General features: G+C 46.4%; 1 protein-coding gene across 2 annotated transcripts; it reads left to right on the forward strand.

Moving 5' to 3' along the window:
- The first annotated feature begins 20,770 nt into the window (after nucleotides 1-20,770).
- Nucleotides 20,771-238,251, forward strand: NEURL1B (neuralized E3 ubiquitin protein ligase 1B). 2 transcript variants are annotated; one of them, XM_090065180.1, is made up of 5 exons: nucleotides 20,771-20,944; nucleotides 223,585-224,145; nucleotides 229,235-229,942; nucleotides 231,092-231,217; nucleotides 233,985-238,251. In XM_090065180.1, exons 1-5 carry the CDS (start codon nucleotides 20,878-20,880, stop codon nucleotides 234,227-234,229), a joined length of 1,707 nt encoding a protein of 568 aa, XP_089921306.1. In that variant the 5' UTR covers nucleotides 20,771-20,877; the 3' UTR covers nucleotides 234,230-238,251. The 2 variants fall into 2 exon arrangements, with proteins under 2 accessions (XP_089921306.1, XP_089921307.1); XM_090065181.1 differs by lacking the exon at nucleotides 20,771-20,944 and adding an exon at nucleotides 180,268-180,445.
- The last annotated feature ends 5,992 nt before the right edge of the window (nucleotides 238,252-244,243 follow it).

Below are 244,243 nucleotides of genomic sequence, written 5' to 3' on the forward strand. Positions count from 1 at the left end.
ACCCATTAGTTTTGTGAGTTTCCTTATACCACCAGATGTCCAAGCAAAAGGAAAAGACCCTCCACTGACAAGGCCTGCAGGATTTATATCCCAGTGCAATTGCCTCTCCTGAGAACCAGCTTGTCCTCGTTGCCGCTTGGACTGCGAGAGCAGCTGGGCTTGGGAGCTAATCGCTTTAGCTGGTAATCAGCCTAGATTGGGCAACCTGTTGCCATTGTTCCATTCATTTCCCTCATCTCCTGCTTCTGAAAGGAGGAATTGTTTATGTGGGGTCAAGAAAACAGGATCTAGCGCAAAGGAGGGTGGGAACCAAAAGGGCAGCGCGAGCTTTCCTGCCTGTGCTCCTTGCAGGGAGCTGGTGACGTTAATATCTCAGGAAGGAACACAGAGTTCCTGAAGGGAGCTGGAGACATTCCATTCATAACTGAGCAAGGATCTGGCACGTCACCCCTCTCCTCCCCCCTTGCCCCCCCATCCATCACATGAGCCGGTCTCCAGGAGAGTCCCTCAGGGAGCTCCGGCTATTATTGAAACCCATTTCCATGGCAGATTTCCAGATGTACATTTCTTTTCACATGAGATGGGGAAGCAAACTCCTCCCAAAAGCATTCGTCTGATGACCTCTTGCACTTGCTGTACTTTTCCAGTGTGTTTGGGCCCCAGCCTCTCCGGGTATTCTAAGTGTATAGGACAGCAAAGAGGCATGCTGGTATCATCAAGACTTATCTTCACCCTTCAAGTCATAGGAAAGCAGAAAAATGGATGTCGTGGGTTCATTGACCTAAAATGCAGATACAGTCCATGTTCCCCAGATACAGAAGGCAGGTGCACCAATCCCACTGGGCAGGTGTACCTCTTGCATTTCTTATTTGTGGATTAAAGAGTTAGTGTCCAAGGAGTGATTTGAAAATATAAGCTGTTATATAAAAGGATTATCATCTGCCTTCTGGAAGCAATCAGCTCTCTGTTATACTTCTTAGAACAGACCGCACGAGGATGTTCATCATTTTTCTGTTATAATATTCCTGTTGTTATTTTAAAGCCGCAATGAAAGGTGCAGGCAGGTGAATGCCTCTTTCCAGATCTCCTTTTTGAGTCCCAAAGTGGCCTCAGGAAGTGGCAGGTTGAACCCTGCAGTACATCCTAAAAGTGCAAGAAAACACTGCAGAATATTAGAGCAATCTATGTGTGCATACTACAGATTGATGCAGCTTCCAGCTGTCTGCAAGTTCTACCCCAGTTCCCAGGTCCTTTAGAAATATAGTGCTCGAGGCTGAAACTGAAAGTTCGGAGAGAATTAGTCACTCCTGGTACCCTAGTAACGTTGGCAAAAACCAGCCACAAACACAACAGAGCTGAGCGTTTGTGCAATCCCAGCAAGACTTTGGTCAGCAGCAGCAGCCCCTACATTTCTCCTTATAAAGAAGGAGCTGGCAAAAGGGGGTGGTAAAAGAACAATGCTCTTAATTCAGTGGCAGTGTGAAGTGAGCCCTTGAAAAACCTTCCTGCCCCCATGCCTTAGTCTCTATATCTCAGGAAGCTGGTCCTGGGCTGGCTCACCAGGAGCAGGGCAATATGCAGAGATTTACTAATAATCCTGACATTAATGATTCCTCCCACTAGGTCATGCCTTCCATTTCTGTGGAGCCTCCACTCCCAAGGAAGAAGATGGAAAAGACTGAAGCTTTTACCACACAGGCCTGAGTGTTGCATGCTTCTGCTACAGAGGAGGTCCATGAGATTTCGTTACAATGTGGGCCAGCCCTTTTTATTTATCACTGGCTTCTTAAGACCAAAGGCTGGACTCCTTCACAGTCCTGTACACCTTCCATCTGTGGATCTCAGCACATGCTATATTCCTCAGTTGGTTCTCCAGGCCTCCTGTGAGAGGCCATAATTGCTGTTTCTGTTTGGAAGAGGAAGAAGCCAAGACCTAACCAAGGTTTTAGTTGATTTGCCCACAAAGAAATGAAAATGGGTGAAGCCTCAGTCTTCTGCTTTGTCTCTTAGAAAACGTTCTGAATCGGATCCAAGCATGGCCCTTTGGACCCCCCATATCTGACCCAACTGTTCTCCATGACATCAGGAACCCTCTGCAGTTTGAACCAGCTGCTGTGCTTTCTTCTGCTGGCTTTCTTGCGGTCCTGCTAGCTGGGTGCTGGGAGAGGAATGAGAGAAGCTGGCTGCTCAGCCAAACAGGAACTCAGAAGAGAAGCTCTCTCTGGAATGCTGCGGCCCATGTTAACCAGTTCCAGATTTACACAGCTCACGTCACTGCCTGAAATGAGAAATGGGCCTTGCTTACCCATGGCAAAACATAGCAACGGCACGGCAGTGCTGGCTGCAGCACAAAAACCAGTTTGTCAGGCTGTCTCAGGCTTCACAGCGGAGTAGGAGGCAAGGTTTCTGGGAACTGGGAGTTGGCTTATGGTAATGCCACCTCCACTATGAGGTTGGGATGAAAGCCCCAAACTTTTCTTGGTCTGGAGGGTCACAGACATTGGTGAGCTGGTACCTGTCCATGGTACAGGGGGTGCACCATAGAGCCTAATGCAGTCTGCCTGGGGATAGGGAAGGCCAGGGATAGGGGCAGTGGATCCACCAGAGGCTCTGTCCTCTGGGACAGGGGGCAGGAACATTGTAGGGCAAGGCAAGGTCTCCAGTGCTGCTCCATTGTCCAGAACATGCTGCACCACACAGGCATGGCTCGTGAGCAGGGTGTTAGTCTCTGAACCTAGGATTTCTGGACATTCAAGGCATCTCCTGTGCCTTTTAGGGGCTTGGAGGGGCTACTTCTTGCCTAAACAAAAGGTCCTCCTTCAGCATTTTGGCCAGGGGATTCTTATGCTGTGTGAGCTGCTTGATTGGGCTTGAAGCAAATTCCAGAATCAAGTCCCTGTGAGCAGTGGGGGTGTGGCAATTCAGACCTGTATGTTACAGTGGTACCTAACTCCATAATAGGCCAAATTAAACTGGACCTTAATATCTGGGACTAAGGAAGGTCAGATGTGGATGGTCCAGGCCCATTTCCAAAGTGAGTACGGGCAGGTGACTTTTACTCTCACCCCTTCAACCACATGTAAAGTGGCACTCATCCAAGCCAGCCTCGAGATTCAGCTGTAGGTTGCCAAGGTTCTGCACATGAGTAAAGCTTACAGAGAGGCAAAGGACCCCTTACCCTATCCAGCCTGGCTTGATCTGTGTGTGACTAGCCACCCTCCAGAATGAGGATGAGTTACCAGTCCATCTCATGAAGCAGTCCTTCAGGACTTAGTACCTGTGAATCTGCGGAAGGAATTGGGACAACAAAGCAAGTGTTTACAGTTGTTTTGAGAGATGAAGGACTGAGAGGAGGAGGAGGGCATATCAGGAAATCCAAACCACCAGAATGCATCTTATCAGCTGCTTAGTCTGGAATTCTCTGCCTCCATCGGGGATATTGAGGGTATGCAACATAGTGCGCCATTCCAACCCACTGCGCAGTGTTGTACAGGGCAGGGAGAAGTTTTGAGAGATCCTGGACTGTGGATGCCCAGCCTCAGGAGCTGTGGTTGTCACCATCATGGCTTCAAATGTTATTATTAGCTATAGAAAGAGATATTGCTTTTAAAAAGCCACCCACATACATTGAGTCCATGGTCCAGAGAGGCCATGAAGTCCCATGGTGGTTAGGTGCTACAGGATACCTCGTTTCCTTTTATTGCCTCTAAACTGGCTGGCCATTTATAACTTTCACATCAATTCCTTGGTTTTTGTATTTGGGGATAGCATAAAAGGGTGGGATGGATTGGCTTTCATCTTCCTGCTCAGCTTACATAGCACTGTCACACTCCTTCTAGCGCTTCCTGTTTCCATCCTAAATAACCCAGGTTTGTCTCATCTATCATCACATGGCAACTTGAGCCCCATCCTATTAACTGCCTCTGTTGCCTTTTTTTCTAGGCTGCATTGGTCTCCTTTCTGCAAGTACCTTTAGTACCATTGGAGTGAAGTGTAATCCTGGGAGAATTTAGTTTCAGTTTTGTGATTGTTTTGTGTCAAAGTGCCTGCCCATCCAGGTGTCCCCGAGGTACCAGGAAACGGAGGTTCAAATTATTGTAGGACTTCTAATTCAGGGAAGAACCCCACCCCATGCACACACCAAAAACCTACAGCGGTATGTAGAGGCTGAAAGGGAGGGGTCTATGGGCACCTATAGACATGCCAGACGTCTGCTCTGGTGTGTGCTAATTAGCACATGCTGGACCAGACTCAATTAGTTAAGCTTACTGGAGAGTACTAATTAGCACACTCTACCAGTCTCTACAATCACTTGTATTCAGCATCTCTGTGCTTCAAAGTGGTGGTAGGGATGCTTTAACTAAATCTCATGGAACGAGCTTTAGTTAAAGCATCCCTGCCACTGTTTCAAAAAGTGGGATGCTGAATACACATGACGCTGCAGGTGCTTTAGTTAGAGCTGCTCTCAGAGCCACTCTAATTAACCCACCCCCACTCCAGAGCATGTGTAAAGATGCCCTATATTACTGCACACTGGCACAGGTGGATTTCCATGCAGATTGTCATGTGCAAGAGTAGAACAATGATCGTCACTTCGTGGGTGATGATGTATTATCATGGATAAGGCCCTGACCCAAAAGCCAGAAGATTTTGGTCTTATCTTTACAGTGCCTCCTACTCTTTCCCTCTTTAGATCGTAAGTTCTTTGAGGCTGGGCCTGTCTCTCACCACACATTTATCTAATGTCCAGCAAAATAGGCCCCGTTTAGGATGAAAGAGACAGGAGGCAGTATTAGCAAAAGTCTTCAACTGAAACAATGAATTAAGTTCCCCTTTTCATATACCAGTATAACAGGATCCCTCTCCATGATGCCCCTGGAGCCCCCTCAGCCCTTGCCAACTTCACTGTCTTTTGAGCAATCTTCCCTTCCCCTCACCTGCCACACCTTGATGTATTTATCTTTCAGAAAAGGGGAGGCTGCCCCAGGGCTTCCCAAGCTTGATCTCACATTCCCAAGCTCAGGTCTCTCCACTCTTCACTTTAAGGGTCAATTACACGGGCTCCATCCTCCCCAACACCCACGCCTATGCCTCACAGATGTCACATCTTAATCAAATCATAGCCACCCTATGGGGTACAGGTTCTTGGCTCTATCCATCCTTGCACCAGCCCCTCTCTGGGCTATGGGCACTCTGGCCCCCTTGGTCTCTGGCTGCAGCTTCAGTCCTTCCCCTTAGACTCTGGCCACACTCCTATACCAGTTAAGACAAATGAGGTCTCCAGCCTTGTCAGTCTTCAGCTATGGCCCTTCTTGGCCTTCAGCTCTTCCTAAACCCTGACCCGCCTCCTAGGCCTGTGAAGCCTATGGGCACCCTAGCCCTACCCGTTCTATCTTTGGATCCTTTGCTGTCTCTCTGGGCCCTCTCTCCCTGGGCCAGCTGAGAACCTCCTTACCTCCTCTTAGTCCCTTCCACAAACCACTAGAGTTGCTTACCCCAGCTCAGATGTTACTCAGGAACCCTGATGCCCAAAAGCTCCTTTCTCCACAGCTCTCAGGGCTAGCCTACCTTCCTAGCTCCAGCTCTGGGGGTATGTCTTGATAGCCCAGTCCCTGTAGGCCATGTGACTCCTAACTGCCCCCTGGCACACCTACAAGCTGCTTCTCAGGCAGCCTGCCTTCTCCTAAAGTAGCAGGAGTGCACAGCCTCCTGCTACAACCAGGCAGGGGAACAATGCACTGGTGGGAAATAAAGTCTTTACAAATCCATTTTGAGGAGAGATATGGTAACCCAGGAGTCCTGGCCAAGTCAGTCTTTCTCAATTATTTATAAATATTCCTATTATGTTTATGATTTTTATTACTTTATTATTGTTTGTATTGCCACAGCATCCAGGAATCCCAAACTCCAACTAGGAGCCTATTGTGCTGGGCACTGCACAAACACAAAATGGGTTCTGATCTCCAAGGCTGCACATGAGCTGTTACAGGTAACAGAACTACTGTTTTATTTACCTGTGGCTAACTCGTAGCTTTATTAAGCCCTACCTGCAGCAGATGTTTTGCAAGACCAGTACATTTCTGCTCAGGCAAAAGCACTTTGGCAGGGATTGACAAGAGCCACTTCCACGTAGTGATCCCTGGTAGGGTGGCCATCATAGACAACAGTCCGGTTGTCCTCTGTCCTCTGTTGATATGAAACTGGACACCTTTTATGTCCTCTGTTTTTCTCTTGAAAAGAAAAATAGAGGACATAAAGGCATCCGGTTTCATATCAATAGAGGACAAAGGACAGAGTAGCAAAAAACCAGAATGTCCTCTATGATGGCCACCCTAACCCTGGTAACATCACTGACAGCCAAGAGCTCCCAAATTGACAATAACACCAAAGTGCACAAAGATAAAGATATGAACACCATTTCTGTCATACAAAAGAACAAGAAGCACTTTGGCCACTGGCTGTTACCAATTCTAATATTCTCTTATGTCAGGGGCATCAAACTCACCTGACCAGATCCAAAACATGCAGGCTGGATCCAGATGTGGCAGTGGGGTGAGTGGCATCAGGGAGCTGTGGGGGCTAACAAAGCTGTTGTTCATCCTCCGTTGTCCACACACCTCCCCAACAGAGATCCATGCTGAAATTTCAGTGGTGGGCCTGGCCCTCACTTGCCCCACAAGACATGCAGGCCAGGTGACATGACTCCATGGGCCAGATCTGACCTGTAGGCTACACATTTGACACCCCTGTCTTATGGAAATCAAAAGCTGCCTTGGATATTGCAAGTAACAATTCCAGCACAGATAGGCAGGACTTAGTGATCTTACCCACCGCCTCCACTCACCCAGTCAGAAAGAAGCAATATACTATCAAAGCAACACCTTGCTACCTTTAAGATACAGCACTGTCAATTCATGGAGATGCTGCCTGTACTGATCATTATACCATTCAAATCTCATGTGTGTTTAGTTTTTAAATGTTGCTTCAATTAAAACAGGGAGGTTTTAAGAAGCAGATCTTCTTTGTGATATGGGAGTGGGTGAGGAAGAGACAGTGAGAAAGCAGTGAATCAGTGACCTTGTCTACAAGATTTTCTCTCCCAACCCTGCCCCTGACATTCAAACTGATAGTACTGGCTGTGGGAGGCCTTATGTAGACAAGGCACTGCTGTCTGCCACTGATTTAACTAGTAGGTCAAGTTGTTTTATGTAATTAAAAGGCCAGCAGCTTCCTGTAAATGATTAATGAATGGGAACGAGCCAGCATGGACCCTGGCTTCTGCTTAACCCACAGGAATTTTTTTTTCCAATAATTTTGTCCATAACCCATTGACAATGTTCTGTACTACAAGGGGAGGAAATAGTGGGTGCATCAGTTGCAGTAGTATATGACTGGCCCCTCTCTAAGGAGCTAAGTCAGCACAGTAAAAAGCACAGGAATTACAATGAGTAACAGCAATAATAACTGCTTTACATCCATAGTAGAGGATGGTCAATCAGCAGCATCAACACTATTTCACAGAGAAGTAAACCAAGCCATGGAGCGTTACAGTGGCTTGTTTAAGGTCTTCCATGAGGTCAGCGAGACACACAGGAAATGAACTGAAATCTAGGTTAGTGTTAGGACCCTTATGAGAGCAAGATCCTAACACTAGCTACTGGCCTCCACTGCTCTCATCAGGACATTGCAGGTTTTAATTTTCTCTCCCACCCCTCTGCAAGTTAGGTTGGTGCAACTATCCCCTTTTCAGTGCTGGAAACACTGAATCCTAGGGAGAAGTGGTTTGATCTAAATCAGCCTCAGAAGCAAGATTGGCTAGATTACACCTCAGGGCATCCTGGCTCCTGGTCCCTTACAGAGGCCCCTACATCTTTATGTTTCCTTGGTTACAACTTGGATTGTGCAAGGTTCTGTGCTATAACTTAGATGGGACAAGAATGGACAAAAGGCTGATTTCCAGACCTTATTCAGGGAAATCAGATATAATAGCATCTTATGCTTTGAAGCAGTGAACAGACCATGAATTACTGAGCATTGTCAACAAACAAGAGTCATTGTGAACAGGCAGCATTTTTACCCTTCCTCATTTGCTCTTTCCCCTCAACAAAGAGTTCTCCTGAATTCATGTTGGAACCACTGTCTGCTTCCCCTCTTTCCTTATAGCTTGCAGTAGCCATCCTACTCTGCTACTTTCTACAGCAGGCTTTAAAGCTGACCCATGCACTGATAAAACAAGATGCCCGCTTAGCTGATGAGATCTGACAATATCACTGGCAACAGTAGTATGATTACAGACTAAATAGCACTCTTCTCCTGGCATCTTCTCCTGGCAAGTGTGCCATCATTTTCAGTTGTAGATGAACAAATGGAAACTTCCTTCAGCATCTTGTTTTTGCCTCCCAAAGCTTATAACCATCACAGGGGAAAACAATTTTGTGTCCAACTCCTTTAACAGTGGGCAAAATCCTTCCTTTAGCTTAACAAAATGCTTAGCAGACCCTGATCACTATGATGACTGGAGAGTCTTTACTGTAGCATGAATGATAGTATTGTACAAGTCAAGGACATATTTACAGCAGTGGTATGCAGCCTACTTTCTTATTCTGTGATGTGAACTAATCTTGAGTCCCAGGAATAAGTCTTGAAGCCAACAGAAAACCCAAGAGAATGCTTTTGCTGTTGGGCTTTCAGTCACATTGCACATTCCTCTCTCCCTGTTCTAGTCTGTTGTGCAGTATTGCGGCGCACTATGAATTGACTGCTGCAGTCCACCCTAGAGACAGCTGCGTCAAAGTGGGAAGTTGCCCAGTATAATCACAGGAAAAAATATACTTGCTACCTTCAAGAGACTCAAAACTAAATATTCTCTCCCTTCATTAGCAGCTTGCTGGATGGGGTTCTTTAGTTTGCTTTCCATGTGACATCCTTTCAAATGGGCAATGCAAAACCAATGGATAAATATTGTAAAGTGCTTATACATCACTTGGTGTGGAAGGATCTATGGAAATATAATGTTGAAGTGTCTATCACAGGAGTTCTCAGATTCCTTATTAGGACATATTTAATACAATAGAGGTATTACCAAAATACAAATAACCATAATTTTAAAAGTCTGCATAATTATGTCCTTTACTGCCATCTGCTGGACATATTGGTGAACTTTGGAGCAGCATTAGTTTGGTTGCTCTGAGTTGTGAGGCATTGCCTCCTTGGAAAGCAGTTAATTCTGTAGGAATAATGAAGAGGTCTATTGTTGGTGGATGCTGGAAGATTCCTCATTGTTCCAAATTCATCCACCTCCACTGCCTGAGAAAAAAGCTCTAGAGAACATCAGTTGTCACCTCTCAGCTGGTAAGAAGGAAACCTTGGAGGCTCTGGCTGCTTTCTCTCTAATCCATATTGAATTCATTTCTTATACTGGTTTTCAAGCCTCTGTGAGTGAGGCAGGGCAACCATACAGGGGAGCACAAGGTCCCTAAAAAGGCGCTGTCTCATGATAATCCTGGGGTAGGTAATGGAACAACATGCCCTTAGTGCCACAGCTGCTGGCTAACTTGTTAGTTTTCTGCTTCCAGATGGCCAAAGTTCACCTAGCAAAGCTGGAGCCTGAAATACAGGAGCAGGTGCATGTGAGTATGTGTGTTAGTGTGTGTGTATAAAAAGACACCTTAAATCCCCTTCCCAAATGATATATATTAAACTGAAAAAGCACTCTTGTGTCAGCCTCAGATTTTCCACGTGTATATGCATATGAGGATATAACAGTATAGCTCACAGAAAATCATGGGAATTTCTATAGGTCTCTAGAGGTCACTTAGTTCTGAGGTGCCCAACCTCTGGCCTGCAGGACAAATGTGGCCCACAGAACTATTACATCTGGCCCATGGGGCTCCCTGGGGGTCTGGAAATTTGACGCCAAAGGAGCAATAGTACCATTAGTACCGCCAGCTTCCCTGGCTATCAAATTCTCCATTCCACCTTCCCCACCTTGGCACAGCCACATCAGGGCCAGGTCATTCCTCCTCCCCCCTACAGGGCTGAATCAGGACCAAGTGGCTGAATTAAGGTTGGGCCACACACCCTTCCTGCTGTGGCACTGAATTGGGGCTGGCCTGCACCCCACTCCCCTCCATGCAGCCAGATACTGTCCCACCATGTCCTCCCTGAGAGCTGGATTGGGGCCACTAGCCTGATCCAGCCCATGGATGGACCAGGCACCACCCATTTGACCCACTGGGGTAAAGGGCTGGATACCACTGATCTAACCCAACCCCCTGCCTGAGTCAGAATCATGCCTATCCAAAACATCCTATACAAACCTATTTTCCAGCCAGTTAACAAAACTACAGTCAACACTGACACACAATCACAGGACATAACACTCTAACTTGCCACAGAAAAAGTAGAGGGACCACAGTGGCCAATGAAGTCTGGCGCCTGGGCAAAGCCCACAGTGGCAGCCTGCCCTTGCCCCGCATGCAGATCCTGGGGGCATCCCCTTCCCCCATCCCCGTGCCCCTCCAAACGAGCCATTCACAGCTCTGTCCTGTGACTTGCCCTGGCTGGGCAGCATCTGTTGGCACCCCTTTGCTTTGGTGCCTGGTGTGGTCACTCCACTCGCTCCCTCCCCTTGCTGCGGTACTGACTGATGTAACTCTGTTGATATAAATTCATTGTTTAATTTATAAACGTGGATGGAAGTTTCCTATGAATGCCTATGACAGTGGTTCCCAAGAAGGATGCTGCAAAATCCTTTGAAGAGTGCTACAAGGCATCACACAATATTAGCACTGTCAGCTGTGAAAATATCTACACAATTCAGAAGTTAAACCCAGAGATTTCAAATAGGAATCTATAGTATATCAAAAACATTCCAACCTGTTGTCATCTTTCTGAGTTCTTTGTAGCAGTAGAGCTGCTCTATTATTTTTGAATAGTCCGAAAACAAGGGAAAGCTAAGAGCTGGCATTTTCTGAGGGGTGCCTTGAGTCTAAAATAGTTGATCACGATCAAGTTAAATGATTTGCTGGGAAATCCCTCCCTCTAGTGGTCAATTTCCAGACCTATAGATGGAGCCACTAAAATAGATCTAGGAATAAGGAAATCCTGTTTTCTTGGGAATATTGCAAGGGTTCAGAATAGGGGCCATTTTTTAATTTTGCATAGCACCCATATCAATAGAATTAATGCCTGCTTGAGTCCCATGTATACTACAGTGACACAGACAACAATAAGGCCAGACTATCCAGTTATAATAATTGGCACTTCCACCTTCATTTTTCCCCTAGCCATTAATTTATTCCAGCACCCTGAGAGCTAGGTAAGTTAATATTGGTATTATCCTCTTTTTACATATGGGGAAACTGAAGCAGAGGGACAGGGAATGTCTTGCTTAAGTGCAGCAGCAGCAGAGTTGAAATCAAAATTCAAGGGAGGCAAAGTCCTGTGCTGTGCTCAGACCAGTTGGGCATATCACTATTGGTGCCATTTCAACCTGTGAAATCAGATGGCTGTGATGTTAGAGCTGAGTGATATGCCAGTTCTGGCTGCCTCTGACAAAACTGTTACATTAAAAAGGAACAATCAAATACTTTGCCTTTGCACAGCACTTTTCAGCTGAGCATCTCAAAGCACTTTCATTCTCACAATGCAATAGAAAGCAGACAAGCTTGGGAGAGACACTGGGCATGTCTATGTGTACATTTAGGCGTACCTAAATTTAACACACGTTAGTTCAATGCTCATTAAGGCAATTTAGGCTTGCATCTACATGTGTATGCATTAAAGGACATTAATGCTGTGTGCGCGGACTAATGTGGGACTAAAGTTAGTCCCAAGTCAGTCCATACACAGTGTTAATGTGTCTTAACACATCTATACATGTGTTAATGGACTTTACCTATTTGTGCCTAAATTTGACACCTGCGTTCACCATTTTTAAGACATGCATGTGTAGATGGGCACTCTTAACATACCTTAAGTCAGGCTGAGGCTAAAATGCTTTAAATTGGCATGTGTAAATGCATCCACTGTGGCCCATTGGAATATAACATCACTTCAGAACTCAGTAGATCTCGGTTGTCCTATTTCTACCTTTGGTCTGCTGGGAAAGAAGCTCTTCTCTTTGTGCTTTGTTTTCCCCATCTGTTAAATGGCGAAAATAATTTGTGAAGTGTTTTGAAGTTTGATGAATGCGTATATAAGAAACTATTTACTACAGCTATTATTACTATTATTGTTGATATGTAGTAAGATACTGAGACACTTACCCAAGATCATGTGGCAAAGCCAGGAATACAAGGTCAGGATTCCCGACTTCTAGGGCCAGGCCTCTGCTACAAGCTGGTCCAAGACACAACATATTACATCATTCAGTGTATTTTAGTGCATCTCACCTGTGTCCTAGTTGAAGCAAAAATTTCCTCCTCCAGGAATATATGTGCTTACCAGAGTAATTAAATCAGAAAATGTGATGCTTTTCCAATGTTCTTATGGTTCTATCGTTGCATAAATTTCAAGGGAAGGAACTGAGCACTGGGGCTGCGTGAAGCTTCGGTCTTTGATTCAATCTGGCGGAGATTCGGCCTGATTCGGTGGCCGAATCCCCAAATCCGAATCGAATCAGAGGACCCTTTAATCTCTCTGAATCGAATTGGAACCCTTCAAATCAATTTGGGGAGATTTGGAAAGATTTGGACATAGACACAGTGTTAAATGTTTTTTCTACATACCTCTAGATAGCTGAGAGTCATTGATTAATTGTGGAGAGGACTTGACAGACACAGAGATCCATTTTTTATGCTTCCTGATGACAGATACCCAGGCTACTGCTCAGTCATAATTTCATAGTTTCATAGGTAGCAGGGTCGGAAGCGACCTGAGCAGATCATCGAGCCTGACCCCCTGCCATGGCAGCAAAGAGTACTGGGGTCAAATGACCCTGGCAAGGTATACTTCTAGCCTCCTCTTAAATACCCCCAGGGTAGGAGCCAGCACCACTTCACTTGGAAGTTGGTTCCAGATCCTAGCCACCTGACCATGAAGTAGCACCTCCTGATATCTAGCCTGAATCTACCCTCTGCCAGCTTGTGACCATTATTCCTAGTCACTCCTGGTAGTGCTCGGGGGAACAGGGACTCCCCCAGTGCCTGCTGGTCCCCTCTGACTAGTTTGTAACAGGCTACTAGATCCTTCTCTTGTGGAGGCTGAACAGGTTCATGTCCCGTAGCCTCTCCTCATAGGGCCTGCCTCGCTGCCCCCTGATCATGCGGGTGGCCTCCTCTGGACCCTCTCCATGTTGTCCACATCCCTCCTGAAGTGCGTCACCCAGAACTGAATGCAGTACTCCAGCTGCAGCCTGACCAGTGCCGCATAGAGAGGGAGGATCACCTCCTTGGAGCTCTCTTTGACTTGGGGACTATAGTATTTTGTGAGTTTGTGTGGCAGCTGTGAAAATGTGGCTCTGATCCTGCCTGGGAGCTATTGCAACAGAAACAACACTAGTTAGTAAACATGCAGGGCCTGATTTCATAGGAAGGCTATCAATCTGGGAAAGCAGTGGGCTCTGTAAGGCAGTACTAACAGCTGTCTGCCTGGTAGTGCAGCTGTGGTGCCACTTGAACTGGAATATGACTACTCATGGGACCTCGATCTTTTATCTGAGGTTGTTGGTTACAGTGTAGGCTGGATATATATGTCCTGAAGTTATCACCAACTCATAGCTGTTAGCTCGCCTCTATGAAAAGAACCACTAAGTCTCACTTTAGCTCTCAAAAGACAAATGGCTAAACTTCAAAAAACACTATTTAGTCTCAGCAAAGGGATAGTTTCATAGTTTCATAGTTGGTAGGGTTGGAAGGGACCTAAGCGGATCATCAAGTCCGACCCCCTGCCCTGGGCAGGAAAGGATGCTGGGGTCAAACGACCCCGGCTACGTGATTATCTAGCCTCCTTTTGAAGACCCCAGGGTAGGAGCAACTTCCCTTGGAAGTTGGTTCCAGATCATAGCCGCCCTGACCGTGAAGTAGCACCTCCTGATATCTAGCCTGAATCTACCCTCTGCCAGTTTGTGACCGTTATTTCTAGTCATTCCTGGTAGTGCTCAGGGGAACAGGGACTATCCCATTGCCTGCTGGTTCCCCTTGGCCAGTTTATAGACAGCCACCAGATCGCCTCTCAGCCTTCTCTTGTGGAGGCTGAACAGGTTCAGGTCCTGTAGCCTCCCTTTGTAGGGCCTGCCCTGCTGTCCCCTGATCATGCAAGTGGCTCTCCTCTGAACCCTCTTGATGCTGGCCACATCCCGCCTGAAGTGCGGCATCCAGAACTGGACACAGTACTCCAACTGTGGCCTGACCAGTGTCGCATAGAGGGGGAGGATCACCTCCTTGGACCTGCTTGTGATGCATCTGTGAATGCATGGCAAGGTGTGGTCAGCTTTCCTGACTGCATCCTCCCATTGGTGGCCCATATTCATTTTGGCATCAATACTGACTCCAAGATCTTTTTCTGCCTCTGTGCTGCTGAGAAGGGAGTTCCCCAGTATGTAGGTATGCTGCTGGTTCTTCCTCCCTGGTACAATACCTTGCACTTGTCAGTGTTGAAACCCATCCTGTTCTTATCCACCCACCCCTGTAACCTGTCCAAATCTAGTTGTAGCCTGTCCCCCTCCTCCAGCGTGCCCACTTCTCCCCACATCTTAGTGTCATCTGTGAATTTGAACAAGGTACTTTTCACCCCCTCATTCAAGTCGTTGATGAAGATGTTGAACAGTGTGGACCCGAGGACCGAGCCCTGTGGAACCCCACTGCCCACATCCCTCCAGGTTGAAAATGACCCATCTACCACCACTCTCTGTGTGCGGCCCTCCAGCCAATTTGCGACCCATCTGACTGTGTAGGCATCGACACCACAGTCGCCTAATTTTTTAATGAGAATGGGGTGAGATACAATGTCGAAGGCCTTCCGAAAGTCCAGAAAGACTATGTCCACTGCTACCCCTGCATCCAAGGATTTTGTGACCTGGTCAAAGGAGGCAACTAGGTTGGTCTGACAGGACCTGCCTCTAATGAACCCATGTTGGTTGCCCCTAAGCATAATCTCCATTGCTGGTCCCTTGCACATGTGCTCCTGGATAAGTTTCTCAAACAGCTTCCCCAGGACTGAGGTAAGACTAACGGGCCTACAGTTTCCTGGGTCCTCCTTCCTCCCTTTTTTGAAAATGGGGACCACATTGGCCCTTTTCCAGTCCTCTGGCACCTCGCCAGAGCACCATGAGTGCTCATAAAGCTGTGCCAGGGGTCCTGCAATGACCTCTGCCAATTCCCTCAGCACTCTGGGGTGGAGATCGTCAGGACCTGCTGATATGAACATGTCTAGTCCCACCAGAAGTTCCCCGACTAGGTCCTCACTGACCTTGGGCCTTGTTGCTCCTCCCCTGGGTCCATCTGGGATCCCAGTGGGGGGTGTGACTGGTCTCTGCTTAGAAAAATGGAGGCAAAGAAATTGTTAAAGAGATTAGCTTTGTCATCTGGTGTGACCACCAGATTTCCTAGAGTGTCCTGCAGAGGCCTCGTGTTGCCCAGTACCTTCTTTTTACCTCCTATGTATTTTAAAAAGGACTTCTTGTTGTCCTTGATCCGGGTCGCTAGTCCCAGTTCCATCTCTGCTTTAGCCTTCCTAACAGCCCCCCTACAATCTTGAGCAATGGAGGTATAATCCTCCTTGGTGATGGCCCCTCCCTTCCATTGGGTGTTTGCCTCCTTTTTAGCTTTGAGGTGTTCCTGGATGCTTTTGGTGAGCCATGAGGGCTTTTGATAACTCTTGCCCCCTTTGATCCACATTGGGATGGTCACCCTTTGGGCTTGGAGGATCATCTCCTTAAGGAACAACCACTCTTATGGGACTCCCAACTCCCCTCCCCTCGGGACCTCAGTGCCTCCCCGACTAGTCTCCTTACCTTATTGAAATCGGCCCTCCTGTAGTCCATGGCTGCTGCCTTGCTATAGGCCTTTGACACCCTGCACTCGATGGTGAATTCTAGCAGGTGATGATCGCTATTGCCCAGATGGTCAAGAACCCACAGTCCATTCACCAGGTCGTCTCCCATGGCAAGGACCAGATCCAACAAGGTATTTCCCCTGGTGGGACTGTGCACCTCCTGGATTAGATGGAGGTCCTGTAACTTGGCTAGGAACCTACGTGAGTGGTCAGACCTGGCTGGCTGACTGCTATTCCCAGCAGATGTCTGGGTAGTTTAGGTCTCCCATGATGACCACGTCCATTTTCTTAACTGCCTCCGTGAGCTGACCTGAGAATTCCCAGTCCAGCTCTTCCCCCTGGTTGGGTGGTCTGTAGTAGACCCCCACTGTTAAGTCCCTTTCCCCCTAACCCCCTTGTATTCTGACCCAGAGCACCTCTGTCTGCCCTATCTCAGACCCAGTGCTGCTTGCTGAGGATGTGTATTGCTCTTTGACGTAGAGCGCCACACCCCCGCCTTTCCTCCCTGTTCTATCCCTCTTGTACAGTCTATAGCCCTTGACGTTTACCGCCCAGTTGTGTGTTGGATCCCACCAAGTTTCAGCGAGCCCCACTATGTCTGGGTTTGTGTTAGCTAGTAGGAGGGCAAGTTCCTCCTGCTTGTTTCCCCATACTACAAGCATTAGTGTAGAGGCATTTAAGGCCTCCTGAGGGTGTATGCACCGCACCCCTAATCCCAGGACTATCTGGGCCCCTGTCTCTTACCTGGGTATTTCTTGTGCTCGTCGCCTGTCTTGGCTGGGCTGTTCATGTGGGCATCTCTTGGATCAGTGGTCCATGGCTCCCTCCATCCTCATCCTCCCCTTCCCCGACAAGCCTAGTTTAAAGCCCACTGGAGAAGGTCAGCCAACTGGAAAGAGAACACACGCTTACCTTTGGGGGAGAGGTGAAGCCCATCCCATCATCATGATCTGAAGTAGCGATGGAGACTACATGAGGGTTTTTGCAAGCCACAGTTTGGCAGGGAGGTGGGAAACCTGTGGTGTTGCAACTGTCCTGTGGAAAAAGTAGTTTAGCCAAATCAGGCATTTCTTGAAGTGCACCAAAGCACCATAGACAAATTCTGCTGATGCCAAGTACCAGTTTGCTCATTCAGAATGCTACCTATACATAAGCCTGCTTAACCTCCCAGCATCCCACTGCAGTAGGTCAGCATTAACAGAAACAGGGGGTTCAAGTGACTTGATTAAGGCCACACAATAAATCACTGGCCAAGCTGTAACAAGAATTCAAGCAGCAGCAGGGCATTGCCTTTTACGTGTGGATAAAATAGGCATTTTTTTTTTTTGCTTATTGACCCTTGTAGTCATAGGTGAGGGCTTGAAGGGTGATTTGGTGGATGCTTTTGGTTAACAATAGTTCACATACACACAGCACTGGACTTGATGGCCCAGGAGACCCTTTCCAGTCTTCTGTTGCTTTCTATATCTTCTGAGCTTCAGGCTGGTGATTCATAGGCTACCTTATATCCTGTTGCCACAGGACTAACTAGTGTGCTGGCTAGCAGCAAGAGAGAAACTGGAGGGAGCTGATGTGCTGCCTCCCAAGAAGCTGATGTTTCTAGGAAGGGGATGAAGTGACTCATTCTGCATGATGCTGTTACCATTTATATTAATATCCCCAGTCCTCCTGAGGAGACCTGTCAGCCTTTGTTAATTAGAGCACATCCAGGACTCTTCCACACATCAGCAAGTGGCCAGCTGAGCACACATGGCTTGGCTTGGCTTTTAGTCTTCCTCCTTCTTGGGCCAGGATGGCAGCTGCTCAAGCAGATTTAGACAGAGGAAGGCTGCACTTATGGACCAAAATATTTTGGTTGTGCTTCAGGGGTCCCATCCCTGCCTGAATTCCCGGTAATTATAAGTCTAAGTAATCACAAAATATAGCATATGCCAACCGTTTGGCTCTAGAGCCTGTTTCCTTGGCTTTTGAGTTGGTTAACTTTTACAGTGGGCAACTACTAACCTGCAGCACCCCTGCAACAGCAGCTCTAACTCTCCTGTTATTATGGGACACAGCAAGCTTCTGTATCTATTACTTAACCTCCTCAGGACTGAAAATAACCTACTCTCAACTCCAGGTATCTGGTGAGTATAAGCAGAGCATGCAGGCTCATCCCCTTATTGTTAAGACAGTCTGTGAATTGGGTGCCCTTTGAAGGTTCAGTAATAGCCAGGTCTTAGAGAATGACCACACAGTTCAATTCCTGGTTCTAATGATAACTTGTTATATGGCCTTATGTAAATCATTCACTTTCTCCAGCTATGAAACAGGATTAATGTCATGTACCAATCTAACAGGGCTGTTGCCACCATTAACCAGCTAATATTTGGATATTGCTTTGGAAATTAGCATTATTACTGGAAAAAAAGGATTATTAAACTTCTGCCTGAAGTGTCTGAGGTCAGTACCATCCACAGCTGCAGGATGCTTTTGAAGGCTGCTGGAGTTTAAAAAATGAGGCCTTGTAGCATCACACACACCTACCAGAGGAGATAAAAAGTGCATTAGCTGTCAGATAAGGAGTACCCAGATGTCATCGTCACTCTGCTGCTCATACACATTAGCAGAGCATCAGCCTTCCTCAGCCTTGCTCTCTACATTATGTAATTTGATAAGAGACACTGAGATTGGAGGGCAGTGTCCCTGTAAGGGGAAATACTACTACTGTCCTACAGGCCTTGCACACTTCTAAACACTACCACAGAAGATCTACTCATCATGTTGCATTTATATCATAAGCAGCTTGGGGAACTGCAGCAGCCAATGTCCTGCTTCTGTGAAATGTCAATATGTGCTCAAGAGATCCCAGGTGGAAGGTCACACTCCTGTTACAGAGGAAGGCAATCCCTCCTCCCCGCCCACAGTCCATACCAATCTGACCATGCGTAAAATATCTTCCTGACCCTAAATATGAGGATTGGCTTGACCCTGAGTGGAGGGGCAAAACCCTGGAGTGGAGGGACAAAATCCAGGAAGTCTGTTAGACTAGGGACAGCAATTACACAGAAGCCAGTATAAGTGATCAGAAACCAATTCAAATCTGTAATGCAACAGAAGTTCAGTGCATATAAGCCACTTTCAAAATGGCCAAAACCAGTTTAAGATAAACCTGGATAGATGTAGTATCAGACTTAACTGATTTAGATTCAGTTGGTTTACCGAACTTCTGTCCCAGATCCCCTCCATATTCAAGTTAACTCATAGTTCCCCCAGCATCCCAGGATGCCCCGTTCCTTACAGGGTGGGTGGGCTAGACTTGGCCCAAGCTGTCTGCACCAGCTGAGCAGGGAGGTGTGCTCTAGCACCCTCCAGCTTTTGGCCTGGACCATTGCAGGCATGTGGCTACATTTCCAGAATTAAAAGTGAATGTCTGTTCACTTATCAGGTCAATCTATGCAGCTCATACTAGCCTGCAGAGACTGAATCGTTTAAGCCTCAGACTTTTTGTCTGTACTTAGCCTTAGTACTCTGCAAAACTTAATCAGGAGAGGTGCCTGCTATTCCATGTAGGCAGGGAACCACAGGAGCTCACAGGAAATGGTAGGACTTAGAGCCTCATGCTTTGGGGTATAAGGCAAACCCAAGCTACCTGGAATTAGGAAGAAATTCTTCCCAAGTTATTAAATATTTGCCTGCTGCAGAGTTACTTTCACCTCCTTTGAAACAACAAGTACTGACCACTATTTGATACCAGGATAGACAGACTGTTGGTCTGGACTGGGTTGAGAGTCCCTGTGTTCTCTTGAAGTTAGTGGAACTACAGACAGAAATTAGTGGGACCCAATGACTTTACTAAGGCCCTTTCAAAGTCAAGTCCACCGGGAAGCTCTCCCTGTTATCTTGTGCCCCAAGTGTTAATAGGCTGTGTTGGTACCAGGAGCACTGTCCTGATACCTCTGACATCAATGTTCAATTCAAGGCAGATGAATCATAAAATCATAGAGAAGTAGGGCTGCAAAGGACCTCCGGAGATATCTAGCCCAACCCCCCGCGCAAGGCAGAATCATCCCCATCCAAACCTATCCCTATACAATCCATAATCTAAACTCTACATGAGACTGCCCTCAACCCTGACACAACACAGACCTAACACCTGAATCTGCCACGGGGAAAGACGTCCTGTTTCCATGAAATGTTGTCAGTACAGGCCGGAGAGATCCCAGGTGGAGGGCCACACTCCATTCACAGGGGATGGCACCCCACTCCCCAGTCCATACCAGCCTGACCATGGGGTAAGATTCCTTTCTGCCCCCAAATCTGATGATCAGCCTCACCCTGAGCAGAGGGGCAAAACCCTGCAGCCAGAAACCTCCAGCTTCGGTCCCAGCAGCAGCGTTGGCACAGTGGAGCCAAAGTCCCCAGAAAACACCCAGTGCCTCTGGGAAGCCTCTGCATAATTATGCAGACTTTTAAAATCATGCATATTTGTATTTTGGTAACACCTCTGTTGTATTAGACGTGTCCTAATAGAAGGAATCTGAGCACTCCTGTGCTAGACACGTCGCCGGTATATTTCCATCAGCCCTTCCACCAATATTTACTCATCGGCTACAAACACCCCGAGGCCTGCAGCAGCAACCAGGGGGCAGGGGGCAACCAGCGAAGCCCCAGGAGGGCTTTATTGAACAAGCGCCCCGTGGCGGGACGGGCTTCCCCGCGCTCGGCGCCGGGCAGGTGCCGCCCGCCCCGCCCCGCCCCGCCCCGCCGCGGCGGCGGCCCGGCCCGCGGGCGCGGAGTGGCTGGCGGCGGCGGCGAGGGCGGGCGCGGGTTCGAACGGGATCTGGCGGGAGCGGCGCGGGCTGCCAAGGGCTGGAGTCTGCGAGCGCCGAGAGCCGGGCCATGGGCAACGCCGAGTCCGTCCTGCTGGACACCGCCATCCGCGTGGGCAGCGGCAGCCAGGGCGCGGGTGAGTGTGCGGGGCCGGGGGGCACTGCGGCGGCCGCGACCCGGCGCTCCCGCGCCTTCTTCCCGCCAGCTCCTTGCGGTGCCCGGCCGCGCATAAGGCCCTTCCAGGGCAGCGGGTGCTTTGCCAGCTTCCGCAGGCCTTTTTTTTTTTTAAGAGAAATTTGTCATGTTCCAAACCAAATCGAGTCCAAATCTGCGAGTCAGTCCAGAACCGTAAGTGGCCCTGCAACCGGCAAACGTCGTCCACCCCACCAGATATTTCCAGTCTTTTGGTGGGCATCCTACGTGCAGGAGGTTTGGGGTTCGGATGCCCCCGGGTTTCACCTGCCCTCAGGAGCAGGAGCCTCCCGTTTCCATAAAGTGGGCTTTAAGCCCCAACACCTTGGGGGAGGGGAGGGCACTGAACCCCACCGGAAGAAGTTATCCCCAGGAATGCTTAAGGAAAACTGCCTTCATGGACCCAGATACCACGTAAGTACTGCCAGCTTCCCCAGGCACCTCTTGCCAGCCAGGCAGGCACCTGCTGCTTCGAAGGCAAAGGATGCCTTGGGCAGGCCAGTGCCTGGGATGTGACGCCTGTCTCCGATTGCTGCAAGGGAAACCCACCTCACCCATTGACTTTAGGAGCACCACCAAGGCCCGTGCGATAAGGCGGCTGCTGCAGAAGGGGCAAGCGCACGTCTGATTTGTATGCAAGGAAACGGTCTGTTTATGAAAGGAAGCAACAGGCTGGAGTGAGGCAAAAAACGCATCTTCAAAAGCCCGGTGCCCTGGAGAGACTAGCGTGGCTGATGTGCAAGGGTTGAAGAGGCTCTAGCACCTCAGCTGCTCTCTCCCATGGGGAGGTGCAAACCTGACTTCCCTCCGCATAACCAGTAGGTTTCTGGCCTTTGCAGTTACTGCCTGGGAGACGAGGAGCCTTGCCAAATCCGCCCTCTGCAGTTCAAACCTCTGCCAATCCCGCCTCGCAGCCTGCTGAAACATCCAGCAGGACTAATAGGCCGGCACAGTGCTGGTCGCTGGGTGTCAGTCTCTGGTTGCCTGTTTTGTTTCATTCAAAGCATCTTATGAAAAGGCCAACAGAAAGCAGCCTGGTTGGCTGGATTTGAAGGAGGCTGGCAGCTGAGTTCAGCCAACCCCTGTGAAATACTGATGCAGCGTAACCTGAATATTTGGGTGTGGGAAAGAAACAATCTTGGGTAACAAGCAAATTGACACTAACTATTATAATCATCAAGTGGTAAGTTTCAACAGGGCAGAACTTGTTTCTCATTAGCTCCTCCTGGGCCTCAGGTCTTGTACTTCTACCCCGTGCTCCTCAAACTACCTGCTGTAGAGTTTGGCACTTCAGTACCAACTCCCTTCTCACACTCTTTCATACGTATATTAAATATCTATGGCTTTGATCTTATTTACTGACTTCCTAAAATAGATTTAATGAACTGGTTCTTCTTCTCCTCTTCCCTCTTAGGACAAAAAAGCGGCTGTTTTGCTATCCAAAATGTGACAGCATTATTATATAATTAAAATGCATGAGCTTTTCCTCAGAACGGATAGCGATGTACATCAGGGCAGTCAGCAACACTGTTTAACATGTCTCAGTCTGAACTTCCATGCAGGTGTCTGCAGCATGAGGGCAAGGAGAAGGGCATGCGGATCCTGCAGGGAGGAATATGGCATAAATCACTGGGGATACATCCAGTTTTGTGCTCTTGCTTCCTGGAGAAGGGGCAGAAATGTTGCAACTAGTTCAACTGCACTGGGTTAGGTAGCACCCTGACAGTGCATCGTAACACCTAGTGTAGCAGAAAAAGGGGCTTGTGGGTAACATCAATCCAGACTTGGCCATAGGACATTAACTATTTTTTCCCCCTCAAGAAATGTACTGGTCAGTCAGGTGAGATTGCAAATTCTGGCTGCCTAGAGAAAGTTGCTTTGCGCTGGTGAAAGTACCATTCAGGCAATGAGTGCAATAAGGTGGAAGTGGGGAAGGACAGAAAGAGCAGGTTGCTTGGATCCTTTTCTCAAGACAGGCTGTTGCTATCCCAGCTGAGCTGTGCAATGCTGAGGGTGGGTGGCTGTTGTGTGTATATTAAGGGAGGGGTGTTGCTGTTACACAGGGTGGTGCTGTAGATTAGATGCTGATCAAGGCTCTCACTACCTAGCACTGAGTGAAGGTACCGTGCCCTTCTTGGAAATCAGCCCAGGCAACAGTAAGCTACCACCTAGGTGTCCATGTTCTTTGGCCTCCTGGCACCATACACCGGGGGTTGCTAGTTACTTGTGCGAGGCACTTCTAATGCTGTGCAATTTGGAGAGTCTTTTTGTTTGTGTGCTCCACAGTCTTGGCTTTCATTTAAAAAAAACCCCCAAAACAATCAACCCCCCCAATCCTCTTGAGGGAGAGTTATATTTCCATAGTTCAGCTTCACAGCTAACTGTATCTGACCTCATCATTGCAGCTGAAATAGGTTAATGTGGGCATTGGTTATGACATTGGTCATGTAGCAGCAGATAGCAAGGTGAGGTGTATGTGTGTGTGGGGGGGTGATTAATTGGAGAACAAGAAATTCAAGTCCCCATCTTCCATCGGGGTGGCAGCTTGGTTGCACCTCTGTGTGTCACACTGAGCTCTCTGTGGGGTTTGCCTGGAGCCCCCACTTTCCCACAGTTCCAGAGTCCAGAGGGTGAGTGCCACCACTGCCAGTCATGCCCTCCTTTCTGCTGCTGTTAAATTCCCTGGGAAGGGGGAGACAAGGGAAGGTCAAATAGCAGCTGTGCTTATCCCTTGGGCTCCAGAGCTACATAAAGCAGGTGCTTAGTGCAGACTCCTCACCCCACCCCGCCAATCAATAGATGAGCTCAGACTTGACTGTTCACATGGAGCTTCATGAGGAGCCCATGCTGACCAGGCAGCAAACTCAGCATGGCCAAAGCTGGGGAGGCATCCCCCACCTTGCCCTGTTCCTGGATCTGTTACTATCTTCCATCAAATGGAAAGTTGCCTCTATACCTGTTTTACATCCTGGAACCGGAAGCCTCAGCTACAGCCTTCATTCCAGAAATCCTAACATGCTTCCACACCTCCCTGGCTTCGAAAGTCCCACTCCCCACTACCCATGTGTCTGGACTACCAGTTTCTTCACTGGCAGTGTCTAGGTCAGGTCAGTACAGCTGTCTGCAACATGTCAAAAAAGCTTTGAAGTTGGGACAGCGTAAAAAAAAAATTGAGTTGATATGAAGATAAATGAATGCAAGGAGGCCAGTATGTGGGTTGAACTGGGCTGGAGTGGTACAGAGGGCCTCTCAGTTCTTTGCTGCATGACTGCAGAAACCTGTTGCATAATTTAGGTCTCATGTGTGGCACAGGGTCTTGCTTACTTTAGTATTTGTGTCTGGCAGCAATTTAGCATCTCTTGCTACAGGAGGTAAGGCTGTAATCTTTCTGGCTGGGTCACTTTTAGGTACTGTCACATGTGACCAACTCCAGCTGTTACATTCTGGGCCTGGTTCCTTTGCTGTGCATGCCTTGCACAACACAAGGTGCTCAGGCATCCTGGCCTGTTTACACCACTTCTGAATGTGCACATATTGTGGCAAACCATGGTGGGGTATTTTTTAGCACATGGAGATTCTCAGGTCCCAGGAATTCCTGCCTTGCAATCCTTTGCTGTGTCAGCAGATCACACCATCAGTTCCTTTCTCTAGCCAGCATGCGTGATATCTAAGATTTTTTCTAATCCCGAGCGATCGTAGTTCCTCTGCACTAGAGTTGCATACTATGAATACTTACAGAGGACAGGTGAGGGGAATGCTCATTCCTGAGATGAATGTTTGCAGCATTGACTTCTAGTCTGGCCCCTGTATTTGGTCAGAGATGCTCCTGTGATTGTTATGATCTATTTCTCTCACCTGACCCTCTTGTTGAGCATTAGATTTAAATTTTTTTTTGGTAGACAGTTTCCTATGCTGGGCAATGACTTTGCCTGATTTTTATGTTGAATGCAGATAAACAAAACAAATGTGTTTTTTATTCCCTGGTTCTTGGCTGGCTCTAAAGACATTTTAACTTTTTGATTTAGAACAACTTTGTCTTTTATTCCTAGACATGTTACAGGTGTTTTTTTGTCCAATAAACTCTTTCTCATGGTCTAGCTAAGAGTCCATGGCACTTGTCTGGTCAGGCAGTTGTGAGGAGGATAATATTAGCTGTTTTATTTCTTTGCATATAGATAGCAGGCAATTTTGCCATGTAGGGCTGAGTTTGCCTCTATTTTGAAATGGGAAATGTCAGTGTTTTGAGGGCTTGTGGTGTTGATTTGCTCAGTTCTTCTATCTATGGTAATCCCACTGGAAGGGCTAATCTGTTTCCAGGATGAGAGGGAATATTTAACCACTTAAATTACAGCAAATGTGTCTTGACACTGTATCCAGTCACTTTGGGCTGTGAACGTCAGTGAAGTGGCTTGAGTAAAAAAGAGAATGGTGGGAACGGGTACCCCCTGCCCACACGTCCCTAAACCATTTATTAAACTTCAAACAAATGGGGGTAACTTATTGGGCTGTTTTAAAAGTTTGTGTGCTGGTTTCTACTGGGGCTGGGCATAGTTCACTCAGCTATTTTTATAACGCTTCCAGTCTGGGAGCAAGCAGGACATACTGGGGATGGAGGGTCTGAGTATGAGTTCCTAAAGCTGGTGGAAATGTGCAGTGGTGGTGGTGGTATGGGGGAAACGGCTGATGTTTAACAATGTTTCATTTTCTCTCCCTATCTCTGACTTATATTGGGGAACTGGCACTAAAACCCTGGTTCTACAGCAACACAGACTTCTGTACAGAGTGGTAGTGATGATAGCCTCAGAAGATCATGGTTCACTTACTCCTGCACACTTTACATCGCTGATACGCTACCTTCAGAAAGGCTGCAAGGAGTGAACGTGGAAATGGGACCGGCCCCATAACTGCATCCCAGGTCCAGGTCCCGCCCTCAAGTCTGAGGCAAGTCCAGCTCCAGATCCAATCTTTGTGGGCTGGCCCGCTCTCCAGTGCTTTGTTTGATCCCAGCCCCTTGGTGCAAGGGTGGCCTGTTCCCCATAATGCCCTTTCTGTTACGAGAATGTTAGTGGTGCAGCTCTCTCACCACAGCGTTCCTCAGCAATGACAGCGTTTGGCTGTGTGGTATGAGCAGCTTGAAAGATGCTTTACTGTGGCTCAGCCCCAAAGACAGCTCTTCTGGCCCTCCCTCCCTTACTGCAGCCTGAAAGGTTTCTATAGACAGGGCATAGTAATGGGGAGCTGGCACCCTGCATCCAGAGTCTTCCTGGTCTTTAAGAGCATGGAATTACTGAAGAAACTCAGCTAGGGCCAGTCACTTCCCCATTGCTTCAGTAACTGATGCACCCAATGATTCCCACAATGACTATCCCACAGTCCTGTGCATCTCTGTAGCAAGAAATCTCCTTGCCATTCAGTCTAATTCCTCTAAGCTTCATCTTCAGTCTTAGTCATTCCTCCTAAACCACTTGCAGAATTCGGATCTTGCTCTCTCTACTGGTGTTTGCACCATTTGGCTTTGTTCCCGTAGCTGTAGCCTTGGAGTTGGGCAGGTATCAGGGTGTGGATGCACATCTGTTGGAGCCATTTCAAAAGGGCCACAGCTGTCACATTCCAATCCTTCCATGTGAACAAGTTCAACAGTACAACTGTTGGAAAACACTTTAATACTGGATGAAGTGGTATTAAAGTTGGAGCGGTTCTGCTATGTTTGCATTGTTCCCATTTGTCCACAAGTAACGATTAGACCACGACAGCTGCGGCCCTTTTGAAACATTCCCCTTTGAAACAGCTCTGAGTCTATGTGCGTGCCTACACTCAGAAGAGAGGTGGTTTGCCAGCCAGCCAGTAGAAATGAACATCTATCGCTAGGGTGCAGTGTAGGCTAAGAAAGAGGATTGTGTTAGCATGGAACTAGGGCTGCGGAAGGCTTAAAGCAGAATTTCTCAACCTGGGGTGTACGACCCGAAGTGGGTTGTAAGAATATATGAAAGGGTTGCAAACAAACTTTTAACAATGAATCAACAAATTAAAAAAAAAATGATTCTCCTTTTAAAGGAGAAAAATGTGGAAACTGGCTTTTCCCTTGTAGGCTGGCAGAGGTCCAGCCTGCAAGGGGCTGCTTGGGGCATCCACATGCCACCCCTGCCCCACACGTGGGGGGAGGGCTGGAGGGCTGTGAGTCAGGAGTGAGGGGCACTGGGTTGGGACTGGCCACTAATGTTTACAAATGGGTCCTGGTCCAAAAAAGGTTGAGAATGACTAGCTTAAAGGACTGAGCACAGGTAAAGCTGGAGGAGGCAACCACCTATCAGAAAATCCTCTAAGCCAAAGTCTGACTTTCTATCCGAGTAGGATAAGATAAAGCAGTCCCTGAGGATGGCACCTGGTCTATCAGGGAAACTGGAGTCTCAGTCCTTATCTACTTGCTGCATGTGTGTATGTGTGTGTAGTGAGTGAAAGCTGGCAAGGAAGGCTACTTCTCCTTGCCACTAGGAAACGGCTTGTGACAACTTAGCTGTGCAGCTAATGCAAACAGAACCAATTTTGTACTTGTTTCTGAACTAGTAAAACTGAAAATGAATGTCTTTGAGCGTCTCTACGTGTGCTATTAACGCAATATAGTCTTATTGCGCAGGAAATTACTGCACAGTAAGCCTTCCATGGGCATGTGTTTATACATGTACCCTGTTGGGAGCAAATGTTGAGAGCTTCCCAGCTCCAGTCTGCTTGGCTCTGGCACCGGTTGGGAGCTATGCAGCACCAGGTTTTGGGGGCGGGGGGAGGGAAGGGGGCTCAGAAAGGGACCCTGTCCCAGCGCTGATCAGCTCCTGGGGGAAGCTGGGAGTTGAGCAGCGCTAGGACTGGGGACAGAGAACTCCCCCCTGCTGGTGTGGCTGACCAGGAGCAAATTTGTTCCACTTTTTCACTACACTCCTAGTGAGAAAATTCTCCCTAATATCTAACCTAAACTTCCCTTTCTGCAGCTTGAGAACATTGCTCCTTGTTCTGTCATCTGCCACCACTGAGAACACAATAGCTACATCCTCGTTCAACCCCCACTTCAGGTAGTTGAAGGCTGCTACTAAATTCCCTCTCAGTCTTCTCTTCTCCAGACTAAATAAGCCCAGTTCCCTCACCCTCTCTTCAGAAGTCATGTGCCCCAGCCCCTGAACCATTTTTGTTACTCTGTACTGGACTCTTTCCAATTTGTCCACATCCCTTCTGGAGTGAGGGACCCAAAACTGGACACAGGACTCCAGATGTGGTCTCACCAGTGCTGAATAGAGGGGAAGAATCACTTCCCTTGACCTGCTGGCAACACTCCTACCGATGCAGCCCAGTATGCCATTAGCCTTCTTGGCAACAAGGGCACACTGTTGCCTCATATTCAACTTACTGTCCACTGTAACCCCCAGGTCCTTCTCTGCAGAACTGCTGCCCAGCCAGTCAGCCCCCAGCCTGTACTGGTGCACGGGATTGTTCCATCCTAAGTGCAGGACTTTGCAGTTGTCTTTGTTGCACTTGTCATGACATTCCTTTAGGCCCAGTCCTCTAATTTGTCTAGGTCCCTCTGAATCCTAACCTTACCCTCCAGTGTATCTACTACTCCCCCTAACTTTCTCTCATCTGCAAACTTGATGTGGGTGTACTCTCTACCATCTTCCAGGTCATTGATGAAGATATTGAACAAAACTAGCTCTGGGACTAACTCCTGGGGCACTCTGTGATACCAGCTGCCAACTAGACATCAAGCCATTGATTACTACCCTCTGGACCTGATTCTCCAGCCAACTTTCTATCCACCTTACAATCCATTCATGCAGCCTGTACTTCCTTAGCTTGCCTGTGAGAATGAATTCAGCTTCTTTCATCTATATTAGGTCAGCCACTGGGTGATTTTTCTTGGCCAGTAATCTTTGCTGAATTTCAGCATGCCTTGGCATGTTAGTTGGGATTAGGGTTCATAAGTAGGTCCATGTGGGGAGCCCAAAACTAGACTACTTGGGAGGGAGGAGGCTACCACATAATTCCAGCTTTTGATTTGACCATCATGAGGTGGGCTGCTGGTGAATGTACTCTGGATTCTCATCCTAGCCCCGTGGTGGTAAACCTTCCTGTGAGCTGGGAGATGAGCACTATCTGACTTCCAGAGTTTCTCTGGCGCGGCTTTACGAGCACTCGTGGTGCTCTGGTGTGGTGCTAGAGGACTGGAAGAGGGCCAATGTGGTTCCCATCTTCAAAAAAGGGAGGAAGGAGGACCCGGGGAACTATAGGCCAGTTAGTCTTACCTCAATCCTGGGTAAGCTTTTTGAGAGAATTATTTGCAGGATCGGGGGCAGTAGGGCAGGCCCCGTGAGGAGAGGCTACGGGACTTGAACCTGTTCAGCCTCCACAAGAGAAGGCTGAGGGGGGATCTAGTGGCCTGTTATAAACTAGTCAGAGGGGACCAGCAGGCATTGGGGAAGTCCCTGTTCCCCCGAGCACTACCAGGAGTGACTAGAAATAACGATCACAAGCTGGCAGAGGGTAGATTCAGATTAGACATCAGGAGGCGCTACTTCACTGTCAGGGCGGCTAGGAGCTGGAACCAACTTCCAAGGGAAGTGGTGCTGGCTCCTACCCTGGGGATCGTCAAGACAAGGTTTGACAATCACCTTGCTGGGGTCGTTTGAGCCCAGTACTCTTTGCTGCCATGGCAGGGGGTTGGACTTGATGATCTGCTCAGGTCCCTTCCAACCCTGCTAACTATGAAACTATGAACCAGGAAGAGGTCTGAGACAAAAGTTTTGACCCACGTCAGTTAAGTCTGATACTTCATTCAACCAGATTTATCTTAAACCAGTTTCAGCCATTTTGAAACTGGTTTATGTGCCCTGAGCTTCTGTTCTGTTACAGGCTTAAACCTTAAATCAGTTAATGTGTAACTTCTCTCCCTAGCCTCAGTGATTAAGTAACTTTGGATGAACTGACCACCAAGCAATAGATATTCTCCAGGTGCCCACATGGGACCTAGAGACAATCTGTAAATGTTCAAGGTTATACACCTAGAGGTTCTGTCCTGGCTTTTGGAGCCTTATGCTTGTTCAAGCCTTGGGTTGAGCTTAGTGCACAGAGTTTAGGTTTCTTTGGGATGTTGCTTTCCAAGCACAATTGCTCCTTCTGCTCCAGCTAGTTCTTACCTCTTCCTGTAATTACTCTTTTGGAGAGTCTCCTTCAGGGCCTTGATGCAGGGGGACCATACTGCTGAAAGACTTCTGTCTCCTTTGGAACTGTTTCATGGGGGAGAGTGGAGACACCAAACCCTCAACAAAACAGCTGACTGAACTTTGTCTTGCCAAGAGATTTTTGTTGTAAAGTGAGAGCATGACTGATGGTGGTAAGTATCAGGCCAATTTTATTATGCTGGATCTCTTGTGTGCTTTGTGAAGGGGATAGCAAGCTGAATGCAGCCTCTCTTATCTATCCACATTTTTCAGATGGTAAAGGAAGTAAAAATTGTGTGCATCTCATAAGTTTAAAAATAGTTTATTTTGCTGGTGATCTGCAATTCTTGATACCTACAATTGGGGATTCTGAGTGTTTCTTCCTTCACCTATGCCATGTCCTTGCTGTAATGCAGATTCCAGGTGCCCCTGTATTCTGTATGACAGTTAATTCCCACGTACAGTGTGTGTCATGCTTTGCCAGTCTTGCATGGATTAACACCAGTTAGAATATGAGCTAACCTGCCCACATTAACCTCTAGGGGGCTTAGTCAATTGTGATGAGAATAGATCATCTCAATTCATGTTCAGCATGAATAACCCAAAACACTTTAATCCCAGGCACAGATTTGTATAGTGTCTATTATATTTGTTCCCTAAAAGGCTTCCTCATGCATAGAAGGACAAATGTAGTAGTCTATAAAATGATACAGAATTTGCCAAATTCTTTCTATGTCAAATATCTAGGAACTACAGTTTGGATAATAATGCTGGTACTATTTTGAATGATAAATTAACTGCATATTTGAAGGATCTTGGGATGGGAAAGGCATCATAGATTTAGGGGGATGAATTGCCAATATGTTATGTCCTTTGAGCTAATATTAACTATTTAAATTTATTTAACGTGTTTATGTATTGAATTTCTGAAGCTCTGTGCTGTATGGAAGCTGCCATCTGCACTTCGGAAGGTCCAGTGCTCAGGAGGTACTTGAGAGTTGCAAAAACAGAACCATTATTTTGTCATTGCTTAGGAGTCAGTCTGGGAGGGCTCTTGAGCAAATTTTGGACATCCCCTAAGAGTGTATATTGTAATGGCTGTGCAGGCTGCTGGGAACTTGCCTTGTGGGACGAAAATACATGATGTGCTAATGCTTAGGGAGAGGCCACTTGTCATGGTGCGTTATGCTGATGATAAAGATTAAGTGAGGCTTCTTTCCCCAGGTGCAGGAGAGAAGAACTCTGCAGTATGCAGGACACACTTAGAAATCCCAACTCTGTGGCCGCATCTACACAAGATGCTGCCTGCACAGTAACCCATGACTGCTGCACAGCAGCATTGTGTCGCAGAAAGCATGACGATGCTTCTGCACAGTAGTCATGAGCTACTGTGAAGTCAGTGTCCTGAAAAACCCATTGCTTGATGCTACTGTGCAGTAACAGCTTATTGCACAGCCATTTAGTACTTGTATAAAGTACAGGTTTCCCTCGCTTTATGCTGTACATGCATTCCTGGAAAATGGCACATAACTCAAAGTTGCTTTAAGGGAACCCACTTTACAATGTAACAAATAGGGATACGTTCCAGGACCTCAACTGTACTGACCCCCAAACCCATTTCTACCACTTCTACAAGACAATTTTGGTACTCACCAACAGCAGACAGTACACACCAGCATAGGGCACTATCATAATGGGGATGGCAACTACAGAAACACGTGTCACAGACAACGAGCGAGGAGCACAGATCCACACAGACTATATTTTAGTGTGTGTCACTCCCACAAAGCAGCTGACTGTGGGCTTCCACCACACGGATTAAATAAGAGTGAATTTACCTTGCATATAATGAATTTTTGGTATAAAAAGGGTGGTCTCACAAGAGTGAATTCTCACATACAGAATCCACATAAAGTGAGGGAAACCTGTACTTGTGTAGATGTGACCAATGTGAAGGAATGCAGAATGGATGGTTGCTCTCCAGAACTTAATTCTCTTGCTTGCACTGCGTTAGGGTGTTAGTAGTGCTCCAGCGCTTTTTTTTGTCTCTGTGCACCTAACAACTTTGCTCTTTTACTTCAAATCTATCACTAAAGTTGCAGTTCTGAGGTAGCATCTGTCACTGGTCTCCCCTCTACAGGTCACTAGAACCACTATTGTGCCTGATCATCAGATCATCAAAAAAAAATCCAATTGTTTAAAAATGAATGGGAGAACAAGATGACTTGACTGACTACAGCTTTAGTGGCTTATGGAGAATTCTCCCATTGGAGAATTTTCTTGTTTTATCATCTCCATCCTCCCTCATTTGTGCCTTAACTGGACTATAAATGCTGTGGAGCAAGGACCTTTTTGGTTTTTAAGACTCATCTATACAAAGCCTTGGTTGGGATGATATAGTTGGGGATGGTCCTGCTTTGAGCAGGGGTTTGGACTAGATGACCTCCTGAGGTCCCTTCCAACCCTAATTTTCTATAGTTCTTTGACCTGACTTTGTATACAGCAATGGGTGTTTGCCTTTCATTTATAGGTGTGTAAAGCCCAAGTGCCATAAACTGAAGGAAGTCCCTCTTCTGAGAGAGCTGGTCATTCAAAGAGTTAGATATTATTAGTATCCACTCCTGCTCTAAACCAGGGCACACTTATTGTTTCTCATGACTATTATTACAGTTTTCTCCATGAGCTACCTGCCACTGAAAGGCTTTGCGCTGGTGTCATCCTAATGCCTGGTTCAAAGCCTGTTGACATTAATGGGTTTGTGATCATGCTCTTAATTTATTGGGCAGAAAAAGCTCTGACATCACACAGTCAAGTTTGTCACACATGCTCCTCCTTGTTGCTAGCGTATCTCTTCTTTCTACAGTGGTGGTTCTCAACCTTTTTTAGATTCAAGGCACCCCTTGTTAGACTCGAGGTACCCCTCCATAACTTTTGTGAATTCAGCAGCACCCTATGTCAAAAACTAACTTATTTATTACAGGACTTACCTCCATTCAGAGGGACCAGTCAGGAAAGCTGGAGCTGGCCCTTATCTGCTTATCGCCTCACACCCTGCATATTTCCTTACACTTCCTGCAGCACCCTTCAAGGGATCTTGCGGCGTGCCTGGCACCCTGGTTTAGAATCACTGCGCTACCAAAAGACCACCTTTCTCTCTGGGTAGGTGAGCAGCTTAACTTGAGGCTGCCAACAAATAGCTTTTGATGTGTGGACCCACATTCCAGTAAAATCTATAGTTGATCAGTTGGCAGATGGCAACCACTTCCAGTTGCTTCTGATATGTATTTGGATTGAAGTGGTGGAGAAAGCTGGCTCAGAATCAGTGATGGGTACAAAGACTATTTTCCCAGCGCCAAATATTTCTAAACAAGGGTGTTCATAAACTCCCAAGAGGGGAAGGTGTTCTGGTTTATATTCTAATGATGCTTATGTTCACCCAGAACCCTATCGTCTCTATTTTTGGGCCTTTGATAAAACTGAAGCTCAATGCACATTATTTAGCAATATTTCAATAAGGCAAAGCAAGACAAAGAAGCTATTTAAAGCTGCCGTCTTTCCAGGACTTGGCTCGGAGACTCTGCTGCTGTTGTGCCATTGTGTCTATGGAAAACACATACAAGAGCCTAGTGAAATACAATGTGCACTTAAAAGTAAAAATTTAGAACCCATGCAAAGGTCAGATATGATGTGTATTCAGTAAAGGGAGGGGTCGGGGGGTCATTTTTTTGTTAAATAAATAAACTTGCATTTCTATAAAGCAACTATGAGCACTATAAATAGGCAATAGGGAATGAGTGCAGGCATAATAGGCAATTGCAGCTAGTTCCAGGGTACTGAACCTGGGTCTGGGACTTTAGAAACCTAGACCCTATTTTCCAGTTTGCCACCGACTTGCTGTGTGACTAGGTAAGTCCGTTAACCTCTGTGCTTCGTGTTCTGTCTTCAGAAAAGAAGGGTGCAGAACAGAGAGAGATGCTGACATAGAATATCCTTGCTCCTTGCCTTGGAAGTACAGTGGCTATGTTTGTGTATACATGCATGCACTCACACAGGCACACGCAGGTGCATGAGTACATGTGCACACACATACACACTGTAATATATTAAAATAAATAACATTTATTAAAATAATGTATTATATCATATGCTTCTTGAGCTCTGTAAAGTGCCCTGAGAATGTACATCTCAATGTGTAATATATAAAACCAGGCAGAAATGCAGCAGATGCACACAACAATTTGCTGGATCTCTGCACAGGCAGTGAATTCTGCTGGAGGGTTGGACACTATTCATAAAAGTCAGTTCATGTTTAGTTGCCTGTTCACCTTTATTGAGGCAGATGAATGACTTCAACCTTCCTCACACAGACCATGGGGGAGTGCCCTCAACATTGGGTTGTTCTAGGGTGGGTGTCCCTAGTCATGCCAACTCCATGGTAGGTAGCAGTGTGCCCTGGCTGCAGTGTACTCCAGAATCAGATTACACCTTCCAAGCCCACAACACTCTCAAGCATGCCAGCTGAAGGTCTCCAGAGCAGCCACAGGGGGTGCCCCAAAACATTTTTGTTGGTGTATTTCTGTGCTTGGAGCAAGTGGGTGGGAATGCCCTGGCTGGGACACACTGTCGCTGTGGGATAGACATGCCCTCTGTCCCTCCAGAAATAGTTCCAGGTTTAAGAGATCTTCCTCAAGAAAGTCTTTGTCAAACCTGCTGTGTTTTTGCACAACTTTGGTTCCACTGAATTGATATCTTGTTGGAGAAAAAAGGGGGTAGGGAGAGAAGAATCCTACCCAGTGCTCATCGCACATCACACGCCCTGTGCGGAAGTGGGTGCCAAACAATCAGAGATGCATTGACATGGAACAACATCCTTGCTCTGACAGCACAATGGAGATGTTGAAGCCACTGGCTAAGCTGAAGGAAACTAGTTATTCCAGGTTACCTGTGAGGTGGGGAGGGAAAGAGGCAAGGTAGTTGGCAGGGCAGGGGAGGGAAGGTGTGTTTGGAACAATGGAAATTTCCCAGCAGAGAAAGGGAACAGACAGGGAGATATCAGAAGCTATTGCTTGAAAAGGCATAGGTTTTCTGAGCCAGGGGACAGACCTGAATAAGCTAGAGGGAGGTAGGTGAAGGGGCAGATAGAGAAGGTGGAGCAGGACAAGAGGAGGGTTTTGAGATCTCAGAGTTACTGATTAAACCCCACGGGGCTCCTGGAATGGTGAGGCTGCGGGACATACTTTTTTGTTTTGTTTTAATGAACCTGTGCATCTCTCTTCTTTACGAATAAAGCAGAAATGTGCAAGAAATTGCAGCAAAGGACTCTGGATGCTTTGAGGAGTAACTGGGAAGTCCCAGCAGGGTTAAGCAGTATGCTGATACAGCCCTGATTGCTCAGGGAAGGCTATTGCTTGAGGTCCTGGGGAGAACTTTTAGGGATGATGGAGAGGGATTCTTCAAGGCTTTTTTCCAGACCTGGCTGAGGGCATCTGAACTGCAGGGTCCCACTTGGGGAAGGGGTTTCAGGCAGGGAGTCTGGGCCTGAGGAAGGACAGAAATGGTACCTGGATGCAGAGCGTAGAGGCTCCTGTGCTTGGATCCAGACACAGCAGCCTAATGAGAGTCCAGGAGGGGGAGCTAAAACAGTCTGTGACAACACAGTGAAACACTCCCTTCCCTTTTCGTGCTCAGTTCTGTAGAAAGAGATGGCTCTCCAACCCCAAATAACATGAAAGAAAGTGGGTTTCATGCACCTATTGCTGAGGTGCCAATTCTGGAGGTCAGTCTTCAAGGGACTTCCACCAAAGACCCACCTTATCCTCTCATCACATTTGTGTCCCAGCCTTGCCTTGCCCTTGGAGAGGAAGGTGAAGTTTGGTAACAGCAGGTCTGGTCCCCATGCTGTTGTACCTCTGACTGGAGACACTTGACAGTACCATGCTCTGGGCAACTCCTGAGTGATCCTTGTAGCCCCCTGAGCCTGACTGATCCTGACTCCAGTCTTCCAGCGCGGTGGAGCAGTGCCTGTTCTCTGCAACACTAGAAGTATACCCCAGTCTGTGGGCATCTCCTTGCAGACGTTTCTGCTGCTCTGTGACTCTCTCTCTGACTTGGCACAGCTGTGTGTAGGGCTGCACTCTGTAGGCTTTCTTCAAGCTGAATGCATCAGAATGAGACTGCCCCCAAACACTTTTTATAACTTGTTTTTATATATATAGCAGTGATCGTTATAAAGAACTCAAAGCACTTTACTGAGATGGGTTTGAATCATTGCCTCTGTACAAGATGGGCATTTGAAGCCCAGAGTGATTGAAGTGATTTGCCTCGGGTAGTACAGCGGCAGGGGGAGGTACATCTTTTATTCTTCTATAACAGCACTGGTCCCGCTCAAAACTCAGAACAAGACTGAGGAGTCCTGGTTTGGGTCCCTGTTGTAATCTCTTCAGAGTGCCACCTTTTCTGTTCTATGCTTAGAAACTTAAAAGCATCAGATGCATTTAAAATTGAATCAGCTCCTCCTTTAGACAGACTGTGTCACAGTAGATTTAGGTCTCATTAACAGGTCTAATGCAGGGGAGTTTTGTTGTGTGCTTGAGATGTGAAGTTTTTTCTTCCCTCTGGCTGAATCCATTTGTTCTTCTCTGTTTAATTCTGTTTCTTCCCTCCCGGTGGCTGGGTGTGACTTAAAAGAATCTGTTCGTGTTCCTCTTCCCCTGCATGTGCAAGGTCCACGAGCCAATAACCAGTGCCTTCCTGGTGGCTCCAACTTACAAACCTCTCTGTGGGAACATCCACTCTAACTCTCAGATGCTGAAATCTATGGATAATCCTCATTTACTGCTAGCCAGGAACCTCCCCGTGTACTGCAGCCATAATCACTGCAGAAACAATCTGCTACCAGCCTTGTGAATTTGCTGAATTCATGTATTATTTATGGGTTGTTTTTTTGCTGGTGGTTGTGGAACATGGGACCCATCCCATCCTAGATCAGCTGGGTCTTTCATGCAGAACTGAATATTAAAATTGCTCAGTGCAAATAATCTTGGCATTACAAATAGCACAGCAGAAGATGCCTTGGGGCCTGCTTCCACTTCGCTGGTGTAAAGCAGGAGACATTTTGCTGAAACAGAGTCCTATTAGTGAGGCTCGCTTGCTTCCTTCTGTTTCTGTCTGGTTACAGATGTCCCTCCAACTGCAAGGGAGGCAAGGCTGAGAAGACAGTGTGTGAGGTGTGGATGAGTAAACAGGGCAGGAAGATGGGGAGGAAGGAGGAAATGGGTGTTTGGGAGGGGAGGAGGAAGAGCTGGGAGAAAGGAGGTAATGAAGGAAGCGGGGATATTATCCAGGAGGCTAGAAGCATTGGGTTTATCAAGTGCGTCATTATCTTGATATTTCTACAACTAACTTTTTTTCCTTTAACAAAAGAAAAAAACCCTGAAATGTCCTGGACTTGTCCATTCTTTATAAATGATTGGTCTCTGCACAGACACAGCCATTATAGATAGATCAGCTGCATTTACAAACACTACAAACACTCCCCCATAATGATTTTGTGTGCGCACATAAATAGACATAGAATCTATGTTGAGAAAGTTTGGAAAAAGCTGGTTCCAAATGCTCCTGCTGTCTCCGTCTTTCCTCTCCAAGTGACCTTGCTGCAGTCCCTCAGGTCCCAGTCTTTTGGAGGGGGAGGAGGAGGTTACTCGGGCTCTAAGCCAGCTTGTCACTGAATGCCTAAGGCTTAATGATCATCAAATCTGGCCATGGGAAAATTAAATCAACTCTGAAGAATCCCAGACTGAGTTCTGAGCTGGCCAAGGATGCAAGAGAGAGAGGCACCCCTTTCTTCCCCCCTCCCCCCCCCCCATCCACCTCTGAGTCTTTGGGGAAAGTACATTTTAAAGCCTAAAAGTATTTAGTAAAGATGGTATCACTGGCTCCCTTCTGCAAATGTTGTTACAAACCAGAGCTGAGGTCCCATGAGGGGGCTCACAGCAGCAGAGCTGTTCAGATAGCTGATTTCCATGTATTCCTCTCCAGATTTTTCATGCTAAATCTTGTGCCTGGAATAAGGGGAGCCTCCACATTATGGCCCACAGGCTGGTTCCAGGGACTGCGGTGACATTTTCGTGAAAAGTGAACAAACAAACCATATCCCACGATGGCTCTGATAAAGCCAGGGCTCCAGACGTGGCACAGACGTGGGCCTTTCATTACAGGACTGTGTATACTTTATAAAATAACTCCACAATCTTGATTGGAGGGGGGATCACTGAAGGTGCCAAAGATGCAATTGGTGTTAGTGGGAATCTGGATTGACCTTTTCCTTTCCCCTTCACCCGCCTCTTTCACAACACAGTAACACAAAGGGAGGGAGCTTGTCATGAGGAACTGCGAGACTGGACCAGTGCCACCATGCTCATAGTGCAGTAGTATTGTGTCCTCTGAGCATGACTGGCACTAAATGTTTTTAAGGAAAGTGCAAGAAACCCTGCCATTAGTGACTCATGACCCAACTGCAAAGGTCTCCACTTACTTCCTTTTAGACTGCCTTATACCCCAATGTATGTCTTGCATCCCTTTATATTATCTTTGTTTGCAGAAATTTTTATAATTTGTTCTTCACATAAATGTCCAGTCCTATCTGTTCTGAATCTTGCTAAATTCTTGGCCTCAACCACCTTTTGTGGTGATAAGTTTAATCACACAATCTGTGGAAAACAGTATTTTCTCGTATCAGCATTGGATTTGCCATATTCCAGGTTCTTGGGTTGAGATAAGGAGAATAAAAGTTTTCTATGCTGTTTTTATGCTGTTGATTGCTACAGGGGGAGCTGGTTTTGCTGAGATTGGCCATTTCATCATTCTTTCCTTGCTCAGGTAAAGTGTTAGCCCAACAAACTAATAATGAAGTGAGACTATTCAAAGGTAAGACTAGATTTGGGCTGCTGCTGATGCAGCAAACACATAACTGGAAATTCTGGGACTTGCCATTCTGGCTTCAAGGGCAACAGCAAGGTAAGAAAACAATCTGGGTGCCTCTGATCATTTGCCAGACCTAACTATGTCTTTCCTGAGGTCCATGTCAAAAATACCCTCCCTAGGTCCAGATGGTCTCCTGACTTCAAGTACCAACACCAGTACTTGTACCCTGGGCCCTATCAACCTCCATCAGCTTCTCACAGCTTTTTCCTGCTTCTAGCTAATACGCTTAGTATATGTTTATGTTATGGCCAAAGACACAACTCCAGCTTGTGTAGACATGTCTGATCTGGCTTTAAATGAGTCGGCTCTCATATTGATAAGTGCCGTCCTAGCAACGTGGAGCTCAACTTGGTGTTTTGCAGTCCATTCTGACCTCTGTGCTGCCATGGTTATGCAGTTGTTGGTACCCAAGCTGATTGCTTTAAAGCTACATTGGGCAGGTTTGCATAAGCTTAAGGCACATCTTTGTCCTCCTTATGGTTAGTTATACCTTTAGCTCAAGTGGCAGAAGTCTGGCATTGACATTTTTTGGCCTCTCCCCCAGCATGAGAAGTTTTTTCAGACCCCTGATTATTTTTGCTATTCTCTGAACCTCTTCTATTTCTGTGTTATGTTTGTCCAGATAAGCAGGACTAGTATACTATTCTTAATACTCCAGGTGAGTATGTCACTGTGACTTGTATAATGGCACACTTTTTACATATTCTTTTCCTTCTCATTCTTTATGCATTTTAATTTGAACACTAGGTACCTGTTGAGTAGAGGTCTTCACTGAGCTGTCCATGGCATCACCCAGGTCCCTTGGTTGATGCTGTTAATTTAGAAAGCTATCGGGTGTACATATGCTCTATTTTTTTCTTCAGGATGCTTCACATTGGGTTTATGGACAGTGGAGTTTACATGCCTTCATGTTGCTCAGTTACATCACTCCAAAACGCTTCATAATTGTCCCCAGACAATAACTTTGCAAATTTTGCCACCTTGATGTCACAAAGGCTTTGAGCAGCAAATGACATGAAATTGGTAAGGAATTTTAAGGCACCTTTCCATCAGTCTTGCAGTGATAAAAACTGACTCTTTAGTCCTTCTGTTTTTTTCCTGCCTCTTAACTGTTTTTTGAGTCAAGGTAGTCCTTTGTCTTGCTTTGTGCGACTCCTCAGAGATTTCTTTATCAGACTTTTGGGGGGCAAAAATCTAAATTATGTCCATCAGCTCTTCTGCACTCATACTTTCCTTTGTTCATCAACAAATTCAAATAGATTAGTGTAAGACTATTTACCTTTGAAGGTGTGCTAGTTAGACCTCTTAGTATCATGAGCTTCCAGATAGGAGGGTAGTCTATATTTTAAATTATTATTACAATTAATTTAGCAGGCATTGATGTAAGGCTTAATTACTAGTTATGCCTAGGGTCACCTGTGAATAACCTTTAAAATTGAGGTACAGGTTTTGCTACTTTTCAGTCTCTGGTAATAGGGGCGTAGCTTTGCAAGCAGCTTGGCTGCTTCACATACAAACTCCTTGGGAACCCTGATGTTTTCTGCCTGAGCCTGGTGACACAACTTTATGTGACCTGTTTCCTCCACTTTTGACACATCACCTTGGATAGTACCTCAGTATCTTTATTACCAACAATAGGCAGGCGCAGGGTAGATATCTTCCTAGCCAATGCAGAGAACTAATTTAGTTTCTTAGTCCTGGTCTTATCTTTCTTCATTTCTCATTTTAATCCCTGAAGATTCAGTAGACTGACAGTGTCTTTTTTTCAAGCTTCTTGCTGCTTATATAATTAGAGAATTTCTGGTTTTGTTTTTCTACTTTCAGTTGTTTGCTCTTTAAAATCCATCATGTCCTTCCTAATTTTTCTGTTATGTATCATCTGCTGTAATTTGTGTTCCTGTCATTTGGCATCACTAGGATTACGTTTCCATGTACTCCTAGCATTGTGCACTAGATTAGGGAAAAATAGACATTCTGCTTATTGACCTCTGTCTCTCATGAGCCAAGGCACTAAAAGTTCTGGCACCAAAGCCCTTTGTGGAACTGGCTAGTCTGCCTTGGGGGTCTGGTATCCACTTTGCTAGAGTACTCAGGGCAAATAGGATCTCTTAACTGTAAATAGGATCATTCAGCCTAGGTCATTATGGCTGTAGCAGTTTGTCCTTTTATCAGTGGTTCACATTGATCCATACAGCACATCAATCCCCATTCCACTGGGTGAGCCACACAGCTGTGGGTCTGGGGAAATGATTTTATCTTGGCTCACAATCCCAGTGGTGACTCAGGTGGTGAGCAGCTGACACAATCTCTGGCTTCTGCTGCATCTTACAATATACTGATCTTAAACGTTGCTGTGGTCCTAGTGTCTTTCCATGGACCCATTGCTTCTGCTAAGAAGTCTGATGCTGCAGAAAAACAGAGTCTTTTTCCAAAAGAGAGACTGCTTCCTTGTGTAGACTCTTCCCTGGGGAGAGGGGAGGAATTGAGCACTGGAAGGAAAGAGTCCTGAAGTTTGAAGTGGCACTTGGATGAAATTTTGTCTTTATTCCACTGGACTCTAAGCATGATCTATAACAGGAAGGCTTGCACATGGAGAGCTGACAGTAAGTGCAGAGCAAAGTCACTCTGCTCAGTGCTGGAATCAGAATGAATAAAACTAATCCAGGGAGTAAGAGCCCTTAATCCTTGTCAGATGTTGTCTGCCATCCCCTTCCTAGCTCTGTAACTGATAACCCCCACTGAAGGCAATGGAAGTACACTGTGATGTCCCAGTTGCTGGGGTCTCTTTAAATCAAGGCATAAGAGCCCATTACTGAGCTCAAGTGCTGTCTATCGGCTCTCTACAGAGAGATCCACCTGGCATTGCCTGAACTTATTTCAGCATGTCCCCATCTTGGTATAAATCTGAATGGTCTCTGGGACCATCATTCTCAGTGGCATTAAAGCTCTGTCATTTCATTTACAGCTGTACTGCTCACCTTAAGTGAGATACTTTGCATCACTCTGCCTCTCTTCCCCATCTGTCATGTGAGTTTAACAACTCTGATCTCTCTTGCGTCTTCTGAGGCAGAAGTAACAGTTCAAAAGAGCCTTGAGAGGCTTTGAAAATATTTTATATGTAAGTGTATTTCTAGATTTGTAAGGTCAGAAAGGGTCGTTACAGTCATACAAGCTCATTTGCTTGATGCAAGCCATAGAACCCTACTCACTATTTTCTAGTTCATCTCCACATTATGCAGTTACCATTATGTGACTTTATGGCTTTCTGCTTGAACCTGCAGGGTCCAAGGGGTCAGATTTTGTAGCTGCCTAAAGGCTAAGACAGATGCCTTGTGGGATTTTTTTTTCAAAGGCCCCTGGGTGCTGAACTTCTGTTACAGGGTTGTTAGATGTAGCCGTGTTGGCCTAACAATGTAGGCAGGCAAGGTTCTTTGGTTAGATGTGATATCTTTTATTAGACCAACTAAATAGTTGGAAAAATGTTCTTTACAAATTTTGAGGCACAAACACACTTCGTCAGGCACAGGGAGACTTTGCTAGCGTTTTGAGTTTTCCAAGGTAGAAAAGAAGCTAATTTACAACATGCAGGTCTGTGAAAATACATATGAATGGTAGTTTGGAAGACAATAGTTAGAGATAGGGTTGGGGAAGGGAGAGAAATGTGTGAAGGAATGTAAGTGGTCAGCTGCAGGGAGGCACCTGGGGTTATCAGATGGCTGGCAGGTTGTAATGTCATAAATCCAATGTCTATATTTAGTTCATGTTTTTTTGTATTCAGTAGATTTATGAAGTAAAGTTCATAGACTTGTCTATAAAAGGTGTTTTGTAAGTTCCCTTTGAGGGTTAGAACTGAGAAATTGGAGAGGGGGTGATTGTCCTGTGAGAAGTGTGCACTTGCAGGTAATTGCATATTTTTGTCTTTGATGGATCTTTGGTGTGTGTTCATTCTGGTATATAGTTGTTGTTTGGTTTCTCCTACATATTTTTCACTGGAATATTTGGTGCACTGGATGAGATATGTTACATTTCTGGAGGTGCAGGTGTAAGATCCGGGAATGGTTCTGTTGTGCCGTGTCGTTATTATGGGAGTGGTGGAGATGTGTTGGCAGACTTTACATTTCTTGTCCTGGCATGGTCTGGATCCATTTGGTGTGGTTTGGGCCATAGGAAGTTTGCTTCTGGTGATGAGTGGTTAGCGAGGTTCGGTGCTTGTTTAAAGGCTAGCATGTGTGGTTCTGGAAAGATCTCTTTGAGAACTGGCTCTTCTTCTTGTATGAGTTGCAATTGTTTGAGGATTTTCCACATAGGTTCCAGTGAAGGATGATATGTCATAACTAATGGTGTGTGTTTCATAGGGATTTTGTTTTTTATACTGCAGCAATTCTTCACATGGCATCTGGGTGGCTCTTTCAAAAGTGCGATCTCTCTCTCTGGAGGAGCGTCCTTGTTGGGTGCAAGCCTGTTTGAGATTTGTAAGGTGAATTTCTGTAAAGATCGGTTATGGAATTAAGTGCCTTTGAAGATCCTAATTCATCTGCATCTCTAGGCACCTAAACCCTTTAAACATTTGGCACTGAGCACCCTGTATTCTTGTGAAAATCAGTGGCACGCTTGGGTCTTGGATTGGGCCCAACAGCTGATTTGGCGACTGCTTGTTTTTCCATAATTGCCTTTGCCAATTCTCAGGCATGTTTTTTAGCTTCTGTTCATTGCTTATCATCCACTTCTTGAGCCTGCAGACTTTAATGATAAATTATCAACATTTTGCTTGCTTGACTCCACAGTGCTATGCCAGGAAAACACAAGGAAGCAGATCCTCTGCTGAGATAAGTAGTCATGGCTCTATTGAAATTAATAAAGCTACAGGACTTTACACCAGTAGAGCATCTGCCTGATGGCTATGCCATCCCTGATGGGTGGGACACAAGTGGGAGTCTGGTCAGGGAACTGGTCTCATGCATACACACAGCTTCACTTCAGACACGAGCACCTTGGTCTGGTCCCCGTGGGTGTTGCTTGCCAGCCCCAGCACAGGCACAGGGAGGAGAAACTGGCCTGCCCACTGCTGCTGCTGTCCTGGGCTGAGGCCAGCCCCTGTATAGCTTGGCTAGAGCAGCTCTGAATCTCCCTTTGCCCCTTGGACAGTGGGAACAATGTGCTGCATGAGGGGCTGGGGGGAAGGGAGCGCTTTTAATTAGAGTGGCTCCAAGAGCAGCTCAAATTTAAAGCGCCCAGAGTATCTTGTATATCAGCAACCCTGTGCTGAAAAATGGTGTTGAATGGTGCTTTAATTGCCATTTTCAGCGCAGCGATGTTGATACACGAGATGCTGGAGTGCAGTAATTACCACACTCCAATAGACTTGATTCATCGAGTGTGCTCCAGTGGGCTGTAATTACAGTGCTTTGGAGCATCTTGGCTGCTCTTGTATAGGTACCCAGTAACAGCAGAAGATGGGGAAGGGGAGTGATGGGCATGGGAGAGGCATGCCAATGAGCAGGGAGAAGTCAGAGAAGGTATTCTTACCTGCTTTGGAGACCTAAAGTCCCTGGGTGCTGCTCCCATGGTGTGGTTGACTCACCTCAGTGGGGAAGCAGAGGGGGAGGAAGCTGGGAGTAGGGGATCCAGCCCCCCTGCAGTCCCTGCTGCTGTACCCGCTTCGCACAATCCTGGAGTATTTATGCAGGGCCTATCCAGACTGTTCTGTCCCCTGCCTCTCTCCTCTGACAGCTTCCCAACCAAAAACCTGTGTTTACCTAAAGCTTTAAAAAAGGGAAAGTATTTCCTATGTTTGGTTTCGCAGAAGTCATGCTCTTGCTGCAGATTGTTACTTTGAGGCCAGCTCCCACATATAAACAACTATAGTTTAATGCAGTTCCAGAGGGAATACAAAAGAGGCGGGGGGCAGGAAAGTTTACCGAATGGAAAAAGATGAGATTCTACTGAAGGAAGAAAGTGCCTTTCCCATGTCTCAGAAGGAATTGCAAACAATGAAGAACTTAAAATCCAAGGTGCAAAATTGTCTCTTGCAATTAACTCTTCTGTTGAGGCTGTTTGAGTTCCCACAGCTATCTGGCCTTGTGACCTTGCGCCGGTTAGCACCAGACTCATCATTTCCCCTTTGTGCAGTGTGGCTGGATGTTTATGTGTTTCTTCCTCCTCTTTCATTCAGCAGAAATGTCGCCAGCAGGCAAACACTAATCTGTCCTGACAGCTCTGCCCATCTCCCTGCTTTGCACTGGCATCCGGAAAGCGGCTTGATTAAGGTCCCTTGGGCTTTATTAGTGTGGCTTATTGCCTACTAATTAATCAACAGGTTGGATGCCTTTAACTGTTTCCTGAGATTGGTTTGGGGAATGTTGGTTTGTGATTACAAAGGAAAGTTCACAACTGCCATTTAATGCCATGGCAGTGTTACATTCTCGCTTCTATTTCCTGGGGAATTGGTCCTCTCTAGGCCCGGTTTTTCACAAATATGGGGCTCTCCATGTACCCAGTGTTGAGCTTTATGTCTTCCTGGAGATTGGAGGAGATCACATTAGTTCTTTCAATACTGTCCCCACCCCAGTGCAACTATTGGCCTGGCAAAGGAGAATAGGATGGGACCTGAACTGCACTGGTACTGCTGCTTAACCTTCCGAAGGAGGTTGCTGCTGAACACCTAGAAGCCATGTTAACTGTGGGTTCTGCCAAGGGAGTGTGTGGAAGGACTGAGCCTCTAGTGCAATGGTTCTCAACCTTTTTTTGTACCAGGACCCATTTGTAAACATCAATGGCCAGTTCTGACCCAGTGTCCCACACTCCTGACCTGCTGCCCCTCGCCCCCAGGCCCCAGCCCCCCAGTTTGTGGAGTGCGGGGGAGAGGCAGCGGGGACGCCAAGCAGCCACTTGCAGGCTGGAATTCTCCCAGCCTGCAAGGAAAAAGCCACGGTTTCCCACTTTTTTTCTCCTTTAATAGAGAATCTATTTTAAAAGTTTGTTGATCCATTTTTTTAAGTTTGTTCACAATCTTTTCATATATTCTTGTGACCCACTTTTGGGTCATGACCCACGGGTTGAGAAACGTTTCTCTAGAGTATATGCAGTCATGGTTCTTGTTAGCTGTGTATAGAAAGCATCTGCCTGCGTGTGTGCCAAAAGGGCAGTACTGTGGAGGGGCCATGACCTTGCTCTCACATGCGCTCATGTTCTCTTGGACTCTATTTGTTCTTGATTTGCTCTGATGTGACATAAAAGCCACCTGGATTGAAAGTGCTCTTTGTGCATGGCTGGGATTAGTCCTGGCATCATTGACCAGAGCTTAACTTCCATCCCCAGCCTCCAGGGATTGGCAAACAATACCAGTACAATCATTTTGGCTGACTAAAGATAGTGATAGTTTTTATAAACACAGGGAGAGTGTCACTGAGGTTGTAGAAAACCTCTCGCTCCCACAGCAGTGCAGTTCACATGCTCTAATGGTTTCGAAGATCATGTGGATCTTGGGTGCTTACATGCATATATGCTAACAAACTGGGCTCCTTATCTCCATTTTCCCTTTTGGAGCTTGGTATCACCTACCCATTGATACAATGCAGTGATCTGGCCATCAGTACTGTGTATGCTCGCATTGATTAGCATTATGTGCCTCAGATAGAAAAGCCAGATACTAAATTTAATCTTACACAGAAAACTTGTGGCTCAGTGAATTTCTGAGTAAGGAATTCCACTTGATCTGATCTGGGCTTCACCCCACAGTGAACAATCGTGGGAACAATCCTGCACTGCAAAGCTCTTATTGATTGAATAACGATGAGAGATAAAACAAGAATGTTTGTTTCTACACAGCAGCTCTCTCCTGTCTCCTGGATCGAATGAATGAGAGCAGCCAGCAGAGGGAGTGCTGGCCAGACCCGATGCTCTGTGCATGTGCCCCAGTGGGGGAAGGACTGTACCTTCTCCCATCCTTACCTAATCTTCAGTTCAGGAATGGCAGGCTGAGGCAAGGAATTTGTCAAGTCCCCTGTCTTCAGCAGCTGCACAACATCTAGCTCCTTGGACTAGTTTGGTTAAAAACTATCCAAATTCAAAGATGATTTTTGTATGTATTTTTATCCTGGGGTTTTGGAGCATCTGGTTGGAGAAGTGGTTAATTTCAGCCATGCTGCAGCCATAGCAGATTAGTTTTGCTATCCTTGACATACACACGTGGACTCTAAGGTGTGGGGCAGGGAAGTGACCTGCCCAAGGAAAAACCTCCATCTTCTGTAAATACCAACTCTGTAAATAACAACCTTAGCTGCACTTTTGCTGAGAGGTCTTTCTGTTGTAGAATAAGACCTTAAATTGCAAGCTCCTCGCACTGTCCAGTAGGGCTGTGCAAAACAGGGTGTGTTTCATTTCCATTTCCTATTCGGCCATTTCAGAGGGACGGCAATTCATTTTGGTGTTTTGGATCACTGTTCCATTTCGATTTGGCTGAATCTGTTTCAGAGTTTCACTGCTGTTTCAGCGCTGATTTGGATTGGTCGGGGAGAGGTTCTCTCTCAGCTCCTTCAGCTGTGCCTGCCTCTCCCTGGGTGGGGGAGCCCTGCACGGGGTAGTGGGGGGGAGGGCGGGGATCACCCCCCTTGCCTGGCACCCATGCGGCAGCTGCCCCACGGCATGGGTGCAGCATGGCTTGGCAGGGCACTGTATGCTGCCTGGGAGCTGGGGCTGAGTGGTGCCAGGCTCTGGCTGACGTGAGGAGCCGCCCCGGCTCCCAGACAGTGTGCAGTACCCTGCTGAGCCATGCTGCACCTGTGCCATAGAACAGCTGCTGCACGGGTGCTGGGGGGCAATCCCCGCTGTCCTGCACTGCGTAGGGGGATCTGCCACGAGCCCTCAGAGGCCCTGATTGCTGCTGCTGCTGCAGCAGCTAGTGAATGTGTGTGTGGGGGGGAGCATTGTTTTTGTTTAAGAGCCAGGAGGCTGGGTTGGGCAGAGCAGCCATGGAGGCTTCTCCCGCGGCTCCCCTCCACCCAGGGGAAGATGGGTACAGCTGGAGGAACCATGGGAGAACCTGCAGCCACCCAGCTGTGCCTGCCTTTCCCCAGCCTATCTGAATCTCCAAGTCTCTCCGAATCTTTTCCGAATTGATTCGGAGGCTTTGGATTTGATTTGGACCTTTTAATGGGTCTCTCGATTTGATTCAGATTCAGAGATTCGACCACCGAATTGGACAGAATCTCCTCCGAATCTAATTGGTGACCGAAGCTTTACCCAGCCCTAGTGTCTGGTAATTGGTGTTGGTTGCTGGGTTTGTGCATGCTGAGGGGTCTTTACATGCCTACTATAGGGTTTTCCACTTGTTGCCTTCTCACTGGGCCATCTTCTTCCTTGTCTTAAACCAGTGCAGAACCCTCCTTCTGGGCCACCTTGATCTGAGCAGAAGCACCATTTGGCCAATGCTTGAGGCCAGCCTCTGTGCTGCTGCTACGGGCCTGAGCCAGCCACAGCTTGAGAGAGCAATTCTGTTTCACTTCTGATATTACATTCCAGCCAGCCCGAGGACGTAAGGATCCCAACATTCATGCCTTTGAGAGTACATCATGCAACCCCATTCCCCTTACCCATCCCACCCTATTATGGCTGGTAGAGCAGGTGACAGCAGATGATAGCAGGAAACCTAAAGGCTAAACATTGCTGTGGTGGGCTAACTGTTTGTTTGCCTGTGGCCTGATTCCTCACTGCCTGGTGAAGCCAATCATGCTGGCGGGTGTAGGATACGGCCTAGTGCGTTCCATCCTAAATCAGTTGAGAGGGAGGCGTGGATGAAGCAGGGTGTGCAAAGGGAACTGTACAGAAGGCCTTGGAACTTCCCCATCATGTATATCTTTAGTGCTAAGAACTACCCTGAATCCTTCTTGGGGCATTTTGGCTGCCACAGGAAAATGGCAGGCAGGTGGGGAAGAGGATTGCTTTGGGCCAAGAGTTGGATTGTGTGGAGTAGCATAAGGCTGGTATTACCTCAGGTCCAGGCTGCTTTTTATAGAAACGTTAGATCTTTACCAAATCCCTGGGTTCTATTAGCTTGGGTGACATACTGTGAATAATGTGTGGATGTAACCAATGGGAGGTGTGGGCAGGAGAGTAGTAATGGTGATCTCCAGGGATCCAGGTGTTCTGTTTCCCATGGAGAAATGGAGAAAACCTTGGATTTTACTATTTACTGGAGGAAAACACAGATTTCTCATTTTACCAGAGAAATCTGTGGGTTTTGAAGTTTTTCAGTTTTGCAAGGAGCTCTCTGCAGGCTGGCAGAGCTCCAGCCTGCAAGGGGCTGGGAGGGAGCAAAAGGAGGGTGGTCAGGCAGGGGGCACCATATGCATATACATGCACATGGCCACCAGGCAGCCTGGAGAGAAACTTTCGCAGGTAAGTGCAGGGTGAGTGTGTGTGTGTGTGTGGGGGGGAGATAGAGGCCCCCAGAGGGAGGGAAGGAGGGATGGGGAGTTGGGCAGGGCTGGGGCTGGTGCCCAGCTGGGTGGTGCATGTAGCTTGGGGCCCAAGGCCACTCTGCTTGGCTGCAGGGCCCCCATAGGGACCGGGATTGGGCCATGGGCAGCTCAGCCGGGGGTTTGTGCTGGGGCCCTATTGCCACATGCACTCCTGGGGTTCAAGGGGACCAGTGCCTCTGAGATCTGTGCACAGGGTGGGGTTGGATGCAGCCTGCCTGCTGTGGGCTTGGGTTCCTGCCCTGCTGCCCCCACCTGGGGCCTCAGCACGTGCAACCTGGTGCTGCAGGGCACAGTGGGGTCGCCCAGGGATCTCATCGCTTCTGCGAGATCCGTGCTGCCCCGGCAACGCATCCCCTGCATGCGCGGCAGCAGTGATGAGCACAACCCCTCACTGCCACCCCACTGCTGCTGTGGGATGCGTCACCAGGGCAGCCGTGAGCTTGCAGTAGCAAGGAGATCTCTACACGGCCCTGCTTTGCCCTGAAGCACTGGGTCACCCCCGCTGGGCTGTGGAGGCTCCAGGGGAGGGCAGCAGGGCAGGAGCCTGAGCCCACAATGGGCAGCACCCCCTACCCCTTCCCTGCCCTGTGCACAGATCTGGGCCATGCGGGTCCCTCTGTCCCCCTGGGAGTTCATGCAGTGGCAGGGAGCCAGCCCCACCCCCCCGCCCAAGCCCACAGCAGGCAGCAAGGCATGGAGCTGGGCTCCACTCTGCTGCAGCAGCTGTCACCTGCTGGGGCAGGTGGCTGTGGCCCCAGGTCCCTGGCCCCCTAGCCCTGGCAACTGGGGGCCCTCTCCAGCAGGACTGGGAGGAGTGGGGGGTAGTGGTGGGGAGTGAGGGGCACGAGCAGGGCTGGTGGGGGCTTTTGGCGGGGGCAGTGAGGAGCACGAGCAGGGCCAGGGGCTTGTGGAGGTGGGGAGTGAGGGGCACGAGCATGGCCAGGGTGCTGTGGGAAGGGAGTGAGGGGTACCAGCACAGCTACAAGGGGCTGTGGAAGGGAATGAGGGGCCTTTCAGTTTAATCACATATTTTGTGGTTTTTGTCAGGAAATTAGTGATTTTTTTAACAGGGAAAACCAGGATCCTTGGTGATCTTTTAAGAGAAGTGTCAGTTGATTTTATCTAGAAGCTCCCAAAGAAGTTAAGGTTTTGCCCAGAGATCCTGTAGTTCACTGCTTCAGTGCCATTACTTGTGAGTGAGATGGTTATGTGGTAATGGTTTTACAGGGTGCAGCAATGCTACTCAATTGCACAAGATAGGGAGTGAAGATGAATGCTTGAAGTGACAGAAAGTGTGGAGGAGGCAAAATGGCAACTCTGGGTTTTTGGCCGGGTGTCTTACAAAAATAAGGAGATATTTAATGCCTGCAGATTGTAAGGGTTTGAACTGTGTTTCACCTGAAAGTCCAGCTCCTTCAGAAGTAAGGTTGGCAGCTGCTCTCTTTGGGCCATTTGCTGCTTGGAAGGAAGAGCACCAGGATCTGTATTATTTTCTAGAAAGGGCAGTGTACAGAGGACAGCTGTGGAGATGACTGGATGTCCTTCAGTGAGGGGACAATGGCAATATGGGGTGATTGTGCCCTGGAGGCTGAGGGGGAAGGCTATGTGCCTTGCAGAGTTCAGTATGCCCACAAGTGTGTCTTCTTGGAAGTGGTATGGTATGCATAGGGGTGACTCTTGGCCAAGGGCAGGTCAGTCCATTCCAGAAGGTGCAAATGCACCCGAACCTAGGGGCTGTGCAGGGGAAGGTGGGTATCTGCTATTTGAAGTGAGCACAGGGGGACGTGGCTTCCAAGGGGCACAGGGTCTCAGAGAGAAGTCAGGCACCACAAAGCAAAGCTGGCATATTTTGCTTTATGCATGGATGTTGCCAGGGTCTGGTGCAGTCCAAAGACTCATCGTTGCTGAGTTTGGCCTCTATGCCTGCCAGAGACAAAGCAGCTGACTCCAGATTGCCTGTCACAGAGACTCTGCCTCGAGGACAGAGATGAGATCCTAGCTCTTTATGTCTAGTCTGCAGAATATCCACATGATTACTCCTCTGCCAAAAACTCAGGCTCAGTCTTTGATCTCTACCCCCTTCTGCCAAAGAGGAATAACAAGGAGAGATCCAGACCTTTGTGGAGAGCTGAGGAATCAGAGGGGGAAGTTAACTCAAAGCCATCAACAATGCATTGAGCAAATCTGAGAGTGGTCACGTTCGTAACTGCTTATGCTCTGGTAACTCTTGGACCTTGCACAGCAACATGACAGCATGACTCCATCTGTGACGCATCGATCAGTCATGCCTGCTACAGCATCATTTCTTGTGGTGGCCAAGCAGGGGCAGATGAGAGGAAGAGAGAGCTGAATGGGAGGGATGGATCAGCAGCTTCTAGTGGCATTCTAAGCAGTGGAAAGTTTTCCAGCTGGGTCTCAGGGTTTATATTCATGAAACAGAACAGGTTGCTTCAACAGCCCTCCTAGCTTGAAGTTGGAAGGGCACAGTGTATGTGCCTGCATCCAGCACACATGAACTATTTGGGTCAAAATGAAATATTGCATGCAGAGACCTACTTGTTTCCCTGAATGGTGACCTCCACACTAAAGAATAGTGTCAGGACTAGGCTTAATATCATGCCATTTTGGCACTGTCTTTGATCTCTTCAGGTACACTATTGCCCCTGAGGACAGAAGAGATGATGATTTTCTCCCTTTCCCTGTACCCTCACCCAGTTTGAAACAGGTCACTCAACTCACAGCAGTCAATAGCAATGCGTCTATCTCAGGTGACCTTTTAAATTAGGGCGCTGTGACTCCTGTTCAGTTCAGCGCTACATCCTCCCTGCAGGGCCATCCACACTCCCTGGATTAACTCCCAAATTCCTGTCTTACTATTCTCTTGGACCTGGGTTAAACCAGGGATGGACTCTGGGAAGGGTTGTTTTTAAAGCTTTTAGGAAGACAATAAGGACAACAAGTTGATTAGGACCTGGTGAGGGTGGCTGGAACTGGAGCCTGAGAGTTGAAAGGCACCTTTGGTCCATTGAAACACATCTCTCTTGTCAGGAGATGTGAGAGAAGAGTATGAGGTTTGACCTGAAATCACTTTTCCAACAGTGGAAGTTTGAATGTGTTTTTTTTTTTCTTTTTAATTTGAATTTCCTCAGACATTTCATAGACTTCAACACCCAGCACAAAGCCAAGCTCTTTGAGAGTGTGCAGTAGGATTGTTTTAAAATCTGTATCTTAAATACAGATGTCTGGAATTATTTTTTTCCCCCTCTGCACATACTGTAGGAGTGTAAAGGTTTCTAAGCAACATCATTTCATGCTGTTTGCATTAGGGAATGTAAAACAGGGCTCCCTTTTAAAAAAAAAAGGCTCTGCAGTGCAAGCATAATTACAGGATTCCATTATGCAGCATTGTGTCTACAGTGAAGCTTGGCTTAATGGAACATTCTGCCTTATGCTAAAGTCTTACCTGCTTTTACTGAGACTCTTAAGGACTTAATTAACATCATTACAGAATGCCACCCCCTTCCTCACCCGTGTGCATGAAGGGATAATGATCTGTCCAAGGTGATGAGTTTGCTTCCTATGGGTAGCAATGCCACATGAAAGGAATGTGTCCAGGTTTGTTGCTGCTAGTGTTTTGAGATGAACAAGGTAGGGGAAATAAAAATTATTTTGAAAGCATTTCTCAAGAGCAATCCAGATAAGCAGAATTTGCTTGGTCTTATCTTAGACATTGTAATTCCAGTCTGTCAGGATGGTATTTGTAACGCCCTGAAAGATGTTGGTATAATTATGCCACTGGGATGCAACCTGCCATGGCAGACATGTGGCAGGATGTATAATATTGGGGATTTGGCATAAAATTTCTTAGATCCCAAGTGTACAATCCAGCCTGGCCCCTTCCTAGTTTCCACAATCAGCTGATAGTCAGGAATTGGCTGATAGCTGGGTAGCCCTGGACAGTTGCCCCGTGGCTAATATCTGACAGCTGTGCCCCCTGCCTGATCTTAATGGAAGGGCTCCCCCTGTTCTGGCTTAGCTCCTTCCTTGCTTACTTCCTGCTTTGCTCTGCATGCAGGAAACATGCTAGAGTATAGGGAACCCATCTATTTCCTGTGACCTGGGACTTAAATGCCTTGCTCTGCAGCTCCACCTGTGGGCTGCAGGGCAAGGCAAAACATGCCATATGTTCAAAAGGCCATATAAACAAGCCACAAAATGTTCCACGTTTAGTGTGCAGCATCTTTGTGGCCAGTTTGCCATTTTATACTATACATAACTTGCATGTGTGGCGTGCTACCATCTATCATGTGATTAACATGTAAATTGCATAATAAAAGTAACTAGGGCTGTGCAAAATTTCAGGAGCTATTTCGTTTTGGAGGTGTTTCAGGACCCGAAACACCAAATCTGAAATGAAATGGAAGGCTCTGAGACATCTCTGATATGAAACAAAACCATCTGAAACAATCTGAGTGATCTGAGCCGTGGTGCACCTGCACCATGGAGCAGCTGCTGTGTGTGTGAGATGTAGGGGGGTGATTCCCCACTGCCCCACGCTGCCGGGGGGTGCTCTGCCACAAGCCCTGATCACTGCTGCCAGAGCTGGTGAGTGCAGGGTGTTTGTTTTTTAAGTGCCGCGAGGCTGGGGCTGGGTGGAGGATGGGGCCAGGCAGGGCAACCATGGGGGCATCTCCTGCGGCTCCCCCCTCTGGACAGAGGAAGGCACAGCTGGAGGAGCTGCAGGAGAACTGGAAGCTGCCAGCTGTGCCTGCTTCTCCCCGGCTGATTTGAATCTCCGAAACAGCACTGAAACTCTGATTTGGATCCAGCTGAATCAAAACACAGCAGTGATCCAAAACACCAAAATGAATCGCTGTTCTCCGAAATGGCCAAATCCAAAATTGAAATGAGACATAGCCGTTTCACACAGCCCTAAAAGTAACATCTGCCGGGGTGAAAGAAGCATGGGGCTTTTTTGTTCATACTTGATCAAGTGGACTCTATTTGTGTTATAGTACTACTTATACATTGTATGTGCAGACCTGAGAAGCTCTAGACAGGTGTTGGACACCACTGTGCTGGACATAGTCCCTGGCTTCCAAAATGTACAAAGCAATAACCATACTATGCCAACTGCCAGTCTTTCTTGGAAGGGTTAAATATTTCTGTCTGTCCTCTTTCTCATCTCCGGTGGCTGTCTATACACACTTGAATGTTACATACAAACAACTTTTTCCAGCTGATTCTGCACTGCTCTTCTCACTTGCCATTACCAGTTGACTAACTCCTTGTAGGCATTGCATTGAAAGTGGGCCTTAACAAAAGATTTGAATAAGAGGGTAGCAGCCTGCAGCATTCTCTGGGGAGAGGCCATCCTGAAATTGAGGAGGCTGCAAACAATGTGGAAATAGTGGTGGAAGGGACAAGTGAATTTCAGCTTTCTTCCTCAGTTCAGCATCGACAACAAAGAGGTAAATGTTTAGGTAAATGGAGATATCATCCACATTGAAATGTCCCCTATGTTTCCCCCCTGTCCCTCCTCAGGTTTGATGAAATGAGAAAAAATGGCTGAAAGGAAAAGAGGCCAAAGAAACACTGATTGACTATTACTACTTCTGTGTGTTGCTTTGGGACTCCCTTGTGGTGTCCTAGAGCACATGTACAGCCTTCACTACCAGTATAAAATCCTTGGGAAGCTTTCTAAACTCTTCCAAATCAGGGCTGACCCTACGTGCTCGACACTGAGGCAGCCAGAGGTTTATGGGCAGTGTCTTGTTCCGTTTCCTGCCATCGTGCTTCACAAACACTCACTGCAAGTGATGTGGGTTTTTGTAGGATCATATTATCTGCCTTATGCTTTGAATAATTTAAATAAATCTGAGAGAAGGCCAGTGTTGGATCCTTGTTTCATCTTGAGAGAATGATGCCTCCTGCAAAGTCTTCATCCATCCCGCTTCCATATGGAGATCAAAAATTTTGGCTGAATAGCGCTGAATGTGCCATCATCCATCAGGGTGGAGGCGGGATTGTGTCAAGGAAAAAAATAATCCACCATCAAAATAAAAAATAAAATGAAAAAAAAGACTTCCCAGGCAAATGCTGGCTTTGAAAAGTCAATTTACTGTCTGCCAAGTCATTGTTTGGTTCTGGACTCATGTTTTACTTTAGAGTTGTGTTTTACCTTTTTTCAGTGAGCTTCTCTTGTCACGCTCTCAGCCTCTGTATGACTCTGGGTTTGGGTTTTGGAGATGGGATTCCCTATAAGGCTGATGCTGCTCTATTTGGATCAAATGACAAAACCCCCCATAGATGACCAGAAGAACAACAGAAATTCAGCACCTCTTGCCTCTTGCTACAACAAGCATCATCTGGCAAGAAGAAATGTATGGGGATAATTGAGGGGGTGGGAGGGGTGCACTATTTCCAGTGAGAATGACACATGGTGCTGGTGCGTGTGGGTGCGTGTTTATGGTCACTGGCCAGCTCTTCAAAAGAACTCTGGTCGGATTCTGCAACATGCCCTGAAGTGAGTTGCTGGATTCCAGTCACTCCTGGCAATCCGGCCCGTGCTGTGAGTGCTAGCCATCTGAAATCCTGGCCCCATGGTTTCTGTCTAGGATGAGTAAGCGGAGCTGTTTTGTTAGCTTACTGGGCAGCACTCCAAATTTTGAAGCCCCAGATTGTGTGTTCCATCTAAGATGCTGCCTGGCTATGTTTGGATGACGACTTGGGCGTCTGAGCACGTCTGTGGAAATGAGATTTTTGCAGCCTTTAATGAACAGAGAGTGGCCCACTCAGATTAAAAGGTCTGGTGCTATGGGGGTGCTTCACATGTAAGCTGTAAGAGCTGGGACACACACAGCATGTACTCAGTTTGAAGCTTCTTTATGGATCCGGAGCAATTTTCAGGAGGCACCAGTAGCATATAATGTGGCAGGCCCTACATTGCTTTAGGTGGCATAGCTATACATGCTAAAGGGTTAAACCAAAATTGACAAAAATAGTAGCAGTGTCTCTCACTTAGACTCATTGTTGTGTGTCTGAGAGCTGGATGACTCTTGCTCTGTCTCAACCACGCAGTGATCTTTCCTGTCCAAAGCTGTGCATTAGTAACTTGAAGGAGGGGAACTTGAGTCACGTAGCACAGCTGGGAAACCTTTGCATTCCTTTTCAATGGAGGGGCTGCTGCACTATCCCACGCTGTTCCCAACTGCCGTGCTCCTAATACCTTTCTTCAGTTTTCATTGGATGAATGTCATGTTAATGGAGTCTTTTAGGGGAGACCAGTGTGGAGCACAGAGCAGGCAGCTGGCAGGGAGCAGAGTGGGGAAGGCTAATGAGCCATGCTTTGCGGAGGAGCCTGAGGCACTGCACATTGGCTCAGCAGAAAGAGTGCCCATGGAGCTGCCCCTGGAAGAAGCCAGAAGCTGATAAAAGCCTGGTGCACAACTAACTACAAAATGCCTGCTCTTTTCTTCAGCATGAGTGGTAGCCCACAGAGACCACACATCCCAGCCTGCAGTGCTCTGTGGTCTGGCCCTGTTGCATGCTGGGACCAGCTGTCTCCATGGGGTGGGTTTGAAGTGGCTCAGTGCCTGACAAGAATCCCAAGGTATAAAGAAATGGTATTGTATGGACTTATGTAATGGGAGCGGTAATACTGCCTTGTGCTTGTACATCCTCTCAGCTGGAGTTACTGCGCAGTAGTGTCGCCAAACAGCTTTTGGGTGACGCTGACTGCGCAGTAACTCATTACTACCGCACAGTAGTGTCACATTAAGTTTTGTGCCACACAATGCTCCTGCACAGTAGTAACAAGCTACTGCATAGTCAGTGTCTCATGTAGACACAGCCACTGAGGTGCAGACTAGGGAAGTGACTTCTCAAGCAAGTGATCATGATTGAACTGCAGGTACCTTGACTTCCAGACCTGGATTAGTCTACTAGGCCAGTAATTCTCAACCTTTTTTGTACCAGGACCCATTTGTAAACCTTGGCCAGTCATGACTCAGTAAAGAGTTTAAATAGAAAATAGCCCCCTGGACCTCCCTGTGCCCATCACTACTGACCCCCAGTGTGTGGGGTAGGTGTGTGGGGTGGGGAGGCACGTGCCCCCCCCCCGGCTTGTGTACCTACACTGGGCATGGGGCTGCAGCTTGGCTGGACTGGCATGGGCAGGAGCTGCTTCTACGGCCCAGCAGGTGGGACTCTTTGTGGGAGGGTAGTGGGGCAGCAAGGCTCATCGCTGCCGCTGCTGGGACCCCCACACCAGCCACACTGCCAGCAGCACAAGGAGTAACAGATTGGGTGGGGGCTGTCCTACCCTCACCTTCTCCCACTGCTAGCTGCTTACATGCCAGGCCTCGAAGGAGTATCCTTTAAAGGAGAATCCAGTTTTAAAGTTTGTTCACGACCCTTTCATATATTCTTCTGACCGACTTTTGGGTTGTGACCCATGGGTTGAGGAATGCTGCACTAGACTACAGCTGCCAGTAGCATGAATGGTAATTTATCTATGGATGTGGTCCCACCTCCCATGATCACAAGAACCAGAGCCCTACCTGGCCATTTCAGAGTGTGGGGGAGGCTGCCATGGAGCAGAATCATCTTGCCGTAGCTTAGCTGTGTGATGGATGACAGGGATCCTGGTTTTTCCTGTTAAAAAATCCAAAATTCTCTGATGAAACCCCCCAAGATCCATGTTTTTTCATGATTAAAATGAAACACAGCTATATATAAGGTATCAGTTGGACACAATGTTTTATTGATTTATGGACAATTTTAAAGCAGTTTGGAAGCCTACCAGCGCCTCAATCATTATAATAACATAAATTATGAATACCTATATATTTTGGGATTTGATTTTGGTTTTTTTTATCATGGAAAATCAGAGCTTGTCCTACCCCCTTCACTTACCAGGAACTGGGTCCAGCTGCAGCTGTGTCGTCCCCTGCCCCCCCCCCGTTTTGTGGCATTGAGCAGCCCTGTTATGCTGCTGCCCTGCTGGTGCCCCTCACTCCTGACCCACTGCCCCCATCCCACGAACGGTGCATGCCCCTGGAGGCTAGTGTTGTCGGCAGCAGGTGTGGGGGTGGAGGCATGGCAAGTGCCGACCGGCAGTCGGCGACTGCCTGCAGACGCCGCCAGTGGTATTGGCAGCAAAGGAGCAGGTGTGGTGAGCGGTGACTGCCTGCAGGCACTGCCGGCAGTGTTTGCGGTGCCTTTTTTCAGGGGGTGCACATGCACCTGCATGCACCCCCTATGTGTTGCCAATGCCCTAGGCCTCAGCCCCCCAGTTTGTGGGGAAGATGGTGTATGTATGTGGGGAAGGGGCGTGTGTGTGGGGAGTGTGTGGGCATAGGCAATGTCATAAGTGACATGGTGGGGCATGGGGGCACATGCCCCCCATATTTCTGCACCTATAGCAGGGCACATGGCTACAGACTGGCACCAGGGAGGAACCACCTCTGTGTACCAGTGGGTGGGACCCGTTACAGGGATGTGGAGGGGATGGGGAGGTTCAGTATTGCTGCTGCCACTGGGAGCTCCATGTCACGGTGGCTGCCAAGGTGAGGTACCCCCTGGCCACCCCTGCAGTTGGGGGGCACAGCTCCATGCAGCTACTGCTGCAGTACCTCACCTTGGTGGCCACAGTGGCGTGGTGCTCTCAGTGGCGGCAGCAACACCGAGCCTCCACACTCTGCCATCCTACACCAGCTCCTGCCCAGTGCTGGTCCAGCTAGGTGGCAGCATCTTGCCCCGCTGTGGGTGCAGAAATCTGGAGGGGCACATGCTTCTTCATGCCCCCCTGATGCATTACTTATAGGCCTGAACCCTCCTCACAAGTGTATGTAGTAGTGGGGAGTCATCCTCTCCCATGCCCTGGGTGAACGGCCCATGGCTGTGTCACACTCCCCAGCCAGACCCCAGGGCCATGCATTCCCACCTGCTTTGGCTCTGACACTGGGCACTGCCCCAGCTGGGCAGTGCCCCCAGCTCCAGCCACCAGTCCTGCCCCACTCTCCCTCACTGTGCAGACTCAGTTGGAGCTACTGCCTCAGTCCCCGTATGCGTCGCCTATGCCTATTGCAGGCTGAAACTCTACAAGCCTTTAAAAGAGAAAATCCATGTTTTTCTTCAGGAAACAGTAAGCCTGGATCCCTAGTGATGAAGAAACCTTTTAGTTGAGGAGGTAGAAATAGCCTCTATCTGGTGTCTGAACTTAATCCACTTTTCTGTTTTATGATCTGCAGCTCTGCCTCTACCTCCAGGCATGTTGTCAACTCGTTCTGTACAGACTTATAGTGTGAATCTTAAATCATCCCCACACTGATTTTGCAGGAGGCAGGGCAGACTGAAAAGGACCCAGACCATGTGGTTTAGATCCACTTTACTCACCCTGCAGACACCTGCATTGTGCAGAAACAAGTGGCATGTAATACTTCAACTCCCACTTCATCCTCTCTGTCTGCAGAGCCCAGTCTCTTATAATGGAGCTGCATAAAGGAACGCAGTGTTTGCCCCAAATTTTGCAGCTAATACATAACAGCTAATGGATTGTGACCATGAAGAGTGTGTGGGTGAGTGGGAAAATTCAGCCTTTCCCACACTGCCTCATTCCCTGGCAGATACCTAGGGGTGCTAATCCAAAGAGAAAGGGCTGTGGTGTGTCCTGTGCTAACAGCTTGCCCCAGGCTAGTGAGGAGCAGGATCATGTCCTGTAATTATCAAACCGATAAGGTTTTGTTTCCCTCCATTATCCTGATAACAGGATAATGGAGGGAAACAAAACCTTCAGTCTCTTTGCAGAGAGGTATGGTCCTGATGGGAGCAAAAACCTGAACCGATGCATCTCAGGCGCTTCTGTGCCCAGTGGCTTAGTGATGTGCATGGATGTGCATGCCTGCAAGGGTATGTGTTTGATGCTATGTCCTACATAGATCCCAACTCCTGGATCTGCCTCTTGTGTGCTAACTGCTCAGTTTCAGGCTGTGGATTAATTATTAGACTTGTTATTACTGCTGCCTTGTGAGCACCAGGCAGCAGCATTCTCCAGCAATGACACTGTGAAGAGGTTCCTTCCTTTCTCTATAAAGGTCAGGATAGTAATTATCTTTCCCCAGGCCCTTGCTGGCAGCTGGTTTTGGTGTTATATTACTGCAGCACCTTGAGGCCCATTGAATTAGGTGCTGAACATACACAGTCCCTCTTCAGGAGAGTGTAATCTGAATGGACAAGACAGATAAAGAGGGGAGAACAAGCAGACGCATGGGCAGAAATGACTTGCTGGAAATGGCAGAGTTAGGAATAGGGTACAGGTCAGTAGAGCTATGGTCTATTTCTTTATCCACTTACTATGCTGCTTCTCTTAGAAGATGGCATAAGCTTATTCACAAAGGTACCTACAGGTACCTTTTGGCCTCTTACATCAATGGAACTTCTCTTTGCTCAGGCAAGGAGTATTTCTTCAGTAAGATGCAACCAGGAATATAACCATGGCTCATGGCATTGCCTATTCCAGCAGAGAGGACTTTTGTACACACTGCATGGGCCCTTTTGCTATAATCAACTGTGTTGGAAGTCTTGTACTGTGTGACCTGCTCATTCAGGCACCAGTTAGTAAATCTGTGCTTGGCAATCCAAGTCCCTCAGATTGCCTGCGAGTCTTGGTACAACAGGGCCTGGATTTGCAACAGGAGCCCCTTCACTTTGGGTACCTTATTGTAGTTTTTATGTACGTGGTTTTTTTATGAAGGACTGGAGCTCCTAGTGATTTTTCAGTTCTAGCTGTGGGTACTCAGCTCCTTAAGATGCCTCCAGACCCAAAATCAAGTGCTGCTTTGTGTCCTACAGGACAGAGAATGGCTAGGATCTGGATCACTCTATCTCCCGTGCAGTCCTTGGATGGCAGATGTAAAGCTTTTTGCAGACATAACAGACAGTTCCCCTCATTCTTAGGTAAGGTGGATAACAACATTCACTCCAATTTACAGATGGCGGTGGGAAATGAGGCACGGGTGAAGTGGCTTACCCAGAGTCACCAAAGGTGTATGTATAGGGGACAAGAACAGAACCGCTGCCCTCCCTCACTTTATGGCTTATACCTGGACTGGCCCCTTCCTTCCTGTGTACCTGCCTTTGAAGTTGCCATGTGCTCATAGGAAGATTCTTAGCTCCCTTTCCTTTGTAACACCAACTGTTCCAGTGGCATTGTTTGCCCTTTATCCCTTAATGGTGATAACAACAGGGAAGAAGGCCAGTCTGGGGAAATTCCTTGGAGCGGAGGCAGTTTTTCTAGGTTGTCCCATACAGCTGTTAAATGTTCCCTATCACCCCCTCTCATTTTCCTCCAAAAGTGCTGTAGCTAAGTCATAGTCACTCATGGCTTGCTCACCTGGCACTCTGGGACAGGTAGTAAACTGTATTAGTCTGTAATCAAGCAGAAGGCAGGGTAGAGGTGCACTAAGTCAGTGGGAACCAACCTTTTTGGTAGGCATGCCACAGATTAAGCCCTACAGGCTCCCTGAATGCCAATATGATCCCCTTCCCTGCCAATCTGCTGCTCTGCTTTCTGGCCCCTTCTCTTCCGTCCCCTTCTCCACAGTCTGCTTTGTGAGAGAGGCTGGTGGCACATGTGCTGCAGGTTTGCCACCCCTGGACTAACTGAATCAGAGATGCATGAGCTTTTGTGAGCAAGAGCACACTTCATCAGATGTTACGAACGACATACACAGAAAAGACTGTTAAATAGAGAGAGAGATTTTAATAACAAAAGACAGCAAGTAGGGGACAAGGCTCATGCAAGCTTATGCATCTCTGATTCTGTTAATATAAAAGGGACATCTCTAGCCTGCCTTCTCACTTGCACAAAACTTTCCAGCTGCTGCCAAACTGTAACAAAATTACCAAGAGACCAGAGTCTCCCAGCAGAAGGTCTCAAAAAGGGCAGCATTTCCTTAACTGCTGGTCTCTGAAGGAGGATGCAAGTCATCAGGGAAGATTTTGGCCTCATTTAGGAATGCATCTCCCAAACACAAGCTGACCCTGTCTTCCCAGCTGGCTATTGGTGCAGAGGAGAGGGATTCTGGGCTTTAGGACAAAGCTTGCTGGACTTTTTTGGTTCAGAGAGTCTTAGGGACTCATCCATCCTCTCCATCAGGCTTGTGAAGTCCCCCAGGAGGCTCTTACTACAATGTCTGACAGGATGTGGTGACTTGGAGAGAGGCTGTAGCTTTACAAGAAGAAGCAATGAGCACACAAAGTCATGGATGCTGCTGTTTTCTATAGAAAAAGTGTGAAAAGGCCCCTGGAGGCAGTGAGCGGATGGAGTGCGAGTTTCCTATGGGAAAGTAGAGACTTATTCCATTTTTAACCCTTGCTAATTGCGTCCAGGGTGAAATGTGACCTCAGGTTACATATTTCTAATGCTTTCCCTGCATGCTGGGCATTGGGCCGGGGTGGAAGGGAGTGCACAGCTGAGGGGGAACAGTAGTGTGATGTTTTTGGCTTGGGTCCACAGAGAAGCGAGTTTTTTAGCAGCTAAAATCAGGGGAGAAGAACAGAAATTGAGTGGTAGGAAACCAAGGTCACAAGAACAGATCCCAGCATTGGCAGCTGGTGGGTAGCTTCTGGAGCTGTCTTCTCATGCCAGGGTGAGCGGTTCACAAGGGAGGGTTGGGGTTAAGGTGTCCCTGGAAGTTATGCTTCCCTCCAAAAGCAAGTGGACATGGTGCAGGAATGAGAGCATGCCTGTATTGGAGTCTTCATCCTGGGAAACATTTGACCTGACCTCTGGGGACTGGGGGTAGGAAGGAAGACAACTCAGACAGGCAATCAGTTTTGGCAAGGGTCTTCTCTCTTAATTTGACATAGGCATAATCTACTTTCCATGCACAGATCTCTAAGACCTTTGCAGATGTTAATGAATGAAGAAACACGTGGGAGTTAGAGAAATACCATTAACCCTGTGTTACAAATGGAATTATAGAAGTGACTTGCCAAAGGGTGGGTGACTGAGTTGGTAGCATCACCCAGGAGTCTCACATCATCACTCTTTTCTGTAGCTCAGTACTCAGGGGTCTCTATGCCAGCCTGAATGTTGGCACCATTACTTAGCCACCACCAAGAAAACATCCCAACCACTGCCTTGTTTTATCTCCATTCTAGTACTAGGGCTATTGATCAGGCTCAATAAGGGAATGGGAGGGCATTCCACAAGAGGAAGGTGTTATCCAGATCTACAAGGATTTCTCTCACAAAGGCCCACTCTATCTTTCCCTGTCTCAACCCCTTAAAGGAATTTCATATGGCCTCACACTATAATGGACCTAGAGACAGTGATAAATGGTTTATTACAGGGGTGTCAAAGTCATCAGCTCCAGTGCACTGGATGAGCGCATGGAGCCAGTCTGCAGGCTATATCGGGCCCTGCACACTGGATCCAGTACACAGAGCTAGTTCAACGTGGGTAGTAGCACACGTGCCATGGACCAGTCCTATATATTGCGTACTGTGCATGCACTGAATCCAGCACCATGTGCCACATGGAGCATGTCTGGCATGCACTACGTGTGGCATACAGGTCCAGTCTTAAGACCCACAGGTGACAGGAGGCCAGTAGGGCTCTACAGGCTGCACACGGGCTGCAGTCCATATTTTTATCGGCCCTGGTTTATTATAACCATCAAAAAAGAATTGTAGCTTACAGGTGGCCTGCAGAAGGGGACTGGAAGTGCATCTTTTTTTGCTTCTTGGTGATAAAAGCCTGAAATTTACTATATTTTTTAAAAGCAATGAGAACACAAGAAAAAGGTTCACTCTGTACTATACAGCGGAGAGCCCAGTTGAAACCTCAGAGGATTCTGACCTGCACATACCAGTCTGAGGACACTTGTACACATGACAATGTCATGAGGTTCATGTGATGAAAATTTCTGTTTGTGTGGCTTAATGGTGTTGCACATTATACATAAGCAAGTTTTGGGGGTTTAAAATGGGTTTGCATCATCACAAACTAAATTACATCCCAATGTAGTTTAGTTTGCAACATTGCAAGTTGGAACGTTGCAGCCGTTTGTCAGCTCACCCCCCAGCCATGGGAGAAGCAGGCAGACTCCACAGAAAAAAAGGATTGGGCCTGGTTCTGCTTTTGGCAGGCTCCTACAGCTGGCAGGATGTCTGGGGCCACCTGGGAACAGGCTGGCATGCCCCTGGGGCAGTGCAGGGAGGTGGCAGGAGGGTGGCTGGATGTGCTGACAGCCAGAGAAGGTGGCAGGGTGGTACACAGGGTGCAGGGCTGCTTGGATGGGCTTCTAGCTTCCCTGAACTCGCCCAGGTTTCCAGCGACCTGTGCACCATCCCCACTGCCAGCACACCCAGCCATCCTCCTGCTGCTTCTCCATGCTGCCCCAAGGGCAAGCCAGCCTGTCCCCAGGCGGCCCCAGGTGTCCTGCTGGTCATAGGAGCCTACCAAAGGCAGAAGCAGCAAGGGGCCCAATCCTTTTTTTCTGGGGAGGGGGGCCAAGTTGACAGATAAATAGCACAGATTAATGGTCTCCTGGCCATGAGAGAGATGTGCAGGCTCTGCCAAGGAAGAAAAAAAGAAGGATCAGGCCCCTTGTCACTTCTGCCTTCAGCAGGCGCCTGTGACCACCGGGACAATAACATATATACAGTGATGGAAAAATAAATCCCACCATTTCAATTAAAAACTCACTGTTTTAATATAGGGGGCATGGAATGCAACTCTAAGGACTTAAAACCCTGTTGTCACATATACTAGTGCCCTGACAGATCCCACAGGTACTCAGGAAGAGCCCCTTTACTGGGCCATGTGTAGCGAACATGCAAGATCTGTTGTCTGCCCTAATGTCTCTCTGGGTATCTGAATAAGCCTTTATTGTTTTTACGTCACTTTAGAAACATGTCAAGAGACTGCTGAGCCTGGTGGAGACAGGTTAAGGCATTAGATTCAGTGTCTCCTGGTGACTTTTAAGGATAGCATGGGCTTTGAGGGCACTGACTACCTCTCAAGTTGTCAGGGCTCCTCTGAGCCAGGGCAGTATCAAGGCTGCGCATTGTAAAAACAAGAAAGCTTTGGGTTTTCTGTATTGGGAGTCACACAGTGAGCTCGTGAAGGAGCCTGAAGGGCGCACTGAAGGAAGAGACAGTGTCTGGAAGTCAAGCCCAGCTGGGCATTATAGAGAGTACACACAGCAAGGAGGTGCGGGGGGAATGGAAATGCTTAGCAGACAGACCAGGGCTTCATGCCAAGTCATCTCACAAAGGAAGACTGGAGAGGAAGGAGATGCATTGTAAGTGGAGGGGACAAAGGGAGCACATTGTAGATTATGTGGAGAAGAGGCACTGCACACAGGACACAGTGCATGGGTCAGGCCCCTGGTGTAATGCCTACTAAGAGCCTGGGCAGTTTTGTGTTACTAAATGATGATGCTGTTGGCACGAATAATGGTACAGGCTCAGGTGCTTCCCCAAAAGGAGCATCAGCCTATTCTACCCTCAAGGACAGAGGAAACGTTTCTGGACATGTTCCAGCATGAAAAGCCTTTCAGTTGGACAAGAAGTGCTCTGTCAACTACTCCCGTCTTGGCTCCTAACAAACTGATAAACAGAAGGCTCCTAGTGACCTCCTTAGTCACCTCCTCTGCCCCTCGGAAATCCTGGGTAATAAACATCTCACTGTTAACCAAAACAATTAGAAATGGAAATAAGGATTTCTTGTTGACTGTGTCCTTTCTACTCCCTGATTTATTGTGGAAGCAGGCACTGGTCATTAGCTCAGGCTTTGCTGCATGTTGCCAGGGCCTCAACCTGTGTGTCTTTTAGCAACAGAAATGGATTTAAACAGCTGATCAGGAAAATAAAAATCTGACTGGGAGGGAGGAAGGGGTAGGTTGGTGGGGAGGTGGCAAGTAAGGTCACGTGTAGGGTGGGTTCCCCTTTCTCCAGCTCTCGGCTGCATGTCGTGAGGTTTCATGGCAACAGAACTGGGATTTTGCAGTAGCTGAGGTGCCTTTCTGCAAGGATGATCCACAGTGTGTCTCTAGGGCACAGGTGAGGGTGGGTGTAACTATTCTTCTGAGTTCTCCAGCAGAGGCTTTTGCTGGGAAGAGTCATTATTAGGGATGGTACTGTGGTTCTGTCAAAGCTCTCTTTAAATGGGAACTGGGTTTTTGACATCATGGGAGATGCAGTCAGGTATGGGAACACAGCCAAGAGGGGAGCATGGGAGTGTGAGTCACCACGGCAACATTTCCAAATTGAAAATATTCAGGCTTCTTTTTCTTTTCCCTGAGAAGATGAAATTTTCTGCAGACTAGTTCTCCACTAGCCGTGATCATTCTGATGGCTGGTCCAAGGGGCCTCAGTGCTGAAAGCAAACACAGCGATTCAGCAGATAGGCCAAATACTGAACTTGGTCACATTGGTGTCCGTTTAGTGTAGCTCTGCTGGCTTTCTAACAGAGTTGATGCTCTGAGATCACCACCTTGCCTAATATGTCTGCCACCACTTGGCTGATATCAGAGGAGATTTCACATGGTCAGGGAGTGCCTTCCACCCAGCACTGTGCCTAACTGGGCAAGTCAAGTATAAGTGCCACTGATATTTGAATGTCATGATTGTGTTGAGGTAGCTGAGGGGTGACCTGAGCCTCCTAAGATAGAGCTAAGGTGTGTTCCTGGCACGTCTGAGAAAAAACACTCCTAAGCCTACCCTGGGAAATGTGAGGAAGCTGGTCTAGGGTGTGCTCTGAGTAGCCATGAGCGGCTGCCCCTGAAATGGCTTGACTGTTTCTCAGGGTTTGGTGTGTGCAAGCAGGTGGGGCATGCTTGGGAGACTCCTCCCCCAGACCCACTTCAGGCTGAAGCTGTTTGATGATGAGAGACTTCTTACCCACATCTCTTAGGTAAAAACCTCTCTTGGCCAGCAGAGTTCTTCAGAGGCTGATGTGCTCTCACCCGGGAGAATGGGCAAAGGTCAGCAAATAATGAACATGCTGGGCTGTTGGAGAACCCTGTGAGATGGTTTAACATTGCCTAGGGAAAAACTGCTGTAAAAGGAGACTAACTTGTATTAAACAGGTCTTTGTCGGCTGAAAAATGGGTCCTCATGACTGTGCATTTAGCCTTTATTATATATGGGGGCTTGGGTGGGGAACTAGCAGATTCCAGGACCAAGTGCTAGGACTTGGCAGTGGCTCTCTAAGTCTCTACCAGTAGACTCCACCTTTGCTATGCAGGACAACCACTGCTGAGTCGGGCAAGTCCAGTTAGCTTCAACTAGATTCTCAAGGAGCCTGGGCTACAGGGGTGTAGGGCAGAGAAGAGAAACCTTATGGGGCTGCTGTTGTGTTCCTGAGATACAAAGACAGCCGGGGAGGGAGGGAGGTTGTTCTGGGAGGACAGGGTGAGTGGGTACTGCCTGTTGAGAAGCAGGGTCCCAGTGTCCCTCATGGTGTGAGTGGATGAATGGCTTCAGTTTCCAAGATGTTAGTTTAGAGATCTTTCAGTAGGACTTAAGAATCATTATAAAATGATTTTACCTTGGGGGAGGCAGGAGGCACTGGGTTATTCACAAGACTAGTTCCTGTGTCCTAGGAGATCTCAGCTCCCACAAGAAACTCTGAAAGTAATGGAAAAATATTGCCAGCTGGTTGGTTATGAAATCTTATGGTTGCTCATCTGCTGTGGCACTGCCTCTGTGCCACAAGCAGCCCAGGACACCTTAAGACAGATGGGTAAGAAGTTGGAGCAGCAGTGCTGGAAAGCTGGTGCTGGTGGTTGTTTGTGTCTGGAGCGCAGGGAGTCGCAGAGGAGAGGGCTGTGAAACGGCAGAGCATTCAAAATTTTTCACACTTTATGACATCTAAAAAAGTTCACTCCTAAAGAAATGCTGCAGAACAGAGGCATGTTATTTCAGAGAAAGTGGGTCAGCTTTCATGTTCATAAAGTGGAATTTGAGTGGAAAACTTGTTTATCTTCCCAATGTGAATGGCTTAAAGTGCAGCTCCGTGGGGAAAACACCTCTGATCAAAACTGCCAATTCAAAAAGCAAGGGAGAGAGTGCAAAACATTTCCGCAAAAACCCGCCAAGGGGCATAAAATATATTGGGTTTCAGATCAGTCTTCACTGAAAAAGATCTGTCAACTCAGTAGGGTTTGGATCAGATCTTTGCTTACTCCTATCTCTGCTTGTTTTTTCATATGCACTAGAAGGCTTTCCAGCACACTTTTGAGAGAAGTCTTTCATCAGTAGCTTCTCTTAAGCACGCAGGGGAGAGATCTCAATGTTCACTTGGATGTTTTCCTTATGCTGAGTTCATGATGATCAGTTATGGAAGTAGTCGTTGGCATTCTAATTTATTGCAACTATTATCTTGTGCACCCGATTAGCGATGGCATAGACCCCTGGCTGGCAAAGCTGCTCACTGAACTGAAATTTGAGGTCCTCAGCCCCTTGATTTAGAGTGGTTGTCTTGTCTTACTGCAAAGCATTGGTGCTGCACATTCCCTTCCAAACCAGGTCAGCTCTTTTGAAACATCATGCTTGTCAGTCATTCTCTTTTATCCTAATGCCCAAGATGGTGGGGAGATGCAACTTTAAGCTGTTTTAAAAGGTGAGGAAGAGTTGCCTTTTGGGATTGCCTGTAAACTGCTTCTACATAACTATTACACTGCTAGAGGAACAAGAAGATATGCAAGATAAATTGCTTTGGCTTTATCCTTGGATAAAATAGAATTCTAGCTTTTAGCAGTATAAATGGAACAAAACTAATTAGAAGCATGTAGAAGTTAAGACTTCTTCCAGAACAGTTTATACCAGTGGCATTTGTTACCGGTATCAATTATGTCTGGCTACATCCTAAGATTGTAGCTGGTAAAATGGGCTTCTGGGTGAAGAGTAAATCCCCACACCCTCTGCCCCCTCCCAAGACCTATTGAAATCAGTGAGATGTTTTTCAGAGGAAGGTTACTAGTTGACAAGGATGATGTCAAGGATAAGCATCAGCTGTTTAACAGACGGGGAAACTGGGGCACAGAAGGGTTTAGTAGCTTGGTGATAGTCACAGGGCAAGTCAGTCATGGAGCCATCAACTGCAACTCAGATCACTCACCCAGCAGTCCTGGTCTCTGATCATGCTGTCTTCTATGTGGCTGAAGTGCTCAGTGCTCCAGGAGATGATGATGGAAAGACAAAGATGCTGATGAAAACAAGCCTTGCAAGTCAGACTCCCCAGTGCTAAACCCCTGATCTGTAGTAGATTAGGACTTTTCTTGATAGCTAATCAGCATGTCTGTGAGAGACCTTTCCAGCTGCTTCAAGAGGAAATAATTGCAAATTGTCACATGTGAGATAATTGACTGCTAATTACTCTTAATGTTCCTAATGATTGTTACTTTTGTTAGTCTGCCTGATCCAGCAAGGCTCTCCCTTCTAATAAGGATCTCATTTTGTACTTGTGTGCACTGCATTTCACCTCAAGATTTCAAAGCATATACCCGAACTTGTGGTCTATGATGTGCTTATATAACTTTATTTAGAGCTGTAGGTTTCCAAGGTGCTCTGTACACGGAGTAGGATCAGCTTTCCATCCTCATTGCAGGCAAAGAAATGGCGGGTAAGAGTTCAAAAGGTTGGGGGCTGAGACCACCAACACCTCAAGTTGGCAGGTAAATGAACTACCACAGTTTAGCCCACTTTGTGCAGTTACAGAGTAACATTATAGTGCTTCGCAGATCGGGAACCAGGTATGATGTCCAAATGATGTGTCCAAAGCTGTTTGGTGAGTCAGGTGCAGCACTGGGACTAGAACTTGGAGTTGTGACTGATCTTCCTACTGTAACCTCAGTATCTGCACCTTCCCACATGAGCCAGCACCATTTCTTACACTGCTTGTAATTTTACACATAAGGGATGGTAAGATTTGTATTGTTAAGTTTTCTCCCTGTATCTCACAATCCATGACTGCCCAGCTGGCAGTTCTCTGTGCCAGGGGGACCTATGTAAGAGAACAGCGGCACTTTGTTCTAAGGCAGGAGGTAGGGTTGGATTTGCACCTTATAAACTAACTAGATCAGATATACGTAGCCCAAGCTTTTGTGAGCCTAAGCTCACTTCATTAGATGCTCTGAAAGGACATGCATAGAGCAGTGTATAAAATGGAGAGAGTGATTTGAGTCTATAAAGTACGTATCTACCCTGCCTTCTGCCTGACTTCAGACTGCCACAGCTAACTGCCTCTCTCTATTCTTCATTGTGAAGTTGGAGGTGCCCCTACAGCAACTACATGCTGATCAGACGCATATGAATGCAGTCCACAGAAAGTGGGATTTTAAAAGTGGGTTGATTTACTCCAGGTGTCTGAGAAACTTCACCCCGCTCAAGTAAGCTATGAGCATAATTCAAGGTGTTTATCTCTGTGTTAACCAAGCTTTTGGCCAGTAACCAGGGTGTGTGTTTTGATATCTCATCCTCTTCTATGTATGTCTATAGAATACCTGCTCTTTTTGAAGTAGGTGTTGATTTTACATGTTAAATTGCAGTGTGGGATCTGTGGTCCTGCCACAAGGCTGTGGTCTCTATTCCTGGCTCTGGCATTGACTCCGGTAGAGTGACCTTACCTGTCTCTGTCTTAGTTTCCTCCTCGGTGCTTCATTACACTGGGCCTGGTTCTGGAGTGCCCATGTGAGAGTTGCTTTGGGTATGGATGATACAAAAAATCCCAAAGGTTTTGAAGTGCTGGGTTATCAGGGATGATTCTTCGAGTTCCTTAAGAATTCTGTAGTTCATCAATTTGTCTGCACTATAGATACACGAGTCTTGGAAATGAACCTCCCTCCTTCCCCTGGTTGGCCTGGATCAACCTCTCACCCTTCTGTGGGAGAGGCTGAAGGAGATGGCACTCTAGGACCTACTCAAGAGCTCTTGTTGTTTAGACAGTCACAAGGAGCCCGGTTGGCCTCCAAGTATTTGCTGGAGCCAGGATAATACTTGTAATGTCTGCAGGCCTGATCATTCAGATTTGTTGGATAGAGGATCCATGTTTATTTTACACTACTCCAAGCACACTTGCGGGATTATATGAGCAGCATGCATCTGTGTGCAAATATTTCTGGGACATCCTTAATCAGATAGAAATCTGTGTGTTCTCACCATTTGATGCACTAGCCTCTCTGGAGTTGATCTCATTGCAGGGTATGGCCCTGACAATTTGGTGAACCAGAGTCATCTGCTACAAGTCTTCATCATCCTGTCAGTGCCTTCACTCTTCTTTGCTCTATACCACAAACTGATAGAGAGGAAGGATGATGCCGTCATTATGGTGCTGGCTTAGGACAGGGGAGACCTAGGCTAAAGTCCCTGCTTTGATACAGACTTTCTGGGGGCCTTGGGCAGGTTAGTTTGCCTCCATTTCCCATCTGCAAAACTGGAATAATAGCACTCCCCACTTCAGTGAGAGCTGGGAAATGCCCAGATACAAAGGAGACAGAAGCCACATTGGGCATTTATAGACATGCTCCAAGAGACAGCGTCTGGGAGGTGGAGGAGAGAAGGGGCTTTAATTAAAGCACCCAGAGTGTCACCCAGAGTATCAGTAGTCCTGTGCTGAAAAAAGGTGCTCCTACCACACATACATGAGGACACCGTGAGGACACTGATACATGTGATGCTGAAGTGCAATAATTACCACGCTCCAGCAGACTTGATTAATTGAGTCTGCTCCAATGCGCTGTAATTTCACAGCACATTGGATCAGCCTCCCTGCACATGTATAGGACCCCATTATGTTTTAAATCATAAGAAGACAGTATTTGTAGGGCAGAGTTGTCTGCTCCATCTTTCCCCAGGGCCTCTGGCTCTGCTAGGCCCCAGGATTGCGGGGCCCAAATATGTTGTGGCTTGGCCAGGTCAGGGAACTTGCTAAGATGGCTTACAGGGCCTGTTACAACACTGTGTGGTTAGCAGGAGTCAATGGCTCTTGGAGGGGGGTTCTTCCAGAATCCCTGATCTGTGCTCCCCCTGCCAGCTTATACTGGTGACCCTGACTGGGAGCCTGAGGCAACACAGGCCTATTTAACAAGATTGCACTGCTTATATCTTTTAGGGAAAGCTGCCTTTCACACTGTATTTACATATAATTCATCTGGAGTCCTGCCAACATGAGCAATGTTTGTGTAAGGGAGGCCAAATTCTGTTCTAGGATGTGCTCCGAGTCCCAAGGGACTTGTCTGCACATATCCAAGAAGGGGCTGGTCCTTTCAGGGTCATGAGTTTGAATAGGGTCAGATCCAGAAGGGTTGCAGTAGCATGGCTGCATCTCCCCTTTTGGAGTGGACCACACTGCAGGAGTCTCCGAGGATTTTATAAACTTCCTAAAGCAGGTGAAAATGCTGTCTCCCTTCCCCTGCCTACTCCAAGGAACACCCCTTCCCCACCCTCTTCCTCCCCCTCTCCCACATGCATTTTCCTGCTGCCCCAAGGGTGGAGAAGCACCAGAGCCTTTCCTGCCTGCTGCACAGGGGCTCTACTCAGCTCAGGATGGAGACAAGGGCAGCAGGGATGGACAGGGGTTCCCCTTCCTTGTGCTGTGACCAGGCAGGGTGGGGGGAACTCTCCAGTTACCCTGTTGCCACTGTCCCCTCCCCAGTTGAGCCCACCCCTGCTGGCTCTGGGACTTCCTTAACACCAGCCCTGGAGAATGTGGCAGGGAAGGGGCTATTTCTGAGCAGGCAGAGGAAAAGAGGTATTTTCACTTGCTTTAAGACTTCAAAAACTCCCCAGAGGCTCCTGCAGAGGAGGCTGGGAGCAGGGGGTTCAGCCACCCCTGCACGCCCCTGCCCCCGGGAAATCCTGGATCCACCCTTGCCAGATAATGATCTTGTTACATTACAGTCCATCTGGAGCAGTGGTCCCAGGTCACCTCTGGCACCACCACACCTACATCAGCCACGCTCCATGGAAGACGATTCTGGAAAGGACTCTGATTTGTAGCAGAGCTGAGATTCTGTCCTGCAGTTCCTGTGGGTTTCTCTGTGCTGGCAATGGCTTTCAAATGCAGCCTGCATGATCCTGTCTGTTTTTCTATGTTCTATTTATAGGGAATTTAATAAAATATCAATTAAATGAAAACAAACTCAAGATCTAACTGGAAAATTGTGGCTAGGCAAGGTTATTGCTGGCAGTTGCTTCAAACTCCTGTCAGCTCTCCTCACAATCCTTGGTTCTGGAGCAGCTGATCTGGGTCCCCATGTTGGAGCAGCTGGGCAGTCTCAGAGCTGGAGCAGAGACCCTTTTGCCACAATATCCTCAGTACCACCAGGCTTTTGAAGTGGCTGTGGTGTCCTCTACTAAATGAGATTTGAAAGGGAGGAAATTCTGAGCCAGCAAGGCTGACTTGAGGGAGTTTCCCTGCCTGTAATTAACACTCTGGACAGATGCTGCTAATTAACTCTCATGAGTCAACATTTTTCTGCTAATGTCTGGTGTATCTGGGGGGAACAGGGAGGTGTTTTATGGACAATTAGAGCTAGGGGAAGGAGGTGACTTTGCATATGGAGAGAAGAATTATGCCTCTTCAGTATTTTATTTCCTCTTTAAAGTTCATCTTATAGGGTGACCAATAAACTGGGGGCTTGTTTTGGTCAGTTCATTTGACTCAGCCTCTGCATTTAAGTCTCTCATTTTCTTGTTAGGTCTTTGTTTCCTGGGCCCCTGCTTGCTTCAGCTTCCCCATCTTCCTGTTACCTTAGCAAGGGTCGCTGCATCGGGAAATCTCTCTCCAGGGCGGGATGCTAACAATAATGGCTCTTGCTTTCTTTGAGATTTTGGGCCTATGCCCTGCCGTCCTTCAGCCTGCTGAGTTTCAAGGAACCAGGCACGGGGCTGAAATGAACATACAGGGATCTTGCCCTTAGGGCAGATGCCCCTCTGTGCTTGGCTGCTCCTTCATGTGCCCACCGCTGCCTGTCCCTTGAGGTTGTCAGGGTAATGGGACGGGTATTAACACAAAGTAGGGAGATAATCCTGCCTATCTTGTTCACAGCTCAAGGATTTCTCTGCCCTTGTTCTTTATTACCATGGATGCTTAAATGAGAGTGTGTTTATTGCACTTTTATGGATTTTGAAATACTCTGGCTGCATGTTTACAACCTGCGGGCATTATTGCTGGCCTGACATTTCTGGGGAGATTATTGCAATCACACAAATGAAGGATTATATTACTTTCACTTCAACACACTCTTTTGCCTCTTTTTCCTGCCTTCCATTCCCTATGTTCCTGCCTACTTCCCTTTTACTACTCCATTCACCTGTTTCTACCACATTCCTCAATGCTCCATCTGTTTGGCTGTCCCTTTTGTCTTGAACTCATTCCTTTTCTTCCTTCTCCAAGTCTCTCCTTCAAACCCACCACATGCAGCCACTCTTCTCCTGCCTTGTGATATAGATAATCTGTCCAGACACACCTTGTGAATTTGGTTTAGTAATGGTGACTCTCTCTGCATGGCTGGGTCAGACTGTGAGGCCCATTTTGAATGTAGGACTGTCTCCCTTCTGGCTTTTTACTTTCATCTTGGGCCAACAATAGAGCATTTTTTTTAAGTTTTAAGGGTCTGCTGTTCATGCTGAAACACTTTTGGAAAAAGAGGTGGTTGGACTAAGAGAAGTGGTGTGCCTGGGTACTAAAGTGCTAGATCATTTGGTGGGGCCCTTTGGTTACTTGATATTGTCAGGGTACAACTGACAAGAGGGGTTGCAGGTTGTAAAAGAGAAGGTCTGGCAAACCATTTTGAGAGAAACAAGATAAGCCAAATGCAGGATGATAAGGGGGTGGAAGAATCCTGGACTACTTAAGACTGAAGCCTGGTGCATGCTCAACAGGTGAGAAAACTGATTTGGGAAATGTATACAGGTATTTTCCTGTTTAGATCTGTGGATTTTTTTGTGCTATCAGTTTGCATTAGAAACCTTGGCAGAGCCTGTAGATCTCGTGCTTCAATTATCATTTGTCCCCGGGGAGGTAAATCGGAGTACCCATGAGTGGGAGCTCTGGAAAAACTGCGCGTAAGTAGGTGTGCCTCTGATCCTGAAGGCCTGGGGCAGTTGGGCTGTGAGATCCAATATTCGAGAAAGGAAGATTGGACAGACAGTTATCTGTGCCTTGGTAGCGTGCCAAAGAAAACAAATGAGCAGGGCAAAAACTGTACTGGAGCCTGCTCAGAGAAGAAGCCTTAAAAAGTTAAGTATGTTGTGTGGCACATACAATAGGGGGCGCTACTATGCTGAGCCACTCACCTCGCTGTGCCAGACCTAAAACCTCATTTTGGGAGTCTCCCTCTGGGTGCCGACAGCCAGCTGTCCTGCTTCCTGGAGCGTACTCGCAAGCCTGGGGTAATGCTGCCACCACCTGGGCCCTGGTCTCTGGCAGGGCTCTGTGCAGCTCAGGGCACACTGACCCTGCCAGCTTTGGGAGTGCTTTGCCCACTGTAATATTTCTGGGTGCTTCTTTCATCCCAAAGCATTCCAAGATAGCATCAGGTAGAACTGGGGGAAAATAAGAAGACAAGCTTCGCTGGCTGAGCTGGGAGAGGAAAGTTTCTCCCTCTTCCTCCTCAGTAGCACAGCAAGACAAGCTGTAAACTGAGACCTTTATTGATCAGAGGGGGTAGACAAGGAAGTCAGAATACACTTTCAGCAAGCATAAGTAATGTGAGTCTGTACAGAGATTGGACACAGTAATTCTTTTAAGATGCAACTGGCCTACACATAATTCCCAACTCCTGGCTAGTTTTCAGGTTTTTACTTGCCGAAAATCTCCTGGCAGCAACCTGGGATCTTTGCTTGCAGCTTTCAAAATGCCAACCAGAAGGAAGAGAGCAATTCCCCCTCCCCGCAGGAATTTATCTGGCCAGGTCACCTGATTGACCAGCACACACCAAGAAGAAAAACAGGAGAGAGAGGGATCACCGGACCCAGTTGAGAGGATTTCTTCACATGTTGGACCTACACACACTGAATAACATCCAGGAGGGGGGCCTGTATTTGGCCTGTGAGGCTCAATCTTTCCCCATGTGCTCTAGTTCGATTGTAGCAGAGGGGATGAATGATCTCTCTAGGTGCTAAGTACAAATAGATACTTCCTGTTATGTTTAAAATAAGAAATGGGTGTTCAGGAGCAGCTCCTGTTATTATATGCACCTTAGGGAAAGACACTGGTTTATCCCTTTGTTGTTTAAAGGGCTATACAGATCTACAGTGCTGTAGAAATGGCTTTAATATCTCAGTTTGCGCAAGTGGCTCTTATTCATGGGGCCAGTAGGAGGCGAGAGCTTTTTGAGGTCAGTTCCCCAAATGAATTTCCATGGCCATCTGCTTTTGGAAGCCACAGGCTTTGGCTCTATTCCCCTTAAAGGCAGCGGGTCTTGTGTACATCCTTTGCTTCCTCTTTCCAAACAGATTTGCTTTTCTAGCACTACATCTGCCACATCTTAGCAACCCTAGAAAATCTGGTCTGCCACAGGTGTTACAGAAGCCTGCCATTGCAGACTGGGAGCCAAAGGTGGCAAAATACTGATCTTAGGGAGTTCAACTGGTATTAAAAAAGAAAATCTGACTGAAAATGAATGTGATCTTGTGTACTATGGATAGCGTGGACAAGGTGATCTAAGCTGCCAGGGACAGCTGAGAGGCAAAAAGGAACAGGTACCGCTCCTGCTCTGTTTCACATGGAGCAAAAACTACGATGGTTCTGCTGTTTTCTCAATTATATATCCAGATTGTTACAGATGTCCATTCTGGGTTTGGCTCCCTCTTCTGACTGGATGGATGCTTCTGTGGCACTGGAGCATGGAAGCACTGTAGTTCCTAAGCCACCAAGATGGTCTCCTTGTGTTCCAAAATTAATCTTCAGCCAGAGCTATGCTGAAATGCATTCAGAGCCAGTGCCAGCTGTGTGGCTTAAAGACTCTGTAGGATGTTGTCATGGAGCCGGCACATCCATCCTGTCTCAACATCTGCAAAAACATACACATGGTTGGCAGTGGGGGCTCGTCTATGGGCAGCCCTTGTAGCCAGAAATGTCCAAGCAGATCAGAAAATGTTCCTTCCTCCCAGCCCAGCCATCCCCCATGCATAGGGGTTAGATGACTTCCTTCACAAGAAAGCCGCCTTTCAAAGGTATACCAACAGAGGTACCTTTTGAGGGGTATAAAGCATGAGAGAAGAAAAGTGGGATGGTGGCTTCAGAGCTGGTTGCCACTTTTATGTCTTCTAGCTTGATTTTGTTCCAGTCTAACATATATCCTTTGTTCTAAGGTGCTGCCCTAGTGTAACTATGCAGACTCTAATGAGCCTATGAAGGCAGTGGCCAACAAGGGGGTGTCTATTTTAATGCCCTATTGCATTGGGTAAGCGGGTAGAACTATCACAATATTTGTTGGTCTGGAGAGGGGTAAAAACCTACACTTCTCCCACTCACTGTCCTATTTCTGCTTTCTTATTTTCTGTAGAGCATCTTCTCCCCCAAGATTCCTGTTTCCTTTTCTTCTTTGGATGTCTGTATCTCTGCAGATCAAACAACATATTTCCATCATTACAAGCCAGTGAGTCACAAGAGTTATAATGACTATCTTAAAAATAACCCAAAAAACTTGCTGCAATTGCTGTGAAGGGTTGGATGTGTTCTTCCTTCCCTGGGGAAAGCCAGAGACAGACCCAGAAAGAGACACAATCATTGTTCCAAATAGGCTTTGATCGTTTTTGATATCAGGTTTTTTTTGTCCTCTTTGCAGCTCTTTGTGTGGTGCACTGATGTGAGTTACATAAAATGTGACTTTTCTTTCAACCCCTCCTCATTTCCACACCTTTTCTACTCTTGACTTCAAGCTCCCTTTTCTTTTCCCCATCATTTGGTTTAGAAAGACTTAAGCACTTAATAGAAATGTGACTGCTCCATTCATTTTGGCTCTTTCTACCCTTTGCAAAACAGAAAAAAAATTTCAAAGATCCAAATAACCCACTTACTTGTCTCCCGGAGAGCAGATTGCCTCTTAGACTCCACTGACGTTGAGTTGCACCTGGGTTAAATTTGCCCTGTTAAATATGTAGCATTCCAGCTCAACGTCTTTGGGAAAATAGAGCATTTAAAAACTTCTCTCTTCTGGCTGGGAAATCCAGTGCTCTGCCTTTTGGTTCTAGGACCTAGATAGACTGCATTCTAGTAGGTAAAACATTGGTCCCTGTAGTTACAGACATTTGATGAACAGGACTGTTGAAATTCAGAACCTAGTTATACTCTCCAGAGTGCAGTATAATGGAATCTGGGAGCTTTGAGCCAGCTCAGTGACTCTGGGGAGAATGCTTGCTGTCTCTTGACTTCCATTTATTCACTTGTAAATTGGGGACCAATGCTCTCAAGCTTCTTAAAGGACTTCTCAGTTCTTCCTTTTTCTGGCCCATATGTCCCTTAGAGTTTAGTGGGCCTTTCTATGTTATCAGCACAACTGGAGTACTTACTTTTTTCCAAAGAGTCTATGCACAACAATAAAGCAGGTACTGTACATTCCTATTTATCTGCATCTACTGGGAGCAAAGTACAATGTGGCGATTTAAGGCAGCGAGATAGCAGTAATGATCTAGAAGGTAGTAGGGTCTGGTGTTAAGTAGGGGTCAAGATGTCTTTGTTCTGTGGCTGGTTGTGACACTAATCTGGTGCCTGTTGGTTGCTCAGTCACTCAGGAGTCTCATTGAAACCAACTGGATTTGGGCATGGGACACTAAGTACCTTAGACCTCTCCTTTTCTTTTCCCTCCTGTAAGATGGGGAGGAATTCAAGTTGCCTGATTTGCAAGGGTTAGATTTTATACATAATTAATAATAATCGTTTTGTAATGCTGGGGTGGCACTAAAAAGGGCAAGAAATTAGCTGGACCAGTGTCTGATAAGAGTGCAGCGACCCCATTAGGACAAAGGCTATTTGGGGCTAAGTGTTGCATACCAGCACCTGGGTATCTCTGGGGAGGTGTTGCTATTAAGCCCCTTTATGTTCTTTATCTATCTAAGTTCTTTTCTGTCTCCTTGTCACCAGAGAAGGGCAATGCTGGCAGGTAGCTAGCCTTGGGTGACCTTAATTATACTTGCATCATATTGGCCACTGCTACAGTAATGGCTTAGATAGGAATTAGACTAATTTGAAGAGCTGCATCATGAGCTGCACCAGTGTTCCTTCACAGGGAATGTAAGACGTTTCAAATCAGCAGAGGGAAATGGAAGAACCAGAAACTGGGAGAGCTGTCCTTATTTTCAAGTAATTCTTAGTTTCAAGAAAGCAAATGTGTATGTTCAGCATTTTACTGCTCACGCTGTTTGGATTGGGAGCGTAAGCCACCACAGAGAGCAGCAGACTGAGAGGGTGTTTGTTCATTTTGTGTTCTGTGACCCTGTATCTCTATGATGTTTCCTTCAGCTTTTTTTGCAAAAGTCTACCTGCAGCAGCAGTACAGCATAGGATATTATTCTTGGTTATATTTCCTAGTGGAAGAAAGTGTTTTGTCACGAAGCTGCACCAAGCAGGGCAAAGAACCTTTTGAATGTGGAATGGAGATGTGTCCGTACACTGGGGCATCTGTGACTAAGAGAAGGAAAAATTCCGGACCCCTGGAAATCCTCAAACTCTGAGCATGTCTTTTATATACAGACACCCATTGTACACTTTCAGTTCAGTGCCTCCTCATTTTAGGTTAAGAATAACACTAAATTCTCCATGAGAACAGTATGCATCAGGCTGCAGTCATTTCTGAGAACCGGCTGGAAATGGGCATAGCATAGACAAATGCTCTACAAACTACATCCCTGAAGTCCTGACCTTTTGATATTTCCGGGTTTGCTCTGTGTCTGATCCCTCCTGCACTCTGCCAACATCTCTACTCATAAAACTGCTGCTTCATGATGGAGCCACCCCCATCTCATCCATCCTTTCTCATTCCTCACCTACAGTCTGTCTGCTGTCCCAGATCTGGGCCTCCACCCAACAGAAATATGTAAATCATATGAAATTGTGCCGGATTTGTACAAGCTGCTTTTTGGGAAGGTTGAGACTGTTGAACTCATTTTACCTCTGACCTGAGCAGATGTAAACCGAAACCTCCAGAGATTCAGCCAAAGGGTTGAACTAACCCACTCCAGGGCTCCCTCAAGAAGATCTTTGTTGAAGGTGACAGATTTGGGTTTTTGTTTTTTTTTTCCCTCCCTATTGGAATGGTAGAAAGAGCATGGCTCTGACTGTGGCGCTCATTGTGGGGTGAGTCAGCCCCTGGTGCTGAACAACACAACTAACTTGCTGGTGTTACTCTTCAAGTGAAGCTTCTTATCAGCCTCTCACTTCAGTCCAAGGGGTTGGCTGATACTGAGTTGGTGCCTGGAATGCAGGGTCGGAAGTTGCTAATTGTTTAATGCACAATATTATCACCACTTGACTGATAATGCTGGCGTAGAAAAAATCAAAATAAAACCCCAACTCTTCTTGCTATCACTTTCCCAGGAACTTCTAACCCTGCACTGTTTCATCAGAGCTAGAATTTCCCCTCCCTCTCTCTCTGCTTTTATGCCAGTTTTTCATGTATGTGAGATCTGAATCTGGTCCTTCCTAAGTTGTTGCTCACCAAACAGTTCTGAGACTGAGCAAAACATGCCCTTGAAAATGATGGAGGAAAAATTAAGATGCTGAAAAAACCATGGTTCTTTTGTTCTTCTGGTAGGTCTCCGAATTTTGCCCTGCTTAGCCTTTAGACCACGAGGTCTGGTCTATGACTTACTCCAGACCTCTCATTCTGGAGATCAAGCAGTTTGCTATTCTTTCTTTTCTTCCTTTTTTCTTTCTTCTGTTGATTACATGCATTTAGCACATCTCCAGAAATGCAATTTTCGTGGATGGCAATTGATTAGGCCCGATTGGCTAATTGACCACATGATTCTAGTGGTATCTCCCACAAACCTATTGGATTTAAGTGGTTATTTCTGTCTTTACCAAACCAACTTCATATGTGTTCTTTTCCCAGTGCTGCTGTTTACTCTGTCGCTGGCTTAACCTCTGTGACTCAATTTCTTTCATCTGTAAAATACTGATGATTACAGTTCTTATCAGTGTTCTGTAAACCACTTTGAAACATATGGGCCAAAAATGTGTAAATAAGTTATGACCTTGCTCTGGCATAATCCCATAAGCAATTTGTCTATTGATGTGGTTAGTGGCTACAGGCAATATATTTTAAATGCTGTTGACAGTGGTATGGGAAATGGGTACTAAGCCAAAAGTCAGAGATGCGTAAAACTTTTCAAGGGAATAAACTAATGGGAAGTTCTCACTAGATTTATTGTGTTACATATCACAGGTCTGTACTCCTTTGCAGGTCTCACTTTCTTAACATGCTTTTAGGGTAAAATTTTCAGGGTTCCCTAAGTACTTGGAAATATAAATCCCATATTCAAAAGTGGCTAAATGCTTGATCCATTTTGAAAACGAGACTTAGGCTCCTAAACTACTTGGTTGCTTTGACAATTTCATCTTTACTGCTGGGAAACATGCTGTCATGTCTCTATCATGAGTCCATCCCACGCATGATTACTATGACACACTGTAAGCATGAATGATTACGTCTTGTTAGTAGGTGTTTAGCATCAGAGTAAGGGCCTACTACTGACTAGCATCTTACCAAGTTTCTTTTCTAGCTCAAGCAACAGTGGCTTTATGCTTCACGTATGGTAAGCCTTTCTGAGGTCCATCCCACCGATGACCTCCTGCAAACCTGTGGTACATTGATTTCATGAGTTTATTAGAGCCAAGGGTGAACACATATTTTAATGTGCTTAAAGAGGCAGCCAGGAACTTGAATGTGCACTGATTAAAAGTAATGATTTAGATGGTTCTGTATAAAGGGAATACAAGGTATCTGACCAAACAGCCCAAATCATAACTACACTGTAGTGATTGCAATTATACATTTCAGGGATGTTTTGGCCTGGATTCCCAGGCTGTCTTTTAGTTTTGCATCGGTATGGAATTGACAGTGTGGTAGAAAACAAACCAGCGTGCTTGTGGCAAGGATGAGAAGACCGGGTTTTAATTATTTGGGGTTGGGGAGATGGCACTTACCAGTAGTGTCTGACCTGACACAACTTATTGTCAGATGTTGGGTGCGTCTCTCAGGCCACAGCGACACTAATGAAGTTGTCTTGAGATAGGAAACCTCAACAGGACAGCCTCTGGGCAGCTGCCCAAAACCTGACAGCTGTGAATCAGAGCTTCCATGTGGAGGGCTGCTCCAAGTTATGTGAGTAGGACTTTGGGTGGACATTGCAGGAGCCTTTGCAGTGCTGCCTTTGCATGTATGTTCTGGGATAGTTTCCACAGTGTGTGGTAGGGCTTGTGCTGGTAGTCTTTCTTACCCAGCTGGGTGGGGGTTGGCTGCCAAAAATTCTTAAAATTCTCCCCAATAACTCTTTCTGGGAGAAAGAGGGCACTGCTTTCATGTTGTAGGGATAGCAGCATGGCATCTGTCCCTGGGAACATGCCTCTCAGAGCCATTTGCTACATCAACCCAGTAGAGTCAGTTGATAACCACAGGTCCAAGATGCCTTGTAGATTTACACTTGAAATCTGGTGTCTGTCTCTAGGAGCTCTCTAGGTAATATTGCTCTGCGTATGAAAATGGTGCTCACTGTACAGACAGCTCTCATGGTATCCTCAGTAAGTGTCTTAGAGAACTATGATGAGGGTTCCCAGAGGCACTACTTCTGATTCTTCTAGTTCACGGGTTTCTCTTTCAGCCAAAGCTAACTTGACCCAGTTCTTTTATCTTAATTTTAGAGATTCCAGAAAGAGTAGGGAGAAATGAGCTGAATAGATTTAGCTGTTGTTGAATGAGTTAATAAGTAATTGGGTAATGCCCAATAAACTCTGGGAAGTATGCAGGATACATAGTGACTGCATTGTTAAAAAGGTCATTTCTTTCATGTCTAATATGATTTGTGGGAGAACTCAGTGCTCATGAAATTGAAGGACTAATAGCATTGGCTTGACCCTGGGCTACATGCTGCTTTCATACAGTCCTGCCTTTGTTCTGACCTGTGGCACGGCCTGCTCTTCCAGTCCTGCATGGGCTCCGCACATGGCTTGGCGAACACACCTCAATCCATTAAGCAGTGCCTTTCATGGAGCTCGCCCAGGCTCTGCCTCCCCAGGGACTTGTTGTGAGTCTCAGTGGTGGTGGTCTTGGCTGTATGCCTGGGGGGGTGATGGCATTGAGCCAGAGCTGTAGAGATGCACAAATATTGTCATAAAATGATATGTTTAGAGTGTGTTAAAACCTGTGAATGTCCCAGGATTCTCTTCCCTGGAATGGCCAGTGTATGGTTTGAGCCTACCGGGGAGGACAACAAGGAGAAATTATGTCCCCTTCCTTCTTTCATAGTTGTTAGGGTTGAAAGGGACCTGAGCAGATCTTCAAGTCTGACCCCCTGCCATGGCAGCAAAGATACTGGGGTCAAATGACCCTGGTGGGGTATTCATCCAGCATCCTTTTAAAGACTTCCAGGGTAGGAGCCAGCACCACTTCTCTTGGAAGTTGGTTCCAGATCCTAGCCGCCCTGACCGTGAAGTAGCACCTCCTGATGTCTAGCCTGAATCTACCCTCTGCCGCCTTGTGACCATTATTTCTAGTCACTCCTGGCAGTGCTCGGGGGAACAGGGACTCCCACAATGCCTGCTGGCCCCCTCTGACTAGTTTGTTAAACGGCCACTAGATCCTCCCAGCCTTCTCTTGTGGAGGCTGAACACGTTCAGGTCCTGTAGCCTCTCCTCGTAGGGCCTGCCCTGCTGCACCCTGACCATGCGGGTGGCCCTCCTTGGGACCCTCTCCATGTTGTCCACATCCCTCTTGATGTGCGGCACCCAGAACTGGATGCAGTACTCCAGCTGCAGCCTCACCAGTGTCACGTACAGGGGGAGGATCACCTCCTTGGACCTGCTTGAGATGCATCTGTGGACAAGGTACTTCCTGACCGGGTCCTCATATTGTTGGCCCATGTTCATTTTGGCATCAGTAATGACTCCAAGATCCTTCTCTGCCTCTGCACTGCCGAGAAGGGAGTTCCCCAGCCTGTAGGTATGGTGCTGGTTCTTCCTCCCCAGGTGCATCACTTTGCACTTGTCAGTGTCGAAACCCATCCTGTAACCTGCCCAGGTCCGATTGCAGCCTATTCCTCCCTTCTAGCATGCCCACTTCTCCCCACATCTTAGTGTCATCTGCAAACTTGAACAGGGTGCTTTTTACCCCCTTGTCCAAGTTGCTGATGAAGAAGTTGAACAACGCAGGCCCAAGGACTAAGCCCTGGGGGACACCACTGCCCACATCCCTCCAGGTTGAATAAGACCCGTCTACCACCACTCTCTCGGTGCGGCCCTCCAGCCAATTTGTGATCCATCTGACTGTGTCTCTCACTCCACTCTCATTAAAAAGCTAGGAGACTGTGGCAGTGTCGAAGGTCTTCCCAAAGTCCAGAAAGACTATGTCCACCATGACACCTGCGTCTAAGGATTTTGAGACCTGGTTATAGAAGGCCTCCAGGTTGGTGTGACAGGGCCTTGCCTCTAATGAACCCATGTTGGTTGTCCCTAAGCATAACCTCCCCTGCTGGCCCCTTGCAGACGTATGCCAGGATAATTCTCTCAAAAAGCTTACCCAGGACCAAGGTAAGACTAACGGGCCTATAGTTTCCTGGGTCCTTCTTCCTCCCTTTTTTTAAAATGGGAACCACATTGGCCCTTTTCCAGTCCTCTGGCACCACACCAGAGCACCATGAGTGCTTGTAAAGCCGTGCCAGGGGTCCTGCAATGACCTCTGCTAATTCTCTCAGTGCTCTGGGGTGGAGATCATGCAGACCAGCTGATTTGAATACATCCAGTCCCTCCAGAAGTTCCCTGACTAGGTCCTCTCTGACCCTAGGCCTGGGTGCGCCTCCCCTGGGGCCTGAGGGGGACCCGGTGGTGGGGGATGACCAGGTCCCTGCTTAGAAAAATGGAGGCAAAGAAATTGTTAAATAGGTTAGCTTTGCTGTCTGGTGTGACGACCAGATTTCCTAGCGTGTCCTGCAGAAGCCCCAAGTTACCCTGTACCTTCTTCTTACCCCTATGTATTTAAAAAAGGACTTCTTGCTGTCCTTGATCCAGGAAGCTAGTCCCAGTCCCATCTCCACCTTGGCCTTCCTGACTGCCCCCCTGCATTCCCGAGCAACCGCAGTATAATCCTCCCTGGTGATGGCCCCTCCCTGCCATTGGGTGCACGCCTCCTTTTTCCCTTGAGACATTCCTGGATGCTTTTGGTGAGCCATGGGGGCTTTTGCACCCTCTTGCCCTCTTTGACCTGTGTTGGGATTACCTCCCTTTGGGCTTGGAGGATCGTCTCCTTAAGGAATGACCACTCTTCTTAGACACCTGGCTCCCCTCCCCTCCGGGACCGCAGTGTCTCTCTGACTAGTCTCCTTAGCTCATTGAAATCTGCCCTCCTGAAGTCCAGGGCTGCTGCCTTGCTGCAGACCTTCACCACCTTGCGTTGGACGGTGAATTCCAGCAGGCAATGATCACTGTCGCCCAGGTGATCGAGCACCTGCAGCCCCCTCACCAGTCATCGCCCGTAGTCAGGACCAGATCCAACAAGGCATCTCCCCTGGTGGGGCTGTGCACCTCCTGGGTTAGACGGAGGTCCTGTATCTTGGCTAGGAACCTACGTGAGCAGTCAGACCTGGCGGACTGCTCTTCCCAGCAGATGTCTGGAAAGTTCAGGTCACCCATGATGACCACGTCCTTTGGCCTAACTACCTCCATGAGCTGACTTAAGAATTCCTGGCCTAGCTCTTCCCCTTGGTTGGGTGGTCTGTAGTAGACCCCCTCCATTAAGTCCCTTTCCCCTCGACCTCCTACTATTCTAATCCAGAGCACTTCAGTGTGCCCCTCCTGCACTGAGTGACCCAGTACTACTCGCTGAGGATGTGCATTTCTCCTTGACGTAGAGTGCCACACCCTCACCTTTCCTCCCTGTCTATCCCTCCTGTGCAGCCTATAGCCCTTGATATTCACCGCCCAGTCATGCGTTGGGTCCCACCGTGTTTCGGTGAGCCCCACTATGTCTGGGTTGTTGTTAGCTAGCAGGAGGGTAAGTTCCTCTTGCTTGTTCCCCATACTACGAGCATTTGTGTAGAGGCATTTGAGGCCTCCTGAAGATTCATACACTGCCCCTCTAATCCCAGTACTACCTGGGCCCCTGTTGCTTACCTAGGTATTTGTTCTGCTTGTTGTTGGTCTAGGCTGGGCTGTTCTTGTGGGTGATGCTTGGTTTAGTGGTCCAAGGCTTCCTCTGTCCTCGTCTTCTCCTTTCCCCCTTTGTTTTTGCTTTGGTAGATGTTTTACAGAGATGCCAGAGGGCCACATGAGGAGTGTAAAGCAAGGCAGCCTCCCTTGGCCCTCAGGGAACTGCTTCTAGAGGTGAGAGAATGGACTATCTCCAGGCATTCCTCAGTCCTTGGCCAATTGGAGACGGTTGTCAGGATAATGGGACAGGTGTTAATCAGGATGTTGGATTTTGCGACTTGGAACTCAGCTGGGTCCCACCAGGCTTGCTTCACCCTATGGCTTCATCTGCGGACAACTTTCGTTTCCAAACTTAACCCAGACTGGTTTTGCAGCAGTGGTCTGGAAGTGACATGCCTGCTGCTGCCAGGGCTCTGGTTTTGAAAACACCTTGCTCACCTGCTCCCACTGGCACGTGCCAAACCCTGAAATGTGTGAGGGAAAGCTGCTCCAGGGGAATCTCTCTCCACAGTTGTGCTCAAGACCACTGTCTTGAGAGCAGCTGCGAGGGTTGTGCTCCTTGAGTGACTTTGCCACGTTTCTGGGTTTAGAACGTTCAAGAGCAAGTAAGTGAGAGGGACATGTTCAAGGCCAGCAGTGCTAGCAATGCAGGGAAGGCTTGCTTGGTATCATCAGATTTAGCTGGTTCCTTTCCTGTCCAACATCTCAGTAAATAAGCGCTGTCTGTCCTGTATACTTAGCTATTCTCTACCCTTATGTGCTTCTGAAGATTTATAGTGCTTCCCTCCTCCCCACCCCATCTACGTAAAACATTTTGCATTGTTTTGTGAAGTCCATTATTCCCAGTTCAGTTGTAGGCAGATCAGCTGGGATATAGGGTGCCTCATTTAGGGCGATCTCAAGGCAGTTCTCAACCGCTGTAGTCATGGGTTTGAACCAGCCTTCCTTGCTGCCAATCTGGGCCTCATCCTGACAGACTGAAATCAATGCCTCTGCGTTCCCTTGACTTCCCGACTCTGATTGTAAAAGAAAAATGGCTCCATTCTTTCTCTTGCAGTCAGTGTTGAACAAAAGCCTCAGGGAGTTGCTATGTGTCTGTAGAATGTTTCAACAAACACTCTTTGGGTAGATAGTTTACTTCTTGACATTTCGTATTAACTGTATATCTTTTTCTCCTTGTATTCCAAGTTCCTGAGGCATCATTCTTTCCCCCTCCTGTTTTACAAGCATATGCCTATAAATTAGACAAATACTGGCCGCACTTTAAATTAAGTTGTCTCCATTAAGTTATTTCCTAAGGACACTTTGCATAATGGCTGTATCTAAAACTCTTTCTTACAAGTTTTAATTGCAAGCTAGATACTCTAGTTATATTCATGCTTGGCATTTACCTAGTGCTGTTCATATCCTAACGTTTACTAACCTTGACTAATTAATCTTCAAAAGACTGCTGGGAGATAGGAAGCCCTTACTGAGTAACAAACAAAGTTAGGTGAGGTGCTTAAGGTCTGTGAATGAGTTGACAGCAGGGATTAAAATTTAGGATCCCTGTCTTGTCTGGATATGTAGATACTTCACAGTTGAGGACTTGTTCTAAATATACCAGAAAAGCTAACTTGAGTAATGCGCAATGAGTATAGCAACTGTGAACCTGTTTGTTTAGACATGAAGTCATCTCCTGCATTGATTGGGGGCCTGCAGAGACTATTTACTCTGTCTTATTTCCTGATCCTCCCCACTGATGATGTCCAAGTGCCAGCACTGCAAAACCAGACCACAAGATGAATGTGGAGCTGTTCACCTCTGAGTGGTTTTAATTCACACCTGGACAGCAGTGACTGAAACTTCTCACCAGTTAATGATACTTGTTCACTGGTCTCTGTGAAATCAGTTTGCTTTTCAGTGGTGTCCCTAGCAGAAAAATGTGTGTCTACCATAGCTCTTCAATGGGCAGCTTTTTTGGTAGCCTCATCAAAGTGGCCGTGAATCATTTCGGAGGTGGAAGTCAGGCTTGCATCGCACTTGTGTGATGATACTGGGGTAATTCTCCTATTGTGACCCGAGGGAAACTATTCTGTGGCTAAAGAAAATGTGAGTCTTCAGTTATATTTGATTTCAGTGTGGAGAATGGCATCAGTTGTCTGAAGAAGGAAATATTCCATCTGTTCTAGTAATTGGATACCAAATGGTTAAGAATGTGTTTGCAGGTAGAAGTAAATATCTAATCGATAGAGTACTGAGTTACACTATGCTTGGGTATGTTAGGGTAAATTTGGCAAACTCCAGGCACTTCAGTAGAGCTGCATTATTTGTACTAGCAGAAAATGTGGCCCACTGGCTTGACTGACAAATGTGTTGGTAGCAAACTTTATCCTGTGGCCAGGACACTAGTAGAGTGTCAAGAAACCTGGGGTCTAGTCTTGACTGAAGCTTTAGCTCTGGAGCAGAACTGCTTTGTGGGGGGGAAGTTGTTTAACTTCTCTGAGGTTCAGTTTCCCCATTTTCAGTATTGTATTACAATTTTTATCTGTTCATCCAAAGCCACATTGCAAAGGAGTCATGCTAGGGTTACTGAGGGATGTTAATACTTAACCATCAAGAAACCACTGCCTAAGGATTAAAGAGATGGAGAGTGACAAGTATTTGAGGCAGTTAAGTGAGACTGAACCAGGCATGTCTGCATTATTAATGATCACCTGGTGCAGACACCTGGCAGAATCGTAATTGATCCCTGTGTGTCCAGATGGTAGCTAAGTGCCATTTCTTTCCCTGAGGAATCTGAAACTCTTGTTCTCAGGTTGGGTTTCTCAGAGGAGAGCCTGGATACTCAACCCATGGATTTCTCTGGGAATACTGCCGCCTTAGCAACCAGCAAGGCAGAAGGCACTGTTCTAGTGGCTTAGAGTTGAAACCATCACCGGTCTCTGGTGTACCTGTCTGGGCATCTCCCAACTGTTAGGACTTGGTCTGCTCGATCCTTTTCTGGCTTCCATGACGGAAGGCAGCATTATCAAGATAAAAGGCTCAGGAAGGTGTACGGGTATTTATGGCACAATGTCTCTGAGGAATGAAGTAAAGAATGGAAAATGCAGCCACATCCAAGGTAAGAAATGGAGTCTTAATGGCTGACTTTAACGCTCTGTAACTGATGCTAAAGCATTTGTTGCATGGGATTCTGTTCCTCTGCAAGCTATTGTTTTAGTAGCATTTAAAATCTACCTAGAAGACAATTTCCCCCAAACCAGGGTTGGCTGCAATTGGGGATCAAAGATCCACAGCACCATTATTAATAATGCAGCCATGTTACCGCATTGTTCTGGACACACTGAGGCTAGCATCTTATTTCCTAAAGATGTTCTGTGCATCTTCAGCTGCCTATGGCATTCTCTGTTTTCTGTGGTATTGCATTGCTATGTGCCATTAGACACCTGACTCCTTCCATTGCAGGAGTGATTGCTTCTCACTGGTGGATAAAATAAGTCTTTTATTGAGTGCCTTTGCAATGCTGTAAAGTCTTCGGGAGTGAAAGGGGTAGAAAGTAGTACCATGCTACTATTTCTAAGAGTCTTCCAATTAAGATTCTATGACCCGTAAACTTAGTAATAAATGTTGAGTCAAATCCACAGCTGTCATGAGTTGGTGTGCCACCGCCGGCTTCAACAGAACCACGTTGACTTGCATCAGCTGAGAACCTTGCTTGTCATTTAGTAAGTGCACTACTTTTTAAAAAAGTATAACAGCCTGTGGAACAAACCAAGCTTTCCACCCACTCCTTGGCAAAGCCAGAGCACAGGTTGTTGGCTTCTGTGGAGCACCTGCATCCAGACTGAGAGCCCTGAGCAGGTCAGCTGAAGAATGCCTGCTTTCTCCCATCTGCCCTTACTCTGCCCTCTTTTTAAAATGGAGACAAAATTGCACCATTTGGGGCTTCTGCAAAGTGGGGTAGTTGTAGCTCTAAGCAGACTCCTGGGAGAGGAGCCAACTGTATAAGCTGAATCTGTTTCCTAGCAATTATGTAGCGGTTTGTCACATACTGTGGTGCCTGGACCCAGCTGTTCATGTTCAGAACATGTGCAGGGTAAACTGGGTTCAGATGCAGAATTGTCCAGATCTGATCTCCGCGGGCACAGGCCAAGGGAGACTGCCTCATGCCTTATTTTCCCTTTTCAGTGTGTTTATTAGGACCCAGATTATCTTTCTTCATAGCTCTAAGATTTTTTTCTTTATCCTCTTATAGCTGGTTATGACAGTCCCTGCAACCCTGTCTTCATCAATCTTCTACCTCCCTGTTGGCTCATGGCCGATAAAGTGATAAAGTCTCTGTAAGAACCTTCAGAGAATATGAATGTAAAAAAAATCTTATGCTGTAGCTTATGGGCTGGCTGGACATTCAGAGGCTAAAGTGAGTTTTCTCTTCCTTGAGGTGCATACCGTTCTATAAGTGGCAGATGGGTCCGGTACCTTGTCATATGTATTTATGAAAAGATTTAACAAGGGGTCTGACGTGCACAAGTTTCTGAACACGTCAGCTTAGTTAGGTCATTAAAATGTAGCTTGAAAAATTGTGACAAAACAATCCTTTTTAGTACTGCTAGATGGAGGGAGAGCACATTTGCTGCTGTGATTAGTGAATGAATCTTTGTTTGCAATAGTTTGCCATCTTCTCTTATCTGTAAGACTGCAGTAAAATAAAAACCCTTTCAAATCCCATGATGATATGCTCTCTTAATGGAGCTTTAACTCCCACTAGCACTAATCTCTGTCTATCTGTAGCAGTTCTGGGTCATCCAAACTGGTATTAGCAAATTGACTTACCAATTTCCTTAGCTATAACTGTGACGTGTGGGTATTGCTTCTAGTTTTAAAGACTTGCATCCTCTGCAGGAAGGTCTTGCCTGGTGCATGGACATGAAGAGTTTGCCAGGAGTAACTCTGATGCTTAGAGTCACCTTTTTAAAAAGAATGTTTGACCTTTTAATAGCACCCTTCCAGCATGGCTCTTTTGGTGCCTCCAAAAAACCCAGTTGCCCCTATCTTACAGATAGGAAAGTGGAGGTGTAGAAAACTTTTAAGATCCCAAAGGGATTGGGTTCCAGGCTAAGCTTGCAGGAGAACCAGGCATCCTTTTGCCCTCAGTCACTCTCTCTAATCACTGAAGACAATTTTTGATGTGAGGGTTTGTTGAACAAGCACACGGTGTCTTGCAACCTCTCAGTCCAAACAGAAATACTTGGAATCAGGCTACATATTTGCATTTCTCAGAGAGGCTCAAGACGCTCTGTCCTCACTGCATACCTCCTGCAACACGCCCAATGCCTTGGGCATCTGCTATAGCCATATGCCTTGTTGTATGTATGCTCAGGTAACAGCGTAGTTTCTCTTCCTTGTTGGAGACAGGGAGCTGAATAGAGAAGACTCTGTGTATAATTTATTCATTCTGTCATCTCCCTGGGTTCTCTTTATTTCATCTTTGTTTTCTTGAAGGCTGTTTGGAGACGCTTGGGAACAAATCAATAACAGCACAGTATGTTCTGTGCACTTGGTGATTAGTTTGGATGCAGGATACACAGAATATCCCTACTTTTCAATTTATCTCTTTTGAGGGGATCCATTGTCAGGTTGCAGCCCAAGGAGGGTGAAGCTAACAAAATGCAAAATGACATGACATAGGACAACGTGTAACTCTAAAAACCGGAACCTGGCCACCCATGCACCCACTCTAAGGCTGGTTCCTTCCCCAATGGCTAATTTGTAAACAGATATAGATCAGATGCCTTGAAAGAATTTGTTACTGACTGTTCCCTGAGGAGTTGTCTTAGCAAAGGGGTCACCATCAGTGATGAAGAGTGTGATCCAACTGAAACCTGCGCATCTCCAAAGCCTGAAGTCCTTGCTTCACTTTTTTGCCTGACATCAGCTTCTGGGGCTGCTGCTTACAGTGTTACATTTCACTGACCCAAAAGGGAGGAAGGAAAACTCCAGGAGTCTTGCAGAATACCAGTCACTCGGGCCTCCAGCCTCACACACGTGTGCATCCACCCGCACGCATGAATGTATGCCCACCCACCCACACAATTGATCACTTTTAATATTTCATTGGTTTGTCTGGTTTTCCCTTGAATTCTAAATGTTCCCAACAGCTCCAGTGGATGCATGAGAAGAGTGATGAGCACCTTGCTTATTTCCTCGGACATCCAACCTACTGCTTAAATTGAAGGGGAACCTTCCTGTGATTAAAGCAGCAATGTTTGCCTCAATGTGTCCTGTTGATGTCCTGGGAGCACAAATGATTTTGCTCAGAGTTGGATGTATGGGTGTTTGATTTTGTTTTTTTTCTCTAGTGGGATTCTGTTTTATACCTTGAACTCTCAATTTTGGGGGAAGTTAATGCTAACCCTACAAAACCAAATCAGAGAGAGAGTGAGAGAGAATGCTCTTATTATAATGAAATCTCATGGAGGCGGAGGAGGGTTGTCTTCGTTTAAGTTTGTAAATCCTATAAGTAATGAACAGGAAAACATGATCTTCCTCCCCCACTCCCTTGTCATTTCTTTATGAGAAACATCTTGACCAAGTGAACATGAGAAACTTGGCTCTGTGTGCAATTCAGTTCTGTGATGAGGTTCCAGAAGGGGCTGTGAGTTAAAGGAACAAGTATCATCCTATGACTGATTGTCAGAGAGTTGCCAAGAGCTCCTTTGCCTGGTGGGCAAAACAGGTCTCTCACGTGGCAAAATTTCATCCCAAGATCCAGTTCTGGATCATGTATTGCTTACTATTATGGGTAAAGCCAAATGCAACAATTGGTGCAACTCCCAGAAGAATGCAGTATGTCTGTTAGCTCAGCCCCATGCATCTGCTGTAGCTGCAGGGATCCAACCCTGGCGTCCTCCAGTTCTCTTGCCCTTAAATGCCACAAAAGTTAGTGGGATCCTCTCAAGAAGCACTTACCACTTCACAGCATTGAGCTGTGACATAGGAATGTGATCCTTATTTCAGTGCTATTGTTCAGGGTATGCTGGAGATGCCTACTGGTCCCTCCAGCATGCAGTGCCTCACATAGCTATTTTCCTGACCCTTTGATATTATGTTCCACAAATGAGAATGGATCGCTCTTTTTTTAATTTTTTCCACTTTATGAGTGAAATCTTTGCTCACCTGCCAACCACAACAAACAGCAAAGTATCCTGTCTCCTGCTTGTTTACCTCTGTCAGCGCGCCCCTGGTCAGGGTTTCTCTCTGGGGATGGCATCCAGCCTGAGTTTTGGATTTTGCTGCACTTACAGTTTGATGAACTGTAGTAAACAAACAACTTCCCTCCCAAAAAACACACACTGAGCACTGGTTAATTCTTGCCGTGCATAGGTCTGGAGGCTGTTTATATCCAGTGCTGTCTGTTTATACATGGCGTTCATCTCCTCGAGTGAAGACAGATTAAACAGCAGGGTGAATACACTTCTTATGTGAACTATGGGATTTCTAACATAGGAATGTTGCCAGAACCAAACTAGACAAATGGGTAGCACAGCAGTGTTTCTCATTAGATGTACATGGAAATTTGTACCTCACTGATAATGCAGAACAGCGCCCTTTGCAATGGAAACCATTTGAGAACAGCTGTTGGGCCTATGTTCAGCAGGCTGCATTGTCTCCCTTTTTCCACTCCCTCCCACACCCATTCCCCTCCCCCTGTGCTGTGTCTCATTGCTTATATACCTTTATTTCAAAGTCACTCAGGGGGTTAGGTTCCTTGCATTGACATTCCAAAGTCATCTTTGGTATTGGCAGGTTCATGTGGCTTGTTCAATGGATACAAGATTACCCGGCCTCTCTACTGTGTCCCAATATTCATCATGAACTTTTAATGATATTCATGGTCATATTTGCTTTCTTGGACCAGTGATTGTTCTCACTATCTCCCATCCCCTAGCAAATCATTTCAAAACTTAAATATATAATAACCTGCAGAAACTATATATAATTGGCTTCTCCGCTGTGATTGCTGATTCATAAATGCATGCTAGTTTACATTTCAATTAAGTAAGTCCCCTAGCTGAGTCTTTTCCTTCCCTTCCTGAGTTGTTCCACTCTAGAGCTTTTTTCTTCTGACCTTGCCTTTAGGTCTCTGCATTCTCAATAATTCCTCTCCAGTATGATTGAGAAATATGAATAATAGTCTTAATTTCCAGCTCTGTCACAGACATTGTGTGTGACCTTGGCCAAGGCACATAGTATGTGTCTCAGCTTCTGTAAAATGGAAAGAATGAAGCAATTTGGACCAAGGAAGTATTAAATGAAAAGCTCTCTGGGGTAAAGAAAGCCTCTGGGTCAAGGTTAGAGGGAAGAGCAAGAAGGGTGATGTTATAGTGGGTGACTGCTATACACCACCAGACCAGAAGAATGAGGTGGATGAGGTTTTCTTCGGACAACTAGTGGAAGCTTCCACAACACAGGTCCTGGTTCTCGTGGGGTACTTCAGTCACCCTGACATCTGCTGGGAGAGCAATACAGCAGTGCTCAGTCAATCTAGGAAGTTTCTGGAGAGCACTGGAGACCAACTTTCTGGTGCAAGTGCTGGAGAGACCAACAGTGGCCATGCTCTTCTTGACCTGCTGCTTGCAAATGGAAGAACTGGGGAATGTAGCAGTGGATGGCAACTTGGGCAGCAGTGACCATGAGAGGATTGAGTTCAGTATCCTGGCAAAAGGAAGAAAGGAGAGCAGTAGAGTATGGACCCAGGACTTCAGAAAAGCAGACTTTGACTCTCTCGGGGAACTGATGGATAGGATCCCTTGGGAGGCCAGTCTGAGGGGGAAAGGAGTCCAGGAGAGCTGGGTGTATTTTAAAGAAACCTAAGTGGGGGTGCAGGAACAAACCATCCTGATGTGCAGGAAGAATAGCAAATATAGCAAGCCACCAACTTGGCTTAGCAGAGAAGCCTTTGGTGAGCTTAAACACAAAAAAGGAAGCTGACAAAACATGGAAACTTGGTTAAACAACTAGAGAGGACTATAAGAGCATTTCTTAGGCATGCAGGGATGAAGACAGGAAGACCAAAGTGCAACTGGAGTTGCAGCTAGCAAGGAATGTGAAGGGTAATGACAAAAGTTTCTACAAGTATGTGAGCAGCAAGAGTAAGATCAGGAAAAGTATGGGTCCTTTACTGAATGGGGGAGGCAACCTAGTGACAGATGATATGGAAAAGACTGAAGTACTCAGTGACTTTTTCACCTCAGTTTTCACAGGCAAGGTCAACTCCCAGACTACTGCACCTGGCAGCAAAGTTTGGGGAGGAGGTGAGCAGCCAACAGTGGCAAAAGAACAGGTTTGGGACTGAACATGTACAAGTGCATGGGGCCAGACAGGATGCACCTGCGGGTGCTGAGGGAGTTGGCTGATGTGATTTTAGAGCCACTAGCATTTATCTTTGAAAACTCATGTTGATTGGGAGAGGTCCTGGATGATTGGAAAAGGGAAAATATAGTGCCCCTCTGTAAGAGAGGGAAGAAGGAGTATCCAGGGAACTACAGACCTGTCAGCCTTACCTCGGTCCCTGGAAGCAAGTAGCAAGTCCTCAAGGAGTCCATTTCTAAGCACTTGAAGAAGGTGGTGATTAGGAACAGTCGGCATGGATTCACCAAGGGGAAGTCATGCCTGAACGACCTGATTGCCTTCTAGGATAAGGTGACTGACTCTGTGGATGTAGGGAGGCCAGTAGATGTGGTGTACAGCAGAGAGTGCACCTTCAGCAACTTTGCAGATGACACCAAGGCTGGAGGGAGTAGGAGATGTAATGGAGGGTAGGGCTAGGATTCAGAGTGACCTAGACAAATTGGAGGATTGGGCCAAAAGAAATCTCATGAGGTTCAACAAGGACAAGTGTAAAGTCCTGCACTTAGGACAGAATGAACCCATGCACCAGTACAGGCTTGGGACGAACTGGCTGGGCAGCAGCTCTGCAGAAAAGGACGTGGGGGTTACAGTGGACAATAAGGTGAATATGAGGCAACAGTGTGCCCTTGTTGCCAAGAAGGCTAACAGTATACTGGGCTGCATTGGTAGGAATGTTGCTGGCAGATTAAAGGAAGTAATTATGCCCCTCTATTATGCAGTGGTGAGGCCACATTTGCGGTATTGTGTGCAGTTTTAGCTCCCCACTACAAAAAGGATGTGGACAAGTTGGAGAGAGTTCATTGGAGGACAACAGAAATGGTTAGGTGGCTGGGGCAGATGACTTCTGAGGAGAGGCTGAGGAAGCGGGGCTTGTTTAGTCTGCAGAAGAAAAATGGAGAGCAAGGATTTAAAAGTAGCCTTCAACTACTTGATGGAGGGGTTCTAAAGAGGATGGAGTTAGACTTTCCTCCGTGGTGGTAGAGGACCGAACAAGGACCCAATGGTCTTTAGTTGCAGCATTGGAAGTTTAAGTTAGATATTAGGAAAAACTCTTTTGCTAAGAGGGTGGTGAAGCACTGGAGTGGGCTACCTAGAAATGGTGGCATCTCCATCCTTAGAGGGATTTAAGACCTGGCTCGACAAAGCCCTGGCTGGAATGATCTAGTTGCGGATGGTCCTGCTTTGAGGACCATCTTTGAGGGACTCCTGAGGTCCCTTCCAACCTTACATTTCTATGATTCTACAATTACAGATGATCTCTTACTATGCATGTATAAAATGCCTGGTAGTACAGAGACATCATTTTGGGTGGAGGGTTTCTATTACACCAATAATAGCAAGTATTAATTTACAGGTCAATGGCTCTCATGGTTTCTGGGTTTGTTTCTGAGCTTGGGATCTTTCAAGGGAAATCCCAGCAATAAGTTGTAAAAGGGGTCCCAGAGTTGGATGAGTCCTGCTCTGTTTGAGAGTTGTGAGGCTGCTTAGCTGGCATCTAAAGTTCAGATTCCCATCTCTTTCCCATTATTCACAACAGGCACCTGTAACACATACAAAGATGTCATTTGTTTGGGTTGTTACTAAAAATACAGTCACTATTTTTAGAAGAAAAGCCTAATGAGCCACCGAGTCCTATTTCAGCAACTTCAATGAGGGGACTTTTTTGTGTGCAGCTGTCTAGACAGCCTGATAGGCTGCCGTGCATTTGCTTTTTGGACTTCTTGCCTTTCTTTGTTAGGAGGAGGAAGTCAGCAAACTGCTAGCATTGTTTTGGGCAAGGGGAACTATTAACCCCCCTTCCCATTTGGGTGGAGATCTGGTTTGGGATGTTCTGTCACAATGGACTTAACAGAAATCAAAGAACTTTTCTTCAATCCATGCTGTGTTTATGGGCTTGAGTGGACATATTTGTATCACAGGAGGATTTCTGACAATATTTCTCTGAAACATGCAGAAGTGATGCAACTGCATTTGGTTCTGGTTTTGACAATTGGGGAAAAGACTCCCTAAGTTTTGAGTAATTTTGCTTCTTGTGACAATTCTCTCCTTCCCCTTCAGTTCATGCCTGTAAGTCTGGCATGGAGTGCATCTCCCAATTTTTCAGTGGAAGCTGGAAATGCTACGTATAGCACTGTCATCCTCCCTACTTGCTCTTTGTAGGCCATTTTTCCTATAACTGTGTTGCAGTTGTAACCCACACAAAATGTGCAAGCCATTTTGTATTGCAGTGTGTTGTTGTGTATGGCTTTAGTTAAATATGATTGTATGTATATTTTTTTCTGCCGTACTGTATGTACCATGTTTCCTATAATTGAGTATCTTGTTTTCTCTCCCCAGCTTGGCAAGTTGGAAAGAGACAGAACATACTGCACGTAGGCAAATAGCTGTGGCTTTTGTTAGGCCTGTTGTCTGGGAATAGTCCCTGCCATGGACTATAAACGAAAGCTAGTTTTAGTCCTCTTTAAAGACGGGGAGATCAAACCCCGAGCCTAACTGGCTAAACTGAGCAGTGTTCTGTTTAAATCGGTTGAGAGAAAACCTGGGGTAGGGTAAGCCCTGTTTGCAAAAGCTTGCATGATGTCACACCAGGTACACAAAAACCTCACTACTAGATTCAAGGCTCTCTCGCCTTCTCCTGGGGCTGCTGCTGAAAGCTATGAAGCTAAATGGGGAGCCAGAGAAACTTCCCCCATGGCGGAGATCTCCCTCCCCACTTCACTGCAGAAGCCAGCTGAAGCTATGTGAAGGAAAAGCCTTAGGTACAGGAAGAGAAAGTCTGTCTTGGGGCTTGAGACCCCTAGTGTCACACTCTTCTTTCCCCTTCTTGTTTTCTGGGTTTTGGGTGGGATAATACCATGGAGGTATTTATTAATCCCTAGAGCAGGAGTTCTCAACCTTTTTCTTCCTGAGTGCCGTGTCCCCCCTGCATGCTATAAAACCTCCGTGGTCTGGGAGAGCAACCAGCCCGGCACCCCAGTCCAGCCCACGTGGCTCTGGGTGCTGTGGGCAGGGCTGAGCGGCAGGGCGCCCCGGGACCCCACTCAGCTGAGCAGCAGCAGCGTGGAGCCTCGCACACCCGCGTGCCGCACTGCCCACAGGATGGAGGATGTGGGGTCGGGTGAGCGGGTTGGCCCCACCCCACCCCTTCCTCGCGACTCGCCTCAGCCCCCCGGGGGGCTGAGGCGGCTCCTTCCCACACCAGGCTGGGCCAGGCTGACCCTGCTGAAACCTCCTTGCAGCCCCCCAGGGAGCTGCGAGCCCCCAGTTGAGAACCACTGCCCTGGAGTGCACTGAACCAGGATGGGAGTCTGGCAGTTTTGCTGGCACGCTTTGGGCCAGAGTGAGACCTGGTGCACTCTGGACCGGGGCTGAAAGCCTGACACGTTTTAGTGCTGTTCATTTGTGTGTTAAATTGTATTTGGTGCTTTCCTTTTGTTTTCCTTGCCTTTTATTTTCTGTAATAAATCTATCCTTGTGTTTACACTGTGTACGAGGAGGAGGTTTTGTTTATGTGGGACACCCCAGCCAAATTAGTGATCCCAGATTTCTGGCTGGGGGCTCAAGCCATGGTGGGAACTTATTGGGTACCCTGGAATTTGAACCTGGCCCTTGTTGCTGCCAGCTGGTGGCCGGCAGAAGGGTTGTACAGTGTTTCAGCAATTGGACTACGTGGGCTAGATGAACACACACGCCATCTGAATTAGTTTTTAATAAGGATTGTCTGGGTATCGTTGAGTCTACAGTGACTGACTAACAGAACGGGGGAAAGTAGGTGTCTGTGATCTGGGGCAAAATAAGTAAGGCACAATTGAATGTAATGTTCATGCCCCTACCTTAAGTATTAAAGCAATTAAAAAATGAATAAATATGCAGATAATCTGAAACTATGAAAGAAAAGCCTTATCTAACCAGATCTGTACAGGGTAGCAGAGTGTCACCAACCACCTTCTAGTATCTGTTATATTATGGGCACATTGTCCCTCCAAAATGATGGGTGAAATCACGAATGGCATGAACCTACGGGAAGAATTTGCTTTTTGGGCAGGAACTATTGTCCAGCTAATGGGAGTAAGCCTGAGTGGATATGTCAGCCAGCGATTGGTCTTGTTTCTTTATCCACATGGAAAACTGGCTGTTGGTTTTGCCGTAGTCTTGATCCACCTGATATTTTATATCACTCGTCTGTTCCTTGGCTTCCATGGAGTGAGCTCTGACTTCCATTTTGCTTCTGGCCCCTTAATCTTTCCTTTATTTCTGGCCTCTTTAGGATGGAGGAGGGTATGGCATGTGATTTTACCTGTAAGTTAGGGTCACTTGAGGTGTGGCTGCAGCAGCTTGGAGACGGGTGATCTTCCTGACACCCTCTGCAACATGCAGTGAAAATGACCATACGCCAGACTTTTTTCCTTCTGAAAGATCTCCAGGCTCCCTGCAAACAAAAGGAATTGCTTCATCATTCCAATGCAGCCTCCTCCGTAGTAGAAAGTAGAATCCATTTTGCACAGTACAGCAACAACTACTTAAGTGTCTCCAATATGAATGAAAACCATTTCCATTTCAATCTACCTTGGAACTTTATGTTGGCAGAAAACCAGATACTGAGCTGAAATTTGACTGGACTAAGACCCCAGTCTTGCAAGTGCCAAGAAGTCTTTTAATGCCAACTTCTTTTTACTTCTGTATCTGTCAGATCTGTATCTCTTGTGCAGTCCTGTGTCCCCAGGTCACTGTATTTACTGGTGGCCTATACAGGGGATATGGGTCCTGCTGGCTGTCACACGTTGGGAGCTGGAGCCAATTGGTTACACACTCTCCCCTGGCAAGAATGGTATCCTGGCCAAAGATGCGCTTTTTTCCTGTTACGTGGTGCTGATTCTTATCTTGTGAAAATATAGGCATCTCTGTAAAGACCCCTAGCTAAACATCCTGTCCCGTCCGCTCCAAGTAACACACGTTCCCTTCACTATTTGAGTTTATTTGCCCGATTTATGTGAATATTAAAGAGACCATGAAAAGGACATTTTGATGGGCCTAATTCCATAAATGTCAGGGGAATTCAGATTCTCTTGAACTTCCCTGGTGTTTTGTCAGGATATAGATGGGAGGTACCTAATTGTATCAGATCACACCTGAATCTGAACACTTCTGTTAGAGAAGACCAACTGGGCATAAAGGTGGTTGGGATTTTCTCCCATGATTAATTTTATTCACCAAAAAATAGCATTTTCAGATATTTGACCTAAATTTGCCAAATAGTTTTGATCAAAGCAAATGCCCCTCATGAGCACACCGACACACCCAAACCAACCTAGAATGTGTTGTTTGGGAGCACTTGTTAATTCAAGTTTAGAAAACAACGGGGCCACTTTAAAAGTACCCTTTTCATTAAGTCACCTCATTGTTTGGGTGTGTGTCCAGCGTGGGAGAAACCAACATTCACCTTCCTCTAGTGCCGGAGAGGATTTGAACAGATAAGTCTTATTTTCTAGGGGAGAGCCTCTAGTCTGGACAACTTTGGGGTGTGTTGCTATCAGTCTCTTCTGCTAAAGTGGATCCACTTTCCTTGGGGAAGGGAAGGGAAGGGACCTCCCCCCCAACACTAGAACATTGCTTTGAGTCAGATGAAATGTCCAAACCAACTTGCTCTGGGTCACTTTCGAGTAAAAACCTTCTACCTCCCCAGCCCCCCACTCCAATCTCTGCCCCCATCTTTCTTCCAAGACTGAAGACAAAGAAGCATCCTTGACTGAGTTTCCTGGCTTTTATGGCTTTATCTGATACTTAGTGTTTATATTGGAAAACTTCTCTTTAAACTACTTAGTCTCTGCTTGGCAGGGGAATGAGAATTATGGTTTGTGCATCAGAGGTCCCTGAGTGTCTAGGACAGAAGGCATGAAAAGGCTGGGAAGCACATAAGAGCCTTCTAGCTAAGGGCAAGTATTGGGGAGATGAAAATTGCCGCTAATGTTAAAAGCAAGGGCTAGAACTGGTCAGTGATGGTAATGTGAATCACAGAGCAATTCTGTTGGCTTTAGTGACACTGTTCTGGTTTGCTATCGGCACAGTTGAACGTGGACTCTGGAGGGGGAAGAATTATTCAGGGAAGGCTCAAAGGGAGGAGAATCGAGGGAAATTAAATGAAGCAGCTGAATAACAAGGAGAAAATCTTCCTGCTCATAAGAGTTCTAAGAACATGTTTCTTAAAGAAAATAGTGGCAGCCCTAGTGATTTGGACACACTTCTCCAACTAACTGAAACAAATCCATTGTGCAATTGTAGCAAGTGCACAATCCAGGATCAGGTGGGAGATCTATTAATATGTCTCCCTTTTCTGCGGTTCCCTTATAGGGTGATTATAACTATTGCCCATTGATTGTGGTATTGCGAGTGGGCCATAAACACCGGAGGGGTGGTTCATTTCACTGGGGCATCTCTGTCAGCTGCAGATGAGACAGCATGGGGCCAGGGCCCAAACTGATCTGAATGATGCTTTATCTCTCAAAATTGCTTAGCCTCCCTATTTTTCTTGCTTATCAGCATCACGTTATTCTTGCTATGCCAAGTCTCCCTCATTGAACAAGAATATCTGTGTGCATGTGTGTGTGTATATATGTGTGCGTTTCCTTGAAACGTTATCATTAGGAGCATCTTTGAAGCTGTGTATGCATTATGTGGTTGCCTTCCTATCTCTTATTTTCTTTTTTCTGTCCTGCACAGATGATCTCAAAGCCTGGTGAGCTGTTTTTTTCCCCTTGTTCTATTAGACTTATTCTACTAGCTCACAGGGGCTTGTAAAAGATATTTTCTCTAGCAGTTATAAAGAAAAATAAAAATTCCGCGTATCCCTGAGGAGAAGAAACAAAAGCAGCAGCATGGATTTGTTAACATTTAGGTTGAATTAGCCAAGAAACTGACATTGTCCAGATGGAAAGACCCACTTCCTGGCTGTAAAGATAACTTGCTAAAAGAAATATTAGCTGTGGCTGCACGGGAGATGAAAAGTGTAGTCCAAGCCAAAAATCATCCCAAACCCAGTGGGAGTTGCCTTTTTTTTTTCTTGAGTTGAGGGTTCAAGTTTGCTTAGTAAGGAAACATGCCTGGTATTTCCTTGAGAAAGGGTAGGTGGTTAGAGCATTGCCTTGACCCTTGAGGTCTGGAGCTTGTTCCCTGGTTTTCCAGAGACTTTCGTACCACTTCATGCAAGTTGCTTACCTGCCTTTGTTGCTTGTTGGCGTAACTTCTGTGCCTCACCTCCCTGTTGGGGAAGCTGATGTATATGGTTGGTAAGATGGATGTAATGGGATATCTGGAAATCAAGGGATTGAGTGAGCAGTGTGCTGGAACCTGCTGATACTCAGCATCTCTGCATTGCTGGTATTACCTATGGCCAGAGCAAAGAAATCCTTGGATGGCTGAGGTTCTTCTAGTTAGTAATTAATAAAATGAGATGACAAATGGTCTCTTGAAAGCTGTTAATTGTAGGAATGAATTAAACTAAGTGAACACAGGAAAAGTGGGGTACTTGGATGTGTTTGCCTAGAGTAAGGTCATTCATCAATTAACCCCTTCCATGTTTGCTTGACTGCATGGTCCTTAATTTAGTTAACTATGCTTTTGTAGCTGTAGCAACCACTGCTGAGAATCTGAAGAGATTTAATTTGTCTGGGAAAAAAGCTTTTGGCTCCCCAGGGCAGATGATGGCTTATTAAACTACAAAATGAATTGAATAAATCACTTAAAAAGCCATAAATCAGGCACTATTGGATTTTAATTTAATATTGAGGTGAAATCAAAGTAAGATGTACCCTGTAGTGTTTGACACGTTCTAGCCACTCTCCTCCCAGTTACATACGTGGCACGCTAATTATTCCCAATTACACTTAATGTCCAAATCCATCTGAATGTTAATGCTTTGTTCTCTGCTAATGGGCTTATGCAGAACCTGTTTCAGCAGTTTAGCATTTTTTGTGATTTCCATATCAGAAATGATCATTTTGTCATGTATTAGAGTCTTTTGTGAATGTCATAAAAAACAGGCTTTAGTAAAGCAAAGCAACATGGCAGAGAGGAGAGAGAACTAAGCTGCTGATTGAGAGTGCAAGATGGGGCAGTAATGGATTAAGCCCCACTATATTGTAAACCTTTACTTGACCCATGGGAATGATCATCCTTGACTGTGAGGGATCACTGATGAGGATGATGACAATAATCCTATGTTTTTAACTGACTGCTTTGCTTTGGTCCTGTGACAGAGAGCTTGCCCCGTGCAAGTAGGATATCAAAGTTTCATAGTTGGTAGGGTTGGAAGGGACCTGAGCAGATCATCAAGTCCAACCCTCTGCAATGGCAGCAAAGAGTACTGGGGTCAAATGACCCAGGCAAAGTGTTCATCCAGCCTCCCCTTAAAGACCCCCAGGGTAGGAGCCAGCACCACTACTCCTAGAAGTTGGTTCCAGATCCTAGCAGCCCCGACAGTGAAGTAGCGCCTCCTGATATCTAGCCTGAATCTACCCTCTGCCAGCTTGTGACAGTTATTTCTAGTCACTCCTGGTAGTGTTTGGGGGAACAGGGACTCCCCCAATGCCTGCTGGTCCCCTCTGACTAGTTTGTAAACGGCCACTAGATCCTCCCAGCCTTCTCTTGTGGAGGCTGAACAGGTTCAGGTCCCGTAGCCTCTCCTCGTAGGGCCTGCCCTGCTGCCCCGATCATGTGAGTGGCCTCCTCTGGACCCTCTCCATGTTGTCCACATCCCTCCTGAAGTGCAGCGCCCAGAACTGGATGCAGTACTCCAGCTACAGCCTGACCAGTGCCGCATAGAGGGGGAGGAGCACCTCCTTGGATCTGCTTGAGATGCATCTGTGGATGCACGACAAGGTACGGTTGGCCTTTCTCACTGCATCCCCACACTGCCGGCCCATGTTCATTTTGGCATCAATAATGACTCCAAGATCCTTCTCTGCCCCTGCCCTGATGAGAAGGGAGTTCCCCAGCCGGTAGGTATGGTGCTGGTTTTTCCTCCCCAGGTGCATCACCTTGCACTTGTCAGTGTTGAAACCCATCCTGTTTTCATCCGCCCACCCCTGTAACCTGTCCAGGTTCGATTGCAGCTTATTCCTCCCATCTAGCATGCCCACTTCTCCCCACATTTTAGTGTCATCTGCGAATTTGAACAAGGTGCTTTTCACCCCCTTGTTCAAATCACAGATGAAGATGTTGAACAGTGCGGGCCCAAGGACCGAGCCTTGGGGGATCCCACTGCCCACATCCCTCCAGGTCGAATAAGACCCGTCTACCACCACTGTCTGTGTGCGGCCCTCCAGCCAATTAGTGACCCATTTGACTGTGTAGGCATCGATGCCACAGTTCCCCACAGACATGCACCACGATAATTCTCTCAAAAAGCTTACACAGGACTGATCACACTGTTTGCTCCTAGTGGTGTAATACTGACATTTTAAAATTGTTACATTATTTTGGATGCCAGTGATTTTTAGAGGTTTGTAAAACTTTTAGTGTTTTCCATCTATGCTAGACTTCTGTGGCTGTAAACTAGCCTGGTTCTGCAGGCACAGTAACATGAATGATGGGATTATTGGGATAATTCAAGTCTTTTTAAAATGGCTTCCTTGGAAAAACCGGGGGGTCTGAATAAAAATTGGCCAGAGAATAAGACTGGGTTAAGGTTTCAGTGGCCTGTGTTTGGGATGGCTTTGCTTGCTTCTAGGTGTTATAGCTACTCCAGAAATAACGTAGAGACCCTTTGCAGTACACCAAGATGCACCCATGCAATAATTCCCATCTGTCCTTTCCCCTGGAGCTGTGACTTTTGCTGCCTTTCTCTTAGGTCTTGCAGGCAGATGTTGGAAAAGCTGGCCAAGATGAGAGCTGATGCTTGTAATTGAACTAGAGCCGAGGAAACCCAGGCCTTGTTCTCTGAAGACCTCAGCTTCCCTTTGCTGTAAGGCTTCCTCTCTCCCTCAGGCTGGGTCACTTCAATGCTCCTGTCACTTTCTAGTGAGCTGAATTCAGCCTGGTTTGCACTTTCCTGTCATAGGCTAATTGTGTTCTTAGGTCACAATTGCTCTATGCCCCCTTTATTTAGGGGTATAATGTTTTGTGTCAAGCCCTGTAATACTGCAATAAAGCAAGGGGTGCCAGGGAACTTTTCCCATTTCAATTTACAATGCAAATTGAGTCGACTTTAGCTTGTTGCAAACAGTGGGAAACTGTAGATTTGCAATATGTTAGCCTTTTCACTTATTCAATAGTGGTTTCTAATTCCCCTGCATCTTCACACTGGGCCAGGCTGTGGGTGTATAAGCGATACATACAGTAGGTGTGGTCCATGAAGAACCTGGAGTCAAACAAGTTTGAGATCACAAGTGAAAACAGCGTCCAGAACTTGGTGTGGTATGCTTCTGCATGACCACAATGACTGCAGTTTGACAGGCAGTTTGTCTTGGAGAGGACTAGAGCTCGTTGCAGAGCAGCTCGGAGATGCATGAGATCTGGGAACAGAATAGCGGGGATATTAAAGATCCTATCTGAGATACAGTGGCAGAGTGGGTCAGGGCTTGAGGATGAAACAGCAATCAGTGCTGAATGTATTATCCAGGTTATTTTCAGAGCTGATGTGGGGTTGGGATAGCAGGGGGTACGGTAGGGTACTGGGTGCAGTGCATGAGCACAATAATGGAGTTGGCAGAGTTTGAATAGTAGTGAGTGCTGTGAGTGACTGATGGGCATATGCAGAGTGGGTAAGGTTCTGGCTTAGTACTACTTGCAGGAGACATGCTCTTGGAAGCTGGGCTCCTTATTCTCCCAGAAAATGATGAGCTTGACATAGAAGCATTGTTGAATTTGTGTTTGCAGAAGAGATTACAAAAGATAAGGTGTACAAAAAGAAGAATAAGGGGTCAAGCACAGTGCCCTGTGCAACCCCTGTAGAAAACTGGGGAAGGAAGCATGAGGAAGATGTGCATGAGGAAGCATGAGGAAGGAAGTGATCAGAGAATTGGGAGAGCCAGGACAGGATATGTGACCTCAGATCCTCAACTTCTTGATTTTACTGCATTCTATTCTTGAAGCTAGGGACTTCACGAAGGGCAAGGGCAGCTGATGGGTCAAGGAGCCATGAGGCTAGAGTCCTAGTCTAGTGAGGAAGGGGTCACTGGAGACTTTGGCAATGGCAATTTCAGTGCACATGAGGGGTAGAAGTCAGATATGGGAGAGTCTAGTGAGGAGTAGAGCAGAAGAACTTCAGATGTCCATTGTAAACACTGTGTACCCTGAGCTTAGAGATGAGGGAGGATGGTCTTCTAAGAGGCAAATAGAGGTTTTAAGATGGAAGAGACAAATACACATCTGGATTTTTAAGAGGAATGAAGTAAGTGGTTGAAGAGAAAAGTCAGTCAAAGACAATGAGTGTGACAGGATGGGTTCAATAGGAATAACACTGCCGATGAAGGAAAGGGTCAAGAGGATGTCTCTAGGTTATGGAGCAGGCATGAATGGACCCTTGAAAGAACAGAGTGCACTTGCACTTCTGGAGATGCAGAGTTGAGGGCTGCTCTGTTGGGATTATTACTACCCCAATGCATGCGCGCGCACGCACACACACACACACACACACACACACTTACTTTACAGATTAAATTAGGAAAGGTGAACGCTATATGAAATCTTTTTGCTCATGAAACCCACGCTGTGCCAGGGGGTCTCTGCAGGAGGGAGGAGAGATGCTGACAAGTATGTTAACATACCAGAGCCCTTGGCATGGGTACCTCCAAGCTGTTTCCCTTCAGGGAAGAATATGATTGGCAGGTGGGAATGATTGTATACTGTGCTTTGGCCATGTTTCTAGTAAAGGTCCACATTAATAAGGAGCTGGGCTGGGCTGGATATGCAGGCATATTGCTGGAGGCAGCAAAAGCTGTTAGTGACTCCCTTTTAGATTCTTTAACTTGCTTTGTTGTCTGCTTGACTTTCAGACAGGGCCTGGGATCTAGCATCCCAGTTGAGTACCCAGAGAGAGCATACAGGTGCCTATGGAGGAACTTGTGTCTTGCTGCAGCAAAGCTGGTTCTGGGCATCTCTGGGTAATTTAGTAGTGACTTCCCTGCAACATTCACTTTGGGCTTTTGGCCTTGAAATAGAGGCCTCTCCCTTCCCAGGGCAGGGCATCTCCATATTGCCAGCTCAGTGACAGCAAACACTGTGTGGGAACCCTCTCCAACATGTTGGGGAAAGCCTCCAGATGTCAGGGCTTAGTTCCTACAGAATTTCACAGGGATGCTTGTGCTCAGAGTGAACCAGCTGCAGCTGTGCTGGGTTTGGTTGTCATGTGAGCTGAAATCAGAGGTATTGAGGGTTGCCCTGTGCTTGCATATGCACATTCTGTATGTAGTTACATGGAAGAGAGACTGGGATACTGTGGGGAGAGAGAAGAAGACTGTGGTTCCAATAGTAGAAACAACCAAAGGGCTTTCTCTAAGCTACCCTGAAAAATTTCTGGGCAAACTGCTGGCTGTATTGGTGGGCACCTCAACTTGCTGTAACACTGTTTGCCACTTGATCCTGTGGCTTTTCTTCTCTGCCTTGGATCCCTTTTCTGTTTCCAGCTGTCCTTCTACCTCCGTGGTCTCTCTCTTGCTTACTCTCATACTTTCATTAATAAGGAATCTAAGTACAGAAGAACTCGGTGCTCTTCCGGTCTTTACCTCAATGCAACTGGATGAGAAAAGGGATCATGCTTTGATCTTGGTGGGAGGACTCTGATCAAAGAGCATTTCAATTGCAACAGGAGCTGGGGAATCCTTTGCAATTTGTACTTGGTTTCCAACTGCTACTTGGCAGTACATGGGAAATGTGCTCTCCCTACCACTAGGAATGGCTGTAACATGGCTTTGATGCCATTTGATGCCAGTCCATTTGAGCCGTGGTGCTGAGTGACCATTACTGGCGTTTGCAGTGGTGAATGTTGGGGCCTATACAGTTCCCTAGTGCAGGGGCAGCCCATGCCAGATGTGTTGGGTGGTGCCAAGGGAGCTCCCCCAACTGCCTGGTCTTCATTGACAGAGCTGCATTCATGGCTTTCTGGACTGGGCCTGAGTTCCTGCCAGTTGGCACTTTATAGTTGAGACTGTTATGATTTACTAAGATGATGCGTGCAAGCTGCCATTGTCCTTGCTGGCCTGCTGCTCTACTCAGGATCCTCCTCTTGGCATTTACTGCACCGCCATTCGCAGACTCCCCTTCCACACAGCGTTCTGAGTGGGCGAGTTATCCAAATCTCAAGCTGACTCCTCCCCATCCTGCTAGCCTGTATGCTTGGTCACCTCTGTTTTAGATCACACTAAGAGAGTGCTGCACAGGTCAGGGACAGGAGGATGAGGAGGCATTTGATCCAACGGGCTTACAACTGGAATAGACATTGTGTGGCTAAAAAATTGGCTGCCATGAAAAGCCAAATGTCCAAGTTGGGGAAGCTTTCCAATGCCAGAGTTTTTGTTTTGATTTTTATTGGCAATTGAGGGGGAAGACTAATGGCCCCAAGTCTGGGGAGCAGTGTGTTTAAGGAGCAAGTCTGAAGAGCAACTGGAGGCAGCTGGTCCTAAGCAAGGTGGCCTGGATGGAAGGAGATGGGAAAACTGTAGAAAGAAATAAGGGGCTGAACAGCACCTGGAGGAAGCTGTGGCTTCCTGGGCAAACTCCTTGTCATTGAGCTACAACAGCTGGGCCTTACTTGATAAGCTAGATCTGCTCTGCCAGTGTCTGACATCCACATTGTCTTGTGTTTTTGCTTTTTTTCCCCTATGGTATGGATCATATAGTGACTCAAGTGGGCTTCCAGCCATGAGGAAGCAGAGAATTGGAGTAAACCCTAAACTAGGTCAAAATGGACATGCTAGCCCTTGTGTTTTAAGAGTATAGGAGGGGTCTCTCTCCTCCCCCTCGAGACACGAAAAGGAGACAGATGTTGCACCCAGTCCTATTGCTGGAGTGGTAGATGGTATCAGTAGGAACTGTGACAGGAAGAGCTCTAGATTAGAGCTGTTTGGTAGAATAAAATGAGGGCTGCTCATAAACCCCTTACGGCCCTACAGATGCCAAGTAAACAATAACGTAAGTGCAAGCATCTTAGCTCCTTTTCTGGCGTATTGTGCAGAGTTGTAGCTTCTATAACAGAGTCCAGGACCCAAGGGGTGGGGGTTTTTTTCAGGTTACTGTGCCTCAAGGGCTTCCAAGACTACCTTTCCCAAAGTGTCGGGCTTGCTCCCTGAGGGGATGCACATGCAAATCAGTAGCTGTGATTTGCCACCAGGGAAGTGGTGGTGACAGCTGTAGCAGTTGGATGTGAGAATTGCTGAGCGCACTATTGCAGAGTGTAAATCTGCAGAGCTTGGGAAACACTGCTTTAAGATATTAGGAGCAGACAGGAAGTAGATTCAGACCTGGAGTTAAGATGCTAAAACTCTACTGACCTCAAATGCATTGCATAAATCTTACCCAGGCCTGAACGTGTGCTATCTAGTTCAGTGTCTTCCAGCCTTTTTTAATCTCTGCCCTCTTTCCTTCCTTCAAAGGATCAATCTGACATAGCTTTTGCACAAGCTGAAGCCTGAACGAGGGAAATGAGATAGGAGGCCTCCGGTTAAAAGGCAACTGGGGATTACCCAGCTGCCATCACTTCTTCATCCTGAGTCTTAGTGTGGGCTCTGCCACATCCCACCAACTCTTCTTGGTACGAGAGAATAAGGACTCGCTGCTTGGGTACATGCTCCTAAGGTCACAAGACAGGGAAGCTTGCCTTTAAATACATGGCATATGGAGAGCTGTGGCTTTCTGTTGGCTTAGTGAGGCTGGAGAATGCAGGGTAGGTGAGAACCAGCTACCATGCACCTGTACACCTGGAGAGGGACAGGATTCTCATGGAGACATGGACAGTAATTTGCTGTGCAAAAAACCCAAGCTAAGTGAAGGCAAGTGGCCTCATAAGCAGTGCTTAGATACTAGGAAGATACGTGTCTTTAGAAATAACCTTGGGGGGCAGGGGGTGTATGTGTATACGTATGTGTGGCCTCAGATCCTTGTCTTCCTCATTTTTATTGGATTCTCTTCATTAACTTGCCTGGGAAAATGGAAACACTGAGGTCTTAGGAGTTCCCAGGTTTAAGGGGCAGTCGCATGCATTATGCCAGAACTGCCTTTTCCTGTGCTATGGCAACGATGCTAGGGTTTGTTCCTGAAGAGCTCCGGCCTTTCTAGCTGAGATCTGAAACTTGTGCTTTGTAGCAGCTCTGCTAGTGGGTTTCAAAGCATAGCCTCCCTTCCTGCAGCTAGTAGGACACAGCATGTCATATATGGGCTAGCAGAGTTTCCCAGGGAAGAAGCCCTCTCAGGATGTTGGCTGTGCAGTTGCACTTTCACTCACTTTGCTTATGAGCTGATAAGTTTAATGTAAGCAACAGATGGAGTGAGGCTCTATTTATGGTATCAGTCAAGATCTTCCCATGCCTACGAGGCAATCTGCCTGACTTCTCAACCCCAAGATCCTGCCAAGCACAGAAAAGCACAGAGGAAGTTCCTTTTGCCTACGTAAACAGAAAGACACCCCGCAGGAAGTAAGACCAGGCTATGGCTTTGCGTAGTCCTTAATGCCTTTCTGTGCTCAGGTTCTGGTTATGTCTGGCCAAGAAGCAATGCTACAGCTTCATCAATCAGTCATGTTTTTCTCTAGCTAATGAGAGAACTGGGGCTGAACCTGAATATTCATTGTGTTAGAGATGCCTTGGATTGTGGGAAGAAACTGGGCTCTTGTGCCCTTGTGATGGTTTCAGAGTCCAAAAATTATTGTTTTTTTTTAATTTGTCTTTCCTGTTTAAAGGTATTTTTACTGCCTGAAGAACACAACGATCCAGACTTGTCTTCCCTGTTCTTTATGTTTTCTGTTGCGGAGGAACAGAGAAACGAACAAGGATATTTTTCTTTTCTCAACCTTCATTGAAAGGCGTGTTGAAACTTTGACAGTGAAATCTTTCCTCTTGCCTGTTTGTGTGGCTTGGAGTCTGTGTTAATCCACACCCTTTTTTTCCTTTGTTAGCATAGTAATGTCCCCTCTTCAGTGCTCAGTCTGCTGTCTCTGGTGATCTTATTGGGGTTTCTCTGGTCCTCCAAGGAATCCAGCAGCAGCAGATAGGTACATGAAGTTTGATCTACAAAGAAAAGGTCCCAGTTCTTTCATCTTATTAGCATATAATAGGAACAACTCCAGTGTAGTCAATGGAGGTATACAAACAAGGCGTAAGTGAGACAAGAATCAGGCCCACAGTTTGTTTTCCCCATTTGCAGCTTATGTTTAAAGACATGAAGTCATAGTCTCAGAGCAGATTTCACAAAGCCACTGAGCGAGGATGACATAGATGGACTTTTAAAATGGCTCAGTTATGCTAACAACCTTCACAACTATAGATAAAAGCATGGCTTATTAAGTCCCATGTTGTGGGGCGTAGGCAGAAGAGGTTGGGAGAGGATTTTTCCCCAAGTGTATCATAAAAGTTGCAATCAAGCCTGTTGTAATCTAATTGCTTTGTCAAAGGACCCTTTCCTTCCTGTGTGGAGAATGTTCCATTACTCTGTATGTGAGAGCACATTTGGCAATGTTGGTGCAGCCATTGTTGTGATGAAACAAGTCTCTCTCAATGCTAGATGCAGGGGCTAGTTCACAGCCTGCACATCTACTTCTGCATTATAGCAGGACTGGCCTCTTCAACCCCATATGTGCATTATCATGTCTGCATTTGAACAGCATGTGCTAGCGTATCCACAGATTCCTTTGGCAAGTAGTCTATTGACCTCAGCCTCAAGACTTTTTTTCTAAATGTTAAAACTTGACTTCTCCCCCGCCCCACTTGTCCTCATTGTTAACCCTCTCCAACCCCCTTACATATTTCCTCCCTCAGTGGAATGACTCAGTGGGATAAAGGAGCAGGTTGCAGGCATCCTCCTCCATTTTTGTGGATACAGATAATGGAGAATGCAGTATTGTATCCATTATTTTGTCCCAGTAGTTCAGGCACCCTGAAAGTCCATTTCAGTGATTTGCAGAAGTCAGGCCATAAATATGCAAGTACCTTACAGGAAGAAATAGTTTGGAGCTTGGGTAAGACACTGTCTATACTTAAATACAGAATCACTTGAGCATGGGTCGAAAATTTGACCCCCAAAGTGTCCTGGGAGCTATGGACTTGCTGGATGGGCATAGATTGTTTAGACTGTTCAGGGATGGCCCATTCCCTTCTAGGTCCTCCATGTTTAGAAAAGAGTCAACACCTTATGCGGTTATCAGAGAATAGGATTTTATAAGCAAGCTATATAAAACCCAGAATTGTTTCTTTTCAGCTTTAGTCTAAGTAGTAAATATAAAGTTTCCAGATAGGTGGCGGGGGGGGATATCTTTCCTCATCAATTACAAACAGGAGCCATGTTTCTAACTATGTACAACCAAAGCCTGCTACTAAATCCTGACAATGATTGGCAGGAATATTGGAAGTGATTGAACACTGCAAAATGGTGAGTAAGATGAGAAAGTTTAAAGGAAGACTAATGCATCACAAAAGGGACTTTGTTTTTGTTTCTTTGCCATTGAGTTTCAGCTGAAATTACTTAACTGCTGCTCCCTCCTATTCTGCTTGTTCTGAAATACAGTTGAAATCCCAGCAATATAAGTATAGCTGCTAAGCAATAACTCTGAAACTTTCTGCACACAGTGAGTGGGGTGCCTAGTCTGATCTGTCACCCACCAGCATGGTGTTTGCTTCTCTGACTGCACTACTAGTCACCATGCATGCAATGCCTGCTACTTTCCCACTTGTAGCAATGGTATATGCAGATAACGTGGCATATCCCAATAATTGCCACACAACACACAGCATTAAGGCAATGGACTGAGACATTTCTGGCAGGGGAGGGGAGGGGCAACTGTAGTACAGATGTGGGAAATGTTGATGAACTGACCATGAAATAACAAGATTTGACTTGCTCCACTCTGTTCCTCCATCAACTTCTCTGTGTTCAGTGCATTTCACTGGAGCTGAAGAGGGATCTCCTTTATCTTTCCTTCCAAATATCTCCCTCTAGTACTGCTTGTCATTCAAGTATAAGAAGCAAGAATAAAAACCAGCCAGTATCTTCAGGACGTGAAATGGCTGGATAGATCAGTGCCCCAGCCTCATTGCAACAAGAGGGATGGGAATCTGAAGGGGGATGGGTTCTCAGGACTCAAATGCATTGGGCCTTTTCAAAAGCAAAGGTAATCAAAGGTGTCACCAGCAGGGCTTTCTTTGGTTCTTTGACCATAGAATGTTGTTCCAAGAAAGATTACTAGGAAGAGAGGATGCATCTGATAAAGAGAAGAAAGAGCATCTTTGCAGTTAGGCTTGCTAACCTAGTAAGGAGGCCTTTAAATTAGGTTTGCCAGAGAATGGAGACCAAAGCCGTGAAGTAAGTGGGGAAGTGAGTGGCCTAGACAAATTGGAGGACTGGGCCAGAAGAAATCTCATGAGGTTCAACAAGGACAAGTGCAAAGTCCTGCACTTAGGACAGAACAATCCCATGCACCGGTACAGGCTGGGGACTAACTGTTTGGGTGGCAGCTCTACACAAAAGGACCTGGGGGTTACAGTGGACAGTAAGTTGAATCTGAGCCAGCAGTGTGCCCTTGTTGCCAAGAAGGCCAATGGCATACTGGGCAGCATCGGTAGGAGTATTGTCAGCAGATCAAGGGAAGTGATTATTCTCATGTATGTGGTGAAGCCACATCTGGAATATTGTGTCCAGTTTGGGCACCCCACTACAAAAAGGATGTGGACAAGTTGGAGAGAGTCCAGTGGAGGGCAATGGAAATGGTTTGGGGGTTGGGGGAGGCATGACTTCTGAGAGGCTGAGGGAACTGGACTTATTTAGTCTGTAGAAGAGAAGACTGAGAGGAGACTTAGCTTTCTTCAACTACCTGAAGGGTGGTTCCAAAGAGGATGAAGCTAGCCTGTTCTAAGCAGCAGCAGATGACAGAACAAGGAGCAATGGTCTCAAGTTGCGGCAATGGAAGTTGAGGTTAGATATTTGGAAAAACTTTCTGACTAGGAGGTTAATGAAGCACTGGCACAGGTCACCCAGAGAGGCTGTGGAATGTCCATTTTTGGATCTTTTTAAGACCTGGCTACACAAAGCCTTGGCTGGGATGATCTAGTTGGGGATGGTCCTGTTTTGCACAGGGGGTTGGACTAGATGACCTCCCGAGGTCCCTTGCAACCCTAATTTTCTATGATTCTGTAAATTGGGAGGAGGTCAGTCTTACAGGTCAGTCAGGGGAGATGGTCTTTGTCTTAGAGAAGCACAAAGACCCAAGGCGTAAGTAGTTAAGATACAGATAGGAGTGTCAGTAGGCACATCCTAGCGGTTTCATCTTCTCCCCTGTCAGTATGGGTTTTAGTAATGAAAATAAGGTTCTTTCACTTGATGAATCCAATGCATTTCATGGCCTTGGGGATTATTTCCCCAGTCTGTAATATGGGGATGACCAAAAGCACAAAGCTCTGCATTCAAACTACTTTTTTAAAATCAGCCTGCATCGCTAAATCTCGGTCAGATTCAGTCATGTTAAATTGTTGGCTGTGGCCCTCCCCATATGGATGCCCCTTGCCCACTTAGATTTGTGCACCTGCCCACCCACTCCCCCCTCTGTAATGCTGGAAGCTCTGAACTGGGAATAGTTGATCTGCAGTCCTCCTGACAGGGAGAAGAATACAAACTCGAGGCTTGCAAACCTCAGTGGAAAATCTGCAGTTTAATTTTAGCACAGTGTGCTTCAGGCAGGTCCTTAGGTTATAGCCCAGGATTTCCAGGGATTAAGTTAAATAGGGGCACAAATTACCTGGGTCATGAAAGGTCGCCTGATGTAGAAGGCTCACTTACACAGCTTTCTACACCCCTGCTCCCTTTAGAGTTCACTGTCCAAGGCTTGTACACTTGCCATTGTTCTGCCAATAAGGTCAAACTCCATTCTCTCCCTGTCTCCTCCCCCAGCCCTGGCAGCCCCGCCAAGCCAGTCTGGAAAAGTTGGTTCCTTTGTTAGCTTGGAGGTGCTCAGCCTCCTTCCCAAAGAGGTAGAGCCAAAACATGCCTGCTTAATGTGGCTGTGGTCCCAGGGCTTAAATATGAATCTGTGCATTAGGCCAAGCTATATGGTTTTAGGAGTGTTCTCACTCTGCCTGCACTCAGTCAGCTGGGCACTGTTAGTAATGAGGGGCTTATACAAGGATTGAGGCCAGCTTTCTGGGTTATTAAACTTCATTGTTTGGCATCGCTCAGGGAGATGCTGTCAGGCTCTTTGTGTGACTACTTAAATATGTGACATTGTGATAGTTGTGCACCTACATGGTTTGACAGTGTGGCTTTGAACACGACAATATTGGGTTTAAAGGTTAAAACACCAATGACTTGAATAAAGCTGGTTCCTGTCTTTCTGACGCGACCTGTTCTGCCTCTGTTGGAATTGAATGTATGAAGCAACATTTCGCTCACAGTAGGGAGGCACTTGCCAAACATCAGGGCCTGAAATACTGACTGCGAGCCTGTATTCTGCATAGGTTGCATCTGTCATGGGTCTACATCATATGCGTGTCTATGTAGCAGTAAGAAATGTGATTGCACACATGTAGACATAGTTAAACTAGCTAGCTGGAATATTGCTAGTGGTGTAACTGCAGGTGCCTGGGGCTCAAGGTAGACAAAACACCCCAAAATCAACTTCTTGGGCAGATTTTTCAGCCCATGCTGAGTTCCATGCTGCCATCGCTACACTTTTTCTACTGGCCCCTGAACTTGTTTAAAGACTGCTCTGGGATGTCTAGGTAAGCTTCAGTTGCACCTGCTGGACTGCAGCATACACACTCTGTGGAATAGAAATGTGATGCTGTTGACTCGGGAATTCCCCTAAGCATTTTAGCAGGTTTCTGCGCCTTCACTTCAAAGCCATAGGCAAGGAATGTAAGTTAGAGAGGAAGGGAAACAGATTAGACAAGCAAAGGGGAAAGGAAAGGGTGCTACATTTATCCAGAGAAGTATTTCTGAACGCTCTCCCATTTTCCTTCTCAACCTCCACTCTGTACTGGATGCTCAAAAGAAGGAGCCAAAAATTGATTGGATTTAGTGCTGGATTACTGCTCCACATTCACTCTAATCTGCCCTGTTGTAGGAGGTTTGATGGCTCTTGTTCATGCAGCCCAGGAGAACAGCTACCCCCACCACCCTGTACTTGGGTCTTGGATACCCTGGCCAACATTTACAAAGAGCATTTACAGATTTTTCTTCTGTCTTAGTTATAGTCATAATTTCTCCAGAGGCTTTTCCTGAACTTGTGGTTCTGTCATCTAAGAAGACACTACCCCTCTGTCTTGGTTTTTGCCTACTGGGAAGGAAGGATTTATATCTGAGCAGAACCTGCTTCTCCACACACTTGGCTAGGATCATCCAGGTGCTTCACGCTAACCTATGCCATCATCTCCTCAAATGCCTTCTTGCAGGTGGGACCTGCTGCAAATCTTTCTTCCTTGCACTGATTCCTTATGCTTCAGCCTTCTCTGTCTCAGATAGATACTGCTGCGTGCTTCTGATCCTTATCAGAAGGTGGATCAGGAGCACAGGCCAGTGTCCTTCAGTGGATGGACAATGCGCTTCGCAATGTAGGTGACTTAGAGCTGTAGACTGAGGTGACTCATCTGCTATCTCTCAGCTAAATATACAGCAACAGTCTTCCAGACTTAACCTAGCGTTGGAGTATCTGTTCCCTTTATCCCACCCCCCAGTCCTGTGAGTATTACAAAGGTAAGAAATTAAACTCTCTTATTGTCAAAAATATTGTGCAGTTTCCACGTGGCAAGAAGTGCTTCTTGTTTCACTGCCTTTCAAAACTGGTCCTGGACTTCACTAGCCTGACAGCCAACCAGCGGTTTGACATTTTGGCAAGCTCCATAAAGGGTTTTAAACGCAATGGCCAGAACTGCATTGGCAAAACAATCGTGTTGCTCACACAGGTGATGTAATGGCACAAGACTCTGTCCACCTGTGTACTGGTTAGGTTTGAAGTGCTACTAGGCATGTGAACGTTTGGAAAGTCTAACCCTCAGGGCCTGAATTTCAGTGGGCTATCTCAGTTTCTTTATGTAATTATACATGAATATGCTAGATCTCGAAAAATACATGGGTGTTTCAGTGTTGAAATGCTCAGCTCTTCAGTGCCCTCCTTTCTAGAGGAATCCTTAGACCTGAGGATTAAAGTATCAATATTTCCCAGACAATGAATGAGAAATATTAGCTACCTATTGAAGACATTTTCCAAAAGCAGCTAGATTGGGAGCTGACTTAGGGTTACTCAGGAGTGACATTCAGAGGCAGGGGCTGAGGCTTATGGTGCCTACACAGATGATCTGATTTAGAGACAGATGTGTATCTTTGGTCATGGAGGCCTCTCTTCAGGAATCTTAGTTGGAAGCCCTTTCTTGAAGCTCAGTGCCTCTCTTACATGTTCATTTACTTGTTCAGATATGTAACTGTAGACATTGCAGATGATTTTTAAATATTCTGCTTTGCAATCTTAGTTCTAAAACCAGCTAGATTGGGATGGTTGATGCCCTCCAGATGAATGACTCCCTCCTTTTCTCTGCCCTGTATAGTTCTTGGGCCTGTGTACTCTGGAAATACCATCTATGAGATGGGGCCCACTAATCAGCCTAACTTCCAGAACTGCCCTGCTATAAAATTCTGTTTGAGATGGATTTCAGTTTGACAGGAGAACATTCCTGATGGTTGAATCATTTCTTGGCTGCAATTAGAACAATACTCCACCATAGGGAAAAGTGAAATGTTAGAGCTGAGCATGTGACAGTCACTCCTTGGCTGCACTGCTTCATGCTTCAGTTCAGGAAACAGAGGTTCCCAGGGGACCACACAATCCTGTGCTCTGCCACCTTCAAATACAAGTTGGGTGACTTTGGGTTGCATGTTAGGTTTATGTTTATGCAGTGTAGTGGTTGGGCTGTAGGGTCAACACTGAAACCAGGTGGAACATCCAGGGATCTGCTACAGATGCATCTGCTTCAGATCTCATTGCACTAGTTAGGCACAGATCTGAGAATTAGGTAGGCACTCCTTTTTTGGAGAAGTCCAGATGCTGTAGCCATCTGTATGGTCAGATTTGTTGGAGGGCTGTAGAGTTATTAGAGTTGTTTTCAGGTTCAGAAGCAGAAAGACATTCTGCAAGTAAAGATTGTGAAACTATTATCAAACGAGTAAGAGATGTTTGCATGTGATTAAGCCTCCTTCTGTCTGACTTGGAAGAAAAGTCCCTCATACTACAGGATTAATAAAGAGCGATGCCAGTTTGAGCCATAAATTGAACTAGTGCAAAGCTGGTCAACACAGAAAATATGTTTTTCACTCATGGAAGAAGTTGACTCTGAGTAGGTATGGCACAGTCCCTTTTTTCCAATGAGTTGTCACTCTATTTGTAACATGGAATAAGCATAACTTTTTATTATACATTTACTGACTTATAATGATTTTCCTTCTGAGCTGTTCTCCCCAGCAGATACTCTCTATTTTTGCCTTCTGAATTCTCTGCTAGACACTCCTGGCTCTTTGTGCCACTTTGCTCAGCCCATTTTGAGCTGTGTGATCAGAAACTCTGGTCCCTGGTCTGATCTGTATCTGCTTCCTGGGTCCTGGGCAGTGTGAGAGTTACAAACATAGGGATCTGATACAGATCTAGTGCCACGAACAGTACTGCTGTCCAAGGATGCTGGCCAAATCATACCATGTGGTTTGTAACAAGACAAGTCTGATCGTGTGTGCTGTAGTCAAATTGTGCATGCACAGCTGAGACTTGACTCAAAATATTAAGCAGCGGCTTTACCAGGGGAAGTAACAGGGAGCTGCCTTCTGGATACTGAGCCAGTGAGACAAAACCTTCTTGAGGAGACTGTCCCTTTATAAGATGCTTAGCTTCAATGATTCTTGCTCTTCACATCATGCCTATAGCATATCATAGAAAATTAAAGTTGTTCACAACAGAACTATACTCAACATCCCAGCCAAGGCTTTGTCAAACCAGGTCTTAAAACCTCCAGGGATGGAGATTTCACCACCTCTCTGGGTAACCTGTTCCAGTGCTTCAGCACCCTCCTAGTGACAGTTTTTCCCAATATCCAACCTAAACCTCCCTTGGTGCAACTTGAGCCCATTGCTTCTTGTTCTGTCATCTGTCACCACTGAGAACAGTCCAGCTCCATCCTCTTTCGAATCCCCCTTCAGGTAGTTGAAGGTTGCTATTAAATCCCCTCTCAATTTTTCTTTTCTGCAGACTAAACAAGCCCAGTTCCCTCAACCTCTCTTCAAAAGTTGTGTTCCTCAGACCCCTTACCATTTTTGTTGCCCTCCACTGGACTCCCTCCAATTTGTCTATATCCTTTCACTTGTGGGGGGCCCAAAAGTGGACACAATACTCCAGATGTGGCCTCAACTGTGCCAGAGAGGGGAAGAATCACTGCACTCAATCTGGTGGCAACACTCCTACCAGTGCAGCCCAGTATGCCATTAGCCTCCTTTGCAACAAGGGCACACAGTTGGCTCATATTCAGCTTATTGTCCACTGTAACCCCCACATCCTTTGCTGCAGAGCTGCTGCTTAGCCAGTTGGTCCCCAGCCTGTACCAGTGCATGGGATTGTTCTGTTGTAAGTGCAGGACTTTGCATGCATCCTTATTAAACCTCATGAGGTTTATTTTGGACCAGTCCTCCAATTCATCCAGGTCTTTCTGATTCCTAGCCCTACTCTCCTGTGTATTTACAACTCCCCCTGCTTGGTATCATCTATTAACTTGTTGAGGGTGGGGTGACAGACTGGGGCAGCAAACAGGGCAAGCAGTTTGCAGATTAGTTTGCCACCCTCTTCTTTGCAGGGGAGCCTTTAAGGTAAGCTTTTTCTTTAATTAAGGGTAGTTGACCTATACATATTTAGTGCGACAGGCAAGTTGCTGGGGAAGATCTGCTTGGAAGAGAGAGGTGGCGAATTAAGAAACAGAGCAATGGCTGGAGGATGTTGCAGTGCCGGAGCCACTGTCACTGCCAGCTTGTGCACACCCATCTTAGATAACACAGTGAAAGCACAAGCTACTGTACAAAGCTGAATAGTTCTTCAGTGAAAAGGATCTGGGACCCCTTTCCCAACAAACCATTTCCTATGTCTTTTGATATGATTAAAGGGGTCTTACCAAGACTGACAGCTGCAAAATGGAATGCCCTACCCGGGACTAGAAAATAATTTCTCACAATGTCTTCAGTGCTGTTTAGTGCCTTGTGAAAGAACAGTTTTAAAATTTTGGCCCTTGTAGATCTTGTGTGTGGTTGGGTCTGTCCACAGATTTTTGCCTATCCTATTGCTGTGAACCAACAAGAATAGAGTTGATATGGAGAAGACTCTTGTATGGACTTTCAGAGCACAGATTTTCATTAGTTGCAGCCCTTCCTGCCATGCCGTATGTTGACTCCAACTGATGAAGGAATGGCAGAAAGAGCATGCACAGGAGAGATGTGATGGGACATGGCCCCTTTCTTTCATGCCTTATGACCAGTGACCTCAAAGCACTTTGCACATATGTGTACGTAGCCTTCTCAAACCTCTGAGTGTTGGACTGTGAGAGCAGAAGGCAGTGCGGTGAGGCGGTTGTCCAAGAGGACTATTTCTCAGCAGCAGACCCTGCCTTGCAGACACAGAGTAGTCCTCCACTGTCTTTGTTCTTCTGGGTGGTTCTTTCTCGTGTATTTTTTATGCAAATCAGTGTGCAGTAGATACCAACTCACATTCAGAAAAGCAGATATTATTAGCCTAGTTAGGAGGAGGAGACAAACCCAGAGACGGCAGGCGCTGTGGGTTCCATATGGTGACAGCAGCAGCTCTGCTGAATGCCACTCCATCAAGGGTTTTGCAGGTCTTTCTGCTTTTCATTGTAACAATGTCTGAAAATAGCTCCTGAATAAATGCCTTTCTGAAGCCAGGAGATGCACAGAGATGAGTACTGTAAGCCAGTGCATCAAGCACTGCTTTGCAGCTGGTGTGGGAGCGGATGAATCCGGCTCTCTGACTTCATTTCCAGACTCTAATATTAGCTTACCTGTGGGCATGGGAGGCCTTATGGCAGGCAGCCAAGAAGCCCTGCTTTTTTCCCAGTTTAGACTGTTCCTTCATGGCAGCAGAAACCCAATTAGCAGAGCTTTTCCTTTCCCCTCCAATAGCAGTGACTTGACCCATGCTGAAGTGTGCTTGGTGAAGGACTGCTGTGGTTCAGCAGATGAATGAAGGCTGAGGAGCAAATTGTTTTAATCAGCTCTCTCATTTGGGAGTCCAAGTGCCTGAGGGAACAATGAAATGGTATCCTTGATTTCACAAGGCATCACAATTATGCTTTGGGAGCTTTGGTGTTGTTGGATGTCTTAGATTTTCTTCCTTGCGTGGCTTCGATTTGGGCAATGAGCAAAAATATGCTTCAGTCTCCAAATCTTCAGTAATGCAGCAGGCCTTTCCCAAAGACATTTGTTTTCACTACTTATTTTAGAGTGGGTGGGATGGCAGCAGCATGATATGCAAAACCATTAAATATCCTCTTGTTTATTTTGGACATCTTGTTGCAAGGTCATGCCACATCTTCCACAAAAGGTGTCTTTTGCACCAGGTACTGTGTGGTTATCGTTGGCACCAGAGTGACAGTCTCCTATGGGGACACCCAGGTACCATGATAGCTAGCCATTTTGTGCTGCTGGAGAAATATGAACAGTAATCTCTATTTCACTGGGAAATTAGATCCTTTTTACCTGTCCCCAAAGGCCTATTCAGCCATTTCCCAGTACTGTCACCTGCCTACCCCCAAGCAGGGCTTAGGGGTGACCATGTGGTAGGTCCAGAGGGGCCAGCAGCAGGCAGAATTGGATCTGAGCTATTGGCAGAAAAGCAAGGATGAGCCTAACCAGATTTCTGTAAGGATCTGATTATTATTCTTTCCTTTTTCTGGGTCTGTTGTATGAGGAGGCAGGTGGGCAGCTGGAGCCTACCCTGGGTTGTACGAGTGCTTCAAGAGGGGGTGCACTTCACTGGTAAACAGCAAACCAGGAAGCTTTAGTAACTATTCCAAGCCATAACGCAGTTCAGGCCAGGCTACAGATTGCTCTTTTGGGAAGGGAGGAAGGGAAGCCTTAAGCTGGAGAGTGGCTAACCATAAGGCACCTGCAGTGCCAGTGCCCTTTAAATATAGCAAGCAGCCTGCACCAGCTGTGCTGCGTGACCCAGGCTCCCCATATAGAGCTCACAGGCTAGCTGCTGTCCAAGGCACCGAGTTCAGCCTCGGAGAACAGGAAAAACCGCTGGATGTTCTTGACTCCAGACTTGCTTCCATGCAAAATACTTTCTTCAGTCCCGAGTGCAGCTAATAGACCCAGCTGGAGGGAATGCAGCTGGACCATTGTTTTCAAATTGGCTGTCTACTACTGGGCGCTGAAAGGCCTGTTTTGCAGAGGTACTGTGTGTATCCATTTGCTGCTCCCATTGGTTTCACTGGAATCTTAGGAGAGCTGATGGCTCACGTGGAGGTATTTATACTCTGACAGGCAGGAAAAGCAATTTGCTGAGCACTACCCACTTTGCCCCCCAACATTTACTGTTTCCTTCCTGTAGGAGTGTCAGTCATGCTTACAGGCAACAAAGTGATGATGGTCCTTCACAGGAGGTTGACTGCGTCCCCACAGCCAGGTGCATGAGAGCTACGTAGCTTACTGTACCCATGGGGTTTTTTGGGACCTCAGGCCTAGTCTACCCACAGAGTTTTTTCTGTTGGAATTAAAGTTCTGCCCACAAAACCTACTACTGTGTCCACACTCCAAGCTCCTTTCTCACCACCAGTTTCCTTTCTGTTGGCAGAATTACTTCACCTCTGCTGAGTGAGCTGAAGCCTCTGCCACCAGCTGGCAGAAGGCATGTGTTGGCACTCTTGTGCCTTCTGCCAGCTGCTGTGGTCCCTTCAACAGCTGGTGCCTTCTCAGACTGTGCTTCATGCCCTGGCAACACATCTGCTGTGTGGCACAGCCAGAGCTGTGTGGATGTAGGTGTGCTTTTGCAGCTGGGCAGAGGCAGGAAAGTGTAAGCAAGGCCTGAGAAACTGAGATCCTGACTTAAAAGTGCCCCGCTGCCTCTCACAAGACTGGGATTTCTGCATCTCCTTGATGCCTTCTGATGCTCTGCCCTCCACCCAAGAGCAGGTTGCGTTTCAGTGGGTTTGTGTTTAAGGTTTGTGAGCTACCTTTTGGGTTTCCTTCGTATAATGGAGGCTGCACAGCAGGAAAATTATTATTGCGGTTATTTTATTACTAGCAATTTTGTGGCTTTGTGTGGCAGTAGGACGCGTGTGGGTGAGTAATACGCAACTTGTATTCCCTCTTTAACCCAGCCAGTGCTGCCTCGAGTCTGCATGAGTTGTCTCTCACTTAATTAAGTGTAGAAGTTACTTGCATTGTCTTAAAAGCATTGACAGCATCAGGTGAGATTTTCAGAATTGCATAAGGGGATTGGGAGCCCAGTGGAAGCCAGTGGGAACTGGGTGCTTGATTCAGTTCAATGTTCCTAAAGAAACCCAATCCATAAAGATGGGAGCCTTTTGTATGGATGACAAGCTGGAGGCCTCCAGCTATGTTGCCTGCAGGATGTAGTGTGTTAGCTCCAGATTTTGCCAGCTCCTCTCCCTCCTCCCCTCTGTGGGTGCATAGGACCATAGGGGACAAAGGAACCCCTTCCTCTGCAGGCATGCTGCCCTGATGACAGTGCTTATCCCAAAGAAGACATGACCAGCTGGCTCCTCTTTCCCATCCCTTTGCTAGGGGGAGCCGTGCTACACTGTGTGCATCTAGTGCACCCTCTCTCTACCTTTCACCCCTAGTTGCTGCCTTTCCCCGTGCTGGCATACTGCCTTCAGTCACCGCTACTGAGGTGCTCTACACGAATCCCTAATAGATGTAATTTAGCCCCAGCTCTGCCATCGTGACTCATGTTTCCCCATGCATGGGGACCACAATGCCGCATGCTGCTTTATTTTTTTCCCCCCTCTAGAATCAATAAAGATGAAATAAAACCCCAGAGCACTGCAAAGCAATGCCCTGCTGTGGCTTATATATCTAGCCCACCCTTTGTCTGGGGCTGCTTCATTCCCAGCAGGTCCCCATGCATTGTTCCCCAGCAGAAGATACGGCAACAAAGAAACCAAAGCAAGGAGAAGGAAAAGAACTTGGAGTCCGCATCACTGGCTTTGGGCTTTCATTAGAGGGGCTGTTGCTTTTTCCAGGCACACATTTATACGTGTGTGTGTGTGTGTGTGTGTGTGTGTGTGTGTGTGTACGTGTTTCTATCTCACTGGAAGGAAAGGAAGAGGAGAAAATGCCAGCCCCATGATGGGGTTGTTATTGTTAAAATATGATTAATTCTAAAAATAATCCTTGCGTTGCTATAGAAACTGCCACTGTTGCTATGTGCAAGTCTGGAGAGGATTGTACCCTCCCTTGATACCTGCTATTCTATTCCTTTCGTCTGTGTTCATCTGTAAGCAGGGCTCCAATGGCAGGTGCATCAGCCCTGTCTTGCCCTTTAAACAGACTGTCTGAATTGCCCACTCTGGATCTTGCTGAGACAAGGAGGGGCGGGGATGGCCACATAGCCCATCTCATTCTGTATATCTAGTACCTCTCCTCCTCTGCAGTGTGCTTTTTCTATTTTGAGGTTCTTCTGTCCCTTTGTTTGGCTTGGTGGCCTTTTGCAAGCTCTCTGTATGCTGTTGGTGATTTTTAGGTGTGCAAGAGGGGGAAGCTGAGATGGATAAGATGGCAAGAGTCATGTATTCTATTCCTGCCTTTCTTCTGACTTAGCCATATGGCTTTTTTGCCTCAGTTTCCTTTTTATTGGGGATGAAGGCACTTGGCCAACCTCTCTGTGAAGCAATTTGGGATGCAGAGTTGAAAAGCACTTCTTTGTTTATCCTGTTTTTTTGTTTTTTTTTTTTAAATGATCCCGAAATCTGGACCCCACCATTGCGTGCCGTTTTGGGTGCCACACTTCAAGAGAATGTGGACAATTTTGAGAGCGTTCAGAGGAGGGCCACTCGTATAGTTGGGGGCCTGCAGGCAAAGCCCTATGAGGAGAGATTTAGGGCCAAGGATCTCTTCAGCCTCCGCAAGAGGAGGCTGAGAGGTGATCTTGTGGCTGCCTAAAAATTCATCAGGGGAGGACAGGAAAGAATAGGAGATGCTCTGTTTACCAGGACACCCGTTGGAGTAACTAGGAACAATGGCCACAAACTGATGGAGAACAGATTTAGGTTAGACATCAGGAAGAACTTATTTACAATAAGGGTTGCCAAAATCTGGAATGGGCTTCCAAGGGAGCTGGAGCTCTCCCCTACCTTGGGGGTCTTTAAGAGGAGGCTAGACAAGCACCTGGCTGGGGTCATTTGACCCCCGTGCTCTTTCCACTCCAGGGCAGGGGGTCGGACTCGATGATCTGCTTAGGTCCCTTCCGACCCGAACGTCCATGAATTCTATGAATTGTGGCCCTAGCCCTTCCACCCCTTATGCAGCTTGGCTGTCAGGGAGCAGTGAATGGTTTCATTTTTTTCAACTGTAATTACCCCAGCAATTAGTTTACCCTTCTACAAATTGCAATGAGAGGGGTTACAAAAGTACTCTTTGAAATGGAAACTGAGATTAGCCCTGACATTTAAAAGGTCCCAGTCTCTAAAGGCCAGTGCCAGCAGACTGGCTCCCACAGAAATTATTTCAAGAGCAGAGTGAAGTTTCTCCTGAATTCCCCATGGCTTCTGTTTGCTTTTCCAGGTTCAGCTGGTTCAGTCACATTCTTGATCTTGTCGTTGCTGAGCCCCTGCAGCTCCCGTTGACACTGGCAGGAGTTGTTGCTGCTCAGCCCCTCTGAAAAATAAAACTGTCCACAAATTTGGGCGCCCAAGTTCAGGAATGGTGGTCTGCAGGCTAGTTTCATAAAGACAGGACAAAACCATAGGGCTGAGAAGCCGAGAACTGGAAGAGAGAAGCAGATTTCCATCCCAACACATATAACTCCAGTGCCAAGTGCACGTCAGTACAGTTTTCTCTCCATAAGAAAAATCAGAACAATGGCAATCTGCTGGGGCCAATTTGCCTACTCCTGTGTCTTGTTCTTGGCTCAATAATTTTCTTGGATTTTTCCCTCACCTTGGAGATGGAAATGTTTGCTTCTGCCTAGCCTTGCATGTTTTCCAAAGTTGCCTGAAGCAAAGAGCACTGGCAGAAGAGTGCAGACACCTTGTCCATGAAGATTCCTTGCAGTAGTGACTTTCTGAGGAAGGCTGGAGGTGGAGGCCATGGGATTTTGCTCGCCAAAACTATGGTCATGGCATATTTTTGGCAGTGGAATTCCATTGCCACGTTGCCTTTGTAGGGATGTCTTAAACCTTTCTGTGGGAGTGGTGTGGCTCAGTGGTTTGGGAGTGGAATATTGAGTTTCTCGCTTCCAGGTCTACTGATTTTAAATCTACCCTAGCTTGGAAATGATCGGAGACTTACCAGCTGAAACCTGTTCACTGTTGTTTGTGACATGAGTCAACAGTTTCAGCCTGCTTCCTCGCGAATGGCGTCTGTATCTTGAAGCTGCCATCACTACTATCCAGGGTAGAACTGAATGGGTTCCCTGTTGGTTGTTTTGTCAGAGGGGTGAAGCACTGAGACAGTCATGCTCTCAGACCCCCATAGGTTTGCCTAGGCAGTGTTCATTCAGGAGCAAGGTATGCAGAGCGTATGTGTGCATGCATTTTTTTTCTCTCTCTTTTCTTTGGCTAAAAGGTTTTCAGACCCAGTACTAATTACTTCAGATAAAATTCTTTGAAAACTTGCATCACATGGCATGTCAATAAGCTGATCAGAGGGTGCCCTATGTATTTACAGCCTGGTCAGACACAAATGCATGCACAAATACACAGGACTGTTATTACTTGTTGGTTCTATGGTACAGCCTAGGATTTCTGTGCAGCAAGTATTTGCTTTGGATTTGGATACAGATGATTTGGAGGGACAGCGATTTGATTTGGTGATTTGGATCTGGAGATTCAGCGCCAATTCAGAGATTTGGCCATACACTAAACAGGCAGTAGTCCACAGCCATGCTGTACACAGCTGCCTCCAGCTGGTAAGTCTGTTGTGGTGGGCAGAGGGGGGAGGGAAGGCACACAGTGGGGCAGATCAATACCCCCACAGTGAGGGAGGGATTGGGGCTGGGGCAAGCTGTCAAGCCAGGGCGGGGGGTGGGGCTCTTGCCACTGCGTGCTGCTGGTCCGGGAGCTGCTCTTCTGGTAGCTCCTCCAACGGCTCTTGCCGCCAGTCTAGGAGGGCATGGGAGGGGGAGGTGTGTCCCTGGATATGCGTGGGGCAAGCTGGGCCGTGCTGTGCTCCAGATGTGCGGCGGAAGGCACTGGGGGGCTATGCCCTCCTGTCGCTTGCCCAGCCGGAGCGGGGAGGCATGGGTTGGTGCTGCTGTGCTGCCTCGGACAGGCGGCACACAGTGGCAGAAGCTGCTCCAGCCTCCCTGTACCTCCTGGACAAGCCGCAGCTTTGCTCCACCATGCTGGGCAAGCAGCGGCAGGGCATGGGGGTGAGTGCGTGCACCTAGATCAGGATGGGGCTGGCGGCAGGAGCTATGGGGAATTTTAGGGTGGCCGCGGCCCCCCCCACAGCCCCTGCTCCACTGCACTCTGTGGGGCGGGTGGAGCCAGGGCTGTGCTCTGGGCTGCAGCTGGGGCTAGCCTCCCAGAGCACGGCTCGGCCCAGCTCGGCTCAGCTTGCCCCATGCAGATCCGAGGACACACGCCTACTCCCATGCCCTCCCAGACTGGCGGGAAAAGCTGCTGGAGGAGCCACTAGAAGAGCAGTTCCTGGATCGGTGGCACACAGTGGCAAGAGCTCCCCTCCCTGAGTCCCACCTCCTTCTGCCTCAGCTGGGCAGCTTGTTCCAGCCCCAGTCCCAATCCCTCCCTCACTGTGGGGGCATTGATGTGCCTCCCCCCTCCGTGCACCACAACAAACTTGCCAGCTGGAGGCAGCTGTGCCCAGCATGGTTGAGGACTGCTACCTGTTTAGTCTATGGTCGAATCTCTGAATTGGCACCGAATCTCTCTGAATTGATTCAGAGGCTTCCAAATTGATTCAGGCCTTTAAATGGGTCTCCTGATTTGATTCGGATTTGGAGATTCAGCTGCTGAATCGGGCCAAATCTCCTCCGAATTGAATCAGTTACCGAAGCTCCGCACAGCCCTAATGAAGATCCTGATGATGCTAGGTTCTGTACAAACACAGAATAAAAAGATGGTAATCTCTGCCCCAGTGAAATCACACATACAACCTGATGGACAAGCTGCACACTCCACATGACCAGACTGGCCTTCCAGGAGTAAGTATGTATGATTATTAATTCCCTCTCTCCAATCTAATACATTTATAATGACCCAGAGGAGGATCTCCCCCACACTCATGTGTATCCCATCATGACCTGGCATAAACATGCAGACAACTCTATTCATGCCTAGCAGTGCACACCAGATTAGACAGCAGGGCCAGTACCACACTATGAAATCTGTCCTTCCCTCTGTTTAGTATATGCTTATTTGAACATTTTCCTCTCATTGCAACATTGCTTTGATTTTTGCTTTAACTGACTGGCTCCCTGGGGGAGGAGGTGGTATGACTGGAGGTGAAGGGAGTTAGAAAGGAAGGGACAGAGGTTCCTCAAGTTCAGGCCAAACCAAAGAGTTCTCTGCTGGCAAAGGTTGATGTCTCATTTACATCTTTAGCTCATTTTTCTCTATAAACAAGGTTGTTAGGACCAGTCCACATGGCTTATTCCTGAGAAAATCATCTTCTTCATTGCTCTTTCGCTGATGGGTGTACAACAAGGGTCAGCTCCCTGCTGGACTGGAGCTGATTATGTTTTGAAGGTGCTGGGAATTTTTACTGGGAGAGCTCCCATAATGCAAATATCCAGAGACTGGAAAGCAATCTAGGAAGGGCTGGGAATAGGAAGAGAGACCAAGTCTCTGGGAACCTATATCCTATATCTAGCCCTCAGGAATGGAGGATTTATGTTGTATCTTCTGTTCTCTGCCTCCGAGGACTACTGTAGCCTAGGTCTTCTCTGTCTATGCCTGACAACCAATTCTCTATCCCTCTCCTTTATCAAACTGCATACACGCATAACACCAAAATCCTTTGCTAGGCTTGGTGCCACTTTGCCACATGTGATGATGGTCCAAGAATTCAGGCATCTCCAGAGGGAAAAAAAAGAGTTGCTTTGCTGTGTTGCATTGTGCTGCCTTCTGCAATGAAGAGGAACGCTTTGTGCCACATCTGATGTACAACTTCTATTGGTTAAGCACAGGTTTTGTTTAAAAACTTGGCATTTCCAAGCTGCTTGCAATTAGAAGAGCTTTGCTGTTGAACCATCAAATCGTTTGATTTAATCTAAAACTGTGACCTTCTGATGAGTGTTCAAATGCCTGCAAAGCTGGATGGAGTCTGGGTTAGGCTATGAAGTGATTGAAAAAAAGAGCCAAGTTCTAAAGCCCTCTCAAACTTTTGTTCTGGTTTTTCTGGGCTTGATCCTTTCCTCTTTGTGGTTATTGGCAGAGTTTTGTTTTGCTGGTGAGCAGTATCAGGCCCTTTGCCATCTTTAGTTTAAGCTAGTTTGGATGAAAATCAGTACCAGCCCAGACCTGTGACTCAGACTGGAACAGATCCACTTTGGAAGTATGAACAAAAAAGAAAATTGTTTTCGTGTTCATGCATTTCTGTGATTTCTGGTGTCAAAACCCTTGGAGAGGTGCTGTCCCATATGAATTATAGCCTGACCAGAAGCAGGAATCACAACAAACTGTCACTTAAGATTTATAACCAGTTTTACAGATGCCAGAGATTTCAGCACAATACTATCTAATACTGCCTAACACTTTGAGAACGCACAGTAATTAAAACAGAAACACAAGTAGGGCAGGGACCAAACTATCAAGTTCAGAGCTGGACTCCTTTATGTGCTTACTGTGCTGGTAGCCAGGTTTTGATTTCTCCCATGCCTGTGCATCTGGATGGTGATTTTCCAATGATTCCGAGATGCTGGGGGCTGAATTTTTCGTTTGGGCTTGTCTCTCTCTCATACTGTCAGATGGGAAAAACCCAAAAGGATAAAAGTTTGGCTTGGGTCCCCAGAAATTTTAATGCAACATTGAATCTCCCACGTGTGCAAAACTGGGAAGTTCCAGTTTAAAAAAAAAAAATCCCAAAACCTTCCAAGAGGGTTGCTTTAAGTTTGACTCCCAAAGTAGGCTTAAGCCAGCAGCCCCACGGAGACGAGGGGCATTCTTTTATTTTCTTTTTTACTAGCATTATAGACCTTAGATACTTACCTGAAATTACTTTTCTTTTTCCAAGATGCCTCAGTGATCTTTTTATCAAAGGAGGTCATTTTAGCAAGGTGGCTGCTGCAGAAGGCAACTCAAATCATAACAATAATCCAACATTTCATGAAGATGTAGCATGATTTTGGGGGTTAAGACCCTGGGCTTGAACTCTGACCCAGACTTCTTGTGTATCCTTGGTCAAGTTACTTGCCCTCCCTGTGCCTCAGCTTCCTGCTTTTTGGATGTTGTTAGCAGGGCTGGATTAACCCTTTAGTGGGCCCTAGGCAAACAAACTCACAGACCCCTACTTTTTTTTGGCTCAATAATTATAATATGTAAAATAAACACAGCTGGGCCCCTTCTTCACTTAGGGCCCTAGTTCCTAGTTTGCATATGCGTTAATCTGGCCCTGGCTGTTAGTAGTTCATGCCATATTTTATCTGTATGATATTTCAGCTTGTAAGTCTTCAGGTCAAGAACTATCTTTAGTTATATATGAGAGGAAAGGATTTCTTAGGGTGATACCTTTTATTGGACCAGTTTTGTAGTTGGGATAAAGTTAGACAAGTTTTGGAATGCAAGGCATGTTTCCTTTTCCTACATACAATGTGTTTATTTCTATACAACACCTAGTTCAATGAATGGGATTCTAGGCACAACTATATTATGAATCATAATAAATGCAGTTTGTCTCCGGCAAAAGTCCTTCCTCTCATATAAACCCATGTGTTATCACATTCTTCTGTATCTGTCCGAAGCACTACCGCTTGGATGGCTAATTCTGAGATGATCTGGGCTGTTTCACTACAATACCCTGCTGCTTTTTCCCCTTGAAGTTTCCTTGAATGGTCTTTGTACATTGTGGCACTCTCCAAAATGGCAGCAGGTTTGATGCACAAGACACATCTACCTCACATCTGGCCCTTTGTGGGAGCACCTCCCAGGAGACCTGGCTTGCCCACTCCTTGCTGCTGTGTGCATGTCAAATACTGAAAAATGCCTCTGCTGGGCAATGCCAATGCACAGGTCTGAAGCAGAGCAGGGGAGTGGCACTGGGTGTGTGCCAAGCAGCAACTCCAATGCATTTTCCCAGGCTGCAGGGCATCCTGAACAGGAGTGTGCAGGCATGACGTGTTCATGGCAGCATTCCCTCATGTAGTGTGGGGCCTATCCGTGGAGCTCCAGTAACACAGATACTTCAGCGTTGTGTCCCTGAATATACCGAATTGTTTGTTTATGCTTGCAGGAAAATTCCTATGTGCATAACCCATATGTTTAATGTATGCTCTATTTGTACTAGCCAACACTTCACATGTTTGTCCCAGCGCTGAGTCAGGCAAGCACACACAAGCTTGGAGGCCATACGATGATCATTTTGCCTTCTGATGCTTATTGATTTTTGCACCCAAACTGCACAGCCTCACCATACTTCATAGCAATAAAGGAGAGGGGAGCACTTGGCATATTAAGGACAACATGATGTAGTGGTTACACCCCCAGAGTAGGATGCCTGGGTCTTAGTGGCTGGCTCACTAGGCACACTTGGGTACATCGCTTCATTTCTGTTTTGGTTATCATTTGTAGTAAAGGGGGCTAACGACACTAACCCTCCTTAGCAGAGTGCTTTCAGATGTATAGATAAAAGTCATTATGTAGCCACTAAGTAGTGGCAATATTAAGTGGCAAGTATTTATGGTTATTTAAATGGTATCTGATGACAGATGGAATTAGATGCAAAGGAACCTGCTAAGAGGTTTTAAGAACCCATAATGGGCCTGTATGAAAGTGGTGTTGGGTAGGCAGCCAACCCAGATGAGGCAGAAATGTCTGGTTTTTATGACCATCATTTCAGCAGTTTGCTTTGCTCAGGAGTTATTTAAGAGTATTTGTGAGGAACCCTATGAGAGGTGGGGGGAAAGGGAAAAAAAGAGAGAGAGAAGAGTTTGACATATCCATTGTTCTGTCATCTAATAAAAACAGTCGCTGACAGGCACACATTAGCACCAGACAATGACGACGCTAAATATAGAGGGAAAATGTGTCAGCGTCATTTTTAGGCTGGGGACTAAGAGAACAAGACGATCTCCTCCCTTCTCTCCCTTCCTGCTGAGCCACATTAGAGCCAGGATCTTAGGACTCGTATTCAAAAATAAGAATCCCAGGCTCACTTGCTTCAGGTTGAGTCCTGCTCTCTCTGTGTCTTCTCTGGGGAGGCATGCTGGATGGTACCCTTGTAGAAAAGGGAGGATGGTATGTGCCTGGTGTTTTTGTGCCGTACTCTATGCTCAGGGAACTATCCGTGGCCTTGTGGAAGTCAATGATGGTGTGATATAGACTTAAAAAAAAAAGAAAAAGCAATGTCTCTTGGTAAGGTTCTTGGAAATGAGCCATGCAGGATTGTTGCTGTCTGTCTTTGCTAAGGAAGATACTCGGAGGGGGCGGAGGTGTTTGATTACTTGGTTGAAGGGGGTCTTCTCGCAGCTTTGGGATTGCTGATGTTGAGAAGGATGGAATTTCAGCGGCTCACACGAGGCAATAGGATCCATGTGTGTTTGGAGCTTTCGCCATGTGTGTTTGGAGGTTAACGATAACAAATGTGAATGAAGAAATGCCTTGCAGGAGGTGCAAGATGTGGGTGAAACTTGAGGGAGGAAAGGCCCTCTGTCTGGGATCGGATGGAGTGGATCGTATGCTGCAGGAGGTGAAAGGCCCAACGCAGAGATCTCGCACAGCTAATCTGTGGAGAATAAGGTTCTTTGGACAGAGCAAGTCACAAGCCTTCCTGCTACTCTCTTTATTGGCAGTAGAGCTCTACCATGGCCGTTGAAGCATCCTTATCTTTGATGAATCTAGTTTTCAATGACTTGCATGTGGTTGCTTGCCCACAGTCAGCTTTGGTGTCCTCGCCAAACCAGGCCATTTTTCTCTCTTGTCGTGTTGGAGGCTATGGACAGATTTGCCCCTCTCCCTCTCCATCTGTAATACTATTACAGTTAAAGAAATTAGACATGAGGATAAATTAGGCCCATTGTACTGAAGAAACTACTTGAGGGGCTATACTAACATGGTTTGACTCAGTTAGTTTGGATATTCTGGAGCTACCTGCAGCCCAGGGGGAACGGACAGGTATAGGAGCAAAGCATCTTCTTGCCTGGTCTCCTGTTTTGCTTAGCTTAGAAGGGACCTTGAGGATATAGTCACACAGAGATACACTCACTGGCTGGAGGGAGATTGTAGAGTCTTAAATCTGCCCATGTCCAAGGACAAAAGGAAGCTCATAATGTACATTTTATCTATGCAACACCAAGGACATGCTCAAGGCTGCCTGATGCATAGGAAGAGACACAGTGCTCCTCTTGGTGGGATGGAGGGTTAAAATTTAGATTGTGCAGAGTTAGATATACATAACAAGTCCGTTAGACTAGCATGGCCCCATCAGAGAGGTGCCAGTCTTTTTTTTGGTGGTGGATTCATAGTGAAAGGCTTGGAGGCAGGAGGTATGAATTGAGCAGGTGTCAGGATGAAGACAAAATAGTGGCTTGGGAACAAGGACGAAGATGGTATTTCCTTGCCATTTCCTGCTATGGATGAATATGACTGTGGCATCTGTTTCTCCCCTGCAGAGAGCTGACCCTTGCAGGGGATGTGTGCTTCCTGACTGCTCCTCCACTCTGGAAACAAGCAGTGTCCTCCCTACTCTTCTCTTCAGGTGCTGGAAGATTTCTTCCTCCCACCTCACAGAACTCCCCAGCTCCCATCCTGCCTACATTTGGAGTAGTGCTCAGCCAAACTGGAGAAAGGGACTTCCAGGAATATGGAAATAATTGGATACATAAGTGAGATGGGATACAAGGGGAGCAGCTAGTCCAGGGGCGGGCAATTATTTCGGGCAGAGGGCCACATACTGGGTTTTGGCAAGCTATCGAGGGCCGCATGACAGGCAGCCAGGGGTAGATAAATATTAATTTTCTAAATTTTTTAGGGGCCCCACGGGCTGGATAGAATGGGTTGGCGGGCCACATCTGGCCTGCGGGCCACATTTTGCCCACCCCTGAGCTAGTCGGTAATCTCTACCAGAATCATGGGACAGGAAAGACATGAGAGCCAAGGTCTAGGCTGGATCAGAGGACATGCAGGACCCTGAAGGGGCCAAGACATCTGTGATGTGTGTTGTGATTGGTTGGTTGTGGATGCTGCTTCCCTTGGTAGGGGGGTGGGGAGCAGAACAGGCCAAACATCTCCTCCTACTGAGTGCTGGGCAAAGCTCATGTGAGAGTACAGAAAGACTGAAGCTAAGGTAATTGTCTCTGCAGATCTATGGGTCAGGACAAGACACTTAGTGGAGGAAATATCAGTTGGGAAGGAAGTCAGCTGGCTACTGACTGTACTCTTGAGTCTATCAGGTGCACTTGTGAGACTAACGGAAGGAGTTACGGTCGCTGGTATTGTGGTGCTTTGTTTTGGTTTTAAATGGTGCCCTCTTGGGATAGGTATCCTGTGCTGCAGGTGTATCTGTCTCTTCTGTCACAGGGGCTAGGGACAGACATTACACATACACTGGTTTAAGTGATCAGAAACTTGTTTAAACCTGTAACAGAACAGATGTTCAGTGCACATAAACCAGTTTGAGAATGACTGAAACCAGTTTGAGATAAACGTTGTTGAAAGTAGTAGCAGACTTAACTGATTTATGTCAAACTAGTTTATGCAATGTCTGTCCCAGACCCCTTGCTTATTTAAGATGAGCATCCCAGCATGCTCTCTGGGCTGGTTCATAGTTTCATAGTTTCTAGGGTCGGAAGGGACCTGAGTAGATCATCTAGTCTGACCCCCTGCCGTGGCAGGAAAGAGTACTGGGGTCAAACGACCCCAGCAAGGTGTTCATCTAACCTCCTCTTAAAACCCCCCAGGGTAGGAGCCTGCACCACTTCTCTTGGAAGTTGGTTCCAGACCCTAGCCGCCCTGACCATGAAGTAGCGCTTCCTGATATCTAACCTAAACCTACCCTCAGCCAGCTTGTGACCGTTATTCCTGGTCACTCCTGGCGGTGCTTGGGGGAACAGGGACTCCCCCAATTCCTGCTGGTCCCTCCTGACTAGTTTATAACAGGCCACTAGATCCCCCTCAGCCTTCTCTTTTGGAGGCTGAACAGGTTCAGGTCCCGTAGCCTCTCCTCATAGGGCCTGCTCTGCTGTCCCCGATCATGTGAGTGGCCTCCTCTGGACCCTCTCCATGCTGTCAACATCCCTCTTGAAGTGTGGCGCCCAGAACTGGACGCAGTACTCCAGCTGCGGCCTGACCAGTGCCGCACAGAGGGGGAGGATCACCTCTTTGGACCTGCTTGAGATGCATCTGTGGATGCATGACAAGGTACTGTTGGTCTTCCTGACTGCCTCCCCACACTGCCGGCCCATGTTCATCTTGGACTCAAAGATGACTCCAAGATCCTTTTCCGCCTCTGTGCTGACAAGAGGGGAGTTCCCTAACCTGTAGCTCTGGTGCCGGTTGTTCCTCCCCACGTGCATCACTTTGCACTTGCCTGTGTTGAATCCCATCCTATTCTTATCCATCCACCCTTGTAACCTGTCTAGGTCCGATTGAAGCCTGTTGCTTCCTTCTAGTGTGCCCACATCCCCCCACATCTTAGTGTCATCAGCAAATTTGAACAGGGTGCTTTTCACCCCCTAGTCCAAGTCAGTGATGAAGATGTTGAACAGTGCGGGCCTGAGGACCGAGCCCTGCGGAACCCCACTGCCCACGTCCCTCCAGGTTGAGAAGGACCCATCCACTGCCACCCTCTGGGTGCGGCCCTTCAGCCAGTTGGCGACCCATTTGACTGTGTGGGTGTCGACACCACTGTCCCTGAGTTTCTTAATGAGAACGGGGTGAGAGACGGTGTCGAAAGCCTTCCGGAAGTCCAGGAAGACTATGTCCACTGCTACCCCCGCATCTAATGATCTGGTGATCTGATTGTAAAAGGCCACCAGGTTGGTCTGACAGGACCTGCCACTGATGAACCCTTGTTAGTTGCCCCTAAGCATGCAGTCCCCTGCTGGCCCCTCATGGATGTGTGCCAGAATAATTTTCTCCAACAGCTTGCCTAGGATTGAGGTAAGATTAACTGGCCTATAGTTTCCCGGGTCCTCCTTCTTCCCTTTTTTGAAGATGGGAAACACGTTGGCCCTCTTCCAGTCCTCCGGCACCTCACCAGAGCACCACGAGTGCTCGTAAAGCCGTGCCAGAGGTCCCGCAATGACCTCGGTCAATTCCTTTAGAACTCTAGGGTGGAGATCATCCAGGCCGGCTGACTTGAATACGTCCAGTCCCTCCAGAAGCTCCCTAACTAGTTCCTCGCTAACCCTTGGCCCAGGTGTGCCTCTCCTGGGGCCCGAGGGGGGCCCAGCAGGGAGGTGGCTGTTCTGGTCCCTACTTAGGAAGACGGAGGCAAAGAAATCGTTAACCATGTTAGCTTTGTCGTCTGGTGTGACAACCGAATTTCCCAACGCGTCCTGCAGGGGTGCCACGTTACCCAGGACCTTCTTTCTACCCCCTGTGTATTTAAAGAAGGACTTCTAATTGTCCTTAATCTGGGAAGCTCGTCCTAATTCCATCTCCGCCTTGGCCTTCCTGACTGCCCCCCTACATCCCCAAGCAACTGCAGTATAGTCATCCCTGGTGATGACCCCTTCTTTCCATTGGGTGTACGTCTCCCTTTTAGCAAGGAGACATTCCTGGATGCTTTTTGTGAGCCATGGAGGCTTGTGTGCCCTCCTGCTCCCTTTGATCCTCGTTGGGATTACCTTCCTTTGGGCTTGGGGGATCGCCTCCTTAAGGAGCAACCACTCTCCTTGGACACCTGGCTCCCCTCCCCTCTGGGACCTCAGTCACTTCCCCAACTACCCTTCTTAGCTTGTTGAAGTTTGCCCTCCTGTTTGGGGCTCTCTGCTCCACAGCAGGGCTGTCCCTTCCCCTCCGCTCCCTGGCTGCAGCTCCCCCGCTCCCTCTCACCACTCCCTGTTAAGCAGGAATTCCCCCCTCCCCTCTGCCTTACTGAGGAGGTGTCTGTGTATTAGCTAACAGACCACATGCTGGCTACAGTCCCTGCTGAATCAACAGGTAGAATCAAGAAGTAGCTGGTAATGTCCCTCTGTTGTTTTCTTAATGGGGTGATAAACACTTATCAGCTCCTTGTTGGACTAATGGAAGTATCCAGAGCCTGCCCCCACCCCCAGCTCCATGGTGTGGAAGGGATAGGAGGGCTATTTTAGCACTCCCTGGCTTCTAGCCTGAACCACTGCAGACATGTGCCTACATTTCTGGGATGTCTGTCCAGTTACAAAATTGATTTCGGCTATCCAAGTTAGACTAACCTGCAAAGATTGATTCAGTTCAGGCTCAGGCTTTTTCAATGTCTGTCCCTAGCCTGGGATTTAAGATTCCAGGTCTCCCATGTTACCTGAGGTGATTTTGCAGAGACGATGCTGAATCCTTTCCGCCTCATTCACGTGAGCCCCTGGAGTCCTGGAATGTGGGTTTGGTGACTCCTGCTCTTTAAAGATGCAGGGTGCTGTCACACTTTGTAGGTTCGCTGCCATAGTGCGTTGCCATAGGGTGTATTCTGGGAAGCAGAAGGCTTCCCTTTACTCAACAGCACTAACCCCATAGTTCTCAGATTGTGTGCTGAACCTGGCCTGTGGGGCTTATGCAGAAGGTTGAGTGTCATGACTCTGCTTCCTTTGTAGGGATTATGTACAGCCCTGAGGGGGCCCGGTAGCTCTGACAAGCCCTTGCACAGGGATTGCTCCTTACCTGATCTCTTTCTTTCCCTTGTTTGTCTCCATCTTAACCTCACTGTGATGCAGAGATCAGTCATTGTCATCTGAAGTGATGGCGACTGATCAGGTGCTCCTGTTTGGTTTCAAAATAAAGGATCTCTTAAGTCCACAGAAATGGTGCAAGTTAACTCTGCTGACCTGCCAACAGGGTTAAGAATAGCTGGATTTAACCTTCTACTGGATTTGTGAGCAGTGTAACCCATGGCTACATCATGCGTTTAGACTTCTAAAGGGATTTTACAATAAGCATTAAAGCAGAGTTACTACCGAGTCCTAAGCAGGCACAGGTGACTCATTGGTGAAATGTTTTGAGTCCTTAAAATTTGCCTCTTGTAGCTGTGTCAGGATGCAGCTTCCCACTCTTACTGAGTCAGCAGTGGAACATATTGATGATCGGATAGGAACACAAAAAAGGACTTTATTAGAGAACTTGCTGCGGATACAAGGATTGCTCCTAACAAGCCAGATGTCCCACTTTGCAATGCTTTGAGTTGATCCAGTAAATTGAGCTACTTAGCTTAAGATGAAACTGCATTCTGGGATCCACAGTTCCATGCGTCAGAGGGAGGGGGGCCATGACTCATCTGGAGATGGCCATGTTTGTCTAATGGATCACATCTAGCTTACCCTGACTTCAGAATCAGAAGCTTGGTTTGAAGGTTTGAAATGTTCCTAATTTGAGCAACGGTAGATCAAGAACACTTGAGGGTGAAGCACTTGCATATCTGATATGACATGATGATATGAGTTGCCTCCAAGTTTTCATGGCCACAGGAATCAGTCCCTATGAACGTTTGACTGCACTTGAGATACTTTTTTGTCTATGGCAGCTCCTAGAAAGGTGGTAGGCAGTTTCAGCAAGGGGAACTGCTTTTCCTTTTCAGTGGTTCCTGTTATTAAAAGAAGATCTTTCTCGCTTGAAAATCACTCTCTTCAGTAACAAGACTGCTTACATTTCCTGTATTTTACTGATGGAAATGTCTTCTCTTGTGGAAAGAAATATTCTTCCCCCAGATGCCAGTTTCTTCTAACTTCCTAAATACCTGGGTAGCAAAGTCATGGATCTTTGTTTGGAAATGGGTCTTTAAAACTGGATCTTGCCTCCCTCCAGACCTGGGCATCATGCTGGACACAAATATACAGACCAGATGCACTGAATAGTGTATTAAAGAGTGTTAACAGCCTGGACTCCCTTGGGCCCCTTCTTCAAAGAGTTTATGTTCAGTTTCTCCTCTCTTCACTCCAGCTGTCTTAGTTCTGATCTGAAGCTCCATGACGCTAACAGACCTCATTGACTTCACTGGACATTGGATCAGGCTTTCATTCTGCAACTGGCTAGCTATTATCACCCTGCAGAATCTCAGTGGACGTCCAACTGGCCATTTTCCAAAGCTGCCTGTGGGCTAGCTTTTCCTTTTTTTATCCCAAATGCTTTGCGGCAGCCCTAAAGTATCACTGCGTTCCTACCCGGTGAATGTTATATCCTGCTAGCTATGAGGAAGGACTGGCAACCGCGGCAATAATCCTAATAGCATTGGTTCCTTCCTCTCTTCAGTGATGGGGCGTATTGCCATCCATCTGTCTCCACAGCAACTGACTGTGAAGCCTTAGTGGGGGATTGTGAGGGGATTAACAATACTGTGATGAACCGGAGAGACACACTCTGTATCTGTTTACACATAAATGTCGTTATTAATAAAAAGCAGACGCAAGTAATGTAGAAAAATATGGTACATTAGCAAGCTGTCCTCAGAATTTAAGCCCAGGTTCTCAGAGCTTCCACAATTGTGTAGCAAATGTCCAGCTAAATGTCTGTTGCTTTGCCTGTGAGTTGGTGCTTTGAGTGCCTGCCTGGTGCTTTGGTAAATGCATGTTTAGACAGGCACTACTTCTCTAGCCCTAATGCTTTCCCAAGGTCATTGGCACCAGTTGCTTTTTAGTGTGTGTAGTTTTCTGTTAGGTGTTTTATTTAGAAAAGATCTGAGTCTTGGATCAGGAAAGCTGACTGCTTTGATCCCTGTTAGGTGGCCTATGTGAAATGAAGAGCTTGGGTCTCAGTCCAGAAGCTAGTAGGAACCAGAGGTCTACATTGCAGCTACCCCCTTATGGTAGCCTTGGCACAGGGGCCAAGGACTGGATGGGCTGTGGAGATGCTGCCTTATAAAAGTAGTCCCTCCTGTTCAGGGTTAAGGTATGTTGATAAGCAGCTGAGGTCTGTCCAGCTGCAGTCCTCTGTACCTTTTGTTGTTCTGCTTCTCCACTCCGCAAACCCCAGCTGCTGAGAAGGAGCTCAGGCCTGGGAAGTCAAATTCTTGATGTAAACACAAGAGAGTGTAGCAGAATATACTGTGAATTGCCCTGGGTATGTTATTCCTTTTTCCAAGGAATGATTCAGATCAGGGAGCAACACCCATGTGGTGATTCATTCAGAAACATGTTCTTGGATGGGAAATCATTTGAGACTCGTTGTTGTTGTTCTGCATCTAGTTGGTTGTTACTTTGCTCAATGGAGCTGGGAGGGCACTGATCTATGCGTGGGATCTCAAGGCACTAGCTTGATACCAGTACTTAATAATACTCATGTTATCAGTGTTGTAAGCTCCAAAGACTACCTCTTTCTCATCTGCCCAGCCAGGCAAGGAGCAATGTTGCATAGTCCAAAAAGAGCTCCATGCATCTTTTCTTGTCTGGAAGAACAAGACAATCCAGCTGTTGCTTTGCCATGGATCTTTTATGGGGAGACCCTGGGAAAAGTCCCAGAGCATTTTTCCCAACCACCAACACTGTCACTGCCAGAAGCAGATAGATTGCTCTGTTTTTTGCCTGCCACTCGGTCGAAGAGCTGTGATGAAGATTTTTGGCCCCCTGAGTTAGATTCAAGTCAAGTCAGTCCTGAGGCCGCTGCAGCATTGGGGCACCTTAGATGCTGTGCATCGTTGATGATTCTTTGGGCAAAGTGACTTGGTAATGCCCACCTCCTCTCCAGGTATGAATGGCTGTTGGCTCACAGGGAGCTCATCTGCCTTTTGACAGGCCTTGCTTTTAGTCCTGCTGGGTATCCATACACCCTCCTCATCCAGGCTAGCCCACCCCCAGGTGGGGGTGCCAGTTTGTTTGACACCCTAACTATGGAATAGGCTGTACTAGTTTACACAGTACCAGATACCAAGAGAAGCCTGGCCTGACAAGACCTGCAGTAGATTAGGGACAGAGAAAGGAGTTGTGATAGAGAGGAGTGGTACCCAGTGTAGACAAAGTATTATGAAGCATGTAGGCCAGGAGACAAAGAGGATAAAAGACTTCCCAAGGCCTCAACAGCTGAATGACTGTGGTGGGAATAGAATCCCAGCATGTTGATGCCCACACCCTCTTCCCAGCCATTGCATAATGCTTCCTCTGCAATGCATTTTAAAATGTTTTAATGTTGGACGCTCTCTGAGAAGGAAAGTTAGCTCCTACATAGCTGAACTTTACAGAAAACCTGCCTCTAGAGATCACAGGGGTATTGGCACCTTCTGTGAGCCGTGCTCCTGAGGATAGAGACAGCATTGCATTTAGGTCAATAACTGGGGCTATGAATGCTTTAATGGCACATGCAACTAGGTTAGCACTGTGCACAGAAGTGCTTGTCTCTCCTGCTGAAAATTTGTCTCTTAGATGAAGTATACTGTATTAGGTGAGCCTTTACAACAAGGGAATGTGGTGTTTAAAAAGGGAAAGACAGATATATGGATACATATCTGATTGCTTCCAGGAGTGAATATTGGAGCTCTTTGCTTCTGGGTGGTGTTAGTTTACTTATATAACCCAGTTACAGTAATCTAAACAAAGCTACCTGACTGCTCCAAAACCATCATTTGAAACCTTGCACAATCCTCGATAAACAACCACAAACCCTGTGTCCTGGCATTTCAACAGTTCCCCATGGGCGACTCATAAAAATGAAAGGGCAAAGGTTAGCCAGGAGCGAGGCTGCAAAGTCCTTGAAATCTCACGTAGGGGGATGAGTCAGGATACTCATCGACATGAGCAAATGGCTGCTTCTCATGATGAAACTGGGCCAGCTGTTGGTCCTCAAGATCCTCTGTTGCTTTGCCTCATTGTCTTGTAAAATCTCCAGGATTTATATGCAGGCTAAGTAGTATCTTGAGTTGGTGTCCTCCAGGTAACCCAGGCATCTGGATTCTATAGCCAGAATATGCCTTAGTGCAGCACAATACTCTCTTGGGTGAAAAAAAAAGAGAGGAAAATCTCTTGGTTTTGGTTTTCTGTAACAGAACAGAAGTTCAGCACAAACAGACAGGTTTAAAAATGGCAGAACCTGGTCTAAGATAGACCTGGATAGATGTAGTATCAGATTTAATCAGTTTAGGTCAGACCGGTCTATCAAACTACGTCCAAGTTCCCTTCCCAACTCGAATGGGAGTCCCCTGGCGTCCCAGGCTGCTTTGTGGGCTCCTGCTGATCCCCAGGGCGGGTGGACTAGCCTCCACCTGTACTCACCTGCTCCAGCTGAATGCTGCACTGGCCCGACCCTGCCCCCAGGCCGTCACAGATGGTGGGAGCCTGGACTGAGAGTCGCACAGTGGCAGGGGAGAGGGGGAAGAGAGGCTTCCACCAGCTGTGCTTGTTCAGGTCTGGGGGGCCAGGGCCAGACCTGCAGGGTGGGGGGGGCCTCTGCTCTGCCCTCCCTCCACCCGCCACCATTGCCCAGTTCAACTGTCACAAAAATGGTAGGAGCCAGGGCTGAGAGCTGCACCGGGTGCACAGGCAGCGCAGGGGGGTCCGCTGTGCAGGCCTAGCTCCAGCCCCCCAGACCAGAGCAAACACAGTGGGGGGGCCGCCCTTCCCCTGCGTATGCAGGAGCGCTTCCTGCCTTTTGGCCTCAGCCAGTGCTGTCATCTACGTGCCCCCCTCGCCCCACAGACAAAGGTGAATGTGTTCCCTGAGCTCCCAATCCAGTCCACACAGCTTAGAGAAACCGGTGTACATTGGACCAATTCTGCCATGGGCCTTTTGATTGTCTGTACCTAGCCATAGTCTGAGATCATTCTGGTCTGTACAGTAGAAAACTGAAAGACTTTAGTAACTAACTAAAGTTACTCATGTTAGGAAACAGCATTGGCATAAAAAAAATGAATGAAATAAAAAAACTGTCTGGCCTAGGAAGGGCTGGGTGACTTAGAGAAGATGGTTTAGGACCATATAGACGCATGCTTTTCCCTTCACATGAGCAAGGAAGCATGTGAGGAAATCAGAAAACAATGCATCAAGTGGACAAGAGAATATTCTGTAGTTAGGTGTTGATCACCTCAATGTGTTGAGCATTCGCATTAGACCCTTGAGGTACAAGCCACATAAAATCAGTGGCACTACAGCAGGCATGCCCACTGAGAAGCAGAAGCATTGCATAAACAATTTTGATGAGCACTAATGAGCAAGATACAAAGTCAATTTGGCACTTGAGCACTTTTGCAAGAAAATTACAGTGGATGTGAATGTTACAATGGACGTGCTGGCATTGTGCAGATATCTATGGTACCCTGGAGGAGAGCAACTTAAGATGAAATAAGGAAGAACATGACGGGAACCCAGCACAGAATATGTGGCAATTATGCAAAAAGTGATCATGTGAAAATGGTTTCTTCTTACTCAACAGCTCTGCTCCCTTCTTGTGCGTCAGGAAGTCAATCTCTGCTCATTGACCAGACAGAAGTAGTGAGCTAGGTTTCATTCCACTTTGTATGATCCCAGTGATGCTGTCAGCTATGTTCTGGCTGCAGGATCTTTATTACTCAGGATGATGTAAGAGGCAGGAAGAACACCACTGGCTTTCAGAAATTTGCAAGGCCTGCAATTGCAGCCATTATCATTTGGTTTCCAAACAGAGCAAACTTGACCAGGTGTCATTAACAGGAAATGAAACCACATAACTTTGTGTGTCTTTGTTACCCTGTAATATTTTGCTCTGCACCTGTGGAGTCAGCTGGCCACCAGAGGGTGCATAAACTGATGAAGAAGCCCTGTTCCCAGAGCCATGAAGCTGGAGTTACTAATTACATTATTAATGATGTTCCTGAGAAAGGGTGTGCCTTATTTATTTTTTCCTTTCTGGCACATGATCCATTTAAAACACAGGAAACTGGGGGAGCCAAATATTTGCCAAATGGAAAGGGATGAAACCAACAGGGAAAAAATGGTAGCATCAAATTCCTAAGAAGATGTTCCACCCAATGGTGCCCACAGTCCGTTCTTACAGAGTATAATTAAGTGGAGAGTGAGCGTGGCTTTGCTTTTTGCATTTGCCTTGATCAGTAGGAGGCAACCTACCCTAGAAATACTTTTTCAAACCCATCCACTTGGAGCATGAATCCTAGGATAAGATTACTGAGAGATTCAAAGATTCATGGTTGGCTCCTAAATAACATTATCATGGTCTGCTCACCTCAGCCAGCTGAGAGCCTCTTCTTCATTTTCTGGTGGGAGATCCATTATGATGGTTTCCCTTGGACCTTTCCATTCAAGTTTCCTTCCAGATTAACATGCTGGAGTTTTAAGTCACAGTTGGGTCGGTGTGAAAATTCAGCGTCTCTGCTACAGAAGCTTGCTGTGGCCAAATGATTTTTTTTTTTTTTTAGGAACAAACAAGCAGAACAAGATTTTTATCCCCCCTGAAGCCAGTCAGTTTGCCAGCTTGCATCCATCTTAAGTCTTTTGAAGATACTGGACCGCTCACTGGGAGCATGTCAAGAGGATCATCTGTGCCCTTCTGAGGACCCAGAAGCAGACCAAAAAACAAAATGAGCTTGCCAAGGGAAGCAAAGAAGGTCCAAAAGAACTTATTTAGAAGGCATTTTGGGACTAGTTCTTAAAGCCTTGTGGCAGAATATGCCAAAATACAGCTTTTCATAGGAGCCACTGTCAGTATCTGCATGCTGTAGACAGAGCTCCTTTTCTGATTACCCTGCACGGGTACCCCCTGTCCCCAATGCTGAAAGGCTGCTGATATAAAAATGGTGCAGTGTATTTCCATAGCTCTGTCCGAAGGCAGGCTGCTGCACTGCTGCTCCTTCCCACACCACTGAATGAAACTTGAATGCTGCTGCCATCCTGCAGGCTGGATCCATCCCCTGAGCTATAGGTTGCTGACCCCTGCTTTAGATGCACAAAAATGCTGGAGTCCTTGCCCAAGGATCTTTTTATCTAATGGTGTTTCTTTTTATTTTATTTTATAGAGACATGTGCCCTGTGGTAAATAAATTGTATTGTGCTCCCCCCCCCCCTCCCCCCCAACTCCTCTAATTAATGGCAGGGCATGAAACTAGGACAGTTGGTCACATTGTCAGGTTCACTCTCATTGATTCTTCTCCCCGGACAGTTCCCACAGGGAAAGTTTCCCAGAACAGGGATGGGCATTTCCAAAGAAATACAGACAGACTCTCCAAGCAAAGACGATTATCTCCTTTCTACCTGAAGCCTTTGCTCTCGCTTGCAAGAGGGGGTGTAGACTGTAAGTCATTTTATATGACCTGTTAAATATACATGCAGCAGAGTCAGAGATGATGGGTGCCCCAAAGTGACTGCAGCATGTATTAGGTAAGAGAAAATAATCAGACAAGATGTGGGACAACAATTTGTAATCTTCAGCTGGTAGCAATTGGTAGCATGGAAGGGGGAGGAGGTGTTAGCAGAGAGAACAAGGCAGCGGAGGCGTCATTGCACTTTGGCATGTGCATGTGGGTCAGTCCATGTGTGGGGCTCCTGGGAGAGGAGTAGGTTAAGGAAGAATCTGGGGCAGACAGAAGAGGTTGCTTGGCAGACTGGAGAGAGAAGACTGTTCCAAGCATAGAGATAGCAAGGCATTGAGGACACCAGAGGGAAACAGCATAGCTTGTTTGCACTGCAGAAATTTTCCCACCAGTGCTAATCCCAATGTAAATGAGACCATGTGCCCTTGTGTAGATGAGCAGCCAGCTGCCCTGGGTGTGTTATGCTCAAAACGTGTATACCTGACACATTGCTTAACATGCCACCTTCTGCCTGCACGACATCCCTGTTAGAATTGCTAACCGGAGCATATCTATGGAAAGATTTTAGCTGCTCTTTCCTCTTTTTAGTAAGCTTTAGCCAAGCATGCAGAGCTGTGTTTCTATGTAGAGCATAAGCGGCCGCACTTACTACTGAATATGTTGCGTTCAGAACTTGCACTTTCCAAATACTTTCCAAGGTGTAAGAGATGAGGAAGGAGCATCCAGAAGCACATACACGTGTGGAAGAGAGTGTGACACTGCAGCGAAGTCCTGCACATTTTCACCCAAAAACATGATACAAAAGTGCCCCTGCTTTTACTGGTTACCTATGCTTCCTTGGCTTCTGAAAGCTAAAGGTCGTCTGTTAAAGGCATAAACAGTGGGCACTGCAGTTTTGGTGGTGCCCTGAATAGTTTCCCTTTAAATCATGTACCCCTTAGTGAACATCTTTATTTAAATGACAAAAGACAATGCAAATAACCCTACAGCATTCTAGGGGGCAGCACACTCTCCACCTCCAGGGTCAAAGCAGATGGTAAAGCAGATTCTGAGCTCCATGCAGGAGGCCTCCACTCTGGAGGCACAGGCTTTGTCTAGGCCAGTGTTTCTCAACCTTTTAAGTAGCAAGTACCTCCTAACTTCTGAAAATTTTAACAAGTGCCCCAACACTCAATTTTCCAGGGGATTTTATATTTACAGGCTAATGTGTGCCATATGTTGGAAGAAGGGCTGTGTATATAAGGCTGTGATATGACAGATGTCTGATCTGGTGTGGACAGGGTTGCCACCTTTTACGCCAGAGGTGCACAACTAAAGTACGTACCTGCGCTAGCAGTGATGTTGGCCAAAGCTAGGAGGGCTGAACCCAGTGCTGTGCAAAGTGCGAAACACCAATTATTACTGGAGAATTTAAAGTGCCGTGCAATGCATGGCACACCAATTTTTTTGCCATAGTTTTGAGGGGGAAAGAGGGCAAGAGAGAGACAAAAAGAGGGTGAGAGAGAGTGTTTGGGTACCCGCGTCTTGCGTACCCCTGGGGGTATGTGTACCACAGGTTGAGAAACTATGGTCTAGGCCAGGCACAAGGCACCCTCATGCGCTCTAGACCAGTGGTTCTCAACCTTTTTGTACCAGGACCCATTTGTAAACATCGATGCCCAGTCCTGACCCAGTGCCCCCCAGCCCTCCCATTGCGTGGGGCAGGGGGAGTGGTGCATGGGGGGCATCTAAAGCCACGGTTTCCCACGTTTTTCTCCTTTAAAGGAGAATCCATTTTTAAAGTTTGTTGATCCATTTTTAAGGTTTGTTCGTGACCCTTTCATACAGTTTTGCTACCTACTTTTGAGTTGCGAGTCATGGGTTAAGAAACACTGCTCTGGAGTACTGGGACAACTGCATGTGGGCTATTTCACTAGCCTAAAATGCTCTTTTCTGCCTTGTTTTGTCTCCATCCCATCCCTTTGCAGCAAGGTTTGGGACCAGAGCTACATAGAACTTGCTCATTCATTGTATGCCATGACAGGAGTTTCACCATGCAAGGGCTTCTCCCCACAGGCCATTCTGCATCATTCACAACCCTTTCTTTGGACAGGGTGGCACAGGAACCACCAAGGGAGGGCAGGAAGTCCTATCCTCCTTGGGGTGGTTAGGGAGTTGGGAGCTTGTGCAGGACTGAAGATCAGTGTGTGTTTGTCCAAAGAAAGCAATAGTTTGCAGAAACTCCCACATCACTTATGTCTTTGAGGTTGTTTAGGATTCTTTCTTGAGCTCTAGAAGTATTTGTTAGCAGTTGAGGTAGGCTTGAGCAATGCTTAACAGGTTAATAAACAACTTGGGGAATTGAATAGGTGAGAGTTTTTTTGACATTGCAGGTATGTTTGCTCCTTCCTAGAAACTGTGTTACTTATATGTGCCTCTTTGATGGAAGCTCCAGAGCAGTTTCAGACAGCTGTACTATAGGAGCACTCTGCTATAGGAATATAAGAAGTTCCATACTGGGTCAGACCAATGGTTCTTCTACTCAAGCAGTGGTCATCAATCAGCTGGTTCTGTCCATGCTCGGGCACTGCTTCAGCATCCTGCCCATGCCCCCAGAGCTCCTCGCCAGGCTCCAGAGATAGACGCTAGGGTTCTGGCCAGGACGGCACTGGTTCTCTGCAGGGGTCCTGAGCCCCCCTTTACAAGAGGGCAGGCAGGACCTTGTCTGCCTCCTCAGCCAGATGTGCAGTGGGTGGGACTGAGCTCTGATCCCCCTTCCCTGCAGTGGCCCAAAATGAGGCTGAATTTGGCTGTGTAGAGCTTCCACTGGTCCCCACTGCCAGGTTTTCCAACCTGTGGGGGTGGCCCCTGGGCCAGATAGCATGGCTCTGCGGGCTGAAGGTTGAGCACCCCTGATTTGAACCGTACATATTTAGAAGGATGTATCCCTTATTCATTAGTCTCTTTGGTGTCTGCCATTATTGGTTTAGAGGTTCAGAGAAAATATCTCCAACCATTCTGTTCAGCAGCTATTAATAGATCTGTCATCCATGAATTTGTCTGGTCCCTTTTGCAGCCTGGCTATACTGTCTGCTTCTGCCATCTCCTATGGCAATGAATTCCAGAATTTAGCTCCAAACTGTGTAAAAAAAGTACTTCCTCTTGTTAGTTTTAAATCTGTCTCCTGTTCATTTCAGTGGGTGCCCTGTAGTCTTAGGATTCTGGGACTTGGCGAATAACAGTTCTCCGTTCATTTTATCCACACCCTTCATGATCTTATAGAGCCCTATCGTGTCCCACTTCAGCTTGTTCCTTCCCAAACAAAAGAGTTCTAGCCTTTTTAATCTCTCCTGGTATGGCAGCTATTCCATACCCCTGGTCATTCTGGTTGCCCTTCTCTGTACCTTTTCCAATTGTACTACATCCCTTTTGAGATGTGAAGACCAGAACTGGGCACAGAATAAGCCATACTTGTCTTTTCATCTTGGGTTCATCTCTGGCAGCTTGGTTTTGTCTGTCATCTCCTGTGGAACATGTTATAGAATCAGAGGAACAAAGAAAGATCAGAGAAAACCCACTGAACTGGGTTTTATATAAATAATTCTTGCAAAGTTGAGATGCATTCCCCAAAAGAAGACATCTTGGCTATTCAAGTGTTCTTAGCTAAGTGGGATCTGCTCCTTTTTTATAACAGCACCCTCTACCATGATAGTACAGGAATTTTAGGACATTAACATGGTGTGTACGTATATGGCTGAAACTGCCTAGCAAAGAGTATGCAATCCTTCCCTCCTTGGATTGTTTTATCAATATTTCTTTCATCTTGGATCACAGATGGACAAGTACCAGCTCAGGAGGTGTCACTTACCAGCTACTGGATAAAGAGTTGTAAGATGCAGAAAACAGACTCTGCTTCTTTAATTAGTTCCTGCATCTGCCTTGCTAGCGGATCAGAAGTCCAACAGCATAAGGTATTCAGCTCAGGACACTGATAGCCACACAGTGAGATCATAATTCTTTCCAAGAGTGAAGGTTAAGAAATTGTCCTTCCCAGTCCAGAAGTAAATGTCCTGTTGAAAACCCAGCTAGTTATACTATTTCAGTATCACCCAGCCACTCCTTGCCATTATATAATGAGTTAAAAAGCTTGGTGGAGTATATATCCTAATGCTGATGGCTGTCAGTGGACTCTCTGCAATGACTAAAGTCTAATAATCTGTACAGTCTTGCCAACAGATTCTAATAGCTATGTAGATATGTCTTTAACAATGTACTAATGGATCTCCCAAAAAGGGAAGGTGATGCTGTTATTCATATAAATAAATTGTTTGATACCTATGAAGGTATAATAAGATACGTGAGGAATGCAGTGGGAGATACTGTTCTCAGCTCTTATATCTCTGAAAAGTGGATGAACTGAATTTTATTAGGTGAGAGGGGGCTGAAAAAGCTTCAGGTGTGAATGGGTGAGTCAGTACTATGCACAGTCCAGTAATTCGGAGCATTTTGTAGCCAGGCAGATAAGCTGGTGGAAAGACCAAACTGAAAGACTCCACTGCCAGCACCTACATTTTTATAAGCAGCAAGGTGAGAGGAAAAGCATCTGGAGGTGAAGCTCGCATTGCTGCCAAATATGGGATGTGTCATTTTTAAAGGCAGAGCAATGCTAATTTGCTTTACTCATTTTAGCTGACCCATCTCTTACATTTATGACTGACTACCTTAGACTAGCACCTTCAGCAAGATGGAAAAGTAGACTTGATAAATTATTGTGCAGAGTAGAGGGGCTGTTTCTAGTTCGCTAGCACTGAGATGCTTTCACCTGTGTGGTTGCCTTCAATTAGCAGCTACAAGGAGAGCAGCAGTAGTTCCAAAACTGGAGCAGACTTACTGATGTGAAAAGGACCATTCTCACAAAGTCCCCTATTGGTGGTGAGTTCATCGCTGTCTCAGCTCAGAGCAGAGTTGACTTCCCATAAGAAGGGTGGAATGATTTGAGAGGCACTTTGGGGGGCATGTTCATGCAAGGCCATTTAGATGCTACCAAGATTTGTGCAGAGGCTCACTGGTTCCGGAGTTGCATTGTTCTTTGCCCTCTCCATAAGCCCGCTTGGACAGTGCAGCAGTGACTGTTCTCCATGAAGCGTAGCAAACATTTACTATGTCGGTGAACCCGTACCTGCTTTGAACAATCCCGAGCCAAAAAGATGATCTCATTTATTTTATTTTCCTGCATATATTGAGATCAGGCACTAATGAGAATATTAATTCTGCCTTCAAGGCTGTTAACAGTCTGAGTAATTGAAGCCCTCCTGAAGATGTCACTATCTTTCCTTAGTCTGTGGACGGTAGGAACTTTCTAAGGTTTCACTTATTGAAAATAGCAATGTGCGGTTGTAGACAAAGCCCAGATTAACCCGAGAGTTTAGGTCCCAGCTAAGCAGAAAAGTGCTGTGTTGAAACCCGGGTCTGGATGATGAACAGGGATCCTGGTTTCCTCTGATTTAAAAAAAAAAAAAATCCAAAATATTCTGATTAACTCCCCTCCCAGTCCACGTTTTTCCTTGATTAAAATAACACCCTGACATTTCATTTTAATCACAGAACAATGTGGGTATGTGGATTTTTTTTTGGGTATGTGGATTTTTTTTTGGGGGGGGGGGGGGAAGGGTTAATCAGAAAATTTTGGTTTTTTTTTTTTCATGGAAAACCAGGATTCCTGATGACGAATAGACCAGACGTTACAGACTTCCTTCCATCCCTTCATACTGCTCATTCATTCCACAGAGAGGCACGGGTGTCACAAGTGCTGCAGTGTCTTTTGTCAAAATGGTCATAACAAGTATCTTGTGAGCAGCTGCAGGGTTTAGCTAGGCCTGGTATGTAGCTATAGAGATAGATGCCACAACTGGGTGTTCAGGCACAACAGATGGCTGAGTCAGAAAAGGGAGCTTGTACTAGGCCATGAGGTGTTTCCATTGAATTCCATTGAATTCAACTCTTTCCTATCCTGGGAGAGGACGAATGGTTCTGAGAGCCCCACTTCATAATTAGAGGCATCAAGGAAAGTTCAATATCCTCCTCTTATTATCCAGGCTCTCTCTTCTTGCCCTCCCTTTTTGCAAACTTCATCAGATGAGCTTTAGAGAGCAAGTGGACTATTCTTAGATCCCATCCTCATCCTAGAAATCATCAACCTGGCAGCTCTCTTAGCCCTCCCCTCCTGGACATGACCCTATCCAACATGTTCAAGACGCATCAAAGCAGCCATCACATGCTCCCAGGGGGGTCTGCTGTCTATTAAAGGCACGAGTGTCCTGTCCTCAAGTGGTGAAAAACATGCCGCTGATACTTGCCACAGAACTGCATCTGCTTTTTACTATAAATTCAACCCCCCTCTGACCCAGCATCTGCCAAAAACCTTGTGTCTTTAAAAGGGAATATTTGAGAAATAAAGTCAGGCAAGGATAAATCACAGGGAACAACCTCAACACATGAATAATATGGGTAAAAAAAAATTAGACCATAGAGCTAATAATTCTGTGGGTGACATTTCAAAGCCTCTTGCAATCTGAAGCTCCAGCTGCATAAAAAATGAGAGCTGCCTATGTTTTTTTTCCAAGTTAAAGAATACTGTTTTTGTTCTATACCTATTAGCATTTCCTTAATAGGGATCTTTTCTCATACCCGATTCTTTTACAGTTTAAGCATGAGTTGAGGGCTGCTAAGTGAGTGACTCATTTTATGCCTTCCTCCCATCCCTGTAGAATATCCCCTGCTTCCAGGTTTTAACCTGAGGCGGAGTTTCCAAAGTACTAGCTGAGAAGACAGGTATCCTCCTTTCCTTTCTTGATACAAGCTCTTCCTGGATGCCCAAGGCAGCACAAAGTTGACTCCATTTCCCAGCAGAACGGGAGCAGCCTGTGATGAAACGTTCTGTCCTCACGTTGCATCCCTCCCTTGAAAACGCTAAATGCATGTTTCAATAACTTGCCGTTTCGATACAGGTGCACGTGTAGGCGTCTGCCTCGCCCAGCACCCCTAAGGCTGCCTGAAGGAAACGAGAGTGTGGGAAGAGGAGGGACTGTCTTAGCTACCCGTATTTTGTCAGTGCTATGGAGGAGAAGCAGACTGTCTGCTGCCACCTGTGCCCTTCTTGAGCCTACAGCCAGGCAGTCACCCTCTGCCGTGCTTATGTAAACATGGGGTCAACCCTGCCGTGTGGCCGTGCACCTTATTTTGTCACTTTTGCTAGTGACAGAAGGAGTGCTGCAGGCTACCATACATATTTGGTATGATTCATTGGCCATTGGCGCAGGCAACTGAATAAGGCAATGGAAAACTCTGTCTGGTGGGTTTCCAATTTTTCCCCCCCTACAAAAGCTCTCAGAATTGCTCTTAAAGGTGTGTGCTGCTAAATAAAGACATGTGATTGTAATAGACAATAAGGAGAGGAGGCAGTGGCAAGTGGGAAAGCATTTCTCATCACAAGACAGTGTCATTTGTTACGTTGCCTTTCCTCCTGACCTATTGAAAAAAAAATCTCTCGGGCGCTTTGTGTGAGTAAAGTGCTGCCTATTATGCTTAACAGTCATTTTAATTGAGGAAGTAAGTCTTGTACTTAGATGGCTTTTTAAATTGATGGGGAAGTTTATCTTTTTAATTTTTTTAATGTATCTTTAATATTCTTCTTAATTAAGCAGTTGTCATATTTGCTAGACAATTTCTTATTCTTATAGGCACTTAAGACTATATGCACTCCATATATTAGTGTTTCTCAACCTTTTTGGACCCAAGGCACCCCTCATTAGACTCAAGACACCCCTCCTTGCCTTTTGTGAATTGAGTGAGTGGCACCAGCTTTTGAAAGACAATTTATATCTTACAGTACTTACTTCATTCAGAAGGGTTTTGCAGTGAGGATAGGGGCTCATCCAGACAGGGACAAGCCTGAGCCTGCACCAGCGCCATAGCAAGGGGGGGCAGGGGGCGGGCAAGCGGGGTGAGTGCCCTAGGCGCTGAAGCGAAGGGGCACCCTGCCCAGCCGGGGTGGAGCATGGAACAGAGCTGTGAGTGGCTCATTTGGAGGGGTGCGGTGCAGGGCCGAGGGAAGGATGACGGCCTCCGCTGCATGCACTCCCAAGAATAGGAGGCGAAAGACCAGGGCTAAAGGGGTTTAGCACCCCCAAATATGGGGCAGAGGTGGCAGCACAGAGGACCGCAGGGCAGCCTGGCTGTGGGCTCCAGACAGCTGCAGCTGGGGGGCAGTGGCGCAAACAGATACAGATGAGCAGCTGGAGTCTGCAGACATCCAGGAACTCAGCCTGGCCCTTTGGAGGAGCAGATCAAGGTCCCCAGGGTGAGAGAGGGAGTGGGGCGGGGGTAGGGGTGAACAGGGCCCTGGGGCAGGTTGTGGAGGGGTCAGAGCCCAGGTGGATCCCTTCCTTACTTGTCTAGGGCGTAGGGGACTCCTGCTGCTGTGTGCACCCCCGGGGCAGGCATGGGGGGGCATGAGATGGGCTGCTGTTGTGGTCCGGGGCTCTGTGCCCCGCTGCTTCTGCCCCAGCAGCCACACAAGGCCATGTGTGTCCTGTCACTGGGTGGGCAGGGGCCTCAGCGCAGCCAGCACATAGGAGGTACATGGCATCACGGCTGCCAGGGCAGAGGCAGTGGGGCTCAGAGTCACAGCCTGCAGCAGCAGTCCACCTCTGCCTTGTGCACAGGTCGGAGTGGGGGGAGGGGTACATGCCCTCCATGCCTGTCCTGGGGGTGCGCATAGCAGTAGGAGCCCTCCACACCACTGGACAAGTCACCCGGGCTCCAACTTACTCACAACACATCCCGGGGCCCCATTCACCCCAGCCCTGTCCCTCTCTCATTCCCTTCCTTACTGCAGGGGCCTGGATCTGCCCCCCAAGACCCTTCCCCTCCCTCCCTCCTCCCCCTTACACACTCACCTGCTGAGCACTGTCTGTGTGTGTGTGCCTGCCTGTGTAGAAATATCTGTTAAGTTTAAATTTAACTCAGCCCCCCACAAATAAGATTTTCCCCTCCACCTATGCTCCCGGGCAAGCATGGGGGGGGCGTGTGCCCCCAAGATCTGTGCGCGGGGTGAAGGCAGGCTGCCGCTGCAGGTTTTGCCCCGGGCACCAAACTTCACTGCTACAGCACTGGTCTGCACTTATCTGCTTAATTTATCTGCTTATTTCCTCATACTTCACTTATCTCCTCACAGGTCACGGCGTCCTTCAGAAGACCTGTCCATAACCTGGTTAAGAATCACTGCCATATATTGACCCCTGATTAGCATAATTAACTCTGATTGAGTTGAAATTACTGCTGGTTGTACATATTCCCTGGAAACTGCTTTTCAACAACAAAAAGGGATTCTGAGTAAAATGAATTGCTTCGTGAAATGTATCTCATTTTCCACACAAGATTTGGAGGGGTTTTTTGTGGGATATAAAATATTTCAGCCTAATACCTTTTTCTTTTTTTTTAAACTTTGGTCAGAAATTCTTAACCTTGTAAGCAGATTGAGTAGTATAAAAAAGAAAAAAGTGAAATGTCCCCTTCTTGTCCTTTAGATTGTTTGCAGCCTCGGGATGCCACGTGTTTTCAGTTGCTGTCGCTAAAGGGACAAGTTCTGGGACGTGGCCTGTGAGAACGAATGAGTCTCTCACTCTCTGTGCTTCACTAGTTCTACTAAATTACTTTTCAGGCCAAATACTGAGGGTTTTATTCAGTTTAGCCATGCAAAACTCCCCATTAGTCAGTACACTGACTGCACTGAGAGCACAGCTTTGTCCTGAGTTAAGGAGTTAAGGTACAAGGGTCCTCTTCTTCAAAGCAATACTGACTCATGCAAGCAACCTCCCTGGTTTCAGTGGGACTCTTCCTCCAAATTGTTCTTGGTTATAAATAAGTAACGGTTGAAGTGTCTAGATAGACCAGAGGAGGGACATTAGGATTTAGTCTTGCACCCGTGGAAGGGTTGCAAGGAGAAAAGCTTGGAGTGTTGTTCTGCTTGAATGTGCTGCCATGAGAACTTGGAGATAACAAAAGGAGATGTTGTTTTTGTGACTGAAATTACATTCCTGCAAATCTGGTTCAGGTTTCAGTCAAGAACAAAGTGCCACCCACAGACTCCAGGGGGTTCAGAAGCTCTAGATTGTCAAAAGAAGATGTCACCCCTCCCATTCCCTCCCCCCCCCTCGTTTTTGTGACTGCCTACAACTCTCCTGCGGACAGTCTGCAAGCCGGTGCATATTCCCTACTGCCAGGAGCAAACTTAGATGTGAAAAGTTTGGGCTTTGGAATATTCATCTAAGACCATGAGTTAACGAAGCGTGGACGTCTTGGCGCACATTGTAATCCAGACCAGGTTTGGTAGCAACCTAATGTTCCTTTCTCTCACTGTGTGGGTGATTTATATGAAATCAGGGTGGCAATGGAGAGCTGCTCACGTCACAGAAACAGCCCCCACCGTTAACCTCCATTTGTGTAACTTTTTGCTAATGATGTTGGTGGAGATTGAAAGGACCTCAGGCAGGGAGGGAGCTGCCCTCTTGTTGGCTGGCAGTGATGACTCCAAGCAGGGTACGGGGCAAATGCTGAGAAAACTCATGCTGGGCCAGTTGTGAGGATGATGCTATGAAGATCAGCTCCCCGAGCTGTCCGGCTAGTATCGTTCTCCTGCCTGGAAAGAAAACAGACCCACACATGTCCTCTCCCTCTCTCAAGAAGTAATTTCAAAAACAAAACAAACCAAAAAAAAAGGCCCACATTGCATTCATTTTAGGGGCCAGGTCCTGAGCAACAGGGAACATTTCATACCTAAGGTATTTGATGGGCTTTAGTACAGCTGAGGCCACAGCACAACAAGCCAATCGTCTGTTCATGAGTCACGTTTCAGACAGAGTGTTAGCAAGATGTGCCTTAAGAGCCCTCATCAGTGCTTCAGATATTGTAATTATGACTTCTAGGCTGTGTGTACCTTATCTAGCAGCTAAAGGGGAACAAATGTGTGTTCGTTTGAAGGTAAACTTCAGTGCCACTGGGAGCCTCCCTTTGGAAAACTGGTGGCTGTGCTTTCCAGGCAGAGACTGAGCGCCTGGAGGCAGCCAGGGTCTGGACTGAGTCCTGCCAGTGCCATCACATTGCTGTGGGCGCTGAGGGCTTGCCTGTATCTCAGTCCCTGAAGACAGAAACAGAATGCAAAGTGAGGCTCAGAGCATGCTGGAGGGGCAGGAGGAGTGGTTGAAGTGGTGGTTTCCTGATGACCTGCTGCTTTCTATCAGCTTACTTCAGCAGATCAGGCTTCCCTACCTCTAAAAACTATACAATGACTGGGCTGTGTAAAATCTGGCTCATGAAAGTTTCCCAGCAGAGGCTCTGGAGGAGCCTGTCATTCTGGTTGGTGCACATTCTTAGGAAGAGCCGCTTGGCTTTCATAGCACCCTGTTCTCCCACCGGCTCCCTCCTCCAGAACCATCGACCAGTTACAATGATGAAAACAAGGAAGTTCTGAGTTTAGGCTTTAAAGAGAGGTAGGCAAGGCCATTCCTGATTTGGATCTTGGGCAAGGAGGAGTTTACAAGGCAGTTTACAAGCTTGCAGAGCTAGCATGATATTCTCTGTGCCCAGGGTGAATTTTAGGGCAGTGGTTCTCAGCTGCTTTTGGGGCACCCACCCCATGTGTGGATCATGGGGGTGCCCCAAACAGTCCCTTGCAGGCTGAAACTGCCTGCCTGCAAAGGGAAACCTATGGTTTCCCCATTTTTCTCCTTTAAAGGAGTATCCATTTTTTAAGTTTGTTTGCGACCCTTTCATGTATTCTTGCGACCCAAGTTCTTGGGTCGCGAGCCAAGGGTTGAGAAATGCTGCTTTAGAAAGGGGCCAGGAACCTGCATCAGTCAGCTACTGATGAGCCAGAAGATCATGCAGTGAGCAGGGTCATGATGTGGCAGCCTCAGGGAAAAGCAGTTGCAAACTTACTTTCTTTGCACATTCTTTGTTCTAGTCAGCCGTTGGGGTATCCTTATATCCTTAGTGACCTTCTGTGAGAAGGGCCAGAGATGGGAAAGGAGGTTTGGCTAGAGTGGTGGAACAGCTCTTCCGTGTCCCTAAAGGAGCTTTAAGAAATGTCTTTCATGAGAGGCTTGAACAGGTTAACGCTACAGCAGCCTGTCCGAGTGGATGGCTTGTATCCAGCCTCTGGAGTCAAGGCCTTTTAGTTGCCTTATGAATTTTCCTTTTGGTTAGTATGTGTACCATATGTGTGGGCAGGTGTTATATACTTCTCCACCTTTGTGTAAACCTCTTACTAAACCACTGAGTTTTCAAGTCATAATTAATCCCCATCTACACTTGTTGAGCAGGCCCTGGCCCTTGAGGTCGTTCAGGATTCTGGGCTGCAAGAAAAGTGGTAGGCTTGGTGTCTTGGCTAAAGCCTACTGCAGAAATTAAGTTGTGCCTGCTTAAAATTTCCCTCCACTTTGAATGGACATGGTATTTCTTTTCCCTGCCCGTTGAAACCTGTGTAATGTTGCAATGCTCCTTTAACTACCTGCCATTTTGCACCCCAGAGGTGGCTGTACATCAGGATTGTATGGGGGGTGGAAGTGCTATAGACTGTGATTGTTGCCATTGTGACTGCCTGAGATTTTTCAAGCAGTCCTTGGATAAGTGCAGCTTTGTGAGGAGAAATTGCCAAAGAAAAATGACACTTAATAATTTTCGTCTTCAAAGCTCTGTGCAAGTATTAACCAATCTCAACAGTACAATAACCCTGTGTTTGTCTTCGGTTTGATAGCTCATGATGTTGATGTGCAGACAGTGAGCTATGTAAAGCCCTGAAGCGAGCCCTATGCAGAACCACTCTGGTGTCACAGGGCTTGGTTGTTTCTGGCTCCCAGATCATCCCAGTGCTCTCCCAGAGCTGAAGTCTGCTTTTAGATTGTGCCGAATCCTCCTGCAGATTCCTGATACAGCACATGAAGCCTACCGCAAGAAGCCTTTGCACTTCTGGGAATCTGGGGCAGACCCAGCATGCCCTGCTTTAACATGATATAGCTCTTTTCATATGCTTCTGCAGCCAAGGGCTAGTTATAGTGCATTATAGCATTCTGACTGCTCATCTGCCCTCACCCCACCTAGCATACCTCTTCTCTGAGATGGCAGACTCCTTCAAGCAGGTCTTTCTTTGTGTTCTTGAACAAAACTGCACAACACTGGAGGACCCTGATTTAAAACTGGGGCTTCAAAGTGCTACCAAAATACAGATGCTAATAATCTGCCATTTTTTAGTTGCCAAAGGATACTGTAGGCAGACATGAAACTCATCCCCATATTTCCATTATAAGCCTCTTTGCAGACAGGGCGTGTGTGTGGCGGAGGAAGGGGGGAGTTTAATTTCTTCTTTGATGCTAGTAGCTATTGTCTTAAGAAACATTTGCTAGGAAACCTGGACACGGGGAAAAGGAAGCATGAAGACTGAGCAGCCAAACCCTTTGCAGGAATATGCTCATTTTTGAAGGTTAAAGCTTGTCGTTTTTGTGATTTACTGGAAATGACTGGTGTTTCCTTTGTTCTCCTTTGCCGTGGCTGCTCTGATAAGCCCTGAGAGATGCTTTCCTTGGACAGATCTGGAACAATTATTGCAAAAGAAATAAGGAAAGTAAACAAATGTCCTGTTTTTCACGTTTCATTTTCATTAATCAGCATATTTGGCTTGCTACAGATTGTGCTGCTCTCTAATTGATGGGGTCTTTAAATAGCCCCAGATGTATTGTAAGCAATTGTTATATAGCTAAATAATGAGGGTGTTAGCACACTGGGTACCTGGTCTGGCCTTTGTGCCTCAGCTGATGGCTTCCAAATGAGGATGGGTGTGATGATGATTTCCTCCCATACTTGATGCTTACCTACAATGCTGAGACAGCTCAGTACTCTGCACAATCCTGAATCAGCTCAGGGCTGACGTAGCGGTGAGGGGCTCCAGTTTAGGACTGAAATACATAGGCACAGATCTATGCGTTAGCCAGAAAGAGCGTGGAGGAGCTCTAGGTTGAGGTTCACTGAGCAGATGAGCATTAGGCACATGCCTGACTTTTACAAGTGTTTACTTTTTTGTTTATTCTAATCGGCTTTGGATTGGCCCTTGGCTTTTCTGTGCTTCTGTTTCTTCATCTGTGAAAAAGCTATTATAATAGTCATCTGCCACCCAGGGATATTGCAGCTTAATTAATTAACATTTATAAAGCACTGTGAAATCCTTGGCTGAAAAGTACTCTAGAAGTACAAAGTATTTACTGTCTAGCATGCACAGCTCTTGTCACTTGTACTGAAATCTTGAGGTTTCGATACAGTGTGTATCTTGTGCAAGAGGAAATGAGAGAGTGAACAAGACAGCTTTTGGCATGTGCAGTGCTAATGACCGGTAGCCCATGAGCTGTGATACAATTTGGTGTGGCCAGTTTAGCTTGAAGCTGTTTACATGATCTGAGGTTTCTGGCTTTGCTCTGACTGGACTTTATAGCACTGGCTGAGAAGAGGGGAGCGAGGCCACCCGCCACGCTTTGAGCTTCATGGAAATGCCTTCTCTGTAATGCGCACCAGGAGTATTCATTGGTAGTTCTGTGACCCACTTACTCCATCTGCCTGAACTCCATGTGGATTCCTAGTTTAGATCTGGCTGTGACTACTAGTTCCTTTCTGTGTTGGCTGCTGCAGCACAGTCAAGAGTCAAATAGTTGGTCTGATCATGTTCCTCTTCGTGTGCTTCCTCCCTTTTGCAGTCTTCGAGGGCCAGGTTAGTGATCCAGAGATGCCTCTGCACACCCCAGCTGGTCTTCCCCCACCCCTCGCATCCAAGTTAGTAACCAGATGATGGCTAACATGGTGGGTGTAGTGAAAAGGGAGGGGGGGTGGTTACCATAGGGTTGTTAATAAAATGCTAGAAAGAGGACCGAAACATCCTCCTGTTGCCAGAAGAAATGTTTTCCTTGGAACATCAGAGATAACACACAGTGGTGCACATGGCTGCCTGCGTGTGCCATCTCCTTATTTTTATCAGTTAAAAAGACAGGTGATAGAAGTAACCGTGGAAGCTAGGAGCAATGCAAAAGCAGAAAGCGTCGTCCTTGCCAGGTGCTGGTTGGGTTGGGGCCCCATAAACAAATAGCTGTCTTAAATGTTTGGGGAGAATGGGAGGACCTGGGATGGGGAATGCCCTTACTCCTTCAGAGGGATGATGGCTGTGACTGTGGACAGCACAGGGGTATTTGAAGAGGACCTTGAGTTTTCTGATGCATCTTCTCTTTACCATTTGGAGTAGGAAGTCACATTTTAATTCAGATGGAAATTTTCCCAGCCTCCCTTTCATTCATGATGGGAGCAGTTTTAAAATAGGCAGGGTGGAATCCTAGCCCTAATAAAGCCAACGAGAGCTTTGCCCAATGACTTCAGCCAGACCAGGGTTTCATTCATAAAGTTCAGTTCCATCCTTCATCTGAACAACCATGACCCATCAGTGGCACCTTCAGCTACAGTAGGTGCATGATGATGGTGACACAAGACATCTCCTCCCCACTGGGGCGTGCAGCCAGCCAGCAGAGACCCTAATGTGGGTGAGGCTGGCCAGAGAGGAGGGGCTGAATTAGCTGGGGAGAGATGCTAATTGAATGCCTCTCCCAGTGCGGTCTCCTTGAGCTGGGCTTTCCTCTGGAGGCTAGGTGGTGACACATCCCCTCTGCTCCCATCCTCAGCAGTGAGACCACCATGCTGAGTGCCACTTGCCCAATGGATGGAACATGTCCCACAGTGACATTTCAGAGGATACATGCTCAGCATTTTGTACAAATGTGGCCCTTTTAAGAGTGCCCCAGACTGTCCACTGCAAAACCAGAGATTCCCCCTAACTCAGCAGCTGCTTAGGAAACCTATGGCCCCATTTTTCCAAGACCCTTGTTGTCATGCACAGTAGGACTATTCATAATGGGAGTGGTTTTCTATATGGACTAAGAGGACCCCATAGACCAGAGGGGAGTTCAGCCTCCTTGCCTCATTCACCCATCACTTTGCTGAGCTGTCTGACCGCTGCCTATTTTGAAAGCATCACTTAATCACTAGAGCCTGGACCAGAAGCACCCACTGATTTTTATGTCAGCCAGTCTGCAGAGCTGACTTGTCAAAGGTTTTTTAGTCTCTGCTAACTCAGGATAGATTTGAAACTGTGGCCTCAAGGTGAGCATTTCTGTAATCCTTTATCATCCTATGAGCCAGGAAATCCAGCTACTACTCTGTTCAATCTTGGTTTCTCTCTGAATACAAAATAAAGTGAATGTATGGTAATAGCAGCCTGAGCTGTGATATTTTTGCATGGCACACCTCTAATCATGCTTAATGTTCCCATTGCATCTACTTCAAATACTCCCCTTAGAAATGCAACTGAAACCACCTGATTCTACACATCTCCCTCTGCCTACAGAGTGAATGCAATCGTGTTCACCTCCACAGTGCTTAGCAGCATGAGTTAACATAATCTCCTGCTAGCCCACGTAATTAATGCTGCCACAGGCTTTCTGGAGGAGAGGGGGTGGTGACCTACCGAATTGAACTAGGTGTGCTATAGAGGGAAGGCTGTGTTGCCATTGCAGATGGGACCTTTATGGCTCATCATCATCTTAGTGCTATGTCCCCTGAAGCACAGCCCTCATTAGTGTGTGTCGAGTTGGGCACCCAAAATGTGGGGAATCCAGAATCATAGTCACTTTGAAAAATCTTGGCCTCTAACTTCTCACTCTGCCATTTGTTTCGAGTTCATGCCTCTCAGGGTTTGCCTGTGTAACTAGCCTCCTCTGCTGCTATTCCTTTTCACATCTGTCTCTCGTAGGCTTAGACAATAAGCCTGTGGTGGGCACATCATTGTATGGGAAAAGCTAAATCCCAAATCAAAAGGCTGTGTTCACTGACATTATGAAGTAAAGAGCAAAATGTCCCATTATTTTTTTATCAACTCCCTCTTTATAAAGTGGTTTGAACCAAGTGTAATTCAAGGCTGCAACTAATTTGATACTGTTTCTTTACTGAATGGTTTTGACTTTGGGGTTGTACCTTGCAGTTGGCAGTTTCGAGCCAAGATTTCTAGACATCCCAAAAGCCTCATGATAACACGTGGCTCATCTCAAGATGTTTTTCAATGTAAAGCTTACGGGGCTTTTCAAAGGGAAAGACAGAGCCCTTGTCCCCATTTCCCAGAGTCTGGTCCTGTCTCAGATGTTGTCTATACTGGAAAAACCTACCAGAGTCAGCACAATTCATCTTCCTGAATTGGTGGAAATTGTGCTTGCAGTTATTTGATTGTCCCCTAGACAACACTTTGTGCAGAGGTTCTCAGCCTGCTTAGAGTCAGGGCGCCCTCTACAACTTTTTTGAATTTGGTGGTGTCCGTGGTTGAGAACTACTGTTGTTCGGCCTCTGCTTACCTCAGTGCATCTCCCCCGGTGTGCTGCTGCCCTAGTAGGGTTTTTTGATAAACTGAAATCGGGCAGGAGGGTGGTCTTTCCTGTCCAAGTGCATAGGGGTTATACTAGCCCAGCCTGAGTCCTTTAGACTAAACCATGTAAAGGGCTGCTGCAGCTCCTCCAGTGGGCAGTGTAAAGGGCTGGTCCCACAGTCCAGCCTGACCCCTCCAATGGGCAGTGCAAACCAGTCTAACCCTGCATGCTCCTGGCAGAAACAGAGGGGTGCTGGACAGTCCCACCTGTCTGGTGCACCGCTGTTTCTGGGAGAAGCAGGTGAGGTCCAGCTGGGAGGGGCTACAGGAAAAATGTGAACTCTAAGCCATAGCTGCTTTGTGATCTGCCTCCACAGGAGGCATGCGGGACATTTCAGCCTGGTCACAGCAGCATCCATGTTGCATCATTCCAGGAAGGAGCTTGTGGGACCCCAGCTGCAAACCGCTGACTCAGTAGAATGTCTCTCTTACTTTGTCAGACAAGTTTCTTTGTGTGAATCTGATATCCTTTATTAGACCAACTGAAATAGTTGGAAAATAAATAGATAAATAAATAAATATTAGACCAGCTTAAATAGTTCCAACTATTTAAGTTGCTCTAATAAAAGATATCAGATTCACCCGAAGAACCTTGTTTGCCTGTGCCCTTAGACCAGGGGTGGTGGGCAAAATGTGGCCTGTGGCCAGATGTGGCCCACCAGGCCATTCTGACCAGCCCGTGGGGCTCCTCAGAAATTTAGAAATTTAACATTTATCTGCCCTGGGCTGCCTGTCATGCAGCCCTCAATGGCTTGCCAAAACTCAGTAAGCGGCCCTCCGTCCGAAATAATTGCTAGCCCCTGCCTTAGACCAACATGGCTACAACCTACACCCCTCTCTTACTTTGTAGGAATTGAGCTCTAAGTGGTGCAAGCTTCACCTGTTGAGCATCCACTGAGATGTAATCCACTGCTGTTAACTATTTGCACAGATTGCATTTTATCTCTGTGCAAACCCACAATGAACCAAGGGCTGCAGTCATGGCCTGGCTGTTGCCCTTCAGGACACTGCTGCCTGGGTCCCCTGCAGGTAGATGAGATCGGAATCTGTCCCAAAGTGACTTGCCCCGGGTTGCAGGGTATTCAGGCAATGGCAGTCTTGCAGTTCCTCTCTAGAATCGCCTGTTAAAGGTCAAAACAGGGATAAATAGCAATGAGATAGGTCATTAAGTTCAGGAAAAGCAATTACCGGAGTTCCCTCCCTATTCTCTGCATACCTACCTGCCCTTTTATTATTCTGACATTCCTGAGGACAGTCCTGATCTTGCACCAAATCCTAAGGCATTTGCCACTCTGTTTACTTAGGAGCCCTGTGGCAGCAGCTGGAGTGGCTGATGCTGAAGCGGAACAGAGGGTTGTGTCACTGAAGGGGTATTCACAAAGGACCCCTGTCATGTCTTGAACGCTCCACTGATCTCAGTGAGGAGTATGACATGGAGACACACAGGTGGAGCAGAGAGCTCTGCTGTGATTTGGAAATGAGAAATTTGCCCGACATAAACAACTTTCCTAGCAAACTTCAGAAGCCGAAGCTATTTGACAGGTCCCCTTTAAGACCTGGTTCACAGATGCAAGGCTGTTATCTCCAGCCCTAAGCTGCTGAGTCTTGAGGTTTTGTTTTGTTTTGTTTTTTAAATATCCTGTCTTTATTTAACAGCTGAGAAAGCAGGTTTAGGCCCATCTTCCCTGGGGAAGGGTGTAATATTAGCAACTAAAAAAAAATCCCCACAATAGCGTTTTAAAGAATTACCTATGCTTTATGGAAAATGGGCACAATTGGTTTAGGGACTATTTTGCAGATACAGCAGATTTAATTAATTCCTCCTTCTCTTCCCATCACCACCCTTTTAAAGCTGTTAATAAGGTCATTAGCATGAAAACAGGGCCTTTGTTCCTTTAGGAGGGTTTTGGGTTTCAGTCCATTGACTTATTCCTTACCTGAAGTCATAACCCTCTGTCTATGACACAAATGATCTCTGCACCAGCTCCCCTGGTTTCTTCCAAAAGAGTGTTAAGATTAGGTGAATTTGCCTCATCTTTATTCTGGACTGTTCCTGCTCATTGTGTGAGCAGAGTTGCTTTTGCATTACAAGGCAGGCCTGAGGGCAGAATCTGGCTCAAAGAGCTGGCTGTGCATCTATGCTGTCACAGGGTTTGTCCTAAAGACTAAGGGAAAGCTGATAGTGCTGCCAAGGATAAGTTGGGCTCCCTTGATGTAGTCTAGGATAGCTCAACCTTGTTGCAGCAGCCTCTAAGATCACATCACCAGCTGTGCCCTTTCCCTTCTTTCACCTTGGACTAATGAATGCATGGATGACAGGACAGGGGTAAAGAGTTGCCTCTGCATGCAGCATGGAGTGGTGGTGCGATCATTATAGAGGACACTTCCCAGGAGGGAGAAGGGTTTAGAGGAGCTGAATATCTCGTCTGTCCCCTGCACTACCCTAGCAAGTACGGAGAGCCTGTATGGCAAAACTGAATGGCATGAGAGCTGTACATAAGCAGAGAGAGGCCTTAGCCCTGAGGTCCATGTAAATCCAAGATAATTGCACCAATGTCAACCTGGTTTAAAATCACTGTGACAGATAAATTTGGGCCAATTTTGGCATAAGTATCTTTAAATAGAATAGGTGAGGTTTATCTTTGGAGTAACTGCACTAAAACCAGTGGGAGTAAGCAAGGGGCAAATATGGTCCAATAATAACAAAGCTTTCCATGAGGAATTATTATTAATCTGTATTTTAGGGGTGTTTCTGAAACCTCCAGCCATGGCCCAAGATCCCAATATGCTTGCTGATGGTGAAGAACAAATTGACAGCTCTTGCCCCAGAGATCTCCCACAAGCATTTTTTTAAAGCAGCAAACTTGCCTATTTCTCATTCCACATAAGTTTTCTGTAAATGCGTGACAATTACCTTGCAAACCTTTCTGGAAAAGGCAGAAGCACAAAGGAAGCTTTTCACAGAAATCCTTGAATTAAAAACTGCTGCTGTGCTGTCATGGCAAGGAAAGCTGGAAGTATGTAGGCTACCTGTTTAAAAAGAAAGCCAGCACCATTTGCAACAGGGCTAGTTCTCTATCACTCTCAAATATGGAGCTGAGAGAGAATTCATCCTACCAACCGCCCACTGAGCACATTTTTTAAATCTGGTATCTCAGCCTTCCAGGAAAGCAAAAGCAAAATCTAGCTGTGTTCTTCTTGCCTGCTGGAACTGGGCCCTGCTTTATGAAATTAAAAGGAGCAGGGGGAAAAAAACTCCAAGGCAAAGATGCTATTCTCAACAAAGGGAACAGTATATGTGGCAGCTTCTGCAGCATTCCTGCAACATGATGTCTTTCCTTGTAAACTCACAGTTAGGGATTAATTGTCTGAGCAGAGAATTGTACAATTCAGAAATGCTTAAGCTACGCTTTCATGGGCTGTTTGCTAAGAGGATGAATAGATGGTCATGTGTATATATAAATCTATAAATCATGTCTCATGCTGTGTGTCCTGAGAAGGACAGAACAGATTGGATCCTTTGTCATTTGAATTCGTCTCATTCGGGGGGAGAAGGCCAGTAGCATTTCAGACATCAGTCTGGAACCGGGTGCTGCAGTACTAGGAAAATGGTCTCCGGGAGATGAGATTTAACATGTATACCTCATGCAAGAACTGTGCATTCAGATGATTCAGGTGATTCAGAAAGAGAATAAATGCAGCCATGCCTTGTGTTTAAGGAAATTCTCTCTCATGCAAGCGCCACTATTGATACTCTTCATTAAGGGTGACTGACATGAGAAGAGGTTTATAGTATCAGGCCCCAAGTTAACTATGACAAGACACAGAGAGATTGTGTCAGTCAAGCCAAAGCATTGGAGGAAGTTTGCACACAGTGAGGGGATGAGGCTGTGAGTTTAGGCTGACTGTACATTGGGTTTTGGAGCTGCCTGGTTCTAAGGATGCTGCTATAACATTTGCAGTTTTGACTCCCTAATATTTCACTAAGCCCAGCCATTTGTCCTCCAGTTTCAGAAGATAATTGTTGCTAGCCATGCAAAGGCTCAGCACAGGTAAGCTAAGTGGACCTATCGGCTAATGAGGATTTGGGGAATTTTTTTTACAAGATACAACTTCTAGTTTTCATGATGACTTGGTGGTGCTCTTACTATTGAAATAGCTACCCCTGGATTCCTCTTATTCCACCTTTGTTGGCAAGACCTTCAATGCATATCAATAGAAACAACAGCCCACTGTGGCCAACAATGGCTGTTTTAAGATAGTGGGTGGAAGGAAAAGAATGATTTTTGGCAGGAATGAAAATTCCTCAAGCAGGAAAAAGGGCAGAAGAGGCAAAGGAGGGACTTCATTTAGGAATTGTAGAAGGAGAAAAGGAGGAACACTGTGGCAAAACACAGGAAGGCTCCAGCCACTTTCACCAGCTCAGGATGAGGTGAGCTACTGCAGAAGCCTGATAAGGCAGAGGAAAATGCTGCCTCCCTGACCACAGGCAGATCCTCAGGTACTCTCCAGGGACTATTAAGCTGGAGTGAGAGCATGGGTATAGTCTGGCAGTTTAATAAATATATTTTGGGGAGAAGGCTTGTGTGAGCTCCATGTGTCTGAGAAGTCAACATCTAGGCCAAAGTGAAAGGCAGCGGGAGCTCAAATTCCATCTCCTGGGGAGGAGGAAAGGGATCAGGCAGAGGTCTGCTTCTGGGAATATCCAGAGTCTGCAACCCAGAGGTAGCACCTGGAATCTCTTCAAATCCTGGAGACTTAAAGCACATGAAGGATGTGGAGACTGGATCCCCTGGCAGCAGTTCGGCGAGCTGCAGCAGGGTGGGTTTTGGCCAGACCTGTGATGTAGAAGTCCCCGCAAGGGTGTGCACAGCTAAAGTCCCTGTGTGCAGATGCACTGTGCTGTCCCTTCCTGGCAGGAGGAGGAAACCTTAGAGCTGCCCTTTGAGGAGAGTCTCTCTGTCAGATAAGAAAGTCCATCCCTGGCTAAAGTACCCTCCAGAGGTACGACTGGCCAAGACTGCACCTGGGGCAGTCCCCCTCACTCCCTTCTCTTCCTGTTCCTTCCTTACAGAACTCTGGATGTGGAGACTCTCTGACAGTGGTAGCAGTGCAGAAGCAGCAGCTGGAGGTTCACTGCTGAGGGGAGATGTCAGTTCATTTTTCTTTGCTGCCAATGTGTATTTAAAAGGCCTCAAAAAACATGTGTTTTGGGTGACATCCCTCCCCAACAGCAGAAGCTCCATTTAACGCGGCGCACCCTTCACTCACTCAAGAGGCATGCCCATGCATTTCTGCTATTTTGCAGGGACTGGAGCTGGAAAGTGCAGGGGAACAGGGAGCGGGGGACAGGGGGGTGATGCACACCCTGTTTCATTCTGGCATCTCCCCTGCCCCCTTAGATTTCATAGATTTCATAGACATTAGGGCTGGAAGGGACCTCGGGAGATCATCGAGTCCAGCCCCCTGCCCAAAGGGCAGGAAGTCAGCTGGGGTCATAGGATCCCAGCAAGATAAGCATCCAATTTACTCTTGAAGGTGTTCAATGTAGGTGCTTGAACCACCTCCGCTGGCAGACTGTTCCAGACCTTGGGGGCTCAGACAGTAAAGAAATTCTTCCTTATGTCCAGCCTGAAACGGTCTTGCAGGAGTTTGTGACCATTCGACCTCGTCATCCCTTGGGGCGCTCTGGTGAACAGACGTTCCCCCAGATCCTGGTGGTCACCCCTGATAAACTTATAGGTGGCCATCAGATCACCCCTGAGCCTACGCTTTTCCAGGCTAAAGAGTCCCATGGCTCTCAGCCTGTCATCATAAGATCTGTTTTCCTTGTGTCCCACTGATCTACCCATCCTTAGGCTACTGATGTCCTCTGACTTCCTCCCTTTGGAAAGACCACTGCAAATCAGCTATTAGAGCCCAATGCAGTCTCCAATGTGGCACTGAAATGTAACATGGGCCCTAGATACTAGGCCCCAGCTCCCAGAGGACCCTCTTCAGGGAACAAGGAAGGCTTTTGAGAAAAATACCTGAATGCTACCTCTTTCTTCATAGGAAGAATAGATACCTATGTGGAGGGGCATGTCTGCATGGATCATAAGGGCCCAGTGTTTTTGGGGTGTCCTATCACTTTGGTTACTTTCAAATCAGTCTCATGCTTGGAACCCACATATACCCTTGCACCAATTTTGATTCTTTTCCAAATCATTGTTGGTTGTTCTGGGCATGTGAAGCAAACATCACGATTACTCCATTCTCTGCTGGCGGGTCATGGTAAAGTAGAGACACAAACCTTGAGATCTGAGCTTCTCACAGCTCCTTTCCACCACAGTTGCGTAGAGGGAAAGAGGGGGCGAATGCTACAAAGGTACAATATAAAGTGGCACATGTCTGAAGCAGTGTGTGATATCACAGTAACCACGAGAACTGCAGTCAAGTGGGTCGAGATGCGTATCTGGAGCCTTTGAGTTATGTATTGAAGCTTTGAGTCATCACTCTCCAAGTCTGTATCTGAGGCACTGAATGGAACAAACAAGATTTTAAGATCATAGAATTTGGATTTTAAGTTAAGTTTGTATATTAGCTCTGTGTGTCCCTACCTTCAGTTCTTCACCATGTGCTTACAAAAAGTTTGTGTCCATGGATTGTCAGCCCTTCCTGGAGCTCTAGAATAGCAGGTACCACTGGTCAGTGATGACCAGCTGTCCTGGTCCTACACCAAGTCCCTAACCTAGACAGGCCATGTCTACAAACTGCCTTGGAGCTCACCTATACCAGGGGTTTCTGCTCAGACTGACTACAGGATAATTAGTACCAATCAAGATGTGGATACTGGTCCATTTGGAACTGAGCTCATTGCACATAAATTGCCGAAGTATTGGAGAGTAACTGCCTTTGGCCACGGTTGATGTTAGATGGATTTGTATGGGTGGTTCAGAGGTAAATTTCTCTTTCCCCTTTCCATTTGTCTTGTCTCATCCTCTCTTGTTTTTCCATGTGTTTTCTTTTTATTATCTATTGGAATGGACCTACAGGGACATTGTTTCTGATGTGACTTCCTTATGCTTAAACAAGGACTGCAGAATTTGGTCCTATGTTTAGAAGCCTGTGGGGCAGGGGGCACTGCTTTTCTGCATTATAGAAAGTACTCTATCATCCCTAGAGATGTGAGATAATATTTATTTTATTGAATCTTTGCCCTGTTTTTGGAAATACACAGGTAAGAGAACTCAAATTGGCATGTGTCACTATTTAGCTGGTCGTCTTTTTGCTGAAGGGCATACATACAGACAATACTCACTGCTGACAGCCTGCTCATAACCTGTATCATATATGAATGACCTGTCATTGGTGGTAGCTGGGAAAAGGCTTGTCCTTAGACAATCCCAGGGATGATCAGTTATCCATCCCAGATGTGTTCCAGTTCCAGCAGTTTTATCTTGACAGGCAATTGCTGCCTTTGAAAAGGATGAGAAGAAACCTTTTTGCAAGCAAGCATAGATTGTGTTTTTAATTTCCACTCATCCTGTTTCTTCTTCTTGAGGGGGAATCTCTGGGGATAATTTATGCTACCAAACTTCCACACCTGGAGCTTGCTTCTTTTGAACCCGTCTTCCTTGTCCATACAAAATTTGCCATATTCTAGTGTCTGCACATTGTTTGCTATTAGAGAGACAAGCAGAGCCAAGCTTTATGGATTCAGTGAGAATGCAGCTCACTGAAGGGCGTGTGGTAATTACTGACATGTGCATTAGGTCTTCTCACTGGCTAAGGGTCTGCTTAGTTAACAAAAACACAGGGAGTGGATGTCCTGGGGGACTGGTAATAGCATTTACAGATGTTCAACTTTGTGCTACTGCTTCTAATCCACCCAAAACAACTGAGATAAAAAATAATTCCACTTTAAAAGCTGCTCTGTTGTCCTATAAAAATTGAGTCCGGTCCTTTTAGCCCAGTTCTGAGCAGACAAGTAACTATATCTCCCACGAACCCCCATCTTTTAGTTGTTCTCCTTGCTCTTGGTCTCACTGGAGCCAGAGACCAACGGAACCGTGAGCACTGATATACCATTCTTCCCCCAGAAGGACTTGAGATACAAAGCCAGAAGCCTATTGGATTGCCACTAACTATGTTGCACCTATTCCAAAGACAGTGAGAAGGCTGAAATTCCTCATGCCGTCGACCCCAACACCTTTTCCCAGGGCTACACTCTCATCATATCTATAATGCATATGTATTGCAAATACTCTCCTTTACCTCAGCATTAGTCAGGAATTAACAGACTTTCCAAAGGCTCGTGCTCTGAAGTTTTTCTGACCCCCACTTCTGCTGCCTCCGCCTCCCAATATTTCTTACCATTGTCCATCATTTTAAAGTAGTCTGGGTCTGAAATGTAACTCGAACAGGTTCTTAGGGATATTTTCTAGACCTCTTCTGTGTCAGCCAACTGTTTGTTAGATGACTAATAAATGAAATTACTTCTGCTTTTCTTTCACATTAAAATAATAATTTGCTCTTATGTAACATTCTCCATTCAAAGATTTCAAGCTCCCTTACAACCATTAACCAAAGATGCCTTGTGATCTTTCTGTGAGATATAGGTGTGTATCATCATCTTTTTTTGCAAATTTAGTGACTCAACAAGGTCACATAGCTGGTCGAGAGTAGAGCCAGCAATAGCACCCAGATGACCTGGCCTTGAGTGCCCTGCTCCAGTGCTAAAGGTTTGACTTTTCAAAATATCACTCCTTATCCATACATACATGCCAAGAATACTCCAAATCCTATTAGGTCATCACATAAAATGATGACTCATTTGATAACACAGCCCACAACCAGTTTAATTTTGTGTTAAAATTACATGGGCAAGTTTGATTTCAGAAGAAAAGAAGAAATATGTTATCTAGTGGATGCTGAACCACAGATGCTGTCTTTGACAAAAACAAAATTGTGGCTGATGTTAGAAAGCATTTGCAGGCAAGTTCCTTTGATAGTTGTGCTAAGGGGCAATAGATGTCATGTTCCACTTGCAACAATGGGTACTGTATGTGTGTTTCCAAAATGAAAATGCCTTCCTCCCTCAGGGGAAGGGTATTCATCTGTAATGCACAAATAAAAAGCTTAGGATGTACCAGCCAGTCAACTTTGGTGGCATGGATTCATACTCTGTATTGGGTCATTCCTGTGAGCATCTCTTTTGTGTCTAAAATCCCTGGTTTAAAGCCAGACAGTATTGCTGGGTTGATGCATTTCCAGTCAGGTGTTGCAAAGGTGTCCAAATTTCTTTAAAGAGCAAGCTTGAAATCAAATTCAGCCTTGCCACACCCATACTGTGTTTTCCCATCTTTTTTTTTCCCCCTGTCATATGAAGGCCTGAATCCATCAGACAGAGGAATTTATTACACAGAGTCTTCTGTGTGGGTGGGGAGGTAGGGGAAGGAGAGGGTGAGGAGCTAGCAGCTTGCTGGGAGTTCAGCTTGCCAGAGTATAGCAGCACCCAATTGTTCAGCTCTGTGGGCCTGATGAGCAGCATGGGGTCAGTCCATAGGTTGGATCCCGTTCAGGGTTGGCAAGTAAGATCAGTTCATGAATGCAATCTTATGTGCCTGGATGCAGGCACATGCTGGACCGACCTATGCACCTGGATCCAGTTACGTGCTGGCCAGATCCCACATGCCTCAACTTGGCTACTGGCCCTCTGGATTCCCCATGGGAGCCTGAAATTTGGTAGCAGGGAGTGACAATTGCCAAGTAATGCTGCCACTGCTCCCCTGCCACCAAATTTCTGAACCTGTGGGGAGCCCCATGGGCTCCACAGCCTGGATCTGGCCTGTGGGCTGGGAGTTGAGCACTCCTGTTGTATAAAAAATGAGGCAGGTTGCAGCTCTGTACATCTGTAACATAGCAGTGTGACCTGTGCAAATGTGCATTGTTCCTTGTCAATCCAAGGAGAGCCATTCAGATCAAACGAATGCACTGCAGCCACTTGTTCTCTCTGTGGGTCACATTCCCACATGAACACATGGCTATGGCACATGTGCCAGAGCCTTGTAGGCCATCTTCAGACACTCCTGCATCATGCCCCTGGCCTCTCCGATGATAAGGTTTACTCTCAGCCGTGCTAGAAAAATAAACAAGCCCCACAATGACCAGCACTCCTGGAGACCATTGGGACTGCAAGCAGGAAACAGCTTCAATTGCTCAGCAGTCAAGGCCAGTTCAAGAAGCTCTTCGGAAGGTGCAGTTTTTCCTTCTGTTGCATTGGAAGCTCCTGCTTCCCTTTATTTTTTTTTTCAATAATTTCTTTGCATGACCTGTTGAGACCTCAAGCGTCCTGTGCTCGCTCTACAAGCAGGGGGAGGAAAATAATTGCTTTCAGCAGTTGGAACGTGTGGGTGGCAGGATAGTTCTGCACAGTGACTGAGGACACAATGTACATGAATCTCTCCTAAACAAATACCTCTTAAATGTGTGTTATGGAGATGCAAGGAGCAGTTTTAACAATTTGCTCTGCTGTGAGCTGAAGTGATTATTATTACGCACTCACCCTATAGGTCTGAGCAAGTGAGATTAGCATGTTATGAGATGAGTGAAGAGATCATCTCTTCCTTGGTAACATTTGCTTTTATCTTTTCCTGACAGTTAATTCAAATGATCAAGTCTTGTCTCAAATGACCTCCTCCTTCCAGGCAGTCAGTTTACCCAGTGAAGAGAGAAGAAAGCACCAGGTGTCAGTAAGAGCAGAATTTCTATATGGGAACACATGTATTGCCAACCAAAGTCACAGTAGCTGAGAGCTTTTTACTGTATATGTGTTTCAGCATAAAAGGCTTGGTTTCTATTATGTTGTAGGCTGCATTATCACGAGTAGATATTTATATCCAGAGATAAAATATGCCCCACTGATACACATCTCAGAGACCATTATTTGGACATTTATTTGCCTTTTCAGGTAGTAAGGCACCTAAGGTAGCGTGCTGAATGCCTGTTAGAGCTTCAAAAAAGCACAGTAAGACCGTTTTATTTTTACAGGGTGTCTTTCATCCACAGCAACTAATAGTGATTCTCAGGCAAACACTCCTAAACTGGGAGAATAAGAGAAAAGTGTCAAGGTGAGATTTAAGAAAAGGGAAGTGGCTTAGAGAGTCACAGCTCTAGACAGTGGAGGCTGCATGAGAGAGAAAGAGTGACATCTTCCCCTGCAAGCCAAATGCAGAGTTATAGGAATAGGGTTGGGAGGAGGTGGATGAGAGACTAGATAACAGGGTCATTTGAAATATTTCATGGAGCACTCTGAAAGGCAAGAGTAGAATTGGATTTCAGGATGGTTCAGGAGCTGTTGGAGCTGGGATTGATGCAGCCCCAGATTGTAGAGCGAGGGAAATATCTGGTGGCAGCAATCTGGACTCCAGAGAATTTTGAATGCAAGTTGTTAAGAAAGGCCTAAAAGGCAGAATAGCAAGAGGATGTGGCAAACTGGAGAAGAGGATTTCAGCAGAGGCAGGCTCAGAGTGTGCAGGAATTGATTTTTGGCCAGTTGGACAGTAGAATAAAGCTGAAGCTTCTCCAAAAGCAGCCAGGCAGCAGGAGACACCCCTGCAGCACTGATCTATTGTGCTATGTATGGGAAAGGGAAGCTTCATCAGATCCAGGGTGTAAAACAATTCTTCTCAGGCACTGCAGGTTTCACTCCCTTAAAGGGTAAAAGGCCTACAAACTGTCATCACTTCATCTTGCTATTGATGAAAAGGATAAGCCTGTAATTATTTACTGCCACCTGTTAGAAATGTAAGAGTGCCAAACTGAAAACGATAACCCCATGATGTTTCCTCGTGTCTCTCCTCCCAAAGAACCGCAGCCTGCAGGGGATTTACAGACAGCACAAGTCAGCTGCTTCGGTTTAGAGACAGATGATGGTGATGTAGCTGTCCTTTCCTGAGAGACTGCTTTTCTGTGGCAGTTGCCCTATGGTGTGGCAGCCAAATACAGCCCTTGTATCTGCCAGTGGGCCTGGTGTAAAGGTACAGTCACATTAGGAAGGTTTCTGAATTGTGTTGCTGTCTGCACTGAATGGGCCAGCGGTTTCTTTGTAGTGCAGACCTGCTTTCTGTTCTCTTATGTCCAGGCGTGGCTTTAATGACCATTTCTTATGCTTGATGGCTAAAAATTTGACTTTTCACTGCTTGATTTTACTGTGCCCCAGCTCCCTTTGAGTAATTTTATGATAGCTGAGACACATCTGCTAAGTACTGTGTTTACCTTGGGTGATACTCGTTCTGTTTGGTTGCCAGCAAGAATACGTTCATCCACCAGTTAAAGGAAGCATGAGAAACAAAGCTGCTTTCTTTTGTTCCAGGGATTTGAGGCTTTGTTTTCACCCTAGTATATTATAGGATTGAGAGGGGCTTTAAAACATCCTAGGTAAATGGGCATCTTGCATCCATTTGATTTCTTCTACAGGGCACACCACTGAATCTATATGCAGTGTATCTGAGCACCTCCCAAATTCTGCTTTGTCTTGCAGTGTTTTTATACTAGTCTAACTTCATCCCACATGATAATTCTTGAATTATCTTGAATATGTTGTTTTCTTCAGATCTGTGTATTTCATATGCTATTAGGAGAAAGGCGCGTTTATTTTACAATACTAAGCAAAGCACGCACACGTTCACACATGTATGTGTGTGTGATGTGCTACACCTGTCCTATGTCTCTGAAGAATTAAGTTGTAAACTCAGAAGATTGGAGTTCTGGAAAAGGGGGTATGTGAGGTGTTGTGGAGACTAAAGTATGGATAGTATGAACCAGTTGATGGTAACTGGTTCAAGAAAGCCAATTTCTGTTATGGGTTAACAGACATCCTGCGCCTGGAAAATGTACCAGAGAAGGAAGAAATTATGCTGCAGCTCAGGTATGCTGAGGGAGACTGGTTCGGGACCTAACACTAGAGCCTGATGAATGCCCATCAGAGCAGGCTCCATTCAGGTTCTCTTTCTGGTGCTGCTGGTTTGCTGAGACCCCTCTTGGGCTAGTCACTTCACTGCTGTACCTTGGTTTCTTCACCTGTAAAATGGGGCTAATGGCACCTTTGTGAAGGGCTTTGAGAACTGGTGGTGAAAGGTGTGATATTAGAGCTGGGGGCTGCTGTTACTTTTTTACATCAGTGTAAACAAGAGAAGACTAAAATAGCAGCAGGGTACAATCACTCCTGTTTCTTTTCTTTCTCCATAGGATGTGTGTGTGAAAGGAAGGCTAGGGAGGAGTTCTTTGTGCAGATAATTGGGTTAACATTGGTGCTTCTCAATAGTGTGTTTCTTTAGTACCTCTAGTTGCTGGAGCTGAAAGACCAGTAGACTTCTAATCAACCTTTACTAGTCTTTTGGGGCCCATACAGCTGGGCTCCTTTTTGCATTTGTCCAGACTTGGATAATGAAACAAACCCTTCCCCAACTGCCCAGTTCTGCTTCCTGTGTCCAGTTTCTGTTGTTTTCTGGTTCTCTTTGTAGTTGCATGTGGGTTCCCCCAAGGAAAGAAAAAAAATCACATGTGCGGACTGTTTCTCATGCTTGTTGTATCATGTTGTGTGAAGCTGTTACTTGAACACAATGTACATTTTTTGCAATGCCAAAATGTAGGAAGCTTGATTACATCCCCTGAGGCTGTCTTGGTGTCATAGGATATACATTTCCATTTTACTCTCTTCTGTTTTTAGCTCTCTTTGTGTGTTTTTGAACATCCCATGGGAAAAGCGTGACTGTCCCTGTACGGGTGCTTAAGGAGCAGGGAAGGAGGGCTCCTCCCTCTGCTTTCTACCACAGCGAACAATACAAAGTTTTTGTGTTGAAAGGATCAGTGAGCTGCCACGACCACCTGCATGCAATGGGAGAAACTCATTTAACAAAACAGCCCCTCTGCTGCTCCTGGATGTTAAGGGCCAATGATACCTTAAAATGATAGCCATCACTCACCCTGGAGCAAGACTAGTCTGAATTACCTGAAGCCTTTCCTTCATTGCTCACTAGTGATATGAGGACTTTTCCATCTCTCTGCAAGAAGTAGGACTTCACTTTTCTCCTCCTTCCCTCTGGAGGGGAACACTTGCTGCAGTGAACCCACTTATGCCTTTTGACAACTTTGCATATGTCTTGTGGCTCAGGGCATCAAAGCTAGTGTACAACATATGCTAACCTAAGAAGACAGCAGATGGGTGCAAGCTCTTTTAAGAACAGCTGCTCATGTCTCATTTAATTAGGTCTTTTTTAACAAATATGCACAATGGTGTACTATTGGAAGCTAGGTTTTTCTGTCCACCCTTCCCCCCTGAGCCTTGCTTCACCAAGTTCAGTGTAGTCCAGAGTTTCAACATTTGCTTTTAGCTTCTACAGAGTGGCCCAGACTGATCTGCTGATCTGGACCAGTGTACATGCAGTGATTCCTTTGACTTCAGGGCAGTTGCTATAGACTTTTATCTGTCTGTGTGAGATCAGAATCTGACCTATGTTTATCCTGCTCATTTCCTAGGAAGTCTGGCAGGGAGGTGAGGGGAGGGAGAGGTATTTTTCCAAATTCTGCCCACAACTAAGTTCTTTGTGAGTCACCCAAATTAGAAACCACTCACTGCAGCTGTTGCAGATGTTCAAGCCGGGGTCACTCGGGGCTGCTCTCTAAGTTTCCCTGGGCTCCTTGAGCTTTGCTTCTGTTTGGTGGGACCAGTGTATCCAGGAGCTTATCGGGCATAGGTCCTTTGTTGGAGGTGGGGAATAAATGGCACTGCAGCTTCAGATGAGACACCACACAGTAAATTAGGAAGCTCTGTGACCTTCTCCTACAGCTAGCCGGGAGGGGACGGATCACGTTAGAGGAAGAATCTGAGAGACGGGGGCGGGGGGTGAAGTGGTAGCTGTTCGCTACAGATGGAGAGTACCGGGCTACAGGGGCTGCGGTCTGGACCTGTGTGGCAATTTTTATGTGCATCATAAGAAGCAGTGTTGGCAGCTGGGATCACCGGGCATCTCGCTGGGCTGAAGGGACGGTGGATCCTGTCGGTCATCCTAGGCTTTCTGTGGATTTTGGCATCACTGATCCACGCTGGAGATTTGTCTTGACAATCACAGCTAGAGCCTGACTTCGTTCTTTTAAAAGGAAAGCTGAGCTCAAGGCGGGCCGCTGCGGCGAGGTGGAAGGAGGCTGCTGCACGCTTCCCTTTCCTTTGCACCTCAGCCTCCCGGCCGGCACAGCCCCTCCCCTCGCACCTCCCCGCTCCGTCTGTCCCCGGCCCCCGCCGGAGGTGCCAGCCGAGACCCCGGCCCGGCGCTGCCGCGGGCTCCGCCCGGCGGGGCGGGCCGGGGCCGGGCGCGGCGGCGTGGCCCAGCCCCCGCGGGGGCGGCGGCGCGGGGAGCGCGGGGCGCTGCCGGGGCGGCTCAGTGCGGTCGGGGTGCAGCGCGGCCAGCAGCTCCCAGCGCCGGCGCCGTCCATGGCCGCGCAGCCCCCCGCGCGGAGGGCGTGATGGGCAACACGGTGCACAAGACCCTGCCAGGTAAGGGCGCGCCGCGCCGGGCGGGGGCCGCTCCCGCTCCCGCTCCCGGCTGGCGGGAGCCCACCCCGGCCGGGGGCGGGGGCGCCTCGCACAGCGCGGGGGCAGGAGGAGCCGCTGTGGGCTGGCCAGGTCCCTCCTGTCGCCCGGCGGATGCTGGCCTGGGTTTGCTCTCGTTCCCAAGGGACGCGCAGATGCTGAACCTGCTCCTGGCTTTCGTTCAGCAGCCCGAGCCGTGCGCTGACAGCTGGAATGGCCCGCGGACGGGCAGATGTTTCTGTCTGAGCGGACTGCCTGGCTCCCCCCCTTCTCAAGCCACGCTCCCGCGGGTTGCCAGAATCAGCTTTTCCTTATACACATAAAAATAAAAAAGAGGATCCCACAGAAGCACTGGGAGCGAAGACCTTTAGCAATCAGGGTATCTATCAGTTGATCCTTGCAAGTGTGACAAAAGGGGGCAAACCCGTGCCGTGCCGTGCCTGCAGCTGGCATGGAAAGTCCATGGCTTTCAGATGAAATCTTTTGAGCGTGTGCATGTGTGTGCACGTTTCTTTTTTAAGGACTTGGTGTTTAATTGTGGTAACTCCCTCAGCTGTCCGTTTGTTTGCACAAGAGGGAAACTGAAAGCGGATCAAAGACATTTGGTATCTAGCCTTGGTTTTAAACTGGCTCTTCCGCCAGTGCTGCTCCTATACAAAAGAAGCAGATAGCCTTTTATGCCCCTGCAAGTTCATAAATGTGAGTTCTTTCCCCTCCAAGAATTGGTGCGTAATGAAAGCAGTTGGTCTGTATAGAATTTAACAGTATTGAATTTCTGAACCCTTACGAGTCTGTATCTTCAGCTGCTTTTCTTTCTTCCTCCCTTGCAGCACTCCTACATTTCAGTCTTTGTACATTGGTCACCCCATAAATAAAAAGGGTATTATTAAGTAAAAAAGGGTATTATTAAATGTATCTAAAGAAACAGAAGGACCTATTGAACACACACATGCACACATGCCTCCTTATAATCAAGCCCAGGGTTTGATTATAGAAATAAAGGACTACATTTGCATTTGGATGTACCCTTACAACTTCTTTGCAAATGGGTGCTTGGGACCTTTGAGACTCATAAAAGAAAGCTTTTAGGGTAGGGATTTGTGGTTAACTATGAACCTATCCTTAGATTTTTAGCTGAGGACTTGGGTGTCTTATCTGTCCTCTGTGGATATTATACTTACGTGAGAAACGATGTCTTCCCACCATAAAGATGATCACAATTAATTTTCTTTAACTGTTGATGAATTAATGAATACAAGTGTCAAAAGGAGTGTGTGACCTTGGAAGACAAATCCTTGTTATTGCTAGGCATTTTCAGATGGAGGGAATACCAGCGACCATCCTTACTGCTGAGGGTGTCCTGGTGTTCAGAGAATACTTTGTTATGGACAACTTCATGAAGAAAAAAAGCTTTCACTGCTGGGATGTACACTGGGTGCAAATTACAGGGGAGCTCGGAGGGGCTGAGCCCCCATAAGTAATGAGAGCCCCCCTGTAAGATTTGAAAATCATAACCTGGGGAGGGGTCTCCGATCGGATTGCTCCTTTCAATAAATCGGTTTAATTTTTTTTGCATACCCCTCCAGGAATCGAAGTGTAATTCAAACTCTGGATGTGGGAAGCAGCGGGGAACCTTTTTACACTGTGTAAGAGGAAAGGTTATACAGCTACTTCTGCCTACTGCTAGAACAGGCTTTACTGAGTAGCCAACATGTGCAAAATCCAATAGCTTGGGAGTTAAATCCTTGAAGTCAGTTGTGCACCAGTTGTTTGGTTGGGCGATTCTTGGTGCTAGTTTCTAACCCTCCTTCCCCCTTCCCTGCCCCCCTGGCATGGAGAGACATACATTTGTAGACTGCATAAAATTCCTCGCTTTGTCTTTGTACTTATTAGCCGTCTCTCATCTTGCACCACAGGGTTCGCTTTTTTTTTTTTGCAAAACCCCAATGTGTTGGAAATATTTTTTTTGTAAAGGTTTTCTAAATTGTGCAAGGCAAAAGTATGCATGACAGTCAAATACTTTTTGCAAACGTACTGAAAGATATTAAAAATATGTTTCCCAAATTCAGCCGTCTTTCTTTAGATATTTCAAAAAGCTAAAAAAAAAAAAAAAAAAGAAAGAAAAAAGCAGAAAACATGTTCCTGCATGCAGAGATTTAAATGATAAAAGAATCCTTTCTCTTCTTTTAAATGTATATATTTTTTCAAGCGCAGTACTTGATACCACAAATCCTTACTTACATAAGTGGTCGCAGTGATTTCCTGGGAACTAATAAGTGTTTGCAGGATCAGGGTCGTAGTTTTTAGTACAGCAGCCCTTGGTTACTGAAAGGTCATTATGGATGGAAGCAGGTTTTGATATTTTTTTCACAACAGTTGTTTGAAAATTGGACCGTCCTTCGTGCAGATGGAATTCTTGGGTGAATTCCTATTTATAAATGCCACGACTGGTTAGAATTGTTTAAATCTGACCACTGAATCTCTATGAGTCTTTCATCTCCTTCATTCCTATGTAAGTCAGAAAAGCACTTCCTTTGCACCCTGACAAAATGAAGAACTCTGTCGTAACTAAGAATGGAAATTCTTTCTCCATCGCAGGATTCAGTAGTTTATTTAAAAGAGTGACACCCCAATATTCATCTGACTTACATTACACTTTATTGTAAATGTTACAAATGGTTGTAAAGGTTAGATATTATGAAGGTTAGAGATGTTGCTCCCTTTTACTTTAATTCAACATAACATAGTTTGAGGGTGAAAAACTGATTTCCATTCTGATCAGATGCAGAGAAAATCCAGAGAGACTTCTACAATTTGCTCCGCAGAAAAGCCAAACAACCAAACTATTTTTGGATTTACATATAAATCAGTGCAATCTTTATCTCAGATAAAGAGAAGCAAGCCAAAATCTCCTTCCTTTTTATGTACAGGGCATTCATTTTTATTTATATGTCATTTGATTGAACTTCACTTGCATATTGCATTCTGAACCAGTAATCCTCTCCAGCCCCACCTATGGTATCAGGCATCCACACTCAATGATAGGAGAGGATTCAGTTGATGGTAAAGACATTTCCTGTACAAGTGTGGTGAATTTCTGCTTCCAAACCTTTGGATTGTTAAAAAACAATACATTAAGGCAGATTAAGAATAGGATTCCTAAATGGAGTGGTGCTGAAATGAATAATAGACTAGGGCTAAAAGGTAGTTTCTGTATTTGGACCAATTAAGGAGTCATTTGAACGAAAAGAACTAAGATGTGTCAGATGCTTTTAACTAAGGTTCTGTGGTGGTAGACATCAATATCTAGATGACAGCTTGATGTTGATACAAGAACTATTATGTCAGCAAAATAAGGTTTCCCTCTTGTTGGTCTGAGCCCCTGAGGGGTCAACTGTACTCCTTGGTGATCTACTCGCATTCAGCTTCATGTCCAGTGTATGAGACATGTCAGCTATGTGGAGACCCTGGGGATTTAAATCCTTGGTTTGTATGTCCCTGATGTACATCCCTGCCTAGACACTTTAGCAGGCACTTTGCTTAAGTGAAGAATGTAGTATTGGCCCCTCTGTTTGAGTACAGACCCATTGCCTCCACCTTTCTACTGCATGTTATTCCAAATCATTTGTGACAGGTAGTTACAGTACCCAAGAGTGAATACTTTATTATTCAAGCACGTCAGTTTTCTTCCTCTTTCCATTTAGAAACTAGGTTGGCACTCTCCTCAATAGGCGGACTTGTTCTGGCTTATAAAGCTGACTGAGATGGGGTGGATGTTGCTGGGCAATGATGCATACCATACTACAGCACAATGTTTTGATGCTGAAGAGATGCTGTGGCTTGGGGTGGGCAATTATTTTGGGCGGAGGGCCGCTTACTGAGTTTTGACAAGCCATCAAGGGCTGTGTGACAGGCAGCCCAGGGCAGATTAATATTAATTTTCTAATTTTTTTAGGGGCCCTGAAGGCCAGGTAGAATGGCCTGGTGGGCCATATCTGGCCCCTGGGCCGCATTTTGCCCATGCCTGCAGTGTGGCTGGTGTAGCCCTTGTCTTTTTCAAACAGGTGTCCTTCTCCGTCTTAACTCATTGACTGCTCCTGTCCCCTCCGTCTGATTGCTTCACTCTCCCAAACTATGTTATTGCTGCATCTCTGCTTTCACTTCTCTTCCCCGTTGTCTTATTTCTATTCTTTTCCTTGCCCAGATACTTTGCTCTTTCATCCAGCTCCTTGTCCTCCTGTCCAGCTCTACATTCGTATTCACCAAAACAAATCCTTGCTTCGTCTCCAGTTCTTCATCTCGTACTCAAGCTACAGTCATTTCAACCTCCCCAACGTGCTCTTCAGTTTTCCTCCTCCTGCTTTTCTACCTCCTCCCCTGTTACCAACAATGAGGTTTCTCAGTTGTACTCTTCCTCTCACTTCTCTACTTGTTCCTGAGCAGTGTTCTCATCCTAGTTACTGATTTGCTGGTCCCTTCTTCAGCCATCCACAGCCTGGTCTTTCTAGTTCTCAGAACAAAGTGTGTGCTCAGTTTCCATGTGCTCAAAAAAGGGAGTGGAGTAGGGCGCTGAGGTTAGGTAGCATGGAGCATAGTGGTACCCAAGGAAAGTGGAGAGATCATCAGAAAGACTTGGAGGGTCCAAAAGAGGGAGTATGTAGGACCTCTGATAGGATTCCCTTGGCCTAGAGGAAAACTGGGGCATGCTAGCATTGGTTGGAGCACTGGGGTGCATTGCACCGGGTGCACTAGCTGACTGTAGTGAATAGCACGTAGAGCACTTTCACTGAGAGAAGCAGGGGGAAGACTAGCTGCCCTGCACCATCCAGGAAATTGCAGTGTTGAAGAACACTGACAGCTGCTACATGGGAGGCAGCAATGCTGGAGACAGGACCTCAGTCACCGGCCTGAGTAAAACCTAAGAACATACCCATTGGGTTCCCAGTTGTTGACCTCGGCCCAAATAGGCCCACTGGTATTTGACAAAGAAACCAAACTCCCTTTTAAGAATCCGACTTGGATTTGATCGCAGTGGCGTTCCCACAGCCTGAATCACAACTGCAAAGAATAGCAAGTATGACTAGTATTTGCGTTTGGCAAATGAGGGGAATAACGGGTCTTGTTCTAGAAGAAAGAATCTCTTTGATTTCAGTGCTCCTTGCTTGTATATAACACACATACACCCCTTGCTGTGTCCTTCAAGTCCTATTTCTGCTCCTGTCTTCATGCCTTCATGTCTCTGGGATTGCCTGCTTGGACGAGCCATGCCTATATTGCACTCCTCTTTCAAGCCCCTTCTTATTTTACTTACACTCGGAAGCTTAAAGACCCATATCCCGATTATCAAAGGGCTTCTCTTATTTAAACTAGAAATCCTCAATCTGCTCTACTGGTTTTAATGTGGTTAGACTTTAATTATGAGAAGCACTGATGTGAGGTTAATTAGCACCTCAGTGGAATACCTGGAGGGCACGTGTCTCTGCCATGGTTCTTTGGTGGTATATTGAGTAGTAAAGATAGTTTTGGAAGAAAGTACTTTCTTGCTGTAATCTCAAGCAGAGATAGAAATGAATCCTTTTGCCAACTAGTAAAAAATTCCTAGAGTTGAGACCTTAACAAGACTGATGAGTTATGAGCCTGTTTCAAAACACGGGAAGGCGGCGAGGTCTGACTGGTAAAGGTTGGAGTAACAAGAGTTTATAGTTCAGAAGTGAAAGCTTGTAGGTCAGTGCATGCATTTTATACTGCTGCCCATCATCATAATACAGAAATGCATGCGATGCGTGAAAAATCAATAGGTCTAGCAAAGTCTGTGAACATTTTTGTCTTTCTGGGAAAACCTAAGCCCAGGTTTTTTATTCTCTTTATTTTTTAAAAGCATTTTTTGCTTTCTTTTTTCTCCTTTTTGGTTGGTGGTAATATATTGGCTGGGAAGGCCAATAAACTCAGTGTTACTTTTATCCCAATGACAGCTTTATTTATTTTTTTGTCTTTCTTTAATGGTATTGATTTGGGAGTTTTGTGTGTCCTGAGTTCTCTTAAGTCTTCTGCCACTGGTTTGCTGTGAGCAAGTCAACTTGACCTTGTTTTGTTTCATGCAGTCTACTTTTAAGTTGGGTATAACAGGCTGTTTGACCCCCAAGGGAGTTACTGTGGTTCATTTCTGCAGACAGTAAGATTTTCCAATGAAAGACGTCATAGAAGTGCAAAGTAAGATAATTTTGTTGCTTGTTTCACAGGTTTTTGCATTTTTACTCTTTATGGAAACCTGTCAAATTCTGTGATTCGAGGCTCTGGAACAGTGTGATTCATGTGCTGTGGATTATATGTAAACAGTATCAATCCAAAAAGCATTACATCCAAACTGCTTTAATGAATTCAATGCTACTGTCAACACCTGTAAGGTTGACCCTCTACAAACAACACTAAAAGCATCCAGCAAGACAGGACCTATCAAAACTGCAGTGTGTTGGGTCACCCTCCTGGCCCCAGCATTTTTGTCTGCTTAGAAATACATGCTGTATATTTTTAGGGTATCATTAAGGTAAGAGTGTGCCTTAGTTACCCTCTTCCTGCGACACTTGCATAGCACAGGCTCATTCAGTGTACTTCCCTGTCTGTTTTACTGTTTACATTGTAGTGTACACATTGTTACAGATTCATCTTATTACCAGTTAGAAAAACAAACAGCATGTTTTCTGCTTTTGTGGCTGTTGGAAAATTACGGCAGTTCAGAGGAGTGTTCAGTTGTACTATGGATGTCTCCAGCTGGTCGTTGTTGAGGCCCAAAGTCACATACTGAAGTCAGCAATGGTAGGCTGAACTGTTAGACTAGTGGTAATCGCTGGGGTGCTACAGCACTGTAATGCATTGAGATCCTTTCAAGGGTGCTATGCAGTACCGTGCAATGTTAATAAGCTTAGGTGTGGAAACGTGATTCACAAGATAACCTAGAGATTTCATATAAGGATCCACAGTGTTACAAACATGCTGACCTGTTGTGGGTTTTCTGAGTTCTTGGCAACAGAAGAATTGTTCTATTGTTTTTCTGTAATGGAAACTAAGAGCTGGAAGAAGTTCCTTGAGTTTACTGAGGGGTGCTGCAGGTCTCAAAAAATTGAGAACCACTGTGTTAGACAATTGTAACTTCCACTGAAGGCTAAAGGAAGCTGTAAATGCCCCACACCTCCAAAACTAAGCTACTCATGTAGGTGCTTAAATATAGACTGAGGTGCTTACCTATAAGCACTCGAGGCTGAACATGTGAGCATTAATGTCTGTCTGACTTGGTAGGGATGATTCATTTGAAGCTTATGTAATGCTCCCATTCCCATTCCATTAAAGATTCTCCTGCATATAATTTTTGGTAGCCTTTAATTCGGGATGCAAGTAAGCACCTTGTCGTGGGTCAGCACCAGTGGCTTAGCACTAAGCTAAGCTGGTTTCCGGTTTACACTTCTCTGGTTTACACTTCTGTGCCTGCTGCCCAGCTTGCCTTGAAAGGAAACCTTGTCCTTCTCATCTGTATCAAATTGTTTGCAGTGTGAGTTTGTAGCTAAAATAAGAGCAGACTTTCACAAGGTGGAGTACAGGCGTCACAGTGATGGATGCAGTGGGCTCAGAAGAGAAGCAGGAAGCAGGTTATGGCAAAGCTGCTGAAATAGGGCAGGGTGGCGAAGGACAGGTGCTTGTAGTCAGAGCAGGCCAGTGCAGGCTCACTTGCTAGGATGCCTTTGACGGCTGCTAGAAGGTGAAAGGGTTGAGTGAGAGGAGTTGAACCGAGCTCGGTGTCCAGCAGTGCAGGCGTGGGGAGTGGGGGGGCAGAGGGATGAGTTGTATTGATAAAATTAGTCCAGCCTGTCTCACCGTTGGGAGTCTCTGACTATTGTATTTTTAGACTGCCAAGTCGCGTGCTTCCTGAGCTCCTGTTTACGTGCCCCCCTCCTGCCCCCAGGTGATTACAGCACATCATTCTTCCCTGGTGCTTCCTTATACCTGCCTCTGTCTCTTCCTGTTCTGAAGCATTTGTGCATGTGTAGATACACAGGAAGCCCCTTTGCCTTCTTAACTGGCCCCCTGTGAGCCCCATAGTAAGTTTGTATGTCACAGCTCACCAAAGATTCTCCATGCTGGAAGTGCTCGCGTGCTTTCTCATTCACTTTTCCCCCCAGTTCTTGTGCCTTTTCTCGTCTGTGGCTGTTGTACTTTTCCTGTGCACCTGGCCAGCTACCACCCAATCTGCTAATGGTACTTGTAATGACAGCCAGATAACTTCTTTTACCAGCTCCTCATATTGTGCCCGACTCCTATGAGCTTTCTGAACCTGCCTCACTCATCTAGGCCTCCCTGAATTGGTGTGTGGCTCACCCAAGGATCCATTTTCCAATGTCAAACAGGACAGCAGATACAAGTTTACTTATGAGCACAAGAAAATAGAAGGGTAGTGACCAAATTCTCCCCAACTCCCACTTTAAAAGGAGCTGGCTAGGTGTCTCTGCTTGATGTTTTTGTTCCCCTCTGTAGCTGGGGGGATCATTTTATATTACACTCCACTCCAAGAGGTTTTTGCTGCATCTGGTGGGTTTTTTTTATTACTTTGCAAGTTCCTCTGCCACTGCCTCCCTCCCTGAATCTGTGCTATTAGGGAATTGTTTCCTGCTTTCTTTGGAGCCTGCTATGGGGCAGTCCCAGAAGACTAGTGCCTCTGCTTGACTGGGAGTGCTGAATCCTCGCAGCTCTATGCTTGGTACAGATGGATGATACTTCTTTACCTTATCGTATTCTCCAGTTTGAGACTGCTCCCTATTGCTGCCTGCCAAAGAGAACGCAGACATGGCCTTGCTTCAGATCTCAGAACTATTTGGATCAAGTGTCTAAGAATGATCTTGTTCAGGGCACTGGTTTTTTAAAATTCACTTCCTTTGCCAGGGGGTGAAGACCATATTGGAAAAGAGTATGATCCTCACCTGCTGCTATTCCCGGCATGGAGGTGTTTGTTATCTTCCTTTCCGTGGACTGTGTCCCCTGCTGTCTCAATTATTTAGTGTTGGTACTGTAAGTTTCTGAGATCTCAGCTGGTTCAGAAGGCCATTGTGGGGGGAAAAGTAAATTTTTGCCTGCTAATTTGTTTTTCTCCCCTTGTCCACCATGACTTCTCACTTGCTTTGTTGTCTTGGCAGGGTGTTTAGTTTTCTCACTTCTCTGTTCCTTAGAACTAGTGGAGCTGTGTAATTCAGAAAGTCTCCAGCTGAGCAGAATAGACCAGGGGGTTGCTTTCCTTCTCCCCCAGCAGAAGCTTTGCTTTTCTCCTTTTCCGTTGTCAGGGTTGGTAGGGTGAAACAAAATTAATGGGCTACAAATGATAACTTCTTTGCTACTGGATCTACCAGGAACATCCCTTTAGAGAACTAGGGGAATTTGAATATGGAAGGAAAATAACATATTTAGGATTTTTTAAAGAGCAATTCAAGATAAAATTAGAAAAGGTGCTGCCTTGTAGACTCTTCTGCAAGTGTCTAGAAGGGTAGGGAAGTTTCCCTCATTTCCAGTTCTCAGTTCTCTTATTTTATTATGGATAGTTCCCTGAAAATTAAACCTTTATACTTTAGGAATTACTCTTTTTATTCCCTCTCCTACAAAGTTGTATTTTTCTGTGACATCTTAGTTTTGTCTTTGATTCTGCTTGTGATTTATATTGGACAATGATAGCAAGGAGTGAATTAAACCTCAGAGCTGATGAAGGAAAGCTCTCTCTTTTGTTGCAAGTGCAGAAACATGGAAAATGCCATTTCATAGAGAAATTCTCTTTATATGGACTGTTTTCTGCAGGGCTTCTAAACTTCAGAAAGAAAAGTTGCTTGATTTCACTCTCCTCAATAGCTATATTAAAACGGCTCAACCTGCCCAAGAAGCCTAAGATAAATGATGAAATGCCCAATTTTAGTGCAAATGAAGTAGTTTTACCAAGGTGTATCATGTCTCTCTCAGATATAAACAGCCCCGTGGCAGCAGCTTTTCTCAGCTTGCTACCTGGTTTGATGTTGTAAGGGGCTCTCTTGTTTTTGACACACACACAGAGCACTCACAGAAGTGATCTCTGCCCTTCTGCAGTGATGTGAAGTTTGAATGCATGTTTCTTGATGAGGAGATCTGTTGTTTCTTATGGTCTTGGATTTGACAATATTGAGTAGAACATTTTTTTTAACTTACAGAAACGAGCAATGCTCTGTTGCTCTGGTTTCCCAAGGCTGGGAACCCACAGAAGAGTCCACATGGATTCTCCCAGGTGTGTTTCCCTGGTAGAGGGTGCAACGACCCCTACTGTGATTGAACTTTGTCTTGGTCTGGCTGCTCTTTTCATGTTTTATTTAATGCAGAATATAAAATGGTGGTCAGCACACACAAGGGAAAACTGAGAACAGAAAATGAAGTCATAGTTTGAGACCGATCCATCCCAGACTTGTGTTGAGTTGGGTTGTAAGACGGGTGTTTTCCTTTGGGTTTTGGTTACAGAAGGATTAGTCTTTTATGGCATTATAATAGTTGGTGACCCAAGTCAGTTCAGTGGCTTAACTATGCAGAAGGCAAAGAGAACCCAGTTCCTGTGAGACTCCTGGGTAGGCAGCCTGTGGAGTGCAGTCCTTCAGGGGGGAACCGAGGGCACTTTTACATGTGCCGGGGGGGGGGGGGGCGTACTTTAATTAGAGAGACTCCTAGAGGCTCTCTGATTTAAGTGCTGCTGCTTTCTGTGCATCAGTGTCCCGGCCTTAATGGTGGTGGGATGCTGATACATGAGACATAGGAGGCTGCTGGAGCACCGTAACTGCCATGCTCCAGTAGACTTGATTAATCGAGTATACAGGCGCCCAAAGATAATTGCGGGGCAAGTGGTCCAGAGTGCTGGGCACTGGGCAGCAGTGACCAGTCCTGAATCGAGGAGTCCTGAGTTAAGAGACCTATGGAGGCAACTGGCAGTGTCTGCGGAGCAGCAGTGGCATGTCTTGGAGGTTTTGTAGTGGGGAAACATGGGTCATTAAGGGGAAGTCTCTTTAGATAATGAAACCTGAGGTCATTGAAGAAACAGTCTCTGGGGAAGAGTCAAAAAGGGTAGCTTACCAGCAAGGCTTGAACACGTACTTGTGTAGAGTAGACACCCAGATCTTCCTCTCAGCAGGTGAATGTGCATGATTGGGGAAATTAATGCTGTTTGGTAACAACCTTGTTGTCCGGTTGGAGCTACTGGGAAGAAGCAATAATTAAACATGAGGAATTGGAAAGGCAGGAAGGATTCTGGCCACAAGTACTTGTCAGACAATGCGCTAATTAATCTAGGCAAGCCTGTGTGGATCTAGAGTCAAGGCTGTGAAAACGTGAGGTTCTGCAGGCAGAGTTGCAGCAGAAACAGGATCTCAATATCCAGATGAAAGAGCTAAAGAAAGCTCACTGAGCAGCTGAACAAAAGAAAGGAGAGAGACAAAAATGAACAAATGGAAGAGCTAGTTTTTTTCTATCCTTTACCAACAGAGATTTGAAAAATGAAAGCTCATGGCCAAGATTACACAGGCTGAGCGGGGAAGGTCAAGTTAACTGAAGCTGCATGGTAGAAATCTCACAAAGATTTAAATACTCCATGCATTCAGCTTGACCTTTTTTGGAAGAAAGATATCCTATTGAGATTCTGGTACATCTGGGATGCATCTTCATACCTGCATCTGATGTGTAAGCTTTATATACTAGTTAATGTATAATTCACCTAGAGCATAGCAGGGCTCTGTTTGTACTGCCTACACGATCAAAGGAAGGGAGTGAGAAAAACAGACATTTACAAGTCAGAATTTCAAACAAATACATCTTGGTTGAAGCTTATAAAAACTAATCTTAACCAACAGATTCATCTGAATGTCATAGAGTTACCATCTTTCCAGCTCCAAAAAAGAGGACACCTGTCGGGGGGTGGGCATATGATTGTTGGGGGGGCAGTGATATACCCGTGCCCTGCCCCTGCCCCTGCCCCTGCCCCTGCCCATTCCGTTGCCTCTCACTTCCAAGCCACAGCCCTGCCAGTGCCCCCACCCTCAACCTGCAGCCCCCATCCCTGCTGGTGCCCCTCATTCCTAACCTGCAGCCCTTGGTGCTGCCAGTGCCCTGTACTCCTGACCCACAGTCCCCCACCTCCCCATTGCCCCCACTCCCAAACCACAGCCCCCCCCAGCCTTGCCAGGGCCCCTCACTCCTGACCTGCAGCCCCCTGCTCCCCACAGCCCTGCAGCATCTTGTGGCCACCCTGCCCCTGTGAGCAAGGGCACTGGCTCCCTGTCCACTACCACCAAAGGGCGCCCCTGCCCCTGCCCCTTCCTCTTCCCCTCCTGGAGAGGCAGGCACCTCCACCTGCCCCTCCTGCCCTGCTGCAGCCCTTGCACCCATGCACTTTTTTCCAGTGCCAGCAGGCACCCACTCCCCTCACACACTTATCCCTACTCACACACATACACACATGCACGTGTGCATGGCCCCCCTTCCAACTCCTTGGACACTCCCCAAGCTCTAGCCCTCCAACCCTCACTTCCCATAGATTTACCTGCGTCCAGCTGCCACTGCTCTTACCACCCTGCCTGGCTGCATGCCAGCCATGTGTGTATGCACATGCACACGCGTAGCACCCCCTGCCTCTGATCCCACTCCTTCCAGCCCCAGGCAACTCCTTGCTAGGGCAAGCCGGGAAATGACGGGAAAAATACTAATGCTGAGCAGGGCAAAATCCCAGACTTTTGATCATATTTTTAAAAACTGCCCAGATGGAGTTCAGAGGATCCAAAAAGAGGACATGTCTGGGTAAACCCGGATGTATGGTAATCCTGTTATAAATACCACGCCTTTAAACAGCAATCTTTGTCTTGAGTCATTCTCTGGTGTATGGTATTAATGTAGAATATGATAAGGTTTGAGAAATGTGTACAGGGAACCCCCCTCCCCCCCAAAAGATAAACAGAATGACTCCAAAAGTACTTTTTTCCCATAGCTACTGGAATTAACATGCTGAGCCAGGTAATATTTTTCAAGAGTACAAGAGTATCCTGAACATTTAGGAGCCTAAATCCTATAAACTTCCAATGAGACCCAGATTCCTAAAACATTCAGGTACCTTTGGACATCTTACCCTCTGAATTTAGCTCTTTTTCAGAAAATAAGGAAGATATTTTCATGTTTGAAAAGTCTCAAAGATTTTGAGATTCCTGCTTGACGCCTCCTTTGCTTAGACTGTTGATTTTGCCTAGAGGACTGTTCAATCCCAGGCAGAGCGTGTCCCCAGGGTACTCCACTTCCCCAGGGGTGGAGAATTGTTTCTGAGACATTCACACAGTGCAACTGTGTGTTACATTTAGCCTGGGAGAAGGGACAACCCAGCTGAGTGTGTGTAGGAGTGGGATTTTCTGCAGCTGGCTGGCATTTCCAAGTTAAGTCTTGTTTTTCCAGGACTTCATACATAAGCCCAGCAGCTGTCCCAGTAGCAGTGTAGTACCCAGGGCCTGAGAATCAGCTAAAAATACAGCAGGTTTTCTAGCCTCCTTCCTTCACATGTTAAAATTTTAGCAGAGGCAAAAGGAGCTATTGTTATCTACCTCTGGGACTCTGAATTTTTAGTTTCTCCTACCTTGTGTGTCAGGTGTGAATTCCTGGTTCAATGAGATTTGTTCTCCTTGAGGATTTAGGCACTATCACAAGGAACTTTTCTAAATTAGTGTATTTTTTTTATTTTTACTTGTCATATGCTAGCTAGAGCTGCATGTCTTTAAGGGTGTTATGATCAGGTTGACATGCTGTGATTAAAAACTCTGGCCAAAATTTTCATGCCAAGCACGTGGCCCCCTTGCATGCATGCATGCTTATGCATATCTTTGACTTCCCAAGCTATAAGTGCTCAGTCCTTCTGAAAATCATGCCACTTATTTAGATGTCTAATTCTGTATTTATCAGCCTAATTTAATGCCCTCTGGTTTGAAAGTTTGAGCCTCTGATATAAAGCTTTCCTTCTGAGATTCTGTGATCAGTGACTAGGGCAGTAGTATGCATTTTTTCCAATGTACTGTTATCTTGGAGAAGTTGCTTCACCTCTTTGTGTCCCTATTTCCCTTCATACCCTTTTGTTTTGTCTGTTCAGACTGGAAGTTCTTTCCGGGGGAACCTGTTTCCGTGCGTGTTTGCCTGGTGCCCAGAAAAATGGGGTAGTGCCCAAAACACTGTTAGGTTGTTTCACCTCTAGTGTTTACGTTGTGCATTTCCTGTCTGCATTCAGTTTGTTGTGTGGATATAATAAACTCCATGACTAGGGACAGAAACTAGTATAAGAGATTGGAAACTGGTTCTAATCTGTGGGCTCAGACAGAATTGACAGTTTTCACCCAATCTGGCCACATAAAGCAGTTTATAGCTGTGACCAAACACAAGTGCACAGCTGCAGACAAATTTTAAAATGGCCAATCGGGTGAGAATCTGAGCCCTCACTGAATGACGTGTCAGATGAAGATGTTTCAGAACAGCACATCTCCTGTAACTTCTGTCTGCCTGCCTGCCAGCCTCAAGCTGCTGTCAGAGCGGGAGGGGGCAAAGGGAGTGGAGGGAGTTTGGTTTGGGGGTATTTCAGCCCTCCTTGGAGGGTGGGGTGGGTGTATTGGACCCCCTACCCTGAGGTAGAGGGGGCTCCAAGTCACTTACCCCACAACCCCAATGCTCCCTGGGAAATCTCTGGAATGATTTCCCTCTTCTCCCTTCCCGCCACTCCTATTCTGAAATAGCGACAGGCTGGGAGAGAGGAGGAGCCATTGCTAGGGGAAATTGGCTGCATGTTCCCAGCTAACACCTGGATTCCCCTCCCCCTGAAACCAGCAGTGAACTTCTGTTTGATCTGGGGGATCGTTGCAAAGCATTCTCAGTTACAGCGGGAAGCTGCATGTCTTTCTGCACTCTGTAACATAACAGACGTTCAGTGTACATAAACCACTTTCAAAATGGCTAAAAACAGTTTAAGATAAACTTGGATGTATCAGACTTAGTATCAGACTTACTGTATTTCATGGTATATAGGTTGAAACGGTGTATAGGTTGACCCCCGGTTTTCCGATCATCTGAAAGGTAAGGATTTTCATAGGCACAGTGTGTAAGTCAGAGCTGGGCTTGGTGCTTGGCTGGCACAGCCCCATCCCGCCACTCCAGCCAAGCGCTGAGCCTGGCCCCATCCCCATCTCCTGAGAGTGGTGCCGAGTTCAGTGCTGCTTGCAGAGTACAGAAATGGGGATGGGAACGGGGATGGGTTCAGCACTTGGCTGGCACAGCCCCATCCCCTGCAAGCCTGGCACCACTTGCAGGGGCTGGAGATGGGGCTGGGCTCAGTGCTTGGCTGGCACAGCCTCATTTCCTGCAAATGGTGCCAGCAGTGCTACTCGCAGTGGATGGGGCCATGCCAGCTGAGTGCCGAGCCCAGCTCTGTCCGTGTTTTTTTTTTAATGTGGCATTGTGTATAGGACACAAAAATGGGCTTCCAAACTTGATGTATACACCATGAAATACGATAACTGATTTAGGTTAAACTGATTTATTGAACTTCTGTCCCAGATTCCCTCCAGATTCAAGTTAACTCATAGTCCACCAGCATCTGAAGATGCTTTGCGCCTCCCCCGCAAGGGTGGGCAGGCTAGCCTTGATCCAAGCTGCCTACTCCAGCCCAGCAGGAAAGTGTGGTCTAGCACTCCCCAGCTACTGGCCAGAGCCACTGCAGGCATTTGGTTATATGTCTGGAATCCAAAGTGGATGTTTGTTCACTGGCTTATCAGTTCAAGCTATGCAGTTTAGACTAACCTGCAAAGATTGAATCGGTTCAGGCTCGGGCTTTTTGACTGTCTGTACTTAGTCCATAAGGCAAAGCCTGCCTTTCTCTTTATTTGTCTCTAAGCCACCCAGTATGGTGGTGTGATATATCTATCAATAATAATGGGAGACCAACAACTGGAGAGAGAGGGAGAGAAAGAGGGGAAAAATTATGTATGTCAGCGTTACACATACATCAATAAAACTTCTGTACTGGATGTTTATACTGACTTCCCATTGACTGGTTTAGAAACTGGAGCTGAGCCATGCATATCTCTGAAGTCAAAACCTCTTGCTTTGCCCATTTTCTGCATTGAGAACTCCATAGGCAGATCCTGGTATTCACATAGTTTTTACTGCAAAATTGTAGCCTTTGTTTAAGGGCTCACTTACAGGAGTTATTCAAAAGCATTTATTCCAGAATGATTGTTCCTGAATAGTTCTGTGCTGTTGCAGAATGAGTGTCCTTATTGCAAATTAGTTTTGTTCACTTGACAGTGGATTAAACCAAACTGGGAAAAGTCGCATTCATTGCAGAATGCATTTATTCAGGCATAGCTCTTCAACTTTACATTTGCATTCTGCTTTATTCCAGAAGAAACTTTCATGTGTAGGCAAGCGTACAGTTTAGCTATTATAACTCAGTGATCAGCTGTGTTTGCTTTTTTATGGCATGGTAATTAAGACATTAATTTATTTTAAAGTGCTACAAGAAGTGCCCCTGGCAAAGAGAGAGATTATTAATCTTTTGAAATTTGCACATGTTTTGTTGCAATTAATCATTGAAGAAAGGTATGAAACAAATTGTAGTACTTTAGTAACCAACTATAAGTTGATTTTCCAGGAGCAGTCTTTATGCTTAACTTGATCAGCCAAGCCTAGAAGGGAAAACTCAAGTGTATGTGAAAGAGATTCTAATCATGGTATCTAATTAAAAAGAAGGATAAATGGTTCTTTTTGGAGGGGGTAGAAACAGGAGAATTTTTGTTTGTTTGTTTAACTATTTAAGATAACCAGACTAAAAACCCTGGTCTTGACCGCTTGGTTCTGAAGTGTCGAAGAGTAAGAGTAGGAGAGTGAGTAGTTGTGAAATAGATCCTATAATTTTATATTTATAGTTGATGAGCACCCATGATTGATTTTACATAATTGAGGAGATCCACTCTTTGCAAGCCCCCCCAAGAAGAAACTCAAAGTAATTTTCAGTGCTTTCTTTCAGGAAGTTAATCCTTTCTCTTTTACAGTACAGTGATTTCAGACTTGTGTTTAAGGCATAAGGCTGGATGCCAGGAGTTCTGGCTTTTGTTCCCAGATCTGCTATAGGCTTTTGGTTTGACTGTGGGCAAGCCACTTCCCCTCTCTGAGCCAAACTGTTGCCTCAGTTTGCCAGTTTGTAAATAGGAAAACATTTACCCATCTCACAAGGATGTTGTGAAATCTGATTAGCTAGCAGAGTTCTTTGGAGTCCTTGTATGACAAGCAGGAAAGAAAGAAATAAGGTGGTATTGTTGAAATACAGTCCCTGTGTGAAACAACCAGAGAAAGAAATATTTTCATGTGCAACGTATTGTGGTGAACAATGGCTTTTTATCTGAATGAAAATGATAATTAAAAAAAAAAATCCACTGTCTTTTCAAAACTTAAAGCCAAGAAAGAAAATCAGGAAAACAGTCTCCCAGCCCCTCCCAAATATTTTCACAGAAAATGCTCCCCATTTTCCTGTAGTCTCCTAACATTCAGTTGATGGTCCTTCACAAGACGTCTTAGGGCTGGCTGTACATTGAATAAGAAACAAAACCAAATTTATTTATAAACAAGCCATATTTTCAAACGTTCTTCTAAAATGTATTTCTGGTTAGTAGGCAGACAAGGTTGTTTGTGTAAATCTGACATCTTTCATTTGGCCAACTAAAATAGTTGAAAAGATTCTTCTTTGCAAGCTATCAAGCACAAACGCCCTTCTTCAGGCTGAGGAAACATCTTCTTGGGAAGTGTCTGCTTCCTCTGTCTGAAGAAAAGTGTTTGTGCCCCAAAGCTTGCAAAGAACAATCTTTCCAACTGTTCTAGTTGGTGTAATAAAAGGTGTCAGATTTACCCAAAGAACCGTGTCCATCTGTGTCCTTAGACCAGCACGGCTACAACCAACACTTCTGGTTAGTAAACACTTATTTAAGTATTGATGGTTCTTTCATACAATAACGTACAGAAGAAGTTTCAATTTTGTTGACTTGAATGGGAGTTTGGTTCAGCAGCAAAGACTATACAGCCCAGTCAGGAAGCATTCAATCTTTGTGTGTCTAATAATGATGAGGATTTGAACAATCCAACGCTAAGGACGTTTTCCACATGCTCCTTTGCTGATAGCCCTCTCGTGAGCATGGATCGTTGCTGCCATCACTGAGTTGCCACTTCAATGCACCTCTATTTATGGGTATTGCTGCCATCATTAGTAAAAGCTAACCTGCCACCTCAGGTCTCTGCCTGGACAAGGCAAGATTCTTGTGATACTTTTTTTTCTTTCTTATAATCCTTTTGGCCCGCGGTCCATACCAGTGAGCAGCTCGTGTTGTGACTTGTCTCTTTCTGTGTAAGCAAAAGAAGAAGAGCTGAAGGGAGTGACGCAGGCTAAGTCGCTATTGCTCTCTGCTACTTTGGAGAAGACATGGAGATGTGTGAGTTTGCTCTAAGAGCAAAGCTATTGTAGATAAAGATGTCCAGACCCTATGAAGCTGTCTAACTATCTGGGGGGATGGATAGGGGCTGAGTGTGACTAGATGATGATAAGGCCATGTGGGAAGCCTTGGCATTGGGCAGGCAGGCCACGCTTATGTTGACACCCCCAGGTTGGAGCAGTAAGGAGAGGCCCAGGGATAATGGGATAATGTAGGTCTTGGCATGTATACTGAGGGGTTTGTCTGGGGTGGGAAATTAAGTGTCAGAGAGAGAACCCAGGAAGAAATGTTTGTTCAGAAAAGTGAAAGCCCCTTTCTGTCCCGGCCCTAAAACCCTACGTGATCCTCCTGTACGTTGAGGGCTGGGCACGTTGACACAGGGTCAGACATTTTTATTCATTTATTTACCTCAAAAGTATCTGTGGACAACTTCAGTATTGGGGAAAGTTTGTATTCACATGCCAGTGCCATGAAAAACAGAAAAGCACCAAAGCTCTTTATCTTCACTAGGTCTTTTGCTAGTTTAGGAAAGTTGTTTAAACTTTTCCCCCATCACAAAACCCCCCCCCATGCTCTTAACTGACATTTCTATACTGCAAAAGCTCGTAGCATCTATCTGGATTAACTAGTATTTCCTAGGAAAAATGTGCTGCGGGGTGTGGTGACCATTTTCTTCGTTCTCGTCTTTGTTCAGTTGTCTTCTGTAGAAAGATGAATTGAGGAGTCCACTCAAATGTTCATTTTAATTTCAACAGCTGTTTGACACAGTGACTGTCTTGTCAAAGAGAGTGTTTTGTTCTCTGTCCATGCACTCTCCTCAGTAGCATAAGCAGTCGTAATTAATGTGTGTCTTTGTTACTGGAGACCATCTAGTAAAATAAACTTGGGAGTCCTAAATAGTAACCAGAGACAAGGAAGGTAAATCAGCAGTGAACACCCCAGGAATGGGCAGAAATGAATAGGGTAGAAACCTTAGTGATACTTCCCCTGTTTTAAACATGGTTGGGAGCAGCAAATAGGTCTTCACCCACAATCATATCTATACCACAGTTCAAATATTTGGGGTTTTTCTTTCCATAATTTCCTCATGCCAGACTTCCACTATGAATTTCCTGTAACACTCTGCAGTATCACATACATTGCTGAAAGGTGAGCTAGTTTTTCCAGCCATTAAGTTGTTCAGTTCCAGGAGCAGATAATTCCTAACGGCTCATGCATTGGACTTGGATGGTGATTTGACAATGGAAGTTTTTAAAAATCGTGTTCAATTCTCTCATCTGAAGGGATGAATAGAACCAGTGAGGGAGGTGCTGCCGTTCTCTTAGTTGCCATTAGTTCCTTTCTCTCTGTAATTGGTTTCTATTAAGCGTGCTGGCACGCAGGGGATTCCATGAAGTTTGCTGGTTAATTTGATGTGCATTTCTATAAACTCATTCAAATTAGTCTTCATTTACAGACTTGCTTCTAATGTTAAGTGCAGTGAATTAGATTTTAGGCTATAAACTCATTAGGCAGAGGCCTTGCATTCTTTTCTGCTAGTAGAATGTCTCCCAGGAAACTGGCACTTGTATGTACAATAGGTTACACCATCTATGATTTATTGGCATGAACTTTCTGTGGAGTTTGAGCAGCACAGTGATTAATAACCATAACTAAGCAATCACAGCCACTGAACAGTGTCCCTGCTAAAGTGTGGATGAGTGTGGATGTTGGCTGTCCCCATTTAGATCTATTTAAAAATGAAAAAGCCTTATTTTTAGATACATTACACGTAATTCTCTTCAACAATAGCCAAGGAAATAAAAAATAGGCATGCTGTAGAAGAAGATCTAGGATGAGAGGAAATGTCCCTAACACATGGGAGAGGTACAAGGAAAGTTGACCCGCCCCAACTTTACTCTGTCCAAGGCAGGAGACTGTTAGCTGTAACCTACTCAGCAGAGGGCTCCATCACCACTCTTAAAGCAGCTCCTCTATTACATGCAGCCCCTACATTTAAAAAAAATTGTTGGAAGGAAGCATGCAGAAGAGCCCTTATCACAGACTCATTTTGGTCAGTTTTATCTATTTGTGCCTCTGCCACTCCTCAGCAAAATCCTGCTTCCTATTCATCCTTCTGCCCCTGTACACATGCTTCTTTGAGCAGTAAGGCCAGCATCACACATCTGGAGTGGGAGACACTTGGAGCCATGTATTTCAGACAGGCAGAACAACACAAGTGTTTATCTTCCAGTCTGTGCTTTTTATTGGTGCCTGCAGTCATATCAGGCTCTCAGATGTGAACGTGTAACAGCAAGTACATATCTGGTAAAAAAAAATCCTGCTCGGCCACCAGCTTCCCTCTTCTCCCCTCCCAAATCCCAAACCTCTTTTCCACATGTGATTTATAGGTTTATTTTCTCAAGGAAATCTGAACTAGACAAATAAGTTACGTTTGAGTCCAGTACATGGTACAGGAACTGCTCTTGGTGAAAGATGGAATTTTCAGGCACCGGCTACGTGTTTTCATTGGGGATGTACGAAGTTTCTGAATTAAGAATTGGACGGAGATTCTGCTCAGCGCTTTTAAGTGAGAACTTTGCTCTCAACTATTAAGAATTGGATAGTTGTTAAATTACAACAGGATTTTAAAAGGGGAAGGCAGGCTCTCTGCTTTATGAAGGATAACAATAGCCCGTGCCTTTTGCATAGAACCTTTCTAAGAAAATGTACACTGTTGAATCAGAGTCGGGACTACGTTGTAGTAGTGTACAAAAAAGTAGGAACGCATTAAGGGAAATAGCATTTTAGGTAGGCCTCTGTCATTAATCTAATGGTACCGCATGACCTCTTTAGAAATCATGGTGGTGGTGGTTTCTATATGCTTCCTTCAGCTCAGTCTGTGTGCATTGACCACCTCTACTCCCAACAGCGATTTTTCTTTCATTTGAAATATGATCAGACTTAATTGAAGAATGAAGATTAGCATTTGCATAATATTAAAAGCAAAGTTTTCAATAGTTTTTTCCTGAAAACAAAATCAAAATGTATGTTTTTTTAAAAAAAAAACACATTTCTTTTCTGGTCACTAGAATAGTCATATTTTTGCTGAAACCCTAAGTTTTTGACAAAAATCTTTTGCTAAAACCAGAACATAAAAAATTATAGAACATTATCAAAGTATTATACGTCAAATAATTCAGTAAGTTAGTGCACTAGGCTGTTTTTGTGGAGCGGCAGCTTCAGAATTGGTTATCCACATTGTGGAAAGTTTGGTGCAGTGCTTCATTTTGTTGCAGTTTTCCACCAATCCCTGAATTGTGTAGAGCAAAGCATGAGAGAAGATTTTATAGCAGCACAGAAAGGTACAGAACCTGATCCTTGAAAAATAATGATTTTTTCATTTTTTAGTAATGCAAGACAGAGTAATAAATCTGCAAGTATGTTTAAAGGATGTTTCGGATTCCCTTGTTAGGAGCAGGCATGTCTGCAGCAATGCAAATAAATGAAAGAAGGTTCCAATTGATTTTATTTCACTTGTCCCAGGCTTTCCCTGTGTTGCAGTGCCTGTGGATCTCATGCCTTGGTAAAAGTGGGGATAAAAAGACAAAAAAGATCCTGCAGATGAAAACTGCTCAATTTATGCCTAGAACCTGACTGAATCCCATTTAACTTAATGGGTGTGGTAGGGGTGAGGATTGGACTCTTTCTTCTTGGCTTCTTTAATGAAGAGAGTTCTCTGCCTCCATGTCTCTTTGTTACTAAATTGGCTTATAACTGGAAAAAAATACAACTCATATTGGCCTCTCAAAGCGCTTGAATCCATTAAAGATCCATCATTAACTCAGTGACTCTTTCTGGAAAGATGAACAACCACCTTGTTTCTTGGTATGCTGCTTAATACCTGTCTTCATCTATCAAGTAGAGTTGGGACGATCAGGAAGACTTTCTATTGTGAATGCAGGTTGGGTAATTGAATGTAAACGAGTTAGGCTAAGTACAGACAGTCAAAAAGCCCAAGGCTGAATTGAGTCAATCTTTGAAGGTTAGTCTAAACTACTTAGATTGAACTGATAAACAAGTACACTAGGGTTATCATATGTCCGGGTTTTCCTGGACATGTCCTCTTTTTGGATCCTCCAATTTCTGTATGTGTGATTTAAAAAAAAATAGGATCAGATGTGTGGGATTTTGGTCAGCTCCCCTTCAAAGTTTTTCCTGGCTTGCCCTAGCAAGGAGCTGCTTGGGACTGCGGGGAATGGGGGAGGGTGATCAGAGGCAGGGCGCACACACACGGGGCCAGCATGCAGCCAGGCAGGGGAGTGGGAGCAGCCCTGGCAGCTGCATGGAGGTAAGTATGTGGGGCATGGGGGTTGGAGGGCCAGGGCTTGGGGACAGTCTGGGGAGCTGTGCAGTATTGACAGCTCTCTGGCTGGGGGTGGCGGGGGCGGGTGCCTGCCAGTGCTAGAGTAAGCTATCCAGGTGCTGGGGCTGTGGCAGGGCAGGAAAAAGGGGCAGGTGAAGGGGCTGCAAGGGCAGCAGGGAGCTGTGTGGCTGGACTGACAGCACTGGGGCCAGTGCCTGTGCTCCCAGGGGCGGGGCAGCTGAGAGAAGCTGCAGGGGGCTGCAAGTTGGGAGTGAGGGGCACTGGCAGGTACAGGGGGGGCTATGGCTTGGTAGTGAGGGGCACTGGGGACACTATGGGTCAGGACTGCGGAGCACTGGCAGGGGGCTGCAGGTTGGGAGTGAGGGGCACCAGCAGGTACAGGGGCAGCTGGGGGTTGGGAGTGAGGGGCACCAGCATGGCCCAGAGGGGCAGGGTACTGTGGGTTGGGAGTGAGTGCCACTGAGTCCTGTGGGTCTGGAGTGAGGGGCAGCAGCAGGGTTTGGGAAGGGTGCTGTGGCTTGGGAGTGAGGGGCAATGAAATGGGCAGGGGCAGGGTACTGGCATATCACTGCCTCCACAATCATATACCCCCCTCCCCTCCATGGCGGGTGTCCTCTTTTTTTGGAACTGGAAATATGGTAACCCTAAGTAAACAGAAATTCATTTTGATTCCAGAAATGCAGCCTTGTGCCTGCAGTGGCTTAGGCCATAAGTGGGTGGTGGTAGAGCAACCCTCCCTGCTCAGCTGGAGCAGACGGCTAGGGCCAGAGCTAGCCTGTTCACCCTGCAAGGGGGTTTGTGTGGGAGGTGCAAAGCATCCTAGGATAGTTGGGGGGGGACCATGTGTTAACTTGAATCTGGAAGGGATCTAGGACAGAAGTTTAATTTAACCTAAATCAGTTAAGCCTGATACTACCTCCATCCAGGTTTTTATTAATCTGGTTTTGGCCATTTTGAAAGCAGTTTATGTGCACTGAACTTCTGGGCTTGGGACAGAGGTTACACATAAACCAATTTAAGTGATCAGAAACTGGTTTAAACCTGTAACAGCACAGAAGTTCAGTGCTCATAAACCAGCTTGAAAATGGCTGAAACTGGTTTGAGATAAACCTGGCTCAATATGGTTTCAGACTTAACTGATTTGCATGAACCTGGTTTATGCAATGTCTGTCCCAGATGCCTTGCTGGTTTAAGTTAAATCAGACTCTCCCAGCATGCTCTCTGGGCTGGACGGGGCTCTCTGCTGCACAGCTGGGCTGGCCCCTCCCCTCTACTCCCTGGCTACAGCTCCCGCAGAGACTGCAGGCATCTCCCATCCTCCCCCTCGCCACTCCCTGCTAAGCAGGAATTCCCCCCTCCCCTCTGCCTTGCTGAGAGGTGTTTGTGTATTAGGTAGCAGACTACATGCTGGTTATGGTCCCTGCTGTGGCAGATGGGACAAAGACAGAATCAACAGGTAGGTGGTAATGTCCCTCTATTTTCTTAATGGGGTGATAAACACTGTGTTATCAGTTCCCTCATAGGCTGGTCAGGAGAGGGGAAAACCCCTCCCTAAACAGAGTATTCTGCCCTGGCCTGGACATGCCCCCCTCACCTCAGCACTGTAGAGGGGAAGGGAGGGCTGTTCTAGCGCCTCCTGGCTTCTAACCTGAGCCACTGCAGGCATGTGCCTGCATGTCTGGGATGTCTGTGAAGTTTACAAACTGATTTAGCCTAGCTGGGTTAAACTAACCTGCAAAGATTGAATCAATTTAGGCTCAGGCTTTTTGAATGTCCCTAACCCCAGAGCTCAATGGAAATAGATAGGTTTTATAGTTTACTTCTGAAGATCTGGAAACCTGCTTTAATTTTGGCCAAGGTGAGGAATCGGGAGTGGAAGGCAGCTCATGAACTGGTTTTTCTGCCCGTTTCATTGAACTGATAGCATCCTTGTTTGAAAACCTCTGCTGAGCATGACTGTGCCATGGTTTGAAATCCATTTTTCCAAGTATGGAGACCTCATTACCAAGCTCCCATTGATATGCCAGGCTGATCTTCTCTTGTGCTTGGTCTACTGACATTGTAGTTCATTTTGAATGAGGGTGCATTGTCAACACAAAAGTATACTGTGTGGAAGACTGAGGATTGATCAATCATTTCTTCCTCTGCCCTTGTTCTGTGTGGAGACTTGTCAATTCTGAATTGGTTGCATTGCAGCTATTTATAACTCAGCTGAGTCCCCATCACCAAGAAGCCCTTTATGTTTTATACTGTCTCTGGAAAAAGAGCCCTCTCCTGAATAGCTAGCATGGCACAGGGGAAAGCTGTATCTTTTCCTGCAATTTAATTATAAACAGTTATTCCTTTCCCCCTTCTCCTGCTCTGAATTCCTTACATATTGTTTCTGAAAAGTTTAGTGGAATCACAGCCTTTGTATACATAAAAAATAAGATGATTGAAGACCTGGCCAGTTCTTTATTTAGCTTCCTCAACCGTGCGTTACTCCCAGAGCATTTTCCGTATCTTTGCCAGAACACTGTTTAAACTGTGTGTAAATATAAAAGGACCTGTGGATGACTTCTCAAAATCCTGTACTATGTTGGGAGCAAGGCTGCTGGAAGAAAGGTCGTCTTGAGAGGCCTCAATTTTCCCCTTCGATTGTGGGCTTTGTGGCTCTCAGCACAGATCAGAATCACTGTATGGGAGCCACTGTTAAAGATTATGGTTAACTGGTTATCCATCCTAGTTGTTTGGACTGAAATAGTCCTTTTTTTTCTTTTCTTCTTTAAATAAGAGGATTTTTTTCAAGGCCCCTGACAATATAGCAGTTGTAATTAGTAGGAAAAGCCGGAACCGCCATGAAGAGAGGGGTTTGGAGAAGAAAGGAGCTTCTGCAACAAATTTGACAAAGGAAAATGAAAAAAATAGGGCTGTTGAAGTTAGTGTGGTGCTTTCTTGGAAGAGGCTTAAAGCACAAATGGACTGTTGTGCACTCCATTTGGCTCCTATAATCTGACTTTGGAAATGAGCACTATTCTTTATTTCATCTGGAACCTCTCTGCCTTCAAAATTCAGCCTCAGTCTCTCAATAGTGAAGGTGTTAATATTAACATTATGTTGTTTTATGCTGAGGGTGGAACACAGACTTGGCTTCTGACACAATGAAGATAAGACACTGCTTGTCCCAAGGATCTTAAAACTCAAATTAGACATAGTAGAGTTCAACTAGAAAAGCATGAGATTCATACACAAATCCATGCAGGGATTGAACTGTTGAGTTTCTAAGAGCATTTCGCTTTCTACAGACATGTCTTTGGAAGGTGAGAAAGGAATTAAGTTAAAGTGTATACAATCTGAAATCACAGTATTGGACACCGTGTAAACACTGGATTTTATAACGTTTCCACAGCAAATGGCAATGAAAACACTGAATTACGACTATGACTTTCTAAATCTTTTATTTTTCTCTGTATTACTAGCTATTCTCCTGATACAGTGCAGTGATAGTTTGTCTGCTGGGAATAGGTTGGATTTCCTGCATCATATGGACACCATAATCTTTCCCTGTCTGTAATCCTGTCTGTGCTGGAAGCTAAGTACTTGTAGGTTCATTGAAATAGCATGCAAGATACAGCACTCTTTCCCTTGGCCTCTGCATCTAAATGACTGACCAGATTTGGAATGGCAACTGTGAGGATATTAAAAGGACATGCATTTAAGTCTCCAACTTTATTAAAACCCTTTAATATTGGAACGACATGATTGCTTTAACTGTGTACAGTTGGTCAGAATAAAATGCACTTGGGACTTTTAAACAACAATGTGCTGGAAAGCTGGAGTCTATTTACATTAATGGGAGTTGCATGCTCTTCTGGCAATGAGGAGAAAGGAGAAAGGTATGGACTGCAAAACGTTAATGAGCTTACCTGAACTGCATTCTCTTCCTTTTAGAAAACCAGTGTAACTGGTTGCTCTGTCAAACTAAAAAGTCTAGTATGATTTTTTTAACAAAGGAAAAACTAAAGCATTGGTTTGAGAAACTCTAGTTGACACTAGCAGCACCAACAAGTCAGTGGTAGCAACTTAGCTTATTTTGCACTGTCCAGAAAGGAAAGCTTTTAAATGAAGAACTAGGGCAGGGGCAGGCAATTATTTCTGGCGGAGGGCCGCTTACTGAGTTTTGGCAAGCCATCGAGGGCCGCATGACAGGCAGCCGGGGCAGATAACTATTACTTTTCTAAATTTTTTAGGGGCTCCATTGGCCGGATAGAATGGCCGGGTGGGCCGCATCTGGCCCATGGGCTGCATTTTGCCCACCCCTGAACTAGAGGATAGTAGCAAACAGTAAACAGAAAACTGTATTTACATCTGTGGAGAAAACGCTGCAGCTGGATCCTAGTTTTACTGTTGTTCAGTGTGTAAGGATTTCCCTGTTAGCGCTGAGGGGTTTGTCCCTTTTATAATGGGAAAGCAGCAGTATGACCTGGCTCCCTCGGTATGTGGTAAGTACTGCCATACTGATTTGTCTAGGACGCCTTAGGACTGTGAGATGCCTCACAGGAACTGAGAATATTAGAAGTGCTCCTGCAGCTCTTATGCCCAGTCTGGTTGCTGTGTTCTTCTGGAGTTCCTTTTGGATGGATGGGAAAGGGATTTCCCTTTACAGCCTTTAAAGGAGTCCCCAAGGCAGAGCATGTTATACAGTGTAAAAGCACCTGTTTGGATCTTGGGCTATTCTTGATACAAGCTGTTGGATTACAGAGGAAGCACAGGATCAAAGCATTTGTTGATGCTGAAATAAAGGAAAGGGACCTGGTGCACGTGCTTTAGGACATCAACCAGGCAGCTGTGGAGAAATGTGGACATGAGACAACACCATGCTTGATTCCTAGATGCATCTGGATAAGAAATGTTGAGACTGCTCTAAGATGCCAGACATCCATTCTGCCTGTTCCCTCATCCTTGAGACTTTCTCTTTATATGTATGTGCATCGCTTCTTCCATTACTGCAGTCTACACCCTGAAATGTGAAATGTAGTGCCTGGTCTGCCTTGCACTTTGACAAACTGTAAAAGTGTATAATTACTGGGTGGCCTGTGAAATGTGTGGTATTCAGGAACAAACACGGGCTGATTTACCTCATTGTCTGTTTTTTTTAATGGAAATCAATAAAAAAAAAGGAATCACAGACATATACATAGGTAACTAACTGAGAATCTAAGCAGTAACCTGGAATTTATCTGATGTCCTGCATCTTGATGATTTCCGGTCTCTAGACCAGAGTATGGAATTGGTTAGATGAGAGGCACAACAGCAATTAATTTTAGTTTTGCACAATTCAGATGGTTGATCAGTTCCAAAAAACTGCCTATTTGAGAGGTGTTGATTGTAGCCATATTGGCTAAGAACATAGGCCATGTGTAGATGAAACAAGAGGCATGTGTGCACAACATGTTAAAGCGGGCCAAATGCTTTTGCACCACTTTAGTGGTGTTGGTATTTGCATGCCTTGGCAGCATATTGCGCATTAATTCCAGCCGCTGCGGGAAATTCAGCTGTGTAATGCACCTTAAATGACTTGGGGTGAAGCAAATTAAAACTCCTTGAAGGAGTTTTAGTTGCTGCCCTTACAGCTGCACAGTGAAGTACTGGGCTCCATGCAGCTCTGTGGCCTGGGAAGGCAGGCTCTGCCCAAGAAAAGTGGGGAGCCTGTTCTTTTTTTTTCCCTCCCTGGAGCCTGCCTGCCTGAGCTGTGCGGGGGCCTGGTGCTTCCCTCTGTGTCTGTGGTGCCCCCCAGGACTGCCCGAGTCGGGTGCTGCCTGGGGGCAGCCGCTGCTGCCACGGGGGGAAGCACCAGTCCCACCACAGCCCAGGGACTCTTCTGTCCTCGGGCAGTTCGCCCTCCCCTCCCCGCCAGAGGGGCAGGTAAGTCAGTGGGGTGTGTGCACAACATGGAGGTTTAATCAGCCCTAAATTGAAGCAGTGTTTTTTAAAACCCACCACTTCAATTTAGGGCCCCTGTTTTGTCTACACACGCCCATAGGCAGACCAGGTTCTTTGGATAAATCTGATATCTTTTATTAGACCAACTAAAATAGTTGGAAAAATTCTTCTGTGCAAGCTTTCAGGTACAAACACCCTGATGTTGTTTTGTGCTCTTCCTGGATGGGATAGATGCCAGGAGCTAGTATGCAATAATTCACATGTAGAATTGCTACAGTACGAAAAGAAAATCATCATGAATCGCACACCAGTAGTTATGACATACCATCCCTCCCTGGAACGTATACGGAAAATTGTGGAACAGTTGCAACCCATACTAGAAGAAGATCCAATTTTTTAAGAGATCTTCCCAGAGCCACCCATCCTAGCCTTTAAACAAGCACCAAACCGTGCCAACCTGATCACCAGAAGCAAACTTGCTATGGTCCAGATCACACCGAATGGATCCAGACCATGCCATGACAAGAAATGCAAAACCTGCCAACATATCCCCACAGCAGAACCATCACCATTCCTGGATATTACATCTGTACCTCCAGAAGTGTTATATATCTCATCCAGTGCACCAAATGCCCTGATGGAAAATATGTAGGAGAAATCAAACAACAACTGCATACCAGAATGAATACATGCTGAAAATTGGACAGAAATACCCAATTACCAGTGGGGTGGGTGCACATTTCTCACAAGATAACCACTCTCTCTCCAGTTCTCAGTTGTAATACTCAAACGGAATGTACAAAACACCTTTCGAAGACGAGCCTACAAATTTCACTTCATCAGCTTACTAGATACAAAAAATCATGGACTAAATACAGGCAATCCCTGCTTAGTGCTCTTAATTGGTTCTGGGAAAACGAGCATTAAGCAGAACTAATCGAAACCCATTTCCCCATAGGAATGACTGTATATAGCGATAATCGGTTACCGCCAGTTCTTGCCTCTGCCACCTGTCCTCACTCCCCCACCCACCCACCGGCTGCTCGAGCCCCACGTGCCAGCCCAGGCCCCGTGCTTCGTCCACTCCACTCTGGGCCTCCACCGGCTCAGGCCCTGGGCACCGGTGTAGCCCTGCACTCACGCCTACCCCTTGCCAGTTCTCACTGCCACTGCCTCTCCTCACCCGCCTGCCCACCTGCTGGCTGCTCCAGCCCCATATGCCAGCCCGGGCCCTGTGCTCCTGCTGCTGCACCCTGGGCATGGGCCCCTGCCAGCCCTGGCCACGGGCACTGGAACTCCTGCTGTCCCGTCAGCCTTGGCCACAGGCAGCTCTCCTGCTGCCCCACCCTGGGCACAGGCACCAGTGTGGGCCCCAAGCTCACACCTGCCCCTCGCACGTGTTGCTTCTCGCTGCTGCCGCTTCTCCCCAACCCCCTGCTTGCTCTGGCCCAACGCTCCTGCCACCCTACCCTGGGCCCCTGCTGGCCCTGGCCCCTGGCACTGGTGCGGGCCCTGCGCTCACTCCTACCCCTCTGCTTGCTGCCACTGCCACCACTGCTTCTCCCCGCCACATGCCGAAACTCGCCGACTCCACTGAGCGCTATAGCGAAACTGGCTGAGCGCTCAGTGGAATCGGGTATGAATTTTAAATGAGCGCCATAGCAAAATAGCGCTAAGTGAAACCACATTCAGCAGGGGTTGCAATGGATTTATGGCACACTATATAACCTTCCTAGCGTCTGATACCCCAGGTAACCTCTGGTAATTTACCAGCTACATTTTATCATGAAGTCACCATTGCCCTTCCCCCGCACACCTGTTTCTCACCCATTGTCTCTCACCCCCTTTGACCCTCACTGCCACGCATTTACATTTTCACTGACCTGCTTTTTTGCCTACTGGCGTCTGGCTTCTATCCCATCCAGAAAGAGCACGAAACAACTGGAGACATCCCCTCTGGCTGAAGAAGGGGGTTTGTACCTGAAAGCTTGCAAAGAACAATTCTTCCAACTATTTTCATTGATCTAATAAAAGATATGAGATTTGCCTATTTGAGATGAAGGTTAGGAAAAGAGAATAAAGTAAGCTAAAACAAACAAACCCATTCCTTCCCCTAAGGTAGCACAAACTTATTAAACAAAAGAAAATAATATAACTTTCCTTTTTTCACATCAGCCAGGTGGCTGATAGCTTTGCAGTTTGTATGTACACTGTCTCCAGGACCCTCAGTGAAACTGTTATCTTGTGTAGTTTTAGGACAGCTATTCCAAAAACTAGCACTCCGCATGTGTAGCATTTTAATGAGCACATGGTTCAAATATTGCTGATCAGATCCACTTCTAATAGGACTGAGTGGGTGACTGAGACATTTTTCTTTCACCAGTTGCCAAACATTTCATGCAGTTTTGCATCCTGGGTGTTATTACTTTTAAATCCCTGCAGATGGGTCATCTTTCAAACCACTTTACTTCACGCACTCTTGAGCATGGCCTTCTGAAACAACATGAGCTGATGGACTTGGGTGTCAAAGAAATGTGATAGATTACAACAAACTGAACAGTTTCCAAGGCTCCTATCTATCATGCAGCTGCTTTTATCACTCATACACTGAGACGAAAGCAAAGGAGTATGACATGAACCCTGCCTGTTATCCATGTCTTTCTCTTTCTCACTAATTGGACCTAAGACTTGTACTAAAATTGGAGACTCATTGATCCAGGCTCATTAATAGAACTAGGTTGTTTTTCCCCCATGTTTTTTCCATTGAGCTATGTCTCTTCTTATTCTGCTACAGTAGCAACAAACACTTTCTAATGCAGGCGTGGGCAATTGTGTCGGGCAGAGGACCACTTACTGAGTTTTGGCAAGCCATCAAGGGCTGCATGACAGGCAGCCAGGGGCAGGTAAATATTTTCTAAATTTTTTAGCACCAGATACAATGGCTTGGCAGGCTGCACCCAGCCCGCGGGCCGTATTTTGCCCACCCCGGCCTAATGCGACTGAATGTTGCACGGAAAAGCTCTAAGTATACATCGCATACTGACACAAGGTGGAGGGCAGGATAAGAGGCGAAGGGAGGTAAAATTATTTCACTATAAGGTAGAGTCCAAAGTAGATCTCAGATGTTCTGACTTCAACTTCAGAGACCACATTAGGGCCTTGACCCTTTGCTTTTCAATACCACCTCGTTTGACTCCTAGGCTGCTTCCCATTTATTTTTTCTTTGACAGTGTAATGGGTTTTTTTTGTTACCTCAACTATGCAAAGCAATAACAAAAGTTGTGCTTTCAGGAAATGAAAACATGAGTTATTGCTTTAAAAAAAACACCCTATCTTCAAAAGGGTGGCAGAGGTTTAGGGCAGAACTTTTTGAGCTCAAAATAAATTAAGGACTGGGGCAGATACAGTGGAAGCTTTTTCTTCAAGAAAAAGACACGTGAAGAAATGCTTCAGTGTGTTATGATAGTTAGACATAAAGACAAAGAGGTTTTTAAATCCAAGAACAGCAATAAAAAAACATTGAGCACTGAGGAATAAAGAAATGATTATAGATATGTCAACATTATCCCAAATTATATCAGGCTTTGTTCTGATTATTTTGGAACAGTTTGAAGGTATTATTCAGATGGTCAAATGGGTAGGAAGAAAATAACCTTAAAAATATGCAGCCCTACGCTGACATCACTTGCAGAGTTTGTTCCATTTTTCTTTTGAACACTGAATTCCAATGTAGGTGTTTGGATTCATTTCTGGATCAGCAAAGGAACTGCATAACGATGTGCTTCAGCAGCCTGGCAGGATCATAGAAATGCAGGTAGTCTCATGATACAGTGGTTCCTAAACTTGAGGTCACGACCCCATCTGGGGTTGCAGCGATAAAAAATGGGATGGCAAAGACAATTACAGATTTTTCTCCTTTAAATGAGAAAAAGGCAGGAAATGGCAGGTTCCCCTTGCAGGCTGGCAGAGCTCCAGCCTGCAAGGGGCTGCTTGGGGCTGGGCGCAGTGGGAGGAGAGCGATCAGGCAGGGAGTGCCACCTGGATGTGCACATGCTCATGTGCATGTGGCAGCCAGGCAACGTGGAGAGCAGCTCCTGCAGCACCCTCCAGGTGAGTCTGTTTGGGGGCGGCTGGGGCCAGTGCATGGGACCTGAGGCTGGGGCAGAAATGTGGGGTCCAGCTGGGGGAGAAGGATGGAGCCACGGGCATCTTGTCCAGAGGGCAGTGGCACTGGCTTCCTGCCATTGCGTGCAGTCCTGGGGAGGGAGGGATGGGGGGGCATGTACCCCCCAGATTTGTGCTCAGAGCACTCTGCCCTACTGCCCTCCCCCAGAGTAGGTGCTGCCCTCTCTTGAGGCAGTCTTTGTGGGTGCCACTAGCGGCACTGAGGTAAAGAAGTCCATTGCCTTGTTTCCAGAAGGATTTTCCAACCATATAGATTTTGTGATATAAACATGCCACTTTGAAGGCAGTGCTTGGGGCAGGTTCAGTCTCTTGGTGCAAAGAGGGAAGCTCCCCCTCATACCTCCAAAAAGCAGGGCTGTTTGTGTAAAGGAAGTAGGCCCCTGCCACACACAGTGGAATCGGAGGGGGATTGATCTTCCTGGTTGCCGCACAATATTGCAGACACTTAGAGATAATGGAGTGGTCTGAGGCACTATGATCATCACTAGTTCATTGAAGATTGACTACTGCTGTTTTTTCACCCTTGGAGTTTTTTCCTCCTGGCTTATTTTCTGCTTTGTACCAGCTGGTGGACATTGGAGAAAGCCTGCTGGTGCTTTATAGATGCACTCTCTGTCTTTTGGCTTACGATGCTAGTGTGACTCTGATACAGGTTTCTCTCGCTTTGTGAGGGATCTGTATGTGCGAATTCGCTCTTATGCAATGACCCTTTTTATACCACAAATTAATCATATGTAAGGTAAATTCACTCCTATGCGATCGGTGTGGTGGAACCCCACAGTCAGATGCTTTGTGTGGTGCATTGTGGGAGTGAGGCACACCAAAATATAATCTCCTGTGGATCTGTGCTCCTCATTCATTGTCTGTGACACGTGTTTCTATAGTTGCCAACCCCATTATGATAGTGCCCTGTGCTTGTGTGTACTGTCTGCTGTTGGTGAGTACCAACATTATCTTGTAAAAGTGGTAGAAATGGGTTTGGGGGTCAGTACAGTCAAGGTCTTGGAACATATCGTATTTGTTGCATTGTAAAGTGGGTTCACTTTGTGCGAATTGGAGTTATATGCTGTTTTCCAAGAATGCATGCACAGCTTAAGGCGAGGGAAACCTGTATTCTCTTAACTGTGATAACATGAGCTCAGGATTATTTTCCTTGTCAAGGCATCCATTCTATTGTGTGCTGCTCTTTAATGATGTGACTGAACTCTGTATGTGTGCATGCTCTGGACTGGGAAGAAGGTGCTTATTTTCCTTTCCTTGCACAAGTTCGTGCATTAATTGATTTCCTTGAGGACACACCAGAGATGAGGGGGCTATAGCAGGGTGGGAAAATATAAGTCATGAGCAAAACTGATGATATTTGCCTAGTTATATCTGTAGGAAGATAATTTGGAACAACAGGCTGTTACCATAATACTATTTTGCAAATGTTGCAAAGAAGGGTATTCACCAATGGCAAGGAGAAATTTTTAGAGGACCAGGAGAAATTTGTCATTAGTCTTTGACTTGCTGCAAGAATGTCTTTATAGCAAAATGTGTTTTTTATACTGAAATACATAGCTTGAGGTAACTGTAAGCTTCTAATGGAGATAGGGCACAATTTTTCCCTTGATTTTACTACATAAGATCAAACTTTATTCTACAACTGGATTTACCTTGAATAGCTACAGAGAAATGAGAAGCGTTCCAAGGTCTTGTCTTTATTAGGGCTTAACATCCATATAGCCATCTCCATGTAAAGACATACAGCGAAGACAAAGCTGAAGTAGCAGACATTTTAACACAGTTTCTCACGTTTCTCTTTCATTTCTCTCTCTCAAGTTCTTTAAGCTCAGCCTCATAGTAAAAATTTGACAGATTACATTTTCTGAACTCCACTGTGGACTCTAAAGTGTCCTTTAACATATCACTTTCAACCCTATCCTTTGTGGTTCTAATTTCCAAGGGCTTTTCAAATTGTTTTGTGTTTTCATGGTTACCAGAAAATGCTCTCGCATGAGTGCTACAAAACTGTCCTTTTTTTCCTTTTTGCCCACTGAAAACTCATTTCAGGTTAGGAAAAAAGTAAGCAGCCCTTTCAAAGACAGTAGCACTTGTTTGTCCAATGAAGTCAGAAGTTCTGCACGTGCTACAAACCCACCAGAATATAAAATACATTTTGAGGTGTTGCATTCCTTTAACTGCCATTGAGAACAGCTGAGAGGCTGTAGATTAGGGGTGACCAACCTGTGCTACTTGTGCCAGTGGCAGCCTTTGTGGCTAGGGAAAGACATTCAAAAAGCCTGTGCCTGAATTGATTCACCCTTTGCAGGTTAGTTTAAGCTGCGCAGATTAAACTGATTAATAACTGGACAGACATTCTCTGTTAAATCAAGAAATGCAGGCACGTGACTGCGGTGGCTGAGGCCAGAAGCCAGGGGGTGCTAGAGTGTGCCTGCCAGCTGTTGCCAATGGGGAGGGAAGAGCGACACCCTCCAAGGCTCTCACCCCTTCTTGCTGAAGCGGTGGGGGTGTGGCCAGGCACCAGGCTGGGGTGGGCGCTGGAGCTGCTGCCGGACTGAGGAGTAGGGATAGGAAAAAGTCCGTCCTCTGAAGCAAGCATGTATTGAACACAGCAATTTACAAAGCACACAGCAGGTACTACCAAAATCTTCGCGTAAGCTAAGATAGAGCCCAGTAAAACACAGCATACACAACTTAGTCTAAGTTAAAATGTAAAGCAGGAAGACAAGAGAAGGCCTTGCATAAGTCTCACTAATCCTGAGGGCAGGGTGTCTCCTTACAGCCAGGCATTCAGAAAGGCTTTGTTTAGGTTTCTTTATAATGTAAATGTAACTCTCTGCATTCTTTGGTCCCCAACATCCCTTAGCTCCATCTCCAGCACATAGGTGTGATGGTTGTCGGGTCTTTGCCAACACTTCCCACCTCTCAGTCTGGTCCTGCAGGTCTTAGCTGTGGGCTCACAGGCGCAGGTCTTGGATCTGCACACAGGGAACTCGCTTGCCTCTCCCTTGCCTCTCCCCTGCTCCGGGACCACAGTGGAATTAATCCCCGCCCTGGCTGCAGGCCAGCTGGACAGAAGGAGGCATTAACTCCATCTCTGCCTGGCTGCAGGATGGTGGAGGTGCAGCTGGCAAACCCCAGCTGTGGTCTGCAGGATCTGCCAGCGAGAGGAGAGGGGACAGAGGGAGGAATTTGCCTCAGGGGTCATGGCAGGCCAGCGCCTGGCCATGCCCCGCCCCTGCTCCAGCTAGAGAGCAGAGGGGAGGGGCCAGCCCAGCTCTCTGGAGCAGAGCCCAGCTCAGAGAGCATGCTGGGATGCTGGGGGTCTCTGATTTAACTTAAACCAGCAAGGGGTCTGGGACAGACATTGCATAAACCAGTTTGAGCCAAATCAGTTAAGTCTGATGCTACATTCAACCAGGTTTATGTCAAACTAGTTTCAGCCACTTTCAGCCTGTTTTATGTGCACTGAATGTCTGTTCTGTTACAGGTTTAAACCAAATTTTGATCACTTAAACCAATGTATGTGTAATGTCTGTCCCTAGCCTGTGTGGCATGCAGGAGATTGGAGAGGAAGCAGGCAGCACAGCAGCAGGTTGGGGAAGAAGCAGAAACAGAGCAGTGGATCAGGCAGGGGAAGGAAATAACAGTGGCATTTGGGAAGGGTGCAGGGCTAATTTGTGGCACACTTCCCAGTAGGTTGGGCCATGCTGCTGTAGATCATCAGCACCTAGGAAATGAGACCACTTTTACCTAGGCCCCTAATATTGAACTTGGTGGTTAACCAGATAATTTTAGCTTAAGCACGTGTGCTGAATGTGTACCCTTCTCCAGGGACCCACTTGATATGTTTCTTTTATTTTAAACAGTGCATTAAAAGAATTCTTACATATCTTATCTCTTCTGAAAATTATCATCATAGTCTAAAGATTAAATAAACATTTAAACAGAATGCTACTGCTTGATTATAATTGTAACAATATAGCTCTTTCCTTTTGTCCTAAGATAAGTTACAAGGTGCGGGTGGTTGTAGCACTACTAGATGTTCTTGTGTAGCAACTGTTCAGTGATAATGACACTGTTTTCATTGGCCTGCAGTAATATGCCAGGAGTGTGGGTTTAGCCATATGGATAATGAGGACAGTTCCTACAAGCTAGTTAATTTTCAAGAGGTACGTTAAACATTATCATGTTGTCCCAGCGTTCCTGCATAATAAATTGGCCCGTGCTCTTTGGAAGCTTTGTTTAATATTAAACAGGGTTGCAACAGCATCTGTCTAATTGCCTACCATAATAGAAATGCTAGGACTTTTTCTGATAAACGCTCCTGCAGCAATAAAGATAGTGTGGTTCCCTTTGACTTGGGTGGCATACTGCATCCCACCTTGGGATTCCTTCTCTGAAAACAATAGGAAGACCAAACTCCATGTTCACAAGGACCTATTAGTCCCTTTACCCTCACTTACCCCATTGGACATTGTTCTTAATTACCCATCTACACCCTTTGTGTATTTGCTGTATGCCGTACATGCTTCTGTAGTAGATCCCTGCTAGTGATACAAACTTGCAGGTGATCGATATGCTGCTTATGTGGATAAAGGTATTTGGACATTCATCAGCTAAACTTCTTGAGCAGAGACCATCTTTTTTGCCCTGTTTTGTTCAGTGCCTACCCCAGCAGGATTCTGATCTATGACTGGGAACATTTTGAGGCTGCTGCAGTATAAATAATACACAATGCCTTGCATACCGTCTCTCACTGCAGCAGTCTTTGTTGCTCCCACTCAGTGACAACCTTGGACTTGGGGGGTAATTGTGATCTTCTGGTTCACTTCTCCCTCATTTCTGCAGTATGAAGCATGAATTACAGCACCTGTGCAAAGGATGAGAGAATTGGGTCTTGAGGCATCAGCCCAGCAGCAACTCATCAGGCTAGGCCACCCTCCAACTGGATGTTTTTTTCTTGACTTGTGTTTTGGACAGCAATGGTATTTGACAAAGTTCTCAAGCATTTCTTGGTGATGCGGAAGATGGGGTTACAGTGCCCTAGAAATCCTCGGTGATCTGCTTAAGCTAAAAAGGTTTGCTTTTTAGGACCCAAAGCTTGAGGAACGTGCAGAAACTTCCCAGCATCTGTCTGCGGTACCTTTTTGAAGTGCAGAATGCATGCCAATTTAAAATACCTCTCCAAAGGTCGACATAACCTAAGACATAAATTCACCAGCCTTTGAAACAAGGTGAAGTTTCATATGTGGTAGGAGAACAGAGTGACTCGCTGTAGGGAATGTGGTTCTCTGTTAGATGTTTAATTTTATAGTAGTGCAGCATATCTATTGCTACAAAATGGGTGCATGGAAATACTAAATTCGGTGCTATTTCTTCTTCTATAATTTCACTGCGGATTCTTTGCTGAAAAAGTCTTGCAAGTCCAGCCCTTTCTTTGATTTCCCAAGTTTATTACCCAGTGCTGTAAAGCCCTCTGTACTAACTTAAACCTTCTGAGCGTGTAGGAGATAAATAGAAGTGTTATTTTGATAAGGGAACAAAGAAGTAGGATGATTATACTAAGATAAGGCAGGGTGGGTTTTATGGCCCCTTTGCATAATCTCACTTAGGCACCTACCATATTGTTCTGATTTTCAATCAGCCCTGCAAATATGATGACCTCTCATTTGCAGGATTATTTTGAGGAGGAACAGCTTTTTTCCCCCTGAATGTTTGTTGATAACTAAAATTAACACTTTGAATTGCTAGTATCCTTAGAAGATCCTACAGGGGATTCAGATGGCCAAGGAAAGGTTCCCAAAGGGTCAACTGCACTAAAAATATGAAAATAAAACTGTACCCAAAAGATTTCTGATTTAGTATTATTACTGCATGCACAAAAATACTGTAGGTACAAACATCAGGTGTAGCAGGGGCCTGAGTATAGGTTGACCCTGCACATAAAAAAGAGTGCAACTTACTTGGTTCTTTTGGAGGGGAAAAAAGATTTCAGAACAGCATATGGCCTTTACCACTGTAGTATCTCTGTCTAATGCATTTAGCCTCACAACATGCTATGAGGCAGGGCAAGGGCTACAGTCCTCATTGTACTGATGGGGATCTCAGGCACAAAGTCACCCAGGAATCTGGGATGGTACAAGGAACGTGGCTCTCTGGTATCTTAAGCTAGTGCGCTGCGCATTGGAGTATCGCTTGTCGTTCTTAGAATAACATTTTTAGTTTAGAGTACAACTTCAAAAGCTTCAATAAGGGTGGTGCACAGAACTACAAGGGCCTATAAAGTAATTACAAACATTGATGGCTTTCCATCCTCTGTGGTTCTACTGATGTGAGCAGACAGATAGTGAGCTGTGTTAGTCTGAAGTCAGTCGGAAGGCAGGGAAGAGGAGCACCTTATAGACTAAATCAGAGATCCATAAGCTTTTATGAGCCCAAGCTCACTTCATCCGATGCTGTCAAAGGACATGACTTGTGAAAGGGCATGACTGTTCTGTGCATGTCCTTTCATAGCAGCTGATGAAGTGAGCTCAGGCTCATGAAATCTTGTGCATGTCTGATTTAGTTGGTCTATAAGGTGCATCTCTACCCAGCCTTCGACTCCTTTGATGATGTTTGAAATGAAGTATAAAAAGAGGGGAAGGCTTTCCTGTGTTCTAAAAAAATTAATAGAAATTGAGGAAGGGAAAAGGACTGATTAACGAACAAGAGTGATTAGGATTCACATTGTTCTGTTGAATATTCCAAGACCCCTTGCAAAACCTGAAACCACAACCAAGAGCAACAGCTGCAGCCTTTTTGTTGTGTAAGCTGTGCCTCTTTTGGCTCGGGGGAAAGCGTTTCATTCAAAATGGTAGCTGACAGGTGTTCATGTTAAGAGAAGACAGCATTAAAAATGATCCATTTGTTTCCTTCTAGAGGGTTTCCTATTGTGTACTCACAATATGCTTTCCTGTTTTTTAAAAATAAAATAAAATAAAAAAGAAACCCAACCCATGGCCTATGGTTCCTCTTTGGCAGGCTTCAATGAAAGAAGCATTTGAAGTGGATGGCTCTGTAATTGCTTTTCCGTCCTTTGCACTGATGTAGCAGCCACTCCCCTGTCGTTCTGTTGCTGCTTTTAAAAGTTGTGCGATAAGTACATGTGAAGAAAATGCCATGGGAGGATAAATCTCAAAACTGGTTGTCCTCATTCTCAGTCTTTGAATACGTTCTACCTTCTTCACTGGTGCACTAGGAAAGCTGATACTAGCAATTACACCACAGGCTGGGAATGGGGCAGGGGATTGGAGTGGGAGAAGAGTGAAACTAAATTGAGTCCCTGAGTGAACCAAAATTGAGGGTGGTGTATTGTATTTCAATTAGATTCTATTTTTTTTTTTATCATTTTAGAAAATATAGATTTAGGGGATTATAGACATAGGGCTTATCTGTACATGGAAGCTGTTGCAAAATAAGTTAGGATATGATTTTACAGTGAAATAGCTACTTTATACAGTCTCCCTGGGCACACAGTCTTATTCTGCAGAGCGGGTGCTGTTCTGTGGCTTTCAAAGTGAACTAGAACATTGAGTACAGACAAGTATGTCCACATGGGTAACTAGGGTACAGTAACTGTTGCTGAATAGCTGCTATCCAAGGCTGTTTTCTTATATAGTTAAGCCTTGGCTATTTAATAGTAGTTTGGAAATATTTTTGCCAGTCTCAAGGTGGGTGGTATCACTTGGGTTTGGTTGCAGCGAATCTATGTCCCAAATGTATTTTAAAGATGGTAGATGTCCAAGTACAGCTCATGAGTAAGAATGTTAAAGTTGTCTGGCCTGTGTCCGCAACTGCATTTTTACACATTGGCCAATGCTCATTATATCAGGTGCCCTTTTTCCCTGCTAAGAAACCAAAACCACATTCTCTCCGCTGCACAATAATTTACAATAGTTGCTGCTGAATGCATGCAGTACCACCCAGGTTAAAACCACTGGAGCAGTGCCTAAAGCAGCTATCTTCTATATTTGGTCTTTTTTTGAGGAGGAAATAAAAAAGGTCTTTCTTGGGAGCGCTACTTAAAATACTTAAGGACAATAGGATCAGTCCTTTAAACAAGCACAATTCCATGTGAAGCATTGCCTGAATAAGCATGGCAGGATCTGACCTAACTGGAAATAGAAGAAAATTTCAGTTAATGTATGCAGATGAAAAGCTTTTAAGTGTGGCACTGCTGAAGGTGTATGCAGCATGCACCAACAGACACAACTAATAGCAGGTTGCAGATCAAGTGTGCCGAGGCACTATAGCATGTTTAATGGATTTTAGACAAAATGTAGCATTCTTTCCTCCTGATTTCACAGATGGCCGTGTGAGTCCCACTGACATTAATGGTAAAATTTCCTTTGACATTGCTGGGGTAGGCGTGGCCCTGAATTCCTAGCAGTGTGACCAATGCCGAGTATTTGCGGGTTCAGAGCAGTGACTGCCACATGTACTAGTGAGAAAAAGGGAAAAGGAACCTTACCTGGCAGGGGAGATACCACAATCAATGGGTTTTCCCAGGATGAGGCCTGTCCATTGCACTTCGGGCAGGCAGGCTGACCCCTGTGAATTTCTCTAATACTTGACTAAAGAATTTTGTGGTAGTGGGGGTGTTTGTACCCTGGCTTGCTCCCTCGGCCTTTTGACTAGGCGGCATCTGAACTCCCAGTGCCTTTAGGCTGGGGCCTGCATGTAGGATGCCTGCCATGGATTTGGGGAGTATCTGAAGTCCCAGACTGATGGGTCTGGGAGGGAGGATACTTGCCCGGTGGTAGAACCGCACAGACTTGCACTGTCGAGCTTGGCTCAGTGGATTTGGAACTCGGAAGTAATTCAGCCTTAAGCCAAAAAAAACCAAAACGCCCCACCTTTGTGTAGTGGTGTCTTTTGCCTCAATCCTTTTTTGAGAGTTAGATGTCCTATAGAGACATCTCTAGCAACAATGGGGTCTTTAAGTCTTTGTACCACCATTGTTTCTCACTTTGATTTGTTATCCTGTTTTCTTCCTCTTTACCATTCCCCCTTTTTTGCACCCAGAAGCCCAGTTCCTGTCTGCTACCCCCAACTACCCTACAGTTAACTGTGCACAAAGAGTGGTTATTCACAATGGGAGGGAGACTCCCAAGGTGTCAAGACCCTGCCTGTCATGTTTTCACTTGTGCAGAGGTGTTGTGTTTGCAGATCTCCCAAACTGAGTTTTTAACATCTTCTGGTGTCCTTTGGAAAACAAAGGCAATGAGTGAATATTTCCATGACACTCTTCCGGTCATGAGGAAAAGCGGTAGAATCTAAACAGTGAGGAAACAGCTTGAGGGAAAATCCACAATATTTTTAAGCTTTATATATGTATAGGAAAATATTTCAAGTTGATTGTGTTTGTGTGAAGCTTTTATATTTAATACTTTTTCACTGAACATGCAAGCATTTTTCTTTCCATTCCCTTTTGCATCTCATCTTCTGTATTTAAAAAGGTGCCTGGAATATTTAGTACAGTAAAGGGGCATGACAGAAAGAATGGAAAATGTTGTAGTGAAGTTTTATTAATTAGTTTGAACTGTGGCAGTGCCAAGGGACCTGTCAAGGCCTATGACCCCATGTGGCTATGTTGTACATACGCAGAACAAAAAGGCAGTTCCTGGTCCAAAAAACTTATGGCAGGAAAGATGCAGCCTGTTTCCACCTCTCCCACAGACTCACATGATTACCTTTCATCTCTCTGCTTTTGCTGAAATCAGTGTTAAAACTCCTGTTGCCTTAATGCTGTCCATAAATGGTCTCCATGTACTGATTTGCGACATGTGGGTGGTGATAGTTCTGTGGGAAATGATTTGCTGTGAGGCTGAAAACCCCCAGTTGTTGCTTGTAAAGGGTTTTGAGAACCTTAAACATGAAGCACTGGTAAAAATGTCACGTTTTGTTTTTTATTATATGAAAATCACATTTTCTCCTCTGTGCTCCATTTTATCATGAGTAGAATATTCCTCACTTAGTTTCATAAGCACAATGAACATAAACTGCTTAGGTTAAACGCATTTTAACATTGCTGTTACTATCTTCTTTTGCAGACACTGGTCACCAGACTCGTTCTGTGTCCAACAGATCTTACTACACCTTGCCCAACAGTAGCCATGAGAGGCGCTCATTTTTTGCCATCACAGAGCCACCACGTTTCCATTCCCAAGCCAAAGGCAAGAATGTCCGTCTGGATGCCCACTCCCGCAAGGCCACCCGGAGGAATAGCTTCTGCAATGGGGTCACTTTCACCAACCGGCCCATCCATCTCTATGAGAAAGTGCGGCTCAAGCTGGTGGCCGTGCACCATGGGTGGAGCGGCGCACTGCGCTTCGGCTTCACTATTCATGACCCATCACAGATGAGCTCTGATGAGATACCAAAGTATGCCTGCCCAGACCTGGTGACCCGACCTGGATATTGGGCTAAAGCTTTGCCAGAGAGGTTTGCAGTGAGGGACAACATCTTGGCTTTCTGGGTTGACCGTCATGGGAGAGTCTTCTACAGTGTCAACAACGAGGAGCCTATATTGTTTCACTGTGGCATTAAAGTCTCTGGGCCTCTCTGGGCACTCATAGATGTCTATGGAATTACCCATGAGGTGCAAATACTAGGTGGGTATATATCTGCTTACATTTGCTCCATGGTTTTGGGCCTATAGATTTCTCTTCCTCTGAAGTCAGCTGCCGGATCAGGGAGGATCCTAGCTCTGCTCAGTGTCCCAAGACTAGACTTAAAAATGCATAATCATATGTCTCTTGTTACGCATTTCAGAATAGCCATTTCCCTATTGGTAGCTGAAGGGACACAGGGAGTTCTGGTCTGGAGAAGGCAGTGATGGGTGTAATACAGTAGACTACACCTGGTCTAGAGTAGTATAACCCCTGCAGGTTTGGGGGCTCTTACCAGTCTAGTTCTACACATCTCAAGTAATCAAGCTTCTACTACTCCTTGAGAAATGAACTGACATCAAGAAAGATGCCATGGGTCATTCTGTAACTCCTTGCCCTGTACCTCCAAATTCAGTCTGAATTTTCCAACTTCACCTCATCATTCATAGACTTCATAGATCCATGGATTGTTAGGCCAGATAGGGCCTTTATTATCTTATGTCTGACTTGCGTAACACCAGGGAAAGGAAGCCCACACAAACTTTGTTTATGAAGTACAGATCCTTGTAATGCATATGAATGGCATTTTGTGTTTCCTAGTAAATGCTTGAATTGAAAGTCAATTCAATATAACTTCATTATAATGCACCCCGTTTATAACAAACCCCTACTCTGAAACTGAACTGAAACCCATCATCTGCTGCATTACTATGATGTAGTAAACTGATTAACCGTAGTATACCAAACTTCCTCTTTGAATAAACTTTTCTCCTGATCCCATGGGGATTCTTTATAATGAAGCTGTATTGAATATAACTTTCATTCAAGATCTTTAATCATTTAGGACCAAGATGGCATTTCCTTCTGAAATGTGATTGTATCATTTCATTCTGTTCCTAATTCTGTTTTAAGCCAGCCTAGGAGATGGTTCGTGCTCACCGATACTGAACCAGGCAGGATGCTAGGTGTCAACATTGCAAGCTGAGTTTTCATTTTAAAGGCACGCAAATCCATTATCCCTCCTGCTGGACGGGACTAGTCCATCAAGCCTGGTGTGCCATGTCTTGTAGCGCACCAACTGCTTCACTGTACCTGTGTGAAGTAGGATGCTGCCTTTAGAGTAGTGTGTCTTGGGGAGTGAAGAGACCATGTCAATTGAATCAGGCTTCCTCTGTTCATGTTTCAGCCCTCCAGTTGCCATCTGTACAGTGAAGCGCTATGACAGCCTCCCAGTGTGTCCTGTTCCCTTTTCCCAGCCCCTGGTCTGAAACTGCAGTTTGTATCTTTTATCTCCTCTGAGGGCCACTTAGAGCCTCTCACGGTACATTCCTGCACTATCAAGAGTTTTTTAGAAAGTACAGCACCTAGGCGCGAGAGAATCCAGCTTCCAAGCTTATCAGGAAGGGGACAGCAGTGTCGTCATACTCAAGAGTTTGGAAACCTTTCTAAGCTTTGGGTTACTCCACTCCCCTTTTAAATGATTCTCTTTAGAAAAGAGATTTAAGGTCATGCTGCTTTTGATTTATCCTCTCATCCTTCTGTGCTACAGGTGATTGTTTGGTTCAGTAAGCTCACCTAGATTTACAATTCAACAGGCTTTGCTCGCAAGCCAGAGCTGACTTATCTTTGCCCTTACAAACAGGGACATTCCCATATGTTTACAAAGCACTGGATGTTGATACCGGATGATGTAATCTGCTAGTTGAAGTGTTCTGAGAACATTAACCTGATGCTCATGTGTTTCCCAGCTGCTTCTGGCCTATCTGCATTAGGGGCTTTGCATCCCTCCCCCGACTTACATTACTGAAAAGTTGAGCTTTACCGAGTCACTGAATTCAGCTGTGACTGCAGATTTGTTTTGGAAGGAAGACTGTGTGAAGGTTTTCTCCTTCCAGTTGCTGTGACTGCAAAAGAAGATGAATTAGTTTCAATTAGAATATTAAACAAGCCCCCTTAGAAGTTTGCATCTGGTGTCTTGCATTCAAAAACTTGTCTAACTTTATCCCAAGTGCATAGTTCATCCAGTAAAAGATACCATCCTAAGAAATCTTTGCTTCTCAATATTTCTGGATCATTGTGCTACAGCATCACTCCTAAACTACCTCTGATGTTTAAGCACTTGAGATTTAAGCAAACTGGGGGCAGAGTGTGTTTCAAACAAGTATGCAGTGATATTGGAATCCACTTAACATGCTTATAAAATCTCCTTTGCCTGCCATGATCCTGCCCTGCAGATTGCCATATTTAGGCCTAAAAGCCATGGCTACTTTTCTTCTAAGAAAGTGTCAACAACTTTGTATTGAATAGACACCAAAATGCATCCTTATGTTTGGCTGAAGCAATTAGTTTATGAGAGATGTATCGTGGAGGGAGATCACTGTCTGTTGGAGACTGGTTATCGTACAGCAAATAATACTAACAGGAAAATAGTACTTTGTATAGTGGTACTGCATGCTCTATTGGCATCAGACACATCGTTAAGCATTAGCATTAGCTCATCCCTTAATTGTAGCTACTATCCAATCAAATGCCATTGACAATAGTGAAAGAATTTCAAATATATTGGGCAATATTGTATTCCTAACCAGAACGAGCACTAGCAAAACCCTTTCTTTTTCTAACGCTGCACATTCTTGACCGATTCTGCCTTGCTCTGGTATAAGCACATAGAGCCACACAGTGCCTTTGCCAGTCAGGTGCTTAGTTCTATTCCCAATTCCAGCATCCGCTCCCAATGGGTGATGATGGACAGCCTTCTTTCCAAAGTGCTGAGCATATGCAGCTCCCATTGACTTCATGTGGCGTTATTGCTGTCCAGTACTTCAGACAACTTCTCTGTGCCTTAGTTTCCCCTTTTACAGAAAAGGAATAACAGTGTTGGAGTGGGCTTGGAGGTTAAATTCAGTGTGTTTTTTGATCCTTGGATTACTAGTGCTGTAGAACATAGGGTGCTGTTTATAATGTATGACCACTACTAACATGGTGAAAGGCTGTGATTGTCCTACACGTGGTATTGTGCTTAATTCTTCCCATTATGAAAAGTTGCTCTATGTTTGGTGTCAGATGCCAAAGGGAGAATTTAGGAAAGCTTTATCTCAGTTCTGCTTGTCAGCTTGTCTTCCAGCGCACTGTGTCCCCTTGTTTTTATTCTTTGGGCCTTTTTTAACCAGAGCTACTAATTTTATTGGCTTTACCTTTGAAAACACCAGAATAGGGGAGAGCTGGGAAAATCGCCCAAATATAGAAGCAACTGCAGGCCCTCCATGAGCTACATCTGCCACTATTGGTATTGGTATCCTGAAACTGTGAAGTGTCCTTCACTCTGTATCGGAGTGCTACTTATCACTAGATTCCCTGTCCCTTTTAGAAGCAGCTGGTCCAAGTCATTAAGATTACGCTTGAGGCTTTTCTTATTTGGGTACTCAAAGAAATCATCCATCTAAGATGAGGCATCCTGTCCTTTTCAACCACTGAACTGGTTCATGGTTTTGCCTTCTTTGGTAAAAGCCCAGTGGGATCCTCTTAAGTAAAAAAACAGTGCTGAGGTTGCTGCTTCCCCCTTCTCCATCTTGGAGAACGAGTTAAAATCTGCTTTGCTCATGCTCTCAGGATTCCTTCTGCGTCAGATTTAGTCTGGAGTTTAATATAATTGCTTAAGAATCACATGGGCAATAGAGACTAACATTGGACTGAGGTGCAGAGCTAATTTTGAGTCTAAGTCTTGACTATCTGTGGCTGCCCAAATCATTCCTCCACTTTTTGCTAAATGTAGCGAGTAGCTTTCATTGCCAGTACTTCATAGGAATGTACTTAGCTTATCAACTTCGCATGCAGTCTGGGTGCTTCGTTTAATAATCATGGGCTATCAATTATAGGTAGTTGTCTTGTTAAAACATTAGTAAGTGTGAAGTACTTTCCTGAGAAAATTGTTGCTTGCTCATATATGTCAATTTTAAGAGACTTATAAAAAGATCCTTTTAATACACATGTGTATATCAGTTACAAGGAAATGGATAGTAAAATTAATATATTCTAGATGCATCTAGATGCTTCCTTTGCCATCATCCTTGTTTGCATTATATTTACAGGCAGGACATTGAGAAATGTCTGTCTAAAGCAGATAGAATTGGAGAAACCTAGTTAATAGAGTCAGTTCAAAGCCTTTCATATCAAAGCTGAGTATCTGTTTTGTTGGGTTTTGCATTTTTCTCTGTTTCTACCAGTGCAAGCACTTTCTGCTTAAATTAGTAAGATTTATAACACTTGCTGCTCTTCCGATAACCCAAGGATGCAACCATGCAGCTGATGTTTCATTTCTCTGGCTGATGGTGACTGTTGATAAGGTGAGGATTTTTTGTGCTGTCTTTGGCTGGGTCAGTTGTATAGTTGGGATAGTCATTGGATAAGCTTCTGGGCATCTGAGGAAGGGGACGGGGGTGCCTATATGTGTGCAGCAAGTGATTACAGCATGTGGGAGCACGCTCGATTGAGTCTGTTAAAGCATGGTAGTTACCGCACTTCTGCAGACTTCAGTGTCACATGTATCAATGTCCCTGCACTAAAAAGTGGTGGCAGGGGTGGTATAACTAAAGCTCATTTTACAAGCTTTAGTTAAAGTGCCCCCACTGCCATTTTTCAGCGTGGGGACACTGATCCATGTGACACTCTGAGTGCTTTAATTAGAGCGGCTCTTAGAGCTGCCCTAATTATAGTCCTCCCCATCCCCCCATACACACGTTCCTGGAGCACATGTATAAACACCCTTGATTCCTAAAATCTCGTCCAACAGCTGTCCCAACTATACAGTTCATCCAATAAAAGATAGTACAGAACACCCTTGCCTGTCATACATTTCCTGGACCATCATGGCCACATCAGTCCAACCCTACTCCAACATGTTGATACTACTACTAAAAAAAAAAAAAAAAGACTGAATGCGATCTGGTTTTCCTATTCATGATCAGTGTGCAGAACTGAGTCTGAGAGTTAGCTTCAGACACCACAGGGGAAACTAAAAGAAGAAGCATCTACTTGGTGAAAGTACAGTTTGAACTTGAATCTAATGGAGCTTTTCATTGTGATTGTCTCACAGATAGCTTGTTTGCAGAGACCATGACCTCCACCCGTCTCAGTAGCGCACGACTCAGCACTTGCCTTCCGCAGAGCAACCATGATTCAGCCAATTTCAACAACAATGAACTGGAGAATAACCAAGTGGTGGCCAAAATTGCAAATCTGAACTTGAGCCGGGTACCAGGGCTCTCGACAGATAATCACATAATCCCCTGTTGCCCGAACAGACGGCAACGTGCCCAGGGTGTACCTACCTTCTTGGATACAGATATCCGTTTCCACCCCACCCGTGGGCCTGACATCACATTTTCTCAGGACCGGATGGTAGCATGCACCAACTGGCAGGAAAGCAATAGGACCCTGGTGTTTTCTGACCGGCCTTTGCACATTGGTGAAAGCCTCTTCGTGGAAGTGGGACACTTAGGGATGCCATATTATGGGGCTTTCTCATTTGGCATCACTTCATGTGATCCAGGTACTTTACGGACAAACGAGCTCCCGGCAGATCCAGACTTTCTCTTGGACCGCAAGGAGTACTGGGTGGTTTACCAAGCGTTCCCAGTCCTCAGCAGCGGTGATGTCCTCAGTTTCATGGTTTTGCCAAATGGAGAAGTGCACCATGGGATGAATGGAGTCAGCCGAGGGATGCTGATGTGCGTAGACACTTCACAATCCCTCTGGATGTTTTTCACAATCCATGGTGTAATCAACCAGCTCAAGATATTGGGTAAGTACAGCCTGAAAAATAATACAAAGGACTGTTCTTGATTTGTTAGATACTTGGGGTCAGGCTGCAGTCTCATGGCCTATGTTGGTGACATAGGTGTCAATAGACTTTCTTGAATAAGTAAAGCAAGAAGAGTAAAGCAAAGAACTTCTTGAATGTAAGCAAGCAGGTTATTGTCTAGCCCTAGTGAAAGCACTCGGCTCTGTGAAGCATGTAATAGGATGGTTCCTTGTTATGAATGAAAGGAGAAACAACGCGTGCAACATTGGCATGTGCTTCACGTGTAAGCTCACGATTGAGATTGTTTGACCTGTATTTATGTTACAGCAAAGATGGTTTTTTCCCTTTTAATAAATTACTTAAGGAAATAAAAATAAAAATAATTTTGTGGACATCATGCTGCTATTCAGCAGTTTCTCCCACATTGCAGTAACCGTATAACCTGATGCCACACTTTAAACCATGGCTGCTGAATTAGTGCAGTTTTTCCTAGAGAAGGATACTGTCAGAAAAGGGCCTCTGAATTTGCCTCTCTGCTCTTGGTGACTTTCTGGTCAACTCAATTTAAAGCAAGGCTCTTTGCTTAATGGTCACTGCTGCTCACTTACTCTTTCTTCCGAAAATGTGGCTTTGGTATCCCTGCCACGTGCCTTTTGCCAATAAGCAGCAGTGGTGATTCTGGAAGGAGATTATTAGGTTGCTATAATCCTCTCACTGTTTTGTGTCTTGCTTGAAAAGAAAGCCCATCTCAGAGACAGCTTGTTCCTTGGTCAACTGGGATTATGGCAAAGTGGCCAAGCACACTGGGAGCAAGCACTATGCCCAGAAGAGAGAAAAGAGAAGACCTTAAATGGACTTAAATATTGCATAGGAATTTTAGCACACGTGGCTGCCTGAGATAGTAGGGAACTGGATTCAGTGTCTCATTTGTTTCTTCCAGTGCCATATCTTTAAATAAATTAAAATTGCTAAGCAACGAGAGTGAACTCACGGGCTGAAGCTCATTTACAAAGAGAGATGTGCGATGTAGCCAGTTTTGAAGAAAGCACTGTCATTGCTGAGAAGTTTTGAATCCTGTTCAGGGAACTTGGCATTGATGTCTAGATGTCCATTGTCTCTGTGGCTGACTGAATTCTTATGAACTTATAGGCACTGTGCAGTCCAGCCCTGTGACTGTCTCTCCCTCAGGATCCCCTGGAGGCTCACAGTATGACAGTGACTCAGATATAGCCTTCAGTGTGAACAGGTCATCATCTGCTTCGGAGTCATCGCTAGGTAAGGGTGTACCACACTAGTCAAGAAACAGCCAGGAGGCTGTCTTGCCTACCTTGAGAATCACCTGTTGTCTGAGACTTTTACTCTGAGCGGGTGGGAGTCTGGATGGCCCAAGGCTGTTTACTGCTGCATTATGCATTAGTGGTAGTAGGTGACTACTGATTAATAGAGGAGAATGCAAAACCCTAAAGGAGCAGGCGCATGACACATTTACTGTTGAATGAACTGCCTTCACTCAAGGTGGAGCAGACACATAAAGCACAGCCTTACACCAAAGTTAAGTCCCTCCACTTGGATAATATTACCTGTAAACGGGTGTAAGTTACACCTGTGTACTGGGTGTAGGTTCACTCTTGCAGTCAATTTGGGTGCTTGTATATGTGCTGTGGGGCTGCTTTGGTGTGCTGTAATTACAGTGCATCGGAGCAGGCTCCATTAATGAAGTCTGCTAGAGAGTGGTAATTACCACCACTCCAGCCAGCTTCTGGCATCTCATGTATCAGTGTCCCCGCACTTCAGAATGGTGGTGGGGCACTTTAACTAAGGCTCACTGAACACTAATACATGAGACTCTGCAGTGCTTTAATTAGTGCACCTCTGGAGCATGTATAAAATTGCCCTTTAGTTCCAGGGTAGCCATTTGCCAATGCAGACTGGCTTCTCTGTCACCAAATGCTGTAATGGTCACTATGGTGGCCATTCAGCCTGGGTGGACAGGTCATGCATTTGCTCCTTACAGCAGAGATTATTTATTATTAGAGGTGCATGGACATATTGGTTGCATATCAAATCAGCACTGATAACAGGAAAATTAACATTATTGACAGTTAGCATGTTTTAGCCGATAATGTCACCAATAAATGCTGCATGGATGTATGTAGCTGCAGCATGTGCACAGCCAGGAATGTAGCCCAGCAGCTTGGAGAGTAGCACCTAGCTGGTAAGTCTGTGGGGGGAAATGAATGCAGAGAAGGGAAGGAGCATGGGGGGGACAGACTGAGACCCCCCCCACAGTGAGGAAGGGAATGGGGCTGGGACAGAGGCATGGGACCCCAGGGCCAGGAGTGGGATGGAGCCACAGGCAGCTCATCTAGGGGGCACTGTGGGTTGGGGAGGTAGGGTGGCTTCCTGCCGCTGTGTGCACCGTTGTTGGAGCCACGGGGGGCATATGCCCCCCAGATTTGTGTGCAGCGTGAGTGTGGAGAGCTTAGAGCTGCCCACTGCCGGCGTGGGGCAAGGGGCTGCGCCAGCCTTTTCCCAACAGGGGGCTGGGCCAGGGCTGCACTTGGGGCAGGTGGGGGCAAGGTAAGGTGGGCTCAGATGTGCAGGGTGGGTGGGTGGTGGCTCTGGGAAGGGTGGCTATGCGGGGATTACAGGGAATTTTGGGGCCCCAAGCCTTCCCTAGTGCCACCTCTGCCCAGGGTACTGCGTTCTGCTGGCTTTCCCTCCGGAGCCCTGATGCCCTGAACAGGGACAGCACTAGGAGGGGTTGGGGGGCTATAGCCACCCCAAAATTCCCTATAGCCTCCTCTGCAGCTGCTGCTCCCAGTGCCTCTGCCACCTGCCTTGTGCTGCTGAGCCCGCTGCACCCCAAGAACAGGCCTAGCCCAGGCTCCCTGCTCGGAAGAGGCTGGCCCAGCCCCTGGTCCTGAGCCTGCAGTGGGTAGCCTGCCTCTGCCCCATGCACAAATTGGGAGTCACATGCTCCCCCTATGCCTCCTGGGCCAAGTGTGTACAGCAGTGGTGAGCCACTCCCCTTCCTGGTGCCCCTGGACGAGCTGTCCACAGCTCCGGCTGGGCAGCATCTGCCCCTGCCTCACTGTTGCCCTCATTGTGGGGGCCTCCATTTGGCCTCTGCATACCCCTTCCCTCCCCCACACCCCTTCCCCCCAACAGACTTGCCAGCAGGACACTGCTGTCCAAGCTGCCAGGCTGCATTCCTGTAAATCGGCTATCGGATCAGTATTGGCTGACATAGCTAATAATTGGCTATTGGTATTGGCTAAGAAAATCTTTATCACTGCACCCCTATGTACTACTGAGTAAAATCCATATTGCATCCCGTATTGTCACCCAAAGAGAATCTGTACAATATAGCAGTAGCGTGTGTTACAGTGGCAGTTTGTTTAATGGTAACCAGAGCTTCCTGGCTCCAACTCCTAATTCCAGCACTTCCAATATGTGCTCTGCAGCCTTAGATAAACCATTTAAGCTCCAGGCTTGCTGTGAGGACCAGTCCAGGTACATAGCACTTTAGCACTTGTGGGCAGCATTTGGAAAGTGCTGTCGTTTTCATCTTAGGCAGGTTTTCTTGAATTTCTCTTCCACTAATATAACTGGCAAGTACTCACAGCTCCAAGTACACTGCTGCATTTCCATCCCAGAAGTGCCATTATGCCATGGCTCGTTGGTGCCTAAGAACAAACTCCAGGCAGGTTTCCTTTTAGAGAGTGAGACCTTCTGAGAGATCTGGGGCCCAGCACCTGTGCATGACTCTAACACTTGGTTCCCAGGGGATGCGCAGGGCAGGCACAGTATGCAGCTGTTAAAAGTAACTGCAAGGCCCTGCATGCATCAGCACACCCTGCTGCTAACCAGATGTGTAAATCCAAGTCTGATTTTTAACATGCACTGTGAGTAGGTTTTAGAGGTTGAGAGAAACACACTTAGGAAATGACTATGGATGTGCGTGGCTGGAACACAATGAGAATCTTGTTATTGAATCTTGTTACTGAATGCCATTCTTCTGTCCTCCCCTCCTTTGCAGTGACTGCTCCAAGCTCTCCTCTGAGCCCCCCTCTCTCTCCTGTATTCCCTCCTCCGGAGCCCTTGAGCAGCAAGAATGGGGAGTGCACTGTCTGCTTCGACAATGAGGTGGACACCGTGATCTACACCTGCGGACACATGTGCCTCTGCAACACCTGTGGTCTTAAACTGAAGAAGCAACTCAACGCCTGCTGCCCAATCTGCCGACGGGTCATCAAGGATGTTATTAAAATATACCGCCCTTAACCCCTTCACCCCGGCTTGGAGTGCAGGAAGGGAGAACTCTGCTAGCAGTAACCATGCCTTTCCGTCCCTGCTTATGGGTTATCGTGCTGGTCAGTTGTTATCAAGTGGCTCATTGTCTGTGTTTCCATATATGACTGGTAGAACAAATCAGGGATATTACTGAGCTGAGGATCTCTCTAGTCTAAATGCAGCCTGAAGCTAAGGCTTCCAAGTAGGCAGGGCTTTGAAGGTGTTTGTCCTTTGGCTTAAGGCAGTGAATCATTGTTGGGAACCTGTTTCAGCTCCAAAGAGAGAAGTTTCCTGTGCAATGGTTTTTACAGTTGAGGAAGGTGCATATGTGAGGAGGAGAGTCCATTTAGTTGCAGTTGGGTCTGAGTGCCTAGTTTTGTGCAAAGCTTTCAAGCTGCAACTGTGATTAGTGTGCTATTGTGTACCCAGAACATGCCCCAGCAGGCACTGCAGCATGATGGAACGGTCATAACCAGCCCCAAGCAATGAGTTAAGGGTGGATTTGAATTATTTTTTTTACACGAGGATAAAAATATTAAATCCCAAGCCAAGGAAACAAGTATGTGTGGGCTAGAGGTTGTTTCAGGACAAGCCAGTTGCAATATCAGGTACTCATTCATTTACCCTGTTCTGGACTCCCATCTGGTCACTGACCTTAGCAGAAGAATAACCCTAGCACCAGGTGTGCCAAGCCCTTGGAGTCCCTAATGCATCTTCTTAAAGATTTGGCAGAGGGTACTGGCAGGAAAGCAGCAATAGACTGGCTGCAGCTACACCTTGGTACCAGCAAAGGGAGGAATTAATAAAACCCCTCTGGGATCTTTGTGCAGGGAAAGCAGCTGTGTCAGTAGTGTAAGTACATTAAATGGCTTGTTGTTATAGCATTTTTCCAAAGCAGCTTGTTAAACTGCACTGTCTGTTACCACATGGTCTTGGATTGTGAAAGGAAGAGCCAGACAGATATGCACTCAGACAACTTGAGTACATTATCATCTTGGCTTAAGGGAAAAGGATTGAAGAAAAGTCCTGGATCAGGTATCCAGGGTAGATAGCCAAGAGTCTGCATGTGAGGGTGAGAAAGCTGTATGCTCCCTGTAACACAGTTAGGTTGTGTAAAGCCTGCTGTAGCTGCAGCCATCTAACACCTGTCCAGCATCCAGCTTCACACTTAACATAAGGCCTTTTCTATGAATCCTTTCTTCGTAGCCTGCCCACTAGCCAAGCACTGCTGTTACTCCCAGTGGCAGTAATGACCTTCTCATGGAGCTGATGGGGGAAGCCCCCAGGAGACTGTGTTCTCGCTGGACAGAGAGAAGTGGTCGGCACTGAGGCCTCGTTATTGTATTTCAAAAACCCAAAAAGTTTCCTTTTTGCCCTTCAGAGTTTGCATTCTCCCATCTCTGAGGCTTTATCAGCCAGATATACAGCTGCTTAGATTCTTTCTGTCTTACCAGAAATCCTAATTTACTCAACAGGAGAAAGTGTCATGGTGAAATTAACAGGTCTCTCTCCGCGTTACTTGCAATAACCATTGGAAACTATTATTCAATGTTAAGTCATAAAAAGTAAAGAGATTTTATTGTGCTTTCACAGCCATAAGTGCACAATGGGCTATTACAGTGCAGAGGAGTGAGTGGGGCTAATGGCCTCTGCCGTCTTGTGCTCCCCACTCAGGTTTTTGAACCCTCGAACCTGGATTGCTATTTTCTGCTTCAGACCATGCACTTCCCACCTCTGCTGTCCTTCAGTCAGCGCCCATGACAGGGCTTGCTGTGCTCTTAGTCATCCATATGTGACCAGTCGCCCAGCTCCTCCAGCAACTCTGCCTAGAAAAGTGAATAGGTTGTGGACATGAGGCATGTCTGATCTCAGCTTGGTGGCCATTTACAGGCCTTGCTTGCAGCGTTTGCTTTTTGGGGGTGGGTGTAACTAAGCCTGGAAACCAGAAGTCACTTGTGCCATAGGGCTTTGGGGGTAATTTATGTTTGTGCTTTGGGACCCCTTTCTCCATCTCTTCAGAGATTCACCATCTCCTCCATCCTTGTTGCTGTCCTTTCACTGATCCCAATCTGGAAGCATTAGCTTTATCCCTTCACAGTTTAGCTATGTTGGTAAAGGCCCAAGTGGCACTTGGAAGCTGTTGGTTGCGTGCTTGCATAGCCTGGCATGGAGATCATTTATTAAGTCATGAGAATACTTCAGAGGAATCAGTGTCCCCATCCCACTTCACCCTGTTTCTGTGTCCAGCTGTTGCAGCAGCTGACATCATGAGCCAAGAAGAAAACTTGTTTTTTTTTTCACAGAGAATCTGAAAGCTGTTATTAAAGGCCCGAGAAGACCAATGAGTAGTTGAAGCATTAGCTGATCTCAAAGGCCCTGCATATCTAGATTAGCTCCTTGTTTTCCAGAAAATTGTCCGTGTATGACATACAGATCAACATGGCTGCATCATGCTGTATGCTCAGCTGAACAAAGCAAACGGGAGTCCTTTAACTATTAGCCAACTACAAGGCTCCAGTTCCAGCTCCTGAAAGAAGGACTGGTCTTCATCTGGAGATCCAGCACCGCTGAGCTGTGACAGCGTCCAGCAGCTTGAGGCCCTGCCCGGAGCGGCTCAGAGTTCCTGAGACAGACGCGGTGTCAGGGCCGTGCTCGGTGCGAGAAGGGAAGTCTCCATCCCTCCCCGAGAACTTCACACCCAGTGGAGCTGCAGATCAGAGCACACGTGCTGTCTCCTTCCACCACTTCTAAATCCTTTGGTTAGTTTCCAGCCCAGATTTTCTTTTCCAGCGCGTGTGAACCCTAGCTTGGCCTTTCAGACATGAGGCACAGCCCCTGCTCCACCCATCTACCAGTGAGCACCAGCTATGAGGTGCAGGGGGAGAGTGGGCATCTTTAGGAGCTCTGAACATTTTATGGGTTTGGGATCTGACCTCATGCAGGCTGTGAAGAACAGTTTACACTAGCTGAAGATTTGTCCCTGTCTGTTTTAAGTGCATCACTCTGGTTTGCTGCTACCATGATGTGAAATGCTAAGACTTCATAGAAAAGTAGGACTGGAAGGGATCTCAGGAGGTCACGTCTACTCCAACCCCCTCCTCAAGGCAGGATCATCCATGTCTAAAAGCCGTTGTAGGCAAGCGCTTGTCTAAGCTGTTCTTAAAAACGCTAGGAACAAACCCTTATACACAACTACCAGATATCAGAAACCCCTTTTAACTTGCACAGGTAAAGCTGGGGAATGAGGGTGCTCTTCCCTGTGTTAGCTGTTACAGTGGGGCAAAACTTCCCCTTTGCTTGTAACCCCAGTGGCCTAGCCTCCAAAATCAACCCCTTAATTCCATCAGCCCGGTGTCTCAGTCCTGGCCCCCAAGAGTGTGTTTGACATAGCTCATTTTAGGTGATGTGTGTGAAATCCAATCACCGCGGAGGGCACAGCTTGGTAGGGGGTTGCAGGACATAAGACATTGCACAGGATTAATTTCTGGCCTAGCAGCTGTGACAGATTTCCAAAAGGGCAGCATCCAGCAGAGACTCAGAGGGCTCAATCATTCAGGGTAATTAAGCTAGTTAATGTCCAGAGTGTGGCTGTGCAGTGGATTGTAAAATGAGCATTAGTGGACGTGTAACCCTACCTATTCCAGTCTGACAAGGATTTTCCACCAGAGATCCAGAGGCCTCTCTGAGCTTTCCAGGGGAGAAAAGGTGGCCTCCTAGGAATTTAATTGTTAGTACTTGTATTGCTATTTTTTTTAAAGTCTGATATGATTTGTACAGAAGATCTGTTTGTGCCTTATAAGGGTGTCTGTGCACTTTTTATCCTTTTTAAAGCAACTTTTAAAAACATGGGAAAAAAAATTAACACAGATCAATGGTAGTTTTATAGATTTTGTGTTCACTGAGAATCCTGCTTTTTCTTTTTTTATATTGGAGTGAAAATTTGTTTGTTTCCATGGATTTTCCCCCCCCCTCCTGCCCTCTTTATAAAGAAAAAAAAAACCTTTTATTTCCCACTTTCTAAGACAGCTGATTGCTTTCATTGTTACCTTTCTGATTCAATACTGTGATCTGTACATCATGTTCTATGCTGAACCAGATTCTGGGCCTCTGTTACAGGCTTTTAAAGCAAGCTGTTTCGGGGATAGGGGGCGCGAGGGAGGGATTTGCACTTCTACATGTCAATATTCTATAGTGTTGTGTTCTGTGCTGTGTGTTTTATTTTTGTCCATTCACCTGTTTTACATTAATATAATTTTACCTGTTTATGAAACAAATAAAAACTTTGGCTTGTAAAAGTTCTCACCAGCCTTTCAGATTTTGAAGCGTAGGTAAGGATTTTGTTGTAGTTGATGTTGCAGGGCCATGTTCTCAGCTGGTACAAAAACCAGCATCACTGCTACTGAAGACAGAGGAACTCCACCAGTATAACCAGCAGAGGGTATGGGCTCGGGTACCTTATGCACGCATTGTAATTGGGCTTAGTTGTATACAAAAGGGTCCTACTTATTGCAAGTAAAAGCCTGACCTGTGCACCCTAACTTGGCCTCATAGGCCTTACAAGAAGGTGAGCCTTGGACTGGTAGCATAAGTTGGTAAAAATGAGGAAAGAAAAAAAAGACTGCAAATTCCAAGAGGCTTTATTCCATTATGAAGGTCCAGCTGAGCTTCACAGCACATAGGGCTCAGCAGACTTTCTAACCGAAAGTACACAAAGGAGTGATGGAGACAGCATCACATCCAGCTGCTGCTGACACTTTGGCCCAGGTACCCACTTACAGCTGGGTCAGCTGGGGGCAGATTGGGCCCAAGTCCAGAGTACTGTTTGAACCCATACCACAAGAGCAATAGTGAGGTGCCTTAACTTCTCTGCCACTGTGCATAATATTAATAACTGGGGAATGTACGTGCCAGAACCAGCCTCCCGTGACCTGGACTAAAGCTGTTGTACACAGGACTGACCGTTAGCAAAGTCAGTTAAGCTGTGAAGACAATGAGCATAAGTTAAAGCATGTTTAATGTGTGTGTGTGGCCCCGTTCGGAAGTGGCCTTTGTTCATTGTAGTTGGATCCTTTCTGGAAGCGTTATTTCATCCTGGATCACTGCCCTCTAAATCAATCCTCAAGGCAGAAATAAACTGAAAGTGAGCAAGGGTTAGTGTCTCCATGGCACAAATTCAGCCGTGCAGAGATAATCTCTGCTAGCCCAGACAAACCGATGCATCTAAGTAGCACAGTGCCAGGCAGAGATACTAGGGCCTTATTACATGGTAATTTTGGGTGGCTTCTGGAGCTCTTAACCCCTGGATTGTCTGCACATGAACACCTTACATTTATGTGGCCCAAAGTTATGCCACTCCAGGACGGGATTATCTCTGATCTGCACTACTCAGATCCTGGTCCATTAAGGTGTGCCACTCCACTCCCCACAAATGTGCTGCCCAAGTTGAAGTCCTCCAGTATCCCAGGGTCTCTTGCACTCCTGCCCATAAAGCAGGGATAGCCTGTCCTGGCTCACGAGCCCTCTAGTGGCAACTCAGAGCTCCAGCTCCTAGTTCTGCCTCTGCTCACCAGGCCTCTGGTGGCAAGTCACAGCTGTGCAGGTGGGGGACAGTCAGAGAAGATTTGTAGACTAAGGATGTGACTGCTCTAGACCCCAAACTAGCACTAACACCGAGGTGCACCTCCCAGCTGTAACTCAGAACGATTTCTGCAAAGCATCCTGAGTTGGAGCGTTACCCCAGACCAAATACAAGTTCACGGTTGGGTCCGGAGGGAGAGGACTCCAGCTGGGGGCTGGGAGCCTGCAGCCAGGTTCCCACAGCAAGTCACAGCTCTCTAACAGAGCTGGCTGTTTTCAGAATGGGAGGGGGGAAAGGCAGCGGAGGGAGCTCATGCTTGGGGCTCCCCAGCTGGCAGAGAAGGGTAAGGTGGGTGAATTGGAGCACCCCACCTCAGGTGGGCTCCACTACACCTGCCCCACTCTCCGGGGGGGGGGAGCTGAACCGCCCCCCGACTGAACTCCCTCCACTCCCTTTCCCCCCACTCCTGTTCTGAAAACAGCAACAGGCTGGGAGCTAGCTCTGCAGACATGCTACAAAAGGCACTACATATTGAAACATGTTGATTTGACACCTCATGGGGAGGTGGGGGGGTTAGACTTTGAGCTGATGGGCCATTTTTTAAGGTGCCTGCAGCCATGCACTTGCATTTGGTCACAACTATAGAGTGCTTTCTGTGGCTAGATCTGGCAGAAAGCATTGCGTCTGCATCCTGATCAGCATTTGTGCAGCTCACAGTGCAAGGCCCTCATTCAGATCCTGACAGCCGCCACGGAGTGTGCCAAGGAGCTGAGAAGCAGGAGTGATTAGCTCAGGCCCAGCGCTGATTGATACAGCTGTGTGGCTTCCTTGTTACACAGTACTTTTGGGTGGTTCCTGGAGCTCTTAACACCCGGATTATCCATACATTAACACCTGAAACTGGTTTTCAACACTCTTTAGGTGACGCACTCTACACCACTCCAGGGCAGGATTATCTTTGATCCTTGTTACACTAAGGTGCAACCACTCTACCCTACACCAAACCTTCCACTGTCCCCGCATCCCCCACCACTCCTGATCCCTGCTCACAGCCCCTCTGCTCAGCCCAAAAAGTGAGGAGCAGCCCAGCACCCATGGGGGCTGGGCAGGCAGATTAACCCTTCCCTGCCTGCTCCCCTGGGACAGACAGCTCAGGAAGTCAGGAGGGGGTGGGATGGGTGGAGGAGAGGTTTCAGTCCCCCAGGTCCCTGCTGGCCTCAGGTGTGACTGCTCCAAACTCAAGCCAGCACTAACACCCATCAGTGTTTGTGGCGCTCAGCATAAGGTATCTTGGACTCCCATCTAAGGCTACTTGACGGGCATTTGGAGGTAACAGGCCACCGTTGAGAACGTCAGCTAGCGTCCGGCAGTTCCATCTTTGCTAAACAGAGAAAGCAAACACATCCCATGGGCTCTTCTGATATCATGTTTAAAACTAACTAAACTACAAACTTTCCCAGGGATTACAACACAGACCATGTCTTGTAAGGAGCTGGGCCTTAATGCAGAGGCACGGTGCTGGTATCACTTTCATTTGGCCTCTGCACATAAAAGCTATATTCCCACTTCCAGAATCCTTTCAGGTTGATCCTTTCAGTAAGTAAGTGTTACCTTATTCTGGATCACTGCCTTCAAATCAGTATTTGAGGCAGAAATAAACCAAGGGTGAGCTAAGGGTAGTCTAAGCCTGCATGATGCAGAGATGATCTCTAGTAGCTCAGACAAACCGATGCATGTACACAACACAGAGCTATGCAGATCCTAGCTCAGATCCTGATAGCCACCACAGTGTGCGCTAACCAGCCAAGAACTGATCCAGCTTCATCTGAAAACTTGTTACAGTCTTCTGCCTGCACAACTTGATTGGAAGCCTGTTCCAGACCCTTGTTCTCATAGTCAGAAACCAGTTTCCAGTAGTAAATTATTCATGGCCCACTTCGTTCAATCTTTTGTTCTTTTGCCCACTTCATGCTTGCCCACAACTGCTGCTTATCCCTGCCATGCACTAGAGCAGGGGCTGGGGGGTGGTCCCCCAGCAGCTGATCGGCAACCAGAGTGGGGAGGTCCCCCACAGCCGATCAGCAAGCATGCCAGTGACACGGTGGTGGCGGAAGTGCCAGCGGTGTGGCAGCAGCAGAAGCGCTGGTGGTGGCAGCACCCACTGCCGAGTACCCCTGAGGCCATCAGAAGTACCCCCAGGGGTACATGTACCCCAGTTGAAAACCCCTGCACTAGAGCACTGGCCAACTCAGGAGATACGGGGTGAGACTAAGCCAGACCAAAACCCAATCTTCAGTCCTTTTCCGCTCTGCCATGGACAAGGGAGAATTTAACACCTTCCCCCAAAACCTTTGTACTTCTATTATATGGACCTTGCTTACTCACCTCACCTTGCTCACTCGCTCCCTCCTCAGCCTACATGTGAATCCAGCTGGCCTCTTTGCAGCTGCCTCTTTATCCTGATGCCCCAGCACAGGAAGTCATTTTGAGCCTCCTTTCACTGAGCCATGCAGTCAGACTCCAAGTGCGCTCTTGAGTGATCAGACTCACGCCTGGCATCCTCCCCCAGCTGACTCCCCCACTGCCAGACACATGGCAGTATTTGTGCGAGTGAGCAATGACGTCGCCCTGCTCCACAGAGCAGAGGCTATGCAGGCAGGCTGCCCATCGCAAATGTGCCTTCCTGTTATTTAACAGGCAAGGGCCAGCACAGGGCTGATCTGTAAACTGTTTATGTTCTGCAGTGCAGCCTGTGGGATCCAAGGAACGTCAAACAGCTCTAGCTGTGGTTGGAGCCGCGAGGGGAGGAATTCATTCATAACTCTGCCCTGGCAAGAAAGAAAGAAGTGTCCTGTTCTACAATCACTCCAAGCCAGGGTGGCAGAGGACCCAGGCTGAAGCTGCTCCTGCCGAAGGAGCTTTGTGCTCTGCGCTGTTGAGTTTTTTCCAGCGGTAAGGCCACTGCTTCTGGTTTAACAATGGTCTGGCTCTGCTAGCAGCACGGCTGAGGGGAAATTAGTAATGCTGGCCTAGCTCCACAGAAGGACCGAAGCATCCCCAGGCTCAGCATTGCAATGCCCAACTCATAGGCACCTACTCGGCCAGCAAGCATGGCAAGCAACACTACATTTGGCACGTAGGCTCCAAGCTGAGGCACCTACTTGGTTGGGAAGCAGCAACTACCTGCTGTTAAGATTCCTAGCACCTCAGCCAGGCCTATCCTTCCCACACACAGGGTCTGCCAATCTGAAGGTCACAAAATACAGAGGACAGGGGGTCCTACTATTGGAGAATCCTGTTATTAGCCAATATCTCAGCTGTTGGAGCATTGTCAGCTAAAGCTCTTCCACTTTGCATGGCCGGGTTAAATGCTCATGGGGATGGACAGCATGAGCAAATGAGTCTAAATTCATGGCTAAAGCACTCATACAGCAGTGGGAAGCCCTTAATTCCAGTTGCTCCTGCAATTAATATATTATTCTGCTTCTACAGGACAGATGGAGAAAGGCCCAACCCAAAACATCTCAGTGCCTGGTCCCCAGGGGCCTCCCCAGGAGCCACAGGCTCAAGTCCTTCAGGTGGAGGAGGGCTTTGAACCCTGCTCCCTCTAGCAAGCGCTACTGGGTCAGAGGGGCAGTAGTACTGGCTGCTTTTTATGCAAGTCCAGATCTAGTGGGTGCTGCCCGAGAACACCTGTCAGACAGGGCTGGGCTTTGCAAGCGAGGGTGGGGAAACCTGTACTCTGTGAATGCCAAGGATACTTACCTGCCCAGGCAACTAGCTGCTCATGACTTGTGTGGATGCGTCTTGGGAAATTTAGACCTGCAGGAAATGGGAAACCGGCTCCTCAAGAGTTAGGCAGCAGCTGAGTGGGGTTTTTTTGGAAGACCTAAAAGGCACCCAAGCCCCTCATGATGGCAGTTCTCCCAACACTTTTACTACATTAGAAACTGTCATACATCTCCCATTCCCCTTTACTCCTCATCTCAAACATTCGCACACATGGGATGGCTGCAACCTGATGCCAAAAGCAGTTGTGCTCTGATATCCAAGTCACAGGGTAATAAAGTCTTCACCTCAGCCGCCTTTTTCTGTGCCCTTGACTCCCATGTGGCCAAAGGTCCCATACAGTCATCTCTCTGGAATCCGCGCAAAGCAAGTGGTGCCAGAGAGTATGTGAGGAAGGAGGCCAGGGCAAATGTATCCCTCCTCTGGGATTTTAAAGAAAGCTAAACTAAAATCCTTGGGCTGGAGGACCACATATGAAGGCAGCTCTATTTTGGTTTGTTCTCCTGGAATTGGCCTCTCTTTCCTCAAGAATGGGAAATCATTCCCTGGTTGGATTTTTCTGATCACTGGATGTAAAAAAATAAATCCTTCAAGCTGCATCTGAAAGCTGTGCTGCCCCTTCCCTGGGGAGTGCTAGG

This window comes from Crocodylus siamensis, chromosome 10, assembly GCF_052110815.1.
Source record: "Crocodylus siamensis isolate JL-2025a chromosome 10, ASM5211081v1, whole genome shotgun sequence".
Lineage (NCBI taxonomy): Eukaryota > Metazoa > Chordata > Crocodylia > Crocodylidae > Crocodylus > Crocodylus siamensis.

Coding starts and splice junctions, on each gene's coding strand:
- NEURL1B (XM_090065180.1), top strand. CDS start 20,878: ATGGGCAACGCCGAGTCCGTCCTGCTGGACACCGCCATCCGCGTGGGC. Junction 20,945..223,584: donor CAGCGGCAGCCAGGGCGCGG/GTGAGTGTGCGG, acceptor CTTCTTTTGCAG/ACACTGGTCACCAGACTCGT. Junction 229,943..231,091: donor CAACCAGCTCAAGATATTGG/GTAAGTACAGCC, acceptor ATGAACTTATAG/GCACTGTGCAGTCCAGCCCT.